The sequence below is a fragment of the Barbatula barbatula genome (assembly GCF_947034865.1).
Source record: "Barbatula barbatula genome assembly, chromosome: 10".
Taxonomy (NCBI): domain Eukaryota; kingdom Metazoa; phylum Chordata; class Actinopteri; order Cypriniformes; family Nemacheilidae; genus Barbatula; species Barbatula barbatula.
This window is the reverse complement of record NC_136773.1, coordinates 15,143,118-15,387,592: the sequence shown is the minus strand read 5'-3', so window position 1 is coordinate 15,387,592 and position 244,475 is coordinate 15,143,118. Positions and strand designations below refer to the sequence as shown.

Genomic DNA, 244,475 nt, shown 5'->3' with positions numbered 1-244,475 from the left:
CTGGACACATTCTAATTTGTAATTGAATAAGACCAATATTGGTTCATTAGTTGACTGTGAATGTTCTTGGTGAGTGACCTCATAGGTCACAATGGAAAGGGTTGCGTTATTTGGAGGGGTTCCTGAGCCTTGATAGCTGACTGCTCCCTTCCGTCCTTTCAATTGTTCTTTGACTGAGAACCTGCTTCCTTTTGCATAGCTCCTTGTTTGCCAATGATTTATTGCCAGTGAGACTGTTCGATAGTGAGGCAAAGCAGTTTTACTGCATACCTGAAACTTGAGCATGTGTTTTCATTTTTTAGTTAATCCTATTAAATTACTGCCTTTGCTTGTAGGTGAATTAGGCCACATTTTGCATCCAGAGTCATGGCTGAAGATCCCCGTTTGGACAACCCTGCATGAGCACACCAGTAGCCTACAAGGACTGTGTTCCCTGAATCGTTGATTTTATGTTTTCCCAGTAGTCTACAGCATTATCTCCAATGGAATCATCTGTCAAATGAAATCAAACATTTATTGATCTGATTTTTTTTCCTTTGTGACTATCCATCTCTAAATGTTCAAATGATAGTCTTTATTCCAGTGTTTCGTAAAAAGGATTATTCAAAATTTCAGGCGGTTTATGCCCATTATGTATGTTTTCAAAGTGTATTTGACAAGATTAAGCTGTGCTTAAATCAACTTGAAAGTTTTACATAAAAAGAAAAGACCATAGGGCCTATATGATAGAGGTGTTTGTCTCATGGATAGGACCTGATTATTGACGATGTTAAACCTTTGTTCCAATACTGAAAAATTGTCTTTATTCTATTGTGTGTATATATTGTATGCAAATTATTAATCCAAATTGTTTATTTTTAGAAAACAAATCTTATTTTGATTTAATAAGAGTTACAAACCTCTATATTTTGAGTATATTATGTATCTATTACCACTAATTGCGCAACACTGTAAAGGTTGAATGTATGTATGAGAGAACTGAGGTTGGAAGATTATCGTTGCCATATTGCTGCTCTCTGAGGTTGGATATGCACACTCCTGTTTTTAAAATGAACTATTTAACAGTAGAAAACTGCTGCACCAAATGACATGAAGGGTTTAAACATGTATTATGTTGTAATCATATGACATACACTAGATTAAGAATTGCATTGTGCTTGGAACAGCAGTTTTAAAATGTCTTAAAGTTACAGCATTATATTTATGTATAGGTTTATATATCTATGACCACATCTTATCAATATGCTCCTATATAAATGAGTGATGTCTTAGATCTTAGGGCCAATACGAATATTTAATGAATTCCAATTTGTATATGTAGATGCTCTTGACTGACAAGAACATGAGCTGGATAAAGAATTTTTAATTTGTTTAAAATGATTGGTGAATATATTTTACGCAAGTATAAATGGAATTTTACACTGTTCCAATTTGAAGGAGGTATTGAAAATAAGCTTAGCCTATGTCAAGTAGTAAAGGGAAGGCTAATGATTTTTGAAGTGGCTGTGAAGCTTAAGAAGTTATTTCTTTGACAGTTGCAATAATAGACAATTTTAAATTATATTGCTGAACCCTTCTTGTGTCTGACATGTTTGCTAGTCTATACACTGGACATTTTTCTTTCTAAAGACATCTGTATCTTTGTCTGAGCTAATTGTAAACCTTTCTAAAGAGTTTTAAATCTTTAAAAAAATGTCTGTACTTTTTCAAGATTTATGATTAGCACAAAATAAATGCATTAATAAATGCCAACTTGAAAGATCCAGCAGAATTGTCTGACAATATTTGTTGAACTGTGCTGTGCATAAACTGTGTTGATCCGGCACATATATTACCGCTGTTAACCAGTAACCTGCAATGATTATTCAGCAAAGAATAAACTAGAAGCTTTAGTTTTCCAATTTGCTCAGTTTTTCCTCACCCTTTCCACCGAAACGTCTGTTTATGACCCTGTTATTTTCAGTTTTTTGTTAGTATTATAACGTAGTTTCAAATTATTTGGCAGACAGTTGGGCTTCATATTCCTTTCACTAGTACATGTCACTTCAATACTAACAGAAGGTAGACACATTTTGTTCCACATTTAAACACGTTTTCATTCTAAGTTTTATGTGGAACTTCTGTGCTAAATGAAACTTCCATCCTGTGTGGCATCCTGTTTTCCTTCATAAATGAAAAATAACTTGTGAAGAACCACATCGAATATTGCACATTCCTTTTTGCCCAACTTAAAAGGGCAATTTATTCTGTTAAATCTTCTCAATGTAAAAACAAACTTATAAAGCTGAAATCATGCTATGGGTCGACTACTCCACTCATTGGTTACCCACAAGTCTTTAAACCCTCCACGTTTCCAGAAACTAGCCTGACAATACACCAAATATCTGATGTTAAAATGATGTTATGCGGCTCATAAATAATAAATCATGTTATTTTTCCAGGGCAGTGGTCATTCTGCGTATCCTGTGTTGAGGTTCTCTTCTCCTCAGTTCCTGCTCTTTTCTTCTTTATAGCATAAATCTTCCAGCAAGCCATATCACTTTCCTGTAAGTCGCTGCAGCTCAAGGTTTTTGAATAACACATCCACTGCCTGACCTAAAATATGCACCGGAGGCCAAGTATTTCACACAATGTGTTTTAGTTCTGTTATACAAATGAGACAAAGTAGCAAGTCAACAGAATCTCCAAAGAAATGCACATCTTATATGAGCTATTTTGGGTTTAAGTTAATTGGGCCTCCAAACACACAGGTCATTCATAAAGAGACAAAAGGATCTCCACTTTTTCCACGGAAAAGAAAACACTGATAATCATGAACATACCTTTAAAGCAGCAAATGTGGACGGCTTCTGAATGTGCTAAATCTGTGACCCAAAGTCGGCTGCACCCTAATTAAGTTGAGTAATATTGGTTACAGACTGTTTCTATTATTTTTAAAACACGGATAAATGCGTTCATTAAGCCGATGGCCCTGCTGACGTCTGTGGTGAGACAATTATCTATTTATAACTTAACTGGAGACATAATAAGACCAACATGCAGCGCAAGAGGCTTCATGTTTTCTTGACGGGTCACATGGTTCAAAGCACATAAGTGGATCCTCGCTAGCCAGGTGCGTGCAAAACATGACGGACATCTAAGAAATACTTATCAGATCTAAAAGCAAATACAATAAATTTGTATATCAGATACTTGTGGAAAAGTGTGGCATTGATGTTTTTAAACATGCTGGGAAGACAGTAGTATGTTCTTATAAGTTATCACAAATACATTTATTAAACATGTAATATATCACATACAAAAGGGATCCAAAACACCCCCCGCCCCCCAAGAAAAGCACCCCTAGATACAGAAATACCGTCAGTAGTCCAAAAACATACTTTGTGGCCTTAACAAACTCCAAAGTTTACATAGTGAGCGTCCCTAGACGCTGAGCATCCTTGGGTACACACAAGTGTGTGAACAGCTGGGTGTGAACTGGATTTGGGTACATTTTATCTTTCCAGTTAACATTCAGTGTGTGGCTCCATTCAGCTGCCTTACTATGCAAACACTAAATCCCTCAGAGGCTTTTCCAAGGCTTTTTCCACTTGTAACACAAGCATTACTGCACATTTCAGAGCTTCAGTAAATAAGACAACTTGTTATGTGGAAACAGAGTACATTTAACAGCTGCTTACTTTCACTACTTAACACTACTACATCTCTTTCTAAGGCAACTTTATTAAGTGTCATTTGAGTATTGATGCAGCATAACATTCTTTTCCTACTTGAGGCACTACATTATTGTCATTGAAAAGAAATGACAATAATTCTTCTTTTTTTTAAGAATTAAATGTCAAACCTAATTAGAAGTGGTTCAAAAATGACAAATATTGATGCCATGATGTCTATGGGCTTAGCACATACACTGTAAAGGCAACAAAAATGACATTCTCAACATATACTCTTTACAAAAAACTTTCCCAAAAGGCTAATGCTGTTCTAATACTAAATAATGTAAGTTTATCCTTTTACACAAATGCTTCCATCTTGTGGACAAATTGAAGACATACAGTACAAAAAAAGTAAACTGTATATATAAGACATTCAGTGAATCACAATGAAAATACGACGTGAGAGTTTCATATGGGCTATGAAGAAATAAAATATCTCTCCAGGGACAATATGGCTCACCTTTTAAGGTTATACACTTCCACAAAACAAATGCCCCCTTTCTGCCCATATTGCAGTTTCACATTTGGTCATATTCACCTGAAATATTCAGGTAATCAAATTTCTTCACAGCATGTTTCTGTCATTTTGTCTCTGTGGGTCTCATACTAAAACGTCCACATGTCCTCCCCTTCCAGTGTGTGACACACAATCATTTAATAGCAACACAGAGCTAACCTCCTTAAAAAATGCACTATTCAAATTCCTGTAGCAAAGCTCACGTTGGAGGTTTACATGGCCCAGTGTGAAGTTGCAGTGCCCCCTGTCTGTGAAGGCCACTTAAAGTCCTAAATTCCAGGGGCATTGTATGGGGACCAGCACTAGATGTGTACCGGTAAGTTTGCGTATCGTAATAGTGATACTTAACTGGTTTGCCATCTGGATCATTGGCAAAAGGCCAGAAGCCATACAGGTGGATTTCATCACAAAAGCGTGTGGCCATGGTGTACATCAGGAGTCCGGTGGTGGGCCTCTTGATCTGGACATGATTGGTCAGCCAGTACCTGCAGAAAGTCAATGAATAATATTTCCTAAATTTGTTACACTCTAATGCTACCCACAGGTCCATCTAAATAGAAAATATATATATATATATACACATGAAAACACATACTGTAAGTCATAGACTATAAGAAAACAATATATTAGTGCAAAGTATTAAAATACATACAAGAAACTCTTTGTAGTTTGGGACTACAATATTGATTGAGATTCGGTGGAATGGATTGACTGCATCATTTGTATTGCTTTTTGGAGGGGGACTGGCAAATCTTGTTTCTATGGTAACATCACCTGCTCTGATTCGTGGGTATCAAACTGTTGGGGTCAAAATGGGGCTCTCAGTTAAAAAAAGGTAAGAAATTCTGCTCTTCATTGCGTACTTATATTACATAATACTAGTATTATTATCTATTATTGTTTGATATTTGTAGAATCAAATCCGTTATTTTCTTTTGAAAACCTAGTAAAGGAGGAAGAAGACACCTGGCACAGTGGCATGCTTAACTGAGCAAAATCCATAATAACACTGAAAATGCTACCAGGAAGTAAATAAACCTAGAGCTGATGTAACTGAAGAAGGAACTTCACCTGCTGAATATAGGCTGAATCCTTTTTTCAAAATATGCTTGTGCAACACTCCCCTTTACACAAACCTGATGGCTGCACAGCCCTACTGCATTTAAATAGAGAAGATCAGACAATTGAACAATGTGCATTAAGATGCACTGAGCCCTCTCCAGTCTAAGCAAACCACTCACCCCTGAATAACCTTCACAATGGGGCTCTCTCTGTGTTTTCGTGAGGTGTCATTCATTCAGAACTGCCGAGACCAACAAAGGGGGGCTGGAGGAAAAGAGCTGGAGATAACAGGGGGCTCTCGGATCTGGTGTCTCAAAGCGACATCTGGACTTTTCATTCACTTCAGCTGTACAATCTTAGGACCCTATGAAATCCGTTTTAACTTAATTTTTAAGGTGTTTTTACTAGGCCTATAGAATAGTAATATATTTCCCTACAAGAAAAATAACTAAGAGTAAGACACAGTATAGTGTAGCATTTACTCATAAATTATAGTAAAGAACCTACTACAGTATTTTTTTACTTTATGGGGAAAAATCCATAAAATAAGGCATAATGTACAACTATGTTAATTTATATCAGTACCTTACCAGCCCATTCTAATTTTTTTCTATTCTTTTTTTAAATCTACCAAAATGGAGGTTGTATTTTTTACTAGCACATTTACATTTAATTTACTAGTAAATTACTGTAATCTAAGGAAATTATCTAGTTTATTCAACAGTTCTTAAGGTGTATTATATATTTAAAAAAATGTAAGGACTTAATTTTCATTTCAGTGTGTACATAAACTCTCTCAGAGCTGTTCTGTAGATGAAGTTTATGCTACTTTCGACACTACTTTCTGGTTTTTTAAAATGTGCCACATTCCGTGCCATTTTGTGTTATACAGCGAATTCTGTTTTTATGGCTGGATTTCACAATTCGTCCACGTTTTCATAGGACCCTACATTCTGAGAGAATGGCAGATCACAGTGTTTCAAATCAGTACATACTATAACTCAAAAAGTTTTAAGTCCGCTTTAATTTAAGTCCGCTTTAATTAAGTTTGTTGTAGAAAAAAACACACTTGTAAAAGAACCCACTTTTTAGCATTTAAATAGCTACCACATATTGTAATGGCGGTTTGCTCTCAATAGAGCATACAGGGGACAGATGTCTCTTGCTTGACCTTTAATCTCATCCTGGCCACCCACATTATACAGATCTATGGAAAAACCTTCCTGCTAGGTGTATTGTGAGATTAGTAGATTCCAGGCACTCTGCTCTGAGGGAAGCCTGAATTGCCCTCTTGAAATATTCAGGGGTCAATGGAAGAGGCTAAGGTTGTGTTATTTAAAGAGCACCTCACAGCGGGCCAAGTACAATTGAGCCAAGAGGAGCTGGAATTCACTGAGCAAATTTACAAAGACCTTCTGTAAGAATACAGATATATGGATGTTGGTGTGCACTAGAGCCAAGCTCAATCAATTCATAGGAACGGCCGCTTGCTGTGAGGTGGCGTGTTTGAACTGTATCGATACTAAACTATAAAAAGCAAGAGGTTTCATACACCAATGATGATTCATACACAGACACATACCCTCTGACCGCATGCAGCAGGCGCAGGGAAGGAAATGCGGTGCGGACATTTACAGTGTGTAGAAGAATAAGATGGATAGCCCACTCTACTCTTTCCTCTCCTCCTTTGGCCATGAAGGCGGGGATCCACAGCACGCTTCCGCTGAGACTCTGAAGCCTACGGACGAAACGCTGTACCCACTCCTCGCTGTTCAGATCCTGGAAGGCACGCTGCACCACGGAAGGATTCATGGTCACCAAACTGGTCCGTAGTCCCACGTCTCCTGCATACTCCTCCACTGGAGCCAAGTTACACCTGCCAAACATACACACATAAACAGGCTTTATGTACAAATGCATACACATGTGATTTTGTGTTAATAGTTATTTTAGGTAAAACTGATCACATTACACATCTCATTGCACATCCAGAACGATGAGCCCATTAATAGTGCCTAGTATGCCTACATGTACAAATGCAATTTTTTGGAGGATTAAAGGTCCAATGTGTGATTTCTTGGAGGCTCTAATGACAGAAATGCAATATAATATACATAACAAGACCTTACATAATGAAGCTTTATGTTTTTATTACCTTAGAATTCGTAATTTCTATCTCAATACACAGCGGGTCCCCTTACATGGAATTCACCATGTTGTTTCTACAGTAGCCCAAAATGGACAAACTGCTCTACAGAGTGAGTTTCGTAAATATGTTATCTCCTTCGGCAAAGACGCGGAAACACGATGACATCTTGGTCCTGTGTCAGCCAACGTAGTGCTTCGAAAGGGAGGGGCGGAGTGAGCAGTTTGTTTCACTTTGAGACACTATTGCCCTATTCACATTGAGAGACTACAAAAAACTAAATGAGTTTCTTTCACAACATTCCTCCAATTTGTCAAAGTATCAAACACAGAGTTTGCATTATCTTTAATCGTCTAACAGCCTATCTACAAACAGGAGACAATAACTGAATACTCCAAGCAAGTATCTTTCAGATCTCATCCATCATTTCGCTTCAGAATCCATAAAACAAGACAAAGGACACATTATGCTACTGAGATTGAGAACAGGGTAATGACATGATCATTTTACCACAACACCTGGAAAAACCTTTCCACTCAACGCTGGCTCGATGCCGACTGCTGAAGCTCAGCTATCACTCTCACACATCCACACAGCCTCGTCCTTGCCGTAATGAACAGCCATGCCAACCACACAGGAGGGGTTTAAGTTCCTCCATTACCTAATCTGAGAGGCTCTGTGTGTTCCTGGACCAGGACTGAATGACATTAAAGCCCTCAAAGTCACGGCCGGACTGGGCTATTAAAAAGCAACAACAGCATCTTTTTCAGTGGTAACAGGGAAGTTTGTGTTCATATTTAACCAATAATAATAATAGTTTGGGGTATTTCCTATGTTTTTCATATACATACACGATAATGTATTTTATTTAAATGTAAATGAATAAATGAAAATAAAAATGAATTATATTACCTACCAGATTCACTTACTCCATCCAACACAAATCCTACAGATCATAATATACGAATATTTAATATAGAGAACCATCGAACACTACACTTACTATTGCACAAAGCACATTTCTGTTAACATGAAACTCCAAGCAACCAGCCAAGAAACCATTGTAGTCTACAGGAAACACATTCAGGAGACAAATGAACCTTAGTTACTTTCAGGAGACAGTCTAATTGTGTTTCAAGAGCTATGACTTAATATGACTTATACAAATGTCAAATTTACTCTGGCACCTAATTGAAGTACATTTCGATTCTGAAAGCCTGTGGACAATCAGCTATTACAAGTCATGCCAAAGAACAGGAATGACAGCTATTTCAAAAGAGCATTGTGTCATGTCCAGATGAGCTTTGAGCTTTAAAATCCAACCTGTATTTCTTGAGTTCAAACATCAATGGGGTGCATAACCAACTGTAATAATACACGTGTTATGTTACATTAATGTTACATTAAAGCTGAATGATAATGTAATATAGGAATTGTTATGTGGTGCCATGGGAATATTAATCAATTAAGGCTGGACTGTCAAAGATACAGTTTGAAAGCACTAACACTATTTCTGATGATGAAACATCAGTGTAATATTTATATTGCAGTTATGAGGATAATGGGGCTGCTTACCACATCCAGTATTACAGGGATAGTTCAGCCAAAGATGAAAATTCTTCATCATTTATTCACCTTCATGACACTATCTTACTTCTGCGGAACACAACAGAACATATTTCTGCTGTAGGAATCTGGCAACCAAACAACACCGGACCCCACTGACTTCCAATGTATGAAAACAAAGCCACTGAGACATTTCTCAAAATATATTTTATGTTTCACAGAAGAAATAGTCTAGTTTTAAATGACATGAGGATAAATGTTTGACAGATTTGTATTTCCTGGGGTGACCTATCCCTTTAAGAGCACAAATACTATAAGAGACCACAAATATAAAGTTGGTCTGAAAAGGGTATAAAAGCGATCAATAAGACAATCATATGCAATGTTTTGGGGGGGGTAATAATAAATTGACTTATTTATTCTCTAACCTTTCATGAAATGCTGTTTTATGACATTGTTTTATGATTATTGTTAAAATTTGGTTTATATCAATATGACAATACAGCACATTGTCTCTTTAATAAAAAGGAGTTTTACCTAATGACAAAGTCGTGTGAATCAATCTCTTGACCACAGCTGCTATTCAGTAATATCCCAGAATTCCCTACGATTGCACATCGTTTGTGATGCTGGTTCTTCATGGGGGATGCTGTCGGCAAAAGGTGATACAGGTTCTCAGAGATGTTTGTTGTGCTCTGGCGGTCAAAAATATAATGAATGACATCTCCAGGCTTAAAGGTGCTCTTAAGAATTGAGATGTCCCTCTCAGCATCCAGAAACCTCAAGATGTTTTTCCTGGATAAGGAATCACAGACAGCATAACTCATTAATCAAAGTCACTTTTAAGACATTCTGTTTTCTTTCAAGTTGCCTTTGTACACATGTTATACCTAATGAGGTTGGACAAGGTTCTGTTGAAAGTCCATTCAGGTGAGGACAAGTTGCCGGTTTTGTTTTGTATGTGTGAGAGTGAAAGTGGAGAAGAAGAGGCTGTGACTCTTCTGTAGCTGGCTAGTGAAGTAGGGTCAGCATTCAGAACTGAAGTTCTGCAGGAAAGAAAGACACCAAAAGTAATCTTTGTGTGCAACTTCGACAAGGCTTCAAAAATAACACGTCTTAAAAAAATGGCTGCTATATATAAAAAAGAAAAGTTCAGTGTGTCATTTTTTGGTAGATCTATTGACAAAAATGCAATATAATATAAATAACAACATCTTCAGAGGTGAATAAAGACCTTACATAATGAAGTGTTATGTTTTTATTACCTTAGAAAGAGCTATCTCTATCTACATACACCGCAAGTCCCCTTACATGGAATACAGCATGTTGTTTCTACGGAACCCCGAAATGGACAAACGGTGCGAGCGGTGGACTGAGCCATTGTTTGCAATTCACAACCTCGCCACTAAATGCTGCTACATTTGATACACTGGACCTTTTAACCTCATAAAATAGCTCAAATTTTATTCTCAGATAAAAATGTTTTAGCACTCTGGGTTCATTTTAATCTCAATAATTAACATGCTTCTAAAGAAACGGCCAAACCACAACTGAAAAACCAGGAAGTTGAATATTTGTACATTTGCATGTATCCTAATAACATTTTCTCTGAAATGATCATAAATCATAAAAGATAAAACACAGATTACAAACCTGTTAGACTGAAGGACAAACCGGAATTTCTGTGACTCCTCAATGTTCCTATTAAAGGAGGGGGTACAAAACATTCATCATCATTAACCAGTAATATCACCATTAATAATTATGTAAAATCCCATCAATGAGTAAATATTAATCTAATTTGTGCAGATGCAATTATGCTTAGAATTGTAAAAACATAATTTACAATAATAATATATATTTAAGACTGGGATGTGGGCCTTTTCACTTCTTTATCTGAAATCTCCATTTTTAAATCACAAGACTATTGATGGGAAACTATTGATCAGCATGTTTTGTTAAATGACATAACTTATTTACCCATTAAATATTAAATCAATGTGGTTAAAATTGTATATCTTATAAGATTACATTGTGTTGAATTATGCTCAATACAGAGAATACTCTGAAAAAGAGTGTTAGTTTTAACAAAAAGGCTTATTAAAACAAAACATCAAAAGAACGTGCTGTTATTGCTTTCATCTTATATTTGTACAACAGCATTTTGAATTGAAGCTATTGAATGCAAGATGCTTTGTTTACACGATTTATACAGTGTTTTTATCTTACAACTACTAAAAGTCTAGTTTGATAATCCTGATGTATATTTTACTTGTAAAACAGCAATATTAATATTTCATTGAACAAATCATTCCGATTTGTCTACCAACATAATAATGTCTCATTCCAAAGTCTTGGCTATGTGCATTATTAACCAGGTGTTGCACTAAATCTCTCAAAATGCAAGGCCGCAGATTCAAATGCAATTCCTGTTTTGCCCCAAGGCTTTTTAAACTGCTCTCAGACTGTATTTGCACTAGAGATACATTGTTTGATATTACATTTTAGAATATAATCACTTCTTGGCAAATCTCACCGATAATCTGAGAAAAAATGACATGAGGTGTCCTCTTATGTGTCTGTCAACTAGCAAATGAGGCGTGAAAACCCCAACTGGGAAGTTTACAATTAAATTTCGTCTCTGGGATATTTGGGGTAAGTTAGCAAATATGAGGGAGCGATTATTCCCTTCCCAAGCTTAATTGATAAACATTATTCAGTGTGGCAGAAAAATGAAATAAAAACACTACTTTAAAGACCAAGCAAGCCTCTACAGAAAATTACAAATGTGTGAAATCAAAGCATGAATAATTTGATAAATTAGCCACTCCATGCACATCTTGTGTATAGCATTTGATCCTGTAATAGAGTGTTGTTTTTCCTCATGCATTTATTCCTGCAATTAATTTATATATGCCTAAACATTCTGCTAACTCAAGAGCATTAAAGTGTTTGTCCCAAGGCGGTGAGAATGATGCAAGCCTGAGGATTTCAGCCAAAGGGTTTAATTATAGCTCAAAAAAGGCAAACTGTTCATTTTTTGTCTCCGAGCTGATAGCTTAAAAATAACAAATCAAACCGTAATCCTGTAGATGCCACAAACCACAGACGAGACCGTCTTTTCACGTGTAGTAAGGGAAAGCAAACAGAACATACTCAAGTGCAGAACAAATCCACAGACCTACATAAAGCCTTTAGATCACTCGGGTCAGCAACATTTATCTAATGATTCTCATTCAGGATTTCTTACTTCGAAAAGTATGAAGGACTCAATTACGAAGTCGGAAAATTCAGATATTCCAAAAACTAGATTGTTAAACTTGCTATAAAATGGGTATGAGATTTACCCTAAAATCTTAAAGATAACACATTCCAAATACTACAATCTACAAAACTGCCAACAACTGAACCAAACTGATAACAAACTTAACCGATTGTATTATATGTGTGCCCTCAAATGTAAGTATGCCCATGTACAGGCTGTTGCTTTGCAAACAATGGTCCTCCTCAGGACCCAACCACATTGTCTCCCACATCCCCAAGTCTCTCCCTTTCCCTGACTTGGAAAACGCATCCAAATCCATGCTTGGTATCATACCGAGCCCTAAATATACCAAATGCGCACTCAACATAAAACACACAGTTATTATCTTCCATCTTCACGACATTCATACAAGCATGCAGTTTTAGATGGACTGTGTCCATTGTTTGAAGTAAAGCGACCAGGCTTCAACAAAGTCTCTCTGGCGAGAAGCAAAGCGCGGAGGAAAGGGGTTAACACAAAGACGTATTGAAACAAAGAGGGAAACATGTAACACGGCTGCAAATCCGGATGGTTTATTGCAAGTTATTCCCGCATTTACTTACGCGATTTCTTCTTCCACTTCAGATATATCGGCTATAATGACAAATAAAACCAATGCAGTCCCGATCCCAAACATCAATATCCTCAGTTCAATAGACATGACTTGAGCGATGAAAACGTCCTTTAGGTTGAAGTATAAAGCGCAATCTCGTGTTTTCTTGCGCAGGGCAGCACATGCGGGTTCTCCTCTCTTATCGCTCGACCATTCTCACTGTCCGTGCAGGATAACCGGCAGCATATTACATTTCCCGTCCTTCAGATTGTTTCATCCACCTTTTGAAAGTGGCATTGAGATCATGCAAACACGAGCGTCCTCTCTGCTTTTCTACTTCAGCTGACACTGTGGAGAGGTGGAGGCTTGCAGTTCCTTTGAAACTTTCACCAGCATCAGCTCACACATAGAGCTGTTCACCGTTAGAACTGCCAGAATATTAATGTAAAATACCAAAGTATTCTCAATATTGTGAATACAGTACACACCATGTTTACATAGTTCTCTAAACGGAGATATTCCGCAGACTTTTATTGTTTATTAGCCAGTTATAAATGCTATATAACCCAAAAGAAAACCTGTATTTTCAGTAGTTATTTCAGATTTTCAAACTTTTTGTTTCAATAAAAGATAAGTAGGGTACGCACACGGTTGTTTTTAACATATTGTGGGGACTTTCATACTCCAAATAAATTAACACAGTACTATGTACAACATAACCTTCACCCAACCCTAATAAAAAACTACATTTTTAAATTTGTGCAAATTCGTCCCCAAAATATTGGTTATGGGAGACCACACACAGCAGGTATGTTTTCCATATAAGTACATTTCAAAGACATTTGAATCATTTCAACTAGCCTACCCAAAACCATAAACTATTGTATTTACAGAAAGCATGATTTGGCTTATAATCCCTTTTTACTATTTTAATGTATCTTTCACAATTGAACATACACAACTGTCATCTATGGTTTTAATTAAGGCAGCAGCAATTTGCACTATTTACACTTAGTTTCAACAGAAGTAGGTTCTGTTTACACTAAGGGAAAATAGCAGCATTTCTTAGCAATATGCTATTTACACTAACCAAATATAGGTGGATTTTCTTTGGATCATGTAGAAAGGTATATAATAGAAGTTATTCTATTCATAAATAGTGGCAGATAACGTTACTAGGCCTGTTTGCAGCTCAGTATTGTTGTGCATTAAACATTATGCAATAATAACAGAGTGTAAATCATTATATTTATAAACAATATGAAAATAATGACAACTTTTGAGATATTAAAGCCCTACACCTAGCCCTGACCTTGCCCTAAACCTAAACTTTATGGATGAAAGGGTAACTTTAAGTCTTAAATCAGTTTTATCGAAAACAAATGCCTCTATGATCTATTATGTGATATATAGATACGTAGGTAAAAGAGAGTTTTCAGTGACAAAGGTGTAATAAAACCCCCGTTCTCCAGTGCCAACTCAATAATCTTGACACTTTATGCCAATGGAGTGTTTGATGTGGCATCGTTCTTGCACTTTGTCTATTCCAATCAATTTGGTGGGCGGAGCTAGTGCAAATAGACGCCTTTTCAATGGTGACACGTTTTGTAGGCGGAGGTTCGGTGGAGGCAGAAAGATCCTCCTGACCGCATTACTAATGCTAGGTAGCATGTTTTGTTGGCTTTTCTTTTTTGACAATGACTGGACTCATTTCTATGGAGATACTTTCCAGCAGAGAGACGTTGGAGAGAAAGATCTTCTAAAAATCTCACATTGTTCCTTTAAGATAAAAAACTACCTCCTACGTATGCCCAAATCAGAAACTGGGGAACAAGGTTATTTTTCACATAGCCTTTACTATCGGCCAGAAACATAAAGGAAACCTCTTTTTCTTTAGTTGTCACAAGCAGTGGCGGACTGGCGTTCTGGGCGTTTTCCTGGTGGGCCGCTAACATATGGGGCCGGTGCGTGAGTGATAACAAGCGTCAGCTGTACGCATACACATGGTGTATGGTCGGGTCTATCAAAGCCCAAGCCTCCTGTAGTGAGGTCTCATATCACGGAGGAGATCGGGAGCATATCGAGAACGAGCCAGGCCTGGTCCTCTCTCACTGACGGTCTGGTCGCTCGTCCTCTTATGCTCCCGATCACCTTCATGATACGAGACCTCACTACATGAGGCTTGGGCTTTGATAGACCCGACCATACACCTTAACCTCACCCAACCCCCTCCCTCCATCAACATAAATAGTTTACGGCCGATGTGGGCCAAAAATCGTCACAAGTCCATTAGTATACAGGGGGAGGCATTAAGTGTTATGAAGTGAAACGCGAGCATTTTTGAAGATCGATTTTGTTCAGTCTACTCGTTTTACTGTGTTTAACTACAGCTGTCGTCAGCGTTTTGTTTGGCAATGGCAGCAGGTATGTGTAAAAATATAAAATTGGAGACAACAAGTTGACATTTTAAACTCCTTATGTAGCTGAATCAGTCTTGCATGACGCAAGCATGACGTCGGCTCAAAATGGGTCTATAGTCTGTGACAACAAGGCGGGCTATTTGTATGCGGTGTAAATACTAGACTCTCCGTTTAGGGAAAGTTTACAAAAACTTTAATTTGTCAGCTGGTGTTTCAGTGATCTAAAAGCCCAACACAAACAGCAAGGCAGTGCAATTAATTTCTTGGTAAAACAGACTGGTTAGGCTATCACTCATAAAGTGTTTGAACACCAGATGTTATGAGAGGTATTAAAAAAGCTTTTAAAAGAGCTTTAAATTGAGTGCTGCCAGCAGACATATGTGGAGAAAAGAGCTGACACAATCTTACTCAGGGATAGAATATGGCTGACAGTTTTCTCTGACTCCAGATTCAGGAACACACTAGGAATAATGCTCACACGCCATTTCTAAACATACAGACGACGAAGCTTCTCTCTGGCTGTGAAAGGAGTACTGTTAATATCAGTTTTCTGACAGTTCTAGCACTTTTACAGCTTAAACAAATATACGACTGCATATTTATGTTAGGAGCTACGGATTTAGTTCAAGACAGAGGCATTTAGGGTCATGAATGATGGGCCACAAGCATCAATAGCTTTTTAACCAAAGCACTAATGAGAATACAGAAAAACTCATTAGAAAAAGATCTCTAGTTCATGATCTAATCTTCATGATCATTTTCCAACACTTCAAGTTATCTTCTGTTATTTTTCTTGGTATTAAATAACTTTTTTCCGAATCTTTCTCATTGTTGAAGTTTTGAGGACCCACGCAAATGAATCCACAAAACAGTGTTTGTAGATGCCGATGAAACGTGGTTATAAAGACGTGCATGAATTTTTGCAAGAAGCAAAGGAATCTTGATGGGATTATCGGGATCATCAGTGTGCAGTGTGCTGCCAGAAATGGCCTAGAAATTGTGTCGTCCGTGGAGAACGGAATAAGGAGAGGAAAAAGGGGGTCAACTTTTTCCATATTTTTAATTTGTCCTCAAAATTGCTTCACAGGGAATCGGTATAAAAGATGGATCTGGAGCCTCTCAGAGCATAAACCTGCTGTCGATTAATATTGTTTATTTTGTGCACGTGTGTGTGTTTAATATCTACTGTCACTGAAAATGAGTTTTCCTCAAAGATGGTTATTAATTTGCCAGAACAGGTTATAAATCAAACGGATTATAAAGTTCTTGAAAGGTAAATTTTAATTATCTCGTAGGTCAGCTTTCATTTCACTGAATTGGACCAGGCTACTGAAGCTTGGCTGCAGATAGTCAGTAGACCACCTGACTACAAATAAACAAGCAACATTTCATGTCAGTGAGTCACAGCAGTTGCCGAATGCCTTGAGCCAATACAATTCATCTGGTGAAACATTAGGGCAGAAAATGTGCCCATGCGTCCTCTGGCTCTGTGTGCCATTGCCGTGGACTAAGTTTAGCTCTGAATGTGTATAAGAAGTCATCCAGAAGAAAATTATAGCACGCTCCATATCCAATAGGATTTCATGAAGGCAGCCAATGCTTTTTTTGTAGTGCATTTAAATAATCTCCTCTTGCTTTCACACACCAACAGTCTTTCAACCGGAGGGTATGAAAAAAACATTTGTAATTAAATTTGAATGTAAAACAATATCCAAGGAATAGCATTAAAAAAATCGCTTTGACCCTTAATATATAAAATACATTATAGTCAACATAAAGGGAACATAAACAAAAAAGAGAGAGAATATTGTACAATGAGATAATCCCGATTTGAGTTTCTCTTTACAATTAATTTAGTAACAATGTATACATTTTTATTTATAATCATAAAGCATCAAGCTCCTTTTTGTGCCTAAACTCAGCCGATCTATATATAAGCAGGGCTTTAATTCTCCTCTCAACATCTGCTTTGAACCGAACATCAAAAATGTAAAACATAAAGAGCCTAGTGACAATCAGCTTTCCTCTCCTCTTGCAAATATTTAATGAGTGCCGAGCATCAGCTCAGCTTCAGGGTCGTTCTTTTCTATTGTGCTACACAACAGCAGCCAAAACAGCTTGAAGTTTTTTCTACTTAAGATGACAAGTTATTCGATTATTATGGGCAATTGTCATTGGGAGCTGGAATCATTTTCACATAAACACAGCATCTGGTCTTCATGGCTTTAGTTTAATGCTAAATCACTGCTGGAGAATATCGACAATTTTAAATGAGATATTTACATAAAAATATTGTGTGCATTCTAACATACCAATCACATCGATCTCCTGAGAAATCAGACTAGGCGATGAATCCCCAAATTAATTATGCGCAGTTTGATGGGACAGCCATTGCTGTGATGGATTATTATGTGAAACAAAGCAAAACAGATGCATTGTGCATATCAACATAAACACAACGCATGCCAAACCAAACCTTATTCCACTTTATTCTTAGGGTGCATTTCTATAGGGAAACACTGCTGATAATCCCTTATCTTCCAGTACAAGCATGATTTGAATTCCCAACGTACCTCTGAAAGAGAAAGACATCTCATTCACATCAGGACGTTTTTTCAGTTCAGCTGCAAAACACTGAATAAGACTTTCAAGTGCATGTAAAACATTCATCTTCTAGAAAAAAGGCAATTCAATTTCTCGATGCTATTATGGTCTCTTTAAGGAGGGCAGCATGAGAAATGAAGGGTGTAGGGGAGGAATTTAATTAGCCCTCTTGACTGTGTTATCGGTACACATCGGTTTAAATAGCTCTCTATTTGCTGACAATATTTACCCAAATAACAATGCACTGGAGTGTAAAAATACAATGTAATGTGATTCTTAAGCCTCATTGCTCCTGAGTTTGAGTCCTTGGATGTTTGAAAGATGTATGATTTGGAATATTTGCAATATCTAACATGCTAATGATCATTTAACTAAAATAAACCTTTTGTAGTCTTGGCAGATGTTTCATCTTCTTGCAGATGTTGATATGCGGGACATCTGTGCTATAAATAAACTCTTGAATCTTTCGGTTGCATAGAGTACAATATTCAGTGAATGTTGCATTGTTGTTGTTGTTCCAGAAATGAACCACATTCATTTTGCAAATGAATAACAGTCATAGTTACATGTTATAATGGATGTGTACAATGGATGTATAGACTTTGACATCACTTTCTGAGATTTTAAAAACATAGACTCCTCTTCACAGTTAATGGGTATGCTCTCCTTCCTTCAGTTCTTAGTTTATCCGTCAAGGCTACACAAGGAGATCTAAGCCACGTCAATAAAGACTTTAATCTTCTTACACACCAGAGCAGATTAACACGCAGTAGATGTGTCAGCTCCGTTAAAGAGACACCGTCTAAAATTGATTAAGGATAAATACTCCAATAAATCAAAGAGGTGGGAGTTCAGTTTAAATACCCCCCGAAATATTTATTCAACTCTGGTTCCAAAATCATGACGTTTGGCTGTCGTCTGGTTATATAAATAACTTCAAGGTTGTTGTTTTTGTATAAGGCCTTACGTATCTATAAATTACAAGAAAATAAATCAGAAAGATTAGATGGCTTCTGAAGTTGGGGATGGTCCAGAGTTTAATTCAAAGGCACCACGGTGAAGTATTGTGCATTTCACCTTTGCAAACCAGGCAGCTTCTTTATTTAGGGGACAGCCCAAGGTGATATGAAAGACGGTTATATGAAATAAGGCACTACGTGTCTTCTTTCATATCTTTTTAATAATTGTGTGGTTGAGTGGCTTGGTTGGTGCAGCTCTGAGGAAGAGAATAAAACAATTACCATAATGGGGGAAACAAACACACAAAATGATACGGACATGTTGAATCAAACCTCTCTTCCCCATAGAGTACAAACCAAGTCTATGACATTTCATTTTGTCTCCTGTATTTCGTCCTAGATTTTATAAATAACCAAATTGGGTCCTTATACATCAAAAGTATAATACAGTTCCTCATTCATGTTGTAATATGAATCCATTTTATGGAAAATGATCTATTGAAAGAAAATCCCTGGAACATTAATACTGTAAAATAAGAGTGTAAAATGGCATACTGAATTCAGCACATTCAAAGATTAAAGACTCTTACCAATGAAAAAAGGTCATCTAAGATATTCAATTTAAAGGTGGAGTGTATAAAAATTAGCGGCATCTAGCGTAGAGGTTGCAAATTGCAACCAACGGCTCACTCCAGCCCTCCCATTCACAGATGTGTCATGTTTTCGCTTCTTTGACGAAGGAGATAACGTCTTTGCAAAGCACCCTGTGTAGAGCAGTTTGTCCCTTTTGGGCTACTGTAGAAACAACATGGTGAATTCCATGCAAGGGAACCTGCTGCGCATGTGGACAGAAATAGCTCATTCTAAGATAATATAGATTTAACGCATCATTATGTAAGAACTTTATACACTTCTAGAGACATACTGTAGTTATCTATATTATATTGCATTTCTGTCAATAGATCCCCCGAAAAATGACACAATGGACTTTTTATGGTAGTATAATGTGAAATCTTCATTCAAACTTCAAACAAAAACACACATACTCTGAAAAATAATTTATTTGCAAAATAAAATAAAAGTTATTTTGCCTTTAAAAATGATATGAAAAGCACACTGCTTTAACCACAGTGACATCTTTGCCTGTAAAACAAGACTGATGTGCTATTACATTTTAGAGAAAATTGTATATAAAGTTGACATAATGAACTCTTCATAAACAGTTGTGATCCCAATGTAACTTACACCTCTATTTCTAATCTTCTAAAGAACCCACAGTGTTGTGTATTATTGCAGTAAGTGAAATAAAGTCATTAACTCTCAATCCATGGAGTTACAACACATTTCACATGTAAAATTACAACCGTATAAAATGTAATTCTCAAACTTTTTTGTCTGTGAAAAAACCAGGGCCCGTCCGGATCCTCATAACATCATGTAATTTGACCCGAAGATGAGAGCATTACTCATGAATGGCAATGTTCTTCTGCCACTTAATAAAACAACCATTTTTCTTCCTTCTCTTTCAGTCATGTCACAATATTTCCTACAGTCTCCTTCATTGCATTTCAATATTGTCATCTGGATAAAGAGGCATTCTGATATTCATAACAGTAATAGAACTATGCATTAACCTTTTGTAAACTTAAACATCTGTTTGTCTTCAACATCCCCCCAAAATATCTAATGACAAATATATCCTACAACAGAGAAAAACATCTCTGGCTTTCCCCCAAAGTCTCTCCCACTATTGCACAAATATAAAAAGATAGTAAAAATAAACAATATATTTTCAAAAACCTTTAGAAATTAAGACATTTTAGGGCTTAATCGACAAAATAAAAAATGAGACAGAAAATGCTGAAAAAGCACTTCAGAAAGCGATTCAAGTGAATGTTTTTGGCACATAACTGATATTGATATTGTTATATAGTATAGAATTGCATTATATAGTGTAAACTATATTTTAGTTTCAATGATCTGCTTGGTCATGGTGAGACGTACAAAATCGACATCTTCCCCATTATAATAATGGACTTATGCTTGTTTAACCTTTAAACATAAAATAAAAAATGTATAAAATAAAAAATGTGTAAAGTAATTTTGTGTTTGCATTCTAGTATGTCAACAGCGCAGCTGGGTGTTGTTAAGCAAACCAGCTGACAAGTCAATGAATCTAACAGTAAATTAGACGCGGAAAACGTACAACATTGTACTGGCACTGAACACGAACCATTGACATCTTAAAACAAGATGGACCCAGTATAACAGTGTGCATGAATTGCGAGTACACCAACAGTCCCATACGTCCTGAAGGAAGCACAATCCTCCAATAGAAATACCTCGCTTCAACCCACTATAAAACAGACTCGATGTTCTCGCACCACTCATGATCCTCCAGGTTATATATAAACTTCGTCCTGATGGCTTGGCTTTGACTGTCTTTTCCCAAACTGTCCAGATTCACGCTGGACGAGAACACTTCAGAGGGCGTGACATATGCCTCAAAGTTTTTTATATATTTCTTGTAGTTTCTGCGCAAGCATTGCCAGGTGGTTGCGTAGAGGAGAAACGCCGCCACCTTGAGAACTATGGCCATGCTGACGTACAGGCGTCGGTAGGTCACGTTGTCGTACAGCAGACAGGCACCTCTTTCCCCACACTCTTTGCTCCAGAAAAGGCATGTGGAGTCGATCCCTGTGCCAAATATCAGAGGTGGGGGAATGAATCCTGCAAGATTGGTGTTGTTGGGTTAATATGTGGTTCATCTAGTGATCGAATCTGAATCACACAACATGTTAAAGGCGAACTAAACTGTGTACAGTTATTTCCACTCGCTTCAGATTTTGATCTTAAGTTTGAATTCATCTTTAAAGTATATGCTTCTATATTTTAGCTCTTTTAAAATATCACATGTATTATCGGTAAGTTGATACTATTGCAAGCACCAAGGTAAGCAATTTTATATTAATGAACCAAATACAATGATCACATCCTGTTTTTTCACATTCTATTGTAAGTGCATTCCTGTTACCCTGATGTTTTTGTATTTTCTAAAACAAGAGATGAGACGAAAGATTTTGTCAGTGCTTTCATTGAAACTTAACTTGAATTAAACAGAAAATATATTGTTTTAATTTCTTTTCTAAATAATAACACTTTCACATTTGAGAACATATGACAAACAGCTTTCTAATTGACTGACACAAAGCAATTATTTCTTAGAAAAGAAGCGATTTGAGAACTTTGATTTTAATTATGACAAACAGCTTTTAATCGACTGATAAAAATAATCATGTTCCGCTTCAGGAAAAACGAAAGATGAGGCAAATGAACCTCAACATGTCCTTTTTTCACCACACTTCGGATTAGCAGCCAAGCAAAGAAATTGAATTTGGTACGAATGCATTCTTAGCCCCTTTTCAGTTCCAGCGAAGTAAATAGATTACCCTAGACAATATATCGTGAAAGCATGAAAAATGAAGTGTGGCTTCACTTGTATGTGATTGTGTTGTTATAGATCTCTCACCTAACAGCCGGAGCAACAGAAAAAGAACTCCAAGGGCGTAAGACTTCAGCTCAGGGCTCACGGTTCTGAGAAAGCAAGAAATACAAACTGTGTCAAAATATGGTCACGTGAACTAAAGCATGCTCTGGTAAAGTATTTTTTTATTTTTTAGCTCCTCTTTCACCAATACAACTTTAGAAGCATCGCTATGCACAAAATCATATGTATAAAACACTAAATGGATCGTGAAGATTGGGTAAAGATTGTGCATTCTGGGGGCTTTGAACGTCATCACACTTGATTTTGTTCCGGTGACAGATGAGTCACCTGATGAGGATGATTACAGAGGGGGTCTGGGCCATGGCTCCAATCATACTGCAGAAACAGATCACACACAGGAAGGTGAGGAAGGCCTCCTGGCAGCCGGGCTGTGGACATTTGCCAGGCACAGCCGTGGCCAATTCACTGTATCCAGAGATGCACGCACAACCCGTCAGGTTCTATAAAGACAAACAACACATATTCAGACCTACCACACAGTCAGCAAATAAAAGCACCAAGAACTGTTAAAAGAACGGACAAACTGTTCAACAGAGCGTGTTTCGCAAAAACTTTATCTCCAAAGAAACTAAAAAGTAGTTCTGAGTCAGCGCTGTAGTGCTTCGAAAGGGAGGGGGGAATCAGCCATTGGTTGCAATTCACAACCTCACCGCTAGATGCTTCTACAGTTCATACACTGGACGTTGCAAACCTGTATGACTTACTTTATTCTGAAGAACACTAAAGAAGATATTTTAAAGAACCTTGTTAACTAAACAACACTGGTCCCATTGACTTTAATTTTATGGACACATAATTCTCAAAACATCCACTTTAGTGTTCCACAGAAGAGTTTCTTTGGGTGAATGGAGAAATGGACTGTGTAAAATGTATGTATCTGAATAAACACTTTAAACGCATATGAATAACAATAAACAGTAAAAAAAAATATATACTGTACAAATATACAAATAATGTAATTGAAACTTTTACTACGCTATTCAGTAACTTTCTTTACTTAACCACCTGCAAGGCATGGTCAACTAAATTCATAGTGGCCATTAAAAGTGAGCCATTTCTTGAAATTTTAGGTGCGTCCCAAGTCGCGCACTTATGCATTATTCTACACCATTTTGTAGTATTAATAGTATGGGTAGGATGTTCACATTTAAATTTCTCAAAAAAGAAGTGCACTTCAAGTACCCGGATGATGCACTCATTCAACCGTGTGGAGCTCTGCACACTTCACGCACTTCATGGTCGCAGTTTCACTTATGTTGCGGAAGGGAGGCGGCGCAAAGTTCTCCTGAAAGAGTGATTACGCTTCAATATAATGCTGACTGAAGTCATGCTGAGCATAACAGATTAAAATGACACAAAATGTACGATGTACTAAAATGATTGACATGCACGGTATTATGAGATTGATATCATTTGGCCTGGTCTCAGAAACTGCACACAATTGTATTCCATTTGGGACGATACTATTCTTCTTAAATTCATACAGTAGTTGGTGAATAGTGCATAGTTTAAGGGCATTGTGTATAGTATAGTATAGCATAGTAAACTATCATTTTGACTAACACTGGTCTACACTTGCTACATCATAAGTCAGAGTCTGTACTACAGATACAGATGCACTCAGATCCCCGGTATGATTCATTAAAACTAGCTGGTATACTCATGTTGGCATCCTGCGTTCGAATTAAGACAATGCTTGTGACTGTTGTCTTGGATTCGTCCGTTCCAGCTGAAACCATTTGCTCTGTATGGTAATGAGTGCGGGGTTCCATATTGCTGTACCCATTAAGATGCCTGGCGGGCAGAACACCGTGTCCTTTCCGAGTCACAGTATGTCTGCTCTTGGATGTGAGCTTTATTCTAATGACCTACGCTGGACATGAGCTGTCCAGGAAATGAGAGCGAGAGAGTGCAACAGACACCGAACGAGAAAGAAAAAGAAACAGAGGAAGACAAACAAACATCGGCGTGTAAATGAGATGGCTAATGACCTGCGAGAGAGAAGGCTGTAGTCCAGTGCGGATGGCTCTGGTGCAGCCGGCCAAACAGGACGACAAGTAGGTCACACCGTTGGAGCCGCACACCGGGCTAACAGATGAAGTGTAGCAGTTACAATGACTCATGCAGGGGGCTTCCAGCCTCTGCCCGTCTTTCAGTGTGCTATATCCACAAAAACAAATTAACCTGTTTGAATCGGAGTTGGTTAGTACTATTACATTTGATGCATTTGGTGTGAGTGAGCCCATCCAAGCATCGATTCAACATAAACCTGTGCATTTACATACCTGACTGGAAGCTTATATCTGTAGATTTCAATAGGATTTAAATGCCACACTGGAATTAGTGTCTAAACTAAAAATGAACCATGTTCTAAAATCTACCTGCTTGGATTATTTAGCTGAATTTTGATTAATACCTCTCTGAAATTCTTTGTATATATTCCACCTGTTACATACATGGAATAAATGTGGACGTGTCATGCTCTAGCCTCACTGCAAAGACTAAATAAATGTCAGAAAACAACAAGGCTGCAAGGGAAAAAAGCGGCTTAGCCCTCCGTACTCGTTGTCATAGGCGACGGTCACCCCAGCGACAGGTCCTGTGTCACAGCCCAGGTAGAGAAAGGACACATAACAGGCGGTGGAGATGAGATTGACCAGCATTGCCATACATATAGCTCCTAGTGCACTCAGGTTGAGCTTCTTCACCAGCAATCCTCCCAGAAATATACCCAGACAGGCGCATGGGATCGCTGTCATACCTGTTTACAGACAGAACATTGGCAGAGGAACATGTGATATTTCTAAATGTATTTAGAACTTTTAATAGTCTTGTATCAATCTATCTTGTACAGGTATAACCATTTTACTGATGGTCAGACATTTAGACCTCACTGTATAGACGGTTTCAAAGAAACCACATAAACAAACGTTACCGCACATGTGTGGGTTCATGTACTGGCCCTAACTTCGCATACACATTCGCAAATAATGGAGAAATCCTGTAGACTTCTGATAACAAACTTGGCTAAACTTGCCTCCCTAATATTTTGAATTTAGACTGCGATACCAAGCTCAACCACTAGATGTCAACATCCCGTACGGTTTCTTTAAATGAGACTACTACAGGACCCATTGAACAAATTGTTAATTTGATAAAATCAACATAAAACACAATTCAACAAATCGTCTATTTAATACAAGTATTATACAATAAAATAATAATATTAATTAATATTAAAATACATTTGATAAAATAAAATTAATTAAATTATAGACATGAGCCAGACTGATAAACAAACAAAGACCGGGCGTGCGCACCCGCTCAAACACTCTATAGTATAATGGGGGTAATAATATAACTATTTATATTTTATTTAACTCATATCTATATTAATTTGTTACTATTTTATTGTATAATGATTGTATGAAATAAACAATTTGTGGAATGGGTCATGAGCAATGTAACGGTTCATTTACTGCTAACCCAAAATAATATGGCTTGACATACTTGCCAGCTAATGTAATTAACTTGCTATTTGTTTGGTTTTTACGAGAAATAATTTAAGGGGCTTCTATTCTTTGAATGTGTACCGGAAGTTAAATTCGGGCCACATGCATGCGCGGTAAAGTTTGTTTATGTTGTTGTTCCGTTGTTTATGTTGATATGTTGTTGAAACTGTCTATATAACAGTGTACATGAGTGGATGTGTGTGCAATACACACCTAACAGTTGATTCGCAGATGAGGTGGTGAGGTTAAACTGCTGCTCCAGATATTTGCCAAGGAAGGCAGCAAACCCAGCGACGACCGCAATCTCCATACAGGCTGCTAACACAATGCACGTGAACACCGGGTTTGATAGCAGGTGCTTAGTCACCTTGGGAATAACTGGGGTAAAAATGGAAAAAATTTAAATGAGAAATAGAGAAACGGCTTCCAACAATTCTGCATTTCAACTTCCTGAAATTACGTTTACCCTGAGCCGCCTTGGCATCTGTTTTGCAAGGTCTCTAGTAACACGTCACATGATATGCCATCAGGATGGCACATGATTGATGGCTGATGTTTTATAAAAGCCTTACAATGCAGATACGGTGTCAATGTAAAACACTCTTAACTCTTTTAGTGCACATTCCTGGTCTTATTGTGCATGTTATTCCAAAAGATAAACATGTCTTCTTTCTAATGTTCTATAAGAACAACTTGCTCCGGTTCTGAAAAGCTTTCAGTTTAATTTAAAATCGCAAATCCCCTTCCTTCAAACCACCCGGATCCATGTCAGTATGTAAATGTATATCCTGTGTCACTTGTAATTAAAATAGGTTGCGAACTGACATTCTTGTTGACTTCAAACAAAGCTTAGAGTTTTGCACTTAAAATATAACTAAATTAGGGCTGTCAAATCAATTAATCGCGATTAATCGATGAAAAAAGTTTGAATATTACTTTGAATATATAAATTAAATAATACAAACATAAATCTATATATAAGAATTGTGTAATACATAGTTATTTTTATACATAATATAAATAATATTTACATATAATTGACATAAACATAATATCATATATATATATATATATATATTAAATTATATTAACAGGCTCATCATCATCACCTACCCTCCATTTATATACAATGTAAACATGCATAGCATACACACACATATAATATAAACAGAACACTTTTTTTTTTTTGGAATCGATTAATCACCATTAATTTAATTGAAAGCCCTAAACTGAATGCCTAACCAAATCAGACAAAGTATTTAATAAACATATATGCATGTATGAAAAGTTGCAATTTAAATACACCATATGTTAATAATATTTGAGAGCGTTCTGTTGTGAAGTGCGGAGTCCATCGGGGATAATATGTAAGAGTTAAATCTAATAGTCTAATTGGTCTCCTGATTGTAACTTTGAGACTTTCTACATTGTGTCTCTAGCTTGTGTTACATTACAGATATTATTTAAGAACAACAAGCACATTTCACGCAGACACTTATCATGGAACATTAATAAAAACAACATAAGGTTTGTACCCATAAGGGCTGTTATGAGGCATTTGAAGACAAGTGCAACCTTACTATATTCTAACTAAAGCAGACTAATCTCAATACGAGTACATATAACATTACGAGGCAAATTTAGAGTTCTTGGACTAAGTAAAAGAGAGGCACTGAGCAGTTGTGTAGTAATTAGAAATGGCACTGAGACCTCTGAGCTGTTGCCAGCAGGACAGGCTGCTTTTTTTGGGCTGGTCGTTCTTCAGGACTCCATTGCTGGGTTTGGATTTCTCATAATCCTGGGGTAAAGAGGAGGGCAGCATGGCCTGTTCACTCTCAGCTCCTCCTTCCACCTCGTTGCCTGGCAGGGATTGGGGGAAACCGAACATGAAGAGGGAGGAGAAGAAGAGTAAGGCAGCGCAGAGGAGGAAGCCGCCCCACCATGCACCGATCCAGCGGGGGTCATCAGGAGTGATCGCTAGCTTAGCTGAGGAAAGTCATGTGCACATACAAAACGGTAAATTTAGTTATTGGAATCATCTGTAAATCACATAATTGTACTTTATAACACTAAAAGTCACATAGATAACAAACATAAAGCTATTCTGGGGTTTAGGCAAAACAATTGAAATTCTGGTCCTAAGTCCTTTTTTGGGTTGAATAGCTAACTACATTTACTGTATATGTATGAATATGTAAAAAAAAATACATATATACGATAAATATTAATATTATTCAATAACAATTGAATGTTTCAAAAAGTTAGTTGTCACACCACAGGACAAATGTACGATTTATTACACGTATGCATTTTACAGATGCTTTATTTCAAAGAAAATGTTAGTCCATTTAAGTTATAAAGGTAATAATTATTGAACACAATATATAATTGGTAAGAATATTGAAAAATAACAAATAAAAAATTCAATTGTAATGATGTGTCCAATTTATATACAGTATAAAAAGAGAATGAAATGACACTTACTTGTATCAATGAACAAAGCATCCACATAAAAGTTGGTACAGACAGAACCCAGGATAAAACCACAGGCAGGTCCAAATACAAGTGTAGAAAAAAGTATACCTGAAATACAACAATAAAACTTAATCAGAAATATTATTTTTGTGACATAATACATAAGATGTGCTTAGACTGTATTTAAAGTACAGCAGTTAAAGAAAAATATATTGGCAACCTTTTTTATTTTCCAGCCACAAGGTGGCGCACTCAACTCAAGGCCTACTTTAAAGACACAATATAAACCTCTTTGCTTCTCCTTCAAGAAATGCAAGAATTTTAAGTAATTGTTGTAGTTTTGACATTTTCCCCCAAAACAACTTCCAAGAAATTTCAAACAAACACCGTTTTAAATACATGCCTGTAAATAAACAAGTATTCCTTACGCCACTAACAATACATTATAAGGGAGAGCATCTACAAACATGACCTTGCCAAACTCCAAACAAAAAGCTGCTTGATCCAAACAAAGAATAAAAACTAAATTACATATAAGCCGTTGTAATTCACCAGTCCTCAAGAGAATGGGATTGCGTACAAAGCACAGAATAAAACGGATTTGCTTTTGACGGGAATGGAGTGGCTAAGAGCTAAGAGCAGACAATGCTGTGCTGGCACCTAATAGAAGTGGCAGACATCTGGGGCACAAATTCCTATTAATATGCTGTCAAAAAGTGTGACAGCGACCCAGCAACAGCCCTGTGGGTCACATGCTGCTTCTGAGATTACCATGCCTTTATCCAGACACTCTCATCAGCTTTGCCTGCCCCTGCCATTCTCTTATTAAACACACACAATATTGTTTCATCGCAAAAGTGTGCAAAAGTGTTATCGCAATAACTGGACTAGCCCACCGTAATTATTCAGAACAGAGAAATATTAGAGGCTATAAAAATGTGCTAAACGGAGCTCTTGAGAGTGTTACGGATGAGCAGAAGTACGGTGTGACAAGAAACTAGAAATGTGAAGAACATTTTCTTGCAATTTATGAAACCTCACAGTCGATGTGTTACAGGAGGCCTAAAAGACAACAGCAGAGACAATGACAGAGGGCTTGAAAACACAATTTGGCAACACCAGACCTGTGAGTTCTGATGGAAGTGAGAATGAGTGTTGTGTTAAAGGGAAAGTTCACCCAAAAACAAAAGTTCTGTCATCATTTATTCGCCATCAGGATGTTCAAAATCTACTGGCACAAGAGAAGATACAATGAACTTCAATAGAGGGTGTTTGTTTACAATGTTCTACAAAATATATTCTTTTGTGTTCTGCAGAGGAAAGAAAGCCATACAGCTATAATTTTGAACAAAAATGCGAAAAGCATACATTTGATTAGACTGCAATGTGACTTCCTTTTTAAACATAGCATTCAGTATAAAGGATAATACAAATATTACAGTATTGGTCCCCTGTTCATAGTGTCAAATACAGTTTTGGGGACTGGGAGACACTTGGAGACAAATAGGATGAAAAATTTATTTTGGCCAAAAATAACACACACCCATAAGTCCACCACATCACTGAAACACATGGATTGATTTCTACAGAAATGTCACTTAGATGTTCATGTTAACACTGCATTGACACTCATTACACCTTCAATAAACTGTGCACATTTATCAGCATCCGCTTAAAAACATCACATACTCAATCATATGTTTGCATGCCAACCCACACGTGTGCTTAAAACACGCAAACACACATTTCTGCATCCGAAAATAATTAGTGCTGAATGGACAGAAATGGACCATCTTTGAGGTCAACAGAGGAAGTGTCTTCACACTGTACAGCATGACTGATGCCTAAACCACCTACAGAGGCAGAAGCAGATGTGGCTCATCCTCCTCCAGCAACCAATGAGCATGGCTGGAAAAACTCAGTCACTTTCCCCAGGTTCAAAACGACAATGCCTCCCATCAAATTGTGTGTGTCTGCGAAACAGAGGTCTGTTTCCGGCTGGCGACGAGGGAGTGTTCGCACATACGCACGTACATGGTTCAAACCACAGAACCACAACCACAAGTTCTTAGCGTTTCCCATGAATCGAGAAGGAATAGTTGTGACTTTCTACTCAGAGGTAAGTATACTACCAAATAAGACATGAGTAACCGAGTGCTTGAGTACACAAAATACTTAAATAACACACCAAGTCGGTTTACTGACGAACAGCTGGTCTGGCTAAATGACTTCTGGTCAAAACACGCATCTTCTCTTCATCCAGAAATGTCTTATTTACGTTTTAACTACCTTTCAATTCATAAAGGCAAACAAGCTGTTAGTTTAACAATGCATGTTTCTGCGATTAGCATGGAGAGTGAACAAACACCAATAAACCCAGTACGACCCAGGTGTCATAACATCAGAATTTCCATGCTGCCGAGAGGGAACACACGGCTGTGTTTTGAATGTGTGTTGCCTAAGAGAATGTGTGTGTGTTTGTGTCTATATATGCACATTACTCATAGCAACGCTACAACACTGCCCTCACAGGAAACCTCAAAAAAGCAGCAAAGATCTTGCCATTAGCTTTAAAGAATTGTGTCAGTTGGTTTGTCATGTGAAACCAACATCAGTGAGAGAAAAGAAAAGTTTCCATCAGTAATATCGAAGAAAAGGGTTTCTTGGTGACCTTTTCTGTACAGAAAACTTAAGCTAACGCTTGTGTGAAGATTTTGCTCAATGGCTCCTTCTGTATGCCACACCTCATTAACTGCTTGCCATGAAGAATCACATGTGACCTCCTTTCTTTGTTTTTTAAAAGATGAACTTCTTTTACAGACCCTACACGCAGTTCAGAAATGTATCTTAGACCAAAACGGTCTTGATGAGAAATGTTTGATGGTAGGTAATAGGGTCACTCACTCAAGGTGTTTCTCGAGTCTGATTCTGATCTGATTCTTCGTTCTCACACGAAACGTACACAGGGATAATAATAACCTCTTCACGAACACAAAACTGGGCCTGTAGATACTGGAGAAATAGACTACATCCTTTTCTCAAATTATCAATGTGCAGGCAATATAGTCAAGTTCTGTGGGTTAGTATATTTCACATTACAACTTAAAGAGCAGGTATTAAAACAGCCGTGCTAGGTATGGTCCAAGATTAGCCTAAATACCTTTCAAATCGTTTTTTCTTCCTGAAAAGAAGGCACATAAGGCTGCGTATTCAGTATATTTTTATAATGGTATAACTGCTTCTTATATTTTTGCCTATTTTTGAAATCCTTGGCTAATTGTTTACATATACTGTATACTTTCTAAAAAGTGAAATTGTGTTTAAACTAGGGCGGTCAATAGATTAAAATGTTTAATTGGGATAAATCAATATAAATTTATTGCACATGTATAGTAAAGTTAAACATACACTATTTATTTTGTTTAACATGTTTATTTAAGGGCTGTCAATCAATTAAAAACATTAACTTACAAATCACACATAGCACTTATGTTTTTACATACTAATAATTTCACATTTCATCTCCAAGTAAATGTAGAAACAACACATTTAACAGCATCATTTTATGAATAAAAGCCAACATTCACATTTTTGGGTGAAGTATCCCTTTAAATGCATGTCAATAAATTCATGATTTTTGAAATCAACATTGTAATATGAAAAATCTAATTCTGACCATAGAAATGGTGAATAGCATTTATGTGGTAAAAGTATAATTGACAAATAATTGTGGGTCTGCTGTGTAACTGAATTCCCTTGGGATATAACATTATAAATTATAAAGTTACAGACATATTATGTGATACAAAATCATCCTGAATGAAAAATAATTCACAACATTGTATGTAGATTTAAGATTATTAGATAAAAGTAAATTGAAAACATTTCCGTTATTTTAATGTGTTCTTTTTTGCTGATGCCCATACACGCATTCTGAAATTCAGTCGTGCCACACCATGGTCATGTTTGCAATACCTCCTGGCAGTTATTTTAGCAAGACCACATTCCTATCTGCTTAAATGGGAGAATACAGATATTTCTGAAATCGCTGGTAAAAATCACAATTGAATAAATCTCCAACCAACAATTTAACCTGGCATCAACTGTCCCAGAAGTTTTATTTTCTAAGCTTATTGTGCTCAATACACATTTTGAAGGTAGATTACAGCTGCTGCGCGTGCCCACAGGTCGGCAAGTTCATCACCATCTATCATACTGAGTGTAGCAATTCCTCCCCATTCATAGTAATATCAGTGGAGCATCTTGTTTATATCTTCTTCCTGTTTTTGCACTTGAAAATGTCTGCATATTGAAAATCCCCAAGAGATTGCATTAACATTCAGCAATTTTATACTGTTATATTACCTAATTTTCAGCATGAGACAGAACGGATAAATGTGTATGGTGCAAGAAACAAGAAAGAGAAAAAAATCTACTCCGGTTCCTCACATAAAAAGTGAGAAAATAATGGGCTTTTCACACTTCACATACTTGTTTATTACAAACTGTTAAATTAATCACCCAAGATTTATTGGTAACACAAAATTGACTTGTTTCACACGGTTCATACTTGACGTAATTGCACTATATATCCTTGACATCATAACGTGTTTTTATTTGCACCAGGGTGTGATAGCCTATAGTCTATCACACCCTGCTTATATTCTACGTGTGAAGCATTGTAACCACAGGGTGAAGTGCCTAATGGGTCTAAATAAATCAAAAACTGATAAGAGTGTGAAAACCTTAAAAGTAGCTCAAAAGCCAGAAGGATTTTATGATTTGGACCCCATCCTAAACATTTAAAACATTTATCTGAAAATGTAAGTTGACTATATCACTTAACTATTGTAATCAACTGATTTCAGTTCAGTTTGACATGCTTGTTATAACCTGCTGCAACAGACATTTAGGTACCTGCTCTAATCCTGAGCAGGCTTACAATGCAAGTCCAACTGCATACTTAATACCACCTGAGCTAACACAATATAAATGCACATTGCACACAATCACTGATCCCAGAGCATCACGATCGTGCATGGGCAAGCATGAAGTAATTTACTGTAGACATACTTTCAGTTAACAAACAATATGGACATGCCCCGCGTGCCCTATGCATCACAAATCAAAGACGGATTAACAAAGTTATGTGTATATTGTGACTGGTGTAAATCAGTCAGAATCCTGTTTGGAAATAAATTCTTCAGATGTCACAGAATGTGACCTCAAATAGCCAAGGGAATGCTTTTAGTCAAGTTAGGAAATAATAGAGAGTGAGATTCTGTGTGCCCTTTAAAGCTAAAGTTAAAGAGAGACTGACAGAGAAAAACATTCACGTTGACACTGCCGCAATGGCCATAGACATCCAGGCAGAGGTCGAACGCAAGAATTATGCAAGCATTAAGCCAGATCAGGGATGTATTCATGTTGACAGACTACATTCGACATGAACGCTTTGTTTTTACAGACGTCTCAAACCATGAACACAGACGAGCGGATTTCTCCTCCACAGAGATCATTTCATGTTTCAAAATGCTTTGAATGCGAAAGTGCAAATGTTCGTTTTCAATCTGTCATGGTGATCTGGAAAATTACCTGATATTTCACAAATTTACATACTGGGGAATCTTGAGCCACTATAATAGCTTCTGGCTGATGAAATGTCAGTTGTTAAATGAGGAAGTCTCTGAACAGCAGGATAGAAGAAACAGACTGTACGAAATGTCTTGTGTTGAAGGGTTTCAAAGACAAGCAGCGGGATACCGGCAAATGGCCTGCGTGCCGACGAAGTTGATATGATCTTTTAACCGTAGACATCATTTCCGTTAAGAAATGCTGATGGGAGCACAAACACGGACAATCTGATGTCTGTATCCATTTCTTACCAACCAGATGTCTCATCCTTGAATAAATTCTAATTTAAGTCTGTTTGTAACCCACAGTTTCCATTTACTTTAATTATCTAGAAAAGAGAAACCAGGATATTCTTTAAAAATGCACAATTGTCACCAGGCAAACGATTCATTTCAAGGTTTGTTTTCATTCAATATTTGATATGTCTGGAATGATTCAAGTAAATAAAAATGATGTTGCCGCTTCCTGTTTTACGTTGAGCATTATTACCGTCATGCGAGGTTAGTTTTTTATGCTTTTTATGACATGAACCAAAGAAATGCATCTGTCCCTTCATTTCTTTGCCTTGCTGTTCGAACACATAACACTGTCTGTCACTCAGAGACTAATGCTACAAGCCACTAACCAGAGGGCTGTCAGTTTGAATCTGAATTGGATGTTGACGTTGTGTTATTGACAAAGATATTAGTGTAAAGGTTATACCAGAGAGAAGTCTTGAAAATAATTTGATAGCTTTGATGAACAAATCCCAGATAAATGCAATAATACAAATGCAAAATAGTCAAGGCATATGTAAAAATCTATCTTTGTTTAAACAAACAGTGCTTCAGGTGACCCAGGTTGAAGTCCACATGGTATTTCCCTGACCTCACCCCATAAATTATTTCTCTCTTCATCTAATAAAAGGCCCCAAAATGCCTAAGACAGACCCCTTTATGTACAGAAAGAGATAAACTAGTCAAATTTCAACCCAGCCCTTAAAACACACAATTTATTGGTGAAACAGATGCAAATGTGTGTTTTTCTTATGACATTCAAACAGAGGAACATTCAGATGCCAGACGGCTTTTACTCTCTGTTCAAGTAGATTAAGAATTTGACTCTCTCTGGCATAAAAAGCAGATAAAGCAAAAAGGTGTTAAAGCATAAGCATTTATTCAGCTCTTGAAGATTATACTCCATAATTCACAACTTGCTTGACATACACATTCTGGTTTTACTCGTAAATGAATTTCCATATCAGCGAGCCCCGGCGGTTTGATGCTCAGAGTTAGTAATCTATAAATAAAAAAACAGTCTGTGCACAGATGCACAGTCTGTGATGACAATTATGTTTATATCATTAAGCAACTGTAGTTTGTCGTATAAATGAAAATTTACAAAACAGACCTGGAACACAATGCGTTATGTTTCATAAATGTTACTCGAGGCAGATGACGTGAAGCTACTTCCTGTCAGCACTGACATGACTCCATGTAATGAAGGTGACAGGATGGAACAAAAACCAATGTTATCATTCAAAACTAAAGAGAAAGGAATGCACTGCAGGGGATCAGAAATGATGGTCCATCAGGCACTTTTACATCACAATACAGCTTGGGAGGTGTCACTGAATGTCATGGGCAGACCACTCCAAAACGCCAACCAAAGATTATTTCATGTGGAAGATATTAAAACAACAGGGACGGCATCTGTGTGTATTTGAAGAGAAAGACACCCACACAGTTACACACCCAGACACAATCCAGATTTGATAAGTGCCATAAAGATAAAAAGAAATATTGCCATATAATCTCTTTCCATCAGACAACAAACCGTTGAGGCTCCAGGGTCCATCTGGATATTATTGTGCCGGAGAAGACAAATACACTGTAAATATGGAAACAATTCTTATTTACAGAACTTCAGATTCAAAATGTACACCATATTTGACACATGATCTCAATCAGGCTATTTAACAACAAACAAAGCAAAATGAAAGATATTCTGTGAATCAAAACCTCAACTGCATGTCTCTTGTCGGAGCATTTGTGTGGGTTATCAGAGTTCACATGTTAATGAACTTCCTTTCATTAAACCCACAGTTCTGCTCCAACCACACTGACCTATGACGGCGTTTAAACTAGTGCGTTTTCCTTTCAAAACGCATAACTCTTGCTACGGTTACGCCTAGTGTTTACACTACTCTGGAGATGTCGAACCCGAAAACGTAAACTTTTGGAAACGCTGCAGACCCTTTTTTAGTTTGAAAACTACATTCAAACTTTACACTGTGTGATGCATAATGCAATGCTTTATTTTTTCGTTTTACTTAACTTTACTTGGCATCCTGGCCAAATACGCCCATTCGCCTCTATACATGTCCTCTTAATCATCCCCATATGTACCAATTGGCTTGGTAACTCTGTCTCTTCTCCACCAATAAACTGTGGGGCATTCTGGCGCAATATGGCTGCCCTTCGCATCGTCTGCAATGCTGCACATTGGTGGTTGTTGAGCAGATTCTCCCTTCAATGTAAAGCGCTTTGAGTGCCCAGAAATGTAACGAATTATCATAAAGTGACTGAGGAAACGCAACTGGCCCTGGCACGCCCGCTTCTGGTTCGATAGTGGAAAGGCGGCTACTGACACAACAGATTACAAGGAGGTCTTTATGCATGCATACAATAAATAGCATATGCAGTGTATGGATAAAGATGCAGAAGGGTGTTGTTATAACATTAACCTGCAGGGGCTTGTAGTTTAATCTGATGACTGTTAAGCGTAACTTGACAGAAATGCTTCCTGCCCCATGTAAAGTTAATAAAAATCTTCCTAGTGTGAAAATATTATTTTCTCTGCATCTTCGGCATCATTGCATTTTCTTTACGCAGTTCAGAGAGCAGTTGGTTGTGTAATAATAGCTTGTGGCAGTCTCACATTGCCGCAGAGTCTTTAACACAACGAATCTGCAAAAACAAAGCTGGCATGTTTGTAAACAGTTCTGCCATGTTTGCCTGACCACTTAAATGCCACCACAAGGTAAAAAATTACAAGAGATGAAAATGTAGCAAAAATGACAAAGAGAGAAACCTCACTTGCCTAACCAGCCTGATGTACTTTAGGTGCTGTGTCAGATATTTCCCTTGGGCCAGAGCCCAGCAACACCAAAAGCCCTCAGAACAGATAAGTGGGCAGCAGGCATGAAGAAGCCGCAGGGCAGAACTCTCAACGGCTCTATTGGTGTGAAGCACCAGCTGCAATGGAGAAAAGGGTGGCAGTATTGACTACAGCTGGTCGACTCTTCTTCTGCAGGTGCCTCGGCTTAATTACCAGCTCAACGGCACCAACAGCGGGTCTCCTGTTACTCACAAACTGCATTCAGAGAGGAACCAGACCACAGCGTGAATGTGTCTCTTACTGCAAAGCATGTCCGCAATTCGTAATTAGGCACTAATTGTACGGTGTCCGGAAAGAAGAGGTAAATAGACAAGATCTGGCAAGTATGATCTGGAGAATTGGCGTGAACTTCCTGAAGGTGGGTGTGATCTACAGTACTGAGGCTTACTTAAACATGCAATTTGCTAAACAAGGGAGAAACTTTATTCATGGTCAGAATTATGACATTCACACTTGCCAGCACCATTCTGTTCTGTCTATTTTCTTTAAAAAAAACTGTTTCTCAGCAACGCATATTTTGAGGGGAAAAATACAGATTGCTGCTTTACCTTTAATGATATGATATTTCATTGATATGGTTTTCCAAAATTCCACGATATCATGATGAACCATCTAAAGCAAAGGAGCTTAGCTGGTATTAACAGCTGAAATAAGGCAAAGCATTTTATAAACTCAGTAACGAATATGCAATGCATGATCTAAAGTCATACATACTGTACAGTTTTCCACTCAAGAAGAATTTGGCCACTAAATTGGCAGTTACAATGGCATTTAAAGCGGAAAAAAGAAAGCACAAGCTGACTTTGTAGGCAAACCGATTCCCGATGCCTCGTGTCATTTCAAACCTGTATGGCTTTCTTTCTTCTGCAAAACACAAAAGATATTTTGAAGATTGTTGGTAACTGGACAATGGCTTTACCCATTGACATTGGTTTTGTGTCCATACAATAGTGAATAGTAAATGGGTACAGTGCTTGTTCGGTTCCCAAGATTCTTCAAAATATCTTCCTTTGTGTTTTGCAGAATAAAGAAAGTCATACACATCTGTCTTGAGAAGAGGGTGAGTAAATGATGAAAGAATTATCATTTTTGGTTGGAAGATCCCTTAAACATGTTTTTTTATTGTCGCTCCTGCATTTTCATTTTTACATTCTCAAAAATGAGATGGTTTATGAAGGTGCGCGAATGTGGATTATGCAGATACAGTACTTTTGTAGAAAAAGTAGCTCTTTATTACCTTTATTATTTATTACTTAGTCTGATCGGCAGGCAGGATTGGTCAATGACAGGATTAAGAAAATGTGTGCTATGGAAGGCTGTAGATAGACATTTGGGGCCGGTTTCCCGGACAGGGCTTAAGGCTAGTCGCAGACTAACTGAAACGTTAGAGTGTATTTAACGAAAATAATTTACACTGGCATATTTTAAAATATATCAGTGCGATTGTTTTGTCTCAAGATGCACACCAGTGATGTTTTTTGTAAAATATGTTTTTAAACATAACTTAAATATCCTAATTTAACCAAGGCCTAGTCCTGGTTTAAACTAATCCTTGTTCGGGAAACCGGCCCATAGACTTGTTCGGCGCCGTGTCTGGGTCCATCAGATCCTTCATTGTTGTTTCAGATTTCTGCCTCCGCTCGCTATGTCATAATCACGTCACTACTAGAGCAGGCTCCTGATTGGCTAACGCGGCACAAATTTTCGCGTCTTTGCATTGATTTAACATGTAAATCATTCGCGCTTGGTGTGAACACACAGTTAGTTCTACTTTCTGCCCACACGATTAGCTTCTCTTTTATAGCACACATCAACTTCACAAGTAGTTAATTTTTGTCTGTGATAACTGTAGGTGGTATGCTAGTATCTATATCTGCATGCCACCTGCCAGTTATTATTTTATAATAAAAAATAGAAGAGCACTTGAGACTTGAAGAGATGGTTTGTTATATTTATCCAGCAAAATAATGACAATAGACAATAGATAACAAAGAATAGTCTCTTATTTGGTAAGGTTGGGTCTTGGCACAGAGCTTATCGACGAAATGGAAAAACCCATTTAGAATCTAATCCTTCAAGATGACATTACATGTGCAGAGTTTAAGTAGCTTATGAGCACTTCTGGCTGCTGGCAGGGGGTTAAGTCAAAACATTTCAGCAGCAATGAAGTTGTTTCTAGTAAATTCTAGTGGCTTCAGATAATGTTACTAGTGTGAAAAGACAAAATGCATGACAAAAAGATTGTTTGATTGTATCTTCCCGCGTTGTTAATTATTAGCACATATATACTTAGCATACAGTAGATTGTTATAAGGATTGAATGACGAATTTTAAAGCAATTGTTTGACTTTTTCAATCATAGTAATTTCCCCTTTAAAACAATCCAAAATCCAGTACGGTATATTTGACATCAAGGCTGTCAACAACGACCTGATAAAAGCTAGACGGTTGCAGGCATTGTTAAAGGGAGGGACTCTTCTTTCTGGAGAACCTGTACAGGTCAAGATGAGTCATATATCGGTTTAAGATTAATTCTGCCACCGTGATGATCTCATAGCAAACACACATGAACTGAACCCTATAACACTTCAATTCCATAAATGGGGTCTTCATAATAAAGGTAAAGTAAAGTGATGACTGTTTTTATGATGTTGACACAACAAAAATAACACAACATATCGCACAAGGTTGATAAATGTCCGTGTAAAATGACATTAAACATACACGTGTTCTGAGTTTTAGGGATGCACCGATACAAGTATACAAGTATCGGTATTGGGCCCGACACTAAGCTCATGTACTCGTAAAAATGCACCGATACCTTATGTGACAGAACCGAATGCTGAAAGATGTGTTGTGAAATTTGCTTTTAAAGTTTGGAGAAAGCACATCAAATTGTTTATTTTTCATAATGTGTTTGAGGTGGAGCTGTTACAGCTGGAACGGGCATCGGTACCGGTAGAACCACCACCTCAATTTTGAATGTAGAAAAAAAACAAGTTAATAAAGTGCTAAATTCTCAAAATCTTAAATCTTAAAATAAGCAGGACTGTTATTTAGTTGGGCAGAGTGAGAGCGCGAGCGCGAGAGACCCAGAAAGCGCGAGAGCGCTTGCAACCCTGAGCTCGTGATTGAGAAGACGTCTGAAGCTCGGCACTCTAGGGATAGGGGGAGGGGACATGCATTCTGGAACGCTCCATTGCGTCATCGATGAACTGATTTAGCCCGGCAAATCCTGTTTTAACGGCTTATTCCACAATTCAGTACTACACGCTTCTGAGTCTATGTAATGTGTTCCAGCAATACATTTCTAACATCTATAATAAGTTTAGAAACAATTCTCAGAATTATTTTTACATAAACACAAGGATTGTAATGTGTTGGCACTGTCCAGCATCTAATCCTACAGCAGAATAAACTTTTCCTCTACTGCCTGCATCATCCACTTATCTGTCATATCTTCTTTGGCTTGAGCAGTGTGATGAGGCCCAGAGCAGGTCTGGGTTAAGACTTCCCAGAACGCCTGCTCAGACTTCAAACAAACAAGGCTTCCTTTGCAACGTTTGCCAGGGGTGTGTACATGTAGCTACAGTCTGTGCTGGTTTATTGGGCCTATTTAAACGTACAGGCTAATGTGTTTGAATAAGCTTTCTCTCTCTCTCTCTCTGCAGCTGCTGTCCACTCACTATTAGGCTACATGAATCCAATCATCGAAGTCAACTTACTGGGAACATGATACTGTAAAAAGCTCATAAAGCATGGACGGTCAGTTCGGTTGGGTTGAAGCAGTCCTGTGTCATGACAAAAACCTGTTCCCGGCATGTACATTATGTGTATTTTTGAAGTCAAGGCCCTGTGGGAAGACCCAAAATTAGAAATGGCCACTTAAAGGTCACAGAATCTCTGGGAACGGTGTCTGTTTTGATTCCGGGACCCTAACTGTATTTGTTTGTATAGAACAAATGCCCCAAAACAAAAACAAGATAATCAAATAAAGTTTTGTTTATCTGCAGTTCTGGTTTAAAGGCATATAAATATAACTGCAAACTAACTTCCATTGTTAGACCAAACAAACAGCAGTTCCATCTCAAACTCACATGATTTGTTAAACCAGTGTTGCTGTGTCGAACTGGTCATTTTTAACTTTTCTTGACTTTTTTAACCTAAGAGGATTAGGGGTGGCCAGTATGAATAAATCTGTCAGAAATCGAAACCATGTCCACACGCCACAGATGTCACACCACTTTTAACAATAAACTTCTCATCTTGCTTGGGATGCATTTGTGGTCTTCTTAATCTGTGTTTACCATCTCCATGTTTCTTTGACTCGTACAGCATCACGCACATGTCTACAACTTGCAGGAGATCTGTGCATGAGCTAGCCAAGCCCACTTATTTGCATACCACGGTATTCATGGAAAAGAAAAAACAGCCCAGTCCTAGGAGAAGGTATTTCAAGGTCAAGAAAATATACACACATCGCAGTTTACGACCAAAAGTCAAAAATTCTAAACAAATATATTCATCAGCTAAAAAGACATCTATTGCTTGCTTATAGTGATCTAATAGCGTGTTTCCTGTTGAAAATTGCCCTGGCACAGCATATAGGTTTGTGGGAGGCTTACTGTAAGAAGCAGGAAAAGCCAGACTCACCATGTGGGAGTTGTTTTTCATAAAGGCTGTGTGGTATGCATGTGCTGCCGGGCCTGTTCCGACCCACCTCATAGCTGGCCGGCTGGCTGGCTGGCATTCCAGCCTTTTCGCAGTAATTACATCTACACTCCTACAGAGATCCTCCTCTGAAAGGTCTCAGTTCACTCATGTAGTCTCACTCGAACAATCCAGATGTATGTTAAGCATTTATACTGTCGTCCAGTGCTCGTTTATGTCACATATCTAACTACTTTCATGTCCTAAAACATATATAAAAAAATACCAGGCACTGCAGTCATGCCTTTACCCTTTGTGTATATGCAAAGACGTTACATATTGTAAACATTATACGATCTGGTCCTAATTAAAAGCCAATATAAGACAACAACTGTCTTGTTGATCAAAGGAATCTGCATCACAGTTTAGTGTGTAATACTCTCTCATCTGTTGCTATGACCAACATAGCATATTTCTCTAAAAGCCTGTGTGAATAAAACCTTCATTTATTGTTCTTATCAGATTTTAGCAGCAAAACACTTATTCTAACGAATATCTTGCTGGGTAAGAATTGAGACTGAGATGTTTATCTCATCATTCATGCCATTCCTTTGTTCGCTTAGTTCTTTGAAAGCATCTTACTATAAATCTAATGATGTGCAATTTAAATAATAAAGATCCAACAGCTTGTTTCACAAAAGAAGACTGTTTACCATGAATGCAGTGAACATGTGAGTGCAATGAGATGCTTAGACCAAAACCAACAGATAAGAACATCACTGTGGATTCAGACTGACCTGGATGCCATATGCTGATGGTAATAAAAGGCACAAAGATTTAGTCTGTTCAAGCCAATAAATGGTAAGGGACTATTAACTATTAACTAGTAAGGGTAATAAAGACTATTACTATGACAGTATGACTTGAATCACAGGGGCATTATAACCTATTAAGGTTTTCCTGTTAGTCACCAGTCTGTCAGGAGGTGGAAACAGTGACCCAAAACGTAATTGTAGCTTCAAATGCATAAAGTAAAACACTGTAAAAAACATGTTAATTCTAGTGACGTCTTCCGTTAATAAACGGATTAAAAATATAATTTTTAAGCATTAGCATTACAATCCACAGTAATGAATTATTTAGCTACATTAATTTTGACTGAATTACTTAAAACATATGAGACGTTACATGTACAAAATAAAACAAAACATGTAAGGCCATTGAATTAAAACTAAAGATGTTATTAAAATGCTGTATGTTATTAAAACTGTGTGGCTTAAATGCAATGCAACAAAATGGACACAAATATATTCTGAATATCTGATATAGTGCCCGCAGCAAGTCCAGAGCTCTGAATGAAAAATTACAACCTAGGCTAACACTAGAACTCAACCAGCAAAAGACTTTTAAACAAGCCTCATAACACCAATCATAAGTGTCCAATGTTAACCTGGAAATGCACTTGCTTACAGTTAGTATCTAATGCATTTAAATGCAACATTTAGCTTGTGTTCAAACGTTCTAGAACAAAACAACTACTCGAGCTCTGTTGTTGTGTTGTTACGAGCAAATTGAGAATATATTACCAGCACTCTTAGATGCCTGAACAATCTTGCCAATTCATGTAGCACATGCCATGCCTGCAGCAAGGGGATTTAGACGATCAGCTGAGTGCAGCCTTCACTCAATACCACATTGTTCTCGAACGAAACAACGTTTGTTTGCCCTCAAACTCGGCCGTGCAGCTTATCTATGAAGCACAGCTCAAAATCTCCCTCTGAGCCTGCAAACTAAAAATCAGTGTGTGTCCGTTTCCTACCAACCATATCTCCAAGCCCTTGCTTGCTCAAAAGCGTTTGGAAACGCTGGTTGGTTACAGTTGCAGGAAAACAAATAACTTTGAGCAAAAAAGGGAAATAGAAAGGATCTGGCATAGATTGAAAACAAACATTTAAAACATCAAAAAAAGAATAAGAAATGCAGAAGGTAAACTTATCAGTTCAATCTGAAATTTTCAATGTACTTTATTTAGACAAAAAGAATGTAAGCAGCACTCCACATGTCACATCACCTTCAACTGCCTGCTCAGTCCAGAATATCAATGCCGGAGCATCAAAGCATTAAACAGGGCACTATTTCCTTTAAAACACTTATCTCCTCTCCTTTATCTCAAAGATATATGCATGTCAGATCAACCATGGCCGACCTTCTTTGAGACTAGGAAATCTGTGCGCTTTGATAAGACTTGCTGCCTGTGTCTGAGATCCGGATTTTGTTATCGGTGAATATGAATAGAAAGGCTAAATGCAAGTCAGAACTATCCAATTAACTCATAACATCACCATCTTGTCACCCTAGCAACTGCAAAACCATCAAAGTGAGCTATAAAGTCACATACTTTATACATCTTAAGTCAAGTTCTGTCTTGTATCAGATTCACACGTAAGACTATGAAAACAATTCTTTTGAAACGAAAGGGAAACACTTAACAAAAAGTTGTATTTGTTTAGAATTAGTTAATGCATTAGTTAACATGAACTAACAATGAACAATACTTTTACAGCATTTATTAATATTAGTTCATGTTCATTTTAGCATTTATGAATACAATTTTATTTATCAAACATTGTAACTGTTACATTTAACGCACCATTAACTACAGTGACATTACCAAAAAATGACCAAAAATGTATAAATGCTGAAAAACTAGGCCTAAATTACTTATTGTTAGCTCATGTTAGTTAATGCATTTACTTATGTTAACAAATAAAACTTTATTGTAAAGTGCTACCAATGCAAGAACTGAAACTGTATAGGCAGAATCAGAGCTCTACTCTAGCTCTGAAATGAAAGTTACAGGAACTATCTGAAGGCTCCATGCATTATTTTGGCTTCCAAAATTCACAATAATTTTGAACTTCCGTTGGCACAACTTTTTCTCTCAATGGCTCAGGGCTATCAAGGCTTAAACCTGCTGTTCAGGAATGTTTAAACATATCTGTATCTGTATGTAACCAAGGATTAGATTACTTCGAAACCTGGCTCGAGACAGACAGATTTATAAACTTTACAATAGATGCTTTTATCCAAAGCGACTTACAAGTAGTTCTTTTTACAGTGGCACATTACTGCAGAGCAATCAGGGGTAAGGTGCCTTGCTCAAGGGCACTTCAGTCATGACCTGCTGGCACCGAAATTTAAATCGGCAACCTTCTGATTACAAGCCCAACGCTCTAACCACTAGGCCACAGCTGACCCTATTTAACCCTTTTATGTAGGGGACCCACAGCATTATCCGGTTTTGAAAAAGTACAGGCAAAATAAACAGTATATCTGGTAAATACAGCAATTGTCAAAAAGGTGCTATTTCTGAAGCGTATCGATGCGTTTGTTTAAGAGCCTGAACTTGGAACGCCAACACTTTCGTGAATGCGTGGCCGCAGATAACGGAAATTTGACATTTTCGTTAATAACATTTTTAAATATGAATAGCCTCTTTTTGAAGCTTCAAACTCTGATCCTCCATTCACTCCCATTATTAAGCTTGGAAGAGCTTTTTTGCTATTTTCAGCTATTTATTGTCTCTATATAACCCCCCACCCACATGACATCATGCTGACCAGCGTGCACACCGTCAAAACCAGGGAATAGAAACACTATTTGCTACAAAGCTCCTAAACCCGCCGTCTACTGTTCCTGCATATGTCGTCATTGTTATAAACTTTTCATGTCCTTCTTTTTTCCCTCCACAAACAATAAATAGTGATTATGTTAAACCCTTCCAGTGCAGCTCACCTGCTGCATACAATGTGAGGATTGTGTTCACAGACAATATGAAACAACACACACACATATCATGCACACAATCTTCTTCCCCTAATTGACCCTGTGGTTTAGCACACATGCTGCTTTCCAGCACATAACAGCCCACCCATTTCTTGTTTGCTGTTCCACTTTAATACATCAATGGTTTTTGGCTTACGATCGGAAGGCCTGAAACCACAATAAATCATAAGAATCTACTTTTAACTTATTAGGCCCTAGAGGAGCGGCAGTAGGCTTTTTTCCAAAATAATTGAATGCCAATTTACTCTTGAGAAATGATGCCTTTAGGTGTATAACCCAACAAGCGTGCTAAACTTCAGCTCATAAACCACAGAACATAACACACACGTACCTATATAGAGAGACGAGTCTTTCTTTCGTACGTGATCGTCTATGTAGGACACGCCCAAAGGCTGCACGGGTGTGGCCCCGATTCCCAGCAGGACCTGTGCTCCGATCAGAAGCAGGTACATCATGTTGGTGTTGGCTCTATTCGCACAAGGTTCGTCTACTTTGGAGGTATTGGAGCACACATCCCGCCCCAGATCTTTGCTCCAGGAGTCTATGATCTTGTATTGACTGGCGAGGAACTCGGGTAATGCAGACAGCAGCGCTCCCAGGGCCATGACGATGCCCCCGCAGCCAATTAATCGAGGACGGTGGGCTTTGGCACCAAAATAACTTACGAATAAAATGAGGGCCAGGTTGCCAACCTCAAAGCTGCTGGCAATGACTCCCACATCAGCGCTCTGAAGATTGAAACGGCGCTCTAGCGTGGTCAGCACACTTACCTAAGAAAGAAACAAAACATGGATTAATGACTTTACCTAAGATTGTACCATCAAACAACGGGCAAGAGCAAAATAAGAAACCTACTACATTTTTTATGTGATACCACCAGGTGCTTCCCGAAACATGTCGATTAAAATATTAAACCGCAATTTCAACTACAACGAAAAAACATTAAATCAAATAATGACCCACGGTACAACAATTATTTTGATCAATCTTTTAATAGGTGAAACCCTCAGCATACATTTTCTCACAGTCAATATTAGGTCTTATGGCAGAAATAGAGCCTTTGAAAGGAAATAAAGCAACCAGGCAGCTTTACAGAGCAATCACAAGAATTTAATGGATAATTTTTGGAAACAGGAGTCAGACAAATATGGCATAACTGTGAAAAGAGCATGTTATTGAGGCCACGCGCTCTACTATAATCCTATTCCTCTGGAACAGACTTTCTCTTAGATGCTGCAAATATCTGCACACCGCACTAAGAATTTATTTGACATCAGATACCATTTGGGTTTTATGGGCAAGATAATATTTACCTCTATGGTTTCACTCTATATAGACTATATATATACTATTTATAAGCTCTTTTTTTATTTTGCTCTCTCTCTGCAGGTTACCGTATTGTTTTGCAAGTGAATAGATTGAAAAATGAAAGGTGGAGTAATTTCTTAGAAAGGCTGTTAAAAACTAAAATCAACAAACAGTTTCGTGGATATTTGCAATATGTCCATTTTGCGTGTGTGTGTGTGTGTGTTCTGAAGAGATGTTGTGTTTGCACATAATCATGGTTGTGTAAATAGGAGAATAAACAAAGTGGATCGAACTGATGTACACAACATCAAAATGCTCATGTAGCAACAGGGGGCGTAAATATTCATGAAGTAAGCATTATTTTGAGGGCGAAGAATAGAATATCGCAGAGATGACGTATTTGTGTAGGCCAAGCCGAAAGTTAGTGTCGCACTAGTTCCCTCGAACTGAAAGCCTATGCATTTTCCAGTAGATTTTTGAAAGATCACAAAAAGTAAGATCTGTGAGTAACAAAGGATTATGTTTACTCGTTTTGTCTATGAAGATAATCTTTACAGATGAACACAATATTTGATATTTTTGAAGCCTATATAATAAAAATCGGCAGAAGTAAAAAGCTTACATGAGGCTATAAACAGAATACACTACAGTCGCTCGATATCAACGTCACTACCATCAAACCTCCGACAACTTCGACAACTAATTACTCTATGAATGAATCCACATTTAAAGAGATTTAGTCGCTTTTAGCAACTTGTTAGCAACAACTGTTTAGAAGAACCAATAAAGCTTTTAAGATCACAAGCGGGTTAAAGCAGTTGTGTTTTATGTCATAGAAGGGGAAAAAAACATTGATGGAAAACCATGTCACTCGCGTTTGGGCTTGCCATACAAAAATATGCAATCTCTGCGATACTCTATAAAAACAGTGGGGTATTCGTCAGTAATAATTTAAAATAGCCTTCCACAATTATAACATTAGCCTCCTGAATCAGATTGATCTGACATTCTTGGATTCTCTTGATTCATTTTAGTGCACCACTGAAAAGCAGCTACTTAACAAATCATCAGCTGCCAAACTATATTGTTCACAGCAAAGAACTGGTAAACAATAAAAAAGCATCATGTGAAAAATTGGTGCCACCAGCCCTTTCTTGATGAATAGCAATGATGTTGCACAAGAGTGAATTACTGAATTTGCTGTAACTCAATTTCCTGTAGCCGTTGTAGCCTGCTGCAATCTGCCATAGTGTGTGGCACATCTGCAGTCCTGACTTAAAGGGACAGTTCACCCAAAAATAAGAATTCTGTCATCATTTCTTTACCCTCATGTTGTTCAAAACCTATGTGACTGACTTTCTTCTGTGCAACACAAAAGAGGATTTGCGAAACGTCACAACGGTTTTGTGTCTGTAGAATGGAGGTCAATCTGATTGATCGCCAACATTCTCCAAATATCTTCTTTTGTGTTCCAGAGAGGAAAGTAAGTCATACAAGAATGTTCATTTTTAGTTAGTAACAAAACCCACACCTCAGCAATGCCGAGACCATAACCTACAAAAACATTTCCGATGCACCAATGGTGCGATATTTTAATATGTGGCCTTAAATGGACTAATCCCAGAGCCTTCCTAACATTGGTAACATTAGTTTTAGTCAAGCACTCACAGGCTTTTAGCTTTAACACCAACAATAACTAAATAGTAAAGCTTTGCTTGCATTGAGAAACATGGGAACATTGGGAAGTATTTTTAGAAATGATTTTTGAGAAAGAATGTAATTGTCTGTAACTCAAACGCCTGTTTCACACAGCACACATACTGTAAGCAGCATGTACAGTTCAGTAAGAGGCACTGCAGAATAACTCTGAACAGCAGGCTCTTAATGTTTTCTCACCGACTGTTGCAGAGCAAAGCTGATATTCATTTTTGAGCTACAAGGAGTATTTTCTTTAGTAATGGCCAGTGAGAACTATAACAAACTAGACCAGCATTAAATCTAGTTTACATAACTAGCATTCTGCCTGTTCGTGACTTTTGAACGTCGTTTCTAACCTTAAAACCAAGAGTAAATGGCTTTTTCTTGCGAAAGGTTAGTATTATGTAAAAAAATGCTAATAAAATATTTCAAATTCACATTTTACGTAGTTTTTTTTCTCATGTGGCAAGTAGCCTTGTAATAAGCAGGTAATGTACAAGCAGCCAGTTGTTATCGCAGAAATAAGCCCCGACAGTGTGGGGCTTATTTCAGCCATAACAACCGGCTGCCTGTACATCATCCCTTACTCTACATCCAGCTGGTCCATTTACATCTACCCAAATACGTGGCGATTAACAGGCTTAATCGACTGGATTTGGTCAGATTTACACAGAAAACAGAAAGTGCTGTTTGCGTGCCTGTCAATGCATGTCAGACTAGTTTACTCAACTATTGTATGTTGCTTCAGAAAAGCCAAGAGTGGAAAAATTAAATAAAACATTTTCTCTATGTGAGTTTCCAGGCAGCAAAAATAGATTCACACAAAAAAATGCAATCTTGTTCAGAGGCATTGCTGTGAATGATGTAATATTTTGGTGGCATGCTAGTCAAGTCAAGTCAACTTTATTTTATATCGCTTTTAAAATTGTTCATTGTAACAAACCAGCTGTACAAGAAACATATTGACTATAAGCCAAACATATAAGGTTATGCAAGTAAACACAAAGAAAGGTGAAAACACAGAAGACTGACACACACACCAATTCACAAAACGCTGCGCACACACAATATGCAGACGTACTAACACACATAGACACACACACAATGCATACACAGACGGACGCACAGACACGCACGCACACACGTACAGTGGTTATCACTGAGAATCACACATTTATGATAAAGGAGAGAGAAACACAGGTCAAATATTAAACAGACTATAAATTCCAATATGCAATATTAATTACGTTAAACTTCCAATTCTAATTCTAATATACTTTATTATTTTAAGCTACTTCTTTATTCTGAATAAATGAGTGGGTGTTGGCACACAAAGTACTGTACACTGGCTTTGCTCGAAAATACCTGCCAGCCTACCAGTTCTAGAACCATGACGAAAGCACTGGACAGGCCACATCCCCCATCTGCCTCCCTTTTCTGCCCCAGAGTCAGTGCCAAGCAGTTAAATCCTGTTGACTGAAAAGCTGGACCTCACTGCATAGCATACATCAGTGCCCACTCGAGAACTGCCACAGAGATTGCCACCTTAATGCAAGGATGCAATCAAGCGTGCCACCGGCGTCCACTAATGCCAAATATCCCATTCGCCACCTGACTCCACCATGACTTTCACACTTAGTGTCCTATAGTCTCTCTGCATGAAACCACAACATTATTTTGAGACTCTAATTGAACTTGGGTTGTTGTTCTTAAAGTTGTGTTTGCATAATATACAAAGACAAATTCTGAGTAAACCCATGGCATTAAAGTTTGTAATGGTTTTCGGAACATGTATTAGGCTTGTTGCGGTAGTTAGTGTCACCGGTGATACACGGTGTCCACCGGCCAACCGATTACATCACTTGTCCACCGCGGCACCGACCCTCACCGTCATTTAGACGGTTTACAGTTATAAATCACTTCGTTTAGTTAAAGACAAGACTGTGCATCTAAACGCAGCTGCTGAATTCAGCATGAGCAGAACAAGTGTCGCAGCAAAGATCAGCAGCAGGAGGTTTCATTTGTCAAGTGAGGAGAGTTAAGTGAGCTGACTGACAAGACGTTGAAGGAGGCTTTTCTGTCAAAGAACATATTAGAATTTGTAAACATTGTCATCAAGAACCGGTTACGTTTTAATTGTCCGATTGATCTCAAAACATAAATGGTTTTCGTTTTGTATTCCCTTTATTATTGGTTTCTTATTCATTTGTTTTGTGTGCCGTGAATACTTGTTTTGTTAAAATAGGCAACTTATTTAACTTAAAGTTCTTATTTATTTTTAGCTTGATGCGTTTCATGATTACTCGTTTTGTTAAAGGCAATCTATCTAACGTTAAGATTTTTTATATTCGTTTCTTGTGTGTGCGGTGGTTATTCGTTTTGTAAGGTCTTCATCACTATACTTTTTTGTAGTGTTGTGTGTTTTTATTAAGAAAGATATATTGACCCACCAGGTGGATGCTGCACATTGGTGGTGGTTGAGGAGATTCCCCCCTTCAATGCAAATGCTTTGAGTGCTCAGAAAAGCGCTATATAAATGATACGAATTATTAATTAATTATAATTATTAATTCAAGCAATTGCCGTTCCCGAATTGCCGCAAATTCGAAACGAAGTAAATTGCGTCAAACGCACAGCCACATCTTCGACCACCCTACAGCAAACCCCTTACCCCGGTGTCACCGCTTCTCTCTGTGTTTGTAAATGACGATTAACCAGTGGGAAAATGTCATCACCGCCACATCCCTAACATGTATGGCTACCCGGCAGCCATGTACAGCGGGCCTTTCTAAAAAATAAACTGCACCGAGAGACCGCAGCCTCAAAATTTCCAAACTTTAAGAATGAGCGGAAACAGTCAGCACCCATACTTAAACTTTCCATTACAATGGACTGTGGTTTTCTGTAAACACTTAAGAGGGGGGGTTGGTAGCAAACATATCATTTGTAGATCTCCCTCGGGGTCCAGAAGATCTCCTATCTGACCCAGGGTTCCTGGGCGGGACAGACCTGTATTGTTACTGGAACTTTTAGATTAATTTAACTGAGAATCATGACAGTCTATTCTGTTCTATTCTTTCTACTTTGACACTATAACGACTATGGTCTGTAAAAAGGTACATCTGTTAAATAAAGAACTAGGAACTTGTTATAATTGTGATAGAAATATGCGGTGATAGTGATAGGAACACAATTTTTACACATGGTATGAGATAACTGACAGGGAAATATTCAGCAGGTCTCTCTGCTGAAAGCACCCAGAGTGCGCAAATGAGATATTATGTCTATTACATTAACAGCCCATTACATTAATTAGCACACAGCATCTTTCTTAATGAAGTCTTGTGCTAAAAAGGTGAAATTGGTGTTAAAATACTTTCTCATATCCCATAAGCAGAGCCAACAACATGCAACTAGTGAACGCAAGCTGATTCCACTAAAAAATACACAGAGGATGACCTTGTTAGAGTATTTGAATATTTTGTTTTTATTCTATCGAAACTGGACATGTGTGGTGGTCTTGGTGTGTGTCACACGCACATCTAGAAGTCTCTGTTTAGTATCATGCACAAGAAAACCAAGCAGACATGAAGTAAATGAGTTATGAGAACGAAGGCCTAAAAGCTTCTGTGAATCACACAGATTTGTTTGGGGATGTCACGTGGCACATCGACCATGGGAAATTTGCAAACGCATCCCAGCTTTTTTGCATCACGCCTTAAAAGGAAAGGTTAATGTAAAGTGAGGATCAGTAAACGAATGCTAGCTCAATATGGTATTTTTATAAGCTTTTCTGTTTTAGCATGCTGTACACGATCATAGTACATAGAAACCTACATGGGGATGTGCCACAAGAGTGTTTCCACGGGAATAAATAAAGACATCTCTTAGCACATAGGGGACTTCCAGACAGTCCAAAGTCAAACTCGGGGCTAGAGCTAAACATAGGAAGCTGACACAATGCCCAGGAATGAACATGATGCCTCATAGCAGACAGTGAGTCAGTCTGTGAAGTAGGAGACTACATCCCAAAATGGAAATACTTTCACTTCGAAAATGAACAAATCAGTCCAAAATGAAATTTATTTGCAATGCTTTAATATAATTTGCTGATAAATTATGTATTTAATCTTAAACAACTATATATATTTTTTTGGAAACGAGTCTGTTCCATTACACGTTTATTTTTTGTATACGCAAAATAGACTTAACAAAGAAGAGTAAATGTGAAGAGTAAATGTAAAGAGTAAAGACACGTCTTCTATTTCTAAGGGTTCGAAAGCTGGGGAAAAAGCGAATACTGTGTAAATCCCCACGCCCTATCAAACTGTCAAAATAAATCAGAGCAATCTGCACATTTCCAGTCTCACGAAGTTTTGGAAGGCACGGAAAGCAAAGTCGCGTTGCTTTGGTTTCCAAGCACCAACATTTCCATAATCTGGGAACAAATCCAGTCCGCAACAAGTTGGGTACCCTATGAGACTGTTCCCATGATATATTATGGCTTTCTGGCACAGGGCAAATAATTTGTGATTCCTTTCCAAATATGGTCTGAGCTGTCACCGAGATCAGACATCCCATGGGTATGGGGGACGTGGGTGGACGAATCCTTACCTTATCAATGATAGGGACAATTTAGTTTTTGGCATCTGACACTAAACAAAGCAGGTCTGTTTTGTTTCCCATTTACAAGCAGAGTTGTAATAATAAGAACAAGCAAACCAGCTTAACGTGAAAGATGTGTAGATAAGAACAAATTCCTCACATGGCCCCCTTGCTTTTGAGATTCACTTTTGTTAAGAGGCTTGTGAAATCTTATCAAGACTGTTTTAAAAACGATATTTCAAATTGATAGGGATGCAATGCTATTTCTCTCAGAGATATCCTGGCTCGGAGCTTACAGGGGACTTATTTCTCAAGAGTATGACACCTATCATCTCTGCTGAGGCAGCTATGCTTTACTACATTACTACCTTTGCAACAAGGCATGGCATGGCATGCCTAAGGGTGCGTTCTACCGCTGTAATGGTTTGGTGGACAGTCATGTCACATCCGTGTCCCGTTTTGTGCAATGCACTAAGTTGCACTACAGTGCAGGAGGACTAGGGATAAATAAAATCATTACTTTATACCAAATACGTCGTTACAAAGTACACACAGCCTTAAGTGAAAAAGCTAAAGGGAAAGCAAAGCTTCACTTACCAGGTATGCGCCCACTGTGCCCTGTGCCAACATCAAGGCGCATTCCGCTACTAAGAATATCTTAATGTTTGAAAAGCATGAAGTCTTTTTCTTCACGTCATCCCGCTGAGGGTCTTCAGAGTTCCTCTGTTTCTTTACATCCATCCTGAACAAGCAGGTGCGCTCGAAGCGATCTAGAAATGCAACGATGAACTATGGAAAACGGAAAGTAAACGCATCCACCAAACAACCATGTGAAACCCCCGGCGCAGTGCTACTAAATCACGCCTGTCTTCATGAATCTGTAAATCTGCGACTGTTAGACAGTCAGACTGTGCGCCGTGTGTCAGGTTGGAGACTTTTCATTGAAACTCCGCCGATGAACGAACTAAACTCTCCTCCGATGCTTTCTGTCGCAAAAACGCCGGTTTGTGCTCCAGACACCATGTTTAACTTCAGAGTGTCGGAGCAGCCGACGAGTCGTGTTTGCTTCGGTACTTCTGTCCGAGGGCTTGATTCTCCGCCTCGGTTGTTACTATCCTACATGTGAGTTTCTACTACCGACTACCGGTTGTCTTACACACTAGCGACACATGCCTCTGTGGCGCTGTTTAGCACTCACCACACGCTAGATACTTAAAGGGACACTCCACCCAAAAATGAAAATTCTGTCATGAATTACACACCCTCTAGTTGTTCCAATTCCAAATATGTATGAATGTATTTGTTCGGTTGAACACAAAGAGATACATTGTGGGATGGTGTTAGCAACCAACAGGTCTGAAGCATCATTGACTGCTGTAGTAGGAACATTTTAAAGGTAGTCAAAAGTGCCATAGCAGGAAAGTTCTGGAGCACTTTTGACTACAAGTTTTGTATTATATCGTAAATGTACTGCAAGCTTATTTGTCTCTTTGCGATCCATCTGGGGATGACTGGCTCCATGACTTTGAACAGCTGAAGTCAGATCACACTGTTGTGAGTTTTGAGAGGAAGAGTGTGAATTTGTGAGCTGACTCATGATGCTACTGTGAGGTGCGGTGATGGAACTTCCATTTCTCGTGGCAGATACTGATGCCACGAAAGCTGCACGGCAGTGTGATGATGACACACGTCTGTGTTTGGCTACCATGGCAAAAATATTAGCTTTTAACCAATAAAATGTTTTTCTTTACTTAACTTTTCAGAATATTTACGATGCAGGGCAGGGGTGTGTTGTTAAGTAACAGTGGGTATGTTTTTATAAGTTCATAAACATTATGCAAATATGTAGTAGTTTTTCAGCATGCAAGAAAAGTTAAGACAAGCTGTGGCTTGTCAGAATGTTTGTGTGTATTAAAATAATTTCACAGATGTTAAAAGGGTCACTTGTAAGACACTATCTGTAAAGATACCTATTGCACAGTTAGTGTGTTGGTATGCAACATATTTGTTTTTTTAACATGAGTACAGAGTGTTACGGCAAATTCTGTCCATACAGTTTGAGTATTCCTGTCACTCTACGGAAAACGTGAAGTGTATGTTTTTTTAAACATTTGGACTTTGGACAGAAACAATTGATGAGAAAATTAGTGTAGGCATGCTGCAAAATAAGACGTGCAAATTTTTTGTCCATTTTATTTCAAATATGTTGCATTATGAGAAAAACAATGTGGTCAGAGCAACGCAGGTGGTAAAATCCATAGGAGATATGAAGAGATCAGACTGTTGTGATTACATCAATGGTCTTAAATGCTATTTGCTTCTCCTGGATCAAGAGCTATGCTTCCCATGAGGGCAATATTTCAGGACTATTGTGAATGTAGCTATAGCAGTGAAACTGAATCATTTTAATGACTTAATCTTATGATGTAGTAGGCTAACTAACTGCTAACTAAACATAACAGATTCAGTTCTGGATGTGCAAATGATGCCTTCAGCAAATGTGATCACATGACCACCTGAGCTCTTTTAATCTAATATCCAATTATGATGGGATCAGGTAAAAGCATAATACCTACAATAGTTTAAACATTTGTGCTCATATTTCTGATGTTATGTTTCAGAAATGTGCTTCTGTTAATCTCTGTTCTCTATTTCTTTTAAATGTGATCTAAAGATCCAGCATTTACCTAAATATCTAATGTAAGAAAACATACTCATTATGCACTCGTTTTATGAATGTGACTTTGGTGCCTCGCTGGGTATGTAAATCACATTGAATCACAGTTTCAAACAGAGATCTGACATCCGCATCCCTTAGCAGATGCAAAAAATGCATTAAAGCATCTTGCTGGTGGGAAAGAAACATTTTCTACGATATAAGCAACCCATCTCACAATTTTCCATATGGCTCATGCATTTATATGTGGGCTCAAGACGTGTGATAAAAGGTTGAAATACAGCTTTAATTCTTGTTGGCCTTGTGTTCTTTATTCGTGTTCAAGGTGACTGTCCATCATATATTCATATGATCACAATTTAACAACAACTTGCTTTGTTTGGCGTTTAGTAACGCTAAATTGTATGCGCAGTGTCCAACCCAAAGCACATCTGAAAAATAATTGAAAGTGTCTTAGGAATTACACTCCACAAAAGGTTCACTTCTAAATTGAAAGTGTTGTTTCAAAACAAAGGCATTTTTAAGCAAAATATGTTGGAACAAGAGTTGCTTGGATTAGTTTATCATATCGTGAGCACCAAGTGAACACCACGTGAGCATCAAGAGCGCAAAACAGCAGGAGCACACACTCCCTGTTCGCCTAAAATTCTTTCCACTCCTCATTCCTCGTAAACTCCTTTTAGTTAAACAAAACAAATCAAATTCTTATCATGCTTCTATAGTTCCTAATTTATGGACATTGGAGTTTACAGTAATTGAGTGATATAGTATATATTATTGCCACAGATTATCAATACAAATAATTCTAGCATTACTTAAAATTTCCCCACGGTCACATTAAGTAAATCCTTCAGTTTTAAATAAAGCTCAATGTATGTTGTTATATTCTACACAACTAGCACAAGTTTCCAATGCTGTTCTCTAAATGTGTCAGTGTATATCCAGGCATTTCATTGACAGCAAAAATTATGGGAGAAGCAGTCAGCAGGCTCATTCAACTCTAATGACTTCTCCATGCACAATGAAGGCTTCCTCATTACACTAATGTGCTTCATTGTGCACAAAGCAGCATGATATTATGACAACACCAGTGGCCTTATATATTACTAGTAAGCACAATTGAAACGCAGGCTCCCACAGCTAAAATCAATTTACTTTTAATTAAATAGTCTCATAATGAACGGTGGTCCTCTTTTTAAATAGATGTGGGGATCTGTTTGTGTGCATGGCATAACATACTATCTTTGCTCTCAGTTGTAGCACAAAAACTATAGCTGCTAAAGAATTTTGGCGACAAGTGTTATTCTGTAGTGAATCTTAATATTATGTTTTCATAGACAATGCGCATGCTTGCAGAGACAGACAGACTGAGTGAGAGAGAGAGAGAGAGAGACAGAGAGAGCCTTTTCGAGAGGCATTGGCCTAGATGGTTCTAGCCTTTCTTTGACGGTTGTTTGAAGCCATCAGTAAGGTGGCGAAAAATCATTCTCAACATAATTACTTACACCTGGAGACATATGTGCGTGATACGTATGTGATCTCTCTAGACGCCAGCCTTTACGATGCTCCTCCCAGTTTCTGCAAGACGATCTTATACAGTATTACCCTTTATATTGCATTGACACAGGTGCATATTTACTGCAAAATTATTTTTTTATCATGATTGGAATGCAGTTACATTTTATCAGGTGTACTGTATATACATGATGCAAACAAAAAAATTCGTATTTACTTTTAAAGTCCTATATACTTTAATATAAAAACTGTAAAAAAAAATAAAAATTTTGCCTCGAACAAAACTTGTTCTGGGGCAAGTTTGTTGTGTGTTAACTTGACAATAAATGCAGCTAAAAACTATTCACATTCTTAAGCACGTAAAAACCAGTGAGGCCTAAGGTGTCTGATGGAATGAAACCAACATGGTCACAAATGCGCACATACTACTGTTCAGAAACATCAACTACAAACATATCAAATGTAATGTACAAAGAACAGAGGGGAAAACAGATCTGGTTAAAGCCACAGGATCCAACCCTATATTTTACATCAGGCGTGTTAATATTTCTGCCAAAGCAACAGCTCTCTTGAGAAACACAGATTATAATGATAACACACCGGCATTTAAAGGCTTAGCAGTTGTTAGCTGAGTGCCGGTATCTGTTCAAATCCCCCACGACACACAGGGAGACCTCTACCATTAATTTTATTCTCAGTATCAATAGAGAAGCCAGCGTGCACTTTGAAAGCTCCAGTGTAATGTGAAATGTAGCAACCAACAGCTCATTCCACTGCTCCCTTTCAAAGCACTACGGTGGCTGACACAGCACCACGTCGTCACGTTTTCACTTCTTTGCTTCTTTCTTTCTGTAGAGCAGTTTGTCCGTCTAGGGCTACTGTAGAAACAACATGGTGAATTCCATGCAAAGGGATCAGTGGTGTATGTAGATAGAAATAGCTCAATCTAAGTTAACAGTAAAACATATATACACATCTGAAGACATAGTTATGTATATTATTGCACTTCTGTCAATAGATTCTCCCAAAAATGTCCCAGAATTTTTAACTTTTTTAGAAGAACTGCAATAAAAGCGCTATATGTGGAGCAATGTGTTGTGATACCCTGCTCTGGGTCAGTTAAGCCATGGCATGGGTTAGGCTGTCTCAGGCTCTATAGAAGAGAGAACGACATTAACCATTTGAATCACCTCACAATGCATTGTTCAGACAGTGTGGATGCGGTCCTGAAGGTTTTAAGTAGTATGTTTAATAAACTGGAACAAACTGCTCCCTAACTGCTTTCCTGGAACCACCCATCATGAATAATAACTTCCTGACATCCTCTGAACCTTCTGAACCTTTAGTTCTAAAAAAAACAAAGGTGCAAGTAAGCAAAACATGCAATGGGAAAATGGTCACCTACGATTCCCTTAAAAAGACAGCAAAGGCAAGCAAAACAAAAAAAAGCCAGTTGATGAAGAGGTGGCAAGGAATCTTCTACAGGTGCAGTTGTATGCCAGAAGACAGGCTGGACAAGTTTAGCCATTGTGTGGGTAACAATGAAACCATTTAGGCAAACGTGCTTGTGAATTCATCATCTTGTTATCAATCCTTCTTCTGACATATTTGCTTGAACAGAAACTTCTCTCACAGATTTTGCCCTTTTATGAGTGGACATTATTAACAAAGTTTTAGATTTCATCACCTTTTCAGTATCTGTTTAATATTTCACGAATCTGATTTAAGGTTTTAGTAATAAATAGGAGCATCCTCTTATTTACCTTCAGCAAAGTGATAGTTAACCCAAATATGAAAATGTCGTCATCATTTACTCACCCTATTGTCATTTGGAACCTAAATCTTTCTTCTGCAGAACACAAATATATATATATTTTGAGGAACGTTGGTAACTGAACAACAGCTGTACCTATTAACTTGAATCGGTTTTGTGTCCATACAGAAGTTAATGGGTACCGTTGTTGTTCTGTTGCCGTCAGTTTTCCTAAAAAATTGGTTGTGTTCTGCAGAAGAAAGAAAGTCAAACAGGTTTGAAATGACAAGAGGGTGTGCAAATGATGACAGAATTCTAATTTTTGTGTGAACTGTCCCTTTAAAATCTCTGGAAAAATGTAAAAGAAACTGCAGGTTCCATCTGGGGCTGCACATTACAATCCAACACACACTAAATGACACCATTTACAAATATTGTTCTCAAAATTACTGCTTTTAAACTTCATAGTCATAGTCATAAGTCCCACACTTGCATAACAGTTCAAACTGTCTTTTATAATCCCAATGTTTAATCATTATTATTAGACGCAAAGTGACGCAGGATAAGCAGTCTTAAGCAGGGCACTTCACTTTCATTATAAATATGATTTGTGCTCTGATTTCTGCAAGGAAACCCTTTAATCTCCTATCATATTGCTCTTGGTGATTAAAAGCTCTCAGTAATGAAACTTCATTTAGATCAAAAGCTGGTGGCAAAAGACTAAAGTTGTGCTGGAAGCATTGGCACCTCTCTAATAACATTGCCATCAAGAGTCTTGGATCAACTCCAAGTTTTAAATTTCAGTGGGTAAAAAATCCTTTTAATTAAAACTTTCTCTAAAAGCTGGTAGTTACAGATCTTAAATGTTTAAGTTTGGAACAATGGGAGTAAAATAAATCCTTCCTCCATCTATTTATACAATTGTATGATGATAGTAGAACAGTGCAACAGTGTGAGCATTGTGTTTATTGTGCATGTAATAGGGCTGCAGATTCAACATAAATTATCCTATCACCCAAAAAGGCCCATAGTTGGGACCAAATCTCAATTTCTTATCTCAAGTAATTTAAGTAATATTATTTTCTTTGTGTTTTAATATTTTAAATGTTTTACAATTAATTTAGTAACACAGATGAATGGTTGAGCTTGCTTGATCTTTTGGTAATAGATCAAAAAACGTAGTATTAAAAGAGTTGCTAAGATAAATTTTACTGACGAACTTTATCGTAACTTGCCTTTAAGAGCTCAAAGAATGTGTTTTCGGTGCTGATGTAAAATTGTGAGTTCTCCTGTGTATAGCAGACGCAGGATAAACAACATGATAAGCAATTCAGTGTCTCGCTCTGGAAAACCAAATAAATTGAGAGAGAGTTGAAAAGCTGCTGACTGTGCTTTCACCGGCCTGCTACTGTCTGCAGTTTAGAGACAGGCTGCCATGCCACCTCTCTATTACCGAGCCTATTATAAGTATGTGGTCGAATGAGAATGTGTGAGAATATAAAGATCTGTCATAATGTACTGATGTCATGACAGAAACCTTCCAGAGGAAGAGTTTATTGGTCAGAGGTTGTTGAGAATTTCATGAGAGTTGATAGAGTTCTCAGTTGTATTTCATTAAAACACGTCTCAAATTGCTTAGCAGATATACTGTAAAGAAACAAATTTGGCAATTGTTAGCCTAAACTATACATTAAGAGAGGAATTTAGAACGTTGCTACATATAAAATCATTTGGATAAAACTGTTGAAAATGTTTGCATTTTTGTTGAAATATTCAGTAATATTGACACTTGATTACAGTCAGACTTGGCCAACCTAAGCTCATGTCCCCTGAAACTCCAATAGACACAGAGACAGAGGTTCAGTGTCATTTTATCAACAAAAAAATTCAATGACCCATGACACTTGAGCAGTTCACATTTCCTCTCCTGTTTGTCTAGCTAGCAGAAAGATATAAAATATTCTCAAGACACATTGTCAGTGATGGGTTATATCCCACATCTCTCATCTGTGAACCTTAAAGGGATAGTTCACCACAACATGAATTCATCATTTACTCAGCCTTTTGTAATTTCAAACCTTTACTGCTTTCTTTCTTCTGCAGAACACAAATAAGATATTTTGAAGAAAGTTGGTAACCGAACAGCATTTGTCCCCATTCCCTTCTACTGTATGGACACAAACCAGTGCAAGTGAAATGGGGCTGTTATTCAAAACATCTTCTTTTGTGTTCTGCAGAAGAAAGAAAGTTATAAGAGGGTGAGTAAATGATGACAAACTTTCGCTTTAAGAATCTATCTATCGTGCCCTGGAAGCTATCTGATAAATGTTCAGCCACTGCGTTTCACGTGATCCACTGAATTGTTTCATTTGAGCAGTAACTTCAATGTCTATTATGGTATTTAGAGTTGTTTACAGAAATATTTTGTAAAAAAAACCAGACAGAGTATTTATAATTCTTTTGACAGTTTATATTATTGCATTTCACACAGTGAAAGCACTCACACCCATTCCACTCACACATCCTGTACAACTCTAAAGAAGGAAAAGGTTCCTTGATTTCATTCGTCTTTAAAACAATGCAAGCCAGGCATGAACTCGCCCTTTCTCATAGCAACCACCTAGGCTCTCTTTCAACAAGTGACATTCTAGAGATATTTATAACGTTAAATCACTCCCTCTGTGGATACAGTCAGGGACAATGAAATTCAAATTAGGGTAAATGTGTCCTTTGAGAGGAATACTGAAAATACAAAGGCATAAGCCACCGCTCCACTTTGCACAGTAATGACTGATACTGGTGTGCTATACAATATATGTATGAGTGCATTCATTACAGCTGGGAAAGCATTGAGATAAAGAGCCTAAATCTACAGCACAACAGTCTAGCCAATTCCTGTTTACCAGTCGAGCATCCCTTCTCATGTATTAGAACCATAGGCCATACTTGGAGTCTTCTCTATTTCCAGGGTTTACCAACCAGAGATGAAACTGTCCTGTAAACTGAGTTATTGAAGTGTGAGATTATGCTCTGATTTGAGCTGTTGACTGATTTGCATACTTCTATCATTGAATCGGGTGTAACAAATGACACAAACACGGCATGCAAATAAACAATACGATTAGCGGATGCAATTTCCACCTTCAGAGTGACAGTTGAATGCCTTCACTGTATCAAACACTGTGAAACAATGAAACAAATCACAGTGTTAATATGAATCGATCATGCTTGTGCAGTATATAGTACAGTACGGTCTGAGAGTATGAATAAAGAGAGAGGCGTGGGGACTTTTATAGTAGTTTTATTGAGCGTTTAGGGACCATTTTAAGGCTGTTACCATATTAATGTGATAAATTATTCATATTTTGCCTTTTCATTGAAGCATACACGCTTGTTCTGAACTAACATTTAAAAGCATGGCATAATATTTGTATTCATTCATAGATTCAGCACACTACAGTGGAAGTCTCTGACTCAACAGCTCTCTATTTAGTTTTTCCTATATTTCAACCAGAAAATCCTGTTGGTTGGTAAAGCAAGTGGAACATTTTTGGGCCTAAACATGCGATGACATGACCACGTAGTTGAGTTGTAAAATGTCGCTGCTATTTACCAATAAGAGGCTGGTCTGATATCTTGTCTTTTGGCTTCTTTTGTTTATCGTAGTTCCTTTACATGTGAAAGACTTGCTGGATTGCTTCTAATAGCAGTCGTGTTCTTAAAAATCTAGATGTATATCAAATAATTCACTTATTTTCTTGTAACGAAAAGAATAACCACTGTGCATTTGCCATTGCTGTCTCCTTGAGACGGTTTGTGCAGTGTATTATGGGAATGTTTTGAGTGCCATTTTAGTGTACTCTTAGTAAAATGAGCCACTGCAAGGCAACAATCAACCGAAAAGCTCTCATAGGAATCGGTGGACTCATTTATAAACACAATTGTGAGGAAACGGTTATGGAAATTTAGATAAATGTGCTACTTACAACTGCCTTGCTGTATAAAGACGTTACGGCACATTTAGAAATGCAGGGAGCAGACATTGAGCAAACTAGTTTCCACCCCCTTCCTACCAAAATACATCTAGTGCCATAAGCAGCTGTCTGTGAAAAGATTGGGCGGCGTGATCTTGCCTCCTTGTTGCGCAGCTTGTGGCTCTACAGCAAAACAGCTCAAGCATTTCCTTCCTGAGGGGGATATGAAAACGAAATGGTCTCATCTTTTCCTTTCTGAACGTTCCTCCACAGATGCCTAATGAACCAATAAGCACCATCAGCTGTGCTTCAAAGGGACAGAGCTTTCCGTTAGCTCACATACTATATACTGTGGGGTCAAGCAGAGATTGGTTATTGACTAGAGGTTGATAGATTTATTAGTCTAACACGGCCTATTCCGTGTTTTTATTTAAAAGGTATAAAGACGTTTTGTGTAATTTCTGAGTAAAACTGCTTGTATATGTTCTAGCTATTTGGTGACTAAAGTAGTGTGTACAGTATGTTGATTCCACTGAAAATGGTAAATATGGAGGTTTAGGTTTAAGAAAGAAAGTGTCCAACTACACAGATCCTCATTGGTTTGTAAGTGGCAAATCTTATGTATTAGTCAAAGAAGATGCAGCTGATGTCAAAAACACCTGCTGCTTTGTTTACGTACCCAGATTTATTGGCCCAACAACACTGCCTCAACCAATGTAGATGTAGGGCGGGACTGATTGTGTGACCAATGAAAGGTTAGGTTTGTGGTAACCTATTTTTTTAAATATTCAAATTATTCATTTTTCAAATGTTGTGGTTCAATGGTCCAATGGGTAATTTTTTGGACGCTCTAATGACAGAAATGCAATATGTCATCAGATGTGTATAAAGACCTTACATAATGAAGCGTTATGTTTTATTCTCTGAGAATTAGTTATTTCTACATACACCGCAGGTCCCCTTACATGGAATTCACCATGTTTAATGATAACGGACAAACCGCTCTACAGAACACGTAAATACGTTATCTCGTTCGGCAAATAAGTGAAATGTGATGTTACATTTTGTTTCTTTAAAGGACACCGTGGGATATATTTCTGTACAAATGTTGATGCTTTTCAGTAATATCAAGGCTAAAGAATAATGTTAAGATGGACTGGTTCTAAAAGGTTATAACCCATCACAGAATTTGCACATGCCAAGACAGCAACATCCATGAAGACCACAAACTACCTGTAAAAAAAAGATGGGAATATAAAGATTGGAAATACAGTTATAATGACCTGTGCTCTTAAAGTTATGAACATTTAGAACATGACAAACACATTTCTTTAAAGATTTTGCCATCTTCAACCCAAATGGGATAAATTTTTTCTGTCACTCACAATGGAAGGTGGACGGCTGACTGAATGACTCCTTCAGACGAACTATCCAGTTGAATAATATAAGTGTCAGAAAAAGGTCTATGAATATGCAAAAAGTCAAAGTGTCTAAGACGGCTACACTCACCATACTGCAACAAAGTCTGTTTTAGGGCAATTACTTCTATGAAATGAAACAAAATGACATTAGATGGTTATGGGATGACTGTCACATAATATATGTATTGACCAAAAATGGAACCAGAATAGTTCTTGAATTATTTGTGTGTTGATCTGATTTGTCAAAATTATCCAGAAATCACATGAAAATTATTATGACTTAAATTAAACCCTGCAGCAATGTATCATGTATACAAGAAGCTATAAGTCACTATCGTTCGTTGAAATTGCTAATCCACCATACATTTTAGAAAGACCAGAACAGTTTAATCCCATGCCTCTACTCACCCAGTATGCTACAGTATACCCATGAATCAAGAGAGAGTGAAATTATCATACATCAAGGGAGGTTTAGCTTAGTCCATGAGGATATTTGCATAAGCACCCGCATAGGCTCAGCGATGTTACGTGAACTGGCTTTGCATGACTAAAATGGTTGAGTAAAAGTTTAGGAGTATTGAGTTTGTAACTAGTTATCCAAGTTCATGCAAAATCATCGGCCTGGTTCTCTGTCAGAATGATATGGCCCAGTACTTGCTCTTTTAATGAACATTTTATGACATCCTATGCCCTCAAACCACCAATGCAATTACATTTACATTTACACTTATGCATTTGCCAGACGCTTTTATCCAAAGCGACTTACATTGCATTGCACATACATTTTGTTTCTGATTATGTGCTATCCCCTGGGATCGAACCCATGACCTTGGCATGGCTAGCACCATGCTCTAACCACTGAGCAACAGGAGAAAACCCTTCTTTAAGAACTAAGACATCAAGAGTGAACTTAGCATACTTATTTTCAGATCTTTAACTCATTGTAAAGGCACTACAATCAGGGACCAACTGTCTCACAGTTTTAGATTATTTCATGGGACAAAAAAGTATATACTAGAATTTAGAAGATTATGTGTCTGTTCCCAGTGCGGAAATGAATGGCACCAGACAAAGAATAATTACATAAATAACATTGTTTGATAACAAGTGTGTAGGCAAAGGGTCTTTCTGTGAGTTAGCATGGGCTTGTGGTTTAAATATGGGGACCAATAAGATCAATTAAAAAGTTAAATAGCTTTAAATTATAGATACAAGTGTTAAGTTTTACATTATTAAGTTTATTTAAGAATAGAAATCTCCCCTGAAGGACGGAAGATGTATCCAACACCCCTTCAATATTTCACGCATATGTGCAACAATTAGAATAAATATAATCTCAGCTCAAAAATGTACAAGCTGACCCAAACTGGGTTTGTACAATCTACATTTATTTTTGGTATACTTGATATGTTTAAAATTGTGATGACCTCACATGCACTTAAACCCTGCAGCAGAGCAGAGCTGAACTGAACACCACATTTCACTGTCAGGCATGAAATGAGCCATACGTCTCATATATAATGTGTTCATATGGCCTATTTCTTGTCATTGATTTGACTTTGACTTCTTCTCTACATTTTCAATAGATGGTTAAAAATGGAAACATTCAGCAATTCAGGTGAGCCTATGGGTCATTAATAACGCCACTATTCAAAAGAGATATTTTCATTCTGTTTAGCACTTCAAACCTGTAACATTTTCATTTCATCATGACACTGCATGAAAGAGTGATCTAGAATTAGTTTGACGCAGTTTACGATTCAGTGGAAATACAACAACCAGTGCACCTGGTTTATATGGAAATACATCTGTGGGTTGGGTAAAGAGCTTTGGGTACGTCCAAAAGGCTACATGGGGAGATATTTCTCTTTCATAATGCTTTGGCCTTTAAGATTACTTCTTCTTACTTAATGCTTTTAGGGATCTAAATACACCCCTAATATCTGTTTCTGAGATAATGCTCACAGCTTAATAAATAACTTTTACAAACATTTAAGTTTAAATATACAATACAAAAGAAGCAAAATACACTATTTGAATGCAGTAAAACGTGAATGAAGGAAGATTAACAATATACTTTTCTACTATCTTCTTTGCACTAACATGTGTTTATGTTTTCATTCCATTTGTTAGCATTAATCACTCATTACTAAAATCCAGGTTACCTATAGATTTTAAAAGCCTAAAACACATTGCATAGTATGACCTTTTTAGAATAAGCTATTTTCACTATACAGACTAGATTTGCAAGCTTGACCATTCCAGCCAGACCTATACCACGCACTACCTTGCACTTTTTTGTGATTACGTTTTTGTCAGATAGCATCTGAATAAAGTTCCAATAAGGACACTCCCAGACCCCTGAACAATAACATGACATAATTCTGCGTAGTGTACGTATGGTTATTATTCATTTAAAAAACTATAATAATAAAGAACAAATTGCACGTGTACTGCAAACAAATCAATTAATTATTATTTTATTAGGGATGTTATTTTTCACTTGCTATTTTGTATTATTTTATATGTCAACATATTGTCCCAACAATCAAGATTATTTTAGGCGAGTACGTTTTTTCAACAAGTCAACCCCAATGGGAAAAGTATTATTGTGATTACAGTGAACCCTAGTGGACATATGTGTAAACTGCATCTTATTTTAAAGACGTATGGTCGTTCCAAGCATCACTTACCTATTAGCACCACCTTGTGGCTTCAGATGCGTAATTGCTTAACGATACACGTAAACACAATTGATAAAGGATTTGTCAAATAAATGAGATTAACAATCAAATAAATGAAACGTTTATTATCCACATAATTTAAAACACGACATATCTTAAAACTTTAAATGACCAGGTTTATGAACTGCACGAGACTCAACTTCGACCAACGTGACGTGTAGCTCGGCGTCACGGGAGCGAGCACGCCTCCTCTGCTCCTCTTTGTAAACTACTCGGGACACGCGCTAGATCAGATCAGTCTCAACCGCAGCATCCTCAGTAAAGGCATGACCGGATTGTACCCTCAGAGGATGGATGCTGCAAACGTCGTGGTAGTTGGCACAGATAATGTTGGAAAATCTGGTAAGTTTATTCTTTTAGAGGAAACAACAAATGCATCTTTAAAAAAGTTTTTTTCGCAGATTCTTTTCTTAAAAAAAGTTTTTTTAAACATCTGTACAATGACAGAGCTGTCAGCCAAATCTCACCCCATTTTTATTTCACAGCACTTGTTGTACGATTCTTGACTCGAAGATTCATCGGGGAATATGGAGATGTTGGTATGTTAGTCCTTTTTTTGCTGTAATTTATCGTTTTTATGTACTATTTTCTGTTCCAACTTTTTCAACTATTCTTGTTTTCTTCTACAGAGTCTCTTTACAGTCACACCGTTGTTGTGGATGGACGAGAGCAAACCCTGAATATATGGGATGCGCCATATTCTCAGGTAATTTAGGGTTTCAGAAAGTTTTGATTACTTTGTTTCCGAACTATTTCTTATGCTCGTAAATGTGCCCACGAATAAAAGTATTTATTTTTACAGGACTTGTCACCTGAATCCTTTATGTGTGAGAAAAGAGTCCAGTGGGCTGATGGCTTTGTGCTGGTCTACAGCATCTGCGACCGAGCCAGTTTCAACACTGTCACTAGACTCATTCAAACCATTAAAAGCAGTAAGGACTATCTCGGCTTTGAGAAGATACCCATAGTTATTGTGGGAAACATGAGGGACCTGCATCATCGCCGTACGGTACTAAGCGAAGAGGGCAGGCTGCTCGCTCTCTCCTCAGACTGTCAGTTCTATGAGGTTTCGGCCGCTGAGAATTATCACAGCGTCCTCATGGTTTTCCACGGGCTGGTGGATCGTATTAGGGAGTCAAGAATGTCTGTGAAAAAGTTAGCGGGCATCAAGGGTATTGTGAAGAGTATGTCTGCTGTGTTCACCCGCAGACGAACAGATTCCCTCTGAGGCTGACGGAAGATCTGGAGATGAAGCTTTCAGGGTCTGATACGACCTGTTTTAAATGCCAGAGAAGTACTGACAGGTTGTCTTTATCCCATTGCTGGCACAAGCTTGCACGACAGTCCGGGATATCTCATGATATCTTCAGCTGGGCCTTACGAGTGGTCAACTACCAGAAGAATACTGTTTAGAGAGCTTCGAAGACCTAGTGTGCCTTCTAAAGTGATGGGTTTTATTGAGAACATGACGAAATCGGACAGTAAAAAATGCTTAAGATGCCAAACCAGCAGATCCTGTCAATAAACAGTGGAGTAAATATAGCATTGTACTGGGACATTTATGTAATCCAACTCCTTTGCTTACTTTAGGCAGGAAAGATTGTAATGCTTCTGCAAATAAACTTTAGTGTTGTTGGCAAAAGCTGCTAAACAGAGCGGTGCAATTTTTTGTGAATCAATGCTATGATGCTGCCGTGTTGTCGTCAAAAAAATGTAAGAAAATGCAAGAAATGTATCATTTATTGCTACATTTATCAACTACAGCATTTATGCCACATTAGAGGCATCATCGTCCAGCTGTCATCAGTTCAAGTTCATGTTGCAGTCATGTTGATGTGTTTTGCCCCTACTTGCACTTCGATTCCCACAACATCATTGTACTTGATGCACAATTTCAACATAATATCCACATGCATTGATTTCTCTTAATAAATTGAATACTTTGTTACAACCAAAGTGAGTAGCCAAAGTATTGAAACTTGAGGCATGAATCAAATTTAAGGCTTAGATGAAATGTATGCATGTATGGTGTGAGGCTGGCAAGTTATACTGTACATCATCGCTGCCCTTCCAAAACCTTGAATGTCCAAATTCGCGTTTTTTCAGGAATTAAAAAGCCACTGTACTTTTTAAATGACTAAACACTGCGTTGTCAAAGTCAACAAGCAACTTTTAATACATTTCATGGTTAAATATTTGCAAAAGCCAGTGACAAACACAAGGGTGATAATCTATGACAAAAAATGTAAATCACAAAATATAGAGATACTAGTTTTCAGAAGGAAAACACACTGTAAAACATTGCTGTAGTTTGGTAGCAGATTTGCCAGTAATTCACTGTAGATTTAATTACTACTTAATACATTCCTATTAGTACTATTTTGAGTTAAACTTTACTTAAATCAAAATCAAAACACTTTGACTTTTGAGATTCAAAATTAGCAAGAAGGGACTGGTCTAATGACATACACTGCAAAAAATGAAATTTTCGTTTAGTTTTCTAGTAAAAACATTTAAAACATCGTAAGTTACAATAAATTTACATAACAAGAAAAGTGTTCTAAGAGATTTAGTCTTGTTTCGTGAAAGAAAATATAAGAACTATGTAAGTTGTTTAAAGTAATGTTTAAAACTAAATTGTAAATTAAATATACAGTAAGTTACAGGCAAACCTGCTGCAAAACTACAGCAAAGATTTACAGTGCAGTGATACTGTATGTAACATATTTATACAGATACAACATTTAACGTAAAAGTATAATTAATAAAAATGTATTTATGTATGTTAGTTGCTAGTTCAATGTTGCTGTTTAATGCTAATATTGCATTTTCCATAAAATTGTAAATACAGTATACTTTTAAAAAGAATCCAAGCAGAAAAAAATAAACACTTGTGTGTGTCACAAGTCTTTTGCTCTAAAAGTAGACTTAAAGAACTTAATTAGTGATTTTATTGGAATTGTGCTTTGTAATCTATAAAGATAACTTGATTTGTGAAAATGGAGCAATGTAAGAAAGATGTCTTGCTGTGCGTCCGAATTCACCTGTTTCCATACTGTATAGTAGGCAAAAATGAGTATGAGTCATTAGAAACCTCAGTATGGACAAAACAGTAAATACTCAGATTATCTTCTGCTTCCGCCGAGATTTCTGTGTGTGTATTATCGGATGGACACTTTTTCTATCCCGTGATGCAACCGGAGCTGAGCAGTGGTCAAAGCTGAGCAGTGGTAAAAATTGTATCAAAAGAAAATAGTGGAAAACTTCAAAGCAGGTGTCCATTTTTTAAATGTAAGTACAGTTTAATGAATGCTCCTCTGACTGTCTATGTATGATTAGCCAATTTTCATTCTGCGGTGACGGCCATTGAGGGCATATGAGCGTGAACCGCCATGAACCACTTCCTGTTGCATCGGAATCTGTTTCATGGCCTTCTCTTTCAGCAGACGGGTCTCCTCTGACATCTCCTTGGGCCCTCAATGACTGCTCTTCAGAGTGGTCACAAGTACTGTGCGTGGGATCTGCTCCATTAGACTGCAGTTCCAAGGAGCCGTCCAGACATTCTTCTGAATCGTCTCTCTCATTTCTCTCAATAGACTGAGAACCTCCTTTCAGGTTAGATGGCCTTACAAGCGGAAGAAAACACAGCCATAATTTAGTTCTCCGCATTTGAAGGCTCTCAAATGCATTTTTTTAAATGTGCAGCTTGCCTTCTTTATTTTTCTGCATTCACGAGAATATTATAAACACTTTATAACGCTTTATATTCTTATTCTGGGGCACATTCACTTTGGTGGGCCTAAATCCAGCCATTAATAATCCACTCAGACAGTGCTGGCCTGTCTTTTCACTTCTGTTCCAAACGCCATTTTTTGCCTAGAACATGGCAAACCTGTTATTTAAGGAATAACGAGTCTCTCTGTGTCCCTGACGGAGGGACACAGAGAGACACAAAATTCCATCACGGAGACACAAAAGTCACACAACATCTCTCTGGAGCTCTCTGCATGTGTGCAGATGGATAGCTGCTATAGGGCAGAGTTACTCTGGTGCCAGACCCGTTGGAGTCTCCCCCTTTTGTCTAGATATTTTATGGGATCCCAAACAGTCCCGGGCCGGGGGTTAATTAGGGAGGGATGGGTCTGTCTGTGGCCAATTACAGCTTTTTGTCACATTCCCTGACCTCTATTACCTCCCAGGTCTAAGTGACTGTGGTGTACGCTGTACAGTGAAGCCTTAAGAACTATCAAATGAAGACTTGGCGGCACCTGATTTTGAAGAGATATTGGGGTGTTATTAGAACAGAAATATTATGGAAATTTTAATCTTTGGATCATACAGTAAATAAAAAGTGAAAGCACAGAGTTTGTTCGTGGCAAGGTACATGCTCAACATCACACAAATTGAGAACTCCAAAAGGAAACAACAGACAATGAAGGTAAGTGTGCAGTTTTCGTAGCCAAGCAGTGAAAAGCACTTAGCAAGAATGTGAAGAAACGTGTGGCTCTTTACTGTAAAATGTGTGGCACTATCAGAGATCTTCCTCTCCAGATTTTCGGTTAACCTCTTGGAACACGCACACACAAGCAGCATATCTCTTCCAGATAAGCTCGTGACTGAAAAGAAAAGAACCTTCAGACAAAACAACCCAGATATTCATAGAATGATAAGATTATCTGTAAAACGCGATTTTGACAACTACACCAATGTATGTGCATGAACACTGCATACTGTATGTTTAAAAAACGCTATTTCCATTATTCCTTTGAAAAACAAGTGTTGTGCTTTAGAAACATTATTATTTGCACGTTTTCAAATGAAATGTATGACTTTTATGTCCTTCCTACAAATCTGTAGGAATAAAATTCAGACGTCAGTGTTCCAGCTGGTTTATTGGTATTGTGATGCAACTGTCAACACCTCTGTGTCCAGTCCTGTACATACTGTATGAAATGTCTGTGCTAACAGTTTATGAGTAATTACAACATCAGACCATGTTTCCCAGAAGAAACCATGGGGTTTGTCCTACAGATGGACATCTTCCAGCGACACTTGTCTGATGTTTTTCAAGGAATTCCAAACCAATATGGCAAGAAGAAAAATGGAGTACTCGAGACGATTCATTCCTATCTTATCTCATCTGGTATACGTATTGTAATATAATATGTAGTATCTTATTGTTGTGTTTATTTGTATATTCTCATAATGTATAAGGTATACGATAATGGTGGATGAAGATGTCTTAAATAGTCTTAAAAACAATAGTTTAAAGCTATGATTTTAACCTTGAAAAGACGCTTACTGAACACATTCTTCTCTTATGGCAGGCAGGCTGGCTGGCTTGTGTTAATAGGAAACACCAACACCTACTGTCCCTGTTTGATTTTACTTTTATATATGGAAAACGTGTGGTGCTTCGCTGTTGCGATAAAGAGAATGGGTTTAGGTTGCAACCATTTGACGTCATGGATTTTGACGGAAGTTTAGGAATACTGTGACAGTAAGAATTGTATCACCGATATACCTGTCCCATTCCAAAACTCTCCATCAGAGCCTGATAATGCCTCTTACAGATTAGACTCCGAAACAGCAAATTTACTCAAAGCTTAGTCCTGTTTATTATATTCATTTAATCATATTTTCATTCAAATCTGTTGCAATAAAATCTCTTTGTTTATACTTTGGTAAATGCTATCTCATAGAAAGTACAGCATGGTGACCAAAAGTGATATCCAGCATATTTATTAAACATATTATTAAAAACGCATTAAAAGGCTGCATTAGTTTGTTGCATAGCAGTGCTTGGTAATTCTGAAAATAATTAAGGCCTGGCAAAAAATACTCAAAACACATGTATGTACAAAGTCAACCCCAAGAGAATGTATGTATTCTGTAGCCTTATTTCTAGATTTTTTTTAATAAAACCCATTCCCATGATACACAGTAGTTTTTTTGCCGGATCATTTTGTAGAGTGACAACCTTAACCAAGTTTATTTTAGAAAAGAGTTCTCTTTTATTTTCACAAATATCGTTTGACAGGAACAACCCTGACACCTGTTCGGCCACAAAAATGGTCAGATCTATAACGCAGACAAACTCTGCCTCCATCTGTCTGTGATTAAATCCTCATGTGGGTATCTCATGTCCACACATCACTTCACAAATGCCAAAGAAACATGTCTGCACACGTGCTTGAGTGCCCCAGCTTCATAATGTGAAATGTTACCAGCTAGACTTAAAAAGAAATATCTCAGAACGTCAACGTTTATTCACTCTCTTGTCATTTCAAACCTGAATGACTTTCTTTCTTCTGCAGAACACAAAAGAAGATATTTTAAAGAAAGTTGGTAGCCCATTCAACCATTCACTTCTATTGTATGGACTCCTAATGCAAGTGAACATCTTCAAACATCTTTTGTGTTGTGCTGAAAGAAATTGAAATGACATGAGGGTGAGTAAAAAAAAAGATTTTGGGTGAACTATCACTTTAGAGTTAGACCACCAAAAATTAACATTATCGTTAGGATTTACTCTGATGTTGCTTCCTACCCATGAAACAAGCAGAAAAACTGTTCACTTACTAAATGTAATGTTTCATTGAGGATAGAAAGTCATACTTGTTAAGCAAATAATGCTAAAATGTAATTTCTGGGTGTACTATCCCTATAAGAAGTCATTTCATGGGCAGTACTGGTGCTGTGACAGGTTGTTGAGGTGACTGTTGTGTGAAGTAAGGTAGGTTTTTATAAGGCAGAGTAGGGTTAGATCACTACGCTGCTTAGCAACACTACAAAGGGAGACGGTCACAGACAGACTGCTCCTGTTCTCCATCCCTTCATACCACATCAGCCAACCGTAGATGTCACGTCAATGTGTCGTATTCTGTTTTTGCTTTGTATTCCTGTGCTGACTGATGGTAAAAACAGAACCAATAAATCATATAGTAATAATGTTACCTTAATAATACTTTATGAGGCTCACACATTAATCTGCGACATTATAAAAAAAAATCCCTTAAATTCTGGAACCAACACTGAAATATTCAAACAAACTTTTAAGAAGGACACAAATAAAACAAAATCTATTCCATACTAATGAATAATCTTTTAATGTAACGCCAAAGATATTATGAAACCCATAGGCACTGCCCTAATCGTGTCAACAATTTTATAGCTTTTAATGGAAAGTCCTTCCTAAATAGCTGGCAGCATATTGACTGAAAAATTATGGCAAGAATTTCATGCTTCCACGAAAGGAAACCAAAATGTTTTTTTTGGACGCAGACTGATTTTCACATCAAGTGTTTTAGAGAGAGAGAGAGTGTAATTTTTGAGACAACACAGGATGTGCTCAAGACTCAAATGACATGAAACTTTGTCAGAGTAATAAACCTCAGCTTGTGGAAACGGGTTGTTGTTTTTTTGCAAAGAACCTAAGGTGCATTTGAGGTGCAAAAGGGAATATTCCCTGAAAACACTTCAGACAAGAAAAACATTTATACATTTGTGTAATGTGTTAATCTAAACCATATGTTCTCCTCCCTTCTTTACAAAAAGCATATAAATAACCAACATTAGACTAACAAAACCTTTCCGAAATGTTCTATACTGAAGTGATACGAAGACTTTTTAGGGTGTACCTTTCTTGTACAGCTGCTTTGTAACAATGAAAATTGTCAAAAGCGCTATATAAATAAAGCTGACTTGACTTGACTAGGGTAAGTTGTGAGGAACGGTCTCTATTACTTTAATTCAATCCAGACAGATCCTTTGAAGCAAACATTCACCTTGTGTTATGGGGAGCAGTGTGCATCACAGCAGTAATGTATGCTCAGGCTTGAGTACGTGTGTTTGTTTGTTTGTGTTGTGTGTGTACACGAGTATATGTGTTGCAGGGGAGTCTATCCCAACGTGATGAGTCCACGTGAATTGGATTCCAGATGCTTCAAAGCACGTGAGAGGCACAATTAAATCAGGCACAAGGATGACTGACTCACTCACCAGGTTGCCGAGTGTCTTCTTCCTGGCAGTACCAAAGGACCTCAGGATAAAACTGACTCCACCTTTAACCAGAGCTTTCTTTACATTAGCCACCACAGACCCATAGGCCTTTGGGAACTGCTGCCCTAGTGACCAGCTTCATGACCACATTACTCTGTAAAAGAAAACATCCAATGGCGGTGAGGCATTAGGATGCCAAGGAAATTATGGGAAAGTGAAACTATTTTAACATTGTTTTTTTGCAAATATGCTTATATGGAGATCCATTTACTACACAATTTTACATATGCTACAACATGCCACACAGACACATGCAAAATGTAGATCAATTTACTGTCCATTACTCTCCTCCCAGCCTTCTGCCAAGGCTGTGAAGGACAAGTGTTGTGTTACATAATACAAGTTAAAATCAAATTTTACAAATCAAGGTCCAGTGGCAATAAATGTCTGATGAATGCTAAGGATGTCTAAAACATACTTACAAACACACTACCGAGTTAAAGGAACAGTCATCCAAAAATGAAAATTCTGTCATCATTTACTCACCCTCAAGTTGTTTCAATGTGATGAACACAGAGAAAGATATTCGGAAAAATGCTTGGAACCAAACACTTTTTGGCCACCATTGACTACAATAATAGGAAAACTTTATAAATTCATTTGTTCACCTGAACAGAAAAGGAGATATTTTGAAGAATGTAGAAAAGCAAACAGTTCTACAGATTACCATTGTGATTGTTCCTACCGATGAATACGGTATAGGAATACATGTGAATCAGTATACTTTTGGGTCTCACTCTGGACATGTGTGTGATCAATCCGTGACCTTGACTCGCAGCGTGTTGAAGCTGTACTGCTGTCCTCTCACAGGCCAGTCTGTAGATAGTGGCAGCCAGAGCTCGCAACCTACCGTAGCTGGGCCTTGAGCCAGAGCTTCCAGAATCAGACTTCTGCTCTTCGACTTTCCCACCATCTTCTGCAGAAAAAGATCACTTATACGTTGGGACAAGGGAGTGGAAGGGAGGCATTTCAATGCTCTCTCAGAGAGGTCCAAGCACACATATCTTCATTTCAGTGATGATGGATGAACACGAAAGGGTCACAGAATGGTTGCAAATATTTTTGCACCAGAAAGTAAAATAAAAAGAATTGGACTGCGGGAACAGCTATTGACAGTAATATGATATGATAAAAATGCATAAAAACATGCAAGTTATTTTTAGGACTTCTTTTAGCCTGGATAGACTACACAAATGATGCCCCGACTCCATTGACTCCAAATGGCACTGGTTTGTGGAGGTGTTTAGACCAAACACCAAATGTTATTGATGTCCAACCTGCCACAGCATGTCTGATACCACCATATATGATTCTACTTACAGTACGTCGCCATATTCATGTTTATGTACATTTTTGAGTAAACTATCCTTTTAACATAGTCATCATGCATCACAGCTTATTCCTTCTTTCCTTCTCTAGTATGAAAACAAATTCCTTCATGGCAAACTAAAAGATTGCGCAAGTGAGGTGAATTTCTTGTCCGTATCTTCAGGCTATTTAGGGGTTCAATCTATAGAAGTCAAAGGGAGACATTTCTCCGGCACAGCAGCACTTCCTCTTTTCCACCCAAAATACCCCTAATGCAATAAAACACACAAGGACCACAAAGCTCAGGGCTACAGAAGCATTTAGGTCTTCAGTTCAATATCCAACATTGAAAACAATCCAATTCAATTTACAAAGCCAAACAAAACACAGGCTAAATAGATTCTCTCTGCTGAACGTACCATTAAACATGGCAATAGAAAGATACAAGAATGATAAAACGTTCTAACTGTATTAGGATAGAAATAACCAGGAACGTGCTGCATCCTGAAGGCCACGTGAGGAAACAATAACTGCTTTCAAAGTACTTTTCACTCCTGGAATAAAAGAAAGTATAAAAGTTGTAAACAGAAAGGTTTAGAAAAGCTCTCAGAGCCTATGAATTGTTTCTGTATCATCGCTACTGAGCAAATAAGGTGTCAAAGTCACTTATGTTAATGATAATGTCACTCCACACCCCAAAGCACTGCAGCCAAGCAGGTCAGGAGCTCAAGCAACTCTCTAAGGTCATCTTTTAAAGGGTCATACTCAAAAAAACATTGACTTTCTGAAAAAGTAAAAAATGTTATTCAGTCTTCATGCCTAAAATTAGATCATTTGTATTCACCGGCAGGATTATATTGTTACCAATAATAATGGCCAACTTGAATCTTGTCCCTTTTATAATTATTTTATTTTACTTATTATTTGCATAGAGTTTTCTGTCATTGTTGGTGTAACACCAGTGACAATAACACCAGTGACAAATTCCTATGAAAGGCTCACCTCAAGTCTCCTCAAAACTAACATGATGAGGGACACTAAAATCTGTACCTTATACAGATAAAAATTTTTTTTACAATAAAAACATCCTTCATGCTGACACAAACCAAAGCAACACTGGTGGCGCTTTTAAAGAACCACACCAAAGAATGATATTTTAAATAACATTTCTAATTTATATTAAGGAAAGGGACCCTCACCATGTTTGTGCTAGAATGGAGCGTTTTCTTTGTTGACCTTTGACCTGTAAGTACTTACTTGTATATTTTTATTCTTTCAAAATAATAGTTTGTGTCACCAATAACACCAACGACACAAAATCAAATGACAGATGTATATTTTTAATAATATGTTTTAATAAATAATTATTTTGGTTTGCATTTTGCTGAATTTATTAAGACTTATTAAGTGTTTAATGGTTTACTATATAAAAACAAATTATCAAAAGGAACTGTTTATACACCATACACGAATTATACATTTGTTGTGTTTTTTTCAAATACGAATGAAATTCAAATTAATTTTGAAAAAATGTACTAATTTATAAAGACTTAAATAATAGTCATCGTTATCATTTTTTTTCATTTGGAAGCTTCTTACATGCCTGTAAAGGGTAGCGACAGGTTTGTGACCATATTTTGAAAATGACCCAAAACATAGATCCATACTATAAATGGCCAATAAAGTATGTGTTACTCTGTCTGTGAAAACAAGCCTAAAGTCTCGTAATCTAATTATGAAATAACAAGCACAATAACAAGTTTGATTTCAATTATTAATGTCCCTATTATCTCAATCTTGACTCAATATTAAAGATATCAAGGTTATATTTGAACAGACTGCACTTTACATTATGCAGGATACTTTTTTGAATCACAAAAAAAGACATTAGCTGGGTTTTTTAACATAAATTATGTTACCCTGTCAATGTGCTGAAAATGTCTGCCACCCGCTAGAACTCAGCAGCGCCCCCTAATTCTGTGGCCAAACCTTGAAATGCAACAAACCCCAACTTAGCCATTATCAATCAACCAGTGGCGGCGCCAGGGGGGGTCTTGGGGGGTCTCAAGACCCTTCCAAAAAACGCCTTGACCCCTCATTAGACCCCCCACCCCTTCCTGATTAAAAAATATTTGATACATATTAAAATATATATCCGGGATAAAGATTTAAAAATCGTTCTCTTCAAACTACGCAGAACAATAATAATTAAGAATTTAACCGACATATAAAAAAATATAAACATCAGAATCAATGCGACGCCCCATGAACGTTGCTGCCGCTGCGTCTTGCGTCATTGCGTTCAAGGCGCTGTCGCGAGACCGCAAGAGCTGCTACGAACTTTTCTTGAAGCTAAAAATGGATCGTTTTGTCATACCTAAAAAAGGGCGGAGGAGACAGGTGAGCAGATGGAAAGAAATGGCGCCTCATCGAGCGCTACAGCGGGCACAGATGGTGGGAATCCTGACGGCGGAGAGGATTTAACTGGGGATTTAATCCATGGCCCAGCCGACAAACCAAGACAGCCTCAATTTAAATCATACACGCGTAGTTCGTTTGGATTGTAAATATGTTTTCTGTCATGGGTGTGGCCAGCGCCGCCGCTACCACGCGCTGTGCGTAAGGTACCAAGTGCTGAGGCGACACCAAAATAGCATAATGAAAAACATTTTTTCAAATCTAATATTATTTCCTTAGGCTATAGAAAAATGATTAGGCAGGCACATTTTAGCCATGTATATGTAAAAAAAACACGGCCGAACAATCCCATATCACCACCACCCGCCCATGCACGGTCCGCGCGGCAGCACCGGTTGATGGCGCGTGCGCCTGACGCAGTGTGACAGACGGTAGCCTAGGCAACTTATTTGGAAATGGCCCCGAAAAGACATTAGGAGTCAGGATCAGAGAAAAGAAAGAAGAAGAAACTGCGAGATGATGACCGTGCATCACATGCAGGTATGTCCATGTTTAATTAACTTAAATTCGGGAAATGTGGATGTGCTGCTACTAATTCTGTTTACTGAAGAAAAGTTTGCACTTTCAAATGTGTAGTGTGTGTTGGCTATTCTACATATGTTTACAAAGTCAGCAAAGCTGTGAAGATTTTACTTTCTCTATTTAGTGTTCCTAGGTTTTATACTGCGATGCTGTTATTGTGTTATTGGTATTGAGTTATATGTTTGGTAATAAAAAGTTAAACTGGCAAATTTCAGGGTGGGGGGAGGCATCATAATGGAATTATGCTTAGGGCACCAATATGACTAGCAGCGGCACTGGGTGTGGATATGGCAATTAAAGTGCATATTGTTTGCAGACTACAATTGATTAATTAATTAAAAAAATAGTAGTTGATATGCTGTGTTGTTTTATTTGTTTAGTAGCATTAATATGGAGTTATTACCCGTGTCCACTGTATTTTCTGTTGGTTTTTATGAGACCCCCCTTTAAATGACCAGGACCCCCCATTGACCCCCCAATCAAAATTGTCTGGAGCCGCTACTGCAATCAACCAACAAATGATCAATGCAGAATGTTCCTTTAGAAACAAGCCTCAATTGTTCACTTTTGTAAGACACGAGGGATCAAAGTTAAATTAAATTTGAAATGGAAACCATAAACGTTATTGTAACAGTCTCAAAGTGTACCCAGACTGAAATACAAAAATAAACAAACAGAAATATGGGAACACAGATATTGTTCCTCCAGGTCATGACCAACACTTATCCAGTCCTGGGCTCTTCATTAACATTATTCATGGTAATAACATATTATCTACAAATTCATAAACATCCACGAACTGTTAAACAATATAAAATTATAAAACTGTGGTTGACAGAAAAGACATTTAATAGAACAGTGGCTCCCAAACTGGGGGGCGAGGTCTTTACAAGAGTTAACATGTCTTGCGTGACAAGTCTCATCAATTCAACTGCCAGTTGCATTTGTCGGATCGGTGACCATTTTCTTTTCAGTAAGCTGTCACACAAATTCGAGTACTGTTATTACAATGTTTCAAATAAAGCCCTGACAGTATTAAAAGTGTTAAATTTAAAATGTTAATAATATTTAGTTTCTTACCTTCCTGCTGCTTACTGTTAAGAGGTCGCTTAAAAAACATATGCACATGTACTTCATCTGCATATACAAATTAAATCATATTATGATTGATTTCAATATAATTCAATAAAAATTATATGAGTTTGCATGTGAAGCACCTATGTGGTAGTTTCTCTACAAAAGGGGGACCTGGCAAAATGTTTTGGGAACCACTGTCGCTGAGAGATGTAGGCTATAGCATGACAACTACTCAGAGTTTAACAGCAGATAAGGCAATTTCTATCAAAAAAGGAAAGAATGATTATGCACTCGTTGAAACTGTGAACGTGTGACATTAGTTTAACAATGAATACACAGGGACATCTAGTGTCCAGCTTTAAAAGCACATGCATCTTGCTGTATCAATAGGATATCCAGCAATAAATAATATCATTAATATTTCAATGTTTAAATACTATAGTTTCTCATATTTCAGTTTTTTTGTGCAGCTATATTTATGAATGAATCAAATCCAAAACAAATTCTCTCATCAGTTAATCCCTTCCATGTTTATCCATCTAGTCTATCCATCTAGACATTGGATATTCAATGCATATACAATGTCAGAATGGTGTTTGGTTCATTCAAAACATAATTTCTTTGCAATGTTACTCTGGCTAATCGAAAAAGTCTTAAGATCTAAAAATGTGGACCTCAATTCTGAAATAGTTGGCTTATTTAGTAAACTTGTTTGAGGAAGTGCTATAGAACATTATTAAGTAAGAAAGCAATTGCATGTTGATGTAATTTAGTAATAATAATTTCATAAAATTAAAATGTTTAATGTAAATAAAATCCAACTACAATCCAAATTACACATGCAAGTTGAATCATTTTTAACACTACATAACAGAAATATTCATAATCATGGCCAAGTTACTCATCTAATCACAAAGACTATGTCAGTTTTGTGATGTCTGACCTTCACTCAACTTTCATTTCTCAACTTTGTATTTGCGTCTTAAATATATTTAGACAAGGACTCAATGCTATTAAAGGGAACTGACATCTAAGATTTACCATTGACCTAAAAGAAAGCATCCCACTGGTGGACATGTCAAAATTATAAAAAATATTGAATCATGCTGTGTCTACAGAGTTCGATTCCCTCTGGAACATCAGTTCCAACATCTGAAGAGCAAAAACAGCTCAGAACAGTATACCAGATAGAATCACTGAGGGGTCCTGCTAAAAAAAGGGCATTTGATTGCCGAAATGATGCACTGCTACAAAAATGAGACTACACTCTTAAAGTGGGAACTATTTCTATCCTATCTAACTATAATGTATCTGGGTTGATTTACTGTATTTAGTTACTTCTGTATTTTTTCAGTGTACTCTAAAAAAGCTTTCCGCTTAATTCAAATAATTAGTAGAACATGGAAAGAAACAGGAATTTGCATTAAGGATTAGACTCACGTTGGGGGAACCATCACATAATGAGCAGAATGCAAGCTCCATACAGGCCAACTGCCAGCTGTACTCATTCTCTTCTCATACAGCCCACATACAGAGATTATAATGGGGTGAGACTGTTTCAAACTGAGATATATCTTCTCAGTAAGTTCCAAAGCAGCACTGATAGCCCAAAGAAATATATTCTGCAAGACAGGTTTTTATTGTTGTTTTTACTTTAGCCAACATTCATGGCATGACATTAGGCTATATTGGGCAACTTGAGAACTTTCACGACAAAGTAGCCAAATAATCATGATAATCGAATTAAAAAGTCCCTCTTAATCTCCGCACTAACAAAGTTAAGCAAAACTTTGAGACATTTACATTTAGTCATGTAGCAGACGCTTTTATCCAAAGCGACTTAAAGAGTTCGGGGAGCAATAAGTGATATGTCATACAAAGAGCAATAGTACAATAGGCGCTAATACAAAGTTACTAGTTTCAACAAAAGATAGTCCACTACCTTTTGAGAGAAGAGGGTTAGTGTACTTTTTCTTTTTTCATTTGTCTGTCAAGTTTTCGCCGAAGAGGTGTGTTTTAAGTAGTTTTTTGAAGGTTGTGAGAGATTGACTGGGACCGCATTGGGAAGAATGTTCCACCAGGAAGGAGTTGTGAAGGAGAATGAGGGGGAAAGGGATTTAGTGCCCTTATGAGAAGGTATTACAAGGCGCCGCTCGTTTGCTGAACGCAGGGTTCATGATGGGGTGTAGGAGTGTAGTAGAGTGTGAAAGTATGCCGGCGCAGATCCAGTGATAGTCCTGTATGCAAACATCAGTGACTTGAATCTGATATGGGCTTCAACCGGTAGCCAGTGGAGAGAGATGAAAAGGGGGGTCACATGAGCCCTTTTGGGCAGTTGGAAGATGAGGTGTGTACGAACAACATCCACTGGGCAATAATGTCAGAAAATTATATCGTTCCCTACATTAGGTCTCATAGACTTAATACTTTCGAAGTCTGACTTTTATAATTTCTATTACCAATAGATCAATTGATAGCACTTTAATTTATCGATTTAAATGCTCTGGTGTAACAAGAGATATTTCATGTAAACAACGCCGAAATTGTTCCACGTGTTGCTTTAGAGTGTGACCACTAGATGCCAGTGTTTCACTAACACATTTTCTTTCACTAAACACTAGAGTTCAACGCTAGATGGCAGCATTTGATAGCAACCGCTTTCACCAGACAGAAAGGCATCTCTGAGACTTAAACTGATAGTTCACTCAGAAATGAAAATTCAGTCATCATTAAATCCCTTTTGTCATTTCAAACCTGTATGAATTTCTTTCTTCCAGAAAAGAAGATCTTTTGAAGAATGTTATTGACTGGCCTCCATTCACTTGCATTGGTTTTGTGTCCACACAAAATAAGTAAATACTGATCGGTTATCAGCTTTCTTCAAAATATCTTCTTTTGGGCTCTGCTGAACAAAGTTATACAGGTTTGAAATGACAAGAGGGTGACAAAATGTTGACAGAATTAAATGTTTGGGTGAACTATCACTTTAAATTGACTGTACTGAATAAAAACGCACAATTCACTGTACTAACATGCATTCTATTCACTCTATTCGTGTCCTGACATATGGTCTCCTCCATAGACCCATTTATTTAAATGATTGAATCTTAACATTCATTTTCTAATTCTGATGCAAGAGTGTTCAAGTTATAGATCACAAAAACAAACACTGTTGGAAGCACAATTACATTTTAATTCATTCTTGCGAAGCATGTCCATTTTTGTGAGTGAATATATGTTTGAGCGGTACTTCATTTTACTGTTAACTGTCTCATGCTCAGGCAGAGGATAAGGAGGTTTGGAGACTTAAAACATAAAATGCAGTTTAACTTGGGAATTATCGATCACATTTTATTTTGGGTGAATACAGATCTGTATAAAAGGAAAATGTCTAATAATATCACAATCCGACCTTTAGGGGTTTTACCAGTTTATGCACACTACTGACTAAAATTACGCCGGACATCTTTTCGGCCAATCTGCATCTGCAAAGACAGATTCTGGAACCTTGAGATCATTTGTATAAATTTAGACTAGGCAAGATTGAGTGTAATGAATTTATGTCTATTCTGCCGAGGCAGACAGGTGTGAAAAGACAAAAAGTAGACATTCACCAACATGCCAGCCAAATAAATATAATTTACATTTCACTGACACATTGTAACAAAGGTGAACACTGCAGAAGCTAATAATACACTACATGTGCATGTGTCTCATAATGTGGATCCAGCTGTTCATGTTTTTAAAAGCCCCTGTAATGTAATTCGCTTCCCAAGGAAAGAGCTGTTTGCGAGAATAACAAAAACTGTCTTTAACCAATAAAGGCAGAAATGGAAAACTGCATAAAACAGCACCTTTGGTGGTAAACTAGAGCTGCACATCTGAAGTGTGCTGGCTGGATTCAGAGTATTTTAATCAATTATTTATGTATTTAATTACTTTTGAGTAGTTTATAAGTAGTTTGTATTTTGCGGGACAAAAAAATTTAAGATGACATTTGCTCTGTATTGGTCTACCAATACTTTGATGTCATATGCCGTTGTTTGTTCTCTCTCCCTCTTCAATAAAAGTTAAAAATACCTTTGAAAATGTTGCAGACCATATTTTAAAGTTTCAGATCATTTCGTCCAGTCTTTGGTATAAACTTTATTTAAAGGCCTCCCCTCAAGAGCATGTCAACATTTCCTTTCAAGTAGTTTACAACACTCCCCAACATTCTCTCAGTGTATGCATTGTCAATTGACAAATCACTTGTATTTTAATCCAATACATTTCTCACATGAAAATTTTGTATATTATTTAAAAATACATTTATTGAGCAAATATTTATCATTTGGAACGTAATATATTTAATGTATTTTTGCCGATCTCTGGGTGGATTACCAGAAATGGTCAGTGTTATCTCTCAACAAATCTGCAAACTTCAGTATACAATACTTATATTTGCTCTGGTTATTTTGTGTACGAGGATTAATTTGGTTAAAGTTGTATCATGTAACAGTCACATTATCATCACCAAAAGATTTTGTTTTACATAAAGTGATTTCTTTTGAAGAAAAATGCAGTAAATAATATGCCAGGACAAATTATTTACTAAATGTAATGAACACTTTAGTGTAAAAATAAATACAGTTTTAAATTACTAATGACATAAAATAAGTGATATTTAATTACGAAAGCAATTAATTGAAAACCTGATTTAGGAAAAAGTCGCTTTTATTTTGTATTTATCAATTGAATGACTGTGTCCTCAGTATAACAAACAGACAACTGTTTTTGGAAAACGCACATTCCGTACCAAAAATGTTCCTCTTCACACACTTGTATACACAGACTTTTCTGTCATTAAATCACTCTTAAAAGCTTCTCATTATGGACTATTATTTAACACACTATCTCAAGCAGAAATCTTTACTCTGGGGATCTAAGTGGCGTTGAGTGCCACATCCATTAGTCTAAATGTGCCCATCTCTATTTAGCGCTTCCAATAAAGTCATTCAATGCTATTTCTAATGTTTTTCAACCTCAAGCTGTGTCTGAGTAATGAAAATAGATATGGTCTGTATTTCACAACAAGATTATCAAATTAAATACATGTATAGTTTACAGGGATAGGCTCCAGCCCCCTGTGACCCTGCAAAGCTGGCGAGAATAAATCTTCTTTAGTCTTTTTTTCAGCACTGATTGTAATTTTGAATAGAATAATGTTTCTTTTAATGTGATGACGTTTTATAGTAGATTTCACACAGTTAGTAGATTGCCTGTCAATATAATTTGCAACTCTGTGGACATTGTGAATTTGAGTAGAATCCTAAAATATAAACGAATAAGTCACAGCTGAAGTCAAAAACAGACATTTTGTTGATCGTATACTGTATGCAAGCGTACTTCTATTAATAGACCAGAACTGTGTTCTTTCATTGAATAATGATGAAGATAATACAGCGGTGTCCCCCTGAAGCAAATTCACCTCGCCGCCTGCCTCCCACAGACAAAGAGAGATCATGTTGCTCACAAAAACCTCAGTAAACCCTCTTCTGAAGCTCCTGTGGAGTGAACACAGCAAGGGCTAAGAGGTGCCATCTTACTGCTATCTCAAATGTATATTTACCTGCTGCCACTCGTGGTATATTATGATTGATGTCACCACTCAGAATTGAATTTACGGCACCTTAGACAAAACCATGCACAAATGTATGTAAAATAATCACGTTTAAGCGGTTGATGTATGCAGTTTGAAGAGTTAGAAAGTTTGAAGCTTGTCACTTGGTGTGACAGATCGAACCTTATGAATGCAAAGTACTATAACAGCCACATATACTGTACCATATACAGTACTGTACTGTAAAAGAAATCACAATTGCAGGAAACAATGCATCAACAATGTTCAAATGTTGTGTTTTGTGCATAGAAAGCATAAAACAGCATTGCCATGATAACCGCAAGGTGGTCCGGATGTAGCATTTAATTTACACAGAACCAAATTTTACATTCTCACAAAACATTTGAAGGAATTAAGGGGGCGAGGTGGCATATTTGGCACATTTTAGAAAGGTTTTCATGCAGCACCTACAAAGAATTCGCTCTGCAAATTTCTGGACATCATGTGCATTGCGTAGATCTTACTGGTTTAAGAGGAAGCAAGAGAGTTTTTCTTTCTAAATAAAAAGAAAACAAAATGTTTTTTTATTTGATAAAGTCTCCACTTAAAGACACATTTCCACAAACTGGGCCCACACTGCCTAGCAAACATGTTATTTTCGTATTTACTGTTAAAGCTTAAATAATGTCTTTCCTGAACCTTCCTTTCAGACTCCCACAGAATGCCCCATCTAAACAAGTCAACATCTTCCTTAACATTCCTCTTCAAAAAGCAACATTCAGAAGAAAGGTCTTTAACCAAAATGGGAAAGTAAAATCTGAAAAAAGTGTCAGTTTTTATGTGTCAGTCATCGTCACATCTCTATAAGTATGACACAGAATGTATGTATGACAAAAGTAAGTATGACACTTTTTTTCACCACTCGATGATTGCAGACCACGCTTGTCATGCTGTTACATGGGATAATATCTGCCCTCACCATGCAGCCAGTACCGAGGGTCACCGCCAGGCGCATGCCTTCTCCCACAAAGTATATTCCTTCCATTATTTTTGTCCTTCCTCTATCCAAGAAGAAATGTTCTCCTTGGTGATGGAGAGTTTGTGATCAGCTCTTATCAGATGAGTTCCTAAGGCATGCAGACAGAGCGTATCAATGTGTCTGTCATTCTGGCCATGTTTGGGCAGGAAATGATGAAGTTGATACGAAAGAAAACATTTGGCCAAATCCAGCATGACTGACAAGACTGAACATAAGCCTTTTCCATTATATATACTGTATATGTGTAAGTGTATACATTCACACACCCACGTAGTGCGTTTAATATTTTTATTGAAAAAGTTTTAGATATTGGATTTTTCGATAAAGTACACATTCATGGCACACATTCATCCTTCTTCACCCTCAAAATTAAATAACTGCAAGGTTGAACTATGTGGAAGATTTAGTATTGATGATGCATAATTTATAGTATGCACAGTATGTTGCTGTTTTAAAATGCAAAACCAACATTGTTATGTAAAGTTCTGTAACAGTTTGTTTACTTGTCATTATTCTGCTTAATTAATGTCCATAGACTTTCACCCACAGCTTGCATGCAAGTCATCCACTCACATTGCGTCTGAAAATAAACAGTTAGATTAAAATGACAAAAGGCTTTTCCACCAGCGTTTAAATCACAAGATCTAAATATAAATTTGATCATTTTAATTCTAATTTTACACTGACCAATCAGTCCATTTTTTCCTACAGTAGATGTCAAATATTGGACAAATATTCCCCCTGCATGTGCATTGACTGTCTATATAATTGGTCTCAGCATTTGGCACATTAGTACAACAGTTATGCACCATGTTGTAATCATGGGTAAATGTCTTGAGAAAGGTTTACAAAAATAATAGTGTACGGGAAAATGCAGCTTTTAAAGCTGAATAGCTCTTGAGAATGGTACTTGAACTACAACGATTCAGCAATTTAATTCAGAAATGGTGCTGAAAATGCGTGTGATGGTCTACAAATAAACCATCACACGCCTTGACTGACAGCTTATGTACGATGTCATAATTATTCCCGTCAGGAGATGAAAAGATGAACACTGCAAAACGTGGAAGTTTAAAAATGCATGATTTAATAACATATGCCTTATCTCAAATCATTTGTAACTTGCTTTATTACTTTCTGTTTAAATATTTTTATATTATCATTCCAATATGCAACAATTGATAACATTCTTGGTGTTTTTCCCCAAAATTAATATTTCGCTACTGATTATAACCTCCTCTTGGTAATGATGTATTTATTACCTCAAGAATACTGAGATAATAGAGATACTAAGCATTTAACATTGTTAAAGCTGTTTTCGATAAGTATTCCAGCAACTCCCACCCCTACACACTTATAATAATCACCTATGTGTCTTTCCTTTTGTTCTCTAACAATTAAAGGACGTTAATAGAGAAACAAATAACAATAAGATTTAAGATAAATAATAAATAAATAGGGGGAGAATGTGTATAGACGCTCGAATAGAGAAAAACTAAATATGCTGCCAGAGAGAAAGAGAAATAGCGGGAGACTGAGCGAGGTATGATGATGGAAATAATGGATGCATGAAAAGAGGTTGTTGTATTTTCTGGTAATGTTCTACAATAAAAAACCATTTTACCCTAGAGATTACAAACCTCATGCAAGGGACTAGAGTCAGTTTCCATCCTATAATATCTCCTTTTCCATACAATTTCATGAAAATCCTCATGTTTGTTTTGTACACATTGCTACTGTACCTTCCTTTAAACAAACTACCACACCTAAAGCATCTAGGGGCTTACTTAAGAATTTTTTGGATATCAGGTTATAAATATATAAATGTACATACACACACGGTCTGTGTTTAAAAAGATGTGCTGAGCAAAAAGAAAAAAGGGGAAATTTCTGTCCATGAACACGAATAAATAGATTCCAAATTTCGTGCCCATGACACAAACTGCCTTGAGACTGGGTTGGCTCAACTGAAATTTATTATCGTCTCACAATATATGCACTTTAGTATTTCTGACCTGAAACAAGCAAGACCAGCAAAACAGGCGTGATGCAGTCCGAGCATCTGACATTGGATTTAAACAGCAATGCTATCTCCTGACAGATGCTGTTACTGAATGCTACTTCCTACTGGCAAGCTTGTCATGCATTCTGTTAAATACCCATATTTAAACAGACTTTGCAAGTTTGACAGCTCTTTACATTCATAAATTTATGATCCAAGCTAGGTTAACATTGAAAGAAATGGAACAGCTTCTACCAGCAATTCAATACCTAAGCATCAATTTAGGGCTCGTATGCCCCGAGAGTGCCTCTTATGCTTTCTCTTAAAATGTTTTACTGCTGTCTGAAAAGTCCTCCAATCCCTATTATCCACAAAAACATAATACAGCCATATTTACCTGGACTTACAAACAGTGTTCTAAACAGTATAAAACCTGCTCTGATATGACAGTTTAGCTGAATTGTACACTTTTTACTAAACTTTGTTCATGCACTGGTTACACATTTTTGCAGCGCTGCAGTTTTCACACTTAACCGTAATGACAAATGTAAGCTATACCAATTATTTTGTTTTATTTCAATCTTAAAGTAACGTAATTGTCAACCGGCTAAAAACAACCATACAAACCTGTGAAAATGGTTAAGAGACCAAGCTACAGTAATGTATATAAGAGCAGAGCAAATATGATTCATAGTTGTGGACATCCAAAACAAAAAGTTTGACCATCAATAAATATTCAGCCATTGTTTATGCCATTTGTGCCAAAACTGCATTATTCTTTTCCTAGTTGAACACCAAGTTAAGCAATAAAACCCACAAAAAAACATGGTTTTAAAATGGATAAGCAAAAAAGTAGTTTAGATCAAACCCAAAGCAGAGTGCCATAGGCATAAACAAATCACACATTCATTATATCAGCAAGCCAGCAGCGGTTATAAGTGGTCTCAAAATGAACATAATCTCATATCTAATCTTAACCATTTACACGGGAAAAGAACTTTATTATTTATTACCATTTTTATTTAAAGCAATTCCACAGCATCAAATTAAACCACAAAACCTATTAAAATAGCAGATAATGAGCTGAAAAATGTGTTTGCATTTCATGGCAATTGGTATAAAAGATCTGACAGAAGCAACCATGGGACATTCTCTAGAAGCATGATAGTCAGTCCAACAAATACTGAGACAGCCTTGTGACATCCTTGTTGTAGAATCACAGCCAGAGGCATCTTGGCCAAAAAAAACCTGATCGCTTGTATGATGAGACGTCCCTGACTTCAACATCCTTAATATAAATATATAATTTCATGATTTCATTGTTTTACAATGAAAATGGTCTTACAATGGTTGAAAAAAAGTACATTTACATTTAGTCATTAAGCAGAAACTTTTATCCTAAGCTATTTACACAGAGTTCAGGGAGTAATACACGATATGTCATACAGGAGCGATAATACAATGGGTGCTAATACAAAGTTACTAGTTTCAACACAAAGTTAAAACTTTTAATAAACACTTTTTTGACTTATTTTTTATGTTTTATGGGCTTATTTAAAAGCACTGTGAATATAACAGCCCATATGTTTTATTGATTTCACTTTGAATGCAATAACTTTCATGCAATCGCCAGGCTCTCACACTAATCCCTTATTCTGCTATGATCACCCACACCTGCAGCTTGTCACAAGCCTCATTAGTCAAAGCATAAAACACTCCTCATCTCCCCCAGTCAATGTCTGCTCTCTTTTATGAACAGGCTCTAAAAGGTATACTCACCAGAGTTGCTAACCGCCATTTTTCCAAGGGGTTTCAAAGTCTGCCAAGTTGTCACGTACCCAAAGTCTTCTCATCACACCACGGCTCTGCCTGTCCGCCATGATCTCCTGCCACAGAAGGACATTCTTAGAAACAGTTTCATACCATTCATATATATACTATATGTATATACTTACCTGTTTACTCAGCCTGTTTGTTCAATAGACATTGTTTATCATTGCACTTTTTGTCTGCCTTGTGGTTCTGTGACAAGACCAGACGACCACCGTCATGAGTGCACCAGACCTGTTTCAGGAGATCGTGGATGCCATCAGGAGGGGTTTAACCACTACCCACTGAACCACATCTCATTAAATTCCCCACACCTTCAACATCCATGCTTCATCTACAGTTTTCGCCAGTCCCATGGTCGCACCAGCTCCCTGCTCTGGCCTTGCGGAGGAATGTAACCGTTTCATTCTCCAATGCACCCTCTATCTCCAGCATAATTCCCATTGTTACCCCTCCAAAGCGGCAAAGGTATCCATCATCTCTCTCCTCACTGGGAAAGCCCTGCAATGGGTGGAGTCTCTATGGATGCAAGCCGGACCCCTAGTACAGTCACTATTCGGTTTCTGCGAGAGGTTTTTGGAGACCCCTCGGTAAGCGCTCAACTGTATTCTCTTCATCAAGGCACCCAGTCTGTCTGTGATTATTGCCATCAGGGCATTTTAGGATGTCTAGCCGGATGACCCATGTTCTTAACACGATTCCATTTTCAAATCTCAAAATCAAAGAATTTCAATTCAAGGAATTCCGGTGCTGACACCCTATCCAGGATGTACAGTCCCCTCGATGAGGAACCCTCCTCCGAATCTGTACTCATGGTCCTATGAGGATGCCATCACTGCAGCCAATGCTACCCAAGCTTGCCCATCGGGTTGTCCCCCAACACATCTGTATGTACCTCTACCTCTAGTCATACTCTGTTGGCTGGGCACTGGGCCACCCGGGGTTCAACGAAAACCTTCTCGCTCGTAAAACAACGCTACTGGTGGTCAGGAATGGCAGCAGACCTGAGACGCTTCGTCCAGGGTTGCAAGGAATTTGCCATCACTAAAGGCGCCCGTCATCTGCCCAAGAGGAAACTGCTGCCTCTTCCAACGCTCAATCGGCCCTGGTCACACCTTGGAGTGGACTTTATCAGTGACCTACCTCGTTCCTCTGGTAACATGTATTCTAGTGGTGGTTAATAGATTTAAGTCATGTTTTTTAATCCCCCTTAAAGGTCTGCCCACCGCCATGGAAACGCCATGAACTTTTTTCAACACGTCCACAGAAACTTCGGAAACCCAGAGGATATCGTATCGGACCGATGTCCTCAGTACATTTCCAGAGTATAGCGAGCCTTTCTCCACAGTACAGTGATTAAAAGCAAAGCTCTGTCAAATACTTTTGTTACCTCAAGGGATACCACAAGGTTCTAACAAGAAAAGGGGAACTACACAGGCTCGAGCAGAGTTTGACCGGTGTTAATTCAAAATCTTTAATTAACCTCTCTCTTGTTATTCAATTGATTCATCTCTGCTGACAAATCTGCCTCCATTGCAGTGAGCAACATGCACTTTTCACAATCCAGTGGCCAATCAATGGGCAAATCCAGATCTACATTTATTTAATAAGGACACAAAACTTTTCATCAATCTAAAAACACATGATACATAATACTATTAAAAGCCATAATTATTTATTGACCAAGTTATATATTTTAAGAAAGTGTTTTCTGTTTACTGTCAAGACATGTACATTTAATAAATGCAGTCACCAGACTGGCACGGGCAAATTCAGAAGAGCTCAAAGAATATCAATGGCACACCCCCCTCAACCAGCACATTTTTTAAATGTATGACCTACTAGACCTGAATCGGTCTACAGAAGTGCTGTTACTGTGAAGTGACTAAGGGCAGTTGAGGTCACACAGGCTGACTGAGCAGAGCCGGCTGTTAATGGCTAAAAACATCATCACTTCCAGCTCCTCTGGACCTCTAACCTGGAGCACTTCTGGCCCTAGAACTGTTCATTGGGAACTCTGGAAAATAGGATTCAAAAACAAAGGAAAATCACAAAAACTAATGCCACAAAAGGCAAGATTTTGTCCCGGGCCCAGTGATTGCAGTGACAGACTTGATGCCAAGCACAGGCTTTTGATACAGGAAGAATAATGTTTTGGGACTTTGGGTTTCAATAGTTGAGGCCCTTAGTTCAACTGAAATGCTATCTAATCACTACACTGCCCCAGGAGAAGGGTTTTTCTTGTTTAAACATGACAATGCCATCATGCTCAAATTGCTTTCGAGATCGGTGAGGAAGAACTTCACACGCTGACACAGAACCCAATTAAAACGAGTTGGAATGGAGACGGTGTGCTTCTCTCGGTCAAATATCTTATATTTACCAACATTATAACATTATATACAAGTGATTCCTCTTGCTGCTGTTTCACATGTTTTTATACATTTTCAACACAAATGTTAAAAAACAGTCTAGCAAGGATTGTATGTCTAAGACGTTGACAAACCTAAAGCTGCAGAATAATGCAGTCTTTCGCATGACAGAAATCCCTCTGGGGATGTTACTTCACACATTTTGGGTCTAATTTATTTGAGTTTCATGCCTCGCTTAATAACCACTGCTTAGTAAACATTATACTGCGATGCCACTGTTTCTAAAAGCTGTTAAACAACAAAATGCAGCACTAAAGTACAGCAAATATGTCACTCACAGTTCATTGTGCTATTGATCGGGTTGGTAATGTTGCTTGTTAGCGAAGGTTACAATACATTTATGTTTGATCTCACTACAGAATGCTTTCTTTCCTGCCTGTAAGCCCAGGGAGCAGAGCACTTGAGGAGTTCAACAGGCCACATTGTTTTTAACACCTCGGACACAAGACAAGATGGAAAAAAATGGTTCTCTGCACACAAGCATGTTTCCTAAAAGGTGGGTTTATACAGGTGAGGTGCATCGTCTGAATCATTAGCACCAAGTAAGCAAGACTTGCTTGTGTCTGTGTAACTTGTGATTCAACTAGCAAAATCTTCATCTGTGTGAAGTATTAGCGATTAACTTATTTATTGTGTCCCTTCACAAATATGTTGGAGGGTCTGTTGACAGCAATGCAATGTAATACACATAAATATGTCTTCAGAGGTGTATAAAGAGCTTATATATGTTTTTATAACCTTAGCCACCTTCTATCTATATATACCACGGGTCCCTTTGCATATAATTTGCAATATTGTTTATACATTAGCCCTAAACAGACAAACTGCTCTACAGACAACCTGGTATCACACCAAAGCGTGTAATCGACAGAAAGATAGAACTCAATATCAGGGTCACACAATACTTTTAAGTGATTTTATATTGTTGTAAAAATAGAAAGATATACTGTAACATGACCATTGCCTTATTTATTCTATTCTTAAAGAAATGATCGATTTACTTTTTCCTTTGAAAATGAAAACTAAATTGGCATATCTCTTAAGGCAATAACCTTCTGTCCCCATAGAAATGTGAAGAAAAGTAATATTCGTTTCAATTCATGTTCCGTGTTATTGCTTCAGGGGTAAGTTACCTTTAAAGATCTCTAAAATTAACTACCATTGACCTCTCAGAATTAGGGCGAGCTAAACCTTACAGAAATTGGAAATGAGAGAACAAAGTACAATAGTTCCAATTAACAAACTTTCTTCAGGTTACTTCTCAATATGAAATTTCACCAGAAGACCTGTCACTCAAATTCCCAGCTGCATGCAATTGTTATTTAAGCAGGTTTCCTGTGCGAATTATTGGCTACCTGTGCCGAAGGTTTAATAAGTTCTGCACTTCTTCCTGATGACAGGATGTCTATACCCGAGTCTATTTGGGGAGGGCTGTTTGTTTATACATGCTGATGGGGACTGGAGGGCTGAATTTGTTGCAGTGCTGAAGTTTCAGACGGCTTGGTTCCCTGTGGGTTCAACTCGGGCTGAAGCTCAGATGTGTCACCTTCTGATGCCGAATTGATCCAGACTTCTGCCAAGGCACTCTCTCTTGTTTGTGTAGGACTTTGAGGTCACTATGGAATGCCCGTGCAGCGTAAATGTTGACACCTCTTTGATACAAATCCCAGCTTAATTCAATTATTGTTACAGCAGCGCTGTGGCGATATGTTAAAATCTGTGAAATGTGCTGCGCTCATTGCTTAAAGATTGTACTACTCAGGGTAAAACAGTGAGAGACCTTTCTAGTGCTTAATCACAATGGTGGTGTGCAATAACAAGTAGCTTATGTATATTATAATTGAATGAAATATGGGTTTATGATGAATTTATCTGACAAGGAGCAGTAAATATGGTCACAGAAACCAAATTAAGAGAAAACAATAAAGTCATTGATCATATAATGATCACTTTTTGGTACCAGTAGCCTATATAAAATGCCAAATGATAGAAAAAAACCTAAAGTACATATCTTCTCAATGAACTGCTGCTAAATACTGTATATTGGAGTGTCAATTTACACTTAGAAGCCCACAAATAGCCCGCCTTGTTGGCAAATTTGTGCAATTACAATAAACTGTAAATCGTTGTCGCCATTGAGCCCATGTGCCGCTGCAACCACATAAAGATAAAATATGTGTCTATTCAGCAGCGCCTGACGTAAAGAACTTAAAACGACGTGATGATAAGTTCAGATTGACACGCGCTGAGTGAGCGCCCCTGTGCTGTCAGGTGACGCGCGAGGGAATGAAAGAGGTGGAAAGTCCGTCAATGCGCTCGCAGCAGCAGATGCGCGCAGATCTTCATTCTTCAACCGAGCCTGGATGCTGTCGAGGACATACAGATACCGTGCACATCCTTTTCTCCGTTTTTCTTTTGTTTACATTTTGGAAAAGTAGACTATCTGCCATCTGGTGTTTCTGAGTGAGAATACTGATGAACTCCGTGAATCTCTCATCAAGGCGACTGTCACCTTGTGAACAGGTGTCTTTGGATGACTAACTACGGATGTGTTTGTGTTTGAGAGGAGCCGCATGAACGATCGGATAATGGATGATGTTAACTAGCCTACTTACTTCAAGGTAGTTTGATTTTTGAAAGCTAAGTGATCTCTCTTGAATAAAAAAAGGTGAGTCGGATAATATATATGTTTTAAACTGAGAAAGAGCGTTAATAAACAATCGTGACTTTTATTATAATAATTGTAAAAAAAGATTGCAAAATGCATCACGTTGTCATGCAAAGACTTCGTGATCAGTTTTAAGCCTGTACTATGACCGTTTTTAATGGCCACCGACAAATTGAAAGCGGCCAAGTATCGTCCACGTCACATAAATCATCCACGAAGCGGGAGGTGACCGAATGAGGAAAACACGCTTTTATCAGTAATGAGTGACAGCTCTCAAACATCAATCATGTTTCCCCAACTGACTGCGGATGCTCTGAACGGCAGCTGCGACTACACCTTGCCCACCTGTAACAATGGAACAGGTGAAGCAGCGTTGCAGCTGCCCACCTTCTCCGTGGCAGCAAAAGTGAGGGTGATAATTACCTTCACACTTTGCGCAATCTCTGCAGTGTGCAACCTCGCCGTGATGTGGGCAGCCAGCACCAATAACAAGCGCAAATCCCACGTAAGAATCCTAATTATGAACCTCACCGTGGCCGACCTTCTGGTGACTTTTATAGTGATGCCCGTGGATGCTGCTTGGAACATCACAGTCCAGTGGCTGGCTGGAGACCTGGCTTGCAGATTGTTGATGTTCCTGAAGCTCGTGGCAATGTACTCCTGTGCGTTTGTGACTGTGGTCATTAGCCTGGACAGGCAATCGGCCATTCTCAACCCTCTGGCCATCAATAAAGCTAAGGAGAAGAATAAAGTCATGCTGAGCGTAGCCTGGGTGATGAGTGTGGTCCTCTCCGTCCCCCAGGTGAGCAGCTACTTGAAAGATGTTATATGTTTCTTTGTGTGTTTGTCCATGTGTGCTGCAATAGTCGTATTCACAGAAACCAAAGAGTCTGGAGAAATGCCTGAATCATATAGAGGGATAAAAATTATGTTATTTCTTATATAATGTTATTTTTAACCACACATATTCTAATCAGAAACATTTTTCTTCAATTACGTGATATACCATTAAATACAGCAAATGCCATTGTGATTGCATTTAAACAAAATCATTATAATTTTCAAGCACATTATTCGTAGACTTTCAATATAACTATAGATTTTTCCTCTGAAGTGTGATACAATTTAAAGGCAAATTCAAAAGTCAAAACTTTTCAGTATGTTTTGAATGTGGAGGCTTTGCAATGACATGTAGAGGAAAAAAGGAATATATCATTACAAATGGAAGAAACAATCACTTGAATATTCATTCTACGCAATTAGCAAAGTAGCACTTCAAATCAGCTGTAAAGTAAAAAATGTTTTGTACTTTATTTTATTTTTTAAGTCTTGTACACCACATACAACGTTTCAAATCAGTAGCTAATTTAGTTTCCGCTCGAGTCCAGCTGCAAAATTAGAACGGAAGTGTTGTAAAATTCATGGGTGTTAGATTAGTTTGGTAATGATAGCCCACCAGCTCTCATCAGCCCTTTTATTTAACCTCACATTTAACATAATGAATGATGCACGATGGGGCACATTACTCAACATTACCAACACTAAAAACTGTTTTAGGAATTCGTGTGTTTTTATGTTCTCCGTTAGTTTTCTCAAATGAGCTTAAACGTGACCTTCAGATGAAAATACCGAAGAAAACAGTCTGACGTTTCACAGCCTTCAATAACAGTAGCTGAGGTGATGAAGATTAAAACTGTAGACTGTACAGTAGGCTTAAGGGTCTGAAAAATATTACTAGACTCACTAGTATGAAGTTATTCTCTGTCATTGAAGGTGTGCGCATCTCAGTCTGAGGTGTGCTGAGGTAATAAATGCCAAGAGTTCTTTATTAGTCCTCCTAATATTCAAATGATGAAGTAGAGCGTTTAAAATAAGTGCACTTCCACATTTGCAGACGGCTGATGAATCTATGTAGAAATGTACAAGTCAGGCATCATAATTATTTATGAAATGTTCTCCAAATCACTGATTATAAGCTCTGTACGTGAACATGTTGCTGAAGGCATATACAGTATGTCACATCTAATTTGCACAGTTGACATGGTATTCACTTCATTAGCTGGCTCTAGGCATGAATAATATCAAGCGTTTAACAGTCAGGTAAAAAAACAACTTCTGTCATCATTTACTCACTCTCATGTCATTACTGTATATGACTCTTTCTTTTGTATAACACGAAAGATATCTCGAGAAATGTCTCAGTGGTTTTGTGTCAATACAGTGGAAGTCAATGAGGTCCAACGTTGTAACGGTCTTCCAAATATCTTCTTTTTGTGCTCTGCAGAAAAAAGAAAGTCAAACAGGTTTGAGATGATAATTAAATGGTGATTCATTGATGAAAAAAACGTTTGATTTTAATGCACACAAGTATTTCACGCATCCAGTAAATTGAAGCACTTATGCTCACAGCCTGCTCACCTGCTGAATTCCCTGACAGATGTTCCTGTTTCACAACGTGACCATCACGGTGCCTGCCAACTTCACTCAGTGCACCACCCGCGGGAGTTTCATCAAGCACTGGCAGGAGACCCTATACAACATGTTTACCTTTATCTGCCTTTTCCTGATACCGCTGGCAATCATGATCTTCTGCTACACAAGGATCTTGGTGGAGATCTCTAGAAGAATGACCAAAGGAAACAGTAGGCACAGTTACTTCTAAAAATCTGTGTGTGTTCATATCTGTAATGCAAGCGTCTTAATAATATTTCCCTTTGCAGTATCTTCAAAGGAAGTCCATTTACGGCGTTCCAACAGTAACATCCCAAAGGCACGAATGAGGACTTTGAAGATGAGCATAGTCATTGTAACATCCTTCATTGTATGTTGGACCCCCTACTACCTGCTGGGCCTTTGGTACTGGTTTCTTCCTGATGATTTGGAGGAGACCGTTTCTCACTCCCTGACTCACATGCTGTTCATTTTCGGTCTTTTTAACGCAATTCTGGATCCTATCACATATGGCCTGTTTACCATCCATTTCCGCAAAGGGCTGAAATGCTACTGTCGTAACGTGGCCGTGCTCAACGAGTCGGAGAATAACTCCATCATGACCGGCTCATTAAAGTGCTCCCCATCCCCATTTCGTTTGAAAAAAGTTACGCAGACAACTGACCCAGAGGAGAATTTGGTCGGTGGAGGAGACAAGAATCCACCAGATGGTAAACTGAAGGAATAGTGGCAACTAAACCATCTCAGCCCTCAATGTTATGCTTGATCACTGAGATATTGATATGACAAGGCAGGTCTTGTTCTGGCTGTCTATGTGCTCACATGAATAATGAGCCAACAACTCGTACATCAGCAACTGCCTGTTCTTCTCAACAACATGTGACAGATTGAAATTAAACCCAGCCGAGAGCATCACATCTCTTTGTTCATTACCTGATGAGCTGACTAAATTACTTCCAGCAATATTTAATACCTATTTTCATAATCATCAATATGATTCAGGTGATTAATTATTGGCGCTTTACTAAATATTCCAATCACAATTTTTTCCTGTGCAGAGTAATCAGGCTGTCTCGATTTTTTGTTTTTGTTGCAAATGTCATTAACATCAAAGTGTTTTTGTATCTAATACAAATCCTAGTAGCTCAGCTTCTGCTTTTACAAAGGGCATAGCTCTTGAATTGATTGTGTGTAAGGAAATGTTTCCTATCCACAAACAAAACGGATGGATTCAGCTTTTGAGATATAACAAATGCAAATGAAATAATGTACCTTATTGGATGATCTTCAGGTTTTAATTGGAAATATTCAGTCGTATCGTAGCAGACATCTTCATCCAGCCTCTTAAGATCGCATTGTTTGATGTGTAGAGTTTTTATTTGATGCTGAAAGCAAACCTGTTTGACAATCTTTGCAACTGTTATTTTCCATGGTCAACGTGTGCTCTGTTAGATGTCCTTGTAATTGCAATTTAGACTTATCAACGTGGAGCACAATTTAGTTTAGATGTATAAAATATACTTCATTGATGCATTATGTGTTATATACATCCTTTTTCTCAGGGACGGTGCTTCTTTTGTCACAGGGTATTGAAGTCCAACTGGAGACTGAAAACTGTAAAGCTTCCGTTTTATTTCAGTGCCAGGTAATGTTGTTGTGTCTTGACGTGAAGTGAGCTGCGTATACAGTATTTGGGAGAGACATCTAGTTGTGTTTTTTGTGATTGTTGTGATACTTTAGGGATAAGCCTTTATGACACAGATTTTCAACCTCGGTGAATGTGTCAACCCTGCAGTAAAATCTACTGAGGTTGAACATGCAAAGGGGAGTGTATCATTCTGTCAATCTGTCAGGCATAGTGAAGAATCATGTATGTGTATACATCCATACATAGCATACATGGTGATTGCTAAAGTGAAGTGTGCAATTTCATTTCTAAGATTTAATCCACACAAATGTAAACATCGCATTTGGGCAGAAATGCTTGGTGTTTTTGCACGGAGGGGGAAATATTTAGATATTAAAATATACTGTATGTTAGATGGATTAATGGATTTAATACATGATTCCATCATTATGTAAAATGTATAGGTATTATATAAACTTATGTGAAATACATTTATTAAAGGTTAAAATGTTATGTATCTAAATCAATGAAAACGACAATGCGGTTATGTGAAAAAAATAAGATCTTATGTTTTCTTGTTCTGCATGACTTTTGGTGATATTTTCATAACTGTTATTTTTGTAACATATGTTTTTGGTAATGTATTTCAGTAGTAAAAACGTTGTTCATTTTTAAGTCATATTAAGTTCGAATTTTTAATCATTATTGAAAAAATACAATTGGAAATACAACTTATCCGCATTTCTTCAGATGACATTCAAACCTAAAATAGAGTATGTCAGCTAACCTCACTTTCCACAGCTCATAAAGATTCGATATATTTTCTGGAAAATAAAACCCCACCTGTCAGAACATGCTACAAAAGTCTTGATATATGCTCTCCCCTCAGTCGCAAATGAAACCTTTCCAATGCTCTGATGCTCAGAATATTTAAGTCACACATTTTCACATCAACAATTTGTTTATAGTTAAAAATGTGTTTTAAATGAACATCTATACATTTATGTTTTTCTTTAAACATGTCAGCATGAAAAAGTGTGATCTGTCTTTACAATTTCTCTCAAGATTTTTCTCACATAACATTTTTAAACATGATTCCTATACATGTGTGTCATGCTTGCTTGCTAGCCAAGCATTAAAAACACTGCAGTATTGTAAGATGCTTTATGTTGTACAGAGCGCTATAGTATACAGTTTATATATAGCGCTATAATAGCAGATGTGAAGTGAACTGATTTTCTTTTTCAATAAAACGGTGCAAACTAAATATAGCAATATAGCACCAATACTAAGCAAAATATCACTTCAACTTCATATAAACCCATCACCTGCTATACATTTTCAAGGTTAATTATAAAAAAGGACCCACATTTAAGCACACACGTTTTTCTAAAAACAGACCTTGGGGGGTCTCAAGTGCAAGGGAGGGAGGGAGGGCGGGAGGGAGGGAGGGAGGGGGGGGGATTTATCTGTCATTGTGCAGTAGTACCATACAACGAAAATGCCTTTTCTGTCTATAATAAGGTTCCATGAAGAACCTTTAACATCTGAAGAACCTTCGGTTCTTTGTGGCAAAAACGGGTTCTTCAGATTATAAAAGGTAAGAAAGAGATGGTTCTTTAACTGAATGGTTCTTTGTGGAATCAGAAATGGATCTCTGCATCGCTGTGAAGAACGTTGCACCTTTATAGTGTATTATTGTATTATTATTGAGTTTATTATTGACACTGATTACAAATCCAAATGTTTTGAAGGACACAAAAATCAAGTCCTTAAGTGAACCCCAGAATCTAATCCCACTGGGAATTTGCCCTGGAGTGATAGGCTAAGATCTATCAAAAGACATGAAATACAGAAGCTAGTCAGGAATAGCTAGTTGTTGTTTTGAAACTAAATTTGTATTTACTATTATTTGTCTAAAATAATTTGTAGAGCTAATAATATTGTCCGTATAATTTTCATTGTTGATTTTAACAAGTAAAACAATATTGTCATCTAACTTTTGACTGGTGATTTCCTTGGAAAAGCTATCATCACTAACATGCGGCGTAACACGATGCGACATGACAAAATAACCCATTAGAACACATTCAAATGTATTATTTTGTCCACACTGGGTCCGGCACAACACAATATGACAAACCCATTAAGAACAAGCTGTTTGTCATGTCGTGCCGGTTGTGTCTGGTGTAGACATGATGTAAAACTGAAAAACAAAAATGTATTGGGGGCTAAGCTATGTACATGTTTTAATGACCACTTTCTTAATAAGTCAATGATTTGATCTCTTACACACATATACATTTAAGCTATAAAACTATGGTTTGTGTATTGTCCCCACTTTTCTACTCTTTTCACAAAATGAATGCACATGATAGACAATCAACTGGCCTCATAAGCCAGATGAGGAGTAAAGGTGCACACCTGCTGCTGACACAACAATATCATACTGAAGGCTTTGAAAATACAGAGCCCATTGTGGATTTCAGAAGAGACCCCTGACATACGTCCCTCTTGAGATCAATAGATTGCTTGTCACAACTATAAAGTCCTTCGTTTACTGGGGAACCGTAATTTACCAGAATATGAACTCTATAGGAAAGGTTCAACATAAGTTATAGTGGCTGCGACTGCTTGAAAAAATTCAATCTGCTGTAGGATTTGCTGGCTTAGAGTGGCACATCCAATCAAATAAGAGAATGTTTTTCCGTTGTTTTCTTGCCATCTAAAAGCTCTTTGAGGAAACGGGCGATCCTCACAATCCGCTCTGGAAATCAAACCCTGCTTTCAAGGGCACAAATCTGGACACATCCACTACAAAAACAATACTTTAATAAATATGTTTTATTGTTTAAGAAGTTCTCTTCCCTGTGTGTCATTCTTTTGTTGTTTGATTACTGTATATGTTCATTGTTACCTGACATTGCTTAATGCTTAATAAACAACATTGAGATGAATCAATAGGAAAAGGAAAAAGTATATCCAAACTTTTTTATAAATTTGATCTACCCTATGTCCACCAAGGTGGCACATTTATCCTAGCTATCACTTTTCTCATCACCTTGGGCTTAAGGGATAAGCAGGTCAACTAATACAGTAGTGGCAAGGGCACTTGTATGAAAAAGGCAGCTCCAGAGGGAAATATTCAATACTGAAAGGCAACAATGGCTCAAACAAGACCATCTACGTGATAAACTCTTCAATTGTAATTTAAATATTTTAGAGTAACACAGTTTAAAGGGGGGACATTTTGTTTTTGTGTCTCAGCGATAGTGTTTCTTTTGTTGCTTGCTGTGCCACCCCTCACTTCTAACATTTAAGAATTGGTCCAGCCATTTAATTCTCTTTACTTCAGAGGGACCCATCATGACCCGAGCAACCATACAATATTGTGAGATTTTTTTTCCCAAATTCTGAAGCGGCATTATTAGCCTCTGAAGTCCACAAAGCAAACAATAATGAGACAGTATAACCTACAGTGGATTTATCATCGGAGACGTTAAACAAATATGTATTTTTTAGAGAATAAGACACATTGATGTAGATTAAACTTCCTAACAACCTTGAAAGTATATTGAAGCAAATACAAAATGTACTCCAGCATTAAAAACAAGCATAGCCGCCCTTGACGGTTTCATCTCACACAATCACTGGCCCGACGTTCCTTTCCGGTCTGTATTTGTCTATTGGTCTAGCTAGTGGCTAATGGCTATTATATTGTAATTAATTTTAATATTAAATGATATAAATAATGATTGATATATATTATAGTATTATTAATATGGGTCGTTGTAACTTTGCTGCATTTGAGTCTAGCCTAGTAACGGATCTTCTAGGTAACCCAAAATAATACGGGCTCGAAATACTTTTACCTTACTATCTGATGTCATTACATGTTATTTATTTTACTTGTTATCAGAAATAATCTACAGGGACTACATTGCTTGCTAATGTGGAACAAGGAAGTTAAGTTGAGGCCACAAAAGCATGCACAGTAACATGATGTGGCTTTGAAACAGTCTAATATAAAAAGGCTGACATTGACCCTTTTCTACAGACTGCATACTTTAATTAACTGAATTTGTAATGTTCCTTTTAAAATATCCACCCATCAAGGGCAAGCACTGAATCTTGGGACAACCTAAGTTGTGAAAGAACATTTCAAGCAGCATCCAGTCTTGAAAAGCACTGCAGTAAACTTGAATATTACTCAGTTGAATTCCCTTCCTGTGAGAGAAAAATATATTTTTCTTGCTCTGCATTGTCAATGTGGCTCAACACGCACAGATGAGTCTGTGTCCAGTCAAATACTGCCCTATATGCTTCAGCTTCTTTGCTAAATCTGTACTGCAGTGCACTGTGACAGGTTCACAAAAATACACAAACGGAGTTAAATATAAACTTCAAGCCGTCTATCGCAGTGTTGCAGTCCATCTGAAGGATTCGTTATGGTAGTTATATACAAAGGAATATATAAAGTCTTATAACAGGGCTTAGAAATAACAAGTGTTAGCAAGATAATTGGCATGAAGACTGATTACTTTAAATGCAAAACCAGAAAATTCAGATGTCACACACATAAGTTCATTCAGCACTTTAAATCCAATGTTTCTTGCTATGTCTCTGTCTGTCTGTACATTTACAAGCAGTGTCACAGCTTGTGTGCAAATTGTATGTAATGTATAAACAAAACGAAATAAAGAATGGATATCTAAAAACACGACTGTAGCAAGCAAACAGGTTTAAGAGTTAAGCTATTGTGTATAAAGTATTTGAATGGTTTAAACTGCTTATGTGCGCTTTATAATGTAAGAAAGTGGGAAATATTTAAATCTAAGCATCTTTATTGTCACTTCATTGTCAACGAACAGCTGGAGAATACAGACAACAGTGATATGAAGAGTAAAGCCTTAGGCATACTGACGGCAGATCCCATGATGTCCATGGTCAGAACGATGAGGTATAGGTGAAGAGATGTTGTGATTGAAATGAAAGATGAGTCTCCAACCGCACATACTGTACAGCCGCGGGTAAAATCAAGAGACCACTTCAAAATTATATTTTGTTATTCAGAATTGACTATTTATAGTTTGTCTAAAGGTCATTTTTGTTTCATTCTGTGAACTACTAACAATACTAAGAAAATAGAAAATAGAAAAGGGAGAAACAGGTCAAAAAAGATTCTCTGTATTTTTTCAGACCTCAAATACTGCTCAAGGCAATTGAACTGTATTTAGAAAAGTAAAATAAATTATGTGATAACCTGAATTTGTATCACAGTTTTCATGTGTCTTGTCATACTATCAGTTTTTTACATTGCTGTTGACTTCTTGTCACTCCTGGGGTTTGATTTAGTTGAAATTCAACAGACAACGAGAACGGCAACAATACATCTTAAAATGCTGATTAAATGAAAATTTGGAATGGTCTCCGTATGTTTTTCTGCGACCGTATATAAATTTCTTTGTTTTTTTACACACCTTTACAATGTGATGTCAAATCTACATTCCATATTTTGCGCTTATTATGTCTCAGTCTCTCTTTTGCAACTTCAAATGTCATGAAGGCCATTACTGGTTCTGTGTGATTCATATTCATCAGCTGCAAACTAAGACAAATTGGTAAGAAAGAAAAAAAAGCAATTAAAGATGAAAGTAAGGCCTTTGGAATATATATATATATATTAACTACATTCCCTTTGCGTCAATCCTCTGATGTCATGAAGGTCATTGTAAGGGTTTGTAAAGAAAGTGATTTAAATGAGCAATTTCCTATTATCCAAGGTGGCTAAAAATTAAGTAATGGCGCAGACAGAAAAAAATAGCAATAAAAGCTCTATTTAGGGCACTGTAATGTTTTTCTATACTTCAAGTTGAGTTTTATTGTCATTCAGCTACATGTGGGTTCATACAGTGGAACAAAATGCCGTACCTCAGGACCACGGTGCTACCTAAGTACAGACGTATAACAAGGAAGTAAAACACTATAAACCTATACACAACTAACCTACTGACAGATTATGACCATAAATATACAGTATATAAATGTTAACCTATGCATAGTGTCATGATTCTGCTGCATCATGTCATGTTTCTCTTGGTTTAGTGGCAGGATCATGACATAACCTCATGTTAAATGTGGAGAGAGACAATTATTGTTCTTATGGCCTTCCATACTCTCCGGTCTCGTCATTGTTCCCATCCTCTTGTTACCTCGTTATTGATTAATGCCTTCACCTGTTTCCCTCTTGATTTGCTCCCTTATTTAATGCCCTTGTGTCTTCTGTCTTGTGCTGGTTCATTGTGGTTGTGTGGTGAGTTCTTGTCAGTCTAGTCATGTGTTAATGTTTAAAGTTTATTTATGTGTAGTTAGTTTTAGTCTTGTCATGTTATTATATTGTCATGTTTTGTTATGTTACCCCCACGTGGGTCTTTGTTTTATTATTTATTAAATTATCTGTTAACCCCTTACCCGCTGTCTGCACCTGGGTCCTCTCTCCGTGTCTCACCACGAGAATCATGACAGAATGAACCAGCCATAATCGGACCCAGCAGACAGAGGGATCGTTGTGGCAGCAGTTGAGGCTGCCGGATTCCCCTCCAGGGCTAGAGGTTGCCGGACTCCCTTCCAGGGTCGAGAACGCCGGACTCCCTCCTGAGTCGGGGCCGCCGGACTCCCTACCAGGGTTGAGACTGCCGGATTCCTGCTCAGGGCCGAGACCGCCGGACTGCCTTACAGGGTTGAGACCGCCGGTCTTCCCTCCAGGGTCGAAGCCGCCGGAATCCTGTGGCCACCAAAGATCCCCAGCCGGGCATTCCAGGTCGGTGCAGCTGGGCATTCCAGGTCGGTGCAGCCGGGCATTCCAGGTCGGTGCAACCGGGCATCCAGGTCGGTGCAGCCGGGCACTCCCGCCCGGTGGAGCTGGGCACTCCCGCCCGGCGGAACCAGGCATTCCCGCCTGGTGGAGCCGGGCTTTCCTGCTTGGCGGAGCCGGGCATTCCAGCCCGGTGCATGCGGCCATTCCAGCCCGGTGCATGCGGCCATTCCAGCCCGGTGTATGCGGCCATTCCAGCCCAGTGCATCCTGTTCGTGTCTGCCGGCTCTCCTGTTCATGTCTGCCGGCTATCGTGTTTGTGTCTGCCGGCCATCCTGTTCATGTCTGCCGGCTAGTGTTTTCGTGTCTGCCGGAGCTACCCAGTCCGTGTCTGCCCCTGTTTGGACTTCCCTTTGGACTCTTGTGTGCCCCTTCCCTTGGACTCTTGTGCTTGCCCGTTTTGATTTATTGTATTGTCATGTTGTATTATGTTGCCATTGTCACAGTCTGTCTTGTCTTGTTTGTGCCTTGAGGAGCATCAGGTTGCTGCTCCTTTAGGAGAGGCTTATGTCATGATTCTGCTGCATCATGTCATGTTTCTCTTGGTTTAGTGGCAGGATCATGACATAACCTCATGTTAAATGTGGAGAGAGACAATTATTGTTCTTATGGCCTTCCATACTCTCCGGTCTCGTCATTGTTCCCATCCTCTTGTTACCTCGTTATTGATTAATGCCTTCACCTGTTTCCCTCTTGATTTGCTCCCTTATTTAATGCCCTTGTGTCTTCTGTCTTGTGCTGGTTCATTGTGGTTGTGTGGTGAGTTCTTGTCAGTCTAGTCATGTGTTAATGTTTAAAGTTTATTTATGTGTAGTTAGTTTTAGTCTTGTCATGTTATTATATTGTCATGTTTTGTTATGTTACCCCCACGTGGGTCTTTGTTTTATTATTTATTAAATTATCTGTTAACCCCTTACCCGCTGTCTGCACCTGGGTCCTCTCTCCGTGTCTCACCACGAGAATCATGACACATAGACTAAAATATTCAAACTGTACGAATGCTTCACATACCGTATTCCTGTAACTTCACATTCCTGTAACGTAATTCAGATAAATATACCTGTGCTAAGATTTAAAACTATTGTTGAGTAGACGTATCTGTGCCTTTTCGATATTTTTCAGTATTAACGTCATGCAGATATTGACTTCCTATATATATAATCCTGTTATTATTAGTTTAACTAATCAGAGTCACTCTAACATTTCAGACTAGAACACAAGAAAAACAAGTATATATTACAAATATGAATGGGAATCCACCAGGTTGATGGCTGATACTCTCAATCAGGAGCTCTATTTCACATCTCCACTTCCACCTTTTGTAAACAATCCACCAGAATTGATTGTTGTCAAATATTGTCATATTAAACAAAGTTCTGCAACACTATGACTGTCTAGATACATAATGACTTTTAAGCATGAACAATTTAATACAAAAATCAGAAAGAACAGAAATCTAACTTTAGTAATGTCTATTTATCAAACATATTATTAATATAAAAATAAGCAGAGAATTTCCCCACTATCACAGAACATTATAAACTAAGAAAGTCGTTTTTACCAAACATTTTTTGCTTGGAATGTACAAAAAGGATAAGCCGAGGAAAAAATAATAACAATTTCACATTTACATTTCGTGCTTTTTAATCTGAAAAATGATTTTCAAATCACACGAGCCAAAATTGTATTCACAATAGAACATAAAGAACATAACAAATATTTAAACTGAGAAATTGTACAATTTTATGCACAGAATTAGCTCATTTCAAATTTGATGCCTGCAACAGGTCTCAAAGTTAAGACGGGGCTTTTGACCCCTTGTTTTGAAAAAAAGAGAAGACGATACACCAAGGTAAACATGCCCCTGTTTACCTTGGTGTATCGTCTTCTCTTTTTTTCAAAACAGGTTGAAGACCTCTGGGCATTGAGGTTATGAGTTTTGGTGTTGGAATTTGGTCCCATTCATAGGTTTCCTGCTTCTGAAGAGTTTGGGGTCGTCTTTGGCGTATTTTTCGTGTAATGATGCGGCAAATGTTTCTAAAACATTTCTAAATATTGGCTCATGTGATTTCAAAGTATTTTAGTTCACATTTATTTAAAAAAACGTCTCAACATTTCCAGAATTCGGGTTGTATTTAAAATAATGTGATAATGCCAAACAAGATAATGCTACAATGCTTTTTAATGTTGCTTTAAGCATAATATTTGTCAAGGATGTTACTTGAGCAGCATGTTTGCGTAATATGCTGTGCCTCAATAGATGCCATGGTGTAAATGGTGAAATTAGACTGTTTGGAATGTCATCAGCCTGCGCATTAACTTGTATAAATGCTTTAATATTTGTAAAAAACTGTGAGCTTGACATGGGTAAAAAATGAGCACATTCATATGGTAATATTCATATGCATTAACATGGTTAAAGAGCACAGAATACAAGAAACTACGAAAAAATCTAACTTTAAAATGGAATGCCACCGGTCAGTGGAGATTAAACGCAATTGCTATTGTTTTAAATGAAGACGACTTTATTGGTGGGCACGATTGTCATGCATTTCAAGTGCATGTCACTGTTGAGTCCATTTCATTCAAATGCAATGTTGACAGTTTTGTAGTCATTCATTTCACTGAATTGTGGAATGTTGTTTATTTGCCAGACCAAAACAACTGCACACTGCTCAGCACTACAGTATTTGATTTGTGGTTATTTTGTTAAACACATTACTTTAGTTTACATCAGTTGTGAGAGATAATACACGCCTTATTGGCCAATCGATGTTGATGTTTTCCATATACGACAAGGAATGCTTGAACCCTGGTTTAGCCCCTCATTTGTGAAATAAAGAGCCAGATATCCACAAAACCAATATTACTAATGGTTTTGCCAACTTGTATTTGTATAATAAAATCTATTTATCCAAGATCTTCACTGCTCACTTAATTGGCACACTCAGGGCAGGCCAAGAAAACCACTAATCTAATTCAGTGCTTTTACGGTAGTGAAAATCAGCCATCTTGAGTGTTAAGATTAAGCTCCTGAATAATCAATTTAACCTTGCAAAATACAATTCATATCGACATATCAAGGCTAGATGTATAGTTATTACTTACAACAGTCAGTTCTCAAGCTATTTTCCGTCTTCTTTCTTTTTACTGTAAAAACTGGTATACGTTTTCAAAATCAAACAAACAAGCAAATACATAAATATTGTAATAACAATAAATAATCAAACTTAATCATTTAAAATTCATTAAAATAAATGTCTAAACTGAAATTATACAATTAACTTATTTTGTGATAAATAATATAAGTTCACAGTAGAATAAAATAATATTCGGAATTCATATATACTATATTAAAGATTATTACACGTATAAACAGGGACATTCCTTATAAGGAATTCATTTTTCAATTCTGTATTTTTGTAAGCTGACACATTTTCTGACCCTGAAACATTGATTCGCTGCTCATTGCTTTGGCTTTAATTTCATTCCGGAAAAACAAGTCATCACTCGGGGGTTGATCTCTGCATAACAACACAGAAACAAAAGCTAGCCGCTGCTGTCTGATCATATTTATCTGCAGTATGACAGAAGAAAGAAAAGTTCAAACGATCCATACTTGATAAGTTTCTCTTTCAACTTATTGTTAAAAGTAAACTCTCTGTATGCAGAGCGGAGTGGAAGCAATATTCTCTCAGCTGACCTTTTGCCTTTCCATTTCAAACCGATAGACAGTTAAGTCGAATATTAATTTAAGAGGTATTCTTTCTCTAGCTGTCTATGCTGTGCATATATATTCACTCTGGTAAATACTTGCTTTTCAGTCTTACACAAGATGGCCTTGGGCAAACATTTCTGTAAAAAGATACAGTTTTTTTATAATTGGAGATCCATGTCATGACCCATGAGATTTCTACACCTACAGCAGGCTATAACCGATAATTTATTTCCCTTTGAAACCACATTGGCTCTTCTTCTGGTCTGGACAAACTTTATCAGCTGGACTTGTGTACACATCCACTTCCAATGTATTATGATTTTGCAATGAAAATAATATTTGTGTCATCCAGCTATAGTCTTAAGAAGCTAATTTTTCATAATAATAATTCAATTGCTCTGATGCGATACATTATTCACAGCTCTATCATAAGAAATGCAGCCAAACTTTAACCACAACAAATAATAATATATCAAATTTCCATTAAAAAATATTTTTTTAAATACTGTATTATTCTTTAATTACTTTTTAATTATTTATTTTTTAATTACTGTATCTTAAAATTACCATTTATTATAATGATATATTGATATTATGCTATTATAATGATATTATAGAAAGCTACTGTACCTGCTAACTGTCTGGGATTCAGCTCTGAAAACATCTGTTATGTATCTATTAACTCTGGAGACAGACAATTGAAGTCCTGACAACACTTATAGGCTGAGGGCGCGACAAGAACATGTTCACCACCACGCACAATATTAACAAGATTCTTGTCAATGATCCTGTAATGCCAAATCTGCTAGGGAAAGTTTGAGTCCATTTGAAACTCTCCAAATCAATGGCTTTTTTCCGGCATTATGTTTTAATTACTATAATCAACTGCTGAAAATAACTTGTTGAACCCTGCCCCACGCTTCCAATCCCATTTGACTTCATTCTGATGTGTAACACCCACGTTTCACTAATACCATGGAAATATATGACACATTACAAACATAACATGTTGTGATAATGTCAAGTCTTAAACATGGGATATCATGTTTGAAAGCCTTGTGTAGAGCAGAAAAAAGTGGCTATGTTAATTTCAGGAAATACGCAGCACACATAAAAGTGTCCTTTGTAAATGTATGAAAATTTGCTCATTATATTTATTTGTGTTACGTGCCTTACAAGACCGTTAAACAATTTTAGAATGGAGGGGAATTATGTTTGATTATTATGAGTTTTCCGTTCAATAATAGACACTGGGTCTTAAGATGTCTGAGTGCTGTTGCTTGATATCGGAAAAGATCAGAAAGGCTCAGTCAATATTAATAGGTCTTGAAAGCTGCTGTAGGGTACATTGATCAGGGGACAGAGAGCACCGGTCAATGACTAAGGCTGCAATTCGAAAAATTTAACAATTGCAGCTTAAATCTCTCTCTATGTTCTTTTTTTCATTTATTCATGCATAACGATAATCCATCCATCCATCCATCCATTTTCTACCGCTTATCCGGGGCCGGGTCGCGGGGCAGCAGTCTAAGCAGAGATGCCCAGACATCCCTCACCCTAGACACTTCCTCCAGCTCTTCCGGGGGGACACCGAGGCGTTCCCAGGCCAGCCGGGAGACATAGTCCCACCAGCGTGTCCTAGGTCTTCCCCGGGGGCTCCTCCCGGTCGGACGGGCCCGGAACACCTTCCGGGGAAGGCGTCCAGTAGGCATCCGTAACAGATGCCCAAGCCACCTCAGCTGACCCCTCTCGATGTGGAGGAGCAGCGGCTCTACTCCGAGGTCCTCCCGGGCGACCGAGCTTCTCACCCTATCTCTAAGGGATCGCCCAGCCACCCTGCGGAGGAAGCTCATTTCAGCTGCCTGTATCCGGGATCTTGTCCTTTCGGTCATGACCCAAAGCTCATGACCATAGGTGAGAGTAGGAACGTAGATTGACCGGTAAATTGAGACCGGTAAACTTTCTTCACCACGACGGACCGGTACATCGTCCGCATTACTGCAGAAGCTGCACCGAACCGTCTGTCAATCTCCCGTTCCAAAAACAGAAGTCCATTTTCTTCCCGTCTGACCACAGTACTTTCTCCAAAGCCTTTTGTGAATCATTTTGATGTTCATTGTCAAACATCAGACAAGCCAGGCTGGCCTTCTTGAGCCTGTCGGTTGCCTCAAGATTCAATCTGTTGTGGCTGTGGTCCAGACTGTCTTGAAATCATTAACAAGCTTCTTCAGTGTAGTTCTGGGCTGATCTTTAACCTTGCATGATCACCTTTAACCCATTGGGGTAAGTTATTTTGCCTTTCTTCTATTTCCAAATAATAATAAATAATCCTTTGAAACCTATTTGGTCTTGACCATGATGGGGGAGAGGTTGAAATTAAAGTAACAGATTCTGTTGGTAGGCATCTTTTATATACATAACAAGCTGAAAGCTTGTTTGGAAAATGTTAGCAACTGACATTTCTGGGACGTCATTGACAACCATAGTAGGAAAAATTAAAATGGTAGTCAAAGGTGCCCCAGAAGTTTTTGCTTTCTTAAATTCTTCAAAATATAAAATTTTGTGTACAACAGAACAACAAAAAAGAAACAATGATGTCCCTGAAATGTCAATAGCTATCATTTTTCGAAGTAAATGAAGATAGAATTTAAATTTAGCGGTGCATCCCTTAACAGGACACTTGTTTTAGAAATACATGCATACCGTATGTATTATATTCATTTGTATTTTAATCTGCTTTCTGTTATTGAGTTCTTCTTGTCGTAAGGTGATGCAACTCTCTCTGATTAAAACAGAGAGAGAGCAAGAGAGCGAGCCAGGAAGGGATGTAAAATCTATGTAACTTTAAATGAATAAGCATGTATGCACATATCAATTTACATAAAACATTACAGTTTTAACCTCAACTTTTAGACAAAAATCTAACTATCTTATAACTGAGAGATAGTTATGTATCTTCATTTGCCAAAATTGTGAACTTCTACAGCAACCCTACAATTGAACTGAATCTACTTTAGTCTTCTGTAAACAGGGGCAAAGTATATTATTTATCTACATAAACTTCAAACAGAAATGAATACTATTTTAACCTGAAAATAATATGAATTCTGAATAAGATCTTTCACCTTTACACTTGAGGTCACACTCAGCTTAAGACTAAGTAGAAATTAACATCATCATCATTGATATGCAGCATAATATGTACACTAAATTGTTGATTATAATTCCCTTTTAGAAAACAGATTTCATCAAAGAAATGTCAGCGTCATTTTAAATCAAATACAACACAGGAAAAGCATTCAATCATGAAAGCTATTTTGGCTGAGGAAAACCAGGCAAAAGATGATGTAGTAAAATTGTTATCTTTGGCACCATGAAATGGTTTTTGTCTCTTTCGTTTGAACACACATAGCTTGAATGCATTTCTGTTTGATGCAACTTGTTCATCAGGTTATTCAGAGCGCTTTGGCTAACTTCAATATATAAACATGAAAGGCTCTCTTTCTAAATCATATATCTTTTGAGGTTGGAATAATAACCATATATGTGTATGAGAATCCATGTAACATTAATAGTATTGACATAAATATATTACAACAGTAACAAATGAGCATTTACCCATTTATAGCGTTCTTGGTTCCGCCTTCACCTTTCCATTAAAAAGGAGCTGATATGCCTTCCTAAAGTAAACTAAGATTACACCAATAATCATGTTACAGCATTTAAATAATGCAGATTTTAATCTCAGCGTATCAGGGAGGGTGAGCGATGAGAGCCACTGGTTGAGATTGTTTCCATGGCACTGGTGTCTATTTCGATTATCTTTCAGAAACTAACATTAACCTCCACAAATGTCATATGCCGTTGCTAATGAGTGTAAGAGCCTTTAGAGATAAAAATGTGCCTGAACACAATTAGTGGGTTATGCCATCAATGTGTGTTTTTTGTTCTAAATTGTAGAAATTGACTAGTTTACACCCTTGCATCATTGTGCTTGATAAGCACAAATTGGAACTTTTGTTATAATGACCAGTCCAGACAAAGTGTGAATTTTGCAGATAAAAACACAAGAGGAAATAAATCTGCCTTTTTTTGTTACCAAGTATACCTAAAAGCAATGACTTGATGTTAAAACTAGGTTTAAAGGTCCGCTGTGGAGGAAATTTAGATTGGCAACCAATGGCTCACTCCCTTTCTAAGCATTACGGTGGCTGACACAGTTCTAAGATGTCGTCACGTTTTCATTTCTTTGCCGAAGGAGATTTTTTGTATTCACGAAACGCGCTCTGTTAAACAGTTTGTCCCTTTAGGGCTTACAGTATAAACAGCATGGCGAATTCCATGCAAAGGGACCCACTCTGTATTTTGATAGAAATAGCTCATTCTAAAACAATAAAAACATAACGCTTTTTATACACCTCTGAAGAAATAGTTATGTTTATTATTGTAACAATCAAGGCGGGACGAGAGCCGTGAGGGAACGGCCGAGGCCGGTGACGCGAGTGATAATGAGTGTCAGCTGCGCCTTGCACCGGTCTCGCATCTCTCGCGGAGGAGCATAAAGGGACGAGCGACAGGTGGGTACAACGAGAGAGGATCAGGCCTGGATTTTATGTTGTGTTTTAGTGTGTTTGAAAGGCCGGCATTTTAAGTTTGTTTTGTTGTTCATATGTTTTAGTCTGTTTTATGCTCGCCGGTTCCCGCCTCGTTCCTTCCTGACATGGAACTTTGCTAGAATTATATATAATAGATCCTCCAAAAATATACACACAGCATCTTTAAAGCAACATATGAAAACTCCAAGGTTACCATTATGACCGTTTTAAGATGAGGCTGTAATGAATATACCACAACACAGCTGTCTGAGAAAACAATCTCTCATAATAAAAACCTTGTCTCCATACTTGCATAATAGAACATGATGTACTGCACCTGGCAACCCTATTTGAATATCAGCAAGTGTCACAAACCTCTACCAGTTGGCTGAAAAGGAAGTACAGAAATAATTTACTTTTATTCAACTCCAGGCATGTTTAAAATAACCCACTTTTGGGGTATATAACCCAATATAAGAGCAATCCATGCATGTCTCTTCTAAAGCTTACTTTCATTCTGTCTCCAGACCCAAGCGTAAATATCTCGATTCTCATAAACTCACTTGACTTGTGAAGCACTAAACATCTGTGATAACACAAGACCATAACAGCATTGCAGTCGGTTAGTCAATAACCAAGAATATTTGTTATTTTCTAACCAATTGAAGCTCAAATTCAACTGTAAAATGTATTGTATATCGATAGACAACATTTGAAAGATTCTTCCAAAATGCTGTTCTCATAAATAAACAATCTGTTTTATCTAGTATCTAGTTTAGTTATTTCAATATACAGCCAATTTTAAAGGCAATAACGTGCATGTATCTGTTGCAAAATCATACCATTATTTCTTTCGAAACCATCTTAAAACGATCATAATAAATACGATGCATTTATGATTTCTATGTTTGGAGGTGTGTGTGAAAAGATTTGTGTCAGCCTGATGTTAAGACCGACATTAATTTATTCAAGACTGCCCCCTGCAGGTGTGTGTTAAAGCTTTCTGACTTCCACACAACGAAGCCTCTTTTATTTCTGTTTCTATAAAAAACACCTGACTCTTTTACTATCTCGGTGACAATAAAGCAAAACTATTTAAGTGTCATTTTAAAATATTTTTAGACAAAATTTTATCATTTTGGGCATTTCACAAGACAAAGGGTTGCTCTAATAAAAAATAAAACTTAGGGATAAATATTCTCTTTCATGCAGCATCTGATCGGAATAAAATGATTGAAGATGCACATGTACACGTAAGAGAAAAAGATCAACTTGAAAGGAATAACCAAAAATTAAGGAAATAAATAATTATTGATTTCTTTAAATACCTCTTCATGAGTATTATCTAAACAAATATGAAATAACTTTTACAGTAAACAGACAGACAATAATCCATCTTACTGAACTGGTAGATCTAAGCACAGAAAAGTATCTGAACACATTATTCTTAAACTCAAACGGTAACTGCATTGCTAACTTCCCTTGAGCAAATGACTGTAAAGCTGAATTCTGTGCCAAGATAAAATACCTTCATTTAATATCCTTTACACTTTGTAGCACAGAATTAGTAACAGACAAATCTTATATGGACTACATATTTACTGCATATTATGGCAAATTTCTGCTATAGAAAATATACACTGCTCAAAAAAATAAAGGGAACACCTGATCATCACAGCTCAACACCAAGTCTGTTAACCCTCAGGACTATAAATCAACCCGTTAAGTAAGCATTAGTGATTGTGAACCATTTTCACATGTTTTGGTGCAAATAAAAGTGACAACAGGTACACCGGAGAGGCAACAACAAGGGTGGTCTGGGGAGGACCATTCTCAGAGGGTCACAAGTGCTATGAAGTATTGGGATGAAATCCTCAACTTTTAAGTCAGATCTTATGCTGGTGCAGTGCAGAGCCCTCCTGGTGCATGATAATACCCGACCTTATGTGGCCAGAGTCTCTAGATGATGAAGGCATTGATGACATTGACTGTCCCCTCACGTTCCCCAGACCTAAATCTTGTTGAGAACATCTGGGATCTCATGTATCCAAAGCCATTAAGTAGCACCATAGACTGCCCAGTAGCTCACTTATGCTCTGATCCAGGTCTGAGAGGAGATTTCACAGGAGACCATGTGCCATCTGACCAGGAGTACGCCCAGACTTTGCGGGGAGTTCATACGGGCACGTAGGGCCATGCACATTACTGACTAAAATTATGAGTTACTGTGGTAAAACTTTAAAAGTTGAATGAGCCAATATTTCCATTATTTACAATGATTTTACTGTAATTCCTGCCCCGAATGTGTTTATAATTTTGGCTTTCATTGATCATTGTCACATTATTTTGTTCTCACAAGTTATACAAAATATGTAAGTGAAGAGATTTAACCTGGATATTTTGTTTATTGAGATCTAATGTAGTGTGATTTAGGTGTTCACTTTGAGCAGTGTATGTTAGTGGGTTTATTCACCATTTACTGAGAAAACAAAACAAAGGCCAATATGATAATTCAGACTGAATATAAATTCTGTCGTAAATTCAACCGTAAACCCTATATCTTCAGGTTGCACAAAAACACTTACGTGAAATTAAAAGTGCACGTGTATCATTTAGCATTAACGAAAGACTAACCTGCGAGTTATATCCATTCATCAATCCCCAGTCTGTCATTGGTCAGTTGAATCAGGAAGTACAGCGTGCCTGTCCGTCAGTAAAAAACATCCGATTTAAAACAAAGTCAGTTGCAAAAATAATAGACCTTTTGAAAAGGTTTTTAAAACAACAATCATGTATTAACATTTATAAGAGCATTATTAAACGCGGAAAAAGGGAGTAAGTTTACCAATACAAGTTGCTTTAAAATAGTTCGTCATAATTATGTAAATGTCGCAAAGTTTGCGTTATCCATTGTTAGCTTTTCATACTAGTTTATAAAAACTGGATTACTAAAACAATAAATGATTTAACAACGGGATGTGAAGTTTGTTCTTTGTTTCCGCCGTGTGTTGCATGCGTGCGTGAACTTTACCCCGTTCACGTTGCGTAGCCACGCACGCATGTCCGTGTTGATCTGACAGACCACTTATTCATTTACACTAAACCGGATTTTTAATTTGTGAATATGCAGCCGTTTTGGTTCATTTAAGTATTTTACTCCCGAATTATTTACAATAATCACGTGTTGGGCGGTATTGTTTTGTTAAACTGTTGCTGCCGAAATGGAAACTTTTATCAGCTTTACTAACCAAAGTCAAGGGAGGGATCGCATATTCAGGTTAGTGTCTCTTTCAAACAATGTCATCCCTTAAAATAACATCGGATTATAATTTGCTTTAAATCTACGTTTGAAATGTTTTTCTTTTAGGGCAACCCAGTATGCGTGTGCTTTGGCGAAATACCTACTGAGAAATGAAGCGAAAAGAAAAGAGCTGGTGAAAATTCTGCAGTCTTTGGAGTCTAATATGAGCTCTGGTCGAAAACGTACGATTGAACACTCACACAAAACAAAGCAACGATGTCCTTTAAGAAAACCAACCATGGTTTTACCACAGTAACCATAGTTTAACTGTAATACTTAGATAAAACAATAACACAACTGCAGTTTAACCAAGTTATTTGTAGAAAAATGATGGTAATACAATCACTATCAACCCACCCAAAAACATGGTTACCTGTAGGCTATTATAATAAAAACATGGTTATGTTTCATAAGGGATACAAAACAAAAATCACTTATTTGATTAAATGCTCTTTCCCCAAAATATATTGAGATATGCCTCTATATTTGTAAAAAAAATAGAATTTCTATTTGTTCCAGTACTCAGGCTCGGGAACACTGTGAACTCCGTCCACTCGGTCAAAAGCAATCTTCTTATTTCTGACCCCGTGCTGCGCCTGTGCCTCACTTTGGCTAACCTCAACCGTGCCCTCTACTTCATCTGCGACAACCTACTCTGGGCCAGAAGTATTGGACTCATACGAGACATCGACAAGGAGCGCTGGAGTCTGAATGCCACTCGCTTCTATTTTCTCTCCTTGATCATGAATCTTACCAGAGATGTCTATGCCATCACTCAGCTTATGGTGCAGAGGTCTCGGGATAGACACTACCAGCACAAAGTCAACCAGCATCTCAACGAAAGCCCAGATGTGGCGTGTGTCATTGTGCCTAAGCTCGATGCTTTCCTCTTTCTGCTGATCGAGAGCCTCAAAAGTCACCCATCTGTGGCTCTCGATACACTTAAAAACGTTTGCGATCTTTTCATTCCTCTTGACAGCCTTGGTATTTTACAGTCAAATGCAGGGGTGGTCGGTTTCTGTGGTCTTATTTCTTCTGTTTTAGGCATACTGTCAGTTCTGAGGCCCAACCTTAAAATCAAGCCATGATTTAGGGAATTTGTTTTCTAATTTATGTTTTAGAGTAACACGAGTAACGTTCAGTTTTGAATGCACATGTAGCGCGATTAAGACTACTGTTAACAAACACAGACTGTTCTAAAGGGATCTAAGATTTGGCTAAAAATTTGATATCGGAATAGTACATGTTTCTTTGAATTCATGTAAAGGATATTTGATATTTTGCATTGTGCACATTGACCCATGCTGCATACACTTTCATTAAATAGAGTGCCTTAATGTATCTCTCATTAAATCAAGACCAAGAGAAATAATGCACTGGTATTTTGCATATATTAATATAGATTATATCACTTCGGAATTGACTGAAAAAAGAATAAAATTAACGATCATGGTAGATGAACAAATTTAGCTCTTGTTATGAATTTACTGACATCTTTTCATGTAACAGGTGTTCTTCATGCACTGGGAGCCGATGCTGAACTTTCTTAAACATTTGCTTAACATTTACAGTCCTCTATAGGTTTTGAGCCATCTGTGGAATATTCTACCTCAATCTGTTAGATCATGTGTTATTTACATAGCTATATTACAGAAAAGTAAAGGTGATGTGCATTTTACTTTAGGGTTCAGATTTTGTCGTTCAATGATTTTTAATTTTGGTTTATCATGACAGAAGACTGCTTTTCTTTATAGTTTTGTTTGTCTGCGCAAACTGCTCTAACCTTCAACTGTGAATTAAAAATGTTATGTCTTGTTCAAAATGTTTTAGTTTTTATTACTATTATGTATTTTCACTTATCTATCATCACTTGTCTATCATTACAATGTCATCTGAGCTGAGTTTACTAGATTAAATGCCTCACCCTTTCAGATTATTTGAAAATGTATAAATCAATGGACTCAACAGCATTAGCTAATACAGTTTTTTTGGCATTAGAAAATGTAAAAAGTAGGCCTACTCTTACATCTAACAAATTGGACAGAGGTTGAACATTATAACAACAATGTTTAAAAAATATGTTGCAATTTTTCGTTCCTGCAAACTAAATGAGATGGGTATCACTTGAACTCTTACCTGTGTCTCCCACAGGTAAATCTCCCTCAGGTAAGTCAAAACTTAAACCATAGTATGCGCGCCTCGACTGCTATAAATGTTACTGCTTACAAATATATAGAGACTATATGTGTCCCCCGAATATTACCACAAAGAAATTTTTTTGGCAAAAGTCAGAGAAAAAATCTGATCGTGATTAAACCTGAAGACAATGTAATAAACAACCAAAACCAATTTATAAAGTTCGATCTACTTAATATTAGATCACTAAATTCAAAGGCAGTAATTGTAAATGAAATGATCACGGACAACAGTTTTGATATACTCTGTTTTACCGAGACCTGGCTTAAACCAAATGAATATTTCGGCCTAAATGAGTGTACCCCACCATCAGCCCTTTCACTCGTTATCGACAGGGTAGAACAATCACCTCCGCTACTAAAGATAGCTTCGCAAAGAGCTTGCCAGATCTGACTCCTTTAATAACCATACCAATAAGTAAAGAATCGCTCGATGTCATGACCAGGAAATTGGGTAGGCCTACTATTTTCTCTAATACATTAGAAGCTGTTGCACCAACGAACTACGAAGATTAATGAGACAAATATTGCACCAAGGTACAATAGCACAACTCGCACCCTTAAAAGAGTTGCAACAACTAGAGAGCAAATGGATAAAATCTCAATTAGAAGTCTTTAAAATGGCGTGGAAAGAGAGTGCAAATTGTTATAAAAAGGCACTAAAAGCAGCAAAGGCTGAGCACCTTCGTAACCTCATAGAAACCAACAAAAACAATCCAAGGTTTCTATTTAGCACAGTCGCTAAATTAACAAATAAACAGACTCCACCTGACCTGGCTATTCCGCCGCACCTCGGTAGCAATGAATTCATGAAATTCTTTACAGAGAAAATCGAAAACATTCGTGACAAAATTGTAAAAACTCAACCTCCAAATCTGTCCTATGAATTAGCACCAACCATCGGTCCAAAACAAAGGCTCCAGCGTTTTTCACCTATAAAACAGGAAGATTTAATTCAACTTATCGCAACTTCTAAACCTACAACTTGCTTATTAGACCCCATACCAACTAAATTATTAAAAAAGCTACTACCTGTTGCAATTGAGCCCATTTATAACATTATCAGCTCGTCAATTAATCTAGGCCATGTCCCAGGACCCTTTAAAATGGCCGTCATTAAGCCTCTAATCAAGAAACCAAACTTAGATCCAAATGAACTTGGAAACTATAGACCGATTTCAAATCTCCCATAACTGTCTAAAATACTAGAAAAAGTAGTGTGCACTCAGTTGTGCTCTTTCTTACAAAATAACAACATGCACGAAAAATTTCAGTCAGGCTTTAGATCGCATCATAGCACTGAAACTGCGCTCGTTAAAATCACAAACGACCTGCTTATTGCATCAGATAAAGGTAACATCTCACTCCTGGTCCTGCTTGACCTTAGTGCTGCGTTCGATACCGTAGACCATAACATACTTCTAGATCGCTTACACAATTATACCGGTATTGAGGGACAGGCACTACAGTGGTTTAGATCTTACTTGTCAGACAGACATCAATTTGTCCATTTAAATGGGGAATCATCCAATCTAACGCAAGTAAATTATGGATTACCTCAGGGATCGGTTCTGGGACCAGTGCTGTTCTCGATATACGCTTCCCCTCGGAAACATTATTAAAAAACATGGAATTAGCTTCCATTGCAGATGATACTCAGCTATATATCTCATCAAGACCAGATGATTCCCCCAGCTATCCAAATTGGCAGAGTGCATTAAAGATATACAACATTGGATGACCTGTAATTTCCTTCTTTTAAATTCTAATAAAACAGAAATATTACTTATCGGACCAAAGACACGCAAAACAAATATTTCTGATTATAAACTGCAAGTTGAAGGATGTACTGTTACTCCAACAAATGCAGTAAAAGATCTAGGCGTTATATTAGACAGCAACCTGTCATTTCGAAATCACATCTCAAATGTCACAAAAACAGCCTTTTTCCACTTAAGAAATGTTGCCAAGTTACGAAATATTCTGTGTGTTGCTGATGCAGAGAAGCTTATTCATGCATTTATGACCTCAAGACTTGACTACTGTAATACGCTACTTAGTGGTTGTCCTGCATCATCAATAAACAAACTACAGTTAGTTCAGAACGCAGCTGCCAGAGTTCTAACCAGGTCCAGAAAATACGATCACATAACCCCAATTTTATCAACCCTTCACTGGCTACCCATTAAGTATCGTATTGACTTTAAAGTTCTTTTAATCACTTATAAAGCCTTAAAGGGTTTAGCCCCTACCTACCTAACAGATCTTCTATCACACTACAACCCAACACGCTCTCTAAGATCTCAAAATGCAGGACTTTTGATAATACCTAGAATATCTAAATCCACCAGAGGGGGGTCGAGCTTTCTCATACGTAGCACCTAAACTCTGGAATAGCCTTCCTGATATTATTCGAGGATCAGACACACTCGCCCAATTTAAATCTAGATTAAAGACGCATCTTTTCAGCCAAGCATTCACTATCATGCATAATATGCTAAATAAACCATCAGGAGATGCTGACATTAGATATTATTTACTAGAATAATTGGATTTATTATATAACACACCATGTAGTGTGTTTTACCCTTTCTTGGGTTTTTCGTTTTTCCCCTGTAAAGCTGCTTTGGAACAATGCAAATTGTGAAAGGCGCTATATAAATAAAATTGAATTGAATTATCATAATGGTTAAACTGGATTTATGTAAATTAGACTGTAAAACCAGGTACACGATGTGCTAAACACACAAAGCAGTGTAGGAGAAGAATAAAAAAGGCAGGAGATATATTAATTGTGTTAAGTTAATTCGGTCCAGTTTATTTAAGGCATCTACATCAATACATGAAGTTGCCCCATCAAAGAATGAAACAAACTGTTAACAATATAAAAAGCAATGCTATTTTGGCAAATCTATCAGTTTTCCAGCCAGATTACAAATCAGGATCAAGGATTAGAGGAACTAACACTAGTGACATAAATAACAGATCAGCAGTCTCCACAAGAGAAATGTCAAAGCGCAAAAGTGACTTAATACTTCCATTATGTACATGAGGCTATGGGCAAAGTCAGCCGATGGACAGGAATTACATGGACACGGGGACTTTGGAAAGACTTCGTATTTAGAAGGTTTGGTGTTTGTGTTGGGTCATCAAAGTTCAACATTTTCCATGTATTCAACAAGTACTACACTTAGGGAAATCAGACATACTGTATACGTTCATTCACATGACCCAAACAAATATTAGGGTTCAAAGAAATCCTGAAGTCGCCTTCAAAGCTTATTAGAACTTCAAGAAATGTAACTAATAGCGCCATGTCAATAAATCGAACATGTAAAATATCCTCCGACAGGTAATGAATATGTTCTTTCATTAATTAATACATTTTTTCTTTTTAAAAAACACTAAAGGAAAAAAATGACAAATAAACTAAATGTGCTTTAAAACATGATTGTTTCTGCTGTTTTGTGTCCGAATAACAACAACAACATTAATAATAACAAGAATAAATTATCACCATCATTATTTTTAAGACACAGTGTGCTGTAGTGGTTTGAGCACTGGACAAAGTTATCATGAGAATATGACTACTGTTTTACGTTTGTCGCAATAGATTAGGTCTTTTTATTTCATTTTGATGCTTCAAGCTCCTTTCATTACACGAGTGGTTTAAGATTTCTAGATTAAATTTGGATTTATACAGCTACACAGAAAAGACGAAGGCTGACAGATTGACTGGTGCTGTTTAGGTTGGACCTTTAAACCATCATTCACATGGACGTCCATAAGACAAATTGCACCCTTGCACTCTACAGAGTTTGGTAGGATTATCCCAGAGTCTTGAAAATTCCAGGCTTCCCTTATTCTATCCAGTGATTAAACCCTCTATTATAGAAGTCAAGATCTTACAAGTTTACAAATATACATTCAGTACAATATCAAAATAGAAACTGTGCTTAAGCTCTCGCAGAAGACAGCAAACACAGTAAAGATAATCATTTCTCAGTGTCCAGGGTTCATGATTGTACCATAAAAGCAGCCCGAAGGTCAGAGATCAGGGCTTAAGTTAAAATGGACAGTTGAATGGAAGGGAAAATATTTTGGCTTAAGTTGGGTCTCGTGTCTAACCAAACTCCTTTCAATGCAACACTTTTGTACACACACAAAGAAAGAAAAAAGAGAGAAGAACTTTAAAGGGCTTAAGTCACTAGTTGAAGGTCTTGGCCTTAGTTCGGGCTTGGTTTCTCAACTCCAGACCATCACCCACAGTTTTTGCAGATAAGGGGAAATGCCTGTTTCATGCTCAAGGTACCACAACCAGTCCCGTTTTTTTTCCACTGAGGAGTCTTTTGGTCCGTGTGAGCAGCCAGGGCAGGAGGACAGATGAATGCCTGGTTCTATGAAGGAGCCTGCGTATGGTCATAGCCCAGAATCAGATCTTTGATGTGTGTCAGTTTGTGATGGAGATACTCGCAGCGCTTTTTCTCTTCCCGGTAACCTGGGAACTTCTGCAGAGACAAAAAAGTGAACACGGTGTTCATTTAAAAGAACAAACGCGGCATACTGATTCAATGTTTTTGTTAACTGTAGCAGTGAACATTCAGAGATTTAAAGGGATAGTTCCCCCAAAAAATGAAAATTCTGTCATCATTTACTCAAAAATCTGTAAAAATGAAAGATATTTGGAAGTAAGCTTGTAACCAAACATTTCTAGGGCACCATTAACTACCATAGTATGAAGAAAAACTACTATGGTAGTCATTGGTGTACCACACCTGTTTGTTTTTCCAAATATCTTCTTTTGTGTTCACATTACCAAGAAATGTACACAGTTTTGTGAGTAAATAATGACAGAAATTTCATTTTTTGGTAAACTCTCCCTTTAAAGATGGACAACTGCATCTACAAAGTGTGTGAAACTCTGACATCTGCTGGATGGGAGGCTTTCTACAGCTTATCTTTCATGAAAATCTCAATTTCATGGTGATCTAAAAGTGATATTTTTACCCATTCCTAGTTTAGAGGTCCCTAAATGCTAAATGTGATGCACATTTTTTTACACAATATGACATCAAGATGTTCTTACCTTCTTATACTTTCTATACTTCTCCATGATTTGCTCTTCCATTACCTAACGTAAAAACAAAATAAAATATTTTAAACTAGGACACGCAAGAAAAAAACAAATCACAGCACAGAATTACGTAATGTGTTACATAACATTTGCTAAGCCATGATCCTGTGAACCACTCACACATTCCATAAATAACTCTTAAAACATATCACTTACACTATGTCACACAAAAAAAGTGTATTGTGGCTTTTAACGTACCTTATATTCCTGTGTCCCAGGTGAAAGCGTCTTTATCTTAGATCCCAGCTGAACAAACATCTGAGTAACTTTTCCTATGCGCTCATGAAGGTCTATGTACTCGTCATATTCCGCACAGAAATCCTCTGAGTATCTCTGTCGCTGCTCGGAGTCCGTAACAGTGTTGTATTTCCTAAAGTAACAAAATAATGTTGTTAAAAAAACTGGTCACTTGGTAAAATACCTTAAAAAAACAGTAGATGGCACCAAAGATCACAATAAATGAGCGGTATTGTCATTAGAGTTTAGCATGTTCTGTACCATTGCAGCGTTTATATATATTTAATGTAACCAAATATCCATTTTTAACAACATTATGAAATAGGTTAATAACTTAAAATACTCCACAAAAGCCAAGAGCATCAAAATAAATTAAATGTTCTGTATGATCTGTTTTCACTCACAATAAATAGTCAGGCAGCTCCTCAGGTGAGGCACGGGTGACAGGTGTGTTGGGCCTCTGGTGCTCTACGCGTGAACAAACAAGAATGGAAAGGATTTATTTAATCATGCTATGCAAATGTATCAAAGATCCATGCTGCACAGGTTGATGGAGTCATTTATCAAATTCTGAGATAAGAAGTGCAGATTGCAGACATAAAGATGGAGCGGAGGGTTAAATCGGGCTCCACGCGTCTTCCTGAGGGTCACACAGCTGTTAGCGAGTTAATCATCCACCACGGCGCTGGGAAGGGCTCAGACAGCCTCGCCCGCCTGCGTCCGTGCACTTGCGCACGGCACGGGAACATTTCCTGAATTGCTTGGCGAGCCCTAACCTGTCCTGCCATCATTTCACTTGAAATGAAAGTGTCTATCAGAAGCCACTTCTGTTTCAGCGAGATGATGACTTTCACACACACCGTGACGAAACAGAGACAGGGCGTTTTCTTTCCATACAAGTACTTTTATGAGCAACGCAGAATGTTTTGTTTGTGTAATGATTATCTTAAGGTGACATAACATATACGCTGTAAAACAACTAAAACTACTGTACATAGGCTTTGCCTGGTAAATGCCCTACAACAACACACATAGCATAAACACAGATCATGTGTACAATCTGTGCTTTTGAAAGCAACACATTTTGTGAAATAAATACACGATCATTAAAGATGATCTAAGCCATTCCTCACCATTAATATTTTCCTGGTTCTGCTTTAAATCTGGGCTGGTCTCAACCCACGGTTTTAAGCGCTCCCTTTCCTTTTCTTTATGCTTCTTGGACTTCTTCTTTTTGTGCTGGCCGTTCGCTAGCTGCTGGTCAGTGCAGATTTCTGATTCAGTTCTGATTTGTGGGCGTTTGGGGCTGGGGGGTGACTGCTGTGCTGATTCCGATCGCTCTGGTTTGGGGACGCTGTTAGACTCGCAGAGTTTATGCCGCTGGTATATGGCATTTGGGCTCTGCTGAGCATTATTGGTACCTCTCCCAAACTCGGTTTTGCTTTGCAAACTTGTGTGTCCGTGGCCAGAGGAGCTACGGCCTGTTGGGGTGCTAAGAGGTCCATTGGAAGGAGACTGCAAGGGCATGTTCTGGTCTAATATTCGTTGTTTTTTCGGTGTCTGACTTTCAGGATGGTCGGAAGGCACTGGGCGTTTCTGGGAATAAAGAAAAACATTTAGAAACTTTGCAGACAGAAAACAGCACGTGGAACATCTGAACGAGACGAGCGATAGCGGGGACCAGGTTTAATAGGCTCCTGCAAACAGCAGCGACTATAGGGCCTCCAGCATCTCCATAAATAAAAAGCAGACGGCGCCAAACCTAATCGTCTCCACAAGGACGAAAAAAAGGAAAGGGAGGCTTCGTTTCACTCTCATCTCAGGTAATCAATCAAAAACTCAATGACAAACCTGTTTAAGTGCACACAAGAACCTGGTAGTCTGGGAACTATTGCAGAGATTTTAAAACATGCAAAACAGTGCAGTAAAGCATTTTGCCACATTAAAAGAACAGTTCACCTAAATAAAAATGTAACATTTTACTTTTTTCTTCAGTGCAATGCAAAGATATAAGACAGTATGTTAGAGCAACTTTTTTAAGTGATGACATAAGAAAGCTACTTCGGCATTATAATTAATCTAAATTATTTATGCTAGTTTTTAAAAGTATTTTACAGCTAATCTTCCTGGCTAAAGCTTTAAAAATGCACCACAACTTCAGACGCTAACAATGCCTACACTTCTGGTTGGCAAACTGTCAATTGTTGAGATACATTAAAGCTGCGGCAAAGATTGTGTGTTAATAATGATCAATGGTTTTGAAATGACAAAAACTAAACTTTTATGATACTATTGTTTAATTCATGACAAGGGTTATATGATACAGCTTTAACAAATATTATTGTTTGTTTTAGATAGAAAGCATTTCTTCCGACACTTTAATTTATGCCATTTTATGTGTCTAAAAACATGCATAGGCATCTTTCAACACACTAAAGACACAGAAAAACACATATTCGCGCCATATGACCCCTTTAACATTAGCCAGACGGGGGAAAATTCACACTTCTTTTTATAGGTTCATATTTACCATGGAGAGATTCTTGACAGGGCTGAGCTGGGATGGAGAATCCCCTGAGGTTTTGTGGAATGAATGGTTGGACTGGAAGCTTTTCAACTGGCTACCGCTGCTGCTGAGAGGCTGGAGTTTTCTGGAATCAGAAAATGAAACCTTGTCAAAATGTCATTCCATTCATACTTGCCATCAGGAAACCTTTACTAATTAAATGTAAAAAAACAAAGAACCGTGGCCAAGTTGATACAAACTTTCCAGTTCCAGAAATCTATAAAAAGCTAAGCTTCCAGGAAACAAAGGAACTAAACAGGAAGACGTTTAAATCTCAGGATCAAGGGCTTGGATTTGCACGGCTGTGGGTCGGGCTGTTTCCGAACGTAGTGCGGAAGCAACAAAACTCACACCTGCGGTAATACGCAGCGCTCAGTGGGTCAGAACGCCAGGGCTTGTTAGTCTAGTTTAGCATTTCCGGGCAATGCTAAACATGATAGCATCAGCAGTGAGACTGGCAAAGACCAGCCATGAAAACAATAGTGCCAGCCACATTCTCGCTCTCCTGGAACTTTCCTCTGGCAATCTGCTTCCTCCAGCTCTTTCCTCTCATAGAGCTGCAGTCTTATTACACAAAGAGTGCTCCTCAACCCACTATGCAAAGTAAACGCCAGAAGCAGCACTGCATTAAAGTTTCAGCAAGTGATCTATGTTGTGCAAGTGGTGTTTTTACATTCCGTGTATTGCAAAAGTAACTCGAGCTGTCCCAGTAAAAGACTTTAGACTCTAATTGGCAGTAAACGTTAAAATTGAGAGATCGAGGTAGAAGGCAGAGTAGACAAGCAGTGTGGCAAACCTCCCAAAAACACAGCTGCCAAACTCATATTTGGCAGGATATTTGAAGTATATAACTCTATTGTTCCGGGAGTATAATTCCACTCAACACCACAGCATGGTGAAACGCATGACTTCCTTCTCAGACAGGTCTATAAACCACATTATCTGATGATGAAACAGGCACTCTATAAGGCCTCAAAATACAGAAAGGGAGGGCAAGACCTGAGTCTCAAAGCCTGGATGACAAGACACTGACTATCAAGGGTGGGTGACAGTTTAGCAAAGGAAGTTGGGTAATAATATTTTGTGAAAGCTTAAGAAGTTACTAAACAATGCAAACAGAGTGAGAAGTAAAATGCACGCAATCATTTTATCCCAAAACAATTTAAAACACAACATCGAAGAAATCAATCAGCCAACACGCATCAAGAACTTCCTAGTTTTATTGGCAATATCATGCATCAAACTAAAACATCAATAGACTAGTGGCAAATAAAGAAAGAACATGCACCTTGCTAACACTCTTTGAATGAGCTGCCGCTCTTCCTCCACATAGCCGGGCCAATCCCTCCGCACATGTCTGTAGAAATCATCCTTCAGAGTAAAGCTGTGATCTTTGGGATTGAGTTTAGCCACCTGAAAGGAAATGGACAATAGAATTATTCGATTTTTCCTAATGAGTATCTGGTCTCGGTTCGCAAATGCACTTAAGAGAAAATATTTCAAGAACGACCGACTGTACAAAGGGAAGAAATGGACTTGAACGTCAAGCATTACCAGAGTCAGCATTTTTTTAAAGAAATATAGCACTTTACAATCTTATGAGACAGAAGAATAATGCATGATTGGCCATTCTTAAACACATCCAGAGGAAAAGCATTCAATTCAGGCCTCATAAATGTAAAACAAAGTAGCACGGGCTGTTCTGTAGAGCACTCCTACAAATGGGATAGGAACACCACAACCCTCCCTCTGTCAAAGCACGATCCAATCTCCAAATATCATTATGACAGAAGGCTAATTGCTACATACAGTATGAATTGTATGAATCTCAAATTGTGAATGCGTTGGAACTTTCTATCATACCCATGGTGATGTGAATTCAGGCAGAGTACAGATCCAACCCTTATAACACACCAGAAAAAGCTAATCACACTCTTGGACTTGAAAACGTGCGCTTTAAACTTCTCAGGAAGGTAGATGTCCAGGAGCAGAAATGTGCTCTACTGCATTAGTTTGGAGAGATGGAGATTGAAGCAGCAGCTTTGGATACAAACTAGGGACAATTCACTGAACGACGAAATGAGCGCTGAGCTACGCTGCAAAGTCTGATGATTCTGGCATCAAATTTTGGCGCTGGTACAGGATTCACTGCTGAACAACTACATAAGAAAACCTGTTGATTCGAACGAAATACTGACATTTTTCTCTCGAAGCTGAAAGTTTTGAACAGTTTGTTTTTTAAGCTATAGCATGTTTTGGGTGCGAGTGTGCTTGTAAGTTACCTCCTCCAGCACAGCGCTCAAGTCGGCCTTGTCCTTGGGACTGGCTTTCTCTCTCTCCAGCCAGAGCAGTAGTTCAGGTTTGCTGTAAGGCTTTAAGGCCAGAATATGAATAACACGTTCTTTCAAGGGCCTGTGGGCCACCAAGCTAGGGGCACCATTTCTTTTGTTGCTTGGTGAATGTCTGTTGTCAAAGCTTGATGGCAGGCCCTGTTTCTTCTTAATCTTCACACATTTACCTGAGGAAGAATTCAGAAAATACAATATTTAAGAAAAGCAATTTTTGCTTTTCTAAGGCTATTAATGTAATAATGTAAAACATTTAAATGATTAAAGCAAAACAATATACAATGTGGTGTAGGCCCGTGATATATTGAGTTATTAATCATTTTATTTTCATTCATGAATGCCCTCATCTGAAACAATAACAATGTCTTTGAAAACTGATAATAAATACAAATTATTTTATATATGTTGTCGTAATTATAAAAAAAGTTTCCTTTTTTACATTATTAAGAAAATATTGATAAATTAATTTTATTATATTTTGACATTGGACAGTTCCAAAAAATCAAAGTCCAATTTTTTCCTTTTGGCATTTCCTACTTTTGCCTTAAAGCATTCTCAAGAGTTTCATACGAGCTCACAACCCTGAAAAGCTAAAAGTGACATAAAATGCTAACCTACTGCCTGCAAATAAACCAAGTTCTCTGCAAATAGCACAGAACTTCAGCCGCTCAAAGCCCAAAGCTCACAAAACAAAACCAAGTCACCCCGGGTGAAATCAGACGCACGTATAATGGGAGACGTGGCCGTGACAAACGATAATCACGCATACAGTAGTGTAAACAGCAAACGTTAAACCACTTTAAGAAATATGGCTCCAAGTAAACACCGCTGCCCCGTAACACTCGAATGACCTGCTCTCCGGATGTGAACTGTGAGTTTAGCTTGCACCGGCAGGCTGCGGAGTACTAAAGAGAGCTGACGGTAAACCTTGGCCTCTCTTGAGCAAACAGGCAGGCTGCGGAAACTGAAGCAAGTCAAACAGTCTCTTTCCTGCTTTTCTTTTTCCCATCAGTGTGCTAATTCACCTGGAGCCAGCAGGACACAGGAGTGCTAATAGATATCAAGCATGTCTAATCTCATTACAACTTTAAGCTGGACTTTGAAGGTTGCGATAGAACGCAAGCTGTTCATATGTCGAGTCCCTAAGAATGTTATATTTTCAATGCTCGTGTTTATACTTTGTTATTGACACAAAAATGTTGTTTTGAGAATTCAACAGAGATTAAATAGGATTCAATGAAAACACTTGGCCTGTTTGGCTGAAATGTTCTATTGCGCAAACAAGATGGTGTCAAAATATGTCTAATGCATATTTTTATGACAAAGAAATTACATAATAAAACAGAACATATGATTGCAGAGTGAACTGATGTGGACAGTCAGGATAATGTTCAAACATATGGAAATAAACCGTTGACTTCTAAAGCCATTTTGGCAAAATCCACAAAAATCTCATACAGCAGTTGAAATCTGAAGACAGCTCTTTTAACTATACAAAACACTGCCATATCTGCAGAGCTGCAAGAGAACAATGAACCTATTTATTGGGAATGTTAGACTATTACCACCCAACAGGCTTCCAGAACAAAAGAAAGAGAAAAAAATGTGTGTATTGTGAACGGAATTCCTCTTGACGCCTAAACACGTTGCACTTTGCACAAAGTGCTGAATTAAACACTGTCCGTCTGCATAAGTATTAAAATCATTTACCGTGTATTTGGGGGGTACGAACTGTTGAGACGGATGTCAAAAGATTCAAACATCAAAACTGTAATCAAATCATCTCGCCAAATCAAATTCCCAAAATCAAGTTGTTTTTATTTTACTGTGCCAAGAAATCGCTTTTTTTAATCATGTCTTCAAGCTCAAACACGCCAGCAGGTCTAAGATGACAACCATGACAGTAAATGCTAGGGTGTAAAGTGACTGATGTCTTCATAAACATACGGCACAGCGACCGTACACGGCCAGTTGTATGTATGAGAACCAACCTCATCAAACTGTGAGTACATGTTTGATGATGTTTGTCCACAAGGCAGTGTGCAGACTTAGACCGACCTTAAAATACCTCCGTTCTTTATAATTAAACACCCACTAAAATACCTGCCATACATTTACAACAGTGAGAGCAATGATGGCAGAGCAGAATTTAGAAGCGTCTTAAAGATAAGCGTGCTATTACACTACCACAAAAATACAGCATCCGACCGCAGGAAGTTTCCCAGTTCGACTTCAGAGATGGGAACATAGTTAGAAATGATATTTTTGTTTAAGTCAAGCAAACATGTCTGCCAGCCACAACATTCTGTAAGGATACGGTTACCCTTCTGTCGCCATGGATATGAAACAGAGAGCTGCATTTAAAACACAGCATTCTTGATGGGATAAAAAGCCAGACATAATACTGTATCCTGTGTCATATATCCGAATGGCGATATCTGAATCGCACAGCATCAAATCATCCCCCGGCAATATTCTGCTTCCTGTAATATCCGTCCATAAATGATACCCCTTTAGCAAGCAGTGCTTCAGCAAATGTGTTTACATCACAAGACAAATTGAGATACATATGGACAAAACGGGATATTGCGTGTTAGGCGGGCTGGAAAGAATTGCTGTCCTCAACAAAAGCAATTCAGCCCATTCAATTGCCAGAATCGAACAGATCTCATTTGTAACATCCTACATTCATTCAACATATCAATAAAGTGCCGTTTTACTCCTGCGCAAATAGGCTACGGCTTTCTTAGACTCAAGAGTCCAGAGCGACCTGTGTCCTTCTCTCTACCCATCGCTTGGGGAATCGCAGACTCAGCTTCAGAGAGAAACCCTATATATAATTCAGTATTTCTGCAGATGAAAACCTAATTGATCCCCAGCCACGGTAATTAAAATCCTGGGCTAAACTTCATCCACGCAGCATGAGACTTGTTAGCGCATACTTCTGGCAGTCTCAATCAGATTAATGGAACATGTCTGTGGCTTCATATCTGCAGTGTCTGAGAGTGGGGGAAGGAAACTGTTCTCACATGACTTACGCAGATCTGATACACAGACTCACAAAACACTGGTTTGTGAACACTTTTAAAGGGATACTTCACCCAACAATTACAATTCTGTCACCAACAAAGACATTTATAAAGATTTGTATCAACTCGAAGGTTGTGAATGATAAATAAATGATGGCAGAATTTTCATTTTTGGGTCAAGTATCCCTTTAACAGGACGAGACACTAGCAGATTATTTTCTTTTGGAGCAGGTACATCTAGGCATGGGGTGAGCTGGATTCTTACTTGGATGCGTTGAGCCGGGTTTGATCTCAATGGCTGAGCGACTCCAGATGTCCTTTTCCACTTGAGACATGCGCTCGCGGGTCATCTGGTAGGAATCGTCGGTAGCACACACCGTAATTTTGTCCTGAATACTGCCCTGACCTTCCAGATGTTCCCTGCCATCTCTGCATATTAGAAGAGAGCATTCTGCTATTAGTAAAGACACAACAACACTTTTACATTTGAGCATTTTGTGTAATTAAACTGAGATGGGATCATAACGCAGCTCTGACATCTCCTGTAAAGACTGACATGGTTAACATCATGCACCACGTTGCACGTTGATCTGTGTTACAGCTGGCCTTTTGTCCGTAAAGCAGGCGGAAAGTCAGTGACTAATTTATGACTAATGGCCTTTGCTGGTTTTTGTGGAATTGCTTCGCATCCTCTTTCCCACAAACCTATGCAATGCTATTCTTCTGTAAGACAAGTGGAGTATTGTGGGACTACAAGTGTCCTTTGAGACGGAGGGCGTTGATCGGTGCTACCCTGATCAAGAGGCTGAAACTTTACGACTTTCCCTGACACCCAATGCTGTCATGGAAATTGAGTTCAAAGGTCAGAGTAAATGTTGATCCAAACAAAGTAAAACTTGCGTCTATAATTTCAAAAGAAACAACAAACATACATGTGCTTTCAGTACTATTGCTATACTTGACTGCTGTAAGAAAATCAATCCTTGCACACATAATTCACTACTCAAAATAAGAATTTACATATTATACATTTAAAGGGTTAGTTCACCCAAAAATTGAAAATTCTTTCATCATTGAGTGCATTTACATGCACAAAATAAACAGATATCTATCAAAAATCAGCTTAAAAAGAAACCTGTTTTCACGTGTTTACATGCATAGTTATAAACCAGCTACGCAGAAAAACGTGTTTACATGGAAGTTTGAGACTTGTTGGGTTGCTCGCGTGCAGTGACGTGCAGCGGGAAAACGGTCAGAAGATCTTATTTTATATCTCTTGTCATGTCCGCAGTACCTGCACATGCAAACATAGCTCTTCATTTTGATGTTTCTACATCATCTGCATGATTCGAGAGTGGGCTATTATGTGTTATTTTACTATGACTTCCGATTGGGGCTTTTTCCTGCTGCGCTTTCAGACATGCGCACATAAACAAAACTGAGAGAAAACCAGTAAAGGCGTTTCCATGCATCTCGAAATCCGAGTAATGGGCCAAAAACTTTTTTTGCTCACGCCGCTTATGACCTTTACCCAATAATTGAATACCGTTTTACACGTTCACATCATCTTATTAAGCAAAATCTGCGTAAGACTGTAAAAAGACTGAATGTAAACGCGCTCATTTACTCACCCTCAGATTGTATTATATAAGATTATATAAACTATAAATGTATGCAAAATCCAAAAACATTTTCAACACACATTGGATGCAGTAGATCAGTGTTGTCCTGTCAAACAAGAGGTGCTTGATTGACATATTAAACAACCAATCACAGAAAAGGCATGGTGTTAATAATAAACTACACTTAAAATAGTAGTTTTCCACATAAGAAAACAAAACTAAAGCTATAAAATATGAACATTTAAAATTCTGAAACTAATTTAATATATTAAACTAATCAAAATTTAAAAAATTAAAATAATAAAACAAGTAACACATTAAAATAGAAATATTCCTCAAATAATCTTAGGATTGAAGTCATGTGTTTGATCTTACCCAGAGACAAACTGGTGAATACAATCAAAGCTGGCCTGAGGTTTGTCTTTACTGTCACTGGACAGGTAGAAAGAGAAGACACGAAATGAATCAGGAGAATCCGTAGAGGGAACAGGAATCTTCACATACTGTTAAATGACAAGAAACAAAAACACACGTCAGAACCGTCAAAATCGATATAAATAGAGTGTTTATGCATCTCTGGTCTAGTTTTATTAATTTACATGCCTGCTAGAAATACACCTGTGTAACAAAGTGCAAGCCAACAAGAGGATTTCAATTACAATCAGCATTTTCATCAGACTACAACAAGGGAAATACAAGGAAACTCCCAATGTTTGAATATGCAGGCTTTTATTTGTCAAGGAAAATATCAGTTCACAGCATGCAATTCTTTCTTTATGAGGCAATTCACAAGAAATTCAGATAAGCCATAAAAACTGAATAAACTGATGCATAAACAACTCAGGGGCGTATCTCACCAGTACGCTGTGTTCTGCTTACACGCAAAATGTTAAACTATGTTTTTGTAAAGCAATTACATTCATAACTTTCCTTGGCAGAAGCACTTGTAGTACCAAAACCTGTTTTGATACAGAATGTTTTGTACATGGTAACTCTATTTAAGCTAAACATGGTTTTGTAAGAACTGTACTTTAGCACGTGCAGTCTTGAAAACAAGCTCAGGGTTAAACAATAATGATGGCCTGGGGCTCAGGGCCTGAGGGCCAATGTCCTAGTTTTTCTAACCAATTAAAGGGACAGTTCATGAAAAAACCGTCATCATTTGCTCACCTTCGAGTTGTTCCAAATCTGTATTTTAACATTTCTTTGTTCTGATGAACACAGAGAAATATATTTGGAAGAATGCTTGTAACCAAACAGTTCTTGGTCACCATTGACTACCATAGTAGGACAAATTGCTTTATACATTTCTTTGTTCTGTTGAACACAAAAGACGATATTTTGAAGAATGTAGCAAAGCAAACAACTCCTGGGCACTTTTGACTACCATTGTCATTGTTCCTCCTATGGTAGTCAATAGTGGCAAAGAACTGTTTGGTTACAAATATTTTTCCGAATATCTTTCTCTGTGTTCATCAGAACAAAGAAATTTAAACACATTTGGAACAACTCGATGCCGAGTAAATGATGACAGATTTTTTTTGGGTGAGCTGTCCCTTTAACGAGACTTGAATGCCTCATCCCTTCATTTTACATTAGTTGATGATTAAATAGTTTTTTTACAACAATGTGCTAATGTTGTGTAAGCTGCATGAAACGTTTTGTTAAAGAAAGAAATGTTTCGGAACAAAGTATGCCATAAAGGGTGAATATGAATGAACTGCTCTCAAAAAGTTACATGACATCTTTTTTAATAAGAATATTAAATAAGGGATAATCCACGGCTAGCTGTTCATTAAAGGATTTTAATGCACAACGTAGAGGCCAAGAACCACACGACGCGAAGCAGAAGCGCATTAAAATCCTTTAATGCATGGCTAGCGGTGGATTATCCCACTCATCCCATGGTCATTTGCCAAGTTAAATCTGTTATTGATCTTTACAGGATCATTTTTTATCAGACGATCAAACTGACAGGAACAACCTATATAGTATAGTACTATGCACACATTCCAGCCAACCAGAATAGAGTATTCAAACAGGCCATGGTATAAAATAAAAATACTTTTTCCACCCAATGCCATTTTACCAAGATATAGATTACATGCTCAGGTTGAGAATATCAGACCAAAATTAAACAAACTGCAACCTAATCTGAGCGAGTCATGAATACGTTCTTGTTTTGTAATATTCAAAAACCCTTAGGGGAGGCATGAACCGTCAAGCGAGCAAAAATATTTAAAGCTAGTGCATGCTAACCCTTTTCTCAGCTTAAATAATATTACATTCGAAACCATATAAAACAAGTTAATACAACATTTTCCAAAATTACTGTTCGTACCAAAATGTACGCTAAACTCTGAGCTAGAGTTTTCTTTTTTATTTATCAACAGCAAAACGCAACCATTTCAATGCTATAATACTTTAAACTAAGCGAAACAACAGCAAAGGAGCTCTTTGATGGAAGCTGACTGATTCATGGCAGCGCAACTGCCAGATCGTGTTCGGAGGCAACACGAGGGTCACGACTTAGAAACAGACAGAGTTATGTAATGCTCTCAGTTATCTGAGGGCGATAAAAAAACTGAATCCATACCAGCACCGTCTACTACCCGTTCAAAGTCCTGTGAATCAATAATGTAGCTGGCCAATCATTGTTCTGCATGCACAAAGCCATATATATATATATATATATATATATATATAATGTGATTTAAGACAGTGAGAAAACACGGTGAATGAAAGTGAGCTGGCAGCAACAACATATGCGTGTAAGTGCATTGGCCCTCTGTTAGCATGCTGTGGCTGTTATAAAACATAACTTAAGACTCTATTCAGACTCGTTTTGATTTTAAAAGACAAGCTAAATATTCTTCAGGGGAGGCCTAGAAACCTACTTTCACTAAAGGCAATTCAAAATACAAACTCATTAAGCAACAGGTATTGCAGTGGCTTTAAAAAACGCATTTCCTTTCAAAGTGCCTCTGGTAGTAAATGATGGATGCTTTAGCTGAAGCAGTGCCCTACATTTGAGGAAAAATGGCTGAGGGAAATTAACAGTTAAGGTGTACAAAATGTACATACTCTGACAGTACTTTCATTCAGCAGGCCTATTTGAACCAAATATTTAGTGGCAAACACAATGACTTTGGACACAAAAAGTGACCCAAGGAACCATTTTAAATGCTCTAAGGTGTGCAGGTTCCCATGCTTTCAAAATGACATGACAAGGAATATCTCAGCAGCACCTTTAATTCCCACTGTCAAACTTAGCCACAGGGTGTTTTTTTATTTGCACGGTTGCGCTGCGTGAGCAAGTTTGGTTAAAGGCTGGTTTAAAGAACGTTCCAAGGCATTAAAGCAAGCACAACCTTTGTCCTCAGAGAACAAACAAATTGCCAACCCCTAACAAAAGAAACATTGCTAAATAAGCCATTTTGTAGACAAACAAATTTTCGCCTGTCATATGATGTTAAGCGGCCATCATACGATTATAATCCTACAGGTTAATAAGGGTTATTTCAGCTTGTTATTTTAGAAACATGCGAGACTCATTTCAGCTACGTGTAATGAAGCACATAAATTACTCTAGCGAGCAATTATACGTCCTACATATCCAAAAACAGCATATACGGGCAACACAGAACACACAGGGCTTTGGCTGTCACAGGCGCGTCACGCAGTACAACCGTAAGCATGCCACATGGAGCCAATAAAAGCTCTCTGTTTCACAAACACACATTCAGTCCAACAACCCCCACCGTACGATCCCTGCCCCCATCATTATCTGTTAGTTTGCCGTGCTACAAGACACGCACACGCAAGCAGTCACAACATACTGCTAGACAGTAGCCCACCGCAGCAATAAACACGGGGTGGAGTTGAGGAAGCGCCGTTAATGACCTAGTTATGTCCACCCGGGCTTCAAAACAAGGCAGGGAGAGAGCCATCGGACTAATGTACCCTTTCCTCAAATACAACAAAACAGAAAAAGCATAACCAGCAGGAGCCGGCCAATGCCTAGGAAGCCTTTACAAAAAGTGGTAGCCGTCTTCAAGCAAATTACAAGCAGATTACAAGCAACAAGTCATTTGAAGGTGGTCCCAGAAGTAGGTCAGGGCAATGCTGCAACGGAATGAAGAATAATTTGTTTCCAACTGATGAACAAAAGCTAGCTGCCCCCGAGGCAACAGCACAGCCATGTGGATTTACAGTCTTTACCCCTTCAACCCCTCCAAAGTCCCCTTTTCCCAAAGCATCACAGCAACATATCCCATGCACGTCCCCCTTCCCCTCCACGTGGTACATTCCGTTGTCGAACCCTGGCCCAACCACCATGCAAACTTCATATTCTGATTCTTATCAATGTCATACAGGTCACTTCATTCTGGGGGTTGCCTCTCTTTCTGCATTTCCAGTTCCCGCCTCGGTCTTCATAAGCATATGTCATTTACCCCCTTGGTTCCCAGCTTCCCAGCATCTACAGGGAGAATGCGGTTTTTCATGGATGCAGGATCTCAGTAGGGCACTTAGATCTTATGGGTAAGATACATTTAAGGGCCATTAAACAAGGCCTCCTCATTGGCCAGACCAAGGCAAAAAAGGCTTTCCACACACATTGAGAGACGCCGTAGTCAGAGTTTATATGCCATGTCATTTGAACTAAACTCATTTTCAACGATTCAAAACTGCAATTGTCGGTCAAAAATGTGGATGAATATCAGAGACTTACACAGAAAATAAACAGAGATTATGATCTATTTTTAAAAGTTGACTCAATGCTCTCGCCTTTTCACTACTTCTTATGTTTATTCTTTCAACGAGAGCCAACGCCCACAGCACGGCAGGTGAGATTTTATCAGCTTTAAGATTGGTAAGTTTATCGAGGAAGGCTCAAATGCAGATTGCTTGAAGGGTTACTGAATCATAATCCGTCACACTGAGTGTGTTAAGGATAATTTTGCTGAAATATCTGATACCAATTTTCATCAAATTTGAATCTAACTAAAGCCACACAGATGCACAAAACAACACCTGGCGAAATTAGAAACAATATGTTATGTTCATAATATTACAAAGAAACTTAAGGGACCATTCACCCTGAAATATTTTTTATTAATGATTCACTCTTTTGTTTATGATTTTATGAGAAGATATTTAGAAAAATGTCTCAGTGGTTCTGTGTCCATACGATGAAATTCAGTGGGGATCAATGTTGAGGGTGAAGGCGGATATGTTTTGTTCAACTTGTTCTCCCCGTCCAGTAAATAAATTCTAAAGTGGATCTATGAATGGCACAATGTGAAGGACAACACTTACAGTACTAGACCATTTTTTTCAACAAACATAAAGGTGGATTTCACCTCTTCCCTGTGACAAGCATCAGCTTGACAATCCTCACTATGTTGACAGACTCCCAAGAAGAAAGCCACAAGGGAGCAAAATACAAAAGAAACCATCTTCAACTGTGGCCCATTCTATGCCACATCTGCCGCTCTGTGCCATGTGTGTTTAGAGATGTCAAATACTTTCAGTCTGTTGTAAGGTGTGAACTGGGCTGGAACAGAAAACGTAGCGGGGGCCATGACCATTACTGATGAGACAAAGGCAGTTCTCTGTAGCAACCCTTAAAAAAACAACTCTGCCTGTTTCTGAGAGCATTAAAACCTCAAGTTTTTTATGAGGCGCTGCAATGTACTGCATTTAAAGAACTCAACATATTCTCCGCTCACAAGATATTTAGATTTTAAACGTTTGTGTTGTATCTATGAGGCGCACATCTGTTTGGAAAGAAGAGAAGCTGGTGTGTTGATTCAGGTGTGGAGGTTTTTCCTTTCTTGAGTCGTGTCGGGTCAGTATAAAAGAAGAGATGGAACATCTTGTCCTCACACTTGGCATTATTATTTCTAGCAAGGGCACTGGAGCCGGCACACTCCTAGTAAACAATTACAGCTGCCAGCTGACTTACTCTTTAACTCTTTATATCTTTTCGTAAAACATTATATACATCAAACTTTTATTGAAATAAAACAGCCAGAAAAGTATTCTAGTCAAAACACAACAGTGCTTTTATCTCTTGTAGAACATTATATATATATTATATATAATTTAACATACTACATTATATACTTCGTATACTGTAAATCATTTTATACATATAGATCACACTATAGATCAAATGCAGCCATTGTTGTAGTTTTTCATCACTACACAAACATTTGAACACAACACAACCAACCGAACATTTGTTCTGAACATTCACAAATATATACAGTATGTGAAATAAAGAACTGAAACAGAAAGTGCTTCTTTAACAGTGTTATTTACAGGTAAATGCTTACTTTTCTGGCTTCTAATAATAAATACAACATCAATTTAAAAACCAACACAAACCAATTATGAGGGTGGGAGGTAATTAACATCCTTCCATACATCTACACTCCTCCACACCTATATGCCTATGCATCCCCATAAGCCCCTAGTCAACTACAGTCAGTCCTTATCGCCATCGTCGCTATTGTTCTCGGCGCCGTGTGCTCGTCTGAGGCTCCTGGGAGGCGCTTCTCTTTTGTTCCCGCCGCATGCGATGGCACAGAGTTCAACCTGCGTTATTCATAAGCAGCAAGAACGTGTGGCCTGTTGGAGGGGGTGTGGTTGGGACATCCATGCCCAGGACCAACAAACGGCACTACATGACCCCCAGATCCAAAACGGACCGGGTCAGTCAACCAAAAAACAAGGGGGATAAGGGAGGAATCGAGAGGAAGAGAGAGTGAGCGATGGGGGAGGAGAGAGAGTACATAAGCAGAAGCTTGAGATTACAGAGCTCTTACTGCTGAAGTGTAATGGTAATCCAGTCTGTAAGGTGCAAAATGGAAGAATTGTTGGAACTGTGAACTATAAGCTGTTAGCAAATGTTTAGTGCATGCTAAAGAACAGACTACAAGACGGGTTTTCTGTGGTGTTGGTGAAGATTTTACACACCTAATCTAAGGCTAGATGCGCCAATGACATTATTGAAGTGCTAGTGCACCCAAAATAACAATACTGTCATCATGTATTCACTCTCCTGTCATCAAAACCTCTATATGACTCTTTCTTCTGTGGAACACAGCGGAAGATATTTTGAGAAATGTCCTGCAAGTTTTGTGTACAAACATTGGAAGTGAATGGGTGTCAATGTAATTTGGTTACCTAACAATAAGAAAAAAAGTCAAACAGGTTTGGAATGACATAAGTGTCAGTACTTGTGAGTGAACTATCCCTTAAATTCTCAGACTGTTCTTTGAAAATGGGTTGAAAATAAGAATGACAACCCTCTCTTGCATTTACAATTGCTAATGCTCCTTGTTAATATCTTGTCGGGACAGTATGCACAGTCTAATTGTCATAGATTTTAAATCAGTGCCATAGTCGCAGCATGTCTTCACCCAACATTCTGTCATCATTTACTCACCTTTGAGTTCGAGTTCACCTTCTGATGAACACAGAGAAAGATATTAAGAAGAATGCTTATAACCAGACTGATTTAGCCCCCATTGACAACCACAGTAGGAAACAATACAATGGTAGTCAAAAGTGCCCCAGAACTGTTTGCTGTCCTACATTCTTCAAAATGTCTTCTTTTGTGTTCAACACAACAAAAAAACTTGAAGTCAATGGGGCAAGACCTGTCTGGTTATTAGCATTCTTCCAAATATATTTCACTGTGTTCATCAGAACAAAGAAAATTATACAGATTTGGAACAACTCGAAGGTGAGTAAATGATGACAGAATTTCATTTTTGGGTGAAGCATCCCTTTAACGCAGATGCCTAATGGAAATTCCTTTCATATTAATAAAAACTCTCGAGCACACTAGTCACCATATAATAAACAAATGTGCCATGAGTCACGTATCCTGAAGGCAGCGCATGAGCTCGCCTCTGTCTCTCGCATTAAATCACTCCGAGGCAGCGTCGTGGCAACGGGTTGAAGTCCGTTACATTTAAATGGGGAGAAATCAGAGGGGGGTGATGTCTGTTGATGCATGGGGGGTTGGTTTGAGGTTTGTGGGGTAGGGGGAGTTGGCAATGACGAGCTGTGGAGCTGAAGGAGAGGTGGAGTGGGGTGGAGGGGGTTGTGGTGGTTGCTTCATCCCCTAAGGATCTGCATCAGATGCCAAGCAAAATCTGTCTCTCTCTCTCTTCTCTCTACCACCTGAGGGCTAATCTGTCAAACTCAGTAAGGGCTGGGCGACCTGACTCCATAACCATCCTTGTCTGTGTGTGTAATGGGGGAGGAGAGCACCTCGCATGCTTCTTTCATATGCAGCTCATTCAGAGAGCAACCAGGAGCCATCCTCCACTTGCCTATCAGTTACTATAGTGACGAGTCTGGGCAAATTAAGTAGAGGCATGGAGGTCTATGGGGGAGTCCACATCCATGCCGGCCTGCGCAGTTACATTAGCGGAACAATTGTCTTCGTTTTGATTGGTTAACACTGCATATTTTGGCAGCAGGATCAGATGGCTGCTTGTCGGAACTGGATTGACCAGCCAGCCTGACAAGCGGGTCTGTATACGGCGCCACCAAAAATACATTTCGTTGCACTGTATGTGTGTAATGACAATAAATTGAATCCAATCCAATATTTTGAAAATGTGTACGGTAACGTCGACTTTAACAGGCTTTAGGCAATCTTTTTGCTCAGTGTGTGTCATGTTTGTATATTTTTTACATACTTGCGGCAAAACACACTGAAAACCAAATAAACTTTTAAAATGGAATTAGCTATTATAGTTTAAGCCCTGGAAAGACACCACAATCGCTTGATCCACGTGTTGACATGCTGAATATACAGCATCTTATTTTTAAGTTTAAGTAGTCAAGTGATTTTCCAGCATTACCACACAGGATAAAAAGGTGACGTTTGTTTGTAAGAACATTGCTCATTTCCTGAGTAGCCGCACTTGTAGACTGCTGGATGGTCATGACAGACAAACTACAGGAACAAAAACAAACCTGAAAGAGGTTTCCGTTTCTAAATGGCACACGGCGGCTAGACGTGGACGTGAATGCTCTTCGAATAAGATTTAAACAACCCCTGTGATGAAAAACTACTATAAACTATTAAGAGAAATGTATCCTGCTGAGCCGAGCCAATGCACCCTGCTGCAGGCGCACAATCAATGGATCTACTCATGTGACTGCCAGATTTTATCCATGTCAATGGCAATGGTATGCAAAGCTTTAACTAAACAGAAAATAAACTCAAACGAGCCAATGCCAAGACAAAAAAGAATCCAATAATGAGAGTGCTTTGGGTTCAAAGAATGACGCTGGAGAGCTGTGGCCTGTTAAGGTGCAATATACACACAGTCCGCGTTCTTTCTGAAGTCAGTCCAGTCCTGTCAGATCTGCTAGCGTAACCTGTGTGTGTGTCCCTGCATGAAAGGCCTGAAGTGTCTGATCTTTCTTACAGTTCCTGGCTCAGCTCTGTTCCATTTAACAGCTGTGAGATTTACAGCATAACAGTTTGGAGTTGTACACATGCACCAGATTTATTTTCATTCGAGGATGCTTTTGAGAGCAAAAATGTCTCAGTTTGGGATCTTGGTATGCACGAAAATAAACATTTAGGATGGGATTACTGCTAAGATTGAACTCTTCACCACACTGGCTAATGGTGGGCGAAATGACTAAACTTAGTATCCATAAATATTTATTCTGTGACAGAAAGGGAAACAAAAAAGCAACAAAAAAGGGGTAGGACTATACTTACTGTCCAATGGCCAGGCATTTTAGCCCTCCCCTCCAGGCCCTGTGTCAGTCATTGAACAAACAAACCATTTAAAAAAAGAAGGCCAAAATAAAGCCCTGCCATACATTTTTTCTCATTTCAGGAGCCGTTTCACTGGGATATACGTCGCAACACGGAATAGAAGTCAATCGCGACTTTTGTTTCATGGGGACTGTAAAGGGACAGTAACCGAAAAAATAAAAATTCTGTCATAATTTTTACTCTGCCTCCTGTCATTTCTTCCACAGAACACAAAATAAGATATTTTGAAGAAAGTAACCGAATGATGCCGGCACCTTTTTCACTTCTATTGTATGGACACAAAACCAATGCAAGTGAATGGGTGCCTTTTAACAACATTCCTTGTTTTTGTTCTGCGGAAGTCACACAGGTTTTAAATGACATGAGGGTGAGTAAATGATAATACATGTGAACTATTTCTTTTAAATCCCCCAAAAAACTCCTTTTGCAACGATTGCAAATTTTCCACTGAGGTAAGGGAAACACAAACATCTCCACAGATGTGCTCTTTTTGTATAAGCTTCGATCTTAATCACTCTTGTCGATTACATTGCCGTGGCATGGGTCAGACTATTGTTCTGATAATTAAATATGGCTCTGATAATTCGTTCAAGACCCTGGCTAATATCACACTATTATAAAAAAACACATACTGACTAAAAATTTACTTAAGGCTCAATGACTTTGTCAGAGATGGCCTGGTAAGACCAAGCAGTGAATAGCTCTGCCAGTCAAAACACTGGGCTCCAGACAAGAAGGACACTCGGGGCCCCGTGTGCACGTCACCGAGCACATCACATCTGGATGAAAGAAGCAGCGCGTGCCCTTTCTCTCACACGTGGGACGGCTCCCCCCCACACAGCCTTTTCTGCCAGGGACTCTCTGCGCTCATTCCTCTTATTGTCATTCTAATTAGCTTTCAAGAGGGGAAAAAGGCCAGGCGCACACACGAGCCCTGGATCGGACAAGTGGAGTAACACACTTCTATTCCCGCGGTAACAAACTGACTCCAACATACATTTATACTAATGGACACTTTAATACACACCGTCCACATACACACAATCGATGCAGATGCAAGAACTGATGAATCCCAACGAGAGATCATCACAACGATGACAGGGGGACAAACGGATGGGGGATGCTCACAAACACACATCATGAGAACATCTAACAGAGGAATGCTTTACACCCCACCTCCCACTGCATGCTAATGCCACAGAACACACACAGGAATCCTTCAAGGAAAAATTCATATTGGACCTTCTGCTTAGTGCTCAGTCATAAACAGGTGTAAGCTGTCAAAGTCATGACACTCCATTTGGGATGAGGTCTAAAATTATAATTATAACTATATAATCCAAAATAATATTTAATATAATTAAATATGATATAACAATGAAATTAATATATTTGTACACAATCGATCTCTTATGATGATAGGCTTATGAATTCCAAATTTAAGTTATTTTTTTTGTGGGGCAAAGTTACAAAGAAAGTCTATTGTTTGTAACTTTTCTAGATGACTGAGAAAACTTACTGGATAACTTTGTATAGCAAAATTCCTATTACCACAAAAGCTGCATTATGTGAAATCCCAGTCTTTGTGATTCACTATTCCCAGCGAGACCATCAAAGATGTTCAGATTTCACAATTTCTCAAGGAGTGAAGCTCACTGGCTGCATTATAAAAAGGAATTTTACAGACACTACTCTAAACATCTTACGCTATTTCTCGGTAGTTGCATCATGTCGTTCCACAGCTGGAGACAATGGAGCTAATTAAAGCCCCCCATCTGTACAAACCCAATGATGGGTTGTTTTACGTCTAAATTATTTCCTAAGTGGGTATTATCAAAGAATTTTCAAGGTAGTGGAAAATGCTAGCTGACAATTCTCAGCAGTGCGTTTCCTAACTTTTCTAGTTTACCCCACAGAGGTCTGGAGATCATGTTTGTGGGAATTCCCTTGTATGGGGGAGCCCTCCTGCAGGTGGAGGAAAATCACCTGACTGAGCTTTGCCAGAAATGGAAATGTCTCTCTCATCTCTTGTGCACGAGTGCTGCTGTTTAAAGATATCCGACCATGTAAGACCAAGGTAGACCAGACTGAAATAAAAGCATCCTAAGGTTACAACTAATAGAATGACTGATCTGAACATGGTTCCAGTGGTGTGGACTTAACATCACTCCCTACCCCCAGCAGTAATAGCTTAATTTGTCACCCTGACACACATACAAACACACACACACACACTGACGCTCGCACACACACGCGGCTCAAATAGCTCATTAATGCCCAGCGGCTTATTATCTGGGGAGGAGAATGAACACTTAAATTCAGTGCAGCCAATTTGAATATGTAATGAGTTAAAGATATAATCACTAAATCTAATTTGACGATTAGAACGTATTTCAGTTTTACACACTTGACAAAGCCACACTTCTCCAGATTCAAAACGGAAGGAGCCGTCATTACTTTAGATTTTGCTCGACTTCATGCGACAGTATTTTGCATATTATAATTGTGGAATAAGTGGGGGTCGAGCCATGCCGTCTTTAAGAGACACGGTGGCCGCGGTTATCCCCCTCCTTGTCGCAGGTCTTTCATGTCTGCGCTGGGACAACAGGCATAGAGACGCAAGAGGCTCCCTTGGGTTTACCGTCACCCCCACCTCCTCCCAGAGCTCACGACAATGCATTCCCAGTCACCAGTGTGACCCAGTAACCTGGCAGGCAGCTCGGGGGTGCTGAGCAGCTTCTCCAGGGCTTCCGACCGCAAGTTAGTCGCACAGTCCTGCATTTGTGTACAGAGGCCTGTCGCCTTCCCTCTAGTGCCCCTGCTTTTGGATCGGCTGGGTTTGTTTTAGGTGGGCCCGACTGTGTGTTTAACATACGTAAGGCACACAGGCAGTAATGGGGAGGTGCTATCGCTGAATGTGCTAATCCGGTTAGACACAGGCATCTTTCTTTACAGCCATTTCACTGGAATGCACCCCCCACCAAAAATGATGGGTGCGCACCACACTGCCAATTTCACAAGTCGTACATAACAATATTCTTGTTGTGTGTATGCAAAACCGATGGCTTTACAGAACCCACAAATATTACGAAACCCCTGAGTTGCATGCGAATGATGACACTTTCCTAATTCATAGCAGTGACACACATAATTGAGCTTACAAACGTGCATGCAGCTATGATTATATAAATGTTCTCAATCTTGTTAAGCGGTGGACCCCAAGGGTGGCATCGCGACAGCTCCTCTCCGGTTTGGAAGCTCATGAAATATTGAGAGTACGCAAGCAGCTGAGAGGTGCCACGAGTTTTTGCCACGATTTAACAATCAGGTCTAATTAAACCATCCTGTTTTTTAGGGATCTGGAGGGGTGAAAAAAACACATTCATCTTACCCCCTGGTTCCCCTTGAAGCAAATTGTCGGCTGATTAGGTAAGGACCCCTGGGAAAAGAAGAAAGAGGTATAAAGAAGTCAGTTAGCATCCACTATTATTAGATAAAGGATTACATAGCAAAAAAGCAACTGATCGTGGTAATGCATCCTAGACTGGCACAGATTCAGAATATAGCCAAGGAGGGATGTTTTTTTCTTTTTGTCAACATTAAAAACCTATATACAGGATATAATATTCATGCGTTAGGAATATTTAATGATAATAAGAAGCTTGATGTGAAATTGTTTTATTGTACATAAAAACGTAACAAATTACATCATTATTAACTTCATTTAAATAAACAGATATTCGAATATTAGTTTTTTATAATGTAAAATATTCAAATATGAAATTATTGAAAAATGCCCATCCCTAATGAGTATCTTTATTGTCTTACCAGCTTTACATTAAATGTTTGTCCATGATGCCTGCATTTCCACAAGCTGTGTTTATGTAGTAACTTCAGTGAAATATCAAGCCTATTAGGCTTCCTTCACAGTAATTACAGTCTCACATTACTGGTCTGCCCCCATTGACAGAGGCACAGTTCTCTCCTGTATTAATTCATGCAGACTGGGAATGAGGGGGGTTGGTTCTGAGAGAATGAAAGGCTGGCTATCACTGGCCTCTCGGCAGCGTCATGGTTCTGCATGTGAAAGCCTAAAGATCAAGGCTGGCCTTTCCTAATCTGCACTGGAATGCATCCGATTAATAATCTTGATTTGAAAGACCTTAGATGAGCCAATCAAATGTTATTGTGTGACGAGTGCACGAGTATAAGGATGTTGAGTGTGTGTACATGTGTAAGAAGTGGGGGGTGGGACGGGACAAAAAACACGGGAAATCACTCAGAAACACTCTTAGCCAACCAAATATATAATCCTTTTCTCTCTTTCGTTTTCCGAGCGGAGTTCTTGTCATTAGTACCTGAAGTTAAGTTACAGAGGCATTATGCCAATTTTTCTAGAGGTGCATTAGGTCTTTTTAAGACATTATCAACCATGTTGTTTTTATATAGCCACCCTACTACACTGTGAGTTTAGCTTATAACAACGTTTTCCGTCCAATGTCCAGGAAAACTAACAAACCATATACGGGAGACTTTAATACGACTAATATGTCACAAAGGTAAATTGCTGAGACACAGAAGGAAAACAGCTTCCCCCGGCATAACTCAAAACCATTAAGCAAGGTCAAAAGATAGCTCTTATTATCTTCAAGGTACAGCTGGAGCTTTGGTCAACAAGCATGTTTATCTATTATGGATGTTAAAAGGGAGAGGCTGTCATGTCATTCTGTGCATACAGCGGAGCTAAGGTTGTTGTTTTTTTTAAATGCAGCTTATTGGTCTTGAGTTTGTTGTCATGTGCTCGGATTAGTAGCTAAACATTATCGAAGCATGTGGCAGCGCTGTGGCTAACATGAACTTTGTTGTTGTGCTTTGTTTTTGTCCCGTTGTACTTAAAGCACCACTAACACGGAGACTGTGAGGTACCTAGTGACCGGACTTGACCAGATCCGAGGTGAACTCAAATATTGCCACAAACTGGTATAAAAACAGCTTTATAAGATGAAAGTTCTGCATTAAATGGGTCTGATATCAATGCCGCCACATAACATTTCTTACCAAAGCAAACATGCTAGAACTTGACTCCTCGGAGCAAAACACATTTATTTCTGCTTTAGTTAAGTCTCTTTTATTAGGGCACACATGATCTTGACAACTGAACATTTTTTGTAAACCTCCTGTTGTAAGCTTGCGGAAGCCTTCTCGCGTCCTGATTGGCTCAAACGACATTCTACGCTGGCTGCCTGACCAATGAGAGATGAAATCGGGACGCCATCCAAGCGTTTAAAGGACTAAAAACAATACGAGAAAGCACGCCAACAAAAACACACCTTTGTCGTCCAATGAGCGACGAGTGGCGCAGGGATGGGGTGAAACGTCCAGCTGGCGTGCACGCTCACCGATGAACTATTGATATTACCGGAATCTGTGAAGTCGAACCCGACGGTGACAATGAGAAACGTACAGTATCGATCGCTCAGCGGCGGTAATCGGTAATTGGCGAAAAAGCGGCTCGCGATGTCTTTACATTTAAAACGATGCTTGGAGTGTTTTTCGTTTAAAATAACATGCTCACTGAAATAGCTTATTATTGTTTATAGGCGGAAACGACTGGGGTAGTCAAGCAATCTATGTTGATTCCTACAAGCCCTATGCAAGAATGAATTGGCAACTTAAATGCATATAAAGAGATAGGACAAATGTGCGTTAAATGAGTTTCGCATACCCAAAGAGCTTAACAATACAGCAAAAGGAAATGTTACACAACGTTGACATATAATTACGAGGCAAGAAGTAAAGTAAATGATTACGAAATGTAAAGAAAATATGTCTGTTTGTTAAATGCCACTATGCGTTTTATAGTTGATCAGTACGGGGTTGAGCCTTGAGCACCTCGCAGACCGTATGATCCTACGAAGTAAAAAGATCCTTTGACATCTCAAGTTTGAAATAAAAACAAAACAATGTAATTGTTTACATTACGACACTGTCATGCTATATTTCGATCATTTATCCGAAAGAATAAAGCGTCGGTTTTGAGTTAACTAACGCAGAGGATTCAATCGTAAAGTCCGTTTCCAACTGGCTTTAAAAGCTACAGCGGTTGTATTATGTAAAATGCATTTATTACATTATGTGTCAACTTTAATGCAACTGTAACAATTGAATGAGGCTGATTTCCTACCATCGGTCGGTCCGTTAAAACAACATATGGCACTTCAAGCGACTGACTGTATCGAAATAAGTCGCCACTTTACAAACAGTAAACGATAGATTTAACATTATAACGGAAACAACTCTTTTGAAGTTGAGGGAACTTTCTGTCCCATTGTGATCGCTGTGGATCATTGTAACGAAATGAAATAAAATGCGTTACCTTGAGATTCTGGTAGGCTTCTAGCGTCCGGATGGCAGTGTCTGTTAGCTTGACGTGAAATATGGTTTTGTTGGGAACGCTTTTATTAATCTTTCCACAGGAGAGTCCATACCGATGCTCCTGTCTCAACGCTGCCATGTCTGGAACTGAGGTGGACTGGCGACATTCTCGTTCAAACGTCACTCGGTGATGGGCGGAGCTAAGATAAAGCGTTTTGCCAACGTCATAGACGCACACATTATGCATATAGATTTCAGCATTCAATTTCACCTAGGCATTGAAATCATGTGAATATCTCGATTTCGAGTATGAACAAAAGATCTGCGGTGAGTAAAACTTCAGACTGCAAAAAATATAATCATTCTCTGAAAACCAGTCAAGCACAGAAAATTATTAGAAGAGCCATCGCAAATCTTTTGGAGATTACATAGTATTAAATTAATTTGATACAAGCAAAATGATTAGAAAAGCACAGGCTGCATTTTGAACTAGATTTTAAAGGTGAAAAGGTGATTTGCCACACAATATTTACCTTTCGAACTCACAGATGAGGTGAAATGGACAGTGATGTAAAAAATTGAGAATTTAGGTTAATTGGAAAGACATAATCCCCAACAGACAAGGTGCTTGGGCCTTTGGATTAAGAGGCTCTCTTAGTCTCTACATGCCATATGGCTGTTTGAGATACAGGGACATCTGAACCCAACTGGACAGACTATATGTTACAGTATCTCAGACTGTGGTTTATAAAACCGTGCCACGTAGACTCTCCATTTGCTAAGAATATTAAAGCGTGGGTGATCATATCTTTAACAATAAAAGTAGACGAGTGCAAGAACACAAGCACCATTAGGAAGACAGATCCATTACTGAAGTGTCAGAGTCTTAGGAGGGGATCAATGAAAATAGAGAGTAAAGTACATCACATTCACTTGGGGAGGATAACGGCTAATAAGGTAAGTCACTTTAAGTCGTAAAACTGGTGAAAACATTTTAAACACAGGATATTGAATACAATGTTTTAATTTAAAATGTGCATTGATGCACATTTATTCTCTGAAACTCCCTTCGATTCCACCTGCTGTTTTAACATTTTGGGGGGATTTTACATTTGGCAAGTCCGCAATATTTCCCTGAGAATCGAAGAAAGCTGGCGTGATTTATGTGGTCGTCTGCAGTTGAAATATGTGAGCTTGCCAAGTAGATACAACTCAGACATTAGTCTTTTTACAAGATTTATTATATCAATAAGCCATTTTAAATACATGTTAATCAAAGTTATATTGTTTCATACCGTGTTGTGTGGTCAACCACAGTGCCTAGTGACTATTAACACAGCATACAAAGGGATAGTCCACCCAAAAGTGAAAATTCTGTCATTTATTTCTGTTGAACACAAAGAAGATTTTTAGATGAAAGTTAGCAACTGAGATTTCTGGGGCACCATTGACTACCATAGTAGAAATTTTGAAGAATTTAGGAAAACATTTGATTACCATTTTTGGACTTCCCCAGAAATCTCAGTTGCTTACATTTTTCCAAATGTCTTTCTTTGTGTTCTACAGAACAAAGACATGTATACCGGTTCAGAACTACTTGAATTTTTCATTTTTGGGTGGAGTATCATTTTAAGTGTCGTCATAAGGTACAAGAAAAGTCACTGTTCTTCCCCATCTGTAAATGTTAAATCTTCACCATGAAATCAAAACCTGATTCTATTCTTATTTTTAATGGACATTTTTTCTCATTCCAGAAACTATATGACTCAGATATACATCACAATCAAGTAAAAAAACACCAACACACCTTCCGTTTCATGTCAGCTTTAACCTTGCCATACTACATACTACTCATTGCAACAGCCATCTAACATGATCCTAAAGTCCTGGCAGAACATCTTAAGGATTATTACGCTTACAATACTGTATATTTTCTCAGATCAACAAAGATTTTACCACACCTCTAAATAATTATATTATTATATAATTATAGCTAATGTTAAATGTTCAAATACAGGACAAGCCAAGTCATCACACTACTATTGTTGTCAACCAAAACAAAAGTATTTTTTCTTTTTATGTATTGTATCTGTTTATGTTTTGTGGATTTGTTAAGTGAAGCAGAATAAAAAAAGGAATAATGAGAGTTTAGGAGCTTGTCTTGTCTTGTAAATGCTCATTGCTCATGGTGAATATGCTCCCAGCTGGCACGTTGCAAACCCTGAAAAACCTGTTTGTGTGTACATGTGTATGTTATCCTCATCCATAAGATTATGGCAGAGATTTTCCTTGTAGGTGTTCCATTATCTGAAAACCTGCAGTTTCGTTTGAATACAGTTTTGTCAATATCAATTATAAATGACATATTTTAGCATTTGTCATTCGTTATATTATTTGGTTGAACCGGAAAAGCCACCAGTCGCTGAAGCCCTCTTATTGGTGGACGTGTTCATGGACTCTTGCATTATGGGGCGACGTGATGAAGTCATTAAGAAGCTTACAGACGCAGGGCCAGATTAGATTCTGCTCTTCTAATCCAACAGATTACCACTGCACAACTCCATTGACCAGGAGGGCTTTACATTTCGACACAATTTTTGTGCGTTTACCTTTCTTTTATATTTTAAAAAACAGGAGTAAAACAACAGGCGTCTACAAAGACATTTCAAGAAGAGCTGCATAAAATGGACTAGCCACAGATGGGATTTGGGTCATGTGGCAATGCATTTCCATGATAATTCTATTAGAGTCCATGGGCGCACTGTGCTTTAGAATACGCTGTCGCTAATGGATGCAGGTGTTTGTCATCTTGGCTGTTAAGCAAGACCTACATCATTTTTTGTGTGCAAGGAAGATCCTCAGCAATTTTAGGAAGACGTAGATGGTATCCCTTGCGCCGTGTGGGGACATGGAACCAGAGGCTGGAGAACGACAGGAGAAAGCTTTGGAGACATTTACAGAATCAGTTAGACATGTCATTTCAGTCACTGGGGACAAACGGGATCTTAAGAGTGAGGAAACTATTCTTCAACCCTGTCAGGTGCTTCAAGAGCCCACCGTGGAGCTTCACAGAAGAAATGTCACTGGAGAGGAGGATGAGAAGACAACGATGGAGGTGACAGAGGACAAAGAAGGAAGTGAGAAGACAGATACAGCAGAGAATAAAGAGGCAGAAGAAATGAGAGAGATAAAGTGTACCGAAAATGTAAGCGATGACCCCAGCAAAAAGGGCACAGATGATCTCATCATCTCAAATTCAAACTTCACAACACCAGAGATCAAAGAATCAGACACAGTGAAGAGCCGCAAACTGACAAAGACTCCCAGCTTTGGGAAAACAGTTCGGTTTAAAGAAACTGAGGCACCGGAAGAAAGGGATGACTCATGGGACAGTCTTTTTCCAGATTATGAAGTGGAAGAGTGGACCACCACCAGCTTTGAGGAGTTGTTTACGGCAGAGGACTGGGTGGACATTACCGGTAAGATGTCTGTGATACCATATATTTGCTTAACTGGTTTAAGACCAGCTTGGACCAGCATGAATTTTTCATGTCTAGACTGATTTATGATTGCTAATGATGGTTTGATGATATTGTTGGTGGACCAGCATAACCATATTCACCAACAAAAAGGTGGTCACTGGTCAACCAGCATGATCTTTGTGTTCAACTTGGTTGATAAAAGTTAGATAGTCATCTAGGTCTTGTTGACTTCTTCCCCCTTTTCTCCACTATCCTGACTACCCGCAGATGACCGTCTGCTGAGAAAGAAGGTGTTACAAACCAGCCCCGACAATGCCCTGACCCCTGCTTGGGGTCAAGAGGTCACTCTGAAAATGCAGGGCGTGCTAGAGGATAGGACAGTGGTGGAAAAAGACTGCAAACTGGTCTTCGTTATCAGGGAGGGAGATGTCAACCAGGTGAGACGCACTGACAGGCAAAGGAGGGGCAGACACACGCACACATACTCCGATACTCTGGAACACCTGCCTCCATGCTATCTGTCACCTCGCACCTGCTGCCTGCAAAATTTTCCATTGGGATTAAGCTGTGTTTTCACATGTTGAGTACTGTATGTGTTTACTCAAGGCTGGTAAAGAAACCTGCTGAAGTGAGATTCATTTAGTTCTTGTCGGAAAGTTTGCAAGGTCGATCTGGTTTGTAAAGTTGTTATGTAGTCTGTTTCTGAGTGCAATTAAGCTTTAAGGTTAGGTTTTGATGACTAGTGAGTGAGTTGTAGGCTCAAAAAGAATCTTGGTACAATTTTGGTCACAGTTTGATCAGATAATCTACGATCTGTCAAAGTTTAAAACATGACTTTTTTGCTTGCTTAGGCTCTGGAAAAGTGTGTCATCTCAATGAAGAAGGGGGAGATTGCTTTTATGCTTTCAGATTCACAGTACACCTATGGACTCTTAGGAAGGTAAGGAAAATGTCTCCAAATAATCACATTTTGTTGACGACCAATACATGCACACCCATTTAGCAAAACCTTTGGGTAAAAGGCAGATGGAATAACTTTTCAGGAGATTTAGGTGCGTTCACGTTCTGTTATAATTTAGAAATTCAAGAAGGAAGGGAGGGTGCTGTGCACTGCTGAACAGTTCTCTTGTAACATTAGTTTGAAAAAGTCAAGTGGTTTCCATCGGCACAGGGTGGGGGACAAAGTCCTTTTATACCTGTTGCTCTAAGGGCAAACGGCCTGTCCTCAGTAGCTTGCTAAATGAACCATGAACAGGAGCAGATGGCCTCCCCATTGACGACATTCTGGAATGACCAGAAACCCCTCCCCTTCTAACCTCAATTCTTTAACTATAGGTAATACTTTTGTTTAACAACTCACTTTTGCTGAATTTGTTGAATTTACACTCTGTAGGTGCAGAAACAAACGTTGATTAGATTTATGTGGGGTTGATGTGAATTTTAAAGATTAAAGAAAGGGTTGTCTGAATCACATTAAGAAAAATGTATGACTCAAATGATTGGAAAACCGACCTCTTACCAGTAACATGTGTTGATATAAAGGACTTTCCTCAAAGGAATTTCACACTAAAAATGAATATTCTGTCATCATTTCCTTAAGTTTGTTTGTGTCATTTTTAAACCTTTGATTACACCATTGACATCTATTTTATGGACACAAAACAAATGCAAGTCAATGGGGAACAACATTTTTTAAAGTGTCTTTTGTGTTCTGCAGAAGAAAGAAAGTGGGGGCGCAAATAATGACTGAATTTTCATTTTCAAGGTGAACTATTCCTTTAAAGACTACAAAATTCAAAAATAAACACAAGATCGGTGGGGACCAGCAATATGAAAAGCAACACATGGGACACAAATGCTTAAGAACCAACAGACTTACTGATGTACTTGTAAATGAGAAAATAATGCATCAGGTTTGTTTCCTCAGAGAATATAAGGAAGTCAATTATTCCTTAAACTAAAGAAAACGTCAAAAAGTGTGTGCTTTAATAATTAATAGTTACAAAAATACAAAGCAAAACGGATATTACAAGATAGAAGTGTAAATAATATATACATAAATAATGTAAATTATACATAAATGCAAGCAATAAATCTATATAAAAACATTTCAGATGCTTATTACTTTATTGTGTGTATATGGTTTGCATCTACATGTTTAATGCTTTAGAAACGTAAAGCATTTCACTTTACTTGCATTTGTTTACTTAGCATTAACATGTTCACAAAGCAAATCTGTGCCTGTAGATAAGCAATGAACTGTGGTCATGTGTTTTTGAGGAGAGGTTCCAAAGTTTGTGACCTCCCATTGTGAGTTCTTAAAATCAATTGCACGGCAAACCACGTGCAGTTTCAAGTTGAAAGTGCAATTAGCTCCCATGCAATCCGTGTCTAATAGAAATGCAGCTGAAATGACTAACATGATCCATGCTTGTGATTCAACGAGTATTTTAATGCATGAATTTACTTACAGATCGACTCTTAAGCACCAAGTGACCAGAGATTAGTCAGAGGCCCTGAGGGAACACAAGCTGAGATCATGTTGTTCTCAACCCATGATTGTGGTCTGTTTGTATGCTAACTACACAAGCGCATGTATATATGATGTGTGTGCACGTATGAATGTGTAGCTCACATCGTGTGAGGACTCTGGAGTGATCGTTAGGTTTGCCTTGTAGCAGTGCCGGCGCAGGGGCTAATGGGACATGCTCCTGTGTGATTCTCTCTCTTTGGCCCTGTTATGAGTGGCGTCCACTGGGAGCGGGCCGCCGTGAGAGGCAGACGGTTCCACAGTTAATGGTTGTTTTGATGCTACTGATTAGAGCTGTGAGCGGCAAACTTAAATTTAGCCCTGGCCCAAAGGTAGACACAGGCTTCTTGCCAGCAGTTAAAAGGGTGACAGCAAAGCCACTGTGACAACATCTCCTCCCATGACATTGAATCGGTACAACACACACATACAGTATACGTGCACTTACTGTACACACAGACAATGCTTCCCTAAAAAGCAGCGAGTTTTGTTAGAGGTGCTAAAAGCAAGCCAAAATGAAAAAGGCCAAAATGAAAGCTAAGATACAGATATGTCCTTTTGGCAGAATCTTTAAGATAATACAAATTTTTATATAAGACAAAATAATATATATTATCTGCCGATTCTGAAGATTAAATTAATATTTCGTAATTTACGGAATGTTATTAATTCATATAGGGGTGGTTTACCGGACAGGGATTATCGTAAACCAGGACTAGGCCTTGGTTAAATTAGGATATTTAAATTGTTTTTAAAAACATACTTTACAAAAAACATTACTGGTGTCCATCTTGAGACAAAACAATCACACTGATACATTTTAAGATATGCCAGTGTAAATTGTTACTTACATTTAAGTTAGTCTCGGACTAGACTCAAATTCATTGCATTTTCCTGGCCTCTTTTGATTGACAGAATATATCATCCCTGATCATCGGCTGTTTTTAAACAATATATGCCAATAGTGGGAAACCTTTCTTTTTATGTACATATACCGATTATTGGATGTATTGATATATCGGTGCATCTCTATTAAATATTTAAGTATATTTCACATGCCAAAATTATGACTTCATTTAAATGTAAGAAATATTGCTTACAAGTGTACATTGGTTCTATATATCGAGCAATAATGTCTGATTGAAGACTTCCGTATGAGTTGACTTTCCTCAGTTGACTTGAGTGGCAAATCTAGATGTGAACCTACCATGTCACCGTGAGGAAAAACCCACATGTGCAGAATATGTAAGGAATTTCAAAGAACTCACAGTACCTGAAGGATTTATGTCAAGAACAATTCCACACCCGCAAGCAATATAAACAAACTTAAAAAAAACCAAGGTTATGTAAACCTAAAATGTAAACAAGACAACTTGTTAAAATTAAGTTATTACTTTGTTTATCTATGTGAAACTGTAAAATATCATATTTGTATTTATGACATGCATTTCCAGCCCACACTTAAATGTATAACCAGAACTAAAACCGAAAAAAATTACGCTTTCCAATAAACTGAGCACATGATGCAAATAAATAGTCCCAGTTGGGATTTGTGAGTTAGAGATGATAAAGGCGTCTTTTGACAGGTAACGCTTGCATCCAAAAACATCATCACCAACATGTTTTCCTTATCTGACATCTGTGATGGCTTGTCAAATGGCAATACGGCATATGGAGGGGGTAGAAAGAGGAAGAGAGGAAGCTTAGGAAAGAAGGGAGGGAGGGAGTATGAGTAAAATGTTAAATAGAGCCAGAGAGAAAATCTCATTTAGTTTCTCTCCAGTGGTTGTGACACGCATTGACTGCGCTCTGTTGGTAGTCTCTTACAGACAGCCCTGTCTCCTCTGAAGGCACTTCACAGCTTTATGTTCGAGCCATCTGCAGACAGACTGATTCAGCAGACTGTGATAAGAGTTGGGGTGTAGGGTGGGTGGCATCTCTCGCTCTCTTTGCATGAATTGCATGCATCAGAGCAGGTTTATGTGCTGCAAAATCAACCTTGTTACATTCATGTGAAATGTAAAAAAATTACTGTTGTGTGATTGGTTTATTGGGTTAATGGGACAGGTCACTCAAAAATGTTTCTTTTTTAATTTATTCACCATGTCATTGCCAAATCTGTATGAGTTCCTTTCTTCTGCAGAACACAAAAGAAGATATTTTGAAGAATGTTGGTAACCAAACAACATTAACCTCCATTGACTTGCATTGTATGGACACAAAACCATTGAAACATTTAGCAAAATATCTTCTTTTGTGTTCCACAGAATAAAGAGTCATATACAGTACAGGTTCTGAACAACATGAATACATTATTTTTACTTTTGGGTGAACTATCCCTTTCAACAGGAATTTTGTAGGTGATAGGGACTGTTTGTTGGTGATTCAAGTGTCCTTTGTAAAATATGACATGATACATACATGAACATTTTATTTTGTGATTTCACTAGAAAAACAGCTTGTGATGTCATTATGCAAGATTATATGTTTACCTCTTAAAGCTAAATTTGGGCATTAAGCGTTTGTCCACCAATTACATTCGGTTCGTTGTGACTAATGCCAAGCAATTTAATAGTCGCCTGATTTGTGTTTGGCATTTGCATAGAATATGCCGTAGAAAATAGTGATACGGAAATCCCAGGCAGCTTTTTAAACTGCTCCTAATGTAAATGAGTCACCCATTTTGCTGGTAAACATGATAGCACATCATCCACTCACCCCTCATAACACAAACACACACTCTTTTATACACGCTAAAAGACGCACACAGATAGACAAACACGCCTCCATCTCCTCTTTTCTCTCTCTTTCCTCTGTATACTTGCCGGAATCCAACACCCCCCGCAGATAAACATGGTGGACGGGAACAAATAATAAATTAGTGCGTGAGCCGAGTATAAAAGTTCTCAAGCGAAACAGAGCCCGGTGTGTTATGACAGCAATACGATGCTGTCTTTACCAGCATGCACCGAGAAGAGCCCTGCCTCCCTCCAGGTCTTGCTGGAGCGAACGCTGGACTCAATGAGAGAGAAAAGAGCGTATTTACTCGGACATCTAGACATGTTGTAAAATGTAATGACCAATCCCAGATGAACTGGAGTGGACCAATAACAAGAATATTAATATACTTGCTTTGGAAAAAGCAACCTGGAGGTTTATTCAGTGCTATTTGTGAAGCTAAAATCCCCATTTGACCTCTATCAAGCCTCGATGTTCACTAGTGTGAGCTGCAATAAGCAAAGCAAACATGTTGGCATAGTGGAGAGCTGGGTTAAAACATAAGAAGAATCAAAGGTCACTGAGGTATTATAGACATCATGCCTGTACTATTTCACTTAAGCCCATCTTATTATGGCTTTTTTTCTGGGAAAAGCTCTTGGTAACCATAGACAAAGCTCAAAATAAATCCTTACCATATGTCATTGGGTGATAAATTGCAGGTGAGCTTAGCATTCAAGTCAACGTGAAATCAAAGTTGACCCTGTTTACTTTTAAAGGAAGTCCCTTTTTTAAGGTCCAATAAGTGATTTTTTTCAATTAACATAAACGCAATATAATAAACATAACTATATCTTCAGAGATGTATCAAGACCTTACCTAATTAAGCGTTATGTATTTATTACCTTAGAATGAGTTATTTCTATCTGCATACAGTGGGTCCCCGTGTATGGAATCCGCCATGTTTTTTCTACAGTCGCCCTAAACGGACAATCTATGTGCATACAATCTATGGGCACCTTTCATAAATAGGTTATCTCATTCGGCAAAGAAGCGAAAACGTGACGACATCTTAGTCCTGTGTCAGCCACTGTAGTGCTTTAAAAGTATGAGTTGAGTAAGCTGTTGCAATTCGTAATCTCACAGATAGATCACGCTAAATTTCATACACTGGACCTTTAAATGTAAAAAAGAGGTTTTTGTGCCCGCGTTATTAAAGTGTTACAGTGTGTAAAACTAACAGTTTGCTCATCCTTTGAGACAACATTTATTTTGTGCTAATATCACTCTGTCCACGTGAGCTATTGTTGGCTAAAAGCCTAAAATCTTTTTACGTTCACATTACAGAACTAAAATGGGTTGCAACGGGTTTCAGGTTGACTTTAAAGTGCAGCTTGTTGAAATGCTGTTCCACAACTGAACTGTTTAATTGTACCATCAGCGTATTTTCTTATTGTAAGAGGTTTACTTCTATGCTTTCTGTGATATGATCTGTTCTAGTTGACTTTGATCTGAACAAATAACTGATGGATAATGATGAACTCACAGTATTTGTATTGATCTTCTTGACGTTTAGCATCTGCTAACTTGTTCGATTTGCTGAGCTCATATGAACACACAATCTATAATATCATCATTCATAGTGCAGTTCACATTTGCATTTATTCATTAAGCCGACACTTTTATTCAAAGTGAGAGAATGAGAGAGAATTTAATATGTTGTCAATGAGAAAACAACACTGTAATTTATTATTTTTAAGGTTTTAAAATAAAGAAACACTGTGATTTAAGTCATACCCTCTAATGACTAGAAAATGTCGGGAAAGAAGTATCCAGAAAGATAGAAACAGATTGAGGCCTCAAGCGAACATGTTGCAAGTGTAGGTGTGTAAAACCATGAGATTCATATTCACTCATCTGAATGTCAAATTGAGTGATGAGGATTTCATGAGTGTACGCGTCATTGATAAAATCGCCAGGCAGCGCTGACATATGACACATTCTCACACACATGCACTCAATCACACGTGCTGCCAAGTGATGAGTCTGTTCACAGCATGGCTTTCAAATCAACTCACACAGTTCTGTCTTCTGTTGACTATGTGTGTGCCAAGTCTTGGGAAGGAGCTGAATGAGCAAAGGAAAAGAACTGGCAGCAACCTTCAGTACATCTCACTCCGAGAAAAAAAGGACTGCAATTCAAATGGGGTTTGAACGTTGAAAGATTTTCAAAAGTATCAAACATCTGGTTTAGCAAACCATGCAATGAGATTAGAACACTGGAAATAATCCAATTGCCAAAATGTAACATATGTGAGGTGTTTCACTGCTTGTCTCTTTTTGGGATGTGAATAAGTGATATGGAGAAATGAGAGGACATTTTCTAACTGTTCCTGTAGACCAGAGTACCACATAGATGACATGTTTTTGTAGGCCAACCCGGAAGTTAGCGACGCACCGGTTCCCTGACCGAAAGCCAATGCATTTTTCCCATAGGAAGATCGCAAAAAATTATTCTGTGATTAACAAAGGTTTCTGATTTTTACACATTTTGTCTATCAAGATAATCTTTACAAATTTACACAATATTTGTTAATTTTGAAGCCTACTTACAATCGGCATAATTAAAAAACTAACATGATGTTATAAACAGATTACACTCAGTCGCGCGATATCAAAGTCACTACCATAAACTTCAAGCTTGAATGCCCGTCCACATTTTTGTGTACACGTTGCATTATTTGTGAGATTTTAATGCGTGTTAATGTTTAATGTCCCCGACAAATAATGTAATTGCTTTAAGCAACTTGTTAGCAACCGCCATTTTTAAGACACAACAAAGCTTTGAAAAAATAACAAGCAGGTTATAACTGTTGTTTTATGTCATAAATTAAAACATGAAAACATTTAAAGGTTTTAAACTTTTTCAGGCAGTTTACTAAAAGCCTGATCAAAAAAACCATCGACGATGGAACCAGAAGTGCTAAAAAGCTCATTTGCATAAAATATGTCAATTCTGAGGTACTCAGAGCATCTCGCTAGCCATACAACGGTCATGGGTTTCATCACAGGGAACACACATACAGTACTAATAAAAGGCATGTATAGACTAAATGCAATGTAAATTGCTTTGGATAGAAGTGTCTGCCATATATATGTAAATGTGAATAATTGGTTTCTGTTCCTGATAGGTCTGAGAGAGCTTGATGCTTCGGCATCAAAATATGATGTAAGGAAAATAAATAACTCAGTATTAACAATAATACCAGTTTCAGACATCAAAAGCTCATCCGTCCCAAATAATTGTCTTGACAACAGCCTTCATTATGAAGGTGAAAGAACGTTGTGTACGTGTGTGTATGACTCACTGTTCACTGTTACACTGTATTTTTACAAGGAGTTCTGGCAGTCAGCTGTTCTGTTTGTCCACACTTTGATATGCAAATATTCGTTTTTTTAAGCGTGGCCAATTTGCATTGATATGCTACTTTAGTTTGCAAGCAATCTGGTCAGGTTTCCCTGCATCCCTGTTACAGAGAACAACCACATACTAAATTGCATGCAAATATCAGAGGAACTGTTGTCATTCGGTTTTATCTGTACTTATGGAAACCTGCCCACAGCAGGTTAATGAGAAGTGCTGTGGAATCACGTTAGATTAAAAGATTTAGAGATTGTCAAACGTTTAGTTGGAACTTCAGTAGAAAAAGAGTCAGAGCCGCTCCCAGCTGCCTGAAGCAGGGTCTGGCCAAAAACACGCATTCTGGTATTAATGTCCTTGCACGATTGAAAACACACCCAGACATAGTGACGTAAGCTTCGTTGGAGTTTGGTGATCATAACCTTCAATATTATTGTAATCTTTCAATGCATATTAAAGGAACTGTTCAACAAAAAGTCACTATTTGTTTAGTCAAATACATATTCCACATTTACATATTCCTAAAAAGAAATATATACCATGAGTTGTATTTTTATGATTTTTTTTACAGTGCTTTTGCCTTTTATGACTGGTTTCATTTGTGAACTTTACCTTTACTATCACCTGGTCCAGTTAATGTTGCATTCTGGCTAAGAAACATCCACTGAGACAAGAAAGTTTTCATTTAATTTCTTATTCTGTATGTTTATTTGGACTCCAGGAAAACTTTAACATACTGCACGCACGTGAATCTGACTGCACGCACACACATGAATGCAGTACAAAGATAATAGCAGATAGCATCTCAGACTCAACAGTGTAGATAAGAGTTCTGTGCATGGCCCATGTGTTACATTGTGTTTTGACAGTAAAAAAACTACAAAGAGGGACTCGGCAATTGGTTGCAGCAAGTGTTTTCCAAAACCTTCTTTTTCAATACTTAAGACTAAATATTCAGTTCAAGCGATTTTCCTTATGTTGGAGCGTGCATGTGCACCCGCAAATGTTCCATTTTGCTTATGCTTACCGCTTATACTTGTTCCTGGCAACCTGGGCCCCTATCATCCACATCAACCTGACATTGATCTTTGTTTCAAGCTCTCCAACGCCGCCAGCTACACCCCTGCATCAGAGCCTTCACCTAGCTTCACCCGTTCCCATTCTCTGGACTTTTAACATTATGGACTACACTTCCCATAATGCCTTGCACCCAAGTCTATTTGTACTATGCTTTGCACTAGTTTTACCCGTTTGATACCTATTGATGGTACACGGTGTCTAGTCACGCTTACACGGTGTCTAGTCATGCTTACACGGTGTCTAGTCATGCTTACACGGTGTCTAGTCATGCACTCACCTGTGGATGTTACCTACCCGTGGATGTTACCTACATGTGGATGTTACCTGTTGTTTGGATTTTAACCTGTCACTTGTTCCTCTGTTCACCCCTGCAATAAATGATCACCAGTTTACTTTAGTTCACTGTGTGGCATCGTCATTCCGTCTGTGGTAGTTGTTACAACCTTGACATGTAACAGCTTCCACTTTTCTTTGTTTTCTTAGTGTTGAATCCTTTAATATTGAAGTGTTCTTTTCCAGCGCTAAATGAATAAAATTAACTTTTTCAACTTTATCAGGACTTTACCCCTATGACACCGATGTAGAACTAAACCCACCCATTCCATTAACAAAACTTTCATTATTTGCATGTATGCATTTGGCGGACGCTTTTATCCAAAGCGACTTACATTGTTATGTACTATACATTTGTTTCCAAGTATGTGCAATTCCTGGCATCAAATCCGTGACCTTGGCATTGCTATCGCCATGCTCTTACCACTGTGCCACAGGAAAGGTATTGCGTTAGAACTACTGCCATATACACACAGCAAAGTTAAAGGTAGTGACAAGAGGATTTATTATTGTTCCATGTGTACACAATACATGAGTCACTCATCAGTACCATAGTGATAACCATGGTAACATAAATGAGTAATGTTTACAATATATTGCAATGTGTATGTATATATAATATTATGGAGCTGAACTGCATATATAGCCTTAAAGAACCATTAGCGGAATTATGGTGAACCCTAATCTGAGTCACAGCAATTGCATTTGCATGTATCATTGTGTGATTTATTGGTAATGGAGCTCAATTGAATGTTTTTTCCATAGCTCTGCTGTTTCTCTTAGTTATACAAAACAGCATCCATTTGTAAAGTTCATTTAACATGTTGATATAGAATGTTATTCTTGTGTGAGAAAGGCCAACCAACTCAGTACAGAGTTAAAAATACAATTCAGAAAAAGTCAAGACAGCATACCCTTAATAGTATTTTTTTAATATTTGAGGCAATGAAGGATATACTGTTTTTCTTAGTCCTGAAGCCTAATCCTGAGATAGTGTTTTAATTCTAATGTACTTTTACATTGATGGAGGACCTTTCTAACATGTATACAAATTATACCATTGGGTGTTTCCTACGCGTGACTATCAACTGTAAAACTTTATCATTTTATCATTTTTACCATTTACACAACATTTATAGCATAGGTGCTTTTACCCAACGTGACTTCAGTGCATTCAGTGTATGCATTTATCAGTATGTGTGTTCCCTGTTATCAAACCCATGACCCTTTGCATTGCCACACCTAAGAAAAATCGAAAACATAAAAATTGATTGATTACTTTCAATGACATCGAACTGCCTAACTGAGTGGTTTGCTTCCAAAATAAATGGCACAGTGCAGCATACATCATTTTAATTATTAAATATCTGTATATGTAAATATTCAATTGGCATAATTTGCCTTGGTCAAGCGGATGTAACCGTGTTATCGGGGCAGGGTGGTCTTTGTGAGGTGACATAACTGAGATAGCATCTTCACCATAGCGTGATACACGTCAGAGTACACGTCAGAGCCCTGACCCCTCGCCGCTTCCCAGCCCTGCTTACAAAAGATAAAGATAATGAAACAGCAAGTGAGGACCAGTGAGGCACATGTGGTGGCCCTGGAATCAACCGTGCCAAGGCAACAGAGAGAGTCATCTCTCCCCAGCAGAGCTGTGGTCTCTCTCAGGGCTAAATGGGGCATCTGAGAACCAGAATGCACATAGATTACGGGTTAGAGTACAAGGGCTGGAGCTAATAACTAGGTCTTCTATGCAAATGCAAACACACGTATAAACGCAAACATGTGACATTTTACTGGAAAAATGGATTAACCTAGTTTTTCACAACTAACGTAAGCCTTTATGTATGTTGGATGAGAGCTTATTTTACGACCAGTAGCCTATAGAGTTGTAAATGTAAACATAGTAGCCTTTGATTACAGATAGGACTGACCCATGAAATAGACAATTACTGAGACCTCTTATATGATCATTATGCCCTTGAGCAGGTTGCTCTACACAGATTGCCTCCGCAGTTTGTTTGCTGCATGATGCTTAGGATAAAAAGGTTTGATATTGTACAGTAAATGCCAAGAAAGCTTTGATAAGAAAGCATAGCAAGCCTCCGAATTAAAAAAAAATGATCAAATAAGCAAATGAGTGATTTGCTCAAAGGAGGGCATATAAAGTACTAAGATGGTAAAATTGCTTTGGTTTAATTAAACTTTACATCATATTTGGAATGTTATTTATTGGCTAAAAAGAGACAATACAAAGAAAAATGCGTTGAAATTAATCTGACTTTATTATTTATAAATTATTACATTTATAATATTACATTTATTATTGTTTATATCATGTTTTGTGACTAATTATTTATGAAAAATAAATTAAATAGATATTTCAATAACATTTACTTGGACAAAATATTGGTGTTAAGAAAAAAGAAATTGATCCCACAAGAATTCGTAACTATTTCACAAGGTGGCTAATCCGTATGAATTCGTCCGATGCGTAATTAGAAAAAAGCAATACTGAAGCCCTTTCCCTAACAGCAAACCTTAACATGAAAGTTAATTGTAGGAAAACTTACAAATGTTCTTACAAATTAGCCTCCTTATAAAATACTATAGTTAAGAATTTCTGTGACATTATGTGGGAAAATATATTATTGTGATAGCCCTACACTGATTATATAATGTATAGAAAATGTATTAATAAAACAAAGCATTTTCAGTATAGACAAACTAAACATTGAGTCAAAATATTACTGTTGAAATATTTCCAACTGAAATATTGTTAATAATCAAATGCAAAATGTTGACTATTAGCTTTATTTGTATGTTTGCACAAAAAATGGGATCCAGTATATAGCATTATCTACGTATGTCAAAGACTGACAGATACATCAAGGACCACCTAGTAAAATAGTAACTACTTTCTAGTGTTTTCCGTGCGCAAGCTATGTTTGACTGAAACTCACTGTCTCAAGGCCACCTATCTTACTTCTTCATATGCAAATGTGACTTTAAAACAAATGCAGGAAATATGCCACCTGTAGGAACAGATTATATCAGATACATTGATACACTAACACTGACGCGCACATACGTGTATTGATCTCTGAGAACACAAAGACCTGACCAAAGGAGAGCCATTGCTTCCTGCTCCCTTGTGTAAATGTGGTTAGTGCGTCACACAATCGTCTTCCTGGTGGATCGTCTGAAGGTGCTGAACTGAAAACAGAGCCACTGCAGAATGCCTAATGCCGCACAACGTATCCCCCGTTGCACGCACACATGCACAGACACACCAAAGCAATGAGTCAGACTGAGACGTCAGATCATCGTCACTGGCCCTTAGCATCAGCGTGTCCATCACAAGCTAACCTCTGCACACACACAGAATCAAAATGAGCCCTACACTTTCCTCATGCATATTTCTGGTCTTTTTCTGGTAAATATCTTTCTGTGTTGCTTGCCGAGCATGTAAATCTTGATAGTGACACACGCAGCATCCAAGACATATTCTGGATTTTAAACCTAATACAAACTATCAGTCTCAAAAACCTCTAGTGAAAGTTGCTCTCCAGAGGCTTTTGCAATAAAAACAAACTGCCAACTTTGAGTGAGCAGCTGTGAAGTTCAGTCGAATCCTATATATTGGACCCAAGTCCCTGAGCTCTAAAAAGCTGGCCCTGCAGGTCCTGTCTTTCTTCAGTGATCAGAAAAGGAAGAACACAGAGGGTCAGACTAATAAGACTGCTATAATTAACCTCCCTGAAGAGGAGAGTTCCTCCTGACACATCGGCTTCATTAGCGGCCCACCGCAGATCTGGCCATGCAAGCAACAGTCAGTTCAGGTCACATGGATGAGACGGAGAAGACGCTCAACCTCATATAAGGGCTATTTATGAGCTATGCAATGGTTGGGTGCAAGGCATAACACTTAGAATTTGAGTGTGGGTGTCTAATCTGAAGTCTGAAGCTATAAAGTCGAAAGAAGCCAGAAGTTAAAAACTTTGTGTATAATCAGAAATAGGGTTTACAGGATATGCTTTAATATGGTTGATATTTGTCCTAGATAAGATTCAATGGAGAGCAAATGGAAACTTCTGTCTAGATATTTCCGAGATATTTCTCCTTGCAAAAAGATGCAGAAATCTCATAAATATCTCCATTAGTTTCCAAAGACATCTCAACTTTGTCACAAATTGGGGTCAGATTGACCAAGCCTGCAACCAAAAGTCAATATTATTGAAGATTCCGATGTGACCTCAAACATTTATGATACAATGCACCCAAATTCAGGTTATTTGACCTAATCTACATGAATTTTACAGACACATTCCAAATGTATTTTATCAATTGTCTCATTTGCTGTTCATACTTTGTTGAAACTGAGAACTCATGAGCTGTGAAAGAGCAATAAACTGATTTAGGTGACATTTCCATGATTACCATTTCGAAGATATGCTTATTATTGTTTCTTTATATTTTAAAAGATGTTTAGTACCTTGCAAGCTTTGGCTTTTTAAAAGAAAGAAAATTCATTTTTGATGATAAATCTGGCATCTTTCTGTCAGAATATCATTACAAGATGCTAGTAAAAGCAAGCTGTTACTGTCACTCTTGTTGGAATAGAAAATACAAAAATGTTTTTCCGCTGACATTAAGTGAGAACAACACAAAGACACATTTGACAGAGGAAGAGAGACAGACAGGTTGTCATGTAAATGGGAGACCGACTACGTCTTACCTTGTAAGGAAGAGATGATTCATTTTAATTTACTGGCATAATGTACCTTTCTCTGTTTTTCTCTTCCTGTTCTTTTTGAACATCGTTTCACAAAATGTCCCCTTTAAGGATTACGTTTTTTTAACGTTTAATAAAACATGCTTCAATGTAAAATCATGTTGTCTATTAATGAATGTAAATCATATTAATAAAATGATTCAAAAATACACATCACCAGTTAGACACTCTCTAGTGTGTAAAAATCCTCTAAACTAGAATGAAAACTTTAGTTTGATAGTTCACCCAAAAACAATTCTGTCATCATTTACTCACCCTCTTGTCATGTCAAACTCGTATGACAAATGAAGATGTTTTGAAGAATGTTGTTAACCGGCACCCTTTCACTTGCATTGGTTTTGTGTCCATACAATCGAAGTGTATGAAAGCCGGCGCTGTTTGGTTACCAACTTTCTTTAAAATATCTTCTTCTTTTGTGTTCTGTGGAAGAAAGAACGTTTGTAATGACAAGAGAGTAAGTAAATGTACGGTACTTGAACTGGTTGGACCAACTCCGATATTCACATATGCATTCTACTTTTGTAAAGCTTTACTGTCACATAATGACGGGGTATATGGAGTAGATTAATAACATGTAATCAAATCACAACATTGCTTACAGAGAGAATTGCAAATGTGTTATTGTCTTTACAGGTAACATGTATTATTTATTTGCCAGAAGGAAGAAAAATTTACTGCTGTTTTACAAACAGTCTGTCACAAACTCTGCTATTGGTTGGACAAAAAAAGATAATCCCGCCCCTACCTCACAACATTGAACCAGTTCCATATGTCAGATGTAGAGCCTAGTTTTTACATATTAACATATTAACCCCAAAATGGTTAACTTGCAGTATAGCTGTCTACACATGTTAAGCTGAGACATTAGGAAAATAAAACAAAATTTGACATAAAAAGACGTATTGTATGTATATCTTTGAAGAGATTTCTTGAGATTCTTAAAACATCTCCAAAACCCTTGTCAGCTAGATGACATAAACAGGGAGTCACACAAGCAAAAGAAGGTTGCCATGTTGCAACAGTCAAGTTTAACCCAGTCTGGTTTGTTTTTCTTCTTTTGTGGTTGAAACTCTATTTGGTCACATGTCATCGTGAAATCTGACAGATATATATATTTAAAGCCTCCATCATACATCTCCATCCCTCTTCTATGATTACTATGTAATCAGCCCTTGAGGAAACTTTTACGACTGGCAGCGCAAACACAAGCGCACACAAACACAGTAAAGGCTCATAAAACAGGCGGTGGAGCTGGCGCCGGTGGCCGCAGGGCTGAGATTGGGTTCATTTTAGAGGGCTGAAGAAGACTGCTTCACATTATACAAGCACATCAGAAAAGCTCTTCCCGAGGCACTGTGCATTTCGCCGTCTTGATCCCTGCTGTTTACACCCTGACTTCTTTTACAGGAGCAGAAAATAAAAACAAATAATACAGTAAGCATGTCAGAAACAAACCCCTCATTGTGGTGTACAGCAAACGACGTTTAAAGGCTGGGCTCCGATAACATTCTGTGTCTTTTGAAGTAATTTTACTCAAGTAAAAGAGATAAACACCTGCGGCTTTAAACATCAGCAAATGTTGTGGTTTTAATGCTGGCCCTCAAGTTGGTCTAAAAGACAATGCTGGGGTGAGCCAGAGCAAGTACTTTAAAAATTATTCAAGTTAAGCTTGTGATTTATAATTCAAGCTGTCGGGGACGTTTTCATTGGAAGTGTCGGTTTGACGTTATTAAACTTCAACCCAAGATAAGTTTGTAAAGTAACCTTAAAATGTCATGTTTCAAACATGCTTCAATGTGCCAAACTGTGAGCGGTCTTGACTTGTCTGAGTAACATGCTTTTTACAAAGCTTACCAAGAAAACCTTGTGTCTGTACTAGCAAACATATGTTGCACCAAAAAGCTGTTTTATTGCCAGCATGTACATCGATAGGTTATCACCATGGCAACCACTCAGAGACACTTTTAGGGCATTTACATCATTTATAGACTCGCTTGATAGAACATCCTCTATGACGTCAGAGGGCAGACTGTTTATTTTTTATTTGTTCTTCCTCCTTCCTGCATTAGTTTTTGCTCCACTCATTTAGATTGACAAGGGGACTGGCTGACAGATGAGCGGCATGAGTCAGCAAGCGCTTGGAGCCTGAATCACCGAACGGAGCATATCTGTCCCAGAGAGACGACAATGAGACATTGATTTTACCCTGAATGTGCATGTGCACACAACTATTTTTGGCAGCAATTATACATTACAGCCCGGGAAATGTCATAGTTGTGATTAATTCATTTTGTGAATGTGTTTGAGCAAGTCAAGTGAACTGAAGCAACTGAACAGCACTGTAGTGTAAAAAAATATGATGCCAGGGTTCACTCTGTGTTAGTTCACAACAGTGTTTTTCATGATCTAACTTCCTTTGGTGAAACACAAAACAATCTTTTGCAAAATGTTCACATTGCTCTATCATTAGATGTTTTGCTATAAATTACTAAAAGAATGTCGGTCAGGGGCAGTTCATGCAAAAATGAATTTTTTTAATAGAAGCATTCTTCCAAACATCTTTCTCTGTGTTCATCAGAACAAAGAAATGTATACAGATTTCGAACAACTCGAAGGTGAGTAAATGACAGATTTACTCACAGAATGTTCATTTTTTTTAGTGAACAATTCCTTTAAAGGTCCAGTGTGTAATTTGGGGTATGATCTTTTGATAGAAATGCAATATAATACACATAGCTATGTCTTAAGAGGTGTATATAGTGCTAACACAATGAAGCGCTATTGTTTTGCAACCTTGGGAACACCTCAGGCGTGACTGACTGTGGAAGCACCAATTACACCACGTCTGTCTGATCGACAGACCAATCGTAACAGCGACCCAGGAGTCCCGCCTCTCTGGTATATAACCTGCTGCTGTCCACGGCTGCATCACTCTAAAAGAGAACCGCATATTGAACAGAGGAGCGGATTTGTTGTCCAGGGGAAATCCCATTTACGGGGACTGGACAATTCACCCGCAGGTGTTGAGTCAGGTGCGGCAGAGATACAGACTGGCTGCCGTAGATCTCTTCGCATCACACGAAAACGTGCAGTGCCCTCTGTTCTCCTCTCTACTGGAAGACGATGCACCGCTGGGTGTAGATGCACAAGCACTAGTAGAGCATTTGAACATTGGTGTGCGGAGAGACAAATAATCTCGTTTGTATGCTCCGTGTCAGATGTTCTTTATTGGATAAAAGTAGAGCTTTTTCAACAGTAAAGGTTTATCTCTTTTCAGCATGTCATGTGGGGCCAGCTTCAGGTCCGATAAGCCACCACCCCCTGATATGTCGGTTTATGAAAGGGGCGAGACGGTTTCTTCAGTCACTAAGTCCCTGGTCCCGTCATGGGATTTATCGGTGGTTCTGGATGCGCTCTCACGCCCCCCCTTTGAACCATTGGAAAGTGTGGATTTTCAACATCTATCTTTGAAGACAGAATTACTGCATACTCTTACTATGGCAAAGCGGGTAAGCGGATCGAAAGCGCTGTCTGTGCATCCTGCATGCATGCAGTTTACATCGGATGGATCCAAAGCTACGCTGAGAATGAACGCAGCGCTTGCGATTGGTGTGTCGATACGACAGACGTGGAGTAATTGGTGCTTCTGCAGTCAGTCACGCCTGAGGCATTCCCATAGTGAGATACCTCACTTCTGTTATCAGAGAACTGGGGTCACGCAAGTTAAGCTATTGATTTTACTGACTGGACCTTTAAAAGAATGCCTAGTATTTCTAAATATAGATGCATTTTAAAATGCAAAGTGACACAATTTGTCTCGTACGTAGCTCTATGAATATGACCTGCGTCCTGCCACCTTAATAGCCCTCCTGATGTTAGCACGCGTCACCTGAAACGCTCATCTGTTCTCCCAGACTGCTCTGTCTCATCTCTATAGCAACAGCCAAAGCTCTTACCCCTCCTTTGACTAACCATCACAGTGTCTAACCAAAGCTTTCTCCGAAAACTCCACGCCATCCACTAAAACCACAATGGCTGTTTATAAACAGGCTGGCCTACGCTATCCGAAATGAGCACCAGTAAATGCCTCGACTGGAATCAGAGCAGTCATGCCACCTAACTTGAGTCTCGACCTTCCCGATGAGTGTGATATGATGTGGCTCCAGTACTACCCAAAACAGTCATTCAAGCATTTGTTAAAGTTCAGGCGTTTAATCTCAAGGGCCGTGACACAGTGACACATCGTCTAACTGGTTTTGCGAACAGTGGTTGGATAGGACATGCTATGTAAAAAAAGAGATTCAGTTCTTCTGAAATGTTCCTAAAGCTTTTTTCAAATATTTTAAATCTTACAGAAATCTAATTGATAAAACAATGCGGACTTTATGTAAAAAGGCTTATCAACTTTAAAATGCGAATTGTTGACATCAAAGGCTGTCTAAACTGTTATTGAGACGAACATCTGTCAGTTACATATCGTTGCTCTTCTTAAACCTTATTATGTTTTTACCATAAATCATTATGGTTAGTCACCCTTTATGTTTGTCACTGGGTTTTGAAGATATCTAATAAGTATTAAAAAAGTGCTTGTCAACTTTGACAACACAGTACTGAAAAAATACTTTGTTCCCATTCCCTTGTAATGTGGATGGTTAATATTATTTTAAACGTTTCAATGTTTGATTTTCCTGTATCCTTTAACAAAAGAGACGCTGTGTATTTGTACTAGTTATGGTACAATGATTAGTTGCCACCTTTAATGCCTAAAGAAAACTTTTGGTCTCAAAGCAAAACCAGTTAAAAACCAGTTGATGGGACTATTAGACTTAGAGGCAAGACTAAAGTTTATGGTTGAGCTTTGTTGGGAGTTAGGTTCCTCTGTGCTCAAATAGCCCCTCAGGACCAATCAGCCCTGGGGATTTATACATGGGTTCTTTCCAACGCTCTGCCTTCCTGACACCTAAATGTCTCCTGTTTCAACTCCCTGGGGCTTCATCAAATACTCACATTTCCCATTAAATGCTGACTGGAAAACAGATATGTGCAATGGATCATGGGAATCATGCAACATCTGATTTATCAGGTGGAAGTTTTTTACAGATTATCTCTGATCTGAGAACAATGAAGGGACTATGCAGAATCACACTTTTGAAACATTCAGTCGTGCTGCAATAGCAGGTGAGAAAATCCAGAAGGGTGATTCATTCTTTCATGATCTTTAACCTTTGTGGTCATTTGTGGTTTTAACTGGAAGAGTTTATTTTTCTCTGTTCTGAAACTGTTAACTTACCTGACCCAATTTACACGACACACGTAAAATGCATTCTTTCTATATTATTATTAGTGAGACTAAGAACAGAAACACATTTTACAACCGCGTTAGCAGTTTTCCAATAGCATTTCTATAAATTATATACAGTATTCTGATTTATGTGTGTCTAAGAACTTGTCAATGCATACCAACCGCTTTTTTGAAAGCTGCATCCGTTTTAAGATCTGTCACCAAGCTGCTTAAATTGAAAAATACTCCATAAAGTCTCCATAAAGCAAATGTATTACCTCTTTCGGCCAGGATATCATGACTCATCGGTCAGGCGGGTGGTCTGTCACCTCATTTAAAGAGCTTCCTGATCACAGTTCAGACATTAAGCACCTATACTGGGAAACACATTTGCATTATCACAATACTTTTATTTATCTGGCTGTTTATTCAAGCCCACGATCAAAGTGACATCATCCAGTCCTCCAAACCTTAATGAGCCCAGTTTCTGCCATGTTTCTAATAGGGATGCTTGGACTACACAATGCAAGCTTATTACTCGCGATATAAAAAAGTTTTTTTACATCTACGTGTAAGACATGCTTTTAACTCCGCCAGGGGAGCACTTCGGGAAAAGATTACAGATCACGTCATCTCTGGTAATCTCTAGAGACAACCAATGCGCATTGGCTACCTTGATGAAAAAATGTCCGGAAAGGAATGCAGGTAAATTATTTTCTTTTAAGCATTTGATCAATAAGTTTCTATTAAAATAAATATTTTACAGTTGATATTTTGCTTATATAAAAAAAGGCAGGTTCCATTGTGACAGTTTACCCCGTATGGTGACAGTATACCCTGCTGCTGTGCCCATTATCTCAAAAGGTCAACTTGTGTTATCTAAATGAGCTTTATTTTTTTTCCATGGGGAATAATGATGAACTATTCAGTAGCCGATACTTTTACGGTCCAGTGTACGAGATTAAGTGGCAACCAACGGTGGGGTTGCGAAATGCAACTGCTCAGACCTCTCTTTCGCAGCACTATAGTGAATGACACAGAACTAAGATGTCATCCCGTAACATATTTATGAAACATGCAATATAGAGCAGTTTAGCGATACTGTAGAAACAACATGGCAAATTGTGTAAGGGGACCTGCTGTGTATGTGGCTAAAAATAGCTCATTCTAAGGTAAAAAAAATCTTTGTCTTTATAGGTGTATAAACCCATATATGATATAGTTATGTGTATCATATTGCATTTCTGTCAATCGATCCTCCTAGAAATTACACTCTGGACCTTTCAGATATGCGCACAGAAAAAAAGGCGGACCTGCCAACCTGTGTGCAGTTTTCCTGCTACGCAAAATATTCATGAGGTCAATCCACTCTAAACTGCACAAAAACCTGGTGACACAGTTGCCTACTCCAAACAAGCAATATAATAAAGGAGAATTTGTCCAATCGTAGCACTGGGTTCATCCGCCAAATAGAAAGCAGGGATGATTGACAAGTCGTATTGCCTATCAATAACAAGAGTCTGCAAATCGACGGAACCACAAAATCCTGCGTGATCCCCTTCCACCTGCACTTTCTGACGAATGTTTAAATGAAGACTCAAGACATCTGACCCCTAAGGGTAATGGGTCGGGGTAGATGTGGAAAGTTGAAATATTGAATTAGCTTGATCCTATGAAGTTGACGATCTCTGGGGCTCCTTTCATAACAAGCACTTGACCGCAAGATTTATAAATGAGCGATTACGAAAAGTTACCATGATTTTACCATGTACCATAGGCGCCGATGGATACTTACACTCTATAACGTGCACAGTGAAGGGAATCCGCCTGAAATCCGCCTGGAGCAGATTGAATGCGCTCTGCAATAACGCATTCTCAATAATTTTCAATAAAATAAAACATCATATACAAACTGCCTCAAATAAAGTATTATCGACTTTATAAAGGTTCAAATGAATGGAGAATTGTAACATCCTCTCTGGTCTGTCAGCCCCCCCAGCATCAGTGCTTTCTCCCAGATTCACCCACCCACTTTCACTGGACCTTTAATTTCACGAACTACACTCCGCATGATCCTTTGCACCCAGATGTCTCGAGCACCCACATGATTGGTGCCTATGCCATGTAGTGTACTGTACTGTAGTGCACTGCAGTGTCTTTGTTAGAAAAATTAAGAAATTAAAGACAGACAGTGTTTACTCTAAAATAATCAAATTAAAGGGATAGTTAACTAAAACGTTTAAATTCGGTCATACTTTATACAACAACCTCATTTGTTCCAAACCTTTATGAGTTTAATGTTTGGAACACAAAATAAGTTATTTTGAAGAGTGTTGTTTACCAAACAGTGGGTGGTCCCCACTGGCTTCCATTTTATTTTTTTCAAAATAATGTATTTTGTTTTTCACACCAGAAAGAAAACCATAAGGGTTAGGAACAATATGAGGATGAGTAAATGAGTAAATCATTTGTGGGTGAACTATCAACCACTATTTAACAGGAATAGCATAAAGGTGTGTCTGTGCAGACCTGCTAAACTTTGGAAAATACAGTAAAAACCTGTGTTCTGTCACTTTGGCAGATGGTACTCAAAATAAGATTCAAGTATGACAGCTATCCCAGAACCTGTCTATATGCAACATCAGTGAAGAAAAGACTTGTGGGCATCAAAGGAACAGGAACAAATAAATGTGAATAAAAAGCACAATGTCATAGTGGCTCTGGATAAGCAGAAGTGCTTGATTGTGGTCTCAGTTATTGGTGTTTATTGGATATAGTGCATCTTATTCTCACTCAGTGACCATGCACTCCTTGTGCTATCCTAAATGGGTCTTCCAGTCCGGTGCCACATTACATAACAATTCTACTTTGACCTCTTGAGAAATAAGGGAATGTGAACGCTGACCAGATCTGCTTAGTCAGCACATTATCAATCTGTATGCACTGCTTCATTCTGGCTCTGTGCTGTTTACCTTTGACCTAACTGAAAGGTCTATTTACAGGGGCTTATTTCTGTTCTGCATGGTCACACAAGGCTATTCTGTCATGCATTTGAATGTGAGCATTGTTTTTGCTGTATTAGCTACTGTAAAGACAGAGTTAAAACGGAAGCGAATCATAGCCTGAAGTGTTGTGTTAAGCCAACAGATCAATTACTCACACACTGTACCTCAGATGAACTTTCTTTTATATTCAGCGAGAAAAAATGAAATCAAACACAGGAGCATTACAGAAGAATTATCAAGAGTGCTGAATAAAAACAAACCAAAGGGAACACCGGCTGGTCAATATATGTGAGTGTATAATGTATTGTGTCTTCATTAGATGCTTGTTTTAGATGGCAAACAAAAACACATAAAAAAACAACTTGATTTAATAATTATTAACATACACTACATGACCAAGTGTACAACCCCCCTGTGCTGTTTTAACATTTAAAGTGATAGTTCACGAAAGAAAATCAAATTCTGTCATCATTTACTCACCTCCTTGACTTTCCGCAGAACACATATTTTGAAGAATGTTGTTAACCGGCACCCACCCACCGGCACCGACATCGATCTGTGTCCATACAAAAGAAGTGAATGGGTGCATGCGGTGCTCGGTTGTCAACTTTCTTCGGAACATCTTATTTTGCGGACATTTGAGTGTGCCTTCATTTGTAAACATATGTACATAAAGTAACCTGAAATTTCACGTTTTAAACAGAGATGGCAATATAGAGGCAAACTGTATGGATTTCAGCTTAAAAATGTGCTCTTGAATTGGTCCCAGGACACACATGGTGATCAAATATATATGTCGGTTTGCACTTAAGCATTGGTCAAATGCATTAATGCAAATGTAAAATGCTGTAAAACTGGCCTTGCAGCTGATAGACTGGATCATACAAGCACATACCAGTTACATAAGACATCTCAAGACAGGCTAAGATTTTTGTGAACACAGAGGCAACAGGGCTTGTAGCCAACAGATATGAACAACTCTTTTAGACGATGGAGTGCGTTCATATATTTCTTCCTAGTGTGTGTTTCCTGGGAACTGAACCCAAAACCTTGGCATTACATGTGCCATTCTCAACCAGCTGAAGCACAGGAACAGTGACACAGAAATGTTTCAATACACAGTTCAAATATGCATGAGGTGGCGCGGAACAGAGCTATCCCTTTACACTCGGCTTCTCACGCCAATGACAATGTAAGTTCAGTAACTGGATCTAATTTCACACTGAGAGGAAGGAAGTGAGCTGATAAAAGCATTATTGTTCTAATATGCTTGGATATCAGGTCTAAATCATGTATGTGTGAACAGAGTTTTCTACAACACGGAATACGTTTGGAGACGTTACCAAACATCTTTTCCTCTCTCCTTTTTCGACCAATAATACAATCAAGTGATTGATTACCTGATTAAATGGACCCCGAACAACATAATGGCAAGAATCCAGAGACTAGCACACATGCACTGAATGATCCAACACGCACACACTGATATTAGTTCAGTGGTGCATTGTGGGTCATAGAGACCAACTAACAAAGCTAGTAAATTGTATGCTCTCTATAGTTGCAATTAAGAGACGTAGGATCTGCTCTCTGACTTCAGCACACCAGCTTACTGATACTAAAACTCCAATTTACTGGAATACACTGAAGTGTGCTGGGAAAGCTCCAGCTGTACAAACAAGTATGTTTGGGCTAAAGAACATCATACTGTGACAATATACCAGGACATCTTACTTTTTCACATCTGGCTGTTTTATCTCATGAGAACACACATAATAAATGTGGCCGGTGCGATCGACTAGGTTTCAAGCGTTTTATTTGTCAGTGTATTGATTTATGTGTGGTCATGTGACTGTGTAGTGACAGTAATAAGAGTTAGATAAGGTTGTGTGGGAAAGGTGATATATTCCATAGACCTCTGGGATTTTCTTGTGCAGTATCACTATTCGGCCCCTTAAACATTTCTGTCAGTCCTAACAAGCTGGTGATCTCAGATGGCCCATGGCGGTAACCGTGTGATGCTACTGCTTCGCATGCGGAGAAGAGATGAAATCAAAAGTAGCTTACATATCATTATCACTCACATGTGAATGAAATTGGTATTGAAGTGAATATATCCCAAAAGCTGTTTTACAAAGGCGGCTTTGGATAATACATATTGACAGATGTATTGATACTCCCCGGAATGATCTATCAAGCAGTCAAACATAAAAAAGAGCAATGCTTGCTGTTTCATATGGAGAGAGTTAGGGTGGTATTTACCTTTGCTGTTCATATTATGGCCAATGGTCTCTTGGATGAGACAGTGAGAGCAGCACGCACACTTTCTCCAGAGAGCAGGCAGCCAGTGTTTTAAAACAGCAGCTCTCAAACAATAACAACCACTATACCACAAGCACAAAAATAGCAGAGACTTGTTTAAAGACTTAAAAGAAAAGCCGTGACAAACTGCCAAGATCACCACAATTACACTTACTTGAAACTCCAGTATGGATTCGCAGAACCAGCAATGCTGCATTGACGTTTGTCTGTGTGTGTGTGTAGATTTCATGAGCGCTTGAAACACATTGATATCAATTTTTACAAACTTTTCTGGCTCTTTTTTGTGTGAACCTTTATGCCAAAGACAACTCATTGTCCTAGTCATATTTCTTTTATATTTTAACGCACTGTGATGTCATTGTGACATCAAATAGTCCTTGTTAACCATTTGTCCTTAAAATCCTGGTTTTTTAGGACATATGTTCTTTTATGTAGGAAAAATATTAAGATGACATGTATCTTGTTTTATAAAGTCTCAACAAAAAATTTACTTTGAGGCTAAAATCTTTTTTTTTAATCATTTCCATTTTAGTTTGAAAGCATAGTACCTATGAACCACAAGTATTTCTGGCTTGAAGAAACTGTCGTTATAATTTTGGCCTACCTGTATCGTGTGTGTGCGCGTGTGCGTGTGTGCAAAATTATGCTTATTTAGTGAAGGTTAGGTTTTGGATAATGTTTAGGGGACAAAATATGAAGTTTCTACAGTGTAAAAGTAATTATGTCTAAGAAAAGTCCCCACAACATATAAAACAAACCATTGTGTGCTTGTGTTTTATTGTCAGGGAGCCTGATATACCAGCATGGGCTCCTATCCTGTATCAGTTGCAACTCCTGGACTTCAGAGACAAGCCTGACCCTCTTTCCCTGCCCATCCCTGACCGGATCCGCATCGCCAACCAGAAACGAGAGCGGGGCAACTTCTACTTCCAAAGGGAAGAATACAGCCTGGCGGCACAGGCTTACTGTATGGCTTTGGATGTACTAATGACACGCACATATGGTAATCATGCTCATGTGCACAAAAAATCAAAACAAACAAAGCAAAAATCTGTTTAAAACAAACAGTTTTGCAGAAATATGAACCTATTTTTTACATTTTATAATGATATAATGTTATGTGGATGAATATAAAAAGTCAGGGACTAAACAGGGACATGCTACATCTCATCTATTAATTTGATATAAAACGTATAAATACCCACACGCATTAATTATTAACAGCCTTATCGTATTTAATAAAACATTCAATCAATGGTAAAATAGAGAAACTCTGCGACCCTTTATAAACTTCAATTCAACCTGGTCCCTGCCAGCTCAGCTCATCCATTTGATCGATAATCATGTCATTGGAATGGCCAGCCATGTCTGCGAGCTGTGGCCACCCGGAGTAACGCTCTTTATAAACCCTAACCTAATCAAAAGAAATAAATCGACATGTTATTTCCACCTCCTTAATCATGGTAATTGCTGGAAAGTCTGGCCCATCTTGAGAGGCACATTTGACAGTAATGAGACAGTAAAGTGCATAGCGCCGGTTTGGATTAGACACCGATAATGACCACATATCCAGGAGTGATCTTCACATCGCCACAGTCTCCACTGACCACTCAAGCGTCACATATTAGACTGTCCTTCACTTTCCTCTGAATGTTTTTCTACATTTAAAAATCCTATATAAATATTCCATTAGCTGAGAAGTCATTTTCTAAATTATTTTTTGTGTAAGCATACAGAGACATGACTTTATACAAGCGTATAATTGACAATGTCCAAGTCACTCTATACGTATTGTTGAACATCTAGATATACTGTAGTGTTGTGTTGGCAACATTAAACATTTCCCTTTTTTGGAGAATAATGTTGCAAAACCAAGTGAGCTGTCTCACGTGTCATTCCATACTCGTGGAACACAAAATAAGATATTTTGAGAAATGGCGCAGTGGTTTTATGGCCACACAATCAAGTCAGCGTAGTTGTTTATGTTGTCACTAACAGTATATATATTTTCTTTTGTTGTTCTGTTGAACACAAAATTTCGATATTTTTAGGAAAGCAAACAGCTCTGGGGCACCTTTGACTAACATTGTAATTTTTCCTACTATGGTAGTCAATGCCGTTTCAGAACTGACAATTGCAAACATTCTTCCACAGAACAAAGAAATGTATGCAGATTTGGAACAACCCGAGGGGAAGTAAATGATGACAGAATTTTCATTGTTGGGTGAACTGTCCCTTTAAATGCATCTGCTAAAGGTTATTTTTGACTAATGTGCTTTCAAAAAGACGAGTGAAACCACAAAACTTGAGTTCATAGTGTTATGACATTCTGTCTCGTCTTACAGAGGGTCAAACCTGTGTGGCAGAGGAAGAAGAGGAGGTCAATGACTACCGGGTAAAATGTCTGAATAACTTGGCGGCAGCACAGCTTAAGCTCGGACACTTCGAGGAGGCGCTGCACACAAGTCAAGATGTTCTGTTCCTGGATCCCCACAATGTTAAAGCACTATTCAGGAAAGGAAAGGTAAGAATGATTACTACATATTCGACAAGATCTGTGTCCAGCTTATAATTTATATTAATTATGTTTTATTTACAAACATTAATGCCATTAATAGTTTCCATCAATTTGTTAATTAACAGAGTGGTTTTCTTAATGTGTTTAAAAGGTATCAATTGTCAGTTGGAAATGTTAAACCTCTCTGAAAATTCACAAATTGTTTGCAGCTTTTATCAGATAAGGACGAGTATGAGGAGGCCATGGAGACCCTGAAGAAAGCTTTGAAACTGGAGCCGTCCACTAAGGTGAGACACGTAACCATATCTCCTGACCTCATCTACAATTAACACGAACAAGCAACTGAAAATCCCTTCAGCAGCTTTTTACAGATCAACTCAAGGTCTCATCAATGTGACAACACCTGGCTGACTGAACTGGAACTGAACGACTTACTCTAACTTTCAACTGTGCCATTTCAATTCAATGCCACTGGGTAGAAGTGTTTGTATTAATGCATGAAAAGTGCACGTATTGTAATCTTTATGATGCTATTAATTACGCTTTCAGCGTTCATTAGTTCAAGCACTTTCTAAAATGCTTTCAAAAGACTGAATTCGGGTTCAGTTCAGGTTTGTGGATCAATATAGCCTGCTATGGCCATTTAAATATTTTCCATTCAGTAATTTCTGAAACTCGTGCCTTTACTTTCTTAAGTCTTCATGAACGTTTTGTTGTAGAGCGACATGCTGTTTTATTGCACGTCAGAATTCTGTGCTGAGAAATTCCACAGAAGACACAAATGCACTGTTCCATGATCAGTTTGGACAGTCAATATGGTTTATTTACAGTGCATGAAAAGGTCATGAAAACTACATTTGTTTCTATTGTTAAAACTGTAGGGTATAACACAGCTTTGTGCGGTTGCAAATTACAAAAGCAAAACCTGTTCCATCATGTCTCAGTGAATAGTCAGTCTGCCAAATCCTCAGCACAGCCAGTAAGATTAGAGCTGTCGGGAGCCACTGCGTGGCCACATCTTCCTACAGTAAACCTGCACTGAACTCTGTACACATTTCAACTGTGACAGACGAGAAGTAATAAACCGAACAATCAGCCTCATTCATAAAAGTGGAGAAAATAAGCCATTCTGCTTTCAAAGTTAAAATCTGATCTAAGTTTTATTGCAAAGTTGCACAATATGCACCAGCATTTACCTCCAGAAAGCCTTCAAAACATTAAAATGTGTCTTTTTAATGCTTTGATCTCGGCCTTACGAAACGTTTGTGAGTGCCCTCAGCTTTCCTCATACCCTGTTTTGACCCAGAGCAGTCATGGTTAAGAGTGAGCCGTGTCTAGACAAAACTAAAATATCTGCTGTTGCTATAATGACACCCCCGTCTGGATGGCATAGCACACCGAAAACATCCCTTAAGAAAGAACTTGTTGCAAAATTTTAATTATGACCATAGCGCCAGGAACGGCATTGGATGGAAACGTGGCATACTGTACTATATGAATTGGTGTCTCTTATTATCTAATGGATTTTTATAGTAAGAAGTGTATAAAATGCTAAGCTGATAAAACTATGTAAGAGATTGTATTTTAGAATACAGTGTACCCCATACAATCCTTGGCTTACGCTGTTAAAGAATAACCAAAAAAGCTTTAGTTTACATCTACAACAAAGCAGCCATGAACAAACAAGCGAGTGTTGCTTTTAGAAACTCGACTGCCAAGAAGTATTGTTTTGTATGCTGTTACCCAATCATGACCTACCTGAAACAAAGCTTTCAGATAGAGACATGTCCCCATCTGCTGGGCATTGCGCACATCTGCTGAACCTCATACAGTATAAAGCAAGATGGATAAAACAAAGGTTTATATATACACTGTAATGTTATTCTTTGTCATCCTGTTTTTAATAGGCCATTCACGCTGAGCTGTCAAAATTGGTAAAAAAACAGGCAGGAGAAAATGAGGTCCATAACTGGGAAGCGAAACCAGCTGAACTGCTTGGGGAAAACATAGCCCCCTTTCTGACACCTCCTCCAAAAAAGAAGCCCGCTGTAAGTGACTGGCTAGCACCTAGTAAGAAAAGTACAAGTGATGGAAAATTCCTTTCAAAATGTGCCAGTGCTGGATTCCAAGTGCCGTCATCTTTTGATCTTATGTCTCCTACTCTTTCAGGGTATTTCTTGGAAGTTTCTGCTTGGAGCTCTGGTGGTGGCCTTGGGCAGTTTAGTTACATCTGTGGTCCTGACCGCATGGAACTAATTTTTCAACCTGCTCGGAGTCTCACAAACAAACATTCCACTGAACTTTTCAAAGGGCAGCTGCATTAGCTACTGATCGACTGTTGGCAGACTGATGCAAAGCATTACAAATGGGCAAAGTTTATTTAAAATGTTAACAATAAAACAAGTATTAATTAAAAATAACTGTTTTTTTTGCATCACAAAGGTTGGACTGAACCTTTTTGACTTCAAGGCAATAACAATAAACAAAAACTGTCCACAACTCACAATTTCTACAAAAAAGTATTTTAAATAAATAGCCAAATAGTAGAAATAACTAGTTTTTAGTTGTCATTTTATCTTTTTTAAATCTTTGTTTTGTCTTATTTTAAATAACTTGAAGTCATCTTGTCTCTAATGTTGTTGATGTCCCTAGTGGGCCCCAACTGCCTGGTTGAGAACAGATTATTTAAAATCAGTAAAATTATACATTTAATTATTTCATTAAAATGCATCAATATCTTCTAAATTTTTAGAGGTTGCTTATGCAATCAAAGCGCATTTATTTTCCCGTTTTCACTTTTCGGTTTAATCATTATCGATTAACAGCAATAGAGAACTTGATATAAAGCATCATCACGCCCACTGTTTGACACTTCTGGTGTATATTATCATACATTTCCCTGCAGTTAGGCCTGCCCTCAGTGAAGTGGAACTGCTTCTGTTCTAGCTTCTAACCCTCACAAATACTCTGCTTCCACTCCAGGGTTCAGTTTCCTTTCCATAGACCCGAGCTCTCCAACTCCCCCACATTCTGACACTCCTTTAAACAGACTAAATCGTGACTAATCAGAATCAGGACCTCTGGTCATTTATCTTTATTGGCTCTGATTTTGACGTGTTATTCGGTAAGATAATACTGCCGATAAATCACTAGCATCTTAACAACAGTAGCCTACAAGACAAGTAGCCAGTCTTTAAAATAGACTTGAATCAGGCCTTGTTGTAACATAGACATTATCAGTCAAAAGGTCATCTGGTTTCCACTGAGGAAGAGTTTATGTTTGCAACATAGCCTACGTTTTTGTCTGTCAGTGTGTTCTTGAGGTGAGCCAGCAATATCTAGCGGCAAGGTTGCGAATTGCAACCAACCGCTCACTCCTTCCCTTTAGAAACACTATGACGGCTGACAGAACATGGCAAATTACATGTAAGGGGAACCGCGGTGTGTGCAGATAGAAATAGCTCAGTCGAAGTTAGAAAAACGTAACACTTCATTGGGTAAGCTCTTTATACACCTCTAAAGACATAGTTATGTATATTATATTTCATCTCTATCAATAGATTATGCCAAAATTTACACACTGGACCTATAAACCTAACGCACCCAATTATATTAGTTGTAGCCAAAACATTTGATAATTCCATGAATTCCATTAAAGCCACACAGGGACAGCCCTTGATGTGACTTAAGATTTTTTTTATCTCAAAAAAGGTGTTTATGTGATCTTGGGGGACCCCTAAAGGCGTAGTACTCCTATAACTAGGTTCTTATCTTTTCTTAAGATTTATCAATTACAACAATGCATTCGTTGTCACTGCATGGAGCTATCCAGTCACTTTAAAGATCATTGACATTTGGATCTATGAAACTTAAAGGTGTGGTTTCCCGGATAGGGATTATCTTAAACCAGGGGCCTGTTTCAATAAGGAGGTTCACTCTGAGTTCAAGGTTTAATTCAGAGTTGGTTTACTTAGAAATTAGAAACTTTAGAGTTTTTGGTGTCAGAACAGCTGATTTGAGTTAGTTCTATCAACTGGGTAGACTCTGGGTAACAAAATGTATGAATAAAACAACAGAAATAATAAAATCATGAGTGCGATACATCATGGTGTACTGTATAGGATCCTTGTTAGTGTGCCAGACTCTTGTGTCAGTTTCAGACTGATAAGCGGTTCAAACCCTGCTCGGGGCAGTTTTGGGCAGGAACGGCTGGATGTCAAAATTAACTGCCTATACACTTAATTGCCTTTATAACTTCATTTCTGCATTTGTTTATTTATTAATTTCTTAAGTGTATAAATAAAGTGCATGTATAAAGTAATTTCTTATCCTCCGAAGAAAACTACCATTTGTGAGGGCATGTATAGGAAAGAATTTGATCTGATGTAATACAGAGTTTTGCTACATATAATTCACTGTAAAGAAATGTTTCACAGGGAAATGACAATTCCAATCGGGTCCTAAATTGCTCTCCTGAAATCAAAGTACATCCCTATTAACTAATGCAGCCTCTTCACATACAGGATCCTCTATAAAGATCACACATGACATTTTAGTCACTGAGATTGTCTCTGTGTGATCAAAATGTGCGCAATGAGTGACCGTATTGATGAATGAGGTACACAACTTGCGCTTTAAAAAGGGGAGGAGATCAAAATAAACTGTTTACCAAAGAAAACCTGCACCAGACCAGGTTAGGTTCACAGGGTAAGTTACTATGGTTACTGACGGAGTACAAGTTACCTCTCTTTTAGAAACGGGCTTGAGTTACACCGCTTTCTCTTACATTCTGAAACGGAAAAGCCAGAGTTTCCCTCATTTCAGGGTTAATATACTCAGAGTTTTCACTAAACCTCCTTTCTGAAACGTGCCCCAGGACTATGCCTTAGTTAAATTAGGATATTCAAGTTGTTTACAAAAAACATTACTGGTATGCATCATGAGACAAAATATATTAGTGAGATTGTTTAAAATATGTCAGTGTAAATAGTTTTTGATCAAGACACCACTAACATTGAAGTTAGTCCTAAAGCCTGTCCAGGAAACCGCCCCCAAAAAGCACTAAAGTGTCACAAAGCCTGGTTTACTAAAAGCATAACAGTTCAAAGGTTGTTTCATTTTATCCATCACTTGTTTCCAGACCTCTTAAACTCTAAGAGACTGTATTAAACAGTTTTAATGAGAAATCATTTGAGCTTTAACCAAATCTAAAAACTTTTATTTAATACAATTATGTTACAAACATTTATATGAACATATACTTAAACATTAGTTAAAGTAAATTTATATTATAGTTAAATTAACACTGAACCCTGAAGTGAAATTTGATCAATTGTAGGCAAACGTACCGTTACACATTTGATCAGTGTGCTTAAACACTTTGAAAAACTAAACTACAAAACAAATACATTTCTAAAATTGCTTAAAGTGACCAGCTCTATAAAAAGCTTATTTAGCAAAAATTCTTCAAATAACTTTATAGGGTAAAATTACAACTACAAACAGTATTAAAAAGGTACCTTTACTAAAGCACTGACTTTAAAACAAATGTGTGTCAAGTAAACCTGTTATCTCTGGGGCATTTTACAGTAATGACCAGCAAAACTTAAACTCCACAGCAGTTGCTCAGTGTCTTCCTTCGATTGTGAAGACTCAGCTTAACCTGTGATTCGGACCTCCTTCTCAGCTTTGCGTGTTTCTTTACTTCTCTGTGATAATGATTAACAACTGCTGTAAACCCTTAAAGACTTTCATAAAACTAACACATCTTTGGATTTTCAACAAAGTTAAAATGAGGATGCAACTTACCTTGCTAAATGTAAAACTGCCTCTATAACATTTGTTCCCTCTTTGGCACTTGCCTCACAGAACATGGCATTGTATGTCTAAAGCAATAGACAGCATCTATTAGACATTTACATTTATGCATTTGGCAGACGCTTTTATCCAAAGCGACTTACATTGCATTATACATTTGTTTCCGACTATGTGCAATCCCTTGGGGGTCGAACTCATGACCTTGGCATGGCTAGCGCCATGCTCTAACCACTGAGCCACAGGAAAGCTTAAAATTATTATATTATAGTTAATGTAAAGCAGGAAAGTTATTAGAACTGTCACAATGCTCATTTCAATCATCCCAAAACAGACATGACTCACCATAGCAAGTTTTTCACCATGAAAAGCCGTCACACAGCTTCCTTCTGGCATCTCGGCCCTCAGATCCACCTTGTTCCCGATCACACACATGGGGATGTCTTCATCTGTTGACTCCTGTGAGGTGAAATACACTAGTTTGATAAATCTGTACAATACTTCTGAATCGCTCGCAATGGAAGTATTTAATGTGACCGTACCCGAATCTGTTCCACCCATTCACGGACGTTAAGAAAACTGCTCTCAGACGTGACATCGTACAACAACAGCACTCCATGTGCTTTACGAAAATATGACCTAGCAATGCTGCGGAATCTGCGTATGAGAACAGATTTATGTCATGTTGGCTAGTTGAAGTATTAAATTAGACATCCATCTGCATCAAAATAGCTCATAACCTTGTTTAATTAATTTAAACCCACTTTAATAGCTTTAGTGGGAAAAACACGTGACGCTTTGGCATGTTAAAAGAGGCCATTTTAAATTGCAAAGCATGATGATGTCACTAACAAACCTATTTAGATTCACACCTTAGTAATGAATTTCAAACACACGGTTCTAACTTAGAAATGAAGCGCACACACCTTTCCTGTCCAGCAGTGTCCCAGATCTGAAGGTTTGTTTTCTCACCATCAACCAGCATCTTCTTCATTTGAAAATCAACACCTACCAGAATGGCAGCGAAGTTATTGCTATTAGTATATTCAATCCTTATGATGTTCATATGGTACAGTAACCTAATTTTAAAGCACGTTTGACAAAAATATGCATTTAGATTTTCTTACCAAGAGTGGTCTGTATATCTCCTTTGAATTCATTGAGACTCAGTCGTAGTAAGAAGCTGGACTTTCCTGACCCAGCATCCCCAGCTAACACCAAACGGTACACTGGAGCCAGATCCTCAGTGTCATGAAGATCGGTTTCAGTTTGCTGAGAACAGAATCAAACAATGATACTGTTCTCAGTCAACTATTACAATGATGAATTATAAAATACGAACATAGATAACCCCATATCAGCACTAAAGGCTATTCGTGGCACATTCAGGTGGTATCACAACTTCATACCATAAAACCAACAAAAACTTAAAGATCCTATACAAAATAACACAGCAATGCTTTTAACAATCTAAAAAATAAAGAGTGAAAAACATTTAATACAAACACACGATATGTCAAAGTTACAAGACTTTGTAATGTGTACATAAACAATTTGTTTGCAATGTAGAACACTGCAAGAACTACCTTGACAGGAAAAGCAGACAGTCGTCGCCGAAGCGAAGAGGTTATTGAGCCAACTGTGCTACGAGCTACAGATCCAATACCTTCAGATTTCAGGTCTGAAACCTACAGACAAAACATTGTTATTAAACCAAGCAGTAGGTATGCATCCACCATTTGCTTTAGTGATATGTACTGTACTTATGCTGTTAGCCTAACATGCAGGCTTACCTCCATCTCCGATGATGGAATATAAGAGCAGCTATGATGTGCAGTCTCTTGGCTGTCATCACTGTCATAATCGCTGCCTGACATTGGCTCCGTGTCAGTCTGAATGGAAACACCACTATCCAAATATCGATCAGCCCAATTCTTAACCAGGACCATAGTGTCCTCCTCTGCAAAACTAACAGCGCCATACAGAAAATGTCATCAATAAGGAAAACAAGCTTGGGCATAAACAAGATAGTATCGTTGATGTTTATTTAGCATTAGTTTCTGTCAAGGTACAACTGCAACAAATGCAGAGTAAACAGCAGAGAATAATCACCTGCCCTGGTTCATTGTGCTCTGTCGAAGCGGCTTCATCTTCCTCGGAGGAACTTCATTTCTGGGTGAGAGCTGTAGAAGAATAAACATTTAAAATGGCAATGGGTTTGTAAATGAATAAATGAGAAAACCCGAATAACTGTGTGTGTATTGGAAAGTCTAAATGGTATGATGTTTACAATAAACGTATCAACACAAATTCAAAAGCAATGAAAATGTTACCCGTCTTTTTGTAGAGGCGTTATCCTGAGTCAGAGCAGAGCGTAACCCATCATTGCTGTCGTACAACGTCTTGTTCATTTCCCTGATGTGAAAAGGTTATTATTTTCAAAAGTGACATGTTTAATACTGAACAGAGCGACAAATTATAACGTTGACAATTAATGAGAAAGACTGAATAAACTTACTGCAGAATTTCGATATGACTCGAGTAAGACTGGTATTCAATCACCATTTTTTTCAGGTCATCACTTTCCCTGTCAGAATAATAAAATTAATATTGAAGGAGGGGTATACATGTACATGAAGGTAAGAGAGGTTAAGTAAGTCTGCGTCAACACCAACTTTCTCACCTCTCGTGTTGAAGTTTTTGCTCAGTGAATGCGTTCTTCAATTTGTCCAACTCCACCTGGAGAATGGAGACGTTCATCTGCGCTTTCATGAGAGAGTTCCTCAATTCTTCATTGTCCTACAAAATGCAGACAATAACATTTTGTTTTAGTATCAAGGACTCGGGATGCGTTACACAAGAAAGAATCTGTGGGTAATTCAAGAAAGCAATGCGAAACATAATTATGAAGAGATTCTTACCTCCATTAAATCTCTAGTCTGTGATCTTAATCTGATGGCATCTTCCCTGGGGCCGGTTAATTTCGACCGCTCTTGATATTCCTAATATTAAATGCAATGCGACCAGTGTTACAGTAAAGACCAAATACAGAAGCAGCACACAATGATCTTTGGAATGACAGACCAATCATTCTCCCACCTTTGTGAGTTTCTCTATACTTGCATGCAGGTCAGCAAGCTCATTCTCATGCTTGATTTGGAGTACTGCAACAGCTTCGTCACATTTCCTTCGCTCCTGCATACATGAAACCCAAGTAGAGCCTTCTCCTCATATGCACAGGCCTAATAAAGAGGCATTTACAAGCGCTCATAGAGACGCCATTGTGCGCACAGAGCCAGGCTGGACCTCTTGTTAAAAAAAAAAACTGCTCGCTGGACTACAGGAATAGTCTGAACCTCAAATCGAGCTTTTTCAACATGAATAGTAAACGGACTTTAAGACATAATTCATTGCATATAACAATGCACATTGAGAATTTTTTTATATAGCCGACTTGGCCCTCTCACCTCTTCTCTAACTCTTGCCTCTGTGCAGGCCAGCTGCTGCTGCAGGTCCTCCTCCATATCTGCATACTGACTGCTGGTCAGCTCCTCGGTCCTGTATAACAAGCAGACCAAAAAACACACTTTAATCACCAGAAACGGATTTAAATCTCTAGTTATTTAAAAGCGGTTTAGAATAAAGGGCACTGTATATCTAGACTGGTTAATGTAGGCACACCCACATCTAAGAAATGTTCCCTGCTAGCCAGTAGCATTGAATTACTCCTTTCAGCTACACAGTCTTATCATAACCAGCATGTTGGGCAAACTTCTGATGAAGGAAAACAGAGAAGGCAGGGCTCTTGCGAACATGAACCACAACTATGTAAGGTGAAGCAAACAGCCTAAACACACAGTAAAGCCCGGGACTCCAGCTCACTATGAAAACAGAGCGTCCACACCTACTGAACCACTCAGCCAAGAAATGACAAAGCATAAATTGACATTCTTAAGTTGATTCTGAGAAAGGAGAAAGACTTTGTGAAAGCTCAGTAACTCGACCCTGATTTTCGACTTCCTCCTTTAAGAATAAACTGCTTGTTTTAATATTACAACAGACACTGAAACCATTAAAAGCATCATTTTGGTGTTCGCTTTACTATGTATTGTAGTAGATGAGCGAGTTTTTAATGATGTTGTAGATTCATGACACAGCCATAAACCGCACAATATAATGAAAAACTGAAATTCATAGTTTTCATGTAGTACATCCAAGACAAAAATAAATAAGACTCCAAAGCAATTCGCCAATTATAAATCAAAAAAATGTATTTGAAACACAAGATGTCTATTCTACGGTCTTATTATTACTACATTCATTTTCTGACAATTGATCCTGCAAAAAAAAAAAAAAAAAAAACACACATTAGACCTTTATAAGGGAAGAGCACCTGCAGGCCTCAAGACCCCTGGTGGGACTGTTGTCCACCATCTATCCAAAGCACCATTACACATCACACCTCCATTATTGTCATTCATAATGATATCACTTATTATATGACAATCAATGGAGCCAAAGCAGCTGTAGGAACATTGGTTTCCCTTCCCAGCTGAATGTTGGAAATGCCAAAATGTCGCTCACCTTCGGAGACTGGTCTCCAGTTGCTCATTCTCCATTCTGTGCTCTCTGCTTTCGGCCACGAGACTCTTAATGATATTCTCATACTGCTGCAGTAACAGCTCATCCGATGTGGAGTGGATCTGTTCATACAACTCACTCAATGAGCCCAACTGCCTGCGGTCACAACACAAGGTATTGGGCACAACATATTCCACAAACACTACAGGAGCAGATCTAACTTTGGTTGCTGAATCAAAGTGTCAGGAGACATGTAGAGAACGTGGAACCACACAAAAGTAACTGTGGAAATGATGTGGAGACTAAAAATAAATTTTATCATCCTCATATTATGGTCACAAATTAAAAATAATGAAAACACAAATAATGTTCGAACAGAAGTTTGCAACAAAATAATTTAAAACCTAAAAAGCATACAACATCAAAGCAGAATATTTTACAACTTCAGTAAAAGGACCATCAACTTTTAAACAGTTTATGATTTTTTTTCCACATTCATATCAGTTGGAACAAGTACAGTATATTCTGCCCCAATGATTTTCATACCTTCCCAGATAATAAGCCACATCTCCATCTAACGTGTTCTCAAATTCATCCCAAGCACTTCTTTGATTTTGCAAACTGCTGCCCAACAAAGCCAGATTCAACGCTTCGGACACTTCCTGAAAGCTTGACGAAAAATCGTTGAAATTGATGTATCCGTCTCCATCCAGATCGAACTTCTTAAACAAAGTCTTCATGTCCTCCGCAGGCACATTAAGCTCAATACAAACATTGGTGAAATCCTCGATTTCTATCCTCCCCGACCTGTTCCCATCACACGCCGCAAAAAGCCTCCGCAAGTCGGTCTGGTTCATCGTCTAACTTTTCTTCGGGAGGATAAACAAACGGTTTCTCGCACTCTTACCCCCGCTAACACCTGTAAAATGCACCGGTAAACCCCCACCCAAAATAAAGTGGAAGAAATACGAAAGTTAAATATAAGTTTGTGAAGATGAGTGAAAGCCGAATATTTGTGCTCTAGCCCGCACACACATCAGCAACAGGTGCGCTGAAACTGGATTGAAACGAGAGACAGGTACGGCGCGTGAGAGATTGATGATAGAGGCAATTATCTCACCGTGTAACGAATCCACTATCAAGCGTGTTGTTTATTGGATGGTTCAGGGAGGTGGGCGTGGCTGCAATCTCAGAGCCAGCCCACATTTAAAGGTGAAGCGCCGTGAGTTGCAGCCACTGATCCGGTTACTGCGAATAAGTGGTTTGTCCCTTTAATTTGGGTTGTCTGTCGTTATAACAGTCGCTCAATTTAAACTTTGCATGTTTTTCTACATTGGCATTTTTATATCAGTTCCAATACAATGCAACAAAATTAAAAACCTATAAGAACTAAAAACAGAATGGTGGGGTTTTTTCTATTTTTATATAAATAAATATTTGTATATGTTTATTTCTTAAAAGTTCAAAAAGAATGTAACGTTTAGGAAGACTAGAGAAGGATTCATACAAAATGACGTCGAAGAATCCAACATCACATCATATGCGTACAGTACGTCACATTATTGTCTCTCTTCCATGTGAGACCGCTGGCCTTCCTTTGATCAATAGTTTGATGATGTCCGCATACGGTGTTTCGACTACATAGGTTCAAACCCCCTGCGATTGACCCTTCAGCTGAATAACTGCACATTGGGGTCGCCACTTACACATCTATATAAAACCGATCAAGTATTTTTCGAACTTCATCTCGAGTCATTGTGTAAAGAGTGTACCCCGCCCAAATCTAAACGAAACTGACGTGTTTACAAGCGAGTTAGTCATAGTTAACTTTTAATCCACGTTAGACACACCCACTCACATAAAGAAGTATTAATAGAACAACTGACAGGAAGATATTATTCATTTGACCATATCTGAAAATGAAAGATTACATTGAGGTTCAATGGGCAGTTAATGTATTTAACTAGGTTGTGTTCAACAGCATGTGAAATATTGACGTCAATATTCAACTATTGCCACATGATGGCGGTATTATAGGGACATATAGTTTCGGAGAGCTCGTGCACATTTGATTGAAAAAAGATGGAGATAGTCTGCTAGTACACAGAATGTATTTATAAAAGAAATCTTCTGGACAAATCAGTGGCGTTTTATGTCCGGACCTCCCAAATTTCATTTTAGTTGCCCCTCATTTTTAAAACGGGACCCCCCCAAACCAAAAGATATGCCATTGGGAGAAATATATCAGAATTCATACAAATCCTTAAACAGACATTAATATAACACCGTTGTTTGTATTAGATTCAAGTGTTTTTGAGCATTACCCAGAGAAGAAGTGAATGTAAAAAAGACCAATCATAACTTGGGTTTATTTCTTTTATTTAAAAAATTAAAATTAAAGTGCTTTTATGTACATTATAATAAAAACAACAAAAACAGTAGTGATGTATAATACAAAAAATACATTTAACAAGGGTATTTTTTCTTTACATTGGCAGCAAAATGTACAAATACACTTTTACAAGACATTAACTTACAATAGATTAGAGAGTATCTTGGTGCGCATTTATAAACAATATTTTTAAACGATTGTGAGCATAGAAGACTACACTCCGATGTCTGAGAGAAATATGTGACTATACTGTATAGCTGTCTGACTAAATCTACCGCTCGCAGGTAGCAGCTGATGTACAGTGAATTTTTCCACATTGTCGACTCTGTCTAGTGATCATAATCCGAGTTACTGAAAAATAATTTTGCTTACAATTGAAATTATTTTTGCATGATAATATTTTGAATGTGATTTTCAAACAGAGGTCTGAGTACATTAAAATCATATTTATATCATGGTTACAAATACGTCGTTTTTTGTGCTTTAAACATATGCAGTAAGTGTATGTGTGTGTGTGATTAATGTATATATTAACGGATCATTGGAGGTACTGTATAAGCACAGTGGAGACACACCCTTGCAGTGGACTGCTGCACAGATAACCATTCAATATACAGTGGTTTGCGACTTTACAAGGTACTAGAATAATCGACTGTGTAGTCCACCAGAGCAGACACGCATGTGAGGTTTGCTCTTCATTCACATGTGTTGAAGTCACAAAGGCTCCAAGAATACATTTGTTTTAACGCAACCTTCGAGTCACAATATCTTGCTTGGAGGCATCCATATACCAAAGCTGGTGCTTGCTTCAGAATTGGCGAGAGAATACTCATTCCCAGACTTTTCAGACACTTTCATTGAAAACGTTTTCCACATTCTGCGCAAATGCATTTTGCTTAAAAGCAGCAATATGCTGATAATTGTATCCATTCAAAGGTAGCTTTAAAAGCCTTTCACGACCTCCTCTTACAAATACAATACAATTATACAACTCTCATTGTTCACCAGTAGCTTTCCCAATGCACAGCTACTTTGTCGGATGATATGAAAGTAAAAATTCCTCTTTAGATTTTAAATAAGACACAATGTTTCTATTGAAAGAATCATTTTGGAACATTTTCAATCAATATATTACTACATTCACAACACAAATGCCCTTGTGATCTTTAAAGATCAATGGCAATGAAAATTTATATATTTTACAAAGTGTGGTGCAATATACAATGCTCGTCTTTGGGAATTTGTATAATGAATGATACTGGAATAAAAAAAACTTGTTCTGTGTTCTGAACTGTACATTTTTACATGGATCCATATGTTGATGCTATGCTATGGTATGCTATAATAACATATATTTGTATGTCTTGGTTTGTGGTTTCCATTGCTTTGTAGCAGCCATGTGTAGCACTGTTTGAATTTAAAATTGAACCACTATTACTCCCTTGGCAGATGACTATTTATAATGGACTATTTTACTATGTCATTGCTCCCACCCAGAAACATCAGTTAGCCTTCCGTTGACTTAAGGTGATACAGTGAACATGGCACTTTTTCATGGAAAAAATCTGCTGGTCACTTTTCACGTAGCGTAGATATCATCACATAAAAGTGGCATGTAAAGCCTTTACCACGTAACTGTGTGTTTGCATACACTGAGGACATGAACGTTGCCACATGCAAATACATCAGTAGAACTTTTAACCTATGAGTCTACAACACGGCAGTATAAATGTCTTTAATCGGACACAAGTACACTTTTAGGGGAACTTCGCTCGCTCTCGGGCTTTTGAAAGATTGATTTATTTCACTAAAATCTTTTGGCACCATAGATCACCAATTTGGATCCGTAAACAATCTCAACAGACTTTTGGTCATTATCTGTATTAACTAGGTCTACATTTTTCTCTATTAGCAACAGATTTTGTTTGGTTGGTGGGGGAATTGTGATATCTTTTTTAAAGACACTTTCTAACTTTCAAGTTCGAGTCTTGTATATACTCATACTTTAGTATTGCTAATGTGTCTTCTTTGGAGACCTCGACATACTGAAACCCCGCCATGGGCTCGCCTCGATTGTACCTCAATCTCACTTGCATACTTATCGTGTGTATCTCTGAGAAATTGTGTAGAATATTGAGGACGTGGCATCACTTATTGAACTCGAGCAGCTGTATTTGTTAGCTCTCTACACATGCTTCTCCATTTAGATTAATTTATGAGATTTGCATAGTATGCCCGATATGTGCTGAGGTTGTGATGATATACCGCCTGAAAGTTTTGCATATATCATCGTGCTTTGTCAAAGCTTTTGATGTACATCTACACCCTATATTCTGTTTAATGCTCAAATGTAGACTAACCATCTAATGTCAGGCACTAAAATTCTTGTTGACTCTGATATAGACTAAAGTTTTGTCATGTTCTTCGGTTTTATCTGAAAACTAGTTCTGCTAAGCAGCAGACGGGGGGATGAAATGGGAGCATGACAGGTCGGCCCTGAGGGCATCGTATTGCTTTCACGAAGATGCCATCGGACGTTTAGGACGGACTGGGCAGGTACGTTTAGGACCGCATGATCGTGATTTCAAAGTGTACTAGCTACAAAGGCCTTGCATCCCGCTCATCGAGGCTCTCTGAGAGCTTCACAGGCAGTGACCGAGAAATGAGAACAGATCACCGAGACATAATAAGAGGACAAAGTGCAAAATAAATCCCAGTGATGGCATGTAATCCAGTCATTTCAGTCTGTTCCTCGCTTGGTGCTGTTCGATCACAGGCCACTTTTTTTAACAGTCGTTCCAACCACAGATTTCATCATATTTCTAGACCTAAACGATGGAGTCTTTTATCTCTGAGCCGAGCCGCACCCGAGGCCGCGGGCACGTCGGCGAGATCTCCACGTGGCTCTCTTTTAAGTTCAACGGTCTTTTCTCTGATTCGGAAAAGCTTTTGCTGTTCTCGGGCGATGAGCATTCGTGGGTGGGTGTACTACATATGTAGTTATCATTGAGGGTCTGGTAGCCCTTGTGGTCGGACACTGAGGGCGGGATATTGTTGCCGTTTAACGGAAGGCTTTCCGTGTGCTTCCCTGGAATCCGCGGCTTCTTCTGCTGCATATTGGGACACTCGCTTTCCTTAAGCATGGACTTCATTCTGTCACGGTTCCTGTAAGCCACGAACAACGACAGGACCACCAGAGAGAAGACAAGTAAGGCACACACCACGATCAGCTCGTTCCAATACGTTTTGGTTTGCTGGGGTGACCACGATTCTCCGGGCAGAATGATGGCCTCCCCCTGGGGCACTAACTGTGTCCGGGATCGTCCTGTTAGGGTGGTGCTTTCGGGCTCAGCTTTAACGCAGTAGTTGGCCAGAAGTTGTTGATAGCCGCCTTCTTCGGACCAACATTCATAAACTTCCTCTCTGTCCACCTGGGCGACTACAACTAGCCCACCATCAGGGCTGAGGTAGACGAACCGCTCAACAGAAGGGCTGTACTTCCATAGCCGTCTAGCCAAGTTTGAACGCAGGTTACAGGGCAGAACCTCAAATGTGTTGGCTGGTATCTGAATCTGATGACATGACTGCACACCTGTGGGATATATTGGGTTTTAGTAATGAACACATGTTATTTCGAGTTAAGATATTAAAATTCATGCCTTTTACTCACGTGCTGGAGCTGGTCTTCCAGTACGAGGGTTAGCCATGGCCATTTTGCACATGGCAGTTTTAGCATCATCTACATCTTGTTGCCATTGACTAGAAAAACAAGAGCAAAGGTATTCTTCATAACTGACTTAGCAACGACTTACAATTTGAATCATAATAATGCTTCTGAATGTCTATGCAATAAAGATCTAGAACGAAATGTTTCACATTTTATGTTATTAAAATATTTAAAAATCATATGATGATTTTCATATTAATCATCATAATTATAATTGTTTTAATATTATTTATTTACAAATTGTTTATTGCAATAAAAAGTGTTCCTATATAAATTATATTTTTAGTTCAGTTTTCGTAGTTTTTTTTATTCACATTCAATCATTTCACTGATAAATCTTCAGATCTTCAAATTGTTTTTCATATACGTTTTCTTATTTCAAGGAACAGAAATGTTCAATAGTTTTAGTTGAAATAAACTATAATAACATATGTTTGTATAGACCAGTTCATCGGACACGTGATCGCCAAAACCCCAGTTAAATACCGGTTTGTGTTTGGCTAATAATATAACTATTTATATTTAATGTATGTTAATATTAATTTATAATATTTTTTTAATTGTATAATAATTGTTTTAAATAAACGATTTGTTGAATTTTGTTGTGTTAGTTGAATGGGTCCTGTAGTTTGGTCACATTTAAAGAAACCGTATGGGACATTGACAACTAGCGAACAATCTTTTATTGCGAACAATCTTTTATTGCGAACAATCTTTGATTTTGAACAATCTTTGATTGTTAATAGAAACAATCTACAGGCACTCTATTATTTGTGAATATCGTTCGGAAGTTATGTTGGATCACATACGTGCGCATTTGAGCAGTAACGTTTGTATATGTTGTTAAGATGAAACCGTCTATACATGAAATTAACTTCCAGTCTGTGTCTGTTGATCGGTCCGGCTATTGGCTATTCATATATTATATATGTGTATAATATATTTTATTTATATTAATATTAATATTTTATTGTATAATAATTGTACTCAATAAAAAATTGGTTACATTTTATTGTATTTCATTTTTTTAAATAAACAAATTCGAACTATTCACAATTTAAGTTTAGCAAAGTAAACTTCTTCTAAGGGAAGCCCAAAATAATACTGTTAATGTAATTTACGTGTTATTTCTTTAGCTTGTCATCAGAAGTAATCTGCAGGTCCTCTATTCTTTGAGCGTTTGTAGCGGAAGTCACGTTTGGGCCACAAAAGCGTGCGTGCACAGTAAGGTTTGTTTACGTTGTTCCTTGAAACTGTTTATACAGATTGTCTTGTAATACCTCTGATGGGTTCCACAGCATGCAGAAACACACTTACCTCTTAGTTGGACCGTGTCTGATATTTGAACACTGCTTTCCTGTCCAGGCACAGTACGGATCTCTAGATATAATACACTCTCCGCAGCTTTGGTAGTTGGAGCAATTGGCAAGAGGGATTTCAACTAATCCGGAATAGCTGGAGACAAACAACAGTCCCTGTTGGAAATGAACACACAACAGAAATGAGACACCTCCTCAGGACTACACAACTATATGCTATTATTAAACATACATATATTGTAGACAGAAGTAGTTGTAGTTTACATAAACACAAATAGATGATAATTACACTGACAGAGACATTAACACACACTATACAAATACAAGCTAAATGTAAGCAGTCTGAGTTATATAAATCTATAGACAGAGAAGTCTCCCATCTGCTCACAGTTCCCTGGTGGTTGTAAACAGGGATGCAGTGATATCAGTGAGGATATAAGCTATAATTCTTTTCCAGACATTCTACATCAAAGGCTCCCTTAGCTGGTCATTTCCCCAGTGCGTTCGATTCTCCAGTGGGCAAAACAAGAACACATTAAGGATTTCAAAGCACCTTGTCTTCATGCAGTTCTATGTGTTGAACAGCCTGAGGTTCAGGGAAAACCACCAGCTCCTCAATGATGTGCATCTGGTTCCCAACGTTGATGGCCTTGTGAATTCTGCCGTCATCTGAAATGTTACATGAGTGATATGAGATGCTGAAGTCTAGCATGATAGCACAACATCACGACATCAACGTCTGCATTGACTTGAGAAGTATCTTGCTAAGTGGAAAGTGGCTCGGTGACGATCAGGATTTTAAAGAGAGAAAAAAGTCCATTCTATAGTAAATGGGCTTGCAGATTATTTTCAAATAGATTAGCAGAACAGGACCTATTTGTTACTTAGCAGATGTCTTTTCAACGTGGCCCAAATCTTTCCAGGTATTTAAGGTGAAGGTGTAGAATCACACGCTTTCCAATAGGGGGCATTGTGCACCCATGTTTTTTGATAAAGCACCAATGGCAATCCTAGTTTCCTTGGTGCATTAAATATAATAAGACATGCTAAATCCTAATCTAAAATATTTACAAAAATACCAACTTCAGGTTTAAAAGCATTTGTGCCTCACCTGTGCCAATGAAAAGCACATCATACTCGCTGTGGAGAGCCTGTACTCTGTGCACGGCGAGCTGTGTGTAGCGCACGTTTCGTTTAAGCAGCAGAGGCTGGCTGCGAATCACGCTTTCCATGAGGAAATGATCCTTCACGAAGTTCAGCACCTTATCGGGCATGTTCAGGGAGGAGGAGATGTCCTGGGACCGAGCAGCGTTGGTGATGCACTACAGGAAACAGAGATGGAAAAATACAGACACTTTAATACACCGCAGAACATCTCTTTACCTCTCTTTCTCCGAGCGATCATCAGATGACCATCAGGCCGTGTAACAAAAAAATGAGAGTAGTGGAGAAATGTGATATCGACGGCAGGCTGCCTGTATTGATGCAACATTCAACGTAAACACGGGATGTCCAGTTCAGATTGCAAATGTGATTGGATGTACTCGGATGACCTAAACACAAACAAGCTGCAGTCTAGACACCTTGTGAGAATAAAGTCGGCCTGTTAGAGCTCTTACAAAGTCTCATTACAATTAAAATGATCAGCAATAAGAATAAAATGTTCTTTAGCCCCAAGCAAATGTCATTAAAGGGCCATATTTATTTAGTCAGTATTATATCATTGGTTAGAGCTGTGATGATCAATTAAGTGTAATGGTGTCAATATGTATTAATAAGGGCTGGTTAGATTGTGAAACGTACCGCCCCAGGTCTCGGCTCCGGCACTGGGTGGTTGTTTGTATGCCACTGCTGCGTCTCTCGGTTAACCTCTCGATACCGGCCGTTAAAAGCCTCTTCGACCTGGTCCATGGTGAACGCACATACAGCCGAGCTGCCTGAAGCTCCTTTATACCTGCACACACGACCAAAACGTGTTTACAGTTTATTTACAATCTGTTCGCATACGCACAATAACCATATCACGTTATAACAGCTTACTTATCTCACAAACAGCAGCTCAGAAAATCTACGAACAAGAAGCACAATCTGGCTTCTTATTTAACCTCAGACATAACAGATGTGCGGGAGAACATAAGAGGGAGACTATTCTGAGCCTCTGCAGTCTCGCCGTCTCTTTCCTGGCCTGTACATTTTCCTCCTATTTCAACCCATGTTAATGCATTCAATCAATACCCACAAGTCCCACAGTTAGTACAGCAGAAGGAACAGAGACAGGCATGTTTCAATAACAGCCCAGGAACTGAGAGATAACTGAACGTCCCCTTTTGGACGGTTCAGGATTACAAGGAACACAAAACATACGTTTGGGCTATATCAGAGGTTCTCAGCTGTTTCAAACAGACCGGTCACCGGTGAAGGCGAATAAAAATTGTGCAAAGTTATTTATTAGTTATTTCTGCAAATTGAGTATTAAAAAAAAAAGAAGACAATGCTTCCTATATATTTTTGTCATCAAAATACCATACAGTCATTTCTTGTTAATGTAAATCTGAGTCTAGAAGCAGAAACTTGTCTAGGTTTGTTCCAAAGTCCCATACTATACAACTGCATTAAATTATTTACATTGTATATATATTGTCATCTTTGCTGTCCTACGGAAACCTCCTATATCCAAATTCACAGTTTTTCAGAAAATTGTGGAAAAAATGTAAAGATTGAATGGCGTGTACTTTTGTTTTGGTTAGACATTTGCACCCAGTGACAAACATAAAGGGTGACTAATAATGCAAGCATACAATATCGCGATACAGTACAACGTTTCAGAAGGACAGTAGCGATATACAAAATATATATAATATACAAACATTACATTACCATTGGGAGGTGAAGACTCCATAAAACACAGTACTTTTCCAGGACTCTTTACTGGGGGTCAGAACAAACATGTCCTGAATGATGTTGAAGGGAAATCCATCATCAGGCAGTGAACACAAGAGCTGGGCTTTTAGAAATGTTGTCCATTTCTTCTGAAGAACCCTCTCTCCACCTTTATCGCCCTGTGACATATACACAAACATATACGGTATGAGTTTTGTTAAGCGTTCCTGTAGTTCGACTTGTAGAGCACTGCAAATATCAACACCAAGGTCATGGGTTCAAAATGTATCCTTAGCAACACATTCAAGACTACTCTGCTTTGGATAAAAACATATTAATATATATATATATATATATTCATATTTTTGACCACCAGAGGGAACTACAAACCTCAACCAACATTCACAAACTGCACATCAGGCAATCCAAAAGACAATCACAGATGACTATTACAATGTTTTCATAGAAATGTTACATATTGCCAAATCAATGGCGTACATGTTCAACAATCAGTTCTTGTGACAGCAGAATGTCAAGTTGGGCAGGCTGTTTCATGTTACCGTACAACTGGTAAAGTCACAGTGTTTATGTAAGATGTAAAACTGCACAGGGCCTCTTGATTCTATCACATGTTGTGCATTAGGACATTAGGTATGTTCTTCTGATTGGGGCCCCAGGGGCTATAAAGGCATTAACTCAGATACTTCCATGATTCTTTAAACAAAACAGACAGGATCATTCAAGGGTCTTAATATGTATCACCAGAGAAAACCCGGCTAGAATTAACCCATTCGTGGGCTTTGCTGCAGATCTGTTTTACATTTCCACAGAATAGCATAACATTATGAATAGAAGGAAAATGCAAAAGGGAAAATACCTGAGGTCATCAGAACGATCTTTTATGCTATATTATGTGTTTACTACTGTCTGAGATTTGTTTAACATATTGGTAAGTAATGCTGGTACCGTAACATTTCTTCTGTACTGTATGTAAATGGCATGATATTAGTGATTTCTATCATTAAATTATTAAATATGTGATAAACAACCACAAATTTTTTATAGTAACAAATAAATGTTGATGTAACTTTAATGAATTCATTATTAAAGGTCCAGTCAGTTATATCTAGCGGCAAGGTTGCGAATTGCACTACGACGGCTGAGAGAACATGGGCGAATTTCATCCAAGGGGACCCGCGGTGTATGTAGATAGAAATAGCTCATTCTAAAGTAATAAAAACACTTTATTGTGTAAGCTCTTTATACACCTCTAAAGACATAGCTATGAATATTATATCGCATTTCCATAAACAGATCATCCCCAAAATGACACACTGGACCTTTGTCCGCAGCTCACTGTATGAGGACATGAACTTCTTCTCCAGAGTTTTCTAAGAGTTTATTTCACAGGCATTTCACAGTTTGAGTAAAGTTACAGTCAACCACACTGAAACTCCAATGCCTTAGCTGAGACCAGTCAAAATAAGTACTATAGTATTTGCTGAAACTAATTGTAGTACCCCTGTAGTAAATTGATAAACTGTTGTAAAACTTAAGTATACTATAGAGAATGTGAAGCTGACATCACGCCCTATGTAGCATGTTGCAGTGGAGCCGCCATCTTGGTAGGATAATACAATGTTATTATTGTATTGAAATGTACCATTACTTTCTTTGTTTGATATATAGAGAAATTGAAAGTGAACGACTCTGCGCAATGCTATTGCAGTTTTTAACACAGCAAGACCGACCTACCAAAGTTTTATTTCCTAATAAAAACAGGAAAACCTGCATTAAACACTGCATTAAACGCTCTAGCAGCGATCCTCCCAAGATGGCACAACATTTAACATGGCGTGAAGTAGATTAACAAGCTCTATAGTAAGATTCAAAAATACTATAGTATCTGGAACTTTTACTGCAGTTTAGTTTAATAAATACTATAGTATTGTATACTATTGTATTTTTATGTGGACAAAAATATTACTTTTGTATAGTACAGTATATAGGAAAATGAAAACAAATTGAGGTAAACTAAAAACGATATGGCCCAAATTTATCCATCTGTAAGTAACATTGATTTAATTTGTCAGTGACCTGCCTATTCGTGTGACAAACTACAGATGACAACAGACATTTTATACTTGGCCTGTGCTACAAAACCTTTGTAGCACCAGTGCTATGTGCAATAAAAGTTAAGGTACAGCCCTGCGCAAAGGCCATATCCCAAAAGCACTGTATTTATTCATCCATCTCAGCAGCTCTCCAAAGAAAATGAGCGTTCCTTTAATTATAATATTATTGTAATCCAACACTATGGACAACGCCTTCCGCTAACAGCAGGACAGCAACAACACATTCCAATAATATCTCTTAAAGGGGAACACCCGAACATGATTGAACGGCAGTGTAGAAGAGTTTAAACACACAGTTGAACTTTGAGTTACACTATAACCCAGCCAACATTAAGACAAATCCACAACTACATATACATTTATTAAATTACATTCAATCATAATGTTGTTAAGTGGCCCCCCTTCACTTGTGTTGGTTTTGTGGCCATACAATAGAAGTGAATGGGAGCCATGCTGTCCGGTTTCCAACTTTCTTCAAAATAACTTGTTTTGTATTCTGCGGAAGAAAGTCGTTGTTTAAAGTGACAAAATGATGATCGAATTTTTTGGGTGAACTATAACTATTACCAAAGCATTAAAGTCAATTTAATCTGTACTAACGCTTCTGATGTATGACCAAACCCAAACCTATCTATTCTAAGAAAACACAGCGCAAACGCACAGCCTTTTATAAATCACAATTTCCACCATTTCTGACATGGTTGTGCATTCAACAACACACCGATAAACATATTATAGTGATATTGAAGACAACATTTTAAAAGAGAGCAGTGAAATCTTTTTCTTTCCAAATGTAGACAGGAAGGATGTTGCAGACCTTGCTTTCTACTCATGCACCGTTTACAACAGACAGGGTCAATGCTTTAGCCCAGCTGGCTAAGTAGAAACTCTCTTACGATTCAGATCACTCCTCACTCGCGAAAAACGCTCCGCTGCTTAAACCACTTTTGAAGAGAACAGTGCACGGCAAAGTTTATTACATTTCAAAAAAGTCAAAGATGTGATAGAAAAGGACTTGTGCACTGGCCCGTGAGCGAAGCTTTGTTCCGTGTCACATCACAGAATGTTTGACGATTAAGGCCGCTAATGGGCTTTGAAGGAATCATTAAATTTGTTTACTATATGAGAGGAGATAAGGTACCAAGCCAGGCAAATAGGCTTACAGACATTATCATTGCATAGCCTTCCTTATGGCCGGCTTCCAGCTGAACTAGCAGGAGGAATATGGGACGTTCTAAAAAAGGAACCTGGGATAATGTTTGAGGTACTGGATACAAATACCGTAAGCAGGCCATCCTCCCCTGGCATGACAACCATTTCACTTTTAAGAGGCATTTCATGCAGTCAGTGCATAATAATACGGTAAGCGAAAATGTGCCACTTATTTAATTTGACCTCTGGTTTCAAAGGCAGAATGAATGAGCAACTTTGTAATCAATGTTTCTTTTCATCTCATCCTGTGAGGAATGTGTGTGTTTTATGTCCATGTGGTGTGCGTACAACTCAACTCGAGAGATGAATGCTAATATTTGCAGAGCAGTGATAAGATTTGGATGTGGACCAAGAAAATGCAGAACTTTGGAATGAGTAATGCGTATTTGTAACACAAACCTTCTAATCTCCCACCTCTGTTAACAGTGTGACGCATGAAACGATCACACAGCCGTGTGAGCACATGTACACATATACTCCTTGTGTCATACACATACATACTCTGGTGCAATAACGAAAACATGTGTGAACACATTGATACGTACAGTACTTTACAATGTAAACAAACGCTGGTAAATTTAAAGTACAAAAAGGGCAGATCTGGTTGCCAAAGATATATTTAAAAATAAATGGACATTTAGAGGAACATTGTAAATAATGTAAACATACACTCGTGCTGTTTTATTAGCTGATTTAAAGGTCCAGTGTGTGAAATTTAGTAGCATCTAGCCGTGAGGTTACGAATTGCAACCTACAGCTCACTCCTACCCCTCCCTTTCGAAGCACTATGGTGGCTAACAAAAGACAAAGATTCTGTCACAGTTTTTGCTTCTTTGCCGAAGGGGATTACATATTTACGAAATGCGCTCTGTAGAGCAGTTTGTCCGTTTAGAAACAACATGGCGAATTCCATGTAAGGAGACCTGTGGTGTGTGTAGATAGAAATAACTCATTCTAAGGTTATAAAAACATAACCCTTCATTAAAAAAGATCTTTATACACCTCTGAATACATAGTTATGTATATTATATTGCATTTCTGTCAATAGATCTTCACACACTGCACCTTTAAACGGATTGTTTGAATTTTATGTACATTCAATATGTGTTTTACTGCTACGGGGGGAATGGCCCTCATCCAATCCCCTTCAACGTGCACATACCGTTTTCACAGAAGCATCTCTTACCTTACACACGCGAGCGATGCGTGACACAATGGTGTTGTCAAAGAAATCAAACTCCTTTCCCGCTTCGCTGAAGAAGAAGTAAATCTTATCATCATCGCCCACTGCATTGCCTTTGGGCAAACTCTCCTGAATGAAAGCTGAGCCCACAAAAGCCGGGTCTGAGGAAATAATACAAACAAAAATGTCAATCCAAACCTTGGACCATATGGTCCATGCGTTTGTTAATATGAGTTTGTGTGTAATGTGCAGTTAATGCCTCTGCAATGCTATAATATAGACATTGGCATCAGTTTTATAAGACAAAACTAGTTGAAGCAAGTGATACACGATCTTTTGAAACAATACCAAAGTGCTCAGAATTGATTTTGCGTATGTCCTTCATCTGTTTGCTCTGTAGTTAAGTGAGTAGAATGTAACTGTGTAAGTGGATACTAAAATGGACTTGTTTTGTTTTCTCTCGCCTTGCTTTACATGAAAAACCTTAGTGGAGTCAAATCCATTAAGAGAATGAATTGAAGAATGAAGTACGCTCGCTGATAGCACCTGCAAATTTTACCTTGAAGCCAGTTCAGCGAGTTCTCTGTCTTTAGAGCCGTGCCCGGGCCAAGGCTTTTGTAAATGATGGGTTCATTCCCTTGAAAGTTACTGACCGTGCCAGTGTACAGCTCTCCATCTGTAAATCAATCAGCATTTAAGCCAACAAACAAAAATACTGGAAACCAAAATCATACTCCGCTTTTTGTACAGTAGCACGTACCAGCCATGATGGCGGTGGACTTGTATTCAGGGTTAAAAGGGCACCGGCTCCGGCCATCCTCAGTGACTATCTCGCCGCTTTCACCGCGCACCAGGGAAAAATCAGACGTGTTCTGGAGAATAAAAGGGAACAGAGATGTTCTTGTGAAGACTGCATGCACCGTCTCATCCACTGTCCTGACTCCTCGCCAGCTGTGTATATCTAAACAAGGACCTTATGTGGCAGAACTTTATGTTACTGAGATAAAGCAAGAAAAGGGGGAAACTCAAGGCAACGGGATGGTGCTGTGGAGTATTGACTGTGTGTGGGCCGAGGACACTGATAGAGGAGGATGTCTAGAGGAAGCAGTGTTGGATGCACTTTAATTTATTCACAGCCTGACCGTTTATGTCTTTATAGGGGCGTAAAGGTAAACCGTACATCTGCAAAGCATTTCAGGAGACAGATGTCTCTGGATCTCTTGAGTTTTGAGAAGGCGAAGTACATTATCCCGTAATGCTTCTTGGAGAATGATTTCTTTTTTGTGTTCAAGGATAGTTCACCCCAAAATCAAATTTTGAAGAGTTTTAGTGACTATTTAGTGAAATTGCATCTTCTTTGATGTTCTGCAGAAGAAAGTAAGTCATACAGGTTTAAAATGACAAGAACTTTCATTCATGGGTGAACTATCACTTTAAGATCTTCTCAAATTGTCAATAACGTAACGTCTCCATTTGCTTTTAACTTCATCTCACTGCTGTCTGTGAGAAACAATTGAGATTTGAAGCAATACAATTTGTAGTCCCTCCTGCGGGTTTGCGACACAAGACCTGATTCATTGCCATGTTTCAATTTTAATGGTCAGTGTTGAAGTGTTGACCCCTCAAGTGCACATACAGTACTGATGCAGCCACAGTCTCCAGAGAGAAAGGCGTCTAAGTAAAGTGAAGGGCAATAATCATTTCTCATCCAAATGGCATTTACCCTCAGGGAGAGAGAAAGAATGTATTTCACAGAGGAGATTTTGATTGACTGAGAAAATTACATGGATAATTAATTCCTCCCCTGCAGCCAGTTAAATGCACGGAGAGAAGCGGTGAAATAGAGGGAAAAACGAACGGGCGGTACTTACGATGTACGCGCAGATGGGGCTGAAAGCATACGTTCCACACACGTACAGATGAGTGCTGTTCACACTCAACAAAATCTTGATGTAGTTGAAGCAGTCGGTCTGAATTGAGAGAGGTGGAAGAAAAGGAGTGCATGAGAAATGATAGAATTAAGAAATACATTTAATAGACATGCTAGTGCCAATACAAAAGCAAATGTTAGTTGGCACTTCATTGCGCGCACAAAATGGCTGGGTTTGAAAATGAGTTTTCACTTCACTAATCCTGATCTAATTCCTCTGTAATAGTCTGGGAGAGGTTTTTTGGCAGCCGAGTGTCATCGCTCTCTAGAAACGGCAGTAATTTTGGTGTCTTCATAGGGGTCTCAACATCTATCCGAACCTTCCCAGGACAAATCAATCTGCCAGCAAATTAGGCATGCGGATTATTAATCTAATAACAGCCCTCGGTGTCAAGCTTTCAGGGAAATTACAGCGTGGCCGTGTCAAAGCGATAATGGCTCTCGCTAACTGAAAGAGTAGCACGGGGCACGATGTCTGGATCACATTTACTCGAGCACATCTGCATTGCAAATGGATATTATGGAGTTCGAACTACAATGGCTCCCAAAAGTGAATAAAATCACATTGAGAACAAAATGAAGTGATGTTAAGCGTTTTTATGACTCTAATCTGGTCTGATAAACATTTCATTCACTCACCTGTAACTTTTTGCCTTTGAAATCGCACTCGAATCTTTTTTCCTGCGGCGTGCTCCACGTTAACTGCAAAAGTGAAAATTGTAAGCTTGTGTTACATAAGGACAGGCAAGCGGAGTGTTCTCGGTGGCTACAGTGCACTTACAGTAACATGATGCATTAACACTCACATATGCATCACTTGAGTACACTGGGTACAGTGAGTCACCTCGGCTATAACATTCCTGTAATGACTTATGCAATACGGAATATTTGCAGTAAACTGCATTTATGACGTGAAAAGTTAATTTTTACAAATAAAAAAAAAGCAGTATATACAGTGTTTGCATAACACGGGTAATATGTGTGTTTCAGTGATGACTGGATCCAACACTGAATAACTCTAATGGCAGAGATAAGAGTGCTGATATATTTGGCCCGCTGTCTGTTAATGGAGGGGCTTAAGCATGAGAGTTTCTGGATCTAAATATGGAAAGAAAATGTTGCTGGATCATCTATCATAACAGGTGAGGTGCGGTTGTTTATATACTGCCGGTGTAGTGATTGGGGGTTATTTGAACTCATCTGGACCTCCATTTTCTAGTGTTTATGCATAAAGCACAGTACAGTGGGATAAGTCTGAGGCCAGAGACCTCACTAAAAATAAAATATTTTCTAAAACATAAAGATGTACACTCTAAGAAATGCTGGGTTATTTCCAACACTGGGTCAAAAAGGGACGAGCCCAACTGTTGGGTTGTAAAATGTCCTGCGCTGGGTTGTTACAACCAAAAAATGTTGGGTTGTTTTAGCTTATTGTTGGGTCAAATATAAACCATTTTCTGGTTCAATGTAACCCAACAGCTGGGTTTATTTATTTTGGATTTAACGCTGGGCTGAAAGTGTAGGAAATGTTGTGATGTCAAATTGAGAAGAAATATCTTGATTTGCACAATTTCTAAGTATGGATGTGAAGATTCACCGTGAGCCGGATGAAAATCGATTATAACATGTGAATTGTTACATCCCTATTTCTAAGTCATTATTTCAAATAAATATATTTTTGACATTTACCATGTTTCATTTAAACTTTTCACTCAAATTGCTATTACTAATATAATTTGGGTAATGCTGTGTGACATTAACGAACATTAACCAAGATCAATAAATGCTGAAGTGTTATACATTTTTTTTTAGAAAAATGCAAAATAAACAACAAATGTCTCTGATATCTGGATCCAACGGAAGTGCTAGGGCTACTCACATTGCGCTGCAGCTGCGTTCTGCTGATGTTGGTGATATTGAGCGCGAAGAGAGTCTCTCGAGCGCCAACGTACAGCATGTTATCCTCCTTACTGAGGAGCAGAGAGGTGTAATTGAAGACTCCATCGGGTGAAAATCTCTTGGCTGACCTCTCGTTTGCATCTATAAGCAGATATGGAAAGGGGAGAGAGGAAGTGAGGATAACCGAGCCTACTGAAACCATGATGAATGTATCAAAGTCAGACATGTGACACATACTTTACAGTACCTATATGAGACAACGGTATTACATTGGATGGATTAAGAACTTAATAGCTGTCAGGCAAAAGCAAACAGAACCTGTTGCAAACACAAAGCGCTTAAAACCGGTGAAGAATGAGTGTGTGTGTGGTCACAGGTAGCTCACAGACAGATGTTCATCTCTTAATCAAAGATACTGGACTGTGTGATTATGACAGCCCATGATTTCTCTGTTTCCATGACAACCGGCAGCAATAAGTAGAAGCTTCTTTAAGACCAGTAGGGGGCGATGGGATTGTCTCCTGCGTTTTATTTCCCAATGGAATAATAAAACATACTTTGCATGGATTTTTTATGACTTCAGACAAGCAGCTTGAGAATTTGGTGGCGATTTTAAAAACGAAGTAAAAGTGTTGAAAGCACTCTTGTCTCTCCGTAGCATGGCAGAATCATATAGTACTCTCATACTACATTGATTTAAGATACCAGCTGTCCTAGCCATTCGACTTAGCAACAACATGGAGTGTGACAAAGTGTTGTTCAAGTTTCAAGTCAAAAAGACAAAGCAACAACAAATATATACATTACACAACGCCTGCAAGGCATACAAATCATGTCATTGATTTATTTACTTTTAAAAATGTCAATGTGATCCTTCGGGTATCTCTCATTTAAAGAACATATAATGTTTACTCCGATTATTCTCCCGTGGTTGACTTTGAGATGAGGTAAGACTCTAAAAGCTCACGTTTCTCTGGAGGGTCTTCTCGCTCACTTCCTGAGCCACCGGGGAGACAATATGATAATAATAGAGCATGAGTCTGCAACCAGGAGGGCTTAATACAACCCAATCCAGTCTGCTGAACCACAGGAGGGGATCAACACGCCACATTAGTGCCAGCCTACCCGGGTCTCTGCCTCTGTGTGTTTCTCAAAGTGACCCTCTCTCTGATTACAGGATGAAACACGGCACTGCTCGACACTGGCACCATTCATTTCAGCGGGTTTAGGGAGAAATTTAATGGTTATTTAGTGAGACGAGGATAAAGGCCAATACCAAACAGGCTTTGGAGGGCTTTGCACTGATAGAGACTGTTCCCCCAATTATTCTCCAGGGGGCCGGTGCTGTGACTTTCTCCCTGTGGCTCACACAATGAAGCAAATAATTGTTCCCCACATCACAAGTACAATGTTTTGCGTTTCAAGTGGAAATGTGAACGATCACTGTAGCCTGGGTTAAGTGTCACTGTAAAACCGACTGTAAATACTAAATATCAAAAATACATGTGTTTGTGACAATATGATCCAAAATAGAAGGTTACAGAAGTCTTAAAGCAAGTATGTTGTAGGGGTTCCAGTAAACAAAACAAGGATTTTAAACGTGTTTATATAATAGTCCATGCAAACCCCAAATTTCTGAATTTTTAAGCTATGCGACAGTACTATTTTCCTCAAGAGACAATGGTCTTTCTATCTGTCAGTGATTCTGTGGTATTATTGTTTGAATTGACTGAGGTCAGTTCCCCGAAGGCAATTACATGAAGACGACAGCTGCCATTCGCTTCCTCAAAACTACACCGATGCATGCTGGGAAAAAGGCTTATCCTTTTCCCACTCCTGGGAAAAGAGGGTTAAGAATGTCAACAAGAGTGGGATGTAGGGGACAAGTATATCGTCTCTGTATTGAAGCGTACAACATATAATTAGATGTTCTTGTCTCATTCCTGTATTGAATTCCCTTAATCTGTGAAATCTTCTTTTAAAATAAAAATATTAAACAGACCATGTGAAAAACATCAGTGATTTAAGGTGCTGTGTGTTTTTTTGGAGGTTCTGCTATAATATACATTACAATGTCTTCAGAGGTGTATAAAGACCTAACATAATGGAGCATTATGTTTTTATTACCATAGAACGAGTTATTTCTATCTACACACCGCAGGTCTCCTTGCATGGAATTCGGCTTGTTGTTTCTACAGTAGCCCTAAACGGACAAACGGCTCTACAGAGCGGGTCTTGTAAATACGTCGTCTCCTTCAGAACAGAAGTGAAAACGTGACGAGATCTTAGTGCCGTGTCAGCCACCGTAGTGCTTTGAAAAAGGAGGGGTGGAGTGAGCCGTTGGTTGCAGTTTGAAACCTCACCGCTAGATGCCGCTAAATTTCATGCACCAGACCTTTAAATAATAATAAGGCCGTTTTTTGTGCATGTACATAGATGCACTTTTTAATGTCTCATTTAATGCACAATGATGCCTGTCTATAGTTTTGCATTAGCTCTTGTCCCCTCATTCTTCTCTAATAAGACAATAAATCACTTTAGCCGTGTTACATCCTTTGTGTTGTTGTGAGCAATATGAGATTATTATTGCCATTATGCAATTGCATGTCTTTTATTTAGGTGAAAGCCACAACTAAATGGATTGCCATATCCGTAGCGTTTTGCTTTCTAATCCATTTAGAGCGAAATTAATTATGCAGGCTTTTAGGGAACCCCTTCTATGTTGGGTTTAAGGAGCAGAATTCCCAACGGTTGCTCTAACAGTGCTTGCCCAAAGTTAATTAGAGACACAGAGGATCGCACCAAAAATAAAGAGCGTGTGTGGCAATCTGGCCGTCTGTATGAAATCAAATCTATGTGTTTTGTTAAGACTGTGACAGACGGTGAATTAAAGTAGATGCTACATATGATGCGGAAAATATGCTTTCTATGTAAAAGGCACAACCCCGCACGTTCAGACAATAAAAAACACAGTTTAGTCACATTGCACAGCTGGTAATGTTGCAACAGTGTCAACTGTTGATAGCATTCAAGAACATTTCCGGAAAGCATTTACTAATGCCCAAAGCGACTGCCACAGAAAACCTCGTACCAGTTGTGTTTACATCATCTCTCACCTCTCCGAGTGCCAGGTAAACACGTCATGTGGTGAAGAGAAAGAAATGATGTCATCTCCTGGTGTCAAGAGAATGACAAGCCCCCTGTTGCCTTAATGACAAAGTGCTGTCTGCTCTGGCAGCATTTGATGTTAGGTCTGTCTGTACAGCAAAAAAGCCCTCTTCTATTATTTTCTTGTAAACAGTGCTTAAGAATTACGATGATGACAACTTATTCAGGAACAAGGAATCTTCCTTCTAGGAGGCCTATGAGCAAGCTTTAAATTATGCATCTGCTTTATGTTGATGGCAGAAGAGGACAGTCGTTCATGGGTCTGTTATAGCAACTAAAGTCATATTCACAATTATTGTCCAGGGAGATTAATACTCAGTGTAATACATTTACATTTAGAAAGTTAAGGAAGTGTAATGGTGCCTTTAAAAAATCTTCTTTCCCAGGACACAGACCATGAACGTCTGTGCTTACAGTACATTCACACATTGGATAATATTAGACAACAAAACAGACAATTCGATATTAAACTACACAAAATTACATAGATGTTCTTCTCAACCCTCTCATACTGGACGTCCAGAGGAAGCGGTCGGCAAAATCTTCCTGGGAAAATGTAAAAAAGGAAAACGACTTTCCCAAGAGAGGGTTTGGAGAACTGCACAGTCCCTTCTCACACCGCTCTGTTTTCATTAATGCCTCGTGTTGATATGAAATGACCGTGGAAGAGAAAGGAATGACGCAAGACTTGGTTTGCCCGTCAAAAACGTTCTGTACTCTTTCGCCTGCTTGCCGGGACCGGGTCTCCCCACTCCAAAATTAGAAATTCTACTTGAAATATTGTTAATATAAGCAATCTGAAGTTATGAGGGAGTAGGCAGAAAACATTAAGACATCAAGTAAATGGGGCTTGATCCAATAGGACATTCAGTAGAGGGGTTTGTGTTTGTTTAGAGAGCTGGCACAGCCTTTTCTTGTTAGCATGAGAGGTACAGAAGTGGCAGTTTGCAGCAGCACCATGGTGATGGCTGGAATTCTGGGTAGGCCAAACACAAGCTTAGTGAGTCGGACCAGAGACATTATTGTAAGGGAGAAGAGAGACCACTTTTGTAGGAATGATAATAATGCTCAATAGATCTAAGAATGGAACCACCCATTTGGTTAAAAGAGCCCATAATTTTTGTGATTGAGTTTGTTTACTTAAGTTTCAGCATTTTAAGGTCCAGTGTTTTAAATATAGCGCCATCTAGCTGTAAAGTTGCGAATTGCGACCAAACGTTCACTCCTTATACACCTCTGAATACACAGTCATGTATATTATATTGCATTTCTGTCAATAGATCCTCCAAGAAATTACACACAGCACATTTATCATAAACTAAGATGAATAAATGCAGTATTGTTACTTCAGCAAAAAAGTACTGTTCATTGTCCATGAGCATTAAAAGATTGGCACAAATTCTACTGACTTGCCTTACAGAGATGTTGGCAGAACCCACGTAAACACAACAAGTTCAGAAAGGGCCAACTTAAAACTAAATGAAAGAGAAAGAATGTGCATGATGTTGTGTAGTTAACATTTCAATCAGAAATGTTTTCAATGAATTTATAGCAACCCGCACGGCAGAAAGGTTTCAACAAAAGATGCAAATATGCCTTTCATGCCGAGTGGTAACATTTATTGTTGAAAAGAGGCTAATTAAAATTTCCAATAAAACAACAAAACAAGTTTTGCACTTGCACAAACCTGCACCACACACACTCACTATCTGTAATAATTATACATAGATCAAGACAGGACGGTCCTGTTTCAGGGTGGCTGTTGAGCTCCATGGTAACAGGTGCCAACAAACAAGTAAATACTGAACATGCAGGATGCAGTTCCAACAATCGAGGAGACTTCCACACAAACACATGGTGGAAACGGGTGTTGGAGTTTGTATGGGTGTTATTGCCCGACAGGTCTGACAGGTTTGATTTATCGATGAGCTAGTTCACGATGTGCCTCTAATATACTTCAGCTCTTCCAAGATCAACTCAATCATGAGGGAATCGCAATAAGAATGAGTGGGTTCCATTCAGAAGCTCGTGACTGTATTAGTGCTGTATCAGCCGTTGTGATATTCCTTCCTGCATTTGTCTAGATAGCAATTGAGTGGTGGCTTAAAGTAAACACATTTCTGTCTTCAGCGGTTGAGTAAATGTATACATTTTTGGGTTCCGATGAAAACTGAAAAAGATATTTGAAAGAATGCTCGGCCATCATTGACAACCACAGTAGGAAAAAATGCTTTATAAATGTCTTTGTTCTGTTGAACACACAAGAGGATATTTTAAAGAATGTAGGGAAGTAAACGGTTCTGGGGCACTATTGACTATTGACTACAGTTGTAATTGTTTTGACTATGGTAGTCAATGGGGTCAAATATCTGTCTGGTTAAAAAATGTTTCCAAATATCTTTCTCTTTGTACGGAGAAAAGAGAGGGGGCGAAGAAATTAAAACAGATTTGCAACAACTCAAGGGCAAGTAAATGATGACAGAATTTGTATTTTTGGGTGAACTGTCCCTTTAAAGGGGATGATTCTTGAGACGTATCCTCTCCCAGTGTGCTTTAGAATGCTGTCATTTATAGCGTGCTAAGCGCAATACACTTTCATCACGCAAAACCCTTAACTTAAAGAAAAGAGATAAACTAGACAGCCACCCTGACACATTCCTAAATCATGTCACAGTTTGATATGTTCCAGTTGCAAACAGCTTTACAAAGCGTTAATTTGTGACTTCGATTATATGGTACAAAAGACAACAGATATTCTTCGATTTCCAATTTGCCAAAGGAGAAGATACATGCGGCTAAATAAAATGAATGGATCGCTCCCTTTAGGAATGTAGCATTTTCCACATGTATTAGGTTCTGGAAGCTTTCCACGGACATCACGTACCGCAGATCTATCCGGCTGCAGGCCTTGTTGATGTAAAGTATGTCTGATCAACTCCAGCCAAAATCCTTTAAGAAATGAACTACAGCCTTGATCACCATACCATGTGCACGCTATATATCACACTGTGAATCACGCAGCATACTTTGCGCGAGCATTCGACAATGCAGCCATTTAAATTTTAGACTGCGCCTATAAATCAAGTACAGTATTGATAAAGGATGAAATACAGTGTATAGATGTTTGTAACCTTTATACAAATGTGAAGTCCTCCTGCACTTTGTGTTCCTTCTGTAAAAGCATTTCATTTTCCACCTTTACAAGAGGGGAAACTGGCTGGATAGCGCAGAGCTGTAACATAAACCGCTTACAGGTGTCATTTTAAATTTCTAATGCGCTATAAGCGCTGCAGCATAGTGTGTACTATAGAGAGGAACAAAAGAAGAGACGCCGTGCAGATGTAGACTTTCTTTCCAGAAGTCCTGATCCCTCCTGATAATGAGAACCAGATCAACACAACATAACACATACACACACACACACACAAATCCCCATTCATTATTCATGCCAGATTAACTTCTTTATTAGCATGGAGGGAAGGTGGAAACCAGCAAAGGGAGGAGCAGCCATTCCTTTAGTGAAATGTCTGCTGCTCTGCAGATCTGAGCGTGTTTACATCACTGGCTATCTTATTCACCTTTGAGCCAGAGTCAGGTTTCACCAACATAGTGGACCCTATGTCTGCATGATTAATCCTAATCTTAATCGTGTCTTAATATAGATTTCGACCTCCCATGCTTTATTAAGCATAATCGCCATGATATTTATATGTTAAAAGCAAGGACAAAACCTAAAAAGTTCAACAGCGGCAAATTATAATATAACGGTAATTGGCTGTAAGGTGTAATATGCTGAAGAGAAATAAAATTTTACGGAAGTATCGTAGTGCCGTAAATTAAGTTCTCTCTCATTCCTCTCTCTCCACTGGCTACTGGTTGAAGCCCGTATCAGATTCAAGTCACTGATGTTTGCATACAGGACTATCACTGGATCTGCGCCGGCATACTTTCACACTCTACTACACTCCTACACCCCATCAAGAACCCTGCGTTCAGCAAACAAGCGTCACCTTGTAATACCTTCTCATAAGGGCACTTAATCCCTTTCCCGCTCATTCTCCTTCACAACTCCTTCCTGGTGGAACATTCTTCCCAATGCGGTCCGGTCAACCACATCTCTCACAACCTTCAAAGAACTACTTACAACACACCTCTTCGGCGAAAACTTGACAGACAAAAAAAAAAACGTACACTAACCCTCTTCTCTCAACAGGTAGTGGTCTAGCTTTTGTTGAAACTAGTCACTTTGTATTAGCACTAATTGTACTATTGCTCTTTGTATGACATATCGCTTATTGCTCCCCGAACTCTTTGTAAGTCGCGTTGGATAAAAGCGTCTGCTAAATGACTAAATGTAAATGTAAAAATGTAATGTCGCCTCTTTGCGATGTTATGCTCCTAAATTTATCGGTGTTCTGAACGGCTCAGACCATGACGATACAGTGACACATATCAACAAACGGTGAATAAATCAACGGTTTTGAGCGAAACGGTTTCTGCCACCTACTGGTTTCACATTTAGTTTCACATGTGAAAGTAAGTCTTACATTTGGTACCGTGTAGTATTGTAAGATATGTTCTTGGTAATGTGAAAGCCCTATTTCACACTTTTTTTTAAAACACATGTATAAAATTAAGATGTATAGCCTTAGATTTACATTTATAATACATTTATGCAATTGACAGACACCTTTATCCAAAACGACTGACAGTGCATTCAAGATATACATTTTATCAGTATGTGTTCGAATGAATCCACAACTGTACGAGTTTTTATTGTGCAGTCCAATTAATATCAATCAAACTGCAGTCTGTGTTTTTTTTATTTTCGATTTTGATTCTTGATCTTAAATAACGAAAAAGAAAAATACAGCTAACAAACACAATAAAACACTTTAAAACACGATAACATAATAAAAAACATGATTTTTTTAATTTTTTTGAAATATTGAGTTCTCATTTTGGAACCGAATCCTTTAAATATGTAAGATTGTGTTTGGTGAGAACTTTCCTACACACATACGTAAACACTTATATGCAATTACTTGTGAATGAGACTCCGTGTGAGACAAGCGGTTTCCTGAACTCGCTGAATTATTGGTGCAAGGAGCGAGCAGTTAATTAGCAGTAATTTACTCGAAGCCGGTTATAGCACAGACGCCTTTCTCTGTTCTAAATATATTTCTATTATACATATGCAAAGCACTGAACACTGCAGTGTAGCACCCATGTTTTTTACTATACATTATACTACAAATACCATGTTTCAACTATGGTTATTGCAGTGAGACCATAGTAAATATGTGGTTACTATGCTTTTACTACAAACAAAACAAAAAACTATGGTTACTTAAGTTAAACCAGTATTCTCAGACATATTCAGATAAAGGGCTCAACTCTTCGTGTTGTTAGCAAAAAGGACAAGTGACACATAGATGCAACTGCATTTCTCTTACTAAGCAGCAAAATGCCAAGGATCACACAAGAACAAATAGCAAAAGACAAAAAGAACAAAGAACTACACTGGTGATTAGATAGAACTTAGATAAGAAAATATTTTTGGGATGTTTAATTGTGAAATGCTTTGTTGGGGCAATATACGACCCCTCTTTGTGTAGGTTGATGGGTAAGAGAGACTGCCTTCATGCAGATAGACCCTCAATGGAGACTGTAGGCATGTTCAGGCGGGTATGATTTAACCCCCTCCCTGTCCTGAACCAATTGAAGGTGAGAGGTAAATGTGGAAAGGATTTGCAGGTGGGTGTAAATAAGTTGACATACGTCTTTGTCCATCGTGATAAACTACCGGACAAACCCACAATTACCTGCATTTTTTCCACCATCGCTCCATCTCTGCTGAAGGATTTGCGGACAAAGACACCAATCTCACACATGTATGCATCTCACCACGTGACATTGTATTTAATAAAAGATCACATTCCTGTATATTGAACACAAAAGGAGCGTACACGTCCCATGTCACTGCTTGAGCAAAGCCATGGTTTGGTCGCATCACAAAAGACCTATTTGCCTTGGTGATGAAAACTACGAAGTAACTTAATAGCACCACAGTACACAATGTTTACAGACACATTTGTTCCACATCGTGTCTTCCCTCAATTCAACCCAACCTGCAAACACTTGAACAGACCCACCCAAAAGTGTCTGCGATTGATGGGACAGGAAGTGGGCTGTGTGTAACAGGACAGATCTTGTGTTAGAGATGCCACAATTGTATTTTTATAAGAGAGCATGTATAACATACATCGAAGAGGCTACTGAACAATTCTGAAATAGCTACTTGGTTGCTTTTTGATAACTGACATGAAGAGGTGTGTGTACGTATTAGCATCGCAATGGTGAAGTATGTAAACAAAGTGGCAACGTGATGCAATCAGCCTAGTTTTCTGTTTATCAACACTTCAGCAACTGTTACTGTCCATGGCGGGCGATGACAGGGTCTCCAACAGCTCGTAGCCCCCTCTGAGTTCTTAGCACCCTGACTGCGGACGGTCGGCTCCACGCCGGGCTTATTTTTAGTCCCCTACCATTTACACACTTTTCAGTAAACGTATGATCTACACAAATGGGTCGACTGAGGAGGAGACAGTCGCACGGCTGGACACCAACCACCAGTTATGTGTTACTCTAACAATGTGAGGAGCAGGACAGCTGATGCTGAGAGAGCACAGAGTGAGCGTCTCTCAAACTAGTGATGTCATCCTAAATAACTCAACATATTGACATACATGAAAATGGATGATTATGCATTTAATGGATGATAAATAATTTTATGATGTAAATTATAATGCTTGGGATGTCAAATCGATTAATCGATCCTATAATAAATGTTTGTGTTTATATAATATATGTGTGGGGTGTGTATATATTACCACACAAAAAACAAGTAGGCCTATATATTTAAGAAATATGTTTATTATCAGTTTTTTATACATCAGCTATATTTCAATGTAAATTTATGAATATTTATGTTAATATATGTTATTTATACATGTATAAATAACATACATCTGTCCCTGTGTGTGCATTGATATACACACATATATAAACACAAACATTTATGTTGGATTTGAGATTTATCGATTCGACAGTACTAGATTTTCTTTTTATCACGATGTTACTCATCAAATGCTACGAAAATCACTGATTATTTGTCCGGCAAGCTGTTGTTGAATGCATGTGTGTTTTTCTGTCAGGGTCTATGACTTACTGTACGAGAAACTGAGGCGTGGGGTGACATCATCTTCAGCTGCCTGACCCCATCCAACCAGGAGAAGAATGATGATGAACCGGGAGTGGGTTGGGAGAGAGAAACGAGGCATGCTCAGTGCCCACATTTTGTTCCTCAGATCACGGAGTGTTCCCTCTCAGGATCTTCTGGCACTCATGAAGATCTTTTCCTCCCTTGTTTATTTTCTTTTTCGCTTCAGCTGGAATCTTGTGCTCCCCTGAAGAGGAGAGGAATGCGACTGATGCGATGACCAGTGATCTTTCCCTGAGCGGGGCCTCAGAATGGTGGACTTCCAAAAATCGGGTCCTCAAGGACAGTGGAAAGGCTCAAGTCAGTCTCCATGTGCTTGTGCAGATGATAACGCAGAGCTCTCAGCAATCTGTAATGAGCAAGACACAAAATATGTGCATTAATGTTTTTTGGGCAAGATAAGATGAGAAACGTTTATTATTACATCCCAACAGTTGAGTTCTGGGTGTATAACATTCAGTCCCTCTCAGTCTTGCCAGTGTCACCTGAGAGAAGCGCTGTATTGGTGACCCGGAAAGCACTTTAGCTGGGTAGGTGGTCTTGTGTGTTCACCCCCAGCTGGCGCACACAAGTGTGGTGCGTGGAATTAATTCAGCCCATGCATATAGAGTTCTTTATTACAAGCATTTATCCGTTTCTAAATGAAGTAAACATCCTCTTTTTGTTAAACAAAACCCATACCCAGTCTAGTAAGGTCACACTTGACAGCACTGGGAGACGTGAGAGTTGAAGCAAAGTATTTCCTACCTGTACGATAAACTCTCCGTGTGGGGTAATATCGCCGACAGTAATCATTAAAGTTTTAGTGCCAAGAATCTCCACATGAGCAAAAATATGTAGCCCTAAGGGACATGCTAACAAAATATTTACTCACTGCTCTCAGCAGGGCCCTACAGTTGTGTTTTATCGTAATGCTAATCATTAAAATAGGTGTGTGTGTGTGTGTGCGTGCATGCGTGCATGTTTGTTTTTATGGGCTGTAGATATGTGATTAAGTAAATAAAAGTGGAAGCACTGATTAAGCTCGGGAAGCTATGGAAAAGTGCCTCATTCTCGGTTTAAACGGAACATATAGAGAAGTTGTCCCCACTCTTCCATAATCACCTACACTGGCATCAATCATGTATTGCATAAAGCACTGTTCTGAGAACAGCTATTCCAGGTAACGTCACACAATTTATAATTTCCGCCCTCCTGCTAAGATGACCTCATTCGCTTCCATTTCAATAAGCAACGTAAAGACATATAATACACTGAGTTGTACTGCAAGGCAAATTAAATGGATGGCAAGTAATATGAACAGCACTTGATATGTGATCTACATCTCCAGAACTGAACCCAACCAATATATCAGTGCAATAACACTTAACTGGTTTCCATTACTCTGGTTGTACAGAGCAACATTTCAAAGAACCGCAAAACTAATCCAATTGCGCACAACAGATTTAACATCAATGATAAATCAACGTGGAGAAGCTAACAAATGGGGTGTGGTGGGAGAAAAAGAAAACACCTGACATCGGCGTCTAAGGTGTTTAAAAAAACATACATGCTGCAAGTGTGTTATTTCGAAAACGAAAATGAATTTAAGGCTAAATATACTACAAGACTTTTGCCCAGATTTTCAGTCTGGACTTGTTGCAGAAGGTCAGTGCGCAGATTTGTTTAGTCCGTGTGTTTCTATCTGAAACTTTCGAAAAGTCTGCAAGTGTATGAAAATCTGTTCAGATTTTAAGTCTTGTATTTTATTCCAGCTAACTTTGATGTTGCCTACAATCAATTGCTATAAGATTATATACATTTCCTAAACTTCATCAGCATATCTGGCTTTATAGATACGCGTATCTTGTTAGTCTCAACCACATATTGTACCAGCTAGCCTAAGAATACCAAAAACTACCTAATACAATGTACAACACGAGTCAACAAAGTACCATGTGTGTTTATGTTTTAAAACCTTCCTAGGCTCTGCAGCTGCTTCAGAATTGAACCAACATTTAAATTTGGCACTAATTTCCGAGCGGGATTCTGCATTTACCGAACAAGTGCCAAAACTGCAAGGATGCTTTTACTCTAACATAGACAACATGAGAGAGTACAGCACACCAGTTGACAGTCGTCTCTGAATAAAGAGAAGATAGAAACAAGGCAACTTCTCCATCTGGGAGACGGCGGAAACGCTCCCATGGGGAAACATGGGAGTACTGAATCAGAAAACTGTTGCGTGTTCAAACAGAATGTGAAAATCGAATAGGCAGGTAGTAAATAATGAAATTTTCAACAAATAGATACATAAAAATATATTCAACCTTTTAATATATATTCAGATCATTTGTTGTAACAAAGGATCTTCTGAAGAACTGCTGAATTGTTAATGATCATAGTGGACATGATTTGTAAAGGCAGAGAAAGACGTGATAATAACATTATGTTTAAGTAATGATAGATTTACAGATTTACACTAACATACAGAGTGTTGAAGGACATTCTGTATATAGTCACAGTCGTGATAATATAATATATCAACATCCTACCATACAAACTTGGCCATTTATTCTGAGTTGTCTACAGTACACCGTTTGTCTGTGCTCTGTTAATTTGACACATTTTCATTCCTGAAATCTCCCAGACGGAAGCTTTGTTTACAAGGTCAAACTCCCCTTGCCACTGACCATATGCTGGGGTTGGAATGTGTCCTGAACTGGTCAAGGCTGTGGGTTCTGCCATATTGGTGTGGGCGGCTCGATTACAAAGCACCATCAGCTTCTTGGTGTTGGGTGTGCTGAAGTGACATCCCAGCTGACCAATGACAACATGATCCCATCAATTTTCATTTGGACAGGACAGGTGAGATGCATGCAGAGCTGCAGAAGAACAATGAAGGTCCCTCTGATGGCACAGATTATACACACACATTTCGTTTCTGTCAAGTGTCAAGAAGCAACGAATCAAGCGAATACACGTTTTAAAAAGGCATATACTGTGATAAATGGACAAAATCCTACTTCAATTCTCATATGTTATCCTTATGTCCCCATAGTGAGCCAGAGACATGTTTAAACATGAACCATTTTGCTACAACTACTGCCAAAATAGTTTTAACTTGTCTTTATATTACTTAAATGCCTTTTCTAATTTAGACTGAAAGGGTTTTTTTGTTTTGTATTTTTTTCGAGACTGAGGATTCTGTATACAAAGACAGATATACAAATGGTAATGACGCATGATTCTTTGCAATATGGAAACAAACATCATTCGCTGATTTGCAGAGTTCCGTACGTCAGGACTTTAGAGAAATGTCTCCGGAAAACAAAGTCATATCATATTGTTCATCCCTCATTTTCTTATTCTGCTGAATATTTGAGATGACTTGTAATGCACAAACTGCTGAAGTGAGCGGACCAGGATGCTGTGCAGATGGTAAATGGTTGCTCTGCTGAATTGTAATTCTTGGTCTATCCCATCAGTTATGATACAGTTACTGCCATCAAAGGCAGAGTTCAATAATACCGAAAAAAAACTCTAAAGGGACAAATAATGTTGAACTGAAAGTATTTAAATCTATATTTAGCCAACATCCGATAAAACTCATGTGTAATATCTGTACACTATACAACAAAATGTCTGTTTGTGTTTCTCATGAAATATAAGTTGTTTACAAAAACAGCAGCCCGATGATCCGGTTTGTCAAAAGGCATAAGATCATCTTAAAACCAGCTAAACAAGCAAACCAGGCCGGCAAGTCTATGCAAATCTCTCACTTCCATACTGTCATCTAAATTATATATACGTTTAATGAGACACCGGCGGCATTCGGTGTTGTTTGGGTATTGCATCAATGGGCACTGATATGGATTATTAATTCTTCAATGCAGTAAAATGTTGGAAGTGTTTTGTTTATGACTTGAAGACTCATGACACTTTGAAGAATAACCAGCACATGTGCTATTGAACTATGATTCATTATTGTTAAAGTCCTTAAAGTGTTGAAACATTCCATTGCACATATTTTGCAAACATGAAGCTCAGATGAACATGAATCACATTACCAGCATGATGTGACTCAGCACAAGAAGTATTGCAACACCTGGCCGGCACAGGAAGTGATGCTGCATTTGTGTTGTGTCAGAATTAAACATCAGTATCTGTTCAAAGATCCTCGACAGTCTATGCTATATGGAAACAGTGAATCATGAAGTACAGAATGTAATATTGTTAAGTTCTTTTCTGTTCTCGTCCCTCATCTAAGCCTCAGACCCATCTTAAAGAAATTAATGGCCCACTCCTCCCGGGATGATCTGACCAGCCCTGATTACATCCATATGCTCCGTCAAAGATCTTTAATAGCCTAATTAAAATCTTATTAAATAGCCAAAGCAAAATGGAAAAATGTCCGTTATGGTTAAAAAGTTTTTTATAAAAAGAGCTTCAACAAATGATCAAGCTAATTTTACAAGAAATACCTCTGAAATGAAAGCATCACACTTGAGCTTCATTAAATGGGGGGAGTAGCTAGATAAATGTGAAATATGACTGTGAAATGACACAGGAATATCATTACCGCTATCTCTCTAAACTAAAACGTGTCTAACGGGGTCAGAGTCAGATGTGCAAATATTGCGAGCAGATTTTCTTTCTGTCCTTACTCCTGCTTAGAAATTTCCATAACAGATGTGGGTTCTGTGAAACGTGGTACAGCTGGGAAGTGTCTGAGAAAAGACCTGCTAATGCCATCATCTCTTTGTCAGGAAAAACTATATTTAAATGAAAAGCTCCATGTGGTTTAGCTTTAATTTTCAGTGCATATTCATCCCTCTGGGTAAAGTAACATGAGGCATGATTCCAGATCAGCCTTTGATCAGCCAACGCGTAATCGAATTATCTCAACGCAATTACACTTACACAACGCTGTAGACGTCACAGTATTGACTCATCTTCTGATGACCCTAACATTGGTTTCAGTTTTACTTGGAAAGAACCTAAACTAAGCTGTCTTAAGAACATAAATGAAGTTCCAGTTCCAGAAAAATCAATCTCGGGTATTTATTACAAGGAAATTCAATTCTCAGAAAAGGATATATAAAACAGCTCCCAGAAGGAGAAGCCAGAATCACAATGAACCCAGGTGGAGATTTGCATCTGTTGAACGTAAAATACTTTCTTCTTTAAGAGAAACAATACATGGATGATCTTAAAGCTTCACATTTAAGATGATACTACTGACCTTATTTGTTAAATGATGACGTTTGAGGAATTCTTTTAGACCCCAATGCAAATAAAAAATCCTGAAAGGTTCAAAGGGGACAGTTGTTAAAGGGACAGTTGTTAAAGGGACAGTTATTAGTTGACCATTCTTTGGAAGTACTTCTGTAAGTGGATCTCCCTTAGGGGAAATAACCCTGATGACTTTCTGGAAGTGGTCTTAAATATTAAGGGTCTCTATTTCTCGCAGTCCTGTATGAGCAAAGGGAGTATCCATGCCTCATCTCTTCAGTTTATCTATTCAGAACAGAGTCCTTTGAGATATGATGCATACAGCATCAACCTCAAATACAAAAGGTTTTCTTGGAAAGTAATGGGGACATCCTTATGTCAAGACCTGGGTCACATGTTTCTTTTGATGTCAGAGTAGATGTAATCTAATCTACTGAAGTACAAAGCCACAGTCTCAATACATACAGCATAGGGCCTCCTATGGGAAAGAAGAACTGAGGATGCAAACAGGTTAACTTTACAGTACTGGGGACATTATTCCGTTTTTGAGTCAAATCTCATTTTGTATGTATTATGAATAACTCTCCTGGCACAGCTGGCATAAGTCGTACTCTGTAATTACTGCAATAATGCATGCGAACATTTGCTTCGATTTCTACAGCGTGCAGATCTTATTAAATAGTTTTCAACCGTGGAACTGCAACGGGTCTTTACGATATAATTGTGGAGGACCTCTGTGATAATATCTTCTCTGATGATTGTTTCAATTTTCTGTGGGATTAACTGAAGGTTACTCTGCTTTTTGGTTTTCACATTCTTTAAAAAAGAAAGAAAAACTTTCGTCTGTTAACCGGATAATTAAAAGACCACAGTGATTCTGCTAGGATAGACCTTGCGGACTTTGCCTACACCAGCTGGGGTCCTTCACTCGTCATGATATTCCAGCATCCTAAACAGTACCTAAGTATCTCCACTGCTTAAAATCACAAAGAACAGCTGTTACAGAAGTCAAACACCTGTCTCTGCAAAGAATCTCAGCTCCACGCTATACAAACGCAATGCATTTGGACTATTACCCTGTCAGTGGTGTTTTAAAATCATAGAAGATGCAGAAGAGAAACACTCGGAGCGCTCGTGCCTCGAGGTCCAATAATGATGCTCCATGGAGTTCATTTTCTTTTAGCCTAACATCAACAGAGGCAAAAGTGCACTCAGCAATTACACAGACATTCGCTAATGAAGCTCTGACAGTTAAGGCATGAAGCTGTCAGCTAAGCCTATTTGGTATATAACATACAGTACAGATATGACTTGTGGGTTTCATATGATGGCTGTCAGGGGACTGAAGAAAGTTACGGCTTTAAATCCTTCAGGAGCCGTTATATAATTACATACAAACTAGGCTGGAAGAATGCCATTGCTCTACAGCCTTACAAGTGTGCTGATTTCTTATTTATATACTTTATTTACCGCCAGCTTACTGAATTTCAAATAATATTGCTAACTAATAAACTGTTCGTTTGACTTTTAAAGGTACAGTGTGTAATTTCTATTGACAAAAAAACTTTGAACTTTGATGAAGCGTTTTGTTTTTATGACCTTAGAATGAATTATTTCTATCTGCATACACTGAGGGTCCCTTTACATGGAATTCACCATGTTGTTTCTACAGTAGCCCTAAACGGACAAAATGATTTACAGAGTTTCGTAGACGCTTTATCTCCTTCGGCAAGGAAAAGAAAATGTGACAACATCTTGGTGCTGTGTCAGCCACTTGGTTGTGTGCCGTTGGTTGCAATTCCGCTAGATGCTGCTAAACTTCATACATTGGACTTTTAATGATCGAATGAACAAAAAATTGCGTCTAAGCAGTACCGCCAAATTGTATCAAAAAAATGTTCTTTGTTTTTCTAAAATTTTAAGACATAATTGCAGCAATTCTTTTAAAACCCCTGATCAAAAACCGACATTTAGAGCTAAGGGATTTACAGAAATCTCTATTTGGGGCCAGCTGTTTTAAAAGTTAAGCATGGATCCGAGCAACGCTGGCGTTTGAAAAAGTAAATATAGTCTGCTTTTAAAAGTGGGTCACAGTCGGCTTTAGCACTCTGTTCCTATTCCTAAATGTTTCCCATTGTTCAGTATTATCTCACCATCTAATTTGATGCATTATTCAGAGATGGTAATATTGACATGACATTCTGGGTGCTGATAAGGGGCACTACACTTTGCACACTTCTGTGCTACTGTATTTCTGCTTCCTGTTATGCCTGAGCTGTTGGCAGAACTGTAACAGTTGAATTTTTAGTCAACAAGAAACCTTTTATTCCAGAGCAGCAATGCCACTGATGTTAACTTTAATGTAAAATTGCCTAGCAATGTTTATATTGTTCCAAAGAAAAATCCGATTTTGCAACTATTGTGTTTTTATCTTTTTGACTAATGCCAAACGTTATAAACTATACTATATAAAGGCTTGTTCAGAATTTGCTTGAGTTTTCATGGATCGCATTACCTCCATTTAAATGTGCATTATGCTTGAACAGCCAATGTATCTGAAAAAAAAATCTTTATGTCACACTGGTTTAGAGCAATCAGATCTATATCTACAAAGTCCTAAACAAACCGTGCGTTTTGGCCATATGTACAGTGTGTAGAAAATGCCTAGACCTCTGGGCCTTAACATACCCAAGACAGATGTTTAGGGTGCTGTAAGTGTGCTACACCCATCAATCACATCAAAGGGCCAACAACACGGTGCACAGCGCTTCCTAACAGCCATCAATATCTCTCCCATCAGTCAAACGGCCTTTCACAGACAGATAGGTTCCCACCAGTGGCTCCTAAACCCTTCAAACAGATGGACTTCTTAGTTCATAGCCACCATTAAAAACTATTAGCAGATACCGTCACTTATCATTACGCCAGTAATAGCATTACAATAGCATTAGACACTGGCTAGTTCAGCGCACACCACACAGCTCCATGTGACACGGCGTTTACCATCTAAAACTATTCTGAACAACATCTTGATAAACCTTCAACAATTATGCTTGCAGATAAAAATATGAAATGGTAATCTGTGATTCTATACACTACAGGACCAACAAAAAAATAAGTAATCACTAAACAGACACATTATGCGTCAATTATCCTCTTTAACTCCATATGAATGCAACAAATGGATCATTTATATCTTTCTCTTAGCAGTGCTGAAACAAGATATCCCTTTGCATAATCGATAAACCATATGACTCAATCAATATTACATTTACACAATGAAATACAAACAATAATGTATCCTGAGATGACCTCTCTGGATTTAGAGCTTATGCACAGATGAGCAAAGATCTTTCGAAAAGAATATTAAAAGATAATGACCTTCATTTTCGTTATTGTGAGTATTCTTAAACACAATCTTTTGTATAGAGAATGATCAGACTACTTCAATCTTATGTTTTGTGGTTTACTACTAGGTGATCATTATTTTCTGTCGGGAATAGCTGCACTTAACAGAGTCCTGACCTTTATCTGTCAAGGTGATGAGCGTCACCTTCTCTTCCATCAGCATCCAGCACATGATGCATATCATCTCTATTTTCTCATTCTGGTAAATCTGACAGCTGAGCGTCAATCTGAAAATCATTTTGTCATTCGATCAGATAAACCACACCCAGAAGAAATTTACTTTTGTCTTATTCTCCAGTACAACATATCTGAAAACCCCTAAAACAAGAAATATTAAGTACAGGAAAAAGTGTTGCCTATCAATGATGTATATTCGATTATGTTTGCATTAAGCAATTTAGCATTGTACTTGCACAGACCATTTATGTTTACCCAAAGCCACTTACAGTTTACAACATTATTTGGTCTCCCTGGGGATGAAACCCCATGACCTTTGAATTTCTAACACAATCCTTTACCAACAGAACTCCAGGAATAGACACTATTTTACAAGGTGACTTACAAAAAACTACACCAAATCAAACAAAAGCACACCTTCCTGACTCTCGTCATCTGTACATCTTTGCTTTGTTATTTAAATGCATTTTGTTTTAAGGATGATCAAAAATTTTAATCGAAAAAGCAAGACAGGAACAAAATACAGCTTCAAATGCTTTTCCTACAATCAAAGAACCAGATGACCAGTAATTACTTTTCTCAGTTTGAAAGCAACCATCCTTTAGAATGTGTGATGTTGAACCGATCACATAATCCCTGAATGGACTCGAGTCAGGGAGACTGCGGCAGCCTCCTGTCCTCAAACTGTCTGAGAAGAGCTTTTGTGGCATATCGATGAGATGAAACAAACTCTACGCTTGCATTAAGGAAACTACAAATGGGCATCACTCTAATATTTGAGCATTTTCTCTTTTTATCAAACCTATATGCATGTGAAATCTATCGTTGTACGCAACTGAATCGGCCTTTTAAGCATCTTGATTTGCAGATGGAGGGAATCTACTTAAGCGCTCGTGGTGTTTGAAAAGAATTCGGAGGGTCATCTGGGGCTGTTACGCTGGCGTAGCTAAACCACTCAGCCTGCTCCGTGCTGGTGGATGATCTCATTGCGGGCGGCACAATAAAGCGTCCCCCACTCCAGGGCCAAAGAGCACAATGTCACCCAGGCAGTGGCATCTCAATCATGTCTGTGATCCAAACAATTCCTTGCAACCGAGATATTTAGACTTAATTCCACTCTACGCACGATCGAGTCCTAGACGGCGGGCTGTGACCTTGGAGGACGGGCTGACCCATAATTAATAGGGCCAACGTGGGTCATGTCAATCAAACTGGCAGCACACTTGCAAGATTTGCTTAGAAATTGTGAAAATGCATTTTTGGCTTTTAGAGATGAGGGGCAATATGTTCTGGGCCTAAATTGATGTTTTTTCATCATTATTTGGTTATTCTTTTAAAAAAAGATTAATGTTTTGTGATACAGACATCAAAAAGTAATTGGGGTAAGGATGTCACAGAAGAATGTTGTTTATAACCTGAGCTGTTGTGCGCAATTCGACAGTATGTAACACATCACTTCATTTGGCATAACCGACCTTTCCTGGTGTTTATGATGACACTACAGCTCAAGCTGAGACACGATGAAACAGGTCGTTTCAATCCATTACAAAAACACATTCCAACACACCTGCTTTGTAAAGGTCGCTTCAAGAAAACTTTCATTAACAATTTATTTTAGACTAATGGGAGGGTTTCATGTGGAGCATTGTGAGATTCATTTCTAAAGGAGGGGTTCGTTTTTAGAAAGGAAGTATTGCAGCACATGGTGTAGTTTCACCTGGAGGCGTAACTCTGTTTGTAATCCTATAGTAATTGCACCACCCAGCTCAGGTTATGCAGGTCAGAGCTGATAGTTTAGACCATGAAAACCAAATTGTGGGTTTCTGGGATATGAATCTGAAATGTCTGTGCCAACTAAACCAGATTCACATAGCTGATCAATCTTAAGATCTATAGCAGATTGTCTTACACCTTGAATGCAGCCATGAAACCAGGAACAATAAACACAAACCTCCATGAGTGGGTGATGTTGTGTAGAAGGCTGGTCAGGGCGGGTTCTTATCACTTGTATCTGTAGATTATTCTGACGGGAAACAAATTAAGATCACTATCGTTCTGTTCCTTTGAATATAAAACAGGCAGGAAATTGAACAACCAATTAATTTTTCTTTTCCCATGCTGCATCAGAAAGGAAACGTAGACATTTTAATATAAATGTATACATTTTAACACATTTAAGACGTCATAAATATTACTTTACTAGTTTGATTTAACCCATAACAGGATAGACGCTGATGATGATGCAAAAATAAAACAAAATCAATCATCATCAAACGCAACATGCGTTTCATAAAAATTAAGATGAAAAGAAAATGAATGATACTACTCATTGTATAGATGAAAACCAACAAAGCCTATTTATAGGAATATGAGTGAGAATTTATTTTGTACTGTTCTGAACTCCACTGTTGCTACAAGGGTTGAATGATGGTGTAAGTCAACATCGAAACCAAGTGCAAGACCTAAATTCCTAAACATGCCAACTTCAGTCCACTTGAATTAATAATTCATCATACAATATCTCAGCTCCCTCACTTTCTCTCATACACTTCCATTCTTCCTATACAAACACAAGTAAGGCTTGCTCGGACCGTATTGCACTTCTCACGCAGGAAGCTTTCAGCATGCTGTTGGCATAAGATGTACTGTTCCAGTATGCTTCGCTTCACACTGTTCAGTTACACACAAGGGTTTCTGCATAGGTGGACAAAGGTGGACTCTTGTGGCCATCTGGGTCAGAGATGGACCTGTCAAAAAGGTTCGAGTGTATAAGTTTGCCTACACGAGAGACGGGGCTCTGACGGATGGAGCGTGTGACGGATAGGATTTTTTAATGCGTTGCAACAGAGCGAGGTGGGCTTAAAATCAGGTGGAAATACAGTGTGATATTCCACAAAGTGGTGGAGGCGCTTTTATCTGAGATCCGGACAGTCCTCATCTCCGTGATGCATACTTGCGATGGCTTTAAATCATCCAATAACTCATAAATAATTCTGTCGGCTCAGATCAGGTATCAGAGCATAAACAAAAGTAGCGTGGTGTGAAAAGCGTTTAGTTGCAGAGGAGCAGTTGTGTGGTGTGAATCTCCACGCGGTCATGGTAAGGTATGTTTGGGAAGGTCGGAGAAGCCATTAGTGGGGAAGAGGGCACAACCTGGAATGCTTTAAGAAGATATCGAATCACGATGTGCATGTGTGTGTGTCAGAATGTGTGAACGCTCAGCTTGTCTCATGTTAATCGGCTTTCTAAATTAATTTATGCCGTTTTTAAGCACCTTAAACTACACATGAAAACAAATGCACACAAACACACAATCTGTGTCACATTCTTAGTAGTGTAAGAATCACAGACAGGCTTCACCACACGCGGCCCAGCCTGTTTAAAATAGACATGCATAATGCATGTAACACAGAAGGAACAGGTGTGAAACAGAGGTGTCAGTGCGTGCGTGACGCACTAAAAAAAACAGACATACTTGCCCCTTCATATGTGCACGTGACCATTAAAACTGATTCCAGGGGGTTGTTCTGCTTAATGTATTACACAAGCCCACTTACTTTGCAATCTCTAGTTCTTGCTCACGCACTCTCTCTTGTGGGTCACAAGTCACTAACTGTCTCAGAAACAAGCATGCAAATACTGAGCTTTGGTCTGTTTCCAACTCCAAAGCCAGTTCCCATATAATGCCCCTGGGAGAAACAGTTTGACTTGGGAAACCGGAGGGGGTCCTCTGACGTCTTTTTAAGACGCATGTTAAAAGACTTCCCAGCAGCGAGTAAAAACACAGTGCCTCGTCCCCCCTAGGCTTTAAGTCATGATGGTTTACGAAACTACATGACCTCTGTCAAAACTTCTGTTCTCACTGCCTGCGTGCATGTATTGCAACAACAGTGTGAGATGGCACCAGTGACGCAGGCTTCTTTTAAACATTATGGAGGCGCCCCCCTTGTCCATAAGCCCCCCACCCAATCACAAAAGAAACTATGTGCGTGATTCAGTCACACAAATGACCAGTCAAACAAATAAACTTTAGGAATGTTGGTGGCATTACATGGAAATACTGAATTCTTTAAAGCCACCTCAAGCATGAAGGAGCACGAGTTGAAAAGACATGTAATAGCGAACTCATTTTTTGTATTTAATTTTTATTTAATTTGTATTTAGTTTAATTTAAATATTTAGAATATTTGGTTGTTTAAATACCCATGTGTCAAAGTCTAAATGTTTTGTCTCATCCATATATAAGAATTTACCTTTTTTTCTCATACATTTATATTGATTATAGCGGAAAAACATATCAATATGCAGCGCAGTTACCCAACTCGCAGTCGTACATTAACCGCGTGCGCGCAGAAATTATTTCCTGCGTTCCATTCCCAAGTGATCATCCCTATGCCTACTCTCTTCGCATAGTAAAGTTCTTGATGCGTAAGCTTGACGTTGTTTTGTATCGATAATATATTTTAAAAATACAATGTTGCTTTATAGTAACACCAAGTGAAACTTATGTGCCGAGATACACTACACACGTTTTACTGTATAGAAAGCATACCAACAACTTTATTAATGTAAAAAATCAACCATGACTGAAACTGAAACGTTAATTCATATCAGTATACAAGGTTTTTTTAAGGGAGGAGGTTGTTGAGGAGTTATAACTGTCAGCAGAAAAGGGATTGTGTTTGTTTGCTCTCTCCTCAGCTCATAAGAGTGTTGCAACACTCAAGGAGTAACTAAGATTTGCTCTTGTTTACCTTTCTTGATTCTACTATCAGAGAAGATAATTGACCTAGTTCTTTAATCCAAGTAAAATAATGCACACACACAGAGACGCAGGTACTGTATACAGTAGCTAGTCAAGCAGGAGGAATCAAAGCGAAAGCTGGAAAAATAGCCCTGGGATCTGATGACTGAGATGAGAAACAGGTGGTGCGTGGAGACCTGAGAAAGGAGAGCTTTGTGCTCTCTAAAGATACTATGAAGAGATACGGTCTGCGTCTGCTCCGCTTCTACTATCGACTTAATATGCAACGAGCCGCTGTAGCAAATTTAGCAGAGCCTTTTTATTCTGCCTGCCTTGTTCTTCAAATCTATTCCACATCTGATAACATCATAGACCTCTCACCATTACACTATGACTATGATACACTTTTAAAAAGCTATTGGATCGTCTTGGCACCGCGAGGGAGAATGTAACTTCATTCAAATGCATTCCCTGGTCTTGAAACAATGTTGTCTGGTAAAGTTTAACAGAAGCAAGGCGGGCAGTGCATTATTAGTATAACAGGCACTGTCTTTTGCCAACTACACAAACACTCTCCGACAGCCTCACACAGGCCGACCATTGTCAAGGCTCCTGTACCCAGAATGCTATTACTAGCTGCGGTCTTTATGAACCAGACGAAATAAAAGCACACAGAAAAGACTACCAGCAGCAAAATCACCCCATTTCATTTGATCCTTTCCACCTTTTCTGTTTCTATTTTTAAACTTTTCACAATATCTTACAACCACTTTTCACTATGATTCCTTAAGGTTTTTATAGAAGTTCCAAAACCTAGTTAGCCGTCTTCTTCCTATATGGGCAGTTGAATTTTAAGGCAGCATTCCCGACTGCAATTGAAACGTATGCGTGTGATTAAAACACATTTTAATATTTAATAATATCTGTAAAATAACAATGTCAAATAATTTTCCCAAAATCTATATAACATTTTCACTGAGCTCGTTGCAATGTACAGCTGCGGAAACAAATTAAGAGACCATTCATAATTTTCATTTATTCAGCATTTCTAGATGTATTGTGGCCATTCCAGTTCAGTGACTGTTGAAATTCAACCTCAGGAGTGATCTAAAGTCATCCAACAGCTATGTGAAAGACTGACAGCATGACAAGACACATAACAACAGTTTTTCCTAAATACACTGTTGTATTGCTTAAAAGTGAATATGAACTTGTTCTCTTTGCAAAATTTGTGGTCTGAAAAAATACAGTGCATCTTTTCTGTTATTTGGACCCGTCTCTCCATTATTTGCATATAAATGCAAATAGAAACAATATCTTTATTTGAAAAATTTGAGAAATATTGTTAGCAGTTCACAGAATGAAACAAAAATGATAATTTGACCTGAACATATAAATATATCATTCAGAAAAACCTAAAATGGTCTTTAAAGTGGTCTCTTAAATTTTTCCGCAGTTGTTTGAAAGGATTGCCTACTCAGCAACATATTCATTCAATGCTGCCTTTTGGCCAATTTTGGATTGAACAGCATGAATTTGGACAAAAGAAGTAATCTTGGCATCTGTGATGTCTTACAGATGCGGTCTATGTAGGCATCTTACTAACGTTTTTGGAACAGATCCCTAGTCTATACTGTAAACTGTGTACATGTTCAGCTCTTTGAAGATAACTTAAATTGCTGTCTTTGATACCGTTCCCTTTAATTCCCAAACTGCAGTGGTTATCTCCTACGTGCAGCTGTCCAACACAACACCACCGCTGTCTAAAAAAAAACCTCTCACTAGACATACACTTGATGTGCAAGTTGATCTTTTTTGCACCTGGAAATAGATGTGCTCCATCACAGCCTGCCTGTTAATTCAAGAAAATTACTTTTACACACATTAAAATTACTCTCACACCCTGATCACAGAAATCCAACCCAGACATAAAAAAAGCCTATGTCACTGAAGTGGTTTTACATTTAGCTCCTGAGTGATGATGCATTACTAGTCACCGATCTGTAGGGTGACTAACTAGGCTAGAGGTGTCTGTTTTCTTAATAACATCTGTAGTCTCTGCTTCCAGCATACCTTTGAACCAATCGCAGATGTGTGAAGATGCCAAAACCACATGAGCAAAGACAGCTTAAAGCTTTTAATAAAGACCCTCACACTTCTTGCTTTTCAGATTTTTCCCTTCACTTCCCTGCGTTCCCAAGTTCATGGAAAGTTTCTCTGGAGCGGCTGGCTGTCACAGTCTCCTGGCAGAGACCCCAGCTGGAAAGGGAGAAGCGAGCACGTCTGTGTATGTATCCATGTGTGTGTGTGTGTCTGTGTGTCAGGACACCAACTCAAAAGAAGACAGAGCCTTCTGCTCCAAGTAAAACTGCCAAAGGATTCACGCGCACCGTCCAACCCAAACTACAACACACCCTGCAGAACTGATCATTTGAGACCGAACCCAAACAAACGCAGGCTCTTAAGACACGCACACAAACAGAAGCAGACTGAACTCGCTGTTCTGTGATCCATTACGACCCGCTATCACCTCCCAGATAACGTCTTACAGTGACGGGATTGTCTCGTGTCAAAGCACAACCTCCCCCTCGAACCCTCCCGACCCAGCACCACTTTTAGAGCCCTTTGCAATAACAAACCCCTATGCGGACACACCACCCGCCTGCAGCATATATCAGCAGAGTGGCGCAATAAAACCCTTTCATTTGCACACTAACCAAACACCCCCGCAGACAAGAATCAATCATTAACAGCAACCAGCAAGAGACGTTTGAATAAGTGCTGAGTACTTACTCTTTAACAGACACAGATTTCCATCTCGTTCCTCAGAGGGGGGAAATACAGAATTCCTTTTGGAAAATCAAGAGAAGACAGAATCCTTAAGGTTAGAAGTAGTTTCAGTAGAAACAGTAGAGGCCAGCATCGGTTGTTGACAGGTTTGGATATGAGGATCGGTAGTACAGCTCTCATGCTCTGTCTGCTATTCTGACTGTGTGTGTGTATCCATGCTGGAGTAGTAAAGACCGCCTCTGGCTTATTTATAGCCCCGCCCCCTTACGCTGAGAGAGAGTAAAAGGGGCTGAGCGAGAAGAACTGGGGGAAAAGAATCAACATCAGAGCTTAAAAGAAATCACAAGGTTTCTTAACTTGTGTAGTTTTACTTTTAGTACCCGTGGCTCCTCAATATGAATTGTAGGCAATCTTTCTTTGTCACTACACTCGGATCTAGCTGAATATATTGAGTAAAGAGAAATATAATACGGTCAGGAAGGGGTGATGATGTTCAACATTTAAAGGGTTCAAAAGGTGTGGATTTCATCTTAAACTGAAAATAAATGCTGAATTACATTTCACAACTCTGTAAAGGCAGAGGAAGGGACTCAGTCACTAGTTCTTATAAGCAAGAACCAAATATGTATGAGGAACAAATGTAAGCCATTAAGCATTTGCGGCAATTAAAACAAAATGGTCAACCATTATTCTAAATACAGGGGTATTCGGGGGAGGGATGTGCTTCTTACAAGCACAAGGGAGACCTATTAACATCTATAAAGGATTCTGTGTCATGACTTGAAACTACAAACTCTAAAGTTTAACAGGCACTGCATGTACCTTCAGTGAATAGTGTAGTTCCTGACAGACTGAGAAACACCTTCTGGCATATTAACGACAATATAAACAACCAACATATTGCATTATGAAAAAAAAGGGTTATTTTTCCAGTCAGAGCTTTAAAACCTTGAAACCTTGCAAAGCCATTTGAGCCTGTTAGGTATTGGATTGACAAATACGGATTTGTTTTCTGTTCCCATAAAAATGATTTACTCCTCCTTGTGCAGTGCGAGTCATCGATAACTTGGTCCAAAATTTGGAGAAACGTTACATTTAAATATGCATATCTGTTAAAACATGTACTAGTATATAAATATATATATATATGTGGCCTCAAAGCTAAAATGACACAATTTTTTTTTTAAAAGCCTAAAAAGTCTGCAGAAGGTCTCTTAAAGGGGATATTCACCCATGAATTTCTTTCATCATTTACTCACCTTAATGTCATTTCAAACTGTATGATGTTTTTTTCTGCAGAACACGTAAGAAGATTTTTCAAAGAAAGTTGGTAACCAAACAACATGGTCCCCCATTGACTTCTATTGTATAGACACAAAACAAACATTTATCTTAAAAAAAACTTTTCTGTTTCACAGCCCTATACACGTGAGGGTGAACAAATATGGTAGAATTTGATTTTTTTGAGGAATTATCCCTTTAAATGCTTTAAGCAGCTTGGTGCTGGATCAACCGAAAGGCTTCACTGACAAATCGTCTAATTATGGCCTAGTTAACAACAGAAGAGAACTACTGAGCGGAATAGAAGAACAGTCACAGTTGGGAATCCCTGTGACTAAAATAGTGCTGCTAATTATGTATTGAGGGGAAATGTTAAGCAGGCAGATGGAATGGTAGGTTTGAGGTGTCAGACTTCGGGATATCGTCAATCAGGAGACGTGGACAAGCCAAATGCAGAACAAGCGTGTCACGAGGGGAGCAGAGCCGAGGCATTTATCAGCCTCTTACTTATAGACGCCGCATGCAGACGGGGACCCGCACCCTTTTCTCTTTCTATAAACCAGTCTACCTCAGTCTACTATCATACCGGTCATTTGAAAACTTCTCAATCAAAGACAAATGATGTATCTACAGCAAAATCTTAACACTCATTCACAGCGATGAAGGGTTTTTAAACGGCGCTTTTGGATCAGACCCGGGAGGACGAGTAGATAGAAGGAAAACTTTCGAATGTACAAACCTTTCGCCATCTTGTTTGTTTGTATATGTGCGCACGCTTCTCTTCACTATGAAAATGCAGCGCTCTGTATTGTATGGTCTCTTTAGCCACAGAAGTCCGCCTTCCAATAAACCATCAATCGTCAGGGACTTTTTTTCTTTACCAAGTGATGTCGCGTGGCATGCGTAATACAGTGTATTAGTTATTTTTGCAGATATGTGTAAACGCAGATTGATTTGATAACATTGTCGTGTGTACGTGAAACTTTTAAAAAACGCAAAATAATTTTTATTTCGTTTTTCATCGTGAAAACATGGGCGTATTCTTTATTAAGCGCATCCACTAATATCCACTAAACAATTGCATCTACTCTCAGTTGTCCAATACATATACTTTATGTCTTTTGTCCTGAAATCTCTTGCTTGACTGATGTGGCGTGAAGATTTCACAGACAGTTCTGCTGTGGACCGCCCTCTCTCTCATTTGTCATCTGAAGTTAAACTCCCAGGGTGTACCCGGCAAAGAGAAGCAAGGGCTAAAATGTTTGCCTGTTAATCTCTCTACAGGAGGCGCATAATCCCCTAAATTGGAACAGTAGAATTTCTTAGATTATTTAAATATGACATCTCAATGCATGTCTTGCTAGGCTGGAAGACAGTCATGTTCATTTTCTCAAAAGGCGAGTTAAAATGACATTATAATTCTTCATTTTTGCAACCAAAAGTGTCCAAAGCACACTGACATAACCTGAGCCACATCTACATTCCTATCCAAAACATTATTCTGACCTCTATAGATTACAATGGGTATTACAATCAGTCAGAAATCTAGTCAAGAGAGATTATAAACGTGACTTGTGTTGCAAAGGTTACATCTTTCTCAAGCATGATTTATGCTGAACACAGCAAGAATCGGCATGTAGTTTTTACACTGTAACTACATGAATGCTTTCTCCATTCTCTGCCAATCTGAATCAACAACTGTGTCTACACAGAAAAACTGACGAATCACCACAGGAGGCTGACAGGACAGCTCTCGCTGAACAGGATTACGAGAATAAGACAAATAAAGACGCATGGCTTATCTTGTTTAAGGCACAACACCGATTCAGTTTCTAAGATGTGCTGTATTGACACGTATAATGAACAGCTTTCGGTTACTAATATTCAGCAGGAAAACAGGACGTGTTGTCAATCTCTGAAAGTGAACATGAGGGAGTTTTAAGGGCTTTTCATTACCGTAAGTGTGCAGTCCAATCAATTTTCATTAGGTGTAATAGAGAGAAGAGGAGTTTTATAGATAAACGATAACTTTACTAACTCTATTTCTGCTAAGTATACAGGACACCAAAGACCAGTCTGAGTCCAAATAAAGTACAGAATACTGCAAAGTAAACATGGTACACCACTCCAGTACTGAAATATAAATGTTTACGTTCTCTAAACTGTGATAGGCAATATGTTAATTTGGCAAACGTATATTTTAAGTGGTGAGAGATCAAAAAAAGACTCCTCAAATTGACTTTCATCTGGAAGACTAAAGTCCCACCCTTATATCCGTACAAGCTCTGCCATCAGCCTGTATGAACATCAATTCTAACCAGGAGGCCTTTTTTATTTTATGCCTGTTATCTCCATGTGAACTTTGAAATTAGTAAAAGGTAAAACAAACACTGCACTAATGGTTTTGTTTGATAATTCAATCTCAGCTAATTATTATTTTATTAAGTGGTTGACTTGCTTTAGCGATTATATCAAAATTTCATATTTAAAGGCTTTTGAATTCATCGTGATTCTATAAACTAAACAATCATTTTACATTCACTAACATGAGATGCGGTATGATCATAAAGACATTACTAAAACATTGTTTGAAATGTGTGCTGAACCCACTGAACTCATCTGTTCCGAGATGAAAAATTTGAAGGCAGATTTTGCGGAGAAAGAGTTTGACTACTCAGAAACTTCTCCTCAGGTGCCTGTCCATATCAAAGGAGCTTTAACTTGCTTTCATGTGCCTGCCGCTGCATTTCCCCTGACAGCACGTAACGGATCATTCGCACGACCCCCTCTCCTCCCCTCCAGTCAGTAAAAATAATTAAACAGAATAGCTCTGTCTGTTACACGTTTCCCTCTGCATGTCCAACGATGACACGTGACCTGATTTTCTATGTATGTCAGCAAAGGGCTTACATTTCAAAGCAAACATACGTTTGAGATATTTAAATATAAAATGTTTTATATCTGGTCATAGGGTCAATACTAAAGATTTTTCAACTTGACCTAACTCTCCCTGTACTGTGTGTACTGGTGCCGGCCCTGGCAGTGAGGGCACAGGCCGAGGGAGGGGGCTTGTCATTAAATCCATTCAGCAAAGCCGAGAGCGAACAGAAGTCTTGTATTCGAGCCGGGCCACAGGGGACCCTCAAATAAGACACTAATTAACACTGACAAATGCAAATAAAGAGACTTGCTACAGCTTTTCTCTGTGGCGCACTGATTCAGGCATGACGCAAAAGTAGACGGTCCACTCCAGCATAATGGGCTTCAATAACCAGGTAGTCTCGAAAAAGCGCAGATGGGCATTTTTGTCATAGGGCTGCTGAGCCTGTAAAAGAGGCGTCTGTTATGTTTCAGCAGAGCTGAGAGTAATAAACCTGTGCGAGCAGTGATCCACGACTACAGTATAAAGAATCTTGAGAAGTCAATAGTAGTTCTTAATGTTGCCCCCGAGGAGACACACACACACACTTATGCAATGACAGAGCTGCAGATAAAATAAAGTTAGTGGAGACTTGGGAGTCTTTCCTTTCGTGTTGAGCTGTCATTGAACATAA

At 38.3% G+C, this 244,475-nt stretch overlaps 9 protein-coding genes across 12 annotated transcripts; 4 read left to right on the top strand and 5 right to left on the bottom strand.

Annotated features, from left to right (window-relative positions):
- Positions 1-3,244: 3,244 nt before the first annotated feature.
- st8sia2 (ST8 alpha-N-acetyl-neuraminide alpha-2,8-sialyltransferase 2) lies at positions 3,245-13,214 on the bottom strand. Its single transcript, XM_079465237.1, has 6 exons — positions 12,875-13,214; positions 10,661-10,708; positions 9,898-10,053; positions 9,545-9,802; positions 6,878-7,171; positions 3,245-4,718 (listed from the first exon to the last, which is right to left on the bottom strand). Exons 1-6 carry the CDS (start codon positions 12,970-12,972, stop codon positions 4,433-4,435), a joined length of 1,140 nt encoding a protein of 379 aa, XP_079321363.1. The 5' UTR covers positions 12,973-13,214; the 3' UTR covers positions 3,245-4,432.
- Positions 13,215-19,892: 6,678 nt separating this feature from the next.
- Positions 19,893-54,487, bottom strand: slco3a1a (solute carrier organic anion transporter family member 3A1a). The gene is made up of 10 exons (XM_079465764.1): positions 53,900-54,487; positions 46,023-46,461; positions 28,412-28,510; positions 27,638-27,913; positions 26,141-26,305; positions 24,978-25,176; positions 24,407-24,575; positions 22,683-22,855; positions 22,377-22,441; positions 19,893-21,577 (listed from the first exon to the last, which is right to left on the bottom strand). The coding sequence occupies exons 1-10, from the start codon at positions 54,041-54,043 to the stop codon at positions 21,204-21,206; spliced, it is 2,103 nt and encodes a 700-aa protein (XP_079321890.1). The 5' UTR covers positions 54,044-54,487; the 3' UTR covers positions 19,893-21,203.
- A 13,115-nt stretch (positions 54,488-67,602) lies between these two features.
- On the top strand, positions 67,603-69,352 carry LOC306899310 (ras-related and estrogen-regulated growth inhibitor-like protein). The gene is made up of 4 exons (XM_079465469.1): positions 67,603-67,728; positions 67,872-67,925; positions 68,016-68,092; positions 68,189-69,352. The coding sequence occupies exons 1-4, from the start codon at positions 67,653-67,655 to the stop codon at positions 68,612-68,614; spliced, it is 633 nt and encodes a 210-aa protein (XP_079321595.1). The 5' UTR covers positions 67,603-67,652; the 3' UTR covers positions 68,615-69,352.
- A 27,312-nt stretch (positions 69,353-96,664) lies between these two features.
- On the top strand, positions 96,665-99,583 carry gnrhr4 (gonadotropin releasing hormone receptor 4; the record flags this gene model as incomplete). The annotated part of the gene is made up of 3 exons (XM_079465984.1): positions 96,665-97,207; positions 98,843-99,047; positions 99,126-99,583. 3 exons carry the CDS (start codon positions 96,665-96,667, stop codon positions 99,581-99,583), a joined length of 1,206 nt encoding a protein of 401 aa, XP_079322110.1.
- Positions 99,584-118,351: 18,768 nt separating this feature from the next.
- pex11a (peroxisomal biogenesis factor 11 alpha) lies at positions 118,352-121,072 on the top strand. The gene is made up of 3 exons (XM_079465485.1): positions 118,352-118,947; positions 119,038-119,153; positions 119,491-121,072. The coding sequence occupies exons 1-3, from the start codon at positions 118,892-118,894 to the stop codon at positions 120,057-120,059; spliced, it is 741 nt and encodes a 246-aa protein (XP_079321611.1). The 5' UTR covers positions 118,352-118,891; the 3' UTR covers positions 120,060-121,072.
- A 2,884-nt stretch (positions 121,073-123,956) lies between these two features.
- On the bottom strand, positions 123,957-152,467 carry LOC306899369 (RNA polymerase II elongation factor ELL2; the record flags this gene model as incomplete). Its single annotated transcript, XM_079465557.1, is given in 13 exon segments — positions 123,957-125,674; positions 126,253-126,297; positions 126,499-126,670; positions 126,942-127,005; positions 127,671-128,133; positions 129,068-129,188; positions 130,392-130,516; positions 131,386-131,621; positions 134,746-134,909; positions 136,478-136,605; positions 149,317-149,364; positions 152,302-152,455; positions 152,457-152,467. Coding segments are annotated over 13 exon segments (1,842 nt in total). The 3' UTR covers positions 123,957-125,563.
- Positions 152,468-152,955: 488 nt separating this feature from the next.
- fkbp16 (FKBP prolyl isomerase 16) lies at positions 152,956-187,887 on the top strand. Of its 4 annotated transcripts, none has more exons than XM_079466614.1 (9): positions 152,956-153,257; positions 154,935-155,779; positions 156,050-156,219; positions 156,634-156,722; positions 182,053-182,270; positions 183,613-183,791; positions 183,995-184,072; positions 185,693-185,833; positions 185,955-186,332. In XM_079466614.1, exons 2-9 carry the CDS (start codon positions 155,182-155,184, stop codon positions 186,039-186,041), a joined length of 1,560 nt encoding a protein of 519 aa, XP_079322740.1. In that variant the 5' UTR covers positions 152,956-153,257; positions 154,935-155,181; the 3' UTR covers positions 186,042-186,332. The 4 variants fall into 4 exon arrangements, with proteins under 4 accessions (XP_079322740.1, XP_079322741.1, XP_079322738.1 ...); XM_079466615.1 differs by having other exon boundaries at positions 152,983-153,257; positions 155,151-155,779; XM_079466612.1 differs by having other exon boundaries at positions 152,989-153,257; positions 155,341-155,779.
- Positions 187,888-188,830: 943 nt separating this feature from the next.
- On the bottom strand, positions 188,831-195,305 carry rasef2 (RAS and EF-hand domain containing 2). The gene is made up of 17 exons (XM_079466486.1): positions 194,727-195,305; positions 194,184-194,336; positions 193,067-193,157; positions 192,699-192,794; positions 192,521-192,601; positions 192,283-192,398; positions 192,118-192,186; positions 191,933-192,014; positions 191,712-191,782; positions 191,393-191,567; positions 191,186-191,287; positions 190,727-190,871; positions 190,526-190,607; positions 190,142-190,256; positions 189,945-190,058; positions 189,594-189,670; positions 188,831-189,493 (listed from the first exon to the last, which is right to left on the bottom strand). Exons 1-17 carry the CDS (start codon positions 195,035-195,037, stop codon positions 189,391-189,393), a joined length of 1,983 nt encoding a protein of 660 aa, XP_079322612.1. The 5' UTR covers positions 195,038-195,305; the 3' UTR covers positions 188,831-189,390.
- Positions 195,306-196,563: 1,258 nt separating this feature from the next.
- sema4ba (sema domain, immunoglobulin domain (Ig), transmembrane domain (TM) and short cytoplasmic domain, (semaphorin) 4Ba) lies at positions 196,564-239,843 on the bottom strand. The gene is made up of 15 exons (XM_079466405.1): positions 239,644-239,843; positions 223,257-223,656; positions 212,838-212,998; positions 211,598-211,660; positions 210,900-210,998; positions 209,789-209,900; positions 209,588-209,704; positions 209,032-209,189; positions 204,496-204,677; positions 203,422-203,572; positions 202,730-202,940; positions 202,172-202,287; positions 201,617-201,774; positions 200,243-200,331; positions 196,564-200,164 (listed from the first exon to the last, which is right to left on the bottom strand). Exons 2-15 carry the CDS (start codon positions 223,381-223,383, stop codon positions 199,401-199,403), a joined length of 2,508 nt encoding a protein of 835 aa, XP_079322531.1. The 5' UTR covers positions 223,384-223,656; positions 239,644-239,843; the 3' UTR covers positions 196,564-199,400.
- Positions 239,844-244,475: the final 4,632 nt, after the last annotated feature.

Bases quoted from the DNA above. Each gene is read 5' to 3' on its own strand.
- st8sia2 (XM_079465237.1), bottom strand. From the start codon at position 12,972: ATGTCTATTGAACTGAGGATATTGATGTTTGGGATCGGGACTGCATTG. The intron at 10,054-10,660 runs GTTTGTAATCTG...TCTTTCCTGCAG, and splicing joins TTTGTCCTTCAGTCTAACAG to AACTTCAGTTCTGAATGCTG. The intron at 7,172-9,544 runs GTAAAACTCCTT...TATGTTTGGCAG, and splicing joins TCACACGACTTTGTCATTAG to GTGTAACTTGGCTCCAGTGG.
- slco3a1a (XM_079465764.1), bottom strand. From the start codon at position 54,043: ATGGATGTAAAGAAACAGAGGAACTCTGAAGACCCTCAGCGGGATGAC. The intron at 24,576-24,977 runs GTACGGAGGGCT...TTGTGGATATAG, and splicing joins ACCGTCGCCTATGACAACGA to CACACTGAAAGACGGGCAGA. The intron at 21,578-22,376 runs GTGAGAGATCTA...CCAATCTTGCAG, and splicing joins TCTGTTGCTCCGGCTGTTAG to GATTCATTCCCCCACCTCTG.
- LOC306899310 (XM_079465469.1), top strand. From the start codon at position 67,653: ATGACCGGATTGTACCCTCAGAGGATGGATGCTGCAAACGTCGTGGTA. The intron at 67,729-67,871 runs GTAAGTTTATTC...TTTATTTCACAG, and splicing joins AGATAATGTTGGAAAATCTG to CACTTGTTGTACGATTCTTG. The intron at 68,093-68,188 runs GTAATTTAGGGT...TTATTTTTACAG, and splicing joins GGGATGCGCCATATTCTCAG to GACTTGTCACCTGAATCCTT.
- pex11a (XM_079465485.1), top strand. From the start codon at position 118,892: ATGGAAACTTTTATCAGCTTTACTAACCAAAGTCAAGGGAGGGATCGC. The intron at 118,948-119,037 runs GTTAGTGTCTCT...TTTTTCTTTTAG, and splicing joins GGGAGGGATCGCATATTCAG to GGCAACCCAGTATGCGTGTG. The intron at 119,154-119,490 runs GTACGATTGAAC...TATTTGTTCCAG, and splicing joins TATGAGCTCTGGTCGAAAAC to TACTCAGGCTCGGGAACACT.
- fkbp16 (XM_079466612.1), top strand. From the start codon at position 153,021: ATGTTACAGTATCTCAGACTGTGGTTTATAAAACCGTGCCACGTAGAC. The intron at 156,220-156,633 runs GTGAGACGCACT...TTGCTTGCTTAG, and splicing joins GGGAGGGAGATGTCAACCAG to GCTCTGGAAAAGTGTGTCAT. The intron at 182,271-183,612 runs GTAATCATGCTC...CTCGTCTTACAG, and splicing joins ACTAATGACACGCACATATG to AGGGTCAAACCTGTGTGGCA.
- rasef2 (XM_079466486.1), bottom strand. From the start codon at position 195,037: ATGAACCAGACCGACTTGCGGAGGCTTTTTGCGGCGTGTGATGGGAAC. The intron at 194,337-194,726 runs GTATGAAAATCA...TTGTGACCGCAG, and splicing joins GTGGCTTATTATCTGGGAAG to GCAGTTGGGCTCATTGAGTG. The intron at 190,059-190,141 runs GTACGGTCACAT...TTCACCTCACAG, and splicing joins AATGGGTGGAACAGATTCGG to GAGTCAACAGATGAAGACAT.
- sema4ba (XM_079466405.1), bottom strand. From the start codon at position 223,383: ATGTGGGCACTGAGCATGCCTCGTTTCTCTCTCCCAACCCACTCCCGG. The intron at 211,661-212,837 runs GTGAGTAGCCCT...TCACTTTTGCAG, and splicing joins GAACGCAGCTGCAGCGCAAT to TTAACGTGGAGCACGCCGCA. The intron at 204,678-209,031 runs GTAAGAGATGCT...TATATGTCACAG, and splicing joins GCATCGCTCGCGTGTGTAAG to GGCGATAAAGGTGGAGAGAG.